This window comes from Eulemur rufifrons, chromosome 28 (genome assembly GCF_041146395.1).
Source record: "Eulemur rufifrons isolate Redbay chromosome 28, OSU_ERuf_1, whole genome shotgun sequence".
NCBI lineage: Eukaryota > Metazoa > Chordata > Mammalia > Primates > Lemuridae > Eulemur > Eulemur rufifrons.
Window position 1 is genome coordinate 70492552 of NC_091010.1, and position 272972 is coordinate 70765523.

Genomic DNA, 272972 nt, shown 5'->3' on the forward strand with positions numbered 1-272972 from the left:
CCGGGGCAGGGAAAGCTGCGGGGCCAGGGGGCAGCACAGCGGAAGTGGTCAGTTTCTCGCCGGTGGCCGCAGAGCTGTCAGTGTGACTTGGGGGGTTATTCAAATGAGCGTGATTCTCTGCCGTCTTCAGACACAGGCTGAAGCGTGACGGTGGCCTGTGCGGGCTGCAGAGGACACGCAGAGGCTTTTGAGAGGTTACCCTCCCCCTTTGCAGCAGACGAGCTGCACCCACGGAAACGCCGCCCGGGCAGCGGGAGGCTGTGCCGACCACGTGTCCTGTCCCCTCCTGCTCCGGGAAAACATCCACGTTTCTAGGAATTTACAGTGAGGTCTGTACGTGCTGGGGCTATTTTTAGGACTCGGTGTGACGAAACGTTCGGTGTTGTAAACAATGTGCACACACTTTACGTCCCACATTTGTACCCGTCCCGGGTTCCCAGCTGGGTAAAGGACAGGGTCTTGTGGGGGACAGCAGTGTCCTTTGATAAGAGCCTGGACTGTGCTCACCCAGAAATGTCCAAAACAGGAAGTGGCCACTAGACTCCAGTCACATTCCTGTCCAAGGCTGGACAGCGATCCCCGCGGGCTGGGATCCCGGGAGTGCCGTGCTGTTTGTTTGTCCTTGGACGCGTGAGGCAATCGCTCAGCTGCTCCTGTGCACAGAGAGCAGAATGCTCCGGGTAGAATGTCAGGGCGGTGTCAAAACACAAAATGACAACAGATTTAGTTTAGAGACTTTCACTGGCTTTTACCTCTAGTCCAGAATGGGGCAGCACCTCATTTTAAAGGTAGAATGGGTGGTCTCCCCATGGGCTGCGCAGAGCAGGTGGGTTTTTAGACAGAAAAGGCTGAGGGAAGCAGACACCAAGAACAGAAACCAGACTGGTCCTTTTGTAACAGGGACAATGGCCTGAAAAAGGGTAAAAAGGTTTCCTCTCTCTCTGAACCTCCCCAGTCTTTTTGGGAATTAACACCTGCATCCCTGCCCCGGGCGGGGGGCGGGGGGGGGGTCAGGGCAGTGTGCTTTGTCCCTTGTACCTCAAGATGGCTCCAGGGGATTGTCCGGGTCCAGGTCTCAAGACTGTCTTTGCTGGGACCGATCAGAACCACCCACGATGGGGGGACAGCAATCGCCGGAAGCTGGAAACCTCCCTGTAAAGGCTCCATCTTCCCCCCAGGCAGGACTTGGTGCTTCAGGAGGGCGTCTACCAACCTCCTCATTTGCAGGCAAATTAATAAACTTCTCTTTCCTTCTCCTCAAACCACTTGTCCTCATTCTTCTGATGCGGCCTCGGCCTCGGCCTCGGCCTCGGGGACAAGTGCCCAGCTTTCTGCAATACTGCCAAAGCTAAAGGTTTAAGCAGAGGGGACATCCTATCATGCCAGCTAGCACCGGCCTGCTTGGGGGTCTTGCTGTTACCTCTCTCCTGATTTCGGGGCAGGTTGCTAACTCCGTGCTGCTTGCAGTGAGGGCCTCAGCGTGAGGGGGTCGTTTCTGTCCATCCCAGCACAAGATCTCGTCCAAACTGGTCACCTCCTTCAAACTTGAACAGTGACGTGGGGTCAACACGCCAAGCACTAGCCCACCCTGCGGGCCTGTCCCTTTCAAAGCACAAATCCAGGCTTGTTACGCGTGCCAGCGCTGGCCAGCGGTCCCCACGCGCTGGGATCCCGGGAGTGCTGTGGGGGTGCGTGTTTGTCCTTGGGCACGGGAAGCAGTAGCCCAGGGGCTCCCTGTTACTCGAGCCGGCGTGGAGCGGAGAAGAGCGGCCGTGTGGAGGCCCCGGGAGTCTGCAGGAACAGGGCAGCCCGGGACTGCGGGGCTTGGCGCTTGGCTCTGGAACGAGCTGCGCGCCCAGGAAAGCTACTCACCTCTGTGTCACAGTCCCCATCTTTAAAATGAGCGTGACTGCAGAAGAATGAAACTAGACTCTTATCTCTCGCCCTAGACAAAAATCAAATCAAACGGGATTAAAGGCTTAGATCTAAGCTAATTTTTCTATTTTAGTAGAGACGGGGTCTCACTCTTGCCCAGACTGATCTCAAACTCCTGAGCTCAAGTGATCCTCCCGCCTCGGCCTCCCAGAGTGCTGGGATCACAGGCGTGAGCCACCGAGCCACCACGCTCGGCCTTGCTCAGTGGCTTTGCCCCTCACTGGAAGCCCCCAGGCCGCATGGGCTGGCCCGAGCTCTTACCCAGAGCGCTGAGACTGTCTGCGGGAGCCTGGCCCTTGCCCAGCCGTGCCTTTCCCGGGATGCAGGAGCGTGGGGGAGCCCTGTGGGCAGCCCTGGAGAGGCCCGGCCAGGCTTTGCAGGGAAGGCCACGACTTGCTGAAGGGCAGGGAACAGCCAGCGCTGCCGGGAAGGAGGCTCAGATGACTTGGAGAGGTGGCCATGCCACCTGCCAGGTTATCGAGTACAGGGAAAGGAGCCAACCGTCAATGGAAAAACCCCAGCTCTGTAAAATAAGTTAAAGAGGTTTATTCCAAGTCCACCGTGTGCGAAGAGTCCTGAGGAAACGTGCCGAGGTGGCCGGTCACAGTTTGTTCCAGACATCCGTGCAGACAGGAATTTCAGGGAAAGTCATAAACCAACACATGGAAGGGTACGCTGGTTTGGCATCTCAAAGTGGGGGCTTACAGATTACAGGTGGGTTAAAGATTCTTCCAGGGAGGCCGAGGGGGGAGGATCGCTTGAGCTCAAGAGTTTGAGACCAGCCTGAGCAAGAGCGAGACCCCTGCCTCTACTAAAATAGAAAAATTAGCAGGGCATGGTGGTGTGAGTCTGTAGTCCCAGCTACTTGGGAGGCTGAGGCAGGAGGATGCTTGAACCAGAAGTTTGAGGCTGCTGTGAACTACAATGACGCCACGGCACTCCAGCCTGGGCCACAGAACCAGACCCCATCTCAAAAAGAAAAAAAAGAAAAGAAAAAAGAAATGAAGCTTTGTCTAAAGGTTTGAAACGTTTTAAGTGAAGGAAGCCTGTTAATCAGAGGCAAGTCACCGGACACACACCAGACACACACCCAGACTCACGTGAGCTGTCGAGGGGGTGGATGGCCGGCAGGTGTGGGTCTGTCTTGCACGGCCTTAGCCTGTGAGCGAGTCACAAAGGACATCTCCGAGAAGGGAGGGGGCATGACGAGGCGTGTCTGACTTCTGCTCATGGCCAGAAACTCTGCACTGGGATTTTTTAGGGAGGTCCCCTTGGCCAAGAGGGGTCTATTCAGTTGGCTGGAGCTTAAGATTTCATTTCAGTTCACACAACTTACCAGAGGTGGGAGGGAGAGGGGGAGACTTTCCTTGGGGCTCACTGTGCTTGGAGTGGAACCAGCGGGTGCTGGCGGGTGCGGCGGGTGCTGGCGGGTGCGGTGGGTGCTGGCGGGCACAGACCTAGGGTCTGGGATAGAGCAGGGGCGTCTGGCGCAGCTGCTGGGAGACTCTGGGGCAAGTTTGCTCAGGGGTGTGATGTAAAAGTAAAACCCTAAGCTCCCCCCAATATAACAGAACACTCTCGGCCAAGGAACCCAGAGAAACCCTAAACTGAGTCCCCACCCGACAGGATGGCAGGTGTAAGGCACGGCCGCATGTGCGGGGTTTTCTCTGCATGAATATTCTCGACTCCTCCCACAGCTTGTTAAATACGTATATTCAATATGTATACTCAGCCACCCGCTTAAGATAAAGTCCTATTCCCTTTGTCCCTCCCCCGGAAGCCCGTGTTCTTGGCTTGGGGCCTGGAAGCCGGTTCCCGGCCAGCCACAATGGCCACTGCGGCTGCAAACCCTTTACAAGGCCGGGCGCGGTGGCTCATGCCTGTAATCCTAACACTCTGGGAGGCCGAGGCGGGAGGATCACTCGAGGTCAGGAGTTGGAGACCAGCCTGAGCAAGAGCGAGACCCCGTCTCTACTAAAAATAGAAAGAAATGATCTGGACAGTTAAAAATATATAGAAAAAATTAGCCGGGCATGGTGGCACATGCCTGTAGTCCCAGCTACTTGGGAAGCTGAGACAGGAGGATCGCTTGAGCCCAGGAGTTTGAGGTTGCTGTGAGCCAGGCTGATGCCACGGCACTCTAGCCCGGGCAACAGAGCGAGACTCTGTCTCAAAACATAAATAAACAAACAAACAAACAACAACAAAAAAAACCCTTTACGAGAAGTGCACTCTCCATTTTCCAGAGTAGAAACCTTACGTTCTGCAGTTAACAGAGGGCAGGCAGGGGACGGTGGCTCCCTGCACTCGTCCACAAGGCAGCCCCGCACAGCACCCAGGACTCAGCAGCAAGCACCTGCCCAGCGCTGAGGCTGGGGGGCAGCCCTGCCTGTCCTGGCAGTTCTGCCGACGCACCCCCTCCTCACCGCCATGCCTCCTCTCGGTCACCGTCACCATTTTGTTCATGGGAGGGGCCCTGTCTTGCTGGGGGTGGGGTGCGGGGGTGGGGAAGGCTCTCGCTGAGCTTCACCCCGTCTTCATCCTGCCCCCCCCCCCCCCGGCTGCCTCTCCGGCACCCCAGCCTTGCCACCTGCATCACCCTCTCCAGCCTGGTCTGTGACAACTCCATCTCGGTCTCTGAGCCACCTTTGCACCCAGCTGTGCTCTGTCCTGGGGAGGGAGCTGGCCTCAGACTGCAGAGCTGCTGGCCGAGCCCTTTGTCCCCTCTGGTGGCCCTCGGGGTCCCCTGGACTCTGCTGCTTGCAGCCTGGCAGGAAACGGGCCTCCTCTGCAGGCTGCCCAACCCCCACCCCGGGGGCTGCCCCAGGCACCCCGCTCTGAGCTCTCCTCGCCTTTGGGGCGAGAGGTGGGAATTGCAGGCTGAGGATCATCCCCTCCCTCCTGCTGCGTCCCTGGGTGGGGACAGGGGGCACAGACAGCGAAGTCCTCCTGAAAGGGACGAAGGAAGGAGGGACACAGGAGGCAGCATGGCCTGGGCCAGCCCACCGCCTCCGCCTGTGAAGTGGAGATGACGCCACCCTCCACACAGGGTCTGGAGAGTTAGAGAAGGTGGCGCAGGCGGCGCCAGGTGCACGGCCCTGGTTCTTGGGCCCAGGGGTCGGCCTGCAGGCAGCAGGCGCTCTGAGCCTGGGGCAGCGCCGCGGGCGAGAGGTCCAGTGCGGCCTCAGTAACCGTGCGCCCTGCCTCAGCCCTGCCCTCCAGGCTCTGGTTAAGACGCTTCCTCTGGCTGCAGCCCTGCGCCAGGGCCTGTCCAGTGAGGGCCCTGCTGCCAGATGACGGGGTGAGAGGGGCCACCGGCCGCCTGCTGGCGCGGTAACCGCGCCTTGGCCCCAGCAGCGCACAGGGAGCTGCAGGCCCCACCCGACGGCCCCCGGATGGGCCTCTGCACCCTGAGAGGGGCCACAGCCCTGCCAGGTTCCTGGGGGCTGCGCTGCCCCCTGCTTTTAGTTTAGCCCTCCCCTTCCCAGGCGCAGCAGCTACAAGAGGAAGGGGGACAGAAATGGGGCGGGGGCCAACGGTGCTCACTTCTGAGGCTTCTCGCCCGGGGAGGGGCTCCCTCAGCACAGCTCTGGCCTCGCTCCCTTTGTGGGGAGGGTAACGGAGGGACTCGTCTGGCTGGTGGCCTTGGGAAGAAGACACGTCCTGGGGGCCTCAGAGCGGCTCTGCGCCCCAGGCGGCCCGTGCGGGGCGTGGGGGCCAAGGGGACCTCAGTCCAGCCTGGCCAGCAGCCCCGGAAGGTGCCTCCTGCTGGGGTCTGCACGCCGGCCTGCTCAACGCTCGTATTCAAGCGCTCACCCGCTGCCAGTGACGAGGGTGATATTTTGGGCTCCATCTGCCTTGTTTATTCTCTGCTCAACACTCAGGTGGGAAACGGGAGCTGTTCGCTGAGGGACACTGGAGACCGCAGGCACTTGCCGTTGAGAGGAGCTCTGTGAAGAGACGCCAAAGGCAAACAGCGCCAGGTGTTCAGGATGAGACCTGGGCTCTGCTCTGTACCTGTGACTGGGCCCCACCTGCTTTTCCTAAAAATAAACTTTAATTTTTAGAGCGGTTTTAGGTTCACAGCAAAATTGAGCTCAAAGTGCAGAGATTTCCCGTATCCCCTGCCCCACTGTCACCCGCCCCCAGAGTGGGGCATTTGCTGAAATCAGTGAGCTAAACACGTCCATCCCCTGCAGCCTGTAGTCCCACCAGGGCTCACCTGGGTGACGCACGTCTCGTGGGGCTGGGCAGGTGTGGAATGCCGGTGTCCACGGCGACCAGCCTGGGTGGGTCTGGTTCCCAGCCACCTCTCTGCTCTCCCAGGTGAGGGCATCGCAGAGTGCTCCCTGCAGAGCACTCACCCCGGCACGGTGCCCCACGGAGGTCTGGCCTGAGAGGTGCAGAGGCCACAGAACGCTAAGGGGCAGGACTGGTGGCCCAAATCATGACTCCCTGAGGGCTCCAATTGCAGAGCATGCCAGGAGGAGCATGTCAGAGGGGCACGGCGTGATGGCACCGCCGGGCACCATCCGTGTAGTGCTGCACGAGAAAGACGCCGCTGGAGTCGGGCAGCACAGGTGAGGGCAGCGCAGGTAAGGGCAATGCAGGTGAGGGCAATACAGGTGAGGGCAGCGCAGGTGAGGGCAATGCAGGTGAGGGCAATACAGGTGAGGGCAATGCAGGTGAGAGCTGCACAAGTGAGGGCAATGCAGGTGAGGGCAATGCAGGTGAGGGCAATGCAGGTGAGAGCTGCACAGGTGAGGGCAGCGCAGGTGAGGGCAATGCAGGTGAGGGCAGTGCAGGTGAGGGCAATACAGGTGAGGGCAATGCAGGTGAGGGCAATGCAGGTGAGAGCTGCACAGGTGAGGGCAATACAGGTGAGGGCAATACAGGTGAGGGCAATGCAGGTGAGGGCAATGCAGGTGAGAGCTGCACAGGTGAGGGCAATGCAGGTGAGGGCAATGCAGGTGAGAGCTGCACAGGTGAGGGCAATGCAGGTGAGAGCTGCACAGGTGAGAGCTGCACAGGTGAGGGCAATGCAGGTGAGGGCAGTGCAGGTGAGGGCAGTGCAGGTGAGGGCAATACAGGTGAGGGCAATGCAGGTGAGGGCAATGCAGGTGAGAGCTGCACAGGTGAGGGCAATACAGGTGAGGGCAATACAGGTGAGGGCAATACAGGTGAGGGCAATGCAGGTGAGAGCTGCACAGGTGAGGGCAATGCAGGTGAGGGCAATGCAGGTGAGAGCTGCACAGGTGAGGGCAATGCAGGTGAGGGCAATGCAGGTGAGAGCTGCACAGGTGAGGGCAATGCAGGTAAGGGCAGTGCAGGTGAGGGCAATGCAGGTGAGGGCAATGCAGGTGAGGGCAGCGCAGGTGAGGGCAATGCAGGTGAGGGCAATGCAGGTGAGAGCTGCACAGGTGAGGGCAGCGCAGGTGAGGGCAGCGCAGGTGAGGGCAGCGCAGGTGAGGGCAGCGCAGGTAAGGGCAGCGCAGGTGAGGGCAATGCAGGTGAGAGCTGCACAGGTGAGGGCAATACAGGTAAGGGCAATGCAGGTAAGGGCAGCGCAGGTCAGGGCAATGCAGGTGAGGGCAATACAGGTGAGAGCTGCACAGGTGAGGGCAATGCAGGTGAGGGCAATGCAGGTAAGGGCAATGCAGGTAAGGGCAGCGCAGGTAAGGGCAATGCAGGTGAGAGCTGCACAGGTGAGGGCAATGCAGGTGAGGGCAATGCAGGTAAGGGCAATGCAGGTAAGGGCAGCGCAGGTAAGGGCAATGCAGGTGAGAGCTGCACAGGTGAGGGCAATGCAGGTGAGGGCAGCGCAGGTGAGGGCAATGCAGGTGAGAGCTGCACAGGTGAGGGCAGCGCAGGTAAGGGCAATGCAGGTGAGAGCTGCACAGGTGAGGGCAATGCAGGTGAGGGCAGCGCAGGTGAGGGCAGCGCAGGTGAGGGCAATACAGGTGAGAGCTGCACAGGTGAGGGCAATGCAGGTGAGGGCAATGCAGGTGAGAGCTGCACAGGTAAGGGCAGCGCAGGTGAGGGCAATGCAGGTGAGGGCAATGCAGGTGAGAGCTGCACAGGTGAGGGCAGCGCAGGTGAGGGCAGCGCAGGTGAGGGCAGCGCAGGTGAGGGCAGCGCAGGTAAGGGCAGCGCAGGTGAGGGCAATGCAGGTGAGAGCTGCACAGGTGAGGGCAATACAGGTAAGGGCAATGCAGGTAAGGGCAGCGCAGGTCAGGGCAATGCAGGTGAGGGCAATACAGGTGAGAGCTGCACAGGTGAGGGCAATGCAGGTGAGGGCAATGCAGGTAAGGGCAATGCAGGTAAGGGCAGCGCAGGTAAGGGCAATGCAGGTGAGAGCTGCACAGGTGAGGGCAATGCAGGTGAGGGCAATGCAGGTAAGGGCAATGCAGGTAAGGGCAGCGCAGGTAAGGGCAATGCAGGTGAGAGCTGCACAGGTGAGGGCAATGCAGGTGAGGGCAGCGCAGGTGAGGGCAATGCAGGTGAGAGCTGCACAGGTGAGGGCAGCGCAGGTAAGGGCAATGCAGGTGAGAGCTGCACAGGTGAGGGCAATGCAGGTGAGGGCAGCGCAGGTGAGGGCAGCGCAGGTGAGGGCAATACAGGTGAGAGCTGCACAGGTGAGGGCAATGCAGGTGAGGGCAATACAGGTGAGAGCTGCACAGGTAAGGGCAGCGCAGGTGAGGGCAATGCAGGTGAGGGCAATGCAGGTGAGAGCTGCACAGGTGAGGGCAGCGCAGATGAGGCCCGAGGGCGGGGGGCCTTCATTTCTCCTCCACCTCAGCAGGCCCCCCTGTGGCCTCCTGGCCAGAGATGAAACCCACCACGATCGGGCCATAGTGCTGACCCACTCAGTAACCAGCTGATCGATAATTAAGAGTTGTCATACCTGGTAAGACTCCTTAATATTTGGTATACCGTTGTCGACCCAGGTAAATGGGGCAAAAATCTCGACCAACGGAGGTTTCTTAAGCCAAGATTTTGAGGACGAGCCCGGGAAAAGCATGAACTGCAGACAAGCTGTGGCTGTTTTCCCAAAGGGGAGGCCGGAAACGTCAGCATTTTATAGGCGACAGAGCGAAGGAAACGGCGGGCAGAGAGGGGCTGATGAGGGGGTCACGTGCCTGCGCGGCCGAGAAACCGACATTCTGCGTGGAACAGGCAGCAAAGGGAGATCGTCACGCAGATGTCCTGGGCGGTGGCAGCACGTCTGATCCCGTCTCGTCTTCAGTCCTGTCACCTGGACGATGACCTGTAACTCATTATTAGTGTGGAATCGCACAGGCTTCAGTGTCAGGTGCTGGACACGGGGACAAGTCTCGTGTCCCTGCTTGCGGGAGGTCAGCCGGGACCTCCTCAAGGCATGACCTGTGGGGCCAGCTCTTCACAGGGGCCTGCGGCTGTGAACGTCTCTCACCCTGTAATGACTGTCCCCACGACCTAGTGACGAGGCGGCAATGGTGGGACGTGGGACACTGAGTTTTCCTGAGAAAATCGTCCTTCTGGGGACTCCGGGCTTCCGGGCACCGGCTCAGGGACGCCCTCTGCTGTCGGAGCTGCGGAAACCCGCCGGCCACAGATGAGAAAGTGCCGTCGGGAGCTGCGTGCAAGACGTTTAAGCCACTTTGCCCGTAATAGACCCGAGCTGGGGGTCTATGATTTCACAGAAACAGGAGCTGGAGTGAAAACATAACGCTTCAGGTGTCAATCTGCGCACTGGGCGGGTGAGTTGGGTAAGGAAGGACGCGGCCGGGCTTGCGGCTTCACCCGGCTGGTGGGAAGGCCTGGGAGGGGCCGTCTTGGCAGAGGCTTGAAGGGGCCAGGGAGGAATCCATGCAGCGACCGAGGGAAGTGGGAAGTGTCCTCCGAAAGGGGAATAGCCAACACGGGGCCGGGGGCCTTCGAGGCCTCAGCGTGGGCAGGACCCAGCAGGCCGGCGGGGAGGCAGCAGAGCAGCCCAGCGGGGCGGGAGGCCGTGGACGGGCTCATCTCGGGCATCTCTCCGGCCGCGGACTGTGGGCTGTCAGGCAGTGGCGGGGGTGCAGGTGCCACTTAGGGGGCTGCCAGAACCTGGGGGGTGGCCTCGTGCTGGGGCGTGGGAGGGCTGGAGCGGCCAGATCTGTGGTGCAGCCGTTTCAAGGCAGCCGAGGGACAAGCTGGTCAGCAGTCCGAGCAGCAGCGTGATTTTTAAAGATACTGGAAACACAGTCGAGGGGGATCCACCAAATCCGAGTGGCCCCACCCAGCCGCAGTGACGCCCCTGGGAAGGTGGGTGCTCATGACAGCGACCCGCTCACGAGCTTCCCTCTTGCACTCGACAGCTTTTGCCCCTGTCATGACTGACTAGGTAGCTGAGCCCTAAGCAACACATTGAACTAACAAACGAGGCTTTGGGCTTTCACCGTGCTGGCGAGAACATACGTCACGGGACATTCTGGAGACCAGACGTTGCAAACGACCATTAAACTTGGCTAACTCTGTGGTCTTTGCGTTCCTCTCCTGGGAACGGTCACCAGCTCTCAAGGGAACATCAAGGAGCTGCAACTTTGCAGACCTCCCATAGCATGACTGACATCCAAATCAGGCCACCTGCTGACCCCGTGACCACACCCCCCACGGCCTGTGCAAAGTCCCTGCCCTTCTATGACAACCTGCCCTCCCAGGGAGTCGGGGAGGCGGCTTTGAGACTCGCCTCCTGTCTCCTGGCTGACGTCACCGCGATAAAGCCGTCCTGCCCCGGCGGTACTCACCGTCTCAGTGACTGGGGACCAGACTCTGACTAACACCCCCCCCACCCCGGTTTGGCAACACTGACTTGATCAGAGGCGAGAAGGAAAAGAATCTCAAAGTGAAATACCATTTCGGGTGCCACCAAGACTTTGAGGGTCACCCACGAGAACAACTCCTGGTGGTGAAGGTTCTGAGACAGGGGACTGCTCCCAGATGAGCTTCTCGAGCGACAGCGGTCCGGCACGACCCCACTGTCCGGGATGACCCCACAGTCTGGCACGACCCTGCTGTCCGGGATGACCCCACGGTCCGGCATGACCCCCGCCCCTCCCCCGCTGATTCATTCTTCCCACGCACAGGTGCCAGCGTTGTGTGCAGTCCTTGACTTTTGTGGGCAAAGCTGATAGGAGCATTCTTTGGTATATTTATAAAAATGTATAAAGATATATTTTTATTTCTCTTGGGTAAATACCTAAAAATTGGAATTGCTAAGGCATAGAGTAGACATGCATGTAAGTTTTTAAGAAACTGCCAGTGTCCAAAGTGGTGGTGACATTTTACACTCCCAGCAGCAATTTTTTTTTTTTTTTTTTTTAGAGACGGGGCTCTCCAGGTTACCCAGGCTGGGGAGCAGTGGCTGCTGTCAAGTCCCGTCATAGCTCCCTGAGGCCTCAAACTCCTGGGCTCGAGCCGTCCTCCCGTCAGCCTCCCGAGTGGCCGGGACCCCAGGTGAGCAGCACCACGCCCGGCTTCGGCAGCGATTCTGGTGTCTCCGGGGTCACCAGGACGTGGTGGTGTTGATATCTCTCCTCTCAGTTGGTGAGTACGCAGTGTTACCTGGTGGTACTTTTAATTTGCACTTTTGTACGTTGAGCTCTTTTCCGTGTACTTATTGACTAATCATATCTCTTTTGGGGGAATATCTATTCAAATCTTTCGCTTATATTTTTATGTGTTGTTTGTCTTTTTGTTACTAAGTTGTAAAAACTGTCGAATCTGCACAGAAGCTCTTTGTTGGACGTAAATATTTTCCCCTAGTCTGTCTTGCTTCTTTGTTTTCTTAACAGTGTTTTTTCATGAGCAGAAGTTTTTATTTGATGATGTCTGCAAGGGTTTTTTCCGTGTTATTTTTTCAAAGAACCAACTTTTGGCTTCCTTGCTTTCTCTCCATTGTTTATTCTCTGTTCTGCTGGCTTCTGTTCCCATCTTGATTATTTTCTTCCTTGTACTTACTCTGGTCTAATTTGCTCCTCTTTTTCTAGTTTGTATGGCAAGTGCATAATTCATCCTCTTTTTCTAATATAAGCATTTCAAGCTACAACTTTTCCCCTAAGGAGTGCTTAAGTCATGGTCACAAATTTTGCTATGTACTGTTTTCACTATTATTCAGTTAAAAATATTCTCTAATGTCTCTTGAGATTTCTTTTTTGACATTGCATTATTTAGAAGTGTGTTGTTTAATTTCCAAATATTTGGGATTTTCTAGATATCTCACGATTATTGGTAGAAATCAGTGTGCTTATCAATCATACTATGCAGAGAACATACTGTGCGTGATTCCAGTTCTCTGAAATTTCTCGAGATTTGTTTCATGCCCAGCATGTGGGAAATCTTGGAGAATGTTCCCTGTGCTGGAGAAGAACGTATTCTGCTGCTCTTGGGTGCAGTGTCCTAAGACACATCAGATGAGTAAGTTGGTCGTCGGGTGGTTCAGTTCCTCTCTATCCTTACAGACTTTTCTGCTTACTTGTTCTGTAAATTACTAAGATGGGGCATTAAGGCCTTTGGCTATGACTATGGATTTTTCTATCTCTCCTTGGCTCTGACACTTTTTGCCTCATGTATTTGGGAGCTTTGCCATTAGGTGTATATATATTTAGTATTGTTATGTCTTCATGATTAATTGATGCTTTTTTCATTATAAAATGCCCCTCATCATCTATGCAATATTCTTTATTTGTGGTCTATGTTTTCTGAAATTAATACAGATACATCAGCTTAGAGATTATTTGCTTTTTCTTTTTTTTTTTTTCATCCTTTTACTCTCAAACCATTTGTATCTTTATGTTTAAAGTTTGTTTCTTGGAAATAAAATGTAGTTTGATCTTACTTTTTTTACCCAATCTAACAATCTCTGTTTTTTAGTTGGGTAATTTAGTGGATTTACATTTATTTCAATACTCTTATGTTTAGATTCAAGTCTACCATCTCTATATTTGGTTTTTGTCTCATTATATTTGTTTGATGGTATATAACTATACCATCTTCAAAAATATTTTTTTCTTTCCTTTTCAACTCTTATATATTATTATCATGGTTATTACTATTGTTTTTAGAGATGGGGTCTAGCTATATTGCCCAGGCTGGCCTTGAACTCCGGGGCTCAAGCAATCCTCCCACCCCAGCCTCCTGATAGCTGGGATTACAGGTGCGTGCTACCATACCTGGATCTATTATTGTTGCCTTGCTGTGATGTCTAGAACCACAGTACAATGTACAATCGAAATTATGATTGTAGGTTATGCTTGTCTGACTTCTGGTCTCACAGAAACTTCTATCACTTTCTAATGATGCTGATTTCACTGTGGTAATCTTTGAATATAGTCTCTTTCTTTCCTTTTGTAGACACCCTTCATTGGGTTCAAGAAGTTCCTTTCCATTTCAAGTTTGCTTAGATTTTTTTAATCAAGAATCGATGTTGAATTTTATCTAATTATTCTTTTCTGCACGTATTTCCCACTCACCTCCCCGATCTGAGGAAGGTGCACCCAGGACTCTTCCTTACCTCTCCTCTCTTCAGGCTTTGGCATCCGCGTTGCACTGTTCTCAAGAGAAGAGTCGGGTTGTTCCTCCGTTTCCCATTATCTGGAAGGGTCTGTACTCGGTTTCAATGTTCCGTTCCTCACATTTGCTAGAATCTGCCAGTGAAGCCATCTGTGCTCAGAGTTCCATTTGGAGGAAGATTTCTCACTACTGGTTCAATATCTTTAAAAATTCATTTTTTCCTGAGCTAATTTTGGGACATTACATTTCCAGGAATTTATCCGTTTCATTTCAAAATTTCAAATTTATTGGGACAAAATTTGCGTAGTCTTACTTTTTAAGATCCAAAAGCATTTTAATACATGTGTCAGAGGTATGTGAATTATATGGATATATCTTCAAAAAGCCATTTTCGGCTTAGTTTATATCTCTCCACGGTGTGTTTCCCCCATTTTGTCCATTTCTGCCTCGAATCTATTAGCTCCTCCTTTTCCCTCGTGAGGTTCATTTACCGTCTTTCCACGTTCCGGAGACGGGGATTCGCACCTACCCACGCAGCTCCTGACTCTTCTTCACCTGTCTCCCTGTTGTATACAGTGGTGCATAAAACACCGCGCAGAGCTTCAGCTGCATGCCACGAGGTTGGTATTCACTGTTTTCATCATGGTTTATTTAAAAGCACTTTCTTACCTTCGTCATGATTTATTCTTTGGCCAAAATTTGTTATTTAAGAATGTGTGTGTTAATTTTCACACATATGGCCAGTTTCTGGTTACCGTTTTGACATTGATTTCTGGCTAAATTGCATCATGGTCAAAGAATATGCTCTGTGTGATTTTAATTCTTTGAAATTTTTTGAGGCTCGCCTAGAATATGATTACTATTTATAAAAGTTCTGCTTGGGCTTGAAAAGATTGTGTGTCACTGAAGACAGCTGTCCAAGGATGTCTCTTAGGTCAGGTTTGTTCATGCAGAAGTTCAGAACTTATATATGCACGTGGTTTACATAAACGTATATTCTGACTATGAAGGTGGGGTGTTCATTTCTCCCATCATGATTATGGATTTTTATATTTTTCCTTATACGTATGTCAAATTTTGCTTTGTGTGTTTTTAGGCTGTGTTACTATGTACACACACATTTAAAATTCGTGTATCTTCCTGGTGCACTGAAATGTTTGTTACGCTACCGTCTCTGTTTCTGGAACGCATTTTGCCGTCAAGGGCAGCGCTTTGGGGAGCGGCTGCTGGTACGTCTTGTGTCTTTTTCCCCCAAACACATTTTCTATATTCTAGGTTCAGCTGACTGCTTCCTTGTGGTGTTTATCATCTATGGCAAGTCAGCTGTCAACAAATTTAGTTACTTTTTCTTCTGAGGATGTGTTATTCCACTTTCTTTTTTTTTTTTTTTTTTTTTGAGACAGTGTCAGCTGGAAGAGGATTGTCACTAACAGAACCACAGCCCTACTCAGCCTGGCCCTGGTGGGCAGTGGGGAGGAGGATCCACCCCGGGGGCAAACAGCAAGCAGTGCAGAGCTTACCCCCTCTGCTCCGAAGGAGAGTGGCCGAGACCTCGGTCTACTGCACGGGTGACCAGGGACTCAGAGGGGCAGTCTGGAGGACTGGCTTGGGAGGTCTGGGGAGCAAGTGTGTGGAGGAACAGACCTGGGCTGGCCCATGTGCCCCTCACCAAATGCTCCCCCTGCATAGACGGCACCCAGCAGGAGGGGCAAGATGCCCCTTAGAGATCGCAGTTCTTCTCCCATCAGCCCAGCCTTTCATAGGAGGCCGGGGCCTGGCTGGAGACTACACATGGGCTTAACGGCCCGGACCCCACCAAGGCTGGCCTGGCCACTGTCACTGCTGCTGTTGAGACTGACATGAAGCCCGAGATGTGGCACCGCACCCTGGGGACCAGCCAGTCATCCGTGGCAAAGTGGCTTTATCAGGGTCCTTCTGTCGACGTGGGTGGTGGGCTGTGCGCCCTGAACAGCTGCCTGCTCTGGGTCTGGTTTCCCCTTCCGCTGTCCGCCGGGTCCACCAGTGCCGCCGCCTGGACACTTACTGACCACGGAGCCACGGAAGTGAGGCAGGGACGTGTGGCCAGCGGGGAGGCTCTGGCAGGCCAGGATTTGCGCACTCGGGGCCGCTGAACACCCCTCACCCCGCAGGTGCAGCGGGGTCTGTCCGCGCCGCTTGGCAGGCAGGGTACAGGCTCCAGGCTCCAGCCCCGCCGTGGCGCGCGGGACCCACGCCCCGAGCCGGGCCTGACCCCGCGGCGACGTCACGTGCTCACTCTGCCCCGCCACGCACGCAGCTCGGAGATGGGGAGCGAAGAGTTAACGGTAAAAAGGCGCACGTGCGGCCGATCTGCGCTCTGCAGCGCGGAACCGAACCGCAGGTGAGAGATTCCTGCCATCAGCGAGGCCGGGCGACTCGTGCTGCGCGATCGTCACCCCGCCCGCTCCATCGCTCCCCTCCCGGCAGCGCCGGGTTATTCCCGGCAACACGGCTTTCGGGTTAACGACTGCGGAGCGGCGCCGGGAGCGCGAGCCCAGGGAAGGGGCGGTGTCGCCGAGGCCCGGGGTCCGCGGAGCGCAGCTGGCCCCGCCGCGGTGACGGTGACGGTGACGGTGACGCGCCCGCCGCGAAGGCCGGGCCGAGCTGGGTGAGCAGCGCCCCTGCGCGGGGCGGCGGGGCGGCCGGGCGGGCGGGGCCGGGGGTGGCGGGGCCTGGCCGGGCACCTGTCCCGGCACCTGTCTGGGGCCCGGCCGGGCACCTGGTCGGCCGAGCCCCGCCTGCCCGGCGACCTCTGGGCCGTCCTCTCCGCTGCGCGCAGGCCGCGGGGACCTGGGCGGGGCCGCGCAGGTGCTGGTCCCGGCGCCTCCGCACCTGAGCGGCCGCAGCTGTGCCTGTGCGGGAAGGTGCGGCCGCGTGATGTTTTTCTTAATTGCTGTCGAGTTTTTAAGCCTCACGAGCTCCGGTTTCCGGGTGGCCGGCGCCGTGGCGCAGGTTGGTAATGTCGGAAGCCACAGGACGAAGGGCTCGGTTGGTTTAGGGGTCCGAGGGGCTGCGCCGGCCTGGACAGTTTCCTGGGAAAACCGCTTGGGTGGCCCGGACCTTGCTTCTGTGACGCGCAGCCGGGATCTGTCGCAGGCTCCTGCTTGGCACTGGGTTTCCACCAGTGTCCCCGGTGCGTGGTGGGACGCCCGAGGCTCTCTCTGTTGCACGTCCAAAGACAGGGCCGTGGACCAGGGTGCTCTTGCAGGACAGGAGGGACCGGTTATGGGGGTGCTGGGGGAAGCTCCCCTGCACCTCAGGGAGGGTGGGCAGGAGGAGAAGGCCCCAGGCTGTGCCTGCCGGGGTTTAGGATTAGAAGCAGGGTCCCAAGACCTTCCCAGCCCCTCCTTGGCCTTCCCAAAGCTGATTTGTGGCATGAACTGACACTTGCTTTGGCAACTGGCTGCAGTGTTTGTCCCACATTAGGGCAGGTGGAGCTCTGTTTACCTCCTTGTAAACTCGAGGGTTGAGAAGGAATGTCTCCCCCTTAGGTCAGTCCAGGATAGTCAAGCCTCAGGCATGCTGGTGCTTTCTGGAGAGGACCCACCAGGCTGCAGTGCCTGGGGCCGGGGTGCACACTGCCCTGGCAGGGGCCGCTCTGGGGCTGCAGAGAGCAATAGGGCCAGCTGGCCCGGGCTGTGGGGCCTCACCACTGATTTGGAAGAATGTAAACAGCCAGCATCTACTCCTTACCTGGACTTGTCAACTTTCTACAAAAAAGACTGTAACTGGAAAGAAGGAACATTGATAATAACGAGTTTCAGTTGAGTTGACTGAAAATATAATTTCAGTTATGCTTTTTGTTTATTTAAAAGAATTGTTTATTTTTAATTATTATAGGTACATGATAGTTGCATATCTCTATGGGGTATATGTTATGTTTTGATACAGGCATGCAGCGTGAATTAATCAAATCAGGGTGACTGGGGTATCAGTCCCCCGAGGCATTTAGCATTTCTTTGTGTTAGGAACATTCCAACTCTACCCTCTTAGTTATTTTAAAGTTACCCTAACTCATTTGATTACAGTCGCTTTGCTGTGCTGTCAGGTATAGTTCGTTCTATCTGACTGTCTTACTGTGTTTTGCACCCATCAGTCAACTCCACTTCGTCCCCCTCCCCGCTACCCTTCCCGGCCTCTGCTGACCGTCATTCTGCTGTGTCTATGAGATCAATTGTTTTAGTATTTAGCTCCCACATGTGAGTGAGAACATGCGAGATGTATCTTTCTGTGCTTGGCTTATTTCACTTAACAGAATGTTCTCCAGTTCCATCCATGATGTGCAATTGACAAGATTTCATTCTTTTTGTGGCTACATAGTATTCCATTGTGTACATGTGCCCCCTTTCCTTGTGCATTCACCGCTGACGGACACTTGGGTTGCTTCCGGATCTCGGCTATTGTGAATAGAGCTGTGATAAACATAGGAGTGTGGATCTGAATTCCTCTCCTTTGGATACATACCCCGCAGTGGGATTGCGGGGCACATGGTAGTTCTATGTTTAGTTTTTCAGGAACCTCCATAGTGGTTGCACTAAATAATTTCAATTTTAAATAGAATTTTCAAGCACACCGATGCATCAGTGCACAAGCTGATTGTTTTAGGGCCTTATTTGTATTGAGTATATTTACGCAGACACGACTCTGATATTTGTTCTCAATACCAACCATGACAGCTGCTTAAATCCAGACTTACGGAGGCAAAGGGGAGAGACTGGTGCTGGGTTCAGTTCAGAGGGAAAACACGTGTCTGTCGCAGGCGTGTGCCTTGGCGGTCGTTTCTCACACTCTGACACGTGAGGGGCAGCATGCAGGGCCTGCCTGTCCCGTGGCAGCTGGTGGCCGTTCATAGTCAACCAGTTCCAGGTTCTGGGTTTTGGTGCCACAAGTTTGCATTCATGATACTTGCAAGATCTCAGAGACTGAAAAAGTGGCATAACAATGACAACCTGCTATTTATGTATCTATCTATCTATATATATCTATATCTGTATGTATATATAAAGAGGAAATAGTCTTGGTAACAATAGTCAACCATCACAGCACTTGCTGTGTGCCGGGCCCTGTTCTGATTTCCGTACCTGTGTTAAGGTACGTGGGGATGGGCGATGGGCTGCAGGAGGCTCAGGAGAGGCCTGAGGACGGGTGGGGAGGATGTGCAAAGGTGGAGGGGGTGCCCGTCACCCAGCGGAGCGCAGGTCGGGGCACCGGCCATATTCCTTGTGTGGCCACCGTGGGGAACCAGGCTCAGGCCACATCCTCCAAGAGCTTGCAGTTCAGTAAGGGAGGAAATGTAATTATATCACCTAGAATCATCTAGAAGGGAGGGGCTGGAGACCTGGAGAGGGGAGAAAGGTCTTGTCCTACATTGCAAAATCGGCATAGGACCTGTGTCTCTTAGTCGTGGTCCCAGGACATAAGAAAGGCACCACAGCTGGGACGCACAGCTCTGCTGGCCCCTCGGTCTGAACCCGCCCAGCAAAGCAGCCTCAGCCCCGGACCTTCCTGCCACGGCTCCTGGACAGCGCGTCACCAGCCACTGTGGGTGGTCCCTGCTCCGCCATGAGCTTGGTCGTCCTGGCCAGGACGCTACCTGGCCCTGACCTGCCCCTCGCAGAGGCCTCTTAGGACAGTCACACATCTGTGCGCCCCGGAGGGCTGACCCCTGGGCTCAGGCGGCTCCTCTCCCTCCCTGGTGCTGGGCTGTCAGACCGGCCAGGCCCCCCACCCTGGCCCCCGTGGTTCCTCCCTCAGCCGCTGCCACGGAGGCACGCCCAGCAACAGGGACAGTGCTGCCTGAAGGTGGCCCTCACAGCATCTCTGGGGAGTCCCCTCCCCACTGCCTACGTGCTGGGGTCTTGCTGTGTGTGAAGGTCTCACTGCCCCCCGAGTCTGCTGTGACACTAAGTGAGCACTTGGCCCCTTTACAAACTTGTGCTTTTTTTCCTGATTATAAAAGACGTTCTGAAATTTCAGAAAAGTGCAATCAGATAATCAACGCCCCATAGTGAGTACCTGCCTGGGGCGACTCCTGCCAGGTGCTGGGATTACTGTGGACTGAACTGTGTCTTCCTCTAGTTCACATGTTGATCCCTAAACCCTGAAGTCATGTTGTTTGGAGGGGGGCTCTATGGGAGGTCGTTGGGTTAGATGAGGTCATGAGGGTGGGGTCCCCGTGATGGGCCTGGTGCCTTTATGAGAAGGGACGCCAGAGCTGGCACTCTCTGCCCCGGGAGGTCGGAGCGCAAGGACGGCCGCCTGCTGGCCCCTGGTCTCGCTCTCCAGCCTGCAGAGCTGCGAGGAGGAAGCGCCTGCCGTTTAGCCCCGGCCTGGGGTATCTCCTGACGGCAGCGGAGCGCGGGGACGCGGGCACCTTCCTCCGTTCCACACCTGCGCCCGCCGCCGCCAGCTGCCTGACCCCCGCCGCGCACAGAAGTTGGACCACCCCATAATGACTTTATTTCCTTCTTGAAAATGTCATATCAATGAGATTTGAAAAATCATTGAAAAGAGGTTTTTACTGTTTCCTTAATCATTTCCTTATGAGATATTTGGGTGACTTTAATCCTTTACTGTTGTGACCTACCCTGATGAACTTGTTTTCCTTTTTTAAACAATTTTACTGTGATAAAAACACTTAACATGAGACCTACCCTATTCACAGGTTTTAAGTGTTTGGTGTCAGCAGTGTCAGTCGTCGACTGTTGTTTCGATGTCGTGCGGCAGATGTCTTCAGCTCGTCCATCTCACCTGGTCGAAACGTGACGTCCGCTGTTAGCACCCCCCCCCCCACTTCCCCTCCCCCGGCCCCGGGAGCCGCCACTCCAGTCTCTGTTCATGTTATGATTTGACTATTTTAGGGACCGCATGGAGGAAAATCAGGCTTGTCCTTCTGTGCCTGGGTTATCTGAGCGTAATGTCCTCACGGTTCACCCCTGAGAATGTCACATCGCTGTTGCAAATGTCAGAATTTCCTTCCTTTTCAAGGCTGAATAATATTCCATCCATGTATGCGCCACATTTTCCTCATCTATTTCCGATGAACTTTCTTCAACTTGCGTTTCCTGTGGATGAGACCAAAGGCTGTAGGTGTGGGGGGGAGAGTGGAGCTGGGGGTGGCGCTGGAGGTGGGCGCATGGGTGTCTGGGAAGGACGGGCAAGGGTGGCCGTGAGGAGGCAGGAGGGCCGAGGGCCCGACCCCTGTGAGCAGCTGCGGGTGGGATCCGTGCAGGGCTCTGGGGTCGCCGCAGAGGCTGCACTCTGGGAGCTGCTCTCCCAGCTCAGGCACAGGCGCCATAGCCTTGGACTGGGCGTGGCCTCTCTGCCAGCTGTGCCCGCGCCCCCAGGCGCCTCCTCTGGGTGTTAGCGATGTGGGGAGACTCGGTTGGGGTGAACCCTACGCCAGGCCAGCCCCCCTCCATCTCTGCACGCACCGTGCACAGTGTTTGGGGACGGATGGAAACTTAGCAGAAGCTGGGGTGCAGTCGGGCGGCGTGGCGGGTTGTCCGTGGCAGCAGGCAGGGCTCTTGGGCGCGGTGGCCGTGCCGCACAGGGGCCCGTCTCCTCTGGGCCTGTGGTGCTTCTCCATCTTTCTCGCTACCCCCTGGGGTGAGGCAGGCTGGGCCCCCGGCTGGCTGGGGCACGGAGCACAGGCCCTCGGGAGCCAGGAGCGCAGAAGGGCCAGCGCTGCGCCGCGTGGGGGCTGTGCTGACAGCCAGGCCCCTCCGTCCTGAGCTCCAGGTCTGTGTCCTGCCCTCCAGCTTCCTAGCTTCCCTACAGCCGTGATCCATACTGGATCATTACGGTATTAGAAATAATTAACGGAACTAGGTACTTGGAGAGCCACATGGCGCAGCCCGCCTGCTGGGGGAGCTTTGGTGGCTTATTTCTTAATGGGCTGCGTTTCCTTTCCCTGCTGCTCCGTGTCTTGGTTCCCCCTTCGTGTGTCCCATGGCGAGTACCTTTCCTTTCTTCTGAGCTGAGGTTGGGGACTCTGCCAGCTCAGCTCCTGCAGGCTGAGTCACCACAGCCTGCCAGGGCGTCCTATAATTTATTTCTCATTTCTGAGATAATGATGGTTTTTTTCTGTTTTTTCTGAGTTCAATACATTCCTTTTTTGTTTCTGCCATTTTTTGCCCTGTGATTTGGAATTTCTAGTTCAAGGTGGTTTTTCACACCCTCAAGTGCCTGTGGAATAACCTGGTTCTGTTTGCGCTTGTGGGTTTCATCTGCTTTGTGGTTGTTTTTAGAAAGCAGGGAATTCTCTCTCTCTCTCTCTTTTTTTTTTTTTTTGAGACAGAGTCTTGCTCTGTCGCCCCAGGTAGAGTGCCGTGGTGTCAGCCTGGCTCACAGCAACCTCAAACTCCTGGGCTCCAGTGACCCTCGTGCCTCAGCCTCCTGAGTAGCTGGGGCTACAGGTACCACCACGCTTGGCTAATTTTTCTGTGTTTTGCAGAGATGAGGTCTTGCTCTTGCTCAGGCTGGTCTCGAACTCCTGAGCTCAAGCTACCCTCCCGCCTCGGCCTCCCAGAGTGCTAGGATTACAGGTGTGAGCCACCGTGCCTGGCTCGGGGGGTGATTCTTATCAGTTCTTTTGTGTGAAATTTTGTTTCCTGATTTTCTCCGACAGTCTTCTATGGACTTTCCTTTTGCTCATATTTGCGATATTGGGGTACTTTATGAGATTCCCAGCTTCATGCATCCTTTTCCTGTGATCCTGGTGACGTCCAGACATCTTAGTGACTTCTTGGTGGTTTTGATGATGGGGCTCGTGCATGTTCCCAGCTTGTGTCGTCTGCGTGGGCTGCAGGACACTAATCTCTCCACCTTTCTTTTCTCTTCCTCCACCTGACTGCCGAAGGGAGCGTCTCTCTTCCTTTTTGCCTGTTTTTCTCCCCAGAAGCTCTGTGTTTTGAAGACTGGCCTTTTAAACCTTTGCCTGCCTCCAAATCACAGCAGTATTCTCCGTTGTCCACTTCCCAAGTCCCCGTGACGGCACCTGCCATCTTGGCAGCGCCCTGTTTTCTGGTCGACCAGACGTTCCGGGCCTGCCTGGGCATGTCCCGAGTGGGCCTGCAGTCCCGGCGTCCCTGTGGAGCTCCAGGTCCGCGGTGGGGATGTTACGTACGGCCCCACCAGGCCAAGTGCACAGGGTCGCTCATTGCTTTCTGGCTGGTCGTGACTTCCAAGATTTTCAGAGGACAAAGCTAGGAAAAATTTGAAGAGCAAAGATATAATTTTACACTGATATTTTCAATTCAAATTTAAGATTACAGGATAGTAATTTCTTTAATTTTATATTTCCATCTCTTTTCTCTTAGGCTGAACTTTTTGCCCTTAATGACTAATGCGAGTAATTCTCTGCTTTACACAGTACACGTTGGTGTCAACGTAGCAATGACGCGTTAGGACGATGTGGTCAGTGACAAACTGTCTGCATCTCTCTGTATCGTTAGCTGTGATTCACCCTGTTCCTCCGTCTCACTGCGCTTTCCCGCTTCAGGGACCAGGGACTTTCTTGGTCGTTGGTTTGAGTTAATTTTGTTTGGTTCTTTTTTTTTTTTTGAGACAGAGTCTCACTCTGTTGCCCAGGCTAGAGTGAGTGCCGTGGCGTCAGCCTAGCTCACAGCAACCTCAAACTCCTGGGCTAGTGTAGGCCGGGCGCGGTGGCTCATGCCTGTAATCCTAGCACTCTGGGAGGCCGAGGTGGGCGGATCGTTTGAGCTCAGGAGTTCGAGACCAGCCTGAGCAAGAGCGAGACCCCACTTCTACTAAAAAATAGAAAGAAATTATATGGACAGCTAAAAATATATATAGAAAAAATTAGCCGGGCATGGTGGCGCATGCCTGTAGTCCCAGCTACTCGGGAGGCTGAGACAGGAGGATCGCTTGAGCTCAGGAGTTTGAGGTTGCTGTGAGCTAGGCTGACGCCACGGCACTCACTCTAGCCTGGGCAACAGAGTGAGACTCTGTCTCAAAAAAAAAAATAAATAAATAAAAAAAATAAAATAAAATAAATAAAATAAAATAATAAATAAAATAAAAAAATAAAATAAATAAAATAAAATAAAATAAATAAAATAAAATAAATAAAATAAAATAAAATAAATAAAATAAAATAAATAATAAATAAAATAAAAAAATAAAATAAATAAAATAAAATAAAATAAATAAAATAAAATAAAAAATAAAATGAAATGTGTAAGCAAATGCCCACGGGGCTCCGTTTCCTCTCTGCTGTCCGGGTGAAGACGGCCCCTGCAGCCCTGCGCGACTGCTGCGCATGCGCTCGGATACGCCTTGGCGACTGCTCAGCTCTGCTTCCTCGCCCCCCCCACCCCGTCCCAGCCCCGCCCCGCCCCGCCCCACCCCCCCACCCCCCCCACCCCCCCACCCCCCCCCACCCCCCCCACCCCCCCCCACCCCCCCCACCCCCCCCCACCCCCCCCACCCCCGCAGACGACGCGGTGGGTGTCTTGCATGTTTGCCGGCGAGGGCGGAAATGGGGTCTCCGCGTGGCTTGATCTGCGTTTCTCTTAACGGGAGCAAAGCTGAGCATCTCTCCTGTGTTCAGAAGGCCGTTTGCGTTTCATTTTATGTGAACAGTTTATTCATCATTCTTGCCCATTTTTTTCCATTTTGCTTTGGAGTTGACTTTTTCTTCTCAACTTTTAGAAGTTCCTTATGCATTAAGAATATCAGCCCGGCCGGGCGCGGTGGCTCACTCCTGTCATCCTAGCACTGTGGGAGGCCGAGGTGGGAGGATTGCTCGAGGTCAGGAGTTCGAGACCAGCCTGAGCAAGAGCGAGACCCCGTCTCTACTAAAAATAGAAAGAAATTATCTAGCCAACTAAAAATAGATATAGAAAAAAATCAGCCGGGCATGGTGGCGCATGCCTGTTGTCCCAGCTACTCGGGAGGCTGAGGCAGGAGGATCGCTTGAGCCCAGGAGTTTGAGGTTGCCGTGAGCTAGGCTGATGCCACGGCACTCTAGCCCGGGCAACAGAGTGAGACTCCGTCTCAAAAAAAAAAAAAAGAACATCAGCCCTTTACTTATAAGTTGAATGTACTTTCCCCAGTTTGTCTCTCATCATTTAGCATCTTAACTGTTTCCATGCAAAATCACATGAGCACCGGTGCTTTGACCAAGACTGTCCCCTGGCTGGCGCTGCAGACAGAGAGGAAGGGACAGCGTCTTTTCTCGTGCCTTCTGCACGTGCTTGGGGAAGGTGCCCGCTGGCCTGGCTTGGGCACCGTGACCACAGCGTGTTTCTCACGCAGAGGCTCTGGGTGTGGGTGGTCACGGCACCACGATTGGTTTATCCTGTCCTGGGTCCCCCGTTATGGCCGAGGGGCCTGTCGCAGGAAAAGGGGCTTCCTGGGGTGCGGCCCCCGGGGAATCACTCTTCACCAGGCAGTTTCCCTAATCTGTGTTCATTATAAATAATTTTATATAAAAATAAGGATACTATACTTAAAAAAAAAAAAAAAGAAGACTGACTTTTCTTGCCAAGCGTCCACTTCAAGTGGGGACCACCTTTTACCTCATTTTGGGGGTAAACAATTAATAGTGATTTCTGAGTTCTTTAGTTCTCAGAATGATCCAGAGTCCCTTAACCATAAAGATATACAATTTTTGTCAATTTTAAAAAAGTCTCTCTGTGTCCCCCAGGGGCTCCTGCACAATATCTTGTGACACCAGGTGCTGGTGGTGATTTGGGATCGTGACTGTGTAGGTTCCAGGTGGCTGGAACCCCCCTGCTGCCCCCACCGAGAGGTGGGTCTGACCTCCCTGCTCCTGACCCGGGGCGTGTGCTGTGACAGCAGCTGTGATATGAGGCTCCCAAGGCTGGGTGCGCCCCTGCTGTGCGGATGTGCACTCCGGGGACACGTCACCATGTGGCCAGAGGCTCCCGAGACCACCTGTAGCGACTTCGGTGGGTGGTGCACCTGAGCCCCCGCCCGCGGGCAGCACCCACTGCTGGCCTCACTGTCCCACGTCCCCTCACCCTGCACTTGACCCCACAGGGGTTAGAAACGAACCTCCCAGTTAAGCTTTTCCCAAATTCCCGACACGCACAATCCGGAGCAAAATCAGTGGTGGTTTTAAGCCAATGAGTTTTGTTTGTGTTTAGCACAGGGGCAGGTAATCGGAGCCCTGGTCGTGCTCTGCTGTCTTGCTAGTTTGCTTTGTTCTGCCGCGCCGGGTGCTCTGTCTTGTGTCGAGAGGAAGTCCGGGGAGGCTCCCACGCTGTGACATCATCACGGCCTTTCTGCCTCCACCTCAAAGTATGTTTCTTAATTTCCATGTAATGGTTTCACTGATGTGTTTGGGTTTGAATGCGTTTTATTCTGTGCTTTCTGTTTGTTGAAGCTGCCTTCTTTTGTATCGACTGAGGCATTATGTATTCTTGTTTCTGTTATTTTCATGATTGCCACAAAAAACAGCAGGCACAGTTAACTTACCAAAGGCTGAAGTTAATAAAGATCCTCCTCCCAGGTAGTACGAGGAGCGTGGTACACTTCAACTCCATTCATTCCTCTCTGACCTCAATGTCGTTGTTTGGCATTTTATTTCTGTCTTGCTGATTGTATGACCCCATTAGAAACTCTTATCGCAGGCTTTTGCGGTCACCGTTTTCCAGCTATCTGTGCATATTTGGCACATTTGTTGTTTTCCGTTTCTGTGAGCCTCTCAGATCCGGTTTGGCGTCACTTCCCGCTGCCTCAGGTATTAACACGTCCTTTAGTGTCTCCTTTGAGTGCTGGCGTCATGCTCTTTCAACTTGCCTTGTTTTGGGGCTCATTCCTTCCAGAATGAGGGTGACATATATTTTTATTGGAGATAGAGTTCTTATTAGGCAGGATTGATTGATTGATTGAGACGGAGTCTAGCTCTGTTGCCCAGGCTGGAGTGCAGTGGCATCGTCACCGCTCACTGCAACCTCACACTCCTAGGCTCAAGTGATCCTCCTGCCTCAGCCTCCTGAGTAGCTGGGACTGCAGGTGCAGGCCACCATGACAAGCTAATTTTCAAAATTTTTTGTAGAGATGGGGTCTTGCTATGTTGGCCAGGCTGGCCTTGAAATCCTGGCCTCAAGGGATCCTCCCACCGTGGCCGCCCAAAGTGCTGGGATTACAGGCTTGAGCCACCATGGCCAGCCTGGCAGTCATTTCCTATATAAAGAATATATCTAAAACATCATTCCACTGTTTTGTGATTTCCATTGATCCTCCAAGCAGTCAGCTGTTAGTCTAACTGCCCTTCCTCTGAACATAAACTTTTTCCTCTGCCGTTAATAGATTTTGTCATTTTGTCTTTGTTGTTTCTCCCCCTTCCACCTCCTCCTCCAGTTTTATTCTGACATGTCTAGGTTTTGACTTAGTTTCCATCTTTGGATTGTTATCTTTCATCAATTCCAGAAATTGCTTAGTCATTATATCTTCAAATTTTGCTCCTGCCCAGTTTTTCCCTCATTTCTTCTTCTGGGAGAACCTGTCCTTCTGTCTTGCACTTTTCCTCCCTCTTTTCCTTGTGTTGTCCCTTTTTTCCTGCTCAGGGCTGGTGATTTCTTCTGAATTGTCTTCCAGTCCAATCTGCTACCTAAAGTGTCCATTGTAATTTGAATTTCAACTATTATATTTGTGATTTCTAAATTCAGATTTGGCGTATCATTGTTTATAGTTTTATACGCTGTGAAGTTATTTTCAAACTTATAATGTCTTAAAAAATTGAAAAAGTTTGTTTGAATTGAAAAAGTGTGAATCGAAACATCAAAAAAGTTTGTGGGGGGGGCAAGGGGTATATGAAAATTCTGTGTACTTTCAGTTAAATTTTTCTGTGACCCTAAAACAAATGCCTGCTTTTAAAAAGTAGACTGTTTTGTGAATTGAATTTGTTGGCTCTAGCGTTTGAGGTTTGTGTGGGTCTTTCAAAGTCATTCTTACCCTGGTTCCTCCTCACTGGCCTGTTTCCCGCTTGCTGGTTTTCACAAGCTGCGTGTGAGTCATGGTCCCTCTCTGGGACCGGGCAGCTGCACCCTTCACACTGGGGGTCACGGTTGCTCCTGCCAGGCAGCGGGAGGCACCGGGTTGGGGACCACTCCACGCCCAGCTCTGGTGCGGAGTCCTTGGTCCGCTGAGGTCATCTGCCGGCCCTCCTCGGGGCTGGGTTTCCATCCTTTTTCTTCTCCTGTTCTTCTGACGCCCACCGAGGCAGCCGTCTCCGCAGCCCTGTGGGATTGAGGTGGGGACACTGCGGTCCTGGCTCCTCTTGCCTGGGGGTTTAGTCCTGGGTCTGCCCCACAGGGCAAGCGTCCTGCAGAGCCCACATGAGCTTCGTCTCCCGGCCCTCGCTGGGGAGCTGTGGTGTGGGGTGCAGCGGGATGCAGGGGGTGCAGTGGGGTGTGGCAGAGTGCTGCAGGGTGCGGCGGGGTGCAGTGGGGTGCTGCAGGGTGCAGGGGGGTGCATCGGGGTGCTGGCTGCCCCTTAGGCAAAGCTGCTTTGAGTCTCCGCAGTTAGCGTGTCTCCCAGTCTGGGTGGTCTGCAGAGTCTGGCCTTTCTGTTGCCTCAGCTGAGGGGGTTAGTTCGGACCCACCGGCGCCGTCTCGGGGTTGGGGGGGAGCTCTCACGTCCGCCTGCATCCACGCAGCGCTGGAGAGGATTCGCGGTTGTTGGAGGACTGAGAACAGACCCGGCCATCAGGTGGGGTGTGAGCGTGAGGCCGCCGTGTTGCGGTTTTCAGTTCACTTGGGGGTGACAGGGGCAGGACCAGGAGACTTTACTCCGTGAACTTGGAGGAGGTGTGGAGTGAGGTCTCCACACAGAAAACAACTGCTCATCCCAGGGCCAGGGCAGACGGTGGCCCGGGGCAGGTTCTGTCAATGCAAGGGACATGCCTGGGAGAGTCTGGAGTCCCTTCTCTCTGTTCCCTGTGACTTTTATTTACCAGGAATTCTAGAAAAGAGTGTGTGTATGAAAACCAGCAAGTAGCCCTCTGTGCCCTGGCTCAGGCAGTAACTTCTGGGTCAGTGTTTCTGCCCCCGCACGGGGCCGCAGACCACAGGGGAGGCCACGCCAGGGGGTAGGGCGAGCTTGGCAGGATGGGGCAGGTGGGCGGCCTCAGGCGGGGCGTGTGTGGCCTCGACCAGCTGGACCGGTCTCTGCCAGGGCTGGCGCCCAAAGCGGGTCAGGACCAGACAGAGGCAGGGTTGGTGGGCAGCGTAGAGTAGGTGGGGTCACGACGAGGTTCCAGACCAGGTTAGTCGGTGAGACTAAGTTACGATCCGTGATCCTAAGTCAGGAACAGAACTGAGAGGGGCAGAACCATGGACAGCACCGGAAGGCGGTCCACGGGGAGGGGGCTGCGCCCACGCTCCTACGCCAGACCTGGCCCTGAGGCCCCCAGGGGTCTGGGGTGGGAGGTCGTGCACTCTGCCCTACACCTGAACATCCTGGTGCGTTTAGAGGGTGTTGGGTGCTTTTTGGGCTCAGTGGGGCTGGATTTCTAGGGCCGCTGGGGTTGGTTTTGTTCTTTTTATTTCTCCAGGGGCCGTAGCGGCGATTCTGGAAGTCGGACTCTTAGCCGGGAGGTTGGCAGCAAATTCTTTTTTCAATAGGAGGCGTCGCCTCCCTGGTGGGCGGAGGAAACCAATTGCTATCAAAAGACTGCTTTAGACTCCTCTCAGGATCCTCACAAACAAACCCCGGGAAGGTCGAAGCAGGTGTCCAGTGGATTGTCCAAATGTCGATGACAGACATTCCCCTGCAGGGACACGCAGAGCCCACACAGGACTTACGCTGCCGTCGCTGGCACTCTGTCTTAAGAACAAGGGCTGAGAGCAAGTGGTTTGAGAACCGCGTGGGAAAATTAAAATGCAACATCTTTTCTTCACTAGCATTTGGAAGAGATTACGGCAGACCAGGCTTGCCAAGCAGCCCGTAGGCCGTGGTGGAGTCAGCCTGGGGGAGAGTGAACCGAAGCCAAGGGCAGCTCGGCCCTGGCCAGCGCGCAGGCCAGCTGGCGCCCCGACCATGCAAACGCACGTGCCTGGGTTTTAATTAACGCTCCTACTTCACCGCCTGCCTTCCTTTTTTTTTGTTTTTACATCTTAAAATGCTTTCCGAGCTTGGGAACTTGGTCAGTGGGACACTAACAGCTGCCCTTCGGTGCCGGGTCCAGCCCCTCCCTCCTTCCTCTCTCCCCCAGGGTCCGTGTCCGCTGTGCCGCCAGCCGACCCGGCCCCGCGAGCCCACAGTCAGCCTTCTCCCCCGGGGGTCCTGGGCTTCTGACCCTGCTCCCCACAAGCCTCGTGCAAATGCCCCGAGGAGGGATCCCAAATGCCCCTCCCCTGGAACTCCCCACTGCACACACACGTGGTCCAAACGGGTTTTCTTCTCAGTGTGGGCGACTGTGGTCGGCCTGGGCACAGGCGCTGCCCTGGCCTGTCTGTCCTCAGCCTGCGTGGCCTGGTTGTCTGTGGCCAAGTCAGCGCTCGCCTTCGCAAAATATGGCCCTAGAGTCGGGAAGTCTGGCCTTGTCCGTGGTGACTGGGGGACCCTGGGCCCTTCTCTGTCCTCTGGGCCCAAGCTGCTGCTCTGACCACGAGGGCTGCACCCAGCAGTCTCATGGGCCCCAAGGCTTCGCTCAGAGGTGTCCAGGGCCTGGGGCCCGGCCTAGGGGGGAGGGTGGACTTCCCTCAGCGTCTCTGCTGCTCTCTCTGGCCACCACGTGGAATTTGTTTAATCACGAGCTGTGGGCATGTTCTCTGCCCCTATTTTGCATGCAGAGACACCCTCTGAAACTCAAATGCTCAGAAACTTGACCATTCTCAGGAACGTCCCCAAAGGGGAGACGTCACTATCTGAAAAGGGGACCTGTTCCTGGTGAGTGGGATGGTGGCTCTTCCTGCCCCAGGTGCCATCATGAGCATTTAGCTAGCTCTCAGGACGCCTCCCAGGCTCCCCGGCGGGGGCAGGTGCAGAGACTGGGAGGCCGAGAGTTGCTGGCTCCCTGTCACGGTGGAGAGACGGCCCTGTAAGGAGCCTCGGAACACCAAGGGACTCTTCTTTAAAAGGCACCACGTGAAGCAAAATGATCTTCAGCTGCTCTTCTTTGCCGTGAGCTTGTCTGGCCTCCTCTCTGCCGCCTCGTGGCTCGTGGAGGCCTGAACGTGTAGCCGGTGCCCGTCTGGGGCCAGAGCCCGTTCAGCTGCCCGGTGCTGCGGCAGGAGAGCTGGCGTTGCAGATGAATCTCCAGGGTTTCGCAGCAGCACCCGAGGGTGTCTGTGGCTGCAGCCTCGGACGTGGGGAAAGTCTCTTCGCGCCTGCACAGTGCAGCCCGTGTCTGGAGCTCAGCAGGGCCGTGGGGAGACCTGTCAGACCCGGCCTCGGCCTCAAAGAGCCCAGGGCCACGCTGGGCAGGGGCCGGGCTGGGTGGAGCAGCCCCGAGGGCAGACGTGAGCGCCACAGGGCAGGTGGACACAGGTGAGAGGCCTCCCGAAGGCTCATGGAGGAGGAGGGACAGGGTGAGCCTTGAAGGACGTGGAGGGTGGCTGGGCAGGGATCCAGATCCACCTTAGGGTCCAAGATCCCCCCTGGGATCCAGATCCACCCTGGGGTCCGGATCCCACCCTGGGGTCTGGATCCCACCCTGGGGCTGTTCTCTTAGCCTAGGCCCCATACAGCCCATCCCCCCAGCAGACTTAACGCAAGGCCGCGTGTGGAAGGGACCCTGGGGAAGAAGAATGGGGACTGGGAAAAATGACCAGGGAGTGACTGGGAGGCCACCCAGGGGGCTGTGCTGTCGCTGGCTGCTGCTGTGCCTGTGCGTCTGGGTGGGGCCCCTGCAGCCCCCGAAGCGAAGCGTGTGGAGAGGGAGCCTTCTGGTGGTCGCCGCTGGAGGGGCAGCACTGAACCCCCGGCCCTGACGTTGCTGGCCGCGCGCCCGCAGCGCCATCACCCGCCTCGCACGTCCAGCCTTGCACGAGGGCCGAGCGGGTCCTGCGCCCTCAGCCCACGGTAGCAGCGGAGCCCGGGGCGTGTCGCGGGCAGGAGCGTGCAGCTGACTGCTGACCGCCGGGTCCCCGCCGAGGCCGCGCGGCGGTGCTGCAGGGAGGTGCACAGAGGACGTGTGCGGGACGTGCACCGCCTCACCCACCGGGCCCGCCGTTGGGCCGCGCACGCGCAGCACAGCGCTTGCTCCGAACGCGCCGTGAGGCTGGCGGCTGTGATTGCTCAGCCCAGCAGGTTCTCAGCTCGGCCTTTCTGCTGCGTCACGTGCAGTCGCCGCGTCCCCTGGCGAGGGCCGCAGGAGTGAGCGCGTTGGCGCTGGGCGCCCGTGGGCCGCGGGGAGGGCAGCTGTGTTCTGGGTCAGCCCCGGAGAAGGGCCCTGGGACGGCGCCTCCCCGGCGGGCCCAGTGTGAGTGCGGCGCGTTCTCCGCTGCGGCTGGGCCGGAGCACGCCGACCAGCCGGGCATAATGGTGCTGTGTTCACAGCGCGCCCCGGCGCGTGCAAGGCAGGGAGAGGGCTCGGCGATCTCAAACAAGAGGACTTTACACGCGGGGCCACTTTCAGGGCGGGCGGGAGTTCTGCCAGATCCTCGGCTCCAGACACCGCACGCCTAAGCGGCCCCGAAGGCTGCTCCAGGCCAGTGACCGAGGGACTGACGGGGCGTTGTGGGGCTGCCTGGTGCGGGGGCGCGTCCGCTTCCTGCCCTGGCAAGGTGCTCCTCGGCCCTGCGCAAGCCGTGGGCTGATCCGGGGCCCTGCGCCTTAGTCCCATTGACTTTAGAACAAGGTTACTTTCATCTGCTGAAGTGCTTGTTTAGCATCCGTGGGTGGCCGGATGTCATGGTTCACAGCGCTCTAGAAGCCCTCCGTGCTGCTGCCCGTGTTTGCTTGTGGACCATGTGCAGGGTGGGTGCCACCAGGGGAAGGAGGTGGCACGGCTGGTGCCAGCAGGGAACCGGCCTCCCTGGAGGCAGCTGCCGGCGTCGGCGCAGGGGGTGAACTTCAGAGATGAGTCACTCACCGTGCGGAGCTGGCAGAGATGGTTCCTAACACTGCCCTGGTGGCTCATTCCTCATGTCGTCCTGGTTCTCATATGGGGGGTGCACACTAATGGGACAGTTACACAGAGCCGTGACGGCGATGCACGAGGTTGTGGGAGAATCACATTGTGTCTTGAGGGGTGGGTGGTATTATTAAAAATATATGCAGATGCCCCTTGACTTACGATGGGGCCACATCCCCGTGAACCCGCCATAGGTTGACAATATAAAAAAATGCAACAGATAGCCCAATGCACCCGTTGTGAAGTTGAGCCACCGTAAGCCGGGGCTGCCTGCGCCTTAGTGTCGGATCCCGAGCTGAGCTTCAGGGCTGCTCCTTTGGTGCTGTTGGCACCGCGCCTGGGAGCCCTGCTGTGCCGGTGCCAGAGGTGCAGCGCGTCCCGGGCCACGGTCTCTGTGCTCCACGGGCTTCCCGCACCCCGTGGGACGGAGCTGCCAGGTGCCGGCTCCCGCTCTGACTCTGAGCCACTGTCCACCCTGAAGACAAAAGGGACGTGGGATCCCGTCCCGTGCGCTTTCAGCCACTGTGTCCACAAAAGGACAATCTCTGGCTTTTGCTAAACTTCCCTGGGACGCAGTGACAGTGACGGGCACAGGAGCCAGGTCTCCTAAAGGGGCCGGTGAGACCAGGGCCTCGCGGTGGCGTGGGGAGAGGGGGAGACGCCCTGGAGGCCCGTGACACGTGTGAGCCCTGCTGTCTGAACCCCCTTCCCTCAGCGCATCCGCTCACCCGCCGTCCCGTGCCGTTGGTCACGCGGCTCAGCCTGGGTTTCTGGGATCTGGAGGATTTAGGGCTGAAGCCGCAGGGTGCCTGGGAGCCCTGCTCAAAGTTCAGCCTCCCAGGACTGTGGAGGACTGTGGTTCTCCTATGTATATATTCCTTTGTTCTCCAGATTCTTCACAATGAGCACATTTAACTGTAAGCTAGAAGAACAGATGCTATTTAAACAAGGAGTTTTACGTGGCGTGGCTGTCCTGCCACCCTCTCCCATCCTGGCTCAGCTCGGGGTCTTCAGAAGGGACTCCGTCTCCCGCTGAGTGAGGGCAGCTGCAAGGAACATACGTGTCACAGCAATGAAAAGCACGTATGTGCACGTGCAGATTTTCAAAGTGAAGATAGGCTTTTTTTCTGATTCTAAAAATAATGATATATTCGTTGTTTGTGACTGTTTTTTTGTTTTTGTTTTTCATTTAATTTTTTATAAAACTTTTTGATTTTTAGTAGAGACAGGGTCTCCCTCTTATTCAGGCTGGTCTCGAACTTCTGAGCTCAAGTGATCCTCCCACGTCGGCCTCCCAGAGTGCTGGGGTTACAAGCGTGAGCTACCACACCCGGCCTGTTGTTTGTGATTCTTTTTTTTTTTTTTTTTTTCTTTTTTTTTTTTTTGAGACAGAGTCTCACTCTGTTGCCCAGGCTAGAGTGAGTGCTGTGGCGTCAGCCTAGCTCACAGCAACCTCAAACTCCTGGGCTCAAGCGATCCTACTGCCTCAGCCTCCCGAGTAGCTGGGACTACAGGCATGCACCACCATACCTGGCTAATTTTTTCTATATATATTTTTAGCTGTCCATATAATTTCTTTCTATTTTTAGTAGAGATGGGGTCTCCCTCTTGCTCAGGCTGGTCTCAAACTCCTGAGCTCAAACAATCCGCCCACCTCGGCCTCCCAGAGTGCTAGGATTACAGGCGCGAGCCACCGCGCCCGGCCTGTTGTTTGTGATTCTTAAAAAAATACATATAATTCAGGAAGATTTAAAGCAAGAAGCCAAATCACCTGAGCTAGGTCACCTGGAGGTGTGACTATGTGATATATTGGTATGTGCACTTTCAGACTCTATTTTTCTGTGACTGCAACACACACACATATGCAAACGTGATTATTTTTAAAAACAGAAATGTGATCGTCCTGTACATACTTTTTAATAGCTGGCTTTTCAAATAAGTTGTCTACATCTTCCTGTGTAATTAAGTATAGACTTAGGACGTTTTAAAGTGGTGCCATTACATGCCGGTACACGTGCATGCCACGCTTTATGTGAATCATTTCTCTGCTGGAAATCTAGGATGCTCCCAGTTTTCACTGTTATATTGGGGACAGCATTGCCATCGTCCTCCCTGAGTCATATCTAAAGTGCTTAGAGCGGTGCCTGGCACAGGGGAGGAGCTGTGAAAGTGTTTGTCAGGCAAACCAGAATCTGTGCCCACACCACTGTCGTCTCGCTCCCTGCAGGTCCGTTCCCAGGTGGCATGGCTGGGCGGACAGTGTCCCGCACCTCCGGACGGCTGCGCCTGCTGCCTCCGTCTGACACGAAGGCTGGTGCCCTCGGAGATGGGCTGGGGCCTGGGCAGACCCCGCGTGTGCAGGGACAACGTCACACCACTCAGCACAGAGCCCGGGGTGTGACTCCGGCTCCCGCACCTGCGTGGGACTGGGGGCCAATTGCACGGCCTCCTGGCCTGGGGGTCTCTTCGCCTGTGAAACAGAGACTGGCAATTGCCAGCGTGGCTGTTGCAACTGTCACACGCGCCAGAGCGCTACGGCGTTGGCCGTTAGCGTCCTCAGGCTGCCGCGGACGTGGGGCCAGACGTGCAGCGCTGGTTTTATGGGAACAACTTGGTGGTTTGTTCTGACTCATGGGCGTTCCCAGGTCTAGACAAACCTCCAATGCGACCCGAGGTCACTATTTCCACGTGGTTGTTGTCGTCTCACATTCTGTTGTTATTTGTGTCTGGTCTGCGGGCTCCTATCAGGGTGACGCCTGCTGGGGCTCAGTTTTTGGGGTGAAATGACATTTGGGCCTGGCTGGAAGACATGGGTGGGAGGAGCCTGGGATGCCGGCGGGGGAACTGAGGCAGGCAGGCTGGGAGCACGGGCCGCGGGCTCCTCCTGGGCCCACTCTCCAGAGCTGGCGGTTGGGGGCGGGGGCGACCTGCCTGCCTCCTCGGTCGCATCAGACCAGACGATTCTGGGCGCCGCCCCGCTTGGAAGCCCTGTGAGACCCTGCCTGCTCCACAGAGCTGCCGAGGTAGCCTGCGTGTCCGGGGGTTTGCTCTGGAATTCGTCTGGAATTTACAGCAGGGCGAGCTCCAGTGTTTGCCAGTCACACGGAAGTGCTGCTGGGCTTGTCTGTCTGGTTCATGCCTACATTTTTTTTTGTTTTTGTTGTTTTGAGACAGGGTCTCACTGTGTCGCCCAGGCTGCAGTGGCATCAGCCTAGCTCACAGCAACCTCCAACTCCTGGGCTCCAGCGACCCTCCTGCCTCAGCCTCCTGAGTAGCTGGGACTGCAGGCCCCACCACGCCCAGCTAATTTTTCTATTTTTAGTAGAGACGGGGTCTCACGCTTGCTCAGGCTGGTCTCAAACTCCTGAGCTCAGGCAATCGACCTGCCTCGGCCTCCCAGAGTGCTGGGATGACAGTGCTGGGATGAGCCACCGCGCCCGGCCTCATTCCTACATTTTCTTTCTTCAGAGCTTAACGGATACTAATGCCTCTTATCATCTCACCATTTAAAATGAAAGATGCCCATCAGAGCGGACGTTTGTGCCCGTTATTGACCTTACGGCCACGCAGACTCCTGCGAGGATTCTCAGCAAGAGGAGAGCAGGCCGGCACATCTCCCGGAGCAGCCGGGAAGCCGAGGGAGCGCTGTGGCAGGGCAGTCCGCGATGCCTCCGTTCCTGACTCCCCTTCACGTGAGACCGTGGCGCCACCAAGCCCGAGCCCGGGATGCTCCTCCCTCCCCTGAGCACAGGGGGAAGCGCTGCCAGGATCCCGGCTGGAGACTGTGCCCCTGGCCGGCGTGCAGGGCGGCCGCCCCCAGGGTCATCTGCACCGGCTGAGCCGGGCGCAGCCCTGGCGCCGAGATGGCCTCTGTGTGTGGCGTCAGCCTGTGCGGGCAGAGCTTCCGCGATCCTGGCTCAAGGGCTCTGCTTAGAAACGGCTCGGGGAGATGGTCCCTCCCCCTGGATGCAGTCACAGCGTGGTAAATTCCATCTGAAAAATAAAAGCTGAGCTCTTTGCTGAGTCATAGAACCTTCGGAGCTGATTTGCCGACGCCGGACTGAGTCTCGGGCAAGCCGAGAGAGTCACACAGCCGGGATGAAAAAGGAGAGAGAGGAGCAGGAGCCGTGAGGGTTTGGGAACGCGAGTGTTTGTTTTCCGGATGCTGCAGAGGCTCTGCTGTCGTCAGTCTGGGCTGCCTTTCTGCACAGGTCTGTCCGACTTGCACTCTCTCCTATATTTAGCATGCATCTGTAGCTGGGAAGTTAGCAGTTTGGAGACTGTGGCATCTTCAGTGTGCAAAGAATGTCACAGAAGAAAATGCCTGATGTGGCCCTCTTTGTACTCGTGCACACTTTGGAGGAGGGCCGGGCCTGCCTCTCAGGGCAGCAGATTCTCCTTTAAAACAAGGGTGTTTATTTTATCGCAGATTTAAAGCCGGTGCTTGTTCACATGGCAGCCGTGGGGTGGGGTGGGGAGGACAGTTGTGACTCTGCTTGGCCCTGGTGGTGGTGCCAGTCTCGGGAACACAGCAGCCAGGGATCTGCTCTGCACAGCCTGGGCGGCCTCCGGGGCTGTCTCTCTCCTGGCTGAATGGGGGTAATCGATCGCATTTCTTTGGTTCTTGTTTTGTTTTTTAAGAATAGGTCAAGGCCAGGCGCAGTGACTCATGCCTATAATCCCAGCACTTTGGGAGGCTGAGGCAGGAGGATCACTTGAGGCCAGGAGTTTGAGACCAGCCTGGGCAACATAGTGAGACCTCTCTCTACAAAAAATAAGAGAAATTAGCTGGGTGTGGTGGCGTGTGCTGTAGTCCCAGCTACTCAGGAGGGTGAGGCAGGAGGATGGCTTGAGGCCAAGAGTTCAAGGCTGAAGTGAACTATGATCATGTCACTGCACTCCAGCCTGGGGGACAGAGTGAGACCCCATCTCACAAAACAAAAGGAAAGGTCAAACCAGGTGCAGTGGTTCATGCCTGTAGTCCCAGGAGACTGAGGTGGGAGGATTACCTGGGGCCAGGGGTTCAAGACCAGCCTGGGTGACGTAGTGAGACTCCGTCTCACAAAACCAAACAAAAGGATAGATCATGTTTATGTCCTGTCACCTGTCTGTCCCCATCACCTGTCTGCCCATCAGTTGGATGGTGTCGTCTCCTTAAAACTTAATCAAGAATCACAAATTGCCTATTAACACCACTTCTTATGCAAGGAACTCAAGTATTTTTGGGAAACAACAACTTGTTAACTAACTTGCATCACATTTCTTTGAAAGAAGCCGTTATCGTGACATTGTGCCTCAGTTTCTCTAGTTGTTCAAAGAAAATCGACTGCGGATTTGGGCTGGCAGGGCCGCGTACTTTGCCACGGTGGCTGGGGATAAACAGTCTTGCTGAGACTTGTTGAAAGCGTGCAGGCAGCTAAGGGCGTAGACACTTGCTGTTGCCTTTGATTCCGTTACTGGTTCATGGTGTGGGAGAACTAGTCACGGAGCAGGTATTTCTCATTCGAGATCGGAGTTGCAGGTTTGAGAATATTCTCAGCAGACCGAAGCTGTTGGGGAGACCGGGGGTGGGAAGCTGCCGCAGCTCCTGAGGGGACAGGGACCGGAGCCAGGCCGGGAGGACCCAAGCTCTGCCTCGGCGGCACTTCGGGGAAAGGTCGGCTTGTGGGTCGGACAGTTTGTGTCCCGTGTAAGACAGTGCACCGTGCTCTTCACTGTCGAGGCTGGGGGATGCGTGAGCACGCGTATTGCACCCAGATCTCCTTCTCCCTGGTTCCCTGACGACTGGCGAGCACGCCTGTCACACCCGAGGGACGCGCTACCACGGAGAACACGTTAGCTCCCGTTACCGCCACACGGCCCTCGGGAGCCCTCCACGTCCAGCCTCTCAACAGCCCGGTGGTCCCACACAAGGGGGATGTGGGGAAGTCGGAGCGACTCCTCAGCCCGCGTTGAGGAACCACCTCTCTGAGTGTGCATGTCCTGTAGACGTTCTTAGAAGGTTCTTCTTGACCGTGGGTTTCTGCGCACTGGGGATCCATTCGGGACAGACGCCACAACTTCGCTTTTCCAGCCTCCTCGGCTTCCAGACAGGTGAGCCAGGTGTGCTGTGGGCGCTGGTGAATTTTCCATTCGGATCCCGACACAGCCCTGTTTAGCGCAGGGACTGGAAGAGTCCGGGACGCCAGCCGCTGAGACCATGTGCCTTTCTGAAAAAGCCTGTGTCTGTCCCCCAGTCTCCTCTGTGAACCTTTTGGGCAGGTGTCTCCCCTAGAAACATGGCACCGTTGGCCCCGCACCCCAGCGGAGCTTTGAGCGGCAGGAGGTGTGCCTCGGGCGCCACAGAGATGGCTCCGCCCTGCGCCCGAGCCCAGAGTCCGAGCAGGAGTCCCGCCCAGCGGCGTCCTCTGCGGGCCGTGGGCCTGTCTGCCTTGCCTGCCGGTCGGCTACCCCGGCATCACTTTGACTTTGAAGAGTACCCGGGTCTTCCTGCCTGCGGAGCTCCGCCTGGGTGCCCAGAGGGGAGGGCTGGCTGCAGGGGGAGCCGCCTGGGAGGCAGGTGTGTGGCCCGGGGACCTCGCTGCGTCCCCTCTGCGGGAGCACCGTGTCTGTGTCACGCCCCAAGAATACTCTCCCCAGGTCCACACCATCCTGTCTCGTGTTGAGCTGAGACCCAGTGTCACTCTGACGATGACAGGTTCGTGGTCAGAACAGGGACTTGGAAGCCACCATCTCTGCCCAGGCCCCGCAGACGCCCTGCTTGGTGGGCTCACGCGTGCTTCACTGGTGGGCTCTAGTCAGGAGGCGGCGAGATTGGACTGTTCCTGAGGCTGAGGACGTTCGAGGTGGTCCCGCACATCTAGGTCTGGTGTCCACCTCTGAGTGCAGGCTGCGGGTTTCTGTGGTCAGCCCCTGTGGTGGCCAGCTGCCACGTCCCTTTCAGGGTCTTATTAAAAAGCAGAATTGGCAGGTGTGTAGCGCTCAGTAGCTGACACCACGGCTCTGGTCTCAGAGCGGAAGAGGAAACCCATGGCCAGAAGGGCTCTGGGCGGCGTGTGGCAGAAAGGAGTCGGGCGCGGTGGTGACTCTGGGCTGGGAAGGTCGGCAGCCCGGGGAGCTTTCCCGGCCCGTGGCTGTGCTGCGTCGTTCGGCAGCTGCTCTCCGGCACCCTGTGAGAGGGCACCCATGGCACTGGGCTTGACGGGTGCACACGGAGCCCCCGAGTGTGGGCGTCCGCTCCGCAGAATACAGACGGGCCTCAGTAGGGCCCGACCCGAGGGGAGAGTTCTGCAGTGTCCCCAGCGCCCCGGAAGGGACATGGGGCCGTGTGAACAGAAGTTCTCCGGGGAGGAATTTGGAGGAAACAGGCTTTATCCCAGTAAACAGAGGGAGGGCATTCCTGGCCGCGGTTCACCCTGGCGCTGACAACGGGGCGGGTCTGGCTTGATGGCAGGAAGGGAGGTCTGTGACACTCTTGCACTCAGACGCTGTCTGTCCGAGAACACGTGGCCGCTCCCTCCCCAGCCGTGGCCGCGGGTTCTGTCTTTACTTTGAGTGCTCGCTTAGCCACGGGGAGTGGTTTTATCTGTTGCCGGGGCACGTGGCCGATGGCGTCACAGGGCCCTGCTGGCGCTCATCCGTGCCGGGTTCAGGCAGCAACGCCCGGTGGTGTCTCCACCTGGACTCGCCTCTGCCTAAACGACGTTGTCGTCCCTTTGACAGCTCTCCTTACGCCCTGCCGCGTTTTAGTCCTCAAATCATGAATTCCTGTGTATAGTCTTGACTGCGCAGAGCAGACGGAGCCTGCTCCGGAAGGCCGCCCCTCCGTGTGTGTGTGTGTGTGTGTGTGTGTGTGCGTGTCCCTGTCCCTGTGAGCCCAGAGGAGAGGGAGCCCGGCTTCAGCGCCCACGTTGGCGTGTTGCAGGATGTTTGTGTGACGTCAGAAGAGCTCAGTGGTCGTGGTGAGCACCTGTCGTGATGTTAGGGCAGCCGTCGCGTTTGCTGGAGCGAACTTGGGGAAGAAGAGCTGGTTTCTTCTCCCAGTGCCGGGGACGGCTGCCCACTGCACCAGGACACCGCCGTTATTTCCATGTGGCTTACTTTGCATTTACTTTTCTTTCTTCTATATTCTTAAGATGGGAGCTTAGACTACTGCTGAATTATGATTGGAGACCTTTCTTATGTTCCAGTGTAAGCATTTGTGGCCATATTTTTTTCTCTTTAGACCACGTTAGCTGTGTCCCATAAATTCTGATATATGTGCTTGTGTTTTCATTCAGTTCTAAATATTTTTCTAACTTCCTTATGATTTCTTCTTTTACCTATGGGTTATTTAGAAGTATGTTCTTTTTTAAAAAATTCAGATATGTAAATTTTTTTGTGATATCTTTCTATTATATAGCTGTAGTTCAGTTTCTTGTTTGGCCAGAAAACATACGTGGATCATGTCAATTACTTTGTTTGTTGAGATTTGTTACCCAGCATATAGGCCCTCTTGCTGACTGTTTTATATGCCCTTGAAAATAGTGCACGTCCTGCTGTTGCTGGGTGGCCTATCCGACGAGTGTCAGTGAGCTCAAATGGGCTGACAGTGGTGTTGAAATCGTCTACGTCCTTCCTAGCTTGCTGTGGGCTCTGTCACCTCGTACCGAGAGACCAGTGCTGAAGTCCAGTTCCAGCTGTGAATGTCCCTATGTCTACTTCTGTTGCTGTCGGTTGTTGCTTTATGCATTTTGATGCTTACACATGTAAGATCGGCACTATCTTCTCCACGTGTGTGGCTCCTTGATCCTTGCAAGGTGCCTCTTTACCCCGGCAACGCTGCTTGCCCTGAAAGTCACATCGTCTAGTGTTAATACAGTCAAGCTAGAGACAGTTGGTACAGTTTCATCTTTCTTTTGATGAGAGTTTGCTTCCAATAACTTTTTGCATCCTTTTACTTTTAACCTACCTCTGCCTTTATATTTAAAGTAGTTTCTTATAGACAGCGTAGAGTCTTACCTTTTAAAAAAGTTGAATCTGAAAACCCCCCTTTCACCTGTGCTGTTTGGCCATTTACATCTGCGTTCAGTGTCCTGGCCGCGCTTGCATCCAGCTTTCTGCTGTTCGTTTGCCGTCGTGTGGTCTCTCCTTCGTCCTCTTTGTTGCCTTCCTTGGATTAAGCACTTTTCATGACCCTATTTTTCCTCCGCTATTGGCTTACTCATGCTTCTCTTTTTGTTTAATTTTCATTGCTTGCACTGGGGCTTTCAGTGTCATCCATAGCTGTTCACAATCCTTCCTGAAGAAATCGTGCTAAGTCACACGTCATTCGTTACTGCCATTTCCTTCCTCCCGTTGTTTTTGTAGCTGTTTTCAGATGTTTTGCTTCCACATCTGTTGTAGACCCTATTATACATTGTTATTAGTTTTGCTTTTTACATACTTCTCACATACTTAGCTTTTTTTTTTTTTTTTTTTTTGACAGGGTCTTGCTCTGTTGCCCAGGCTGGAGTGCAGGGGCCAGATCACAGCTCACTGCAGCGTTGAACTCCTGGGCTCAAGTGACCCTCCTGCCTCAGCCTCCCGAGTAGCTAGGACTACAGATGCGCACCACCATGCCTGGTTAATTTTTTAATTTTTTGTAGAGACTGTGGGTCTCACCATGTTGCCTAGGCTAGTCTCAAACTCCTGGGTTCAAGTAATCTTCATGCCTCAGCCTCTCAAAGTGCTGGGATTACAGGCGTGAGCCACTGCACCTGGCCTATAGTTCTTATATATAAACTTGCTATATAGTTTTGCTTATTTCTCTATATATTATAAGCCCTATGATGCCTTGCAACCAGTTTTGCTTTGAATAACATGCTATCTTTCAAAGGGATTGAAAATAAGAAAAAGTCTTTTATATACCCTTATTTTTACCATATTGAGCATTCTTCATTTCTTTGTGTAGATTCAATTTCCATTTGATAACATCTCCTCCACCTGAAGAGCTTCCTTTAATGATTTTTGTAATCCAGGTCTGCTGGCAATAAAGCCTTTCAACTTCTGTTTGTCTGGAAACGTCTTTATTTCTCCTTTTTTTTTTTTTTTTTTTTTACCTTTGGTAACAGCGTTAATAATGTATTATTCACACAGCTCACAATTCACTCATTTCAGTGGGAATTCACAGGATGTTTTAGTACATTGACAGAGTTGTGTAACCATCACCACAAATTTAGAACATTTCCATCACCCTCCAAAGCAACTCTGAAACTGTTAGCACACTTCCCGTTCCTCCCTGCCTCCAGTCCACCGCGGCAATAACCCACCTGCTTTCTCTGTAAATCTGCCTATTCTAGACATTTCCTGTAAATGGAATCATGCAACACGTGGTCTAATGTGGCTGACTTCTTTCACTTAGCACAGTGTTTTCAAGGTTCGTTGATGTTGTAGCAGGTGTCAGAACTTCATTCCTTTTCGTGGCTGAATAGTACTCCATTGTATGGATAGATACCACATCGTGTTTATCCATTTACGAGGGACGGACATCTGGGTTGTTTCTGCTTTTTGGCTGTTGTGAATAATGCTGCTGTGAACATTCACCTGCGAGTTTTGTGTGGACACAGGTTTTTCATTTCTCTTGGGCATGTACCTAGGAGTGGAATTGCTGGGTCATGTGGCCCCTCTGCATTCACCTGTGTGAGGGACTCTGTACCTGTGTGAGGGACGCTGGGTACCTGTGTGAGGGACGCTGGGTACCTGTGTGAGGGACGCTGTGTGTACCTGTGTGAGGGACTCCGTGTACCTGTGTGAGGGACTCTGTGTACCTGTGTGAGGGACGCTGTGTGTACCTGTGTGAGGGACGCTGTGTTTCCCTGTGTGAGGGACTCCGTGTGTACCTGTGTGAGGGACTCCGTGTGTACTTGTGTGAGGGACTCCGTGTACCTGTGTGAGGGACGCTGTGTACCTGTGTGAGGGACGCTGTGTGTACCTGTGTGAGGGACGCTGTGTGTACCTGTGTGAGGGACTCTGTGTGTACTTGTGTGAGGGACTCCGTGTGTACCTGTGTGAGGGACTCCGTGTACCTGTGTGAGGGACGCTGTGTACCTGTGTGAGGGACGCTGTGTGTACCTGTGTGAGGGACTCCGTGTACCTGTGTGAGGGACGCTGTGTGTACCTGTGTGAGGGACGCTGTGTGTACCTGTGTGAGGGACTCCGTGTGTACCTGTGTGAGGGACTCCGTGTGTACCTGTGTGAGGGACTCCGTGTTTCCCTGTGTGAGGGACTCTGTGTACCTGTGTGAGGGACTCTGTGTTTCCCTGTGTGAGGGACTCTGTATACCTGTGTGAGGGACTCCATGTACCTGTGTGAGGGACTCTCTGTACCTGTGTGAGGGACTCTGTGTACCTGTGTGAGGGACTGCCACACTGCTTCGAAGCACCTGCAACATTTCACATTGGTGTCCCCAGTGTGTGTGAGTTCTGTGTCCCCATCCCCCCCCCCATGTGGCTGCCGTCCTCTGCTGTATCTTGGTGCAGGACCCTGGGCCCAAGAGGTGTTCCTCCCCTTCCCCGCGGCAGATGGGTTTTGCTTCCACTCTTGGCCCAGAAGGAGTAGATGGAGGAAGGAAGGAGGCCTCTGCTGTCACCCCCTGGTGACCTGGGAGGCGAGGGCTGGCTGCCCTGCCCGGTGGCTCAAGCTTTTGTTTGTCTGAAAGAGGGTCTGGCAGGGGGTGTCCTGCACCCGCACCCAGGGGCCTGCACCGCAAGGCGCTGCCTTCTCTCTCAGTCTGTGCTGTGCGTGCCGGCGCAGGCCGGGAGCGCGATCCCCACACTCCACACACACACACACACACACACACACACACACACACGTCAGCCCACCTCTGGCCCGGAGGAATCTCCTGAAATTGCAGGTGATTCCTTCCTACCTGCGTCTGTCTCCTGTGCTCTGCCAAAGTGCAGTGCCTGTGGCTGCGCCCCAACACCGCTGTCACCATTGGAATTCAGCCCTCTTGGGTGCCCTGAGCTCATTAATGGAGAGACACGATTTTGTCCGTTACGTGACTTTTTTTTGTTTTCAGGAAACAAGTGATTTTTCTTGTGATTTTCTACATCTTAAGTAGAAGAGGTTTTCTTGTGTTTTTTAAATACGCTTTTGTTCCTTTTTTTTTGTAAATTATGTCTTTTGATGGTTACTAATTTATCTAATGAGAGCTTATAGTTTTCACTGTTAAATTTCACAATCTTCTAAGGTAGTAAAAATACTAACGTTTTGTTGTATTTAACGCAAATATTGTTTCAACTTGTTTCCGGCCTCCCAATTGCATCACACATTTAAACTAAAGATATGTAAAGTTTTAATGTGGTGGAATTTATTGATTTTTCCCTTTTGTGAATCCCTTTTATCTTCTTTCAGCCTGGAAAGGCCCTCTCCTCTCCAGAGATTTGATAAACGCTTATTTTTGCTTTTTGCCAGTAGTTTTAATGCTTTGCTTCTTTACCCTTAATTCTCTTTAATCCATTTAGAATTTCACTGTGGAGAGGCAGTAATCCATAGCGTTATTTTTCCTGCATACTTAGCCAACCGGCTATTCCAGTATTTATGGATAATGTCCTTCCGTCCAATTGATCGTGACATGTCACATTCTTGTGTATAACACAGGGCCTGTTTCTGGATCCTGTGATCTTTTTCAATCGTCTAGCCATTCATGAGGGTTTTCCCCCCCAATTTAGTAAAATTGCATTGCTTAGACTAGAGAAATTATTTTTCTGTTCAAAACCGAGTTGCTGTTTTCCCCCCAGGCCTGCTTCTAGCGGTTCTCTGGGTGTTTCCACCGGAATCCTCACGAGCGCTCACTGGGCATCGCTTTCTGTCCCTGCTGTGACAGTGTGACGTTGTGGCTGCTGCTGGGCCTCACGGAAGCCTGGATGAGTAACCATGGTAACCGCGGGTCACCGTGCGGCCTGAGCTGCCCACCGTGGGCTAGTGCTGTCTGGCTCTCGCGGAGCCGTCATGTGGGCCGCACGGCGCCGGGGCGGGCACGGAAGGCACAGCTGAGCTGCGTGAGGCCCCGGCCACCTCCTCACCCTTCCCGGCGGCACCTGTGGCCGTACACGAGTCCCTGTGAGCCGTGGCCTGAGGAAGAGGAGATGCGGGCCAGGCGCACTGGCGTCCTGCCCAGCACACAGACGCCGCCTGGCACCGGCCGGCGGCACTGCGGCCACCTCTGCCTCGGGGGTCTGCGCTTGTTTTCTGTTGCCGCCGCGACAAATCGGCACAAATTCACCAGCTTAAAACAAGTCGGTTTGTTGTCGTGTAGTCCTTCAGTCAGCAGTGGGGCCGGGCTGAAATCAGGGTGTCGGCCGCGCTGCCTGCGTCCGCGGAGGCTCCGGGTCCGTCTTCTCGCCCCTGGGGGCTGTCGCAGAATTCAGCTGCTTCTGGTCACGGGACCGAAGCCCATGTTTTCTTGTTTTTGTTTTTGTGTTTTTTAGGACTGGAAGGTGTTTGTTTGAACACGAGTGCCAACAGTTGGCTACACGGTTGCCGAGATGGAAACTGAGCCAGGAGGGTTGACCGTTATTTATGCACACAAAAGAATAGAGGTTGTGATATGTAAAAGGAAGATGCCACCACTTTTTACATTTTATCTTATTTGTTTATTTTTTCAGAGACAGGGTCTCACTCTGTCACCCAGGCTGGGGTGCAGGAGCACAATCATAGCTCAGTGCAACCTCCAACACCTGGGCCCAAGCGATCCTCCTGCCTCAGCCTCCCGAGTAGCTAGAACTATAGGTGGGTGCCACCAAGCCTGGCTAATTCTTAAAAATTTTTTGCGGAGATGGGGTCTTGCTATGTTGCCCAGGCTGGTCTTAAACTTCTATCTTCAAGTGGTCCTCCGTCCTTGGCCTCCCAAAGTGCTGGGGTTACAGGCATGAGCCACTTCGCCTGACCTAAATTTTATTTTTAACTGTGGTAAAATATGCATAACAAATTGTACCACCTTAACCATTTGTAAGTGCACAGTTCGGTGGTATTAAGTATATTCATATTATTGAGCAACGAACCTCCAGAACTTTTCATCTTGTAAAAGTGAAACTCTGTAGCCACAGACAACTCCCTGTTTCCTCCTTCCCTCCAGCCCCCGGCAACCACCCCTCTACTTTCTGTCTCTGTGAGTTTGACGACGCCAGACACCTCGCATAAGTGGAATTGTGCTGTATTTGTCTGTTTGCAACTGACTTATTTCCCTTTGCACAATGTCCGCAAGGTTCATGCATGTGTCAGAATTTTCTTCCTTTTTAAGATTGAATAATGTTCCATCTTACGTGTGCACCGCATTTTGTTTATCCATCCGTCTCTCGACGGACACTTGCGTTGCTTCCCCCAGGCCACCATGAGTGGTGCTGCTATGAAGACAGGTGTTCATATATCTCTTCGAGAGCCTGCTTTCAGTTCTTTCGGATGTATGGCCCAGAAGTGGAATTGCTGAATCACATGGTAGTTCTATGTTTAGTATTTTGAGGAGCTGTCACGCTGTTTTCCGTAGCGGCTACACTGTTTCACATTTCTACCAGCAGTGTACAAGGTTTCAATTTCTCATCCCTGACAACACCCGCTATTTCTCGTTCTTTGATAGTAGCCGTGGCAGTGGCTGTGAGGTGTGTCTCACATGGTTTGATTTGAATTTTCCTGATGGTTGGTGATGTTGAGCATCTTCTCATGTGCTTACTGGCCATTGGTATATCTTTGGAGAAATGTCTATTCAAATCCTTTGCCTGTTTTAAAATAAGGCTTTGTTTTTTTTTTTTGTTGTTGTTGTTGTTTTTACTGTTGAGTTGTAGGAATTCTTTATATATTCTGGATGTTAACCCCTTATTAGATACATGATTTGCAACTATTTTCTCCCGTTCCATAGGTTTCCTTTCACTCTATCGATTATGCCCTTTGATGCACAAAAGTTTTTAATTTTGTTGTAGTTCAATTTATTTATTTTCACTTTTATTCCTATGCTTTGGTGTCATGTTCAAGAAACCATCCCCACCTCTAAAACGTTGTGAAGCTTTTGCCCTATTTTCTTCTAAGAGCTTTATAGTTGTAGGTCTTATGTTTATGTGTTTGATCCATTTTAGTCTGATTTTTGTCTATGTCTGATCCATTTAGTCTGATTTTTGTAAGGTAAGGGTCCAGCTTCATTTTTGCATGTGGATATCCAGTTTTACTAACACCAATTATTGAAAATACTGTGCCTTCCCCATTGAGTGGTCTTGGCACCTTTGTCAAAAATTATTTTTAAGCATGGGTTGGGGTACAAAATGAGAGACTGGTAAAAACAAGACCTGTTTAGATAATAGGACTATTTATTTACATATGAGCCCGTATTTATTTATAAAGCCATACATTTGAGGGTTTGTTTCTTCTAAAAGGTTACTGTTTCACCTTCCACACTTTTGTCTGCAGTCCGTTGGAGAATTGCTTCTGTCTGTGGCAGGAAGCGAGATCTGTCCTCCCTGTGGATGTCCAGGTAACTCAGCAGCACTTGGTGAAAAGTCTGTCTCTGCCCTGTGCAGTGCGCTGCCTTGGCCACACACCAGTGCCGCTCCTGTGTCGGTCCGTTCCTGAGCTCTCTAGTCAATCTCTGACTCTGGTCCGTTATTTCTCTGCCCCCGTCTTTGTTAACACAACCTCACAAAGGTCTTGATGTGCACGGTGCAAGTCTCCAGGTCTGTCTGCGTCAGCAAGGTCGCCTGGGCTCTTCCTGGCCCTTGGTGCCCCCACATAGACCGCGGGGTGCACGGTGGAGAGCGGCAAGCCTCTGTCTGGGTCTGTGGTTCTGCCGAGCTGACTGTGACCTCTCTGAGGAGTCCCAGAGGGCGATGTGACCCCTGACTGAAGCACAGGGACCACGGTGCACAGAGAACTCAGCGTCGCTTAGACACAGAGCGGTCTTAGTCAAGGTCGTCGATTTGGGTCTTTTAAAACTTTTCCATGCCTCCTAACATGCTGCTGTTTTCCTCTACCTCCTCAGACACATGGATTTTATTTTTCCCTCCGATTTCGATGTCCTTGTCTACTGTCTCCATTGTCTGCATCACATCGGTGTCTGTTTCTGTTGACTGGTCTTATCTTTCTCACTATGAGTCCTGTTTCCCTGCCCCTTTGTACACCTGGTAATTGTTGACTGGATGCCAGACATTGTGAATTTTATATGTTGTTGGGGGCTGAACTTTTCTGCCTTTTTTTTTTTTTTTTTAAAGACACAGTCTCACTCTGTCACCTGGGCTAGAGTGCCGTGGCATCAGCCTAGCTCACAGCAACCCCAGACTCCTGGGCTCAAGCCATCCTCCTGCCTCAGCCTCCCGAGTAGCTGGGACTACAGACATACACCACCATGCCTGCCTAATTTTTCTGTTTTTAGTAGAGACAGGGTCTCAGTCTTGCTCAGGCTGGTCTCGAACTCCTGACCTCAAGCGCTCCTCTGGCCTCAGCCTCCCAGCATGCCAGGATTGTAGGTGTGAGCCACTGCACCTGTCCTGCATTTCTTTAAATACTTTTGAGTTTTGTTCTGGGACACATTTGAGTTGTTGGAAAAGAGTTTTATCCTTTGAGGCTTGCCTTTAAGATTTCTTAGATGGACCCCAAACGGCTTTTAGTCTGGGGCCGATCTGCCCACTACTGAGACAGTGCCGTTCTGCGCACCTACCCCAGGCCCCGAGTATTACAAGCTGGGACTTTCACCAGCAGGGAGGCCAGGAGCACGTCGCAGGAGGCAGCCCTGTGGCTTTGGGGTAGAGAATGCTTCCTCTGGATCCCGGTTTCCTCGTCTGAAAACCGGGGGATCTGGCCGGGTGACCCTTCCTCAGACCCTTCCATGCTGGAAACCTGGTCCTTACCCATCTCCAGATCAGGCAGGCGGATGGTTGGTCTGTGTAGAAGCTGAGCTGTGCGTAAACCATGCACAATTTGGATCTTTTAGTTCTGTTGTTTTCAGAACACTTGCACTACCACTTGGAAAGCATATAAAATGCTCAATGGTTCATTTTAGAAAGTTATAGTTGCTGCCAATTCTTGTATCTCCAGAGAGACTTCTAGTTACTCATGTGACCTCAGCCTTCCTCCCTGAACTAAACCAGGCAACCCTGAAACCACACAGAAAGTGGCTTCTGCAACATGTGTGCCCTCTGAAGAGAGCCGTTCACTCAGGCGCTGGAACGGTGGCTCTCTCCCCAGCACGGGGTGGCGGTGACCTAAAGCTGTCCGGCTACCTGACCTCCACCCGGGCAGCGCACCCGTGAGGCTTCACTCACACTTGTGACATGACAAAGGAACGGTAAATGCAGGTTCGAGGGGTTTTTCCTTCGATCAAAAAGTCGTGGCGGCCCTGTGCCTCTGGGAAGATGGAGTAGACGGGCTTTTCCCTGCTCCTCCCCTTAGGACAACGGAAACCGCAGGTTCTACCTGTGAACAAACATGGGAAGACGGGAGGGCGGGAAGAGAGCAGCCGGCGGGGACCTGGGAACCAGGGAAGGCGCAACAACGAGTCCCCTGGGTTTTCTCTCTGCCGCCCGCAAAGGAACTTCAAAATGGAATTAAAAGATAAAACTAAAAAACGTAAACTTTATTTCTCAACATAAGCCCCATCGAGCACGGGACTTTGCAGGTGACGACACGGACAGTTTGGCCGTCCTGGGAGCCGAGGGCCCTGGGCGGGTGGCCGGGTCCCTGCGGCACTTTCATCATCCACCGGAGAAAAGGGCGCCCTCAGAAGACTGTTGACGATCGGGAAACAAAAGGAGTCGGGAGGAGCCAGGTCAGGACGGAGGGTGGACGGCCGTGAGCCGAGAGGAGCGAGAGGAGGCGGCCGCGGTGGAGACGGCCCCTGCGGAAGCTTCCGGGTGTCCCCACTGCGGCCGTGGCCGACTCTCTCCACTCTCACGGCAGGTCTGTTGGCTCCAGCAAGTCAGCGAGCAGGTGCCCTGAGCGTCCCTGCCGCCGGGACCTCCGCTCTCCACAGGTGGCTTCTGCTCTGACGGGCACGTCCACCGCGCGGCGGCCACTGCTGTGACTGTGCTGTGTCCTCAGGGTCACTCTGGGGGCGCCGCGCTCCATCCCCTGTGACTGTTCTTTGGGAGACGCTTCGGGACCTTGCTCCCACGTGTTTAAAATCTCCACTGAACGCTCCGCGCCCGTCTGGGCTGCCCTGGGCACAGCGGCTCCGACGCCATCGGGGGAAAGTCTGCTCAGCTTTGGTTCTTCCGTCGGAACCGCGAAGGCTGAACCAGCCGAGATGCCGGGGCTTTGGATGTCGACGTCGGTACCCTTCACTTGGAAAAGAACAAGACGAGTTTATTTCCTTGCAGTGGATGTGGGTGGTCTGCGCTGTGGGCTTCGTCTCCAGCACCGTCTGGCCCCTTCTTACAACCAGTGACCCATTTGCAAACTGCTGACTCCTCCGGAGCACTGTCCCCGTGAACTTCCCGTGAAGCGTCGGTGACGTCCCCATTCTTCCACCCCAGCTTCTCTGTACTAACGCGACGCCCGTTCTTGCTTCTAGTTTAGCAGCACTCGTGTGGCTCTGATGGGGCCTGTTTCAAAGTGACGCCTCGTCCTTCCCAGCGCCTCACACCAGGTCCTGTTCACACATGCTATGTCCAGTTTATTTTGGTGCAAAAAAAATTGAAATCTATGCAGTTTTTTCATAATACACATTTTCCGTGAACTTTCTGAAGACCCCTCGTATATCCCAGATGTGGAGTTTCGGGAGTTGGCAACTCAGAAGTGCCAGTGGGCACAGACACATCCCCAGAAGGCGTCTCTCCAGCCAGGGGGCCCGAGGGCAGTGCCCCGGCCACAGACGCCTCCCCGGAGTGAGTGGGCGCGTGGCAAACAGCTCGTGCAAGGTGTCTTGTTAGTCACGAGGGAAATGCAAAGTGAAGCCACAACCAGTGGTCACCTGTCAGAATGGCTGAAGTGACAAGTAGCGACAGCTCCCCATGCTGGTGAGGAGGCAGAGCCGGGCCAGGGCTGGGACGGGCGCTGCAGGCGCCGGGTCTCCGGGATTCCGGAGCAGGACCGTGGGCTCCCTGCGCCCTTCAGGCACCCACATCCCTCACTGCTCCCACCTCCTGCTGTGCCGCTCAGGAAACTCCCGACTGCGCCAGGCGAGGTGCCGCTTTCTCGGGGGTTGCAGTGCAGACCCGACACTATGATCAAATACGTTCAAACCAGGCGTGACGGCCAGTTGGTTCCCCCCAAGCTATATTTCTGTTTTTTAAGAAGATAAGTGTTAAGGGATGAGGTACATCCCTTCGGGGTCACCTTGAGGCCTGAGCCTGGTCCGCCCCACAGAGAAGCAGCAGGAATGGACTGAGCCGCGGCCCCCCGGCCCCTCTGCTGGCAGCTCGGCCTGCGGGTGCCTGGGAGGCCCTGCCTGGTCTCAGTCTTCTCCTTGCCCCTCCCTGGAGTGCTCCGGGCAGAGCCGCACGTGGGCGTCTGCCAGACCGGAACCCAGAGGAGGCTGCAGCCCTGAACTTGGTGGCTCCGTGTCGTCCCCTCCCCAGGGGTGTCTCTGGCCCTCCTCGGGGCCCCTCCCCCTGCTGCCACAGCTTGGATTTCCATGGAAGAGGATCATGACATTCATCCTTCTGTGTAGACAAACTAGTTAACCCCGAAAGAACCCAGGTCGATGGTGTCAGCTTTGCAGGTCGCCAAAGCTGCAGGAGACCCTGCCCTTCGTGCCCCGGCGTGCATGGACACACAGGATTGCGCTGAAGGCTGCTCGGTGCTGGTGGCTCTTACCGGCCTCTTGGGTCCTCTGCGTCACGCAACGTTAAACTCGGCCCAGCAGGCGGGGTGCGGAGCGACGCCCCAGCCAGACCGGCCTCCTCTGCGTTGGGGTTAACCGCGGTGATTAGCCACGGTGGAAACACGTCCATCACCTGTAAGCTTTGTCCCGTTTGCAGAAACCTCCTAAAGTAAAACTGCTTGCACAGAGAACAACCCAGCCGCCTCTGCAGCCCTTGGAAGTTGATTCGGGTGTAAACCGCCCTCAGTGCCTCCTCGGAGACCCCGAAACAGAAGGTGGGCAGTGTGTGCTATTACTCTAATGACTTCCCCAGTGCAAGTGTGGAAAACACAGTTCCAGCCTCAAGTTGGCAGCGAAACCCACCGCACAAGCCCAGTCTGGGGAAGAGACACTCTGGTCCACGCAGGGGCTCCTCCAGGTGGGGGCCACACGCCTCGACAGCCGCCAGCAGGCTCCCCAGGGCGAGATGCGCTGGCACCACCTGCTCCCACCCAGTCTGCGTTTCAGCCCAGCCAGGCTCCTCTCAGCTCCGGGGGGTCCACGCCACCTCCCCGCCGGCCACGATGCTGTTCCCTTTGCTTCACTCCTCCCCCATCTCTCCGTGCGGCCACCTCCACTCACCCCAGGCCTCTGCCCAGAGGTCCCCCTGGAGAGCCTGCCTGGACCCCTCACATGCCCTGCCGGGCCGCGTGCCCTGCGGAGCCCCACTGCATGTGGCTCGGCTCTGTCAGGCTGCGGGTATTGACGTCTGCCTCCCCCAGCCCGCGGCAGACAGAAGGCCGGATACGAGGACAGCTTGTGTCCACCGGGAAAGCCAGTGGGCCTCTGGGAGGTGACCTTGAGTGCAGTTCCTGGGCTGTTTCTCCTGAGGTCACACGTGGGACAGACAGGTGCTGGGAGTTGGGGTCCCCGCTCTTGCTACCCTCACAATCCGGAAGCTTCCATGTGTGCCCTGCTGGCTTGTGTTTTCCTGTCCTGGTTGCTTCACGGCCTTGCAGCATGTGAGGAGAACAAAAAAGTGAACAAAGAGAGGCAGAGAAATGGGTGATTTCTGCCCCTACTTGGGAGAATTGGTCACCGTGGGGATGGGAGGAAGCCCCAGGACTGGGAGGGCCACAGATGGCCCCATGGACCTGTCAGGGGCATGGAGTCCCCTTGGTCATCTGACAGCCGAGGGGAGCAGCTGGGGGGAGAGCAGCTGGCGGGGAGCACCTGAAGGAGAGGAACACCTGGGAGAGGAGCAGTTGGGGGGAGTATCTGGGGGGAAGCACCTGGGGGGAGAGCAGCTGGCGGGGAGCACCTGAAGGAGAGGAACACCTGGGAGAGGAGCAGTTGGGGGGAGCATCTGGGGGGGAGCACCTGGGGGAGCAGCAGCTGGCGGGGAGCACCTGAAGGAGAGGAGCAGTTGGGGGGGAGCCTCTCGGGGGAGCACCTGGGAGAGGAGCAGTTGGGAGGGAGAAGCAGCTGGGGCAGGAGCACCTAGGGGAGGAGCAGCTGGGAGGGAGGAGCAGCTGGGGCAGGAGCACCTAGGGGAGGAGCAGCTGGGAGGGAGGAGCAGCTGGGGCAGGAGCACCTAGGGGAGGAGCAGCTGGGAGGGAGGAGCAGCTGGGGGAGGAGCAGCTTGGAGGGAGGAGCAGTTGGGAGGGAGGAGCAGCTGGGGGAGGAGCAGTTGGGAGGGAGGAGCAGCTGGGAGGGAAGAGCAGCTGGGGCAGGAGCAGCTGGGAGGGAGGAGCAGCTAGGGCAGGAGCAGCTGGGAGGGAGGAGCAGCTGGGGCAGGAGCACCTGGGAGGGAGGAGCATCTGGGGCAGGAGCAGCGGGGGGAGGCACCGCAGTGGAGGAGGAAGTGGGAGGCCTGGTGACAGGTCTCGCCCGCCAGCCGTCTTCTCTCCTCGCCAGTCTCCTCTTCCCAGGCAGCTTCCCTGTCACCGAGCCTGGAGCGACTTGCTGCAGTGGGCGGAGACTGTCGCTTCCTTACGCAGAGGCCTGGGCATGTGCCCACTTGGGGCACCGCCTGTGCCACGGCCAGCCCTACCCGCGTTGGTGGAGCGTCCGGGCTGCCAAGTGGTGCCTGCTCCCTGGGAGCAGGGCAAGCGCAGTCGGCTTTGGTGAAGGAGAGGTCGGCACGTGGGAACAGCCCTCCTGCGTGGGGCATGTGCCGTGGGAGGGCTTTGTCACACAGAGCTGTCCCTGGAAATGACCCTGCCTTGCCCACTGAAGTGTTTGCATCGAGTTGGCTGGAATAGAATGAACCGTATGGCTCCTCTCCACGAACAATGGGGAAAAACGTGCCTTTGGCCTACTGTTTGCTGGCCACCAGGGACAGCTCTGGGGCCAGCTTGGAGATGCTGAGATAGGCCCGGCACGGATGGTGGAGGCCCAGGCCCAGTGCGCCCTAGGGACAGGGCCTCGATGGCCCCAGCCCAGACATCCAGTACCTTGGGGGCCTGGCAGCTCGAAAAAGGTCCCAGGTTCAGGGTCGGGGAACAGGGCAGGGCCCCAGGGCAGCTGAGGACCTGCACTGGCTATGGAGCAGCCCGTGGGCCTGGGGTGCAGGAGGAGCCCGCGCTGGGCTGACTCCCGGTGGTGCCCAGGGGCGTGGCTGGCGTGTCCACACCTGTGTCCCCTTGTGGCTCTGGCAACCCATCACAGCTGCTGCCAAGTGAGACGCTGACGTGCCCGGGAGGGAAGGCTGGCCCTGCCGCGCACACATGCCCTGAGTCCCCAACCCGCACACCCAGCTCTGGCCTTGGTGGGGCTGGGGGGCCACACTCAGCCCTTCCACCTGCTGGGCTTGCGGACAGCTCTTGTCACGTTGAGCTGAGACCCGTCTCCACTGTCTTACACCCTGGCCTGAATTATGCCTTGGGGGCCGCTCAGTGGCAGTCTCTGCCCCCTGCTCGTGTCCTGCCCTCTGGGTGTCCGAGGGAGGCCAGTGGGTGGGACACACAAGACCTTCTCTCCAAGCGGCAGGACCTCAGTTCCTTGAATAACCCTGCGCTTGGCTCAGCCGGCCTCTCGCTGGGAAACGCGGTCCCAGAACTGCTTCTGCTGCCCCGGGGAGGGCGGGCAGCCCAGAGACCACCCACACTGGCTTGGGGTCTCCCAGTGCCTGACGTGTCTGGTGGGTCGTATCTTCCCAGAGAGGGGTCTGGGGGGACTTCGAGGGCTCCCGTGATGGTGCCTGTGGGCCCAGCTTCTGCCCCAGGCGGGGCCAGCACCACCAGCTGCCCAGCTGTTCTGGTCCTGCCCACAGTGGCCCGCAGGGCTGGGCAGGCCCACCCACTCCCTCCAACTCCAGGGCTTGGGGCTTCCGGGACTGCTCCTGTGCCACCCACCTTGCTGGGCACCTGTGCCAGCTGCTCCTGGTGCCCGAGTCCTGGGACACGTCTGCCCGATGGCGTGTTCCTTCCTCACCTGATGTCTAAGTGGAATCGTGTGGGATTTGCCCTTTTGTGACTGGTTCATTTCACAGGGCATTGTGTCCTCAAGATTCGTCCATGTTGTAGTGTGTGTTTGAATTTCGTTCCTTTTTAAGGCTAAGCGATATTCCGTTCTACGGATTCCCACACTTTGTTATCCATGTGTCGATGTGGGGACAGGTGGGTGCTTCCCCCTTTGGCTGTCGTGCATGACGCCGCTGCAGACACAAGCGTACAAACATCTGCCGAGGCCCAGCTCTCCGTGCTTCCGGGTATTTCCCGGATGCAGCTCGGGGTCCACCCACGGCTGCCATCCTGCTGCGTCACACGCAAGTGTGACATTCTGGATTTCAAGTTGGGTGTCCAATCTCTTACTCCTAGGATAAAGAATTGACATTTATCAAGTGCTCATTTTGTGCTCGGTGTGGAGATGAGGCGTTACACAGGGGGTCCCTGTGTGGGGACACTGCGCGGGGCTGATGCCTGTGGTCTGGGCTGGCTCCCTGCCCTGCAGAGTTGGAGCAGCGTCTCCAGTGCTGGGACGGGGCCAAGCAGGTGAGAGGCCGAGAGCCCCCGCGGCCGGCCAGGAGCAGCTGCTCACCTGTGATGTGCTTCCCCTGCAGGTGAGTGAGAAAATGTAGTGGAGCGACAGCCCCGGTGACGCCTGCTGGAGTTTGGCGTGGACGCCCCAGCCCAGACGGAGTACCCACCCCCGACACCCCGTCTGCCATCCGGCCTCACCATGTCCAAGAAGGGCGCCAGTGGCCGAGCCAAGGGGGACAGGGCGGAGGCTTTCGCGGCGCTCCAGGCGGCCAACGAGGAGCTGCGTGCCAAGCTCACGGACATCCAGATCGAGCTGCAGCAGGAGAAGAGCAAGGTGGGCCCCCCCCTCGCACGTGATGCCCTCCCAGGCCCCCACTGCCCGCCAGGCTCTGCCCAGAGGGGCGTCCTGCAGGCCCGGGAGTGTCCTCAAGGTGCTCAGGATGGACCACTGGGGGGCTGAGGCCGTGGGGACACCTGAGGGCCTGGTAAGCATGGTGGTGGCCCAAACCCAAGGTGACTCGGCACAGGCATGCGCCGCAGAACCCTGGGGGCTTTGCCCGACAGACCTCCCCAAGGTGACACTGAGCTTCCCGCTGGGCTGTCTCAGTGGCCTGAGTGAGACAGAGTGGGCAGGGGCAGCTCCTCAGTGTGACCAAGGCCAGAGCTGTGAGGCCGGGGGTGGGGCTGTGGGCACAGTGGGGGCTGCCCGGTGAGCAGGGAGCCTGAGAGCCTGGGGGGCAAAGGCTGTGAAACGGACGGGAGACCCCGTGGGCCTGATGCCAGGAGCCTCATGGCTTAGCTGCTCAGTGGGGCCGGGGGGAGCAGAGCCCCGAGACGGGGCGGGGGGGGGGCCAGGGCGCCGAGGCGTGAGCCCAGCGTGCTGCGGGCCCTGGTCGTCCAGCCGCAGGGCAGACCCAGGGCGGGACTGACGCCACCATCCCTTCTTTCCCTGAGCAGATTTTGAGCACCCACTGCATGGCAGAGTGTGGGTGACGGGGCAGGTTAGCCAAAGGTCTAAGCACCTAGATGGGAACAAAACATCCAGGCAGAAATCTCAGTGTTTCCGAAAGCCTGAGATGAGGCCACGTCAGACAGCTCAGCCGCTCAGGTTTGTTCCCGTTTGCTGAGTGCCGCGTGCCGGGCAGCACCCTCTGTTGGGGGCTGCGGGGAGCTGGGCAGAGGCTGCCGGAGGACACCTGGCCTGCGGTCGGCGCGCCCGCCTGCTCCTGTGGGGCTGTGTCCGCGGGGAAGCTTCCCGCTCCCCACCGGCGGGTTAGCGTGAGAGGTCTGGGCTCTGCCTCCCCGGCGTGGCCGGTTCCTGGAGGACGGGTCCACCTTCCAGGGACCGTGTGTCCACAGCCTCCCCTTCCAGGCTGCCGCCGCCCACGCCTGAGTCTGTGAGCACCACGGCTGCACATGCACGCGTGCACCGGCCAGGTCTGGGTTCCGTGGTGAATGTGCATTTGGAGGGGAGATTTCGGAATGGGAAGTAGCTCCTAAGTTTGCCAAAAAGCAAACCAAAACACAGCACCCCAGCGGCGGGCGCCCTGCTACCCCGGTGTCGCCGCTGTCTTTCAGGTGAGCCGAGTGGAGCGCGAGAAGAACCAGGAGCTGCGGCAGGTGCGCGAGCACGAGCAGCACAAGAGCGCCGTGCTGCTCACGGAGCTCAAGACCAAGCTGCACGAGGAGAAGATGAAGGAGCTGCAGGCCGTGCGCGAGGCGCTGCTGCGGCAGCACGAGGCGGAGCTGCTCAGGGTCATCAAGATCAAGGACAACGAGAACCAGCGGCTGCAGGCGCTGCTGCACGCCCTGCGCGACGGCGGCCCCGACAAGGTCAAGACCGTGCTCCTGTCCGAGGCCAAGGAGGAGGTCAAGAGGGGCTTCGAGGTGGAGAAGGTCAAGATGCAGCAGGAGATCTCGGAGCTCAAGGGCGCCAAGCGGCAGGTGGAGGAGGCGCTGACGCTGGTGATGCAGGCGGACAAGATCAAGGCCGCGGAGATCCGCAGCGTGTACCACCTGCACCAGGAGGAGATCAGCCGCATCAAGAAGGAGTGCGAGCGCGAGATCCGCAGGCTGGTACGTGGCGGGGCGGGCCGGCGGCGGGGCGGGCCGGCGGCTCTGGCTTCTCTCCTCGCTGCTCTCTGTCACATGGAGCTAGTGCTGCTGTCTGGGGACAGGGCTGAGCTGGGGCCCAGGGCGCAGCCGCGTGGCACTTTCATGTGGCGTTATTACGGCGTCTGGGAGAGATGTCAGCGTGCAGCTACTGCGCACTCAAGTGCGTTTGCTAAAACACAAGCTCAGACTGTCATTAAAGACTCTATAAATCCAAAGAATTACAGGCAGAAACCAATTTCTTCTTTCTCGTAAAAATCTACGATGCCCCAGTCGTCTAGACAGCTAGTTAATGTGAAATACTAATATACAGCAGTGATTAAAGCCCCGCAAAAAGATTGCTATAAAAATTAGGTCCGTTTCTCCCCAAGTGCTATTTTCGGAGTGTGGATGGGAGCAGCCGTCCTGTGTTTCCACAGCTTTTGCTTCAGGTAAGCGACCAGGAACCCTGCGAGGCCGCCATCTCTGACGGAGCCGTGCAGAGTCTGGGCCTGAGTTTGTTTTCCCGAATGGTGTGACCAGCTGCAGCCGCAGCCCTGTCGGCTCCCAGGGGGCCGGGTCCTGCCAGAGAACACTGCCCGCGGCTCCAGGCCACCCACAGCCAGACGCCCCAAGCCCCACCCAGCTCAGCCCGCTCCCCTGTTCCCCGGGAGCAGCCCTGGCCTCGTGCGTGTGCCTCGCGCTGCGCGGGTAAAGGGGGGTCTCAGGGGTAAGACCCCCGACCCCCAAGGAGTCGCTTGCCTCCTGGCTCCGGCTCTGATGTCCACCGAGACACCCGCTTAGGAAAAGCTCGGGAAAATGGAGAGTTTTTAAAAGGCTCAGGTACAGGCTTTACCCAGACTGACTAAACCAGAATTTCTGGAGGGTGAAGCCTGGGTGTCAGGGTTGTTTTTCTGTTCATTTTGGGAAAACTTCTATGGAGTAAACTCAAGTCTGATGGAAAAGCATGGTGCATTTTGGCATGTGCGTGTAACCGCCGCTTACGTCGAGGTGCGGAATACACGCTAGCCCCTTCCCAGCCTGGGCGCTGCTGCCGCCGGTCCCTGTGTTCACGGAAACCAGGGCTCACAGCGTGTTCCCGCGTGACTCTGTCGCGGCTGTGTCTCCATTCTTCTGTGAGGGACTTTCGTTCCAATCACGTCCCGTGGGGGCTGTTACGCATGTCACCGTCACGTCCCCGGGGCGCCGTGTGCGCTCACTTCTGGGCAGCGGCAGGACTTGCTGGGTCACGGAGGCAAGTGCTTCACGGCGGCGGATTCTGCCGGTTGTCTAATGTGGGCGAGTCACCCCGCACCTCCCGCCAGCCACGCGGTTCTGTTTAACTCCGTGTCCTGGCCGACAGCAGTGCCGTCACTTGTCTACAACAGCAACAAGTACAAAAGTCCCGCCGCTCCGGTGGCCTCTGCCACGTCCCCTTGGGTGAAACATCTGTTCACATATTTTCCCGTCTCTAAATGGACGTGTCCATCTCGCCCTCTGCTTTCTTCCCTCCGTCTGTGGCAGCCCCGTCATTTCCCCGTGACACCCAGTTTGTTGGTTTCTTGTACACGGTTTTTGTGTCCTGTCTGAACACCCTTTGCCTCCCCCCAGGCGGTGAAGACGCCCCTCTGTTCTGTCTCGGACACCTCGTAGCTTTCTCCTGGCGTGTGACTGCGATCCGGGCGTGTGGGGGTGAGGGTTCCCTGCTCACGTGTGGACACGCGCCTGTCACAGGACCATTCTCTGACAGCGCTGTCCTTCCCCGCCAGCCGCAGTAGCTCCTCAGCCACGTGGCGAGTGACCCGTGTTTGGGGGTCTGTTTCCTGACTCCGTCACATTGTCTGGGTCCGTTTTTCTTCCTCACATCATCCGCAGGGTCTGAATTCTGACACTGTCGAGTAAGTCTTGACAGCAGGGGTGTGAGTTCTCCGGCTTTGTTCTTTCTCTTCAAGACTGTTCTCACCGTTCCAGATAAAATTTCCACCAGCTTACCAGGTCCACAGAGAAACTGCTGTCTTGAACCCAAGCAAACGTGGCGGGCGTCACCGTTCATGTGGCTCTTCTCTTCTCTCGGCAACGCTGTGTGAGCTTCAGTGCAGAGGTCTTGAGTATCTTCCGTTCTGTTTATTCCTAAGTATTTAATATTTTATGCTACTGTAAATGGTGTTGCTTTTTTAAAGTTTTAAAATATTATTTTCCAATTGTTTTTTGCTGATATATAGAAATACAATTGATTTTTTATATTGGTCTTGTATCTTGCAGCCTTGCTGAATTCACTTATTAATTCTAACAGCATGTTTGTACATTTTTTAGGGTTTTCTACATATATAATCATGTCACCTGCAAACAAAGACGCTTTAATTCTTCCTTTTTTTTTTTTTTAGACAGAGTCTTGCTCTGTTGCCCAGGCTAGAGTGCCGTGGCGTCAGCCCAGCTCACAGCAACCTCAAACTCCTGGGCTCAAGCGATCCTCCTGCCTCAGCCTCCTGAGTAGCTGGGACTACAGGCATGTGCCACCATGCCCAGCTAGCTTTTTCTATATATATATGTATATATATATATTTTTTTTTTAGCTGTCCAAATCATTTCTTTCTATTCTTTAGTAGAGACGGAGGACTCGCTCTTGCTCAGGCTGGTCTTGAAATCCTGATCCTGAGCAATCCTCCCGCCTCGGCCTCCCAGAGTGCTAGGATTACAGGCGTCAGCCACCACGCCCAGCCAATTCTTCCTTTCTGATCGTACACATTTTATTTTTTTTCCTTGCCTTAACGCACTGGTGCAGACCTGGGTACAATTTGGGACAGAAGTGCTGACAGTGAAAACCCTGTCCCGTTCCAACCTCAGGGCGAGAGGATCACATTGAGTGCGATTCAGTTGCAGGTTTATTGTTGTTTTGTTTTTTTTGGTGTGTGGGGGGGTTGGCAATAGTGTTTATCAGATTAAGAAAATTTCCTTTTATTCCTGCTTTGCTAAGCATTTTTTCATGAGTGGCTATGGAATTTTATCAAATGGTTTTTCTGCTTAGAGATGATCAGTTTTTTATTGATGAGATTAATTATATATTTAGCTTTTAAGTGTAAAATTGACATTACATTTTTGGAATACATTTTACTTAACCATGATATATTGTCCTTTTACCGTATTTTATAATACAGTAAATATACACTGGCTTCAGGATTTTCCCCTTTTTTATAACGCCCTTGCCAAGGTTGGTTTCTGTTTGGCTGACCTCATTAAGCTATTTCAGAGGTATGTCCCTTTTTCTGTTCCCTCAAGGGATTTGTTCAATATTAGTATGTTTCCTCCTCAAATATTTGGAAAAATTCACCAGTGAAGCTATTGGGGTCTGGAGTTTTCTTTGTGAAATGCTTTTAAATTATGGATTAAATCGATTTAATAAACATGGACTATTCAGATTTTCTATTTCTTCTTATGTCAAGTTTGGCAAAATAGATTCTTCAAGGAATATGTCTAATTCGTATAAATCTTCACAGTTATCGACATTGAAGTTTTCCTAACATCTTGCTATCCTGTTAGTGTCTGTGGGTCTGTCACGGTGGCCCCTTGCGGTCCCGGTGCTGGTGACTCATGTTTTGGTCTCTTTTCTGAGCTTTCTTCATCCTTCCCTCCCTCTCTCTCTCTCCAGTCCTGAATGGGGTTATCTCCCCTTTTCTTTTAGCATTCAGTATTATTCCATTAGTAGTTAAATAGAACTGGTAAAATGTATCCTTAAATTACTACATTGTATCATAAATTAGTAATTTTGCTACATACCCAAAATACAAGAATCTTATAACAGCAGCATCACCCCCTTTCTTCTGTTACTGCCGTATATTTCACTTTTGCACATTATAAACCCCCAAAGAAATGGTTTTTAATGTTCCTTTGAGCAGTCATAGTCATTTAAATTTATTTATATCTTGCCCTTTCGTGCTCTCGTCTGGAATCTTTCCAGACGGAAACTCCTTTAGAAGTTTTTGCAGTGTGTGTCCACTGACAAAGGATTCTTTCAGCTTTCGCTTGTCTAAGAGTATCTTGCCTCGCCCTCACTTTTGAAGGATGTATTCCTGGAACCTGGAACTCCTGAGTTGTCAGTGTTTCCTTCCGGCACTTTGCGCAGTTCCCGAGTTGTTTCCCGCAGACGGGCGAGTCTGACGCCAACTTTCCCACCGCGGCCGGGGGCCTGAGCACTCGGCCCGTGGGGAAAACTCCCCGGAGTCAGTTCCCAAGCGTGCAACGAGTCCTGGTGTGTCTCTGGGACGCTGGCGGGGGGCTCGGGCTCACTGCTTGGCCTCAAATGCTATCTGTCCTCTTTACGCTCGCTCTCAGACCCCGCCCGAGGATGCGCCAGGCTGCCTGGCGCCGCGCAGCCCTGCTCTGGTCTCTGCTTCCCGGTGTGGTCTTTGAGCAGCCTGCGGTCTGCCCCCCTCGGTGCTCTTTCCCGCCTCCACCATGCTCCTCCCTGAGCGCTGGGCGCTGGGCGTCCTTCCTTCTCCCATCAGCTCGAGGCCGGATCCACGGCACCCAGACGTGGCCAGCCCAGGTGGGAGCAGCCGCAGCTGCAGTGACCACCCCGGGCTGGTGATGACCCCGTGTGAGGAAGGCACCTATGTGTGTGTTGCAGGGCATGTGTGCAGGGCGCCTCCGCCCGGGGGGACAGTGGCAGGACCACGTCAGTGTGCGGCACACCAGCCAGGTGCTCGTGAAGTGCAGGTCCCCGGGCTCCACCCTCGGGTTCTAGTTCTGTGCACCTGGGAGGCCGAGGGCTCCGCCTGTCAACAGGGGCCCCAGGGGGCTGTGACGCGGAGCCATCCGGGGTCACAAGCTATGAAGCCCTGTGCTTGGAGGGGAGGGCTGGTCACCGCTGTCAGTGAGGGCATGGATGGGGCATTGCCCCCATACCCCCAGCCCTGGGGGGCACTGGGGCCAGCGTTTCGGAGCCTTGAGGCTGCAGTGATGCCGCCAGACACGAGCTGGATCCGCCTTGCAGGAAGGGAGCCACGGGGGGCGCGGTGTCTGCGGGGTCGCAGGACCCCCCGCATCCTACACTGCCTGCCACGCTGTCCACGTGGCCTGCAGTCCATGATCTGGGCTGGTCAGACAGCTCCATCTTTGCTTCCAAGCTAACTTCGGTTTCTTAGCTCGTTTTATCTTCACACAGCACGTAAAGCGGAGATAGCCTATCTGCTCCGGTGCTGAAAAGCGTTTCGTGCCAAGTTGTTCACCCTGAATCCCTGATGACCTCGTCGTCTTGTAAATCCACGGCTGTCAGTGGCGACGCCCAAGCGCCCAAGTCTGACGTTTGGACTTTGGGCTGCCCCGTCGGGCCTGCTGGGCCTTCACCTCGGGGTGCAGCGCCCACCTCCTGGCCTCGCGTCCCTGTGGCAGCTGGGACAAGGGCCGGGTGCCCCGAGGCAGGCAGCAGCTGGGACCCGGAAGGGCTTCTTAAGCTGCTGTTAGTAGACTGAGCGCACAGAGCTGCGCTTGGGGAGGTGGGAAGGCCACCCTCCCTCACAGCCACCAGCCGGGCCGGGGAGCAGAGACCCTGGGTGGTCAGACCTAGGCACCCCAGCGCTGCCATCTGGTCTGCTTGTCCGGGTGCCCCCACCTCCCCCAAGGCCTCTGCTTGCCCGGAAACAGCCATGCAGTAGGCCAGCCCTGTGGCCATACCTGGATGACAGCGGTGGCCCCACCTGCCCGGCCCTCCCCGGTGAGCAGGCCCCGCTGGGGAAGGGGCTACTGGGCTTTGAGGCCAGGGGTCCTGTTCCATGGCCCCCTGCACCACCCCTCCTGCTGGTGGGGTGTGGGTGGCTCTGTGCAGCGGGAGGCAGGGGCTGCCGGCAGCTTCTCCGGCCTTGCGGGACACACAGCCCCTGCATGCTGGGAGCCCCAGCGGGATGGCGCGAGTTGGGGCACACGGGCCCGGGGGCCCCTCAGGAAGGTACCTCCTCAGCTGGAAGTGGGGCTCTCGGTGCGGGACCCTTTGCGTTTGCTTCTGGTCTCAGAGCCCGAGACACTGGTGGGCCGCCCCGTGGGGGCCCCCACCCCGCCTGTTTCCATGGTGACCGCCGCCCTTGCCCTGCCTGCCTGTGTGACTGTGTTCTGTTCTCCTTGTAGATGGAGGAGATAAAGTTTAAAGACAGAGCAGTCTTCGTGCTGGAGAGAGAGTTAGGGGTGCAAGCCGGGCACGCTCAGAGACTGCAGCTCCAAAAGGAGGCTCTAGATGAGCAGCTGTCCCAGGTCAGAGAGGCCGACCGGCACCCCGGCAGCCCCAGACGCGAACTTCCTCATGCAGGCGGTGCAGGAGACGCCTCAGACCACTCGGGAAGCCCTGTAAGCACCTCCCCAGGCCCCGCCGGCCCCCAGACTCACAGACAGACGGGGCCCTGTGGCTGCACGGCCCACACAGGCAGCACCCAGGGGGACCAGAGCCCAGGCGGAGCCAGCCCCGGCCCTGGGTGCCCTCCAGCCGGCCCCGACCCTCAGAGCGCTGGCAGAGACGTCCCCTTCCGTCCCGCCACACGGCACGAGCACCGGCCTCATCACCCTCCCGAGGGCCCCCAAGCTGCTGAGGGACCCACCGGGCCCCGGGTTGGCGGCAGAGGAGGCTGCCCTCAGCGCACGCTGCTTCCGTCCCGCACGCGGGCTTGGCCCTCTGCCCGGGGAGGCCCGTGCGCCGGCTCCCTGCCTGTCACATCTGTGGCTGGGGCCCCTGGTGTGGTGGCTCCTGGCACTCAAGTCACCAGTCACCCTCCCACCTGCTTTTGTGTGACTACACGGCTCCCTGTGCCTGCCAGGCTGTGCGTGGTGACGTGGGGTCTGCATGGCCGCGGCTTCCAGCCTCTCCTCATCCAGGTTCCTCCTCGGCGGCTCTGGCACATCCTGGGGACCTACCTGCCACGGACCCCCGTGGTCCTGCGGGGTCTCTGGGCCCCTGGCCTCTCCTGCACCTGTTGAATGAGGAACTCGAGTCTCGTCCAGCCCCTCCCTGGACACCTGTTTCTTTGCTTTGATGATAAAACTGTATTTGAGCTGAGCTAGGCCTAGGACAGTGACATTTCAAGAATAGAAAACAACATTTTATAATCTTATTATAAATGGCTTCACTGAATTAAAACCAGCCCCTCCTGCTCTGGTGCTTGGTCGACTATTGCATTAACTCCAGAGAAATTTGGAAACTAGACTAAATGTTTTCACTGGTTTGTGACCGTGGTCCCAGGGGTTCCAAACGTGACCGTAGGCAGCTCAGTCTGAGGAGCACCCTTCTTGGGGAACCAGCCTTTGACAGTGTCCAAGTATCTCCTGTGCTCACGTCACAGTGCCGGGAAATCGGCCCCCACCGGCCGGGCAGGGCAGGGCAGACCCTTCCTGCAGGTGCAGCTCAGAGCGGCCCCCGGAGAGCACAGGTGGCCGCGGCGTCTCCCCGGCGTGACCCACACGCGCGGTCCCCGCATTTGCACCCCTGGCCCTCCACATCTGCAAACTTCGACATTTCTGCTCCTTTTGCTCCATCCCCACCATGCAGTCTGCGGTGGCCGAGACCATGGGGCGGGGCTGCCTCCCCCCAGCAGGCGTAGGAAGCCTAGGCCATGACGATGCCGAGTGTTTGGTTTCCTTAGCCTGTTGGGATTTGCAAAGGTTCTCCACGCCTGTGTCTAGGATCGGTTATTTGCAGTTGATTTTTGTTTTAGGAACAGCAGTTGGATGAAAAGGACGCCCGGCGCTTCCAACTTAAAATCGCAGAGTTAAGTGCGATCATCCGAAAGCTGGAGGACCGCAACGCCCTGCTGTCGGAGGAGAGGAACGAGCTGGTGAGTCGGGGGGGCTTTTGGATCCTTCGCGTTTATGGCTGCGGGGTGGGGGTGGGGACTCCACTGCCCAAACTCTTTGTGGCACGGAGGAGGGATGGTGACAAGGGCCAGCCTGGCACCTGGGCCCCTTGGCTATGTGCCAATAAAACTTTATTGGCAAAACAGTTGGTGGGTGGCCAGTTGGCGGATCCCTGCTCTCTGTGGCTGGGGACAGTGTCCCCCATTCTGCACAGGAGCCGGGTTGCCTGAGGACACAGCCCTGGGGTGGGGCCAACACCGTCAGTCCTCACAACCGCTGGTTTTTTAAGCTCCTGGAGGGGATGTGAGCGGCTCAGAGTGTCGAGAAAGGCCGAGTGGGCGGCGAGTTGACCGCGGCTCTCTGGGGCGCGTGGCACGTTGGCCCCAGGCTGCTGGTGTTCGGCTTCCCCCTGTCTGCGGATGGGACCAGGCCTGGCCCCTGGCCCTGCCCAGCCCAGCCTGAGAGCAGGGTCACCTGGGCGCCAGGCAGGCGGACGCCACCTGGCAGCGAGGACGGAAGTTGCCTCTTTCCAAGCAGTGGGCCGGTAACCACGCTGCGGTGGCCGAGGCTCCGGGCAGGGCGCTGACTGCGTGGAGACCTGTCCTTCTCTGCCACTTAGAAACGTCAGGTCCTGGGACTGATTCTGTCTTTCAGTTAAAGCGTCTCAGAGAGGCTGAGAGTCAGTACAAGCCGTTGCTGGATAAGAACAAACGCCTCACTCGGAAAAATGAAGATTTGTCTCACACTCTGCGTCGAATAGAAAACAAGTTAAAGTTTGTCACCCAGGAGAACATAGAAATGGTGAGAGGCCGGGCTGGGGCCGCAGACCCCGCCTTGCGCGTGGGCATCTGGTCTCACCTGCTTTGTGGGGGAGGAGCCCGAAAGCCTTTAGGTCCCCCCGGGGCTCTGAGGCCGGGCAGGAGGCCCCGGCCCTGCAGCGGTGGGGGCAGCCACCTGTTTGGCTCCCGCAGGAGGAGGGGGAAGACCCCAGCTCCCTGAGTGCCGTCAGGCGTTGCCCTCCCCCACCTGTGACGTGGTCTGCTCCGTGTTGCAGAGACAGAGGGCCGGGATCATACGGAGACCCAGCTCCTTAAACGACCTCGATCAAAGTCAAGACGAAAGAGAAGTTGATTTCCTGAAACTTCAGATTGTCGAGCAGCAAAACCTCATAGATGAGCTTTCTAAGGTAACCGGTGGGCTGTGCGCCCGTCCGCCCCTGGCTCCCAGGGGCCTGGCATGAGATGGGGACGGCAGACAGGCGTTTGTGGGCCACTTGGGCTGGGTCCCCCGCACGGCTGCTGCTCAAGGCGGCCGTCCCTGCACCAACCTCTCCCTGGGTCTCCGAAATGCGTCTCTCCGGCTGCCCGGGCCCAAGCGGTGCTGCCCGTGCTCAGTCCTGGGGCTGCCGCAGCTAATTAGCGCTCGGGGACTCGCGACAATGGCGGTTTATCCTCCCATGGCTCTGGGGGCCACTGGTCCAAAACCGTGGTTGCGGCAGGGCCACGCTCTCCCAAGAGACTCCAGGGGAGGATCCTCTCTGTCACCTCGAAGACTCTGGGGCCGTTGGCCACATCTCGCCTGTCTCTGCCCCACCTTCCCCTGGCTTTGTCCTCTTCTGTCACTCTTAGGAGCCCTGCCCTGGGCCGGGGGCCCCAAACAGGGTGGGCTCCGGATCCTCGCTCAGCTGTGCCTGCAAAGACGCTGTTTCTCTCTCAGGTCACTTTCACGGGTCTGGGGGGCAGGCCGTGGGCACGTCTTTGGGGGCAGCCTCCAGCCCATCACAAGGCCCACCCCGTGGCCCCTGCACCCAGCACGGTTTTGCAAATAGCCCTTCCGGAAACTCTCTTCCCATTGTCCCGGGTTGGGGCACCTTCTGCATCTTGCTGGGATCGCGACTGACGAGGCAGTGAGGTCATCTCGGAGCGCGCCGCCCTCAGCCACTCTGCGTCCCCTGGAAGGGACAGCAGGGTCCCTCTGTGTCACCAGCACACACAACTGGAAGGCGCTGGCCTGTCCAGTGACTGAAGCCGCCTCCACAGAACCATGCGTTGGGACACAGAGGGACCCCCTGCCCGCCACGGGCTTTGGGGTGGGGCCTCCGCCGTCCGTGCTGAGATGTGCGCTTGTTTCTTGTTCAGTTACACAGTGAGTGCCTGTCTCGGCCACGTAAGGGTTCACGAGGGAAACGACAGGAACGGGCCACGGCTTCGGCCGGTCGCAAATGCACACGGCTTCTGCTTCCACAGGCCCCTTCCTCCTGCTGCCGCGCTCACCGGGCGTTGGGCAGCGGCTGAGGAGGGCGGAGGCCGCCAGGAGAGCGAAGCCTCCTCTGGCGCGGAGGGCGCGAGGTTCGGCGGTTAGGACGTGGCAGAGGTTCGGGGCTCTTAAGCCTGCGGCAGTGGTTCCGTGACGTCCTGTTTTCTTTTCCTAGACCCTTGAAACCGCCGGCTACGTCAAGAGCGTGTTAGTAAGTACCAGTCAATGTCCCTGCGTGCGCGATGCTCCCACGTCCCAGGGCAGTTGCCCGTGGGCCCCGTTCCGTGCTGACGGCGCCGTAGCGTAGACAGAGCAGCCTTTGGGTAGCTTTGCCGTCACCACAGCGCTGCCCGACCAAGGCCTTGCACTGGCCCCCAGAGTGCCCGCCCGCGAGGCCCCCGCTGAGGCAGGACCAGCTCAATGACGCCTCTGCGTCGTCGTGAAGCCGGGCCAGGCAGCTGCCCTCCCTGGGGACTCCCTCTGCCGCGGCTGCCCCCCGGGGCCGGCACGGACAGGCAGTCTCGGCCTGGCCGGTTCACTCTGGGGCAGCTTCCCTGGAGAGGAGCAGGTCTCTGGCCTCCGCGCACGGGTGGGCGCCGTCCCGCAGGGCGCGGAGGGGCCTGGGCCACTGGCCCCCGAACTGCCCGTTCCCGCGCGAGCCCCTCCAGTCACCTGCCTCCTAACGCAGCCAGAAGGGGAGCTGGGGACAGCCGAGGGCTCGGAGCCACGTCGGCCCTGGCAGGGAAGGTGGCTCCGCAGGCTTCCAGAGCAGGGCCCCAGGGGAGGCCTCTGCTTCATGTGGCCTGATTCCGTGTCCTGTGTCGGTCCACGTGACGACACGGAAATACTGAGCCGTGGCTTTGAAGCTGATGGAGCTGTTCAGCTGCTTTAAAAATCTCTTGCCCTGGTTTCTGCAGGAGCGGGACAAGCTGTTAAGATACCGGAAGCAAAGAAAGAAAATGGCGAAACTCCCCAAGGTAAAGAGCGGGTGTCAACGGGCGCCTCGAAAATTTACTTACTGGGAGCGAATCTCTTCCTTTGGAGATGAAAAGGAAATGATTTTTATTATTTCCAAAAACTGTTACTGTGAAATAACCAAAATAGGATCCAAAGTAAACATTCTGCCTATAATTTTAAATTTAAAAATCCAACCACGTTTATTTTACATTTCCGAGAGAAGCTAGGAATTCCTGATAACCACACCAACAGCAGCGCCGGCAGCGAGGAGGGCTGGTCTCCTACTGCTGTCCGCGGGTCTGAGCCCCAGGTCCGTGGACCTGCGCTGCGCTGGGCTCAGTCTGCCCCGCCATTCCCTGTCCCGGCCGCGGCGCCACGGTCCCCAGGGCCAGCCCACGCCCCCAGAAATCTGAAGACCTGGGGTAATTTCTGTGCAACGCTTTTTGACGAACTTGTGATTTTTATTAACGGAGCTTTTGGAGAAAGTCCCAAAGGAACGAACTTACCTCCTGCTTCCCTGTCGGGGCGCAATAATCGGAGACCGAGGGGCCGGCAGGGAACTGGGCGTCTGATAAAGAACCTCGAGTCTGTGCTCATGAGTTTGCCCGAGTTTGGAAGGTTCAGGGAGGAGTCCGGGAGGAGCCGGGGGACAGGGAAAGCCACCCCGGGCGCAGGCGTCTCTCACCCCGGAGCCCCTCATGGCCAGCGGCTGTGGGGTGCAGGTGTCTGGGGAGGCGCGCTCAGGAGATGGGCCAGAGGCTGGTTTGTGGGCCCCAGGGAGGAGTTTTGCTGGAAGGTTCTGGCAGAGGAACCAGCAGGGAGACCCGGAGGCTGAGAAAGGAAGGGGACCTTCAGTGTGATTGAGAGAAGGTGGTAGGATTTTGGATTTTGTGATATTTCTAAACCTAAGCGAGGAAACCTGAGGTTCGTGAAGGCGGGGGTGGAGGGCGAGGGGGCCGGGGGTCCCCAAAGGCAGGGACTCGAAGACCGGCGGTGGAGGACTCGTCTTTATTTTTGCTCTCATTCTGATCTGTCAAGACCGATACTTTTAAAATTACAACAGAAACGCTTTACTGGTGACGTGACCGAGCCTCAGGCCGGGCACTGTCCGCTCGTGCGTCCCGCTGGGCTCCAGGGGTGACAGCGGAGCGCTGCCGCCCTCGGGGAGCTGCAGGGCCCTCGTCCCTATGAAAGCATTCGTCCCCCACCATGAGGGTGGAGCCGCAGACCCGCCTGTCCCCAGGCCCTGGCCTGCTCCCGGCCACCCCCTTGGGACAGAGATGGGACTGGGGCAGGGGTGGGGCCGTGCGGTGGGCAGTCGGTTCGCTGCAGGCCCCCAGCCGGGCAACGGGAAGAGGAGGCAGGACAGGGCAGGGTGCCGCCTGGGCCTGGATTTGCACTAACGCTGCGTTTTGGCCACAAGCCGGTCATCGTGGAGACCTTTTTCGGTTACGACGAGGAAGCGTCCCTGGAATCCGATGGCTCTTCCGTCTCTTACCAAACGGACCGGACGGACCAGACCCCCTGCACCCCGGATGACGACTTGGAGGAGGTAACTTGGGTCTTCCCGAGGCAGGTCCCCCACTTGTGGCGAGCGGGCTCGTGGCAGGGCCAGCCCTCGGGGACACTGAGGCGGGCTGGGGTCCGGCCGTGTGCGTCCTGCTCCCGTGTCGCCAGGTACGCGGCTGCCCTGGCTCCCACCCACGGCCCCCCAGGCTCCCTCCCGCCAGCCGGCCACACCCTCTGCAGAGGGGTCCGGGCTCCCACAGGAGGTCAGTCCCAAGGCCCAGAGCAATCAGTGTGACAGAGACGTCAAGTGGGAGCTTCTTTCTGACAAAGACACAGCCCCTTCTTCCAGAACCAAGGCCACCCTCCTGTCCAGGCATCCGCCTCAGCCCCAGGGCCGGAAGCCATGGTGTGGCATCGTGGGCGGGTCTGACTGGCCCAGCCCCGTGGCTGTGGGACCAGGAGTGCAGGTCCCTGAGCAGGCCCAGAGCCGAGGCCAGGGACTGGGCCTCCCCCAGCTGATCCCCGAGGGCTACCCTACCTGGACATCCCAGACGAGCAGTGGCCTCGGGGCATAGGGCTGGGCAGGGAACGGGCTGGGTGGGATTTCCAGGCTTGGTCACGCCTGCGCACTGCCCGCCCTCCCCACCGCAGGGGGGCACTGGGGCCTGTGGAGGCAGCAGACCCCCCTCCCGCTGCCGTCTCCCTGGGTCCCCAGGTGTCGTCCCAGCCAGGGGCTGAGTCTGCAGGTGCCACCTGGGGAGGACAGGCCTGGGAGGAGCTGGGCCGCCTGGCACTCTACCCCCCACGCAGCCCAGCTCTCTCCCCAGACGCACTGCCGCAGGGCCGTGTGGCCTGGTGGTCAGTGCAGGGTGTGGCTGGGGCCGCCAGGCTGGCACGCAGGGTCCCCAGCCGAGCCCCCAGCCCGGCCCAGCCTACCCGGGGAAACCTTTCTCCAGACGGCGCTGGGTCCCCGGCGGTCACCCTCCCTGCGAGCCGGAGATGGCCTCCTCACGCTGGCAGGAAGACCCCACTGGGGAAAATGGGGAGCCCGGGTGCCCCCCTGTCCGGGGAGGTGTGTGGCACGTGGGCCGAGCTGACGCTGTCCCTGCCTGTGCTGTCCTGCGCCTCTCCAGGGCATGGCCAAGGAGGAGACGGAGCTGCGGTTCCGGCAGCTGACCATGGAGTACCAGGCGCTGCAGCGCGCCTACGCCTTGCTGCAGGAGCAGGTCGGAGGGACGCTGGACGCAGAGCGAGAAGTTAAGGTCTAACTGACTTCTACTCCACCACGTTCCGGCTGCGCCCGGCTCCTCCCCGCGTGCCCCGTGGCCCTGGCAGGGACACCTGCACCGTCACCCCTTGGGCCGGGCCCTTGTCTGCTGCCGTTACTTAGGACCTGTGATGCTCGCTGAGGACACAGACCCTTGTCTGGGGTCCCGCTGGGCTGGGGGAGGGCGAGCCGTGCCGGGCAGGTGAGCGTCGGGGGCTGGGAGAGCCCCAGGGCTGTGGCGGCGGCATGGGACCTGCGGCACCCAGGGAAGTCACCTTTCCCCACCTGCCGGCGGTGCTCCCAGGCAGCCGGGGACACGGAGGGCAGGGCGCCGGGGGGCCGGGCGTTTGAGCTGTTCTCAAGACTTGCTGAGATTCTTACTCACCCAGCAAATGCTGAGCTCAAACCCTGCACCTGCCTTTATCCTGAGCCAGAGCAGCGGTGTCCCCTCCTGTCCCTGCTTCCCTGGGCCCGCCTGGCGTTGGCGTCGGCGTCGGGGACGCCCACACGCGCGGCTGGCGTGGCTGGCTGGCGCCCCCTGCTGGCTGCTGGGGCAGTGCAGGAAAAGGGCGAGTGGGGAGCCCCCTGGGTGAGGGTCCCAGGCTGGCCCACCCTCCTGCCGCAGGAGCCGTGGCTGGCGCACCTCAGGGAGACGGGCGTGTCCCCTGGGTGAGGGTCTGCTGAGTGGGTGGCTGTGGGGCCTGGGGTTCTGGCCGGGCCTGTTCCCCACGTCCACCCGGCCGGGCCAGAGGCGCCGTCCTGTGCCGTTGACTGGGTGGAGGATGGGCCTCTTGGGGTGAGGGGACGGTGTCGGCAGACACCCCAGACATCCATCCTGGCTGCCCGGGGGGCCCCTGGGCCTCACGCTCTGTCCCCTTGGCCGCCCTGGGGACCTGGCCGGGTTTCCCCTCCTGCCTTCTGGGCACCTGTCGTGAGAGTCGGGAGAAAGGCGAACCTGGCTGTGCCCTCCAGCCCTCCAGCCCTCCCAGGGCTCCTGTCCACAGAGGGACTTCCCCGCCTCGGGCTTGGAAACGAGATTCATCTGCCCAACAGCGGACTTCAGACGTTCCCTGTTTGAATATTCCGACTTAATTTTTACACAACCCTTGGAGAAAGAAAAAGTCAAAGTCTCCGTTCAGGTCTGCATCAGACCCAGGGGCCCGGGCGAGACTGGCCAGAGCCAGCACAGGGCCTCGTCCTCCCCCCCGCCCGCCTCGTTTGGGAGCTGGAGGAAGCCTCGGTTTCCCTTTTCACCATTGGGTGACAAAGAAACTTCTGATCAAAGGCCGAATGGAAACAAAGAACTTCTAAGATTTTGCTTAGAGACTAAAAATGTCCAAGCTACATTTTAAAAATTTTTAATTGACCTTTAGAATTAGAGAAAAATTTGATGCAGAGAAGTACAATATGATTATTTTAAAAATTGCAAAACAAAAAAGACAAATGAGGACAGTAGAATACCAGGACCTGGCAGCCTGATGGTGTTGAGGTTGCTGCGCACGTCAGAGGCCCAGGAACAAGGAAAGGGCCGTGGGGGATCACGAGAGGCCACTGACGGCGTGAACGTGGCCCCTTGCGGGGTCAGGGCTGTGGCAGCCACAGCCTCCAGGGCCGTCTCCCCCCCTGGAAGTGCAGGGCTGGGACTGGCTTCAGCCCCCTCTGCTCAGCCTTCCCCGGCCCCTGAGGGGACGGCAGAGGTGAGGGGCAGGGGGCAGACGCAGTGTGGGGGTAGGGACCACGATCCGCAGACGGGGCCCAATAGGGACCCAGAGCTCGGTGGGCACCGCCAAAGGCCCCCAGACCCTCGAACCCTGTGCCCAGTGGCCCCTAAAGGCTCCCACCCCCACACTGCTCCCTCTCTGTCCCTGGAGAGAGCAGGGGCAGCCCCGCAGTTTGGACCCCACCAGAGCAAACTGAGTCGGGGAGAGCCGCTCAGACCCCACCAGGAGGGACTTCACAGACCCTGGGGCCGACTTGTGAGGTGGGGGCTTGTCCTCCACGCCAGGGGCAGGCTCTGGGCAGCAGGTGAAGGACCACGAGGTGTGGGGTGGGGGAGGGGGGCGAACCCAGGGCCAGTGGGGGCTCCCGTGCCGGCGGCAGCGCCTTTCCGAGATTATCCCCCCGCCCCTGTGTGCGCCGGTGTCACTCAAGGGGACAGTAGCCCAGCGCCCGCCAGGCCTCGGCCCTCACTTGCTGCTCCGTCCCGTGAGCCAGGATTGCACCCAGCGAGCTCTCTGCAGAGTTTCCCTTAGGGCTTAAGTGAGATCACTTGCTCCGAACGAGCCTTGAAGCTCCTCCTCCTCTTTCTCCGGAGGGAGTGAACGGTCACCCTCAGCCAGGCAGGCGGCGTCCCCCGCCGTCTGTGCGAGATGCGCCGTCACCCACACCTGGCTGTTAGGGAAAGTCTGACGTGTCCCTCCTCCCGTCCTACAGACGCGTGAGCAGCTCCACGCAGAAGTGCAGCGGGCGCAGGCGCGCATCGAGGACCTGGAGAAGGCGCTGGCGGAGCAGGGGCAGGTGAGCCTGGGCCTGCGGGGCGGCCTGAGCAGCCTCTCCCGACCTGCTGGGCTGGGGGTGTCCTCGGGCGGGGGGCGTCCTCGTGCCGGGGGGGGGGGCATCCTCGTGGTGGTGGTGGGGGGGCGTCCTTGGGGCAGGGGGGCGTCCTCGTGCCGGGAGGGCCTGCGGAGCCGGGCCCATGGCCGTCCTTGATGCCAGCCTCTGGGCGGACAGACAAGACGATGACATGAGCCACAGACACGCCACGTTGCCTCCGTCCCAGAATTCAGTGCCATGGCAACCGTAACCACCCCCGGGCCACTGCACGTACGGCCTGTAGGCATGGACCCACCCCGGCCGTGCGCAGCCCCCGAGGACCAGCAGGCCCTGTCCCCAGACGTCCAGGGTGAGGTCCCTGAGGTGCATCCGACACTCCAGTCGTCTCATGGATGCTGCTGGATAAGAGTGGCCGGTGGCTGGGACCCAGGAGGAGGAGGAGGAGGAGGAGGAGGAGGAGGAGGACACCGCCCTCTTCATTTGTGGAAGTGACGCCTGTAAACCTGCTCAGAATTCCGCAGATGACTTTGGGGAGAAGAAATGTATCGTGAAGTCCAGTTTCTGAAGAGGCCGACTTTCCTCCTGACACTTCATACTTAAAAATGCTGCCGGTGGGGGGCGGATGCGAGGCCTTTTGGTGCAAGACTGTGCCGAGGACACCGGACACCTCCGAGACAGAGCTCGGGCGCAGCCAGCGCGGCGGCCACACCGGCTGCGCAGTGGAGCGCAGAGCCCGACGCCCACCCATGGGACTGAGCGTGACGTGGACGGAAACCCGCCCTGCGAGAAGTGTCCCCCCCCACCTGTCCAGACCCTTGAGCCTGCGGTCTCAGTGGCTCTAGGTCAGGGTCCCCTGCACCGTGACGTCCACGCGTGCCTCTGGGCACCTGGCCGGGGGCTGCAGGCCTGGGTGCTGTCGTGCGGCGGCCTGTAGTGTCCTCCTGAGGCAGGTCGGCCCCCCAGGACCCTCGAGAAGACGGAGAAGTCATAGGTTTGCGTCCTCTGCGTGACGCGAACTGTCACCAGGCGGTTGCTCCAGAAGCTGGTGTGGACCCCTGTGTCCCACCGCGACACAGTTGAAGCGTTGGCGTCACGGTTTTCTGCTGCTTGTTTATCTCTGTTTCCACTCTGTTTTCAAGGATATGAAGTGGATTGAAGAGAAGCAAGCACTGTATCGGAGAAACCAGGAACTTGTGGAAAAGGTGGGCCGGCGCCCCGTCCAGGAGTCTGGCAAGGCCTGCTCCGCGCTCACGGGGTGTGGGGGTTTGGCGGTGCATGGGCACGGGGCCCCTTCTGCGCTGCCCACTCCCATGGGAGCCCCCCAGGAGCCTGGGCCACCTCATCCTTTGGAAGGGGTGGGACTCCTACGTCAGGTTCACTTGTTGGTTTAGTTTAACAGTCTCTTAACTAACCAGGTAAATTCTGGAAGGCAGCCAGGCAGCGAGGGCCCCGGCCCTTCCATGGGGCACAGCGTGGGCTCCAAGGGGCACCAGGGAGTGGCTCGGAGACCCTCATTCTTAACACCACCCCCCGCCGGGCCCTGCTCAGCCTGGCGGGCTCAGCGCCACCTCCCCAGGCTCCCTGCGCCCTGTGCCCAGCCCTCCCCATCCAGCCCCCACCCTGCTTAACCAAGGGGGTCACCCAGCCTCACCAGGGTGGACCCAAACGCACTCAGGCCACATGCGACGGGGCCAGCAGCCATCCACGTGGCCGGGGTCACCCTCCTGCGCCCTCTGGCGAGAGGGGCGGACTCCTCACCCCGACTAGACCAGCGTCTCTCCTGCAGATCAGACAGATGGAGGCAGAGGAGGCACGGCTGAGACACGAGGTGCAGGACGGAAGAGACCAGAACGAGCTGCTGGAGTTCAGGATCCTGGAGCTCGAGGTACCTGGGTGCCGGGAGTGGTGGCGGCCAGAGTGCTCCTGCTCAGGGCCAGTGTGGCCGTGGGCTGTGACAGGCGCTCCTGTCCTCGGGCCTCCCAGCCCGCACGAGTTTTGGGACATGGACGCACGAGGCCAGGTTGGACCCACACATCCCTCACATGAAGGACCGGGCTACCCGGGGGACGCAAGCCACGGAGCTCCATGCCACAGAGCAGGACAAATGACAACACTAGTGTCATGTCCAGAACTTTTTGTGCAAGACTGTGCCGAGGACATCGGACGCCTCGATGTCATGAGACAGACCTGTGGGACCCAAGACACCAGGGCAGTGTCCTCAGCGTGTCCCTGTGGCTGCAGCTGCATCTGGTGACAACGCGCAGCAGGGACAATGCCCAGACCTCGGCCGTCAGCCCGGCAGATACTTGTTTCTTGCTCACAGAAGCCCTGGAGTGGGAGGCAGCGGGCACCACGCAGTGACCAGGGACCCTCTGGCTGGGCCCTGCCGTCCCTGGCCTCACACCCTCTGCCATGACCTGCCAGGGGTGGGAGGGTGGCAAGGTTTCTGCGGGGGAGGTCGGGCCGGGTGTGGGTGGCCATGTCACTGCGCTCACCTCCCGCTGCCAGGCCAGGGGGAAGTGGCCCTGCAGGTGCCGCGCCCCTGGCCACCCCACACAGCGCTAGGGCCTCCATCTCGGTTCAATAGCTGGACCCGACTCAGAGTCCAGATGGATCTGCCCCGGAGTCCTCCTGGTCACCCATGTGGGTGACCGTCCCCTGGGCCTCCTGGGCTCCTGTACGTGGTCCTGCTGTGAGGATGGTGGCAGAACCACCAGCCCATGTCCCAGGGAGCTTGTCTGGCCAGGCCTGTGATTGACACTCAACCTGCAGTCTCCCCCCGAGCCTCCCAGCAGCCCCTGGGAGTCGCTGGTGGGTGAGCAAGTGGCCTTGGGATGGGTCCTGCCAGGGACACGCAGCCAGGTGGAATGGAGCCGAAACCCCACAGCCTGGCTGGGGCCAGCCAGGCCACTGGGCTCTCTCGGGGGCACATCTGGTGAGGGTTCTGCCCCTGCACGGCTGGCCCTGGGCTTTGCAGAAACTATTATGGCGACTCCTCGTTCAGTGGGCTTGGCCCATGTCCTCAGGCCCCAGCACAGCCCCCTCGGAGGGAGGAGACAGGAAGGGAACAGCCCACCAAGCCCAGCCCTCTGTTCTGTCCCAGGAGAGGGAGAGGAAGTCACCCGCCATCAACTTCCACCACACGCCGTTCGTGGACGGGAAGAGCCCCCTCCAGGTGTACTGTGAGGCCGAAGGCGTGACGGTGAGCCCTGCCCCGCCCGACCCCACAGCCCCACCCCCTCTGCCGCTCACCTCCCGCCTGTCCGTCTCCTTGCCCCTAGGACATCCTGGTCCCTGAGCTGATGAAGAAGCTGGACATCCTGGGGGATAACGCCGTAAGTGTATGTTGCTCTCCTGACTTGTGCATGCCTTCTCACACCCACGCCCACCACCCTGCCCACCCTCCGATCCCCAGCCCTGCAGGCCTCACCTGTCCTGCCCTGGGCCCTTGCCCAAGGCCCTCCCCAGGGCCCAGGCCTGCCTGTGGTGGAACCTCTGGGGCTTGGGAGATGCCCACTCCTTTCTCCTATCATTCCTGCACCCGTCGGGGCCTCTGCTATGTACACTCCAACTCCTCCAGCCAGTGACACCTCCAGTCACGTGGTCCTAGTCCCTGGAATTTCTGTCTTTCTACTCTTCTGTACCCTCAGTGGGGAGGGGGGATGTTGCTCTTAGACACACCAAGACGCTAGGGGTTCCCCCTTCCTTGGTTTTGGGGAAAAAACAGAGTCCATAGATAAATCCCAAATCTCATTTGGGGCAGAGTTCTAATTTGTGTGGCAAAGTCCTCAAAAGAATATTAATTGCTAAGTAGGCAAAGTAACTTCACCTCTTAATCCCACCCTCCATCCATCCTCCATCCATCCATCAGCCCTTCATCCTTCCTCCAGTCACCCATCCTCAATCCATCCTCCATCCATCCATCCTCCAGCCACTCATCCTCCATCCATCAGCCCTTCATCTTTCCTCCATCCGCCCATTCTCCATCCTCTATCCACCCATCCTCAATCCATCCTCCATCCTCCATCCATGCTCCATATATCCTCCATCCATCCTGCATATATCCTCCATCCATCCTCCATCTACCCATCTTCCATCCATCCATCCTCCATCCATCCTCTATCCTTCACCCATCCATCCTCCATCCATCAGCCCTTCATCCTTCCTCCATCCACCCACCCTCCATTCATCCTCCATCCATCTTCCATGCACCCATCCTCCATCCATCTATCCATCCATCCTCAATCATCCCTCCATCCCCCCTCCATCTTCCATCCACCTATCCTCCATCCTTCATCCATCCATCCTCCACTCATCCTCCATCCATCCATCCATCAGCCCTTCATCCTTCCTCCATCCACCCATTCTCCATCCATCCTCCATCCACTTATCCTCCATCCATCCTCCATCCACTTATCCTCCATCCATCCTCCATCCACTTATCCTCTAACCATCCTCCATCCATCCTCCATCCATTGATCCATCCATCCTCAATCATCCATCCATCTTCCATGCATCCACTCTCCATCCTTCATCCATTCATCCTCCATCCATCCTCTATCCTCCATAATCCATTCATCCTCCATCCATCCATCCATCCATCCTCCATAATCCCTTCATCCTCCATCCTCCATCCATCCATCCATCCTCCATCCTTTATCCTTCGTCTATCATTCATTCATTTTCTATCTAATCATCCATCTTCCATCCATCCATCCTCAATCCTCCATCCATCCATCATCCCACAGTCTTTGACCTCTTCTACCCTCTCTGTGCAGGGCCCTGTGTTGACAGGATCCCTCCCTTCCTTGCCTGCCCATCACCTAGAGCAGAGCAGGGAGATGCTTTCAGCAGGGAGGCTCTCCTGGCTGTGGAGAGACCTAGGAGTTCCATCAAAGCTGTAGGTGGCAGAAGCACTACCCCACAGCAAGGTTGTGGATTGGCATGACATGCACTGGAGTCCCGCCTGGGCATCAGCCCCATCATGGGTTCTAGGGAACCTTACTGGGCCACCCTTTGATTCACAGCTGGAGAAACTGAGGCCCCAGAGGCGCCTGCCCAGGGTCACAAAGCCAATGTAGTGTCAGAGTCAGGGGCACGCAGCTCTGCCAGTCCTGTTTCAGGGCTCCTCCCCAGCCCTATAGCTGTCCCCCTGAGGGCGCCACTGAGTGTGACTTCCCTGGAGCCATCATGCTGCCTCTGAGGTCTTTCTTCACTGAGGACAGGGACAGAGAAGGTTGGGGACTGGAGGTTTTACACTCAGGAGACCCTGTGGATACTCTTGGCAGCTCCTGCTCATGGGCCGAGGGGCGTCCCTTCGGGTCTGACTGTGCAGTTGTTAAGGAAAGATCACGTGCATGTCATGACCCAGCGCTGTGCTCCATGGAGCCTGAGCTCATGGGTCCCCTCCTGAAGCACAGAATGGCCCAGCTTGTGAGGAAGCAGATGACTGTCACCTTCACAGCCAGGGTGTGCTAGTGCTATGGCTGCTGTCCCCAGATCCTCCTCCAGTCTGGCCATGTGGACACCTAAGTCCCAGAGCTCTCCTACCTGCCTCAGTTTCCTCAGGAGCCAGGACCAGGAGAGGAGAGGAGAGAGGCTGGGGTGCAGAGCAGCTGCCCACCCTCCCTGGCAGGCGGCGGCACTCTCTGCCCCTGCCCCTGGGCTGCAGAGGGGCCGGGGCAGCTGGGGAAGGAAGAGCAGAGCTGCGAGGGCGGAGCAGACAGCCTTTGCCAAGGCGGGGGCACCGGGACAAGACCACCGCCCAGAGGGAGTCAGAGGGCCAGGCTGCCAGTGGGAGGGATGTCTGAGTGGGTCCCCCAGTCACCCTGGAGCCACCTCCTCCCCCTCCCTGACTCCGGCACCTGGGGGAAGGCTGTGGCCCTTCCAGCCGCCCTGGCAGCGGGAGGAGGCAGAGCTGCCTCTGCCTGCGGCAGCTGGTCAGCCCCTGCCCACGGGAGACCCTGGTGCTGACTCTGGTGAGGGCCTGCAAGAGATACCTGCCCTTAGGGACTCACTCTAGGCAGCGACCACAGGGCAGGGCTTTCTAAGCGACCTGGTCCTGAGTCAGGGGAGTTCTTAGGGTGGACTGTGGTGACCCTGCTCCTCACCCCCGCCCCTGCTGTCCCACAGGTTGGGGCCACACAGTCCTGGCCCTGAGGCAGGTGGAGTCAGGGCTGAGCATGGGGAGTGCCCACAGCCCGTGAGGGTTCTCCTGTGGCCCCAAAGCCAGGCTTGCCCTGCCCAGAAGGACCACCCAGTGGGCTTCTTGGGAGGAGGCATGAATAAAACATGCAGAGAAAAGGCAAAAACCATCAGGGATTAGACCCATTTCACAGCCACGTATACTTGATCTTCCCTCCACCATTCATAGTGGTGTTTTAATAATTCATGGCTGTGCATGCAGAGTGCTAGCTTCAGACAAAGCGGGGACAGAGGCAGAGAGTGGGGCAGCGTCTGTCGCTGGGACGCAGTTGCTGCGTGCCTGTGCCAAGCCGCCACTCTGCCTCAGCTGGTGCCAGACCCGAGAGAGGGGAAATGGACAGCGCCCAAGGGAACAAGGCCGAGAGTCAGGGGCGTCAGGGACCCGGGGTGCCTCTGTCACAGCCTCTGCTAGCTGAGGCCCCAGCCCCTCCCGTCAGCTTCACTGTGCATCCGTCATTCAGCCCCACCCCAGCCCAGGCACCGCCTCTGACTGTCCCCGTGTTCTGCTTCTGGGTGCAGAACCTGACCAATGAGGAGCAAGTGGTTGTCATACAAGCCAGGACAGTCCTGACCTTGGCGGAAAAGGTAACAGCAGCTGTGTGGATGCTTGGGAGAGGGCGGGGCTCCGGGGGTCTCCTGTCCTGCTCAGCTCAGAGGTGTTCCCCTGGGAGGGGCGTCTGCAGGTTTGGGTAGGGGGTCCACTAAGTCCTGTCTGCTTGGGGAGACCTGGCACACACAGGTCACACAGCACCCACTGCGCATGTTTGCAAAGGATAGATTCAGCTGGACTTTGCCCTGATGCCAGCTCTGCCTCGGTTTCCTCCCAAAGGCTGGAAGGTGTGGTGGGTCTGGGCATTCTCTGTTCCACCTGCCAGAGCCCTCTTCTGGGGCCTTCCCAGCCCCCAGGCCTGGTGGGCCAGGCCTCCCACAGCAAGAAGGGGTGCTCCTGGCACACAGGGGCTTGGGGAACCAGGCCCCACTCCCCGCCTGTCCCGGCAGCCCTCTGCCCATAGATCTGTTCCCGCTGCAGCCCGGGCCACATGCCTCCTCCCCCTGGGCATGCGTGGTGGGCAGGCTTCCTGGACACCAGGCAGTGGCTAGGGTGGGGCCCAGGCTGGCCAGCCCCTGGGTGCCCAGTGCTCAAGCTGCCAGCCCAGCCCGGTGCCCCGGCAAGGGCCGAGCTCTCCCTGCCCAAGGAAGGGAAGGAGGAAGACTCAGGCCTCTGTGGGTCCTCTCCAGCAGTCCCCACGGAGCGGGTGGCAGGGGATGGCGCTGGTGCCAGTGGGGTGACCCGAGGGGTCACTGTCCTGCTTGTTCTGCTCGTGCCCAGTGGCTGCAGCAGATCGAGGAGACAGAGTCGGCACTGCAGCGGAAGATGGTGGACCTGGAAAGCGAGAAGGTCGGTGGGCGACCCCTATGTGGCCTAGCAGCGTGGCGTGGCTGGGGGGCTGCCATGGCCGACACCATCCTCCTGTGTTTCAGGAGCTGTTCAGCAAGCAGAAGGGCTATCTGGACGAGGAGCTGGACTACAGGAAGCAGGCCCTGGACCAGGCCCATAAGGTGAGAGACACGAGGGCGCTGGCCCCAGGCTGGGGGTTTCCAGCAGAAATGTGCCAAGTCGTTCACACGCCCAGTGCCGGCTCAGTGAGGGTCACTCTCTGCCTTTCCCCCGAGACCCCCTGCTCAGGGAGTTCTGAGACATGTGAGCCAACCCACACGCATATTTGCAATGAGGTGATAGAATGGAATTCACTGAAAGTGCACTAATGAGTTGATTGAACATGTTGGTTGTTTGCAAGGAACACGCTCCTGCTGGGACTCCGGCCTCTGTTCACGCCCTCTGAGAAACGCAAGTCGTGCCTGTGCTGTGCACATGCGGCCACTCCTCCTGCTGATGACCCCCAGTGCCCCATTTGGGGTGAACACAGGGGTTCCAGAGAGGCCCATTAGATGCTTATTCCATCACCACGAATCAGTCATTACTGAAATCATTTTGAGGACGTGAAAAGAAATTTCTGTTTCAAGATGGTGCATGGAACCCAAACTGAGTCTTGCGTCACAGCTCAAGTTAGCACAATGCAGGCTCGGGCCCCGCAGCTGGGGGCTTCCTAGAGGCACCGAGGCCCGCACTTCCTCCCTGGCGGTTAGTGACGCCTGTCCATTGATGCCACCGTGCAGGCTGCGTGCCAGCCTCCCCTGACTGCTGAGTCCTCGCAGGCAGGAGCTCGCCGTGACGCTGGCTCGGTGAAGCCGGCCAGTGGCCCAGGGGTGGCCGCATGGTGGCTGAAGGCAGGTATGGGTTTGGAGCCTGATAGCTCTGAGCTTTGCCCGTGTGGCCACTCGCCAGCCAGGAGACCCAGGCCAGTGACTCAGCCCCTTGTGGTACAGAGATGTGTTAATTCCCGTCTCCTGGAGCTGTCGGGAGAGTAAAAGTGGAAAGTGGTCATGATGGCTTAGCCAACAGTAGCCGTTGCTGCCCACCGTGTTCCCACCATCCCCATCGGGTGGGGCCTCTGCCTGAGCTGAGGGTGGGTTTCCTGGGGGCTGGGGATGCTCCCTCCGCTGGCTGGGGTTTTCCAGTGGAGCTGGGACAGGAGCAGGGGGACAGGACAGGTAGTCTCCTGACCTTAGAGGGTGCTCAGGTCCCTCCACGCCTCCCTTGGCCACACTGCACAGGGCAGGACAGGGATGGGTGTGACCACCATCCGGGGCTCTGCTATCTTGATGGTGATAGTGGTGGTGATGATGGTGATGGTGATGATGATGATGATGGTGGTGATGCTGATGATGATGGTGATAGTGATAGTGGTGATGATGATGATGTGATGGTGGTCATGATGATGGTGGTGACAATGGTGACGATGGTGATGATGGTGATGGTAGTGATGGTGGTGGTGATGCTGATGCTGATGAATATAGTGGTGGTGATGATGATGGTGATGATAGTGATTGTTGATAGTGATGAGAGGGTGGTAATGGTGATGGTGGTGGTGGTGATGATGGTGGTGATGGTGGTGATGATGGTGGTGATGATGGTGATGATGATGGTGGTGATAGTGTTACAATGAGAGCCCACCCACGAGAGCCCTTCCTGCGTGGCAGGCACTGGTCTGGGAAGCCAGGCACAAAGAAGCTGGTGACCTGCCTGAGGCCACTCAGTCAGAGTAGGGGCAGGAGTCAGATCTTGGTGTTCCCCTCCAGTGCCCACAGCCATGACCGCCACACTAGGTGACTCTCCACCCTGCACTTGAGGGTGCCAGTTCCGCACGCAGAGGAGCCGGGGCTCACACACACAGCCCTGCAGAGCACAGAGCAGCCACACCTGGCACCTGGCACCTGGATAGGGGTGCGAGGCCCATCAGTGTTGCCATGGAAACCAGTGTGATCCATGGGAGGCTTTGGAGGTGAGTTACCTGGGTTTGAGACCAGCTCGGCCAGTAAACACTGTGAGGACTGGGGAGTCCTGTGAAACGTGTGGCACGGGGCCTGGCCCACGGCAAACCACGAATGACCCTCCTGTTGTTGTTGTTACTGCTGACACCGCGTGTGTGCGCGCTTGTGTGGGGCAGCTCGTACAGCCCCGGCCAGACTTCCTGGGCTATGGCCCGCACGAGCTCAGCCCCAGGAGAGTTGCCCCAGCGGTGGTGAGACTTGCGTCCCTCCAGGTGTCCCTGGACCCTGCGCAGTGCAGGCCACGTCCACACATCCTGCTCTGGGGGAGGAGGGGCAGCCCCCAGGCCCAGGTTGCTGTGGTCTTGACTTCTTAGCAGTCATCTTGGCCCTGCATGCTCTCGCCAGAAGGAAGCCGGTGCACGGAGGCCTGCGGGGGTTTGTTGTTGAACACAGGAGCTGAGGCCCTTGCCAGCCAGGCTGGTGACACTGCCATTGCCCCCAGGCCATTCTTCACACTGCACCCAGTCTGACCCTCCTCTGCCTACCCCCCTCTGGGGCTCCCAGACACCCTTGGGATGAAGAGAAAACTCCCTGCTGAAGCCCTGCAGGGTCCCAGCCCCTGCTTCCCTGCTCCAGCCCAGCCTCCAGCCCCCGTGGCCCCCTGGCCTCTACTCCCTGGCCTCGTCACACCCCATCATCTGTCCTTGCTGATCCCTGGCCCAGACAGGTTCCTCCCATGATGGCAGAAAACCCTCCAGAACAGGGACCTCCCGCCCACATTGCTGCATGAGTCAGGAGGACCGGGGTCCGGCTGCCAGCCTCCCTGGGGATCTGTCCAGTCAGAGGCCTGTCTGCTGACATGGAGCCACCCCTGCTCTGCTGTCCCCTCCTCCTGGAACACCCGCCTTACCTTCTGCTGCTTGTCCCTCACTGATGCTCCACATCTTGGCCTAGCACATCACGCCTGCTAGGGAACCGTCCCAGCCAGTGTGAGCCCTGACGTGCTCCAGTCCCCCTGGGCCCACCCCAACACAGAAGGGGCAGGCAGGGGCCACGTGCATCTGTCACCAGCTTGCCTTCCAGTGCAGCAGGAGGCCTGGCACAGCAGGTGCTGAGTTGGTGAAGAGGGACGTGAGTGGGCAGGGTAGAGAGGGGACTTTCAGATCCAGCCAAAATTGAGATAGGGAGAGGGAGGAAAGAAACATACTTCTTTTTTTATACAGCCTTTTTTCTGAATTAAAGAATAACAAATGTGCAATTCTGATTTACAACACAGAAAAATCCAAGAAAGAGAAAAATGCATCTAGGCCCAGCACACACACAGAGAATATGGACATTCTGATTTCTCTCCCTCTAGGGGGTTCTGTTTTTTGTTTTTTATTTTTATTTTTATTTTTTTTCTGAGACAGAGTCTCAGTCTGTCACCCTGGCTAGAGTGCCGTGGCATCAGCCTAGCTCACAGCAACCTCTTCGGGGAGTTAATTACGCTCCCCGCAAAGAGGTTTTTTTCTCTTTCTTTCGATCAGGTCTCTAAGTTGACTACGCCTGTTTGCAGGGAGTTAGCTACGTTCCCCGCAAAGAGGTTTTTTCTTTTGATCAGGTCTCTCAGGCAGGAGTCATCGCAAAGGATCAAAAATAGTAGGAAACAGAAATAAAAATAAAATAATGATAATAATACACAGAGCCAAAGATACAGTTTATAAAGTAAAGGTTTATGAAAATAGATAAAAGGAGGGTGCCCGGAGGAATATATTTCTCTCCCGCAAAGAAATATATCCAAGACTAAAACTCCACACAGGTATTTTATAGGGTAGATACAGGCTCCCGTTGCCAAGGGCAATGGGATTTACATACTAACAGGCAGTTTGCTTTAGGGTCAAAGTCTCCTAAAAGGCTACTACAGATCCTTTAACTTACTCTAGGGGAACAATGAGTTATAAACTCTTCTTGGGGCAAACTTCTAAGTTTTATGATAGGGCTATTACTTTAGCAAAAAACAGAGACATCTTGGCTCCGGTGATTGTGTTCTTGGAGACGGAGATGATCTCAGAAGTCAACATGAGCTGTGCTTTGTGTTAATTACTTTAACCGCATGGTTCTGGGCCCGGCTTGGGCATTAGCCTATCTATCTGATCAGCTCTCATCTCCGGGGGTCCACCTGTCAGCTCCGGCAACCTTCTGGTTCTAGGAGAGGCCTGCCTTGTCTTTCAAAACAGGTGAGAACCATAGGCTCAGTTTACAGCTGTCTCTTTGAAGTGCAGCTGTTACTGACCAATGAGACGCCCTCTTGAGATGAGGCAGCTTTTGAACTAACACATTTATTTTTTCTTTAAGGCAAAGCCTTATTTGACTTCTGAAATCAAATCCTGTCTCCAGAAATACAGGGGGCATTTCTATAACTCAGTATTCTTGGGCTCAACAAACCTCAAATTCCTCGGCTCAAGCAATCCTCCTGCCTCAGCCTCCCGAGTAGCTGGGACTACAGGCGTGCGCCACCATGCCCGGCTAATTTTTCTATATGTTGTTAGTTGTCCAGATAATTTCTTTGTATTTTTGGTAGAGGTGGGGTCTTGCTCTTGCTCAGGCTGGTCTCGGACTCCTGAGCTCAACCAGTCCACCTGCCTCGGCCTCCCAGAGTGCTAGGATTATAGGGGTGAGCCAATGCGCCTGGCAAGGGGGTTCTGTCTTAGGGTAGACAGACATGTACACATACGGTATTTCCCCACAACTGGGATCCCCTTACGCCTGTTTGTAGCTTGCTTTCTGAGGCTTCTCATTGGAAGTAGTGATCATGCAAATGGTATGAAATTTTAAAGGCACAAAAGGACATTTCCCTCCCATCCCTGCTCTGTGGACACCGGGCCCCGCACATACAGGACCTCTCCCTGGTTCTTGACACCTTCTGGGAGGTGCCAGCAGGACCACACACACACACACACACACACATGTGCTCTCCTGCCTTTGCATGGTTGGCCTTAAAGCCCGAACGGCAGTGTCTGTATGTGCTGCAACACGCCTGCCTTCACCCGACCGTACACAGTGGGGACATGTCCAGCAGAGGAGGGACTGGGTGTGAGCATACCCTGGTCTACAGTGCTTGATTGTGAACAGTGGGTTGTGCCCACACCTTTGTTGTCACCCGCAATTCGTACGCATTTCTGACATCTCAGCACACAAATATCAGTGTATCTGTTTGTAGGAAAAGTTCTTTTGCGTGGCCAAAGGGTGTGCACACTTAAGTTTTTGTTAGGAATTGCCAAATTTTTCTCCCCATAGTTTGTACAACTTACACCCCAAACCTCCACCACGGCAACCGTTTGGGTCCTTCCCAACCCGTTCAGGGAAAGACGGCTCCCAGCGCTCGGGGTGGCCGTGGCTGGTACGTCTCCCAGTAAGCTCAGAGCCTGGCACCTTTGCGTGTAACTCCAAGCCGTTTGTATTTCTTGTACCTGTTCATTTCCTGTCCCCACTTTTCCATTATGTTGTTGGCCTTTTCCTCCCAGACTGGCGAGAGCTCCTGGCAAATTTAGGCAGCCAGCCCTTAGCCGTCCTCTGCAAATATCTCCCTAGGTTGTCAGGTGGTCTTTGATTTCCACCGTTGTTTTGAGGGCCTGTAATGTTTACAGGGTCTAAGTTTTATGTCATAATTTCTTTTTTTTTTTTTTTTTTGAGACAGAGTCTCACTCTGTTGCCCAGGCTAGAGTGAGTGCCGTGGCGTCAGCCTAGCTCACAGCAACCTCAAACTCCTGGGCTCAAGCAATCCTCCTGCCTCAGCCTCCCGAGTAGCTGGGACTACAGGCATGTGCCACCATGCCCGGCTAATTTTTTCTATATATATTTTTAGTAGAGATGGGGGTCTCGCTCTTGCTCAGGCTGGTCTCGAACTCCTGAGCTCAAACGATCCGCCCACCTCGGCCTCCCAGAGTGCTAGGATTACAGGCCTGAGCCACCACGCCCGGCCTATGTCATAATTTCAAATTCCTCCTTCCCAAGATTGTGCCAAAGGTCCCGTGTGCTCTCCAGCATGACTGTGAGGTGTGGGGTGTGGGGTGCAAAGAAGAAACTGAGCTGTTGACCCCAGATGGTAGCCACGCTGCCCTCGTCTCCTCGGCCCCCAGCTTTTCTGTCCTGGCGACATGTCGTAATTCCCATTGTGAGACTGTGTTCGAGTATCACCCAGGGCCTGAATCCCTCCAGGAGGGTTGGGTGGCTTGTCCCCAGAGTGTCCTGGGGCCCCTCCCTGACCTGTCCAGAACGCAGGCCAGAGGCTCGGAGCGCTTGGCGTGTGAGGCCCCCCTCCCCTGCCGGGGCGAGCACACGCCCACTGGGCACCCGAGCGGACAGGAATCCTGGGTGTCAGCTAATGTTTCAGAAGGTCCCATCAGCGCAGTTCAGCTTTCCCTGAAGCGTCTCCTCTGCCACCTCCACCACGGCCATCCCTGGGCCTGGGCAGCAGCTGACCCGTCAGTGGATCAGCCACAGCCCACCAGGGAGCCGAGTGGCTGCTGTGGGACCCGGCCTTGATGTGCAATGACCAGAGGGGGTCATTTCCTGTGTGATGCTGGGGGGACTACTTCCTGTGTGACACTGGGGGGGGCGCTTCCTGTGTGACTCTGGGGGGGCCACTTTCTGTGGGATGCTGGGACCCTCTTCCTGTAGGGTGCTGGGGGGGCCACTTCCAGTGTGACACTGGGGGGACCACTTCTTGTGTGATGCCGGGGGGGCCACTTCCTGTGTGACGCTGCAGGGGCCTCCTCCTGTGTGGTGCTGGGGGGGGTCTCTCCCTGTGTGACACTGGGGGGGCCTCTTCCTGTGTGGTGCTGTTCCTGTGTGATGCTGGGGGGGGCCACTTCTCGTGGGGTGTTGGGGGGCCCACTTCCTGTGGGGTGCTGGGGGGACCACTTCTTGTGTGATGCTGGGGGGGGCCACTTCCTGTGGGGTGCTGGGGGGCACTTCCTGTGTGATGCTGGGGGGGGCTCTTCCTGTGTGACACTGGGGGGGCCTCTTCCTGTGTGGTGCTGTTCCTGTGTGATGCTGGGGGGGGCCACTTCTCGTGGGGTGTTGGGGGGGCCCACTTCCTGTGGGGTGCTGGGGGGACCACTTCTTGTGTGATGCTGGGGGGGGCCACTTCCTGTGGGGTGCTGGGGGGCACTTCCTGTGTGATGCTGGGGGGGGCTCTTCCTGTGTGACACTGGGGGGGCCTCTTCCTGTGTGGTGCTGTTCCTGTGTGATGCTGGGGGGGCCACTTCCTGTGTGGTGCTGGGGGGCCCACTTCCTGTGGGACAATGAGGGGCCACATCCTGTGGGACACTGGGGGGGGTCCACATCCTGTGTGGTGCTGGGGGGGCCTCTCCTTGTGTGGTAATGGGGGCCCACTTCCTGTGTGGTAATGGAGGTCTACTTCCTGTGTGGTGCTGGGGGGGCCTCTCCTTGTGTGGTAATGGGGGGCCACGTCCTGTGGGACACTGGGGAGCCACTTCCTGTGTGGTGCTGGGGGGCCACTTCCTGTGTGGTGCTGGGGGGCCACTTCCTGTGTGACGCTGGGGGGGCCACTTCCTGTGTGGTAATGGGGGGCTACTTCCTGTGTGGTGCTGGGGGTTCCCCCTGCAGTTCCAGCAGGAAGGCCCCTGGTTGGCTGTCCCGCCTGTGGCGCTTCCCTCTGGACGGTAGCCTGGCTCCTGTTTCTTCCGGAGCCCTGGGTGCCTCCGTGAGCCCTGGGTGCCTGGGGACGTCCTGCCGTGAGCAGGGACCCGCAGGGGCTGTGAAGGACACAGGCGCTGTCCAGAGAGTGGCCAGTGAGACCTCACATCTGGAGGACGAGGGGGGCCGCGTTCCTCGAGGCCTAGGGAAGGGCGTGGTGGCCGACACCTGAGCAGGCTGTCCCCATCAGGGCTCCGCCAGTCATTCCTAGAAGCTGGAGCTCGTCGTGAGGGCACTGAGCTCTTCTGCTCTGCGAAGTGGCAGTTGATGTGGGCGTGTGAGCCGGTTGTGACAGCTGGGGACAGTTTATTTTGTGGCTGTCAAGAACAATAAGTTGTAACTGAGGCTACAAAAGGTTTTTTTCCCATTTACTAAAATTTCTACTGAATCAAAAGGAATTTTCATAATTACTTTGCCTAAAGAAAAGGAAATACTCACTTTTGAAGGTGTTACATTTTTGAGGGTAAGAAAAGGCCACTGTGGTTTTCTCAAAGGTCGTATCAGTAACATTTTCTGGAGGAGAAAGTTTAACGGGACTCCAGGCCAAAGTGGTAAACCCTGGGGGTTTATAAAAAGATGTACTTTGGCCTGTGAGTTATGGCAAAGGGATCGTTTTACCTCAGTCCATGAATCGGACATTTGGGAAGCAGCGTGGGGGGACCCCTGCCTAGTTCCTTCTGGTCTTGCCGCGAGCGCCACGTGGCCAGGCTGGCTTGTGGCCTCCAGGTCCACGTCCCGCTCTTCATAGCTCAGTCCTCCCCTGACCCCCGCTGCGCGGCTTCAGCCCTGACCGGGGGCGTCTGCGTCCTGGCCCTCACTTGCCTGGGCAGCTCTCTGTTTTGTGGTCATGTCATGGATGCGGGTCCGTGGCCCTCCCCGGTGCACCCCCTGCCTGCCCCTCTCCCCAATGGTGGCCGCCTGCTGCCCTTCCTGCCAGGCCAGGGCTGCGCAGCCCCGGGGAGCTCGGCCCGTCCCGGCGGAGGGGAGGACTGAGCTGTCTCCCTCCCGCCCAGCACATCTTGGAGCTGGAAGCCATGCTGTACGACGCCCTACAGCAGGAGGCCGGGGCCAAAGTGGCCGAGCTGCTGTCAGAGGAGGAGCGCGAGAAGCTCAAGGTGGCTGTGGAGCAGTGGAAGCGCCAGGTCATGAGTGAGCTGCGGGAGCGCGACGCCCAGATCCTGCGGGAGCGTATGGAGCTGCTGCAGGTGGCACAGCAGGTGTGTGCCAGGCGGCTGCGGGGCAGCAGGGCGGGTGGGGCATGGGGAACCGGGCTGAGCCTCCCAGGGCAGAGCCTTCCCATGGCCACACCTCCAGTGGCCACACCTCCAATGACAGCGCCCTCCAGTGGCCACACCTCCAATGACAGTGCCCTTCAGTGGCCACACCTCCAATGACAGCGCCCTCCAGTGGCCACACCTCCCATGGTCATGTCTCTAATGACCACACTTTCAATGACCACACCTCCCATGGCCACACCTCCAATGACAGCGCCCTCCTGTGGCCACACCTCCAATGGTCACATCTCTAATGGCCACACCTCCCATGGTCACACCTCTAATGGCCATACCTCCCATGGTCACACCTCCCATGGTCACACCTCCCATGGTCACACCTCCCATGGTCACACCTCTAATGGCCACACCTCCAATGGTCACATCTCTAATGGCCACACTTCCAATGGCCACACCTCCCATGGTCACCTCTCTAATGGCCACACCTCCCATGGCCACACTGGCTGTGCCCTACAGGACCCCATCCCCCACAGCCACACCCTCCGGTGGCCTGTGCACAGCGGGGCTCTCAGGCCACATTGCCTGCCCTGCCAGGGTGGTCTCCTGGGGGGCCTCTAGGTGGCAGCTCCCCTCCTTTGGACCCTGGTGGCCACGTCTTTTCCAGGAGCTGTTTCCCGATGGTGAGGGGTTGCCTGGGAACGACGGCTGGTGGGCCGGGGGCAGCTTCTGGTCTTCTCTTGGCCTGGGCGCACTCTGGGGCCAGCTCAGTTCTGTGGGAGGGAGGGGCCCTGCAGACTGGACACGCTGGCTCCCCGTGAGCCGGGCTGGCCTGCACGTGGCATTCACGGATGTGTCCCTGTTGGCCACACCCCGGACCCAGAGGTCCGACCGCAGTTCAGAGGAATGACTGCACGGTGGACGGGGTTGCCGTGGCCCTTGGTGAGCTAGAGTCGGGCACACACTGCCAGCCTCGCTGCTCGGTGGCCTCTGGCCCCTCTCATCCTGGGCAGGCAGGGTGAGGAGGGTCACCTGCAGCCCCCTGGTCCCGTGGGCAGGCTGTGGTCGGAGCGCAGCTGTGTATGGGATCCCAGGCACAGGTGTCACCTCACAAGGGGGGTTTCCTCTGCGACTGGCTCTGTCTGTGGCCCTCTGGCCGCTTGTCCCTCCACTGTAGTGACGTTTGGGTGAATTAACTCCTTACCGTGTCTGTGGGTGTCTGGCGTTATGATTCCTGACGTGAAGTTGTGGAGACAGGATACGGCTCCCACACAGGACGCACAGCCTCGGGGAGGCCTCCCGCGCTCCTGTTGGCGTGAAGAGCAAACAGAGACGCCCGTGTGCCCGGCGTTGGCCACAGGCCAGGCGGGCCAGTGCCCAGCACGCCTGCGACTCTGTGCCTCTCTGTCCACCAAAAACACAAGAGCAAGTCTCGAAAGGATTTTTCCCACTTGGTTTCCCAAATACTCTGGCGATTGAGATGTTCTTGCTTTTGATATTGCAGAGAATCAAAGAGTTAGAAGAAAGAATAGAAGCTCAGAAGAGACAAATAAAGGAACTGGAGGAGAAGGTACTGCCACTCGGGGGCTGTCGTGTCGCTGGGGCTTGCCGGGCGGGAGGGGAGGACACAGATGGCTCACGGGACCTCGGGGGAGAGGCCAGCGGCAGGAGCAGACTTAGGCAGAGGGAATTTTCGCGCGGTGGCTGCGAGCTCGGGGCCAGGGACGGACCTGGGTCCAGGAGCCCCGAGCAACGGCCCGCTGTGCAGGCTCAGAGGAGCCCCTGCCCTCGCGCCCCAGTCCCCACCCCAGCCAGGCGCTGGACTGACGACCTCAGGTCCCGTCTCAAGGCTCCCGCCCTGGGCTGTGCAGAACCATCTGATGCCTCCAAGATCACCACGTGTGTTGGTCTAAAAATCAAATTCCTGAAAGCCGGACTGTGCCTTCCCCCTCCCCTCACCCTCCCACCCCCGCGAGATGCATCATCAGTGCAGGAGGAATCTCCTCTGTCCTGGTCCTCCGAGCGCTTCCTTCTGGGTCCAGAAACGCCTGCTGAGGAGCAGCTGGGCTGGGGCCCCACGCCAGGGCCGGGGCATCTTTGAGTCTCCCAGCTCTGTTCACGCAAGTCACGGGCTTGGCGCTCCCAGACCCAGGGGGAGGAGCGCGCCAGAGAGACCCTCGTCCCTGTGGGGCTTCCTGGCTTTTACAGCAGGTCTCTTTCTGCCACTTGGAGCCAGTTGGTGGTTTCTAGGGTCCGACTGCGGCCGCTCCCGCCTGCGGAGTGGATCTCACCAACCGACCGGCTCCCACCGAGCGCTGAGTGAAGTGGCCAGGGGGACACACCGTCTCGTCCCTTCTGGGGACAACAGGAGGCAGGTGCCAGGCAGGGCCCCCTGTGGGCAGCACCTGCTTGGTCCCGGCCTCAGAACGAGCCCACGGACGCCCTGTGCTTGCCGGGAGAGACGGGGCCTTTCAGACAGCTGTCCCCTGACAGCAGGCCTGTCCCCACCACCACCCGCCCCGCCCCCGCTCGGCAATGCCAGAACTGCTCCCTCCGCTGGGCCATTCACAGCGAGCAATCGTCCTGGCCGAGGCACAAATCCACGTGGGGAACGAGCCCCGAGGGGTGTGCAGGGCACGACCTTTCCCGCCCCAGAGGGGGCAGGCCACGTGGGGACACATCGCCAGGCACAGCCGGGCGCCTGGTGAGGCCGGGAGGGGACATGCAGCTCTTGGGGCTCGAGCCTCAAGGAGGGCAAGGTCTCTCCCCCAAATCAAACGTCTGTTTCATTTGGTATCTTAGCCTGAGGGTGTTTGTTTGGTTAAATACTAGAAAAGTTTTAAATTAGGTGTTTGCTTTTTTTCTTTTTCTTTTGAGACAGAGTCTCACTCTGTTGCCTGGGCTAGAGTGCCATGGCGTCAGTCTAGCTCACAACAATCTCAAACTTCTGGGCTCAAGCGATCCTCCTGCCTCAGCCTCCTGAGTAGCCGGGACTACAGGCACCACCACGCCTGGCTAATTTTTTTTTTTCTATATATATTTTTAGCTGTCCAAATAATTTCTTTCTATTTTTAGTAGAGACAGGGGGAGGGGGTCTCACTCTTGCTCAGGCTGGTCTCAAACTCCTGACCTCGAGCGATCCTCCTGCCTCGGCCTCCCACAGTGCTGGGATGACAGGTGTGAGCCACCGCGCCCGGCCAGGTGTTTGCTTTTTCAGCCTCAGCTGCAGGAGCTCTTCGTTTCCAGGCAATTGTACCGTTGCCACGTCTTGCCGTGTCTGAATTGGGCTGGTCCCAACCCCCAGCCCCAGATGAGGCTTCGGGTGTTAAATGGACTCAGGTGTTGGCTGTACTTTAGTCTCATGATGGGACTGAGACCAGGACGGTGTCATGGGGGTGCCCCTGTGTCCCAGGCACTTGGAATGTCCTTCAGCTAAACTCTTGTGGCCATTAGCAGCCGCGTGGTGCTCTCGCCATGCACTCCTGGGACAGGAAGAGGAAACTGAGTCCCCAAGAGGCTCCCTTTGCCGTGCTGGGGGCAGGCTGGTGTGTGGCCCCCCCACCGGCACCCGCGGCCAGGCTCCAGTGGTGCAGGGTCCCCCGAGTGCATCCCCCGGGCTGCCAGCAGCATCACCTCAGACCCAGGGAACTGTCACAGCGTCCCCGGCCCAGATTCTCGGGCCGTGTCCTCTCCCCCCCAGCCGCGGCCGTCTCGCTCTGTCTGTATCACACGTCTCTGGCGGAAGCACTACAAACTCTTCTTTCTCTTTCTTTTCTTCTGTTTCTCCATCCTCCCTTGTCCTTTTTAGTTTTTATTTTTGTTCTTATTTTTCTCCTTAGCTTTCATTCTCTGGTCGTAGCCCGTCCCGGCACCCTGACCCGGTGAGTATCGCTGCTGGGCCCGGCCAGGCTCCGCTGCCCGGACGCCGGGCCCTCGCGACCCACAGTTCCCGCAGGGCTCGCCCCGAAAACCAGACGTCCCTCCTGGGGCCCGGACTCAGAGCCTCCCGCTGCCGGAGGCTGCGAGGGGCATTTGCCTTTCTCGAGAGAAAGGGGGCAGGGCTGGCACCGCCCAGCGCAGGACGAGCCACGTGAAGGTCGCCCAGGGTGGTCTTTCTGCTTCCGCGGCATCCTGGCAGGAAGCGGTGCCGGCAGATCCGAGTTGATCCGTCGTTTTTCTTTGTCCTTCTCTGGGTGGTGCCAAGCACAAGCTGTGTCCGGAGTGCCCGGTCCCCGCCACGCCGGCTGGCTCGCAGGGCACAGGAGCAGCACCGGGCTGCGGGGGCAGGGCTGTCACCTGCAGCGGAGCCCACGTGCAGCATTTGATGGTTGCTTCCTTTCCAAGCGAGAGGAGAGGACGGGGAGAACAAGGCCACCATTCGTCACGGCCCTCGGGGTCCCCCCCCAGAGGGTCCTGGGAGGACTGACTCTGGGAGCAGGGGTCGCCCTTGCCGCGCGCCCCTCGCCCCGCCAGCCTCCTCCGCAGGCCCCCTGACGCCTGTGCCCTGCGTCTCTTCCCCCGCAGCCCCTCGAGGAGCCGGCGGCCCCCTTGCTCCGGCGGGACCAGAGAGCAGCAGGCGCTGGCAACAGATCGGAGCGTGGTGCCGCCGTGCTGAAGCCCCCGGCGGACCTGGTCTCCTCGCGCCCGTCCTGCGGAGGGAGAGGGAGATGGCTCTGGACGGGGGCGGGCTGTCTGAGCCCCGCCGGCCACTTGGGACGAGCCAGTTAGAACTAGTTTGCTGACTTCTTGGGGCTTCTCTGGGAGAGGCCTCCTCGGCTGCTGGACCCTGGGGTCCCCCGACAGCAGCTGCCGTCCCGCTGCAGGGATGTGCGGGTTCCCTGCCGCGCAGGGCAAGAACCGCTTCTGTGCAGGAGCACCCCTCCCGCTCGGTTTCCACGGCAACCACCACCGAGTCTGGAGGAAGATTTTCAGAAACGGCACAGCCTGGTCCCTGGTGACAAGGTGGAGGCTGTGACCTGGGGGCGACCTTCACTCTGGGGGGCCGGAGGGACCCCATGGCACCTCAGTGCACCACACGGTGCCTCGTCGCCGGGCTCCTGGGTGCCTGCTGAGGAACAGACCCTACACCCGCCCTGCTCTGTCCGCATCTCCCCGGGACAGAGCCGTGGCCACCGCTGGCCGCAGGGAGCCATCAACCCTCTGCGTCCTCAGCCTCCCCGACGCAGGAAGGCGGAAATCCCGGCCGGAGTGGCCAGCCAGGGGCACCGAGGGCTGAGCAGGGCAGGGTGGGGCGAGGGGGGCAGAGCCGAGGGAGAAGGACCTCAGAGAACAGGGACGCTGGAGGCAGCGCGGCCCAGACCACGGAGGCCCCGGGCGCCAGGTGCCACCGGCCTGGAAGGCCCTCGAGGACAGGCCCCAGCTACAGACCAACTGCGGGGCGGAAGCTGGCCTGGCCCAGAGCCCGGAGCCGTGCCCCGAGGCGGCGAGGACAGGTGTGCCTGCGGTGCCACCATGGAGGAAGGGAGCCGCAGCCCAGATGTCTCACAGGTAAGGTGACGTCACCCCTTGGAGACAGCCTTTTCCTTCTTGCCTGTGGGTGGCCCCGCGGGCGGAAGCACCTGCTCTCCAGCCGCTGTTTCTGCTTTGTCGAAAGTGGCCCCACTGGAGATGGAGTTAGGTTTGCTGGTGCCCCCCCTGCAAGGGGGCCCCGCGTCACTGTGTCCCCTACCTTGGCTCTGCACGACCCGGACACTCCTTGTCCCCGCCCGCAGCCACCCGAGGCACCTGCGAGTGCCCACGGAACATGCACCTGAGCTGCGAGGTGGTCTTGTCGCCCCTGTGGGCAGCAGGTGGGTCTCAAAGGCGCGTGGCCATTGCTGCCAACCCCCACGGCCTGCCCGGCCCACTCCCGCCACTCCCGGAGCCACCAAGGGGGAACGCGTCCTTTATCCCGCGGGGCATCTGGGCCCCAGCCCCACGCTCGGCAGGACTCCCTGCACCTCGCGGGGCAGCGGTGAGCTCAGCTGGACCCCGCGGCCCCTCCTGTCCCCCCAGAGCTAGGAAGCCTTTCCCTGGGCGGGGGATAATCACCCCGGCCCTCGACACAGGAGCAGCCTGCGCAGAAGCCAAGCGCTTCCCGTCCATGGCTTCCCGTCCACGGCACATGTCACTTCCACTGTAAACGCAGATGCTCGTCGTGGAGTGACTCCCCTGGTCAGGGCCCCCGTGGGGACGCGGTGGCTCAGAGCAGGTTTCAGCCTTGGGTGTGTCTGAAAGGCAGAGCCTCTGCTTGGGGCTGTGTGTGTCCCCGTCAGCGGAAGCTGCCGCGTCCGGCCCACGTATGGGAAGGGGCTCCCCACTCGGGGGGGAGGGTCTCAGGAGTGGGCCCCCAGGCATGGCAGGTCAGCTGACATGGGGACCCCACGTCCTCACTCGGTTGCTCTCAGGAGGGCACCTGGGCCCTGACACGCCCGCCCTGTGCCGAGGGCTCCCTCCCTTTCTGTCACCACGGACGCCCCAGGCCACCTCGCACCGGCCTGCGTCGGGCTTCTCCAAGGGGCTCTGCTTCCTTTCGCTGGACCATGGTGTTTAGAAACCAAGGCCTCTGGATCTGGACGTGCGCGTCGCTTCCGGGGTGACATTATTTTTGGGCCCTCTCACAGACGGAGCTTGGAAATGTGCGTGTGCACCGACCTGTGCACGTCCACACATCTGTGTCTGTCCATTTCTCGTCTGAATCTACTGCAAAACCACCAGTTCACACCGACACCTCACCCCCCCCCCACCAGCCCACAGCACCAGGCTCCTCCCTCCGTCATTCGCAGCTTCCTCCCTTGGCGGGGGACACTTGGCTCTCGTGCCCTCGGTGTATCCGCTTGTTTGCCCAGCCCTGGCGCACACTCAGTCGTTGCAGAGTTCCTAACCCACCCTCCGCGAAGCCAGCGCACGGCATTCGTGGACAGCTCCCCTTGCCTTGCAGGATCCGGGCGGTTTCCACAATGGGTTCGTTCTGTCTTCCCACCCTCTCCAGGGTGGTGATGTTACCATTTGTAACACAGTCAGCTTTTACAGCTGGCATTTCAATTTGGGTTCCCCCATGTATTGATTTAAAAGAAAAAAAACACAGTAAAATTTAGTTTGTGGTGCGACCATGGCGGTTCTCTGGGTCTCGACACATGGCACGGTGCGTGTGTCCACCAGGGTCACAGGACAAACAGTCCCACCCCCGGACTCCCCCCTGCTGACCTCAGCCGTGACCCCCCCAAACCCTGCCCTGACCACAAGCCTGGTCTGTTTTCTGTCACTGCAGTTTTGCCCTCTCCATGTCACGAAGGGGCCTTGCACAGCAGGCAGCCGTGGGACCTGTTCTATGGGGCGCGGGGAACGGGGGGTTCCCTCTTCGCTGCTGGGTAGTCTCCCGTGGCGGTAGTACCGCAGCGCACCCGTCTCCAGCTGAAGGAACCGCGCTGTTCCCGGGTTTTGTATGAGTGCGGGTTGTCGTTTGTCTCGGTAAATACTCAGGATCAGGACTGTTGGATCACGTGGTAAGTGCTTAACTTTATAAGGAATTACCGTCCAGAGTGGTCGGACTGTTCTGGGTTCCCATGGCAACGCCTGGCAGTTCCTGTGGCTCCACCCCCACCCGCCCCGATACCCAGCGTGGTCATTTTTATTTCTTTGGTCAGTTCCGGTGGGGTGTAGAGTGGTGTCTTATTTTGGTTTACAGCTGCGTTTCTCTGATGACTAATGATGCCGAACACCTTTCCACATATTGCCGTTCCATCCCTGCATCTTTGGTGAAACGTGTGTTCAAGTCTTTTGCCCAGTTTTGAACTGGGGTGTTTGCTTGCTGACTGTCGGGTTTTGAGAAGTCTTCACATCCCAATGCCTGCCCTTGCCAGACACACCGTTCGGTGCTGGTTGCCGCCTCTTTTGTCTTTTTGTTCTCTTAGGAGTGTCGTTTGAGAGCAGAAGATCTTAGTTCTGATGAAGTCCACTTTGTCAGCTTTTAGAGATGGGCTGGGCTGTTGGTGTTGGGACCGAGAACTCGTTGCCCGACTCAGAGTTCCAGCTACTTTCTCCCTGTTTCCGTTTAAATGTTGCAGTTTCATGTCTTACGTTAAACACCCACGACTGACTTTGAGTTAATGTTTCCCTGCGGGACGCAGAACGGATGGAAGCTCACCTTCTGCCGTGAATGCCCACCCCACGTGTCCTTGTCCCCTCCCAGCCCCCTGGTAAAGAACTCGTCCTCTTCTTAATTATAATCCCTTCTGCTTGGCCCTGTGGTCAGCGCTGTCCTGGCTGGAGTGCCCCCACCCCGTCACCGCGTGCTGGGAGGGGACACGGGGTGGGGTGGTGCCGGCGTCCCCGGAGCAGTGGAGCCGGCACGTCCACCGCCACGTGACCCTGGGCTGGAGCTGGGTCTCCAGGGACGCGGCCGTCCCAGCTGCGGGTCTGGAAGCTCGAGCTGTGTTAGATTAACTGTCAGCGGGTTCAGATTTACAGCCCGGCCGGAGCGGGCGCCTGAATGCCAATGAGCGGCTCCGTCTAAGCTCGGTCACACATGCTCCTCGTGCTGCCACCCAGGCAGGCCGGAGATGAGGCCATTTGTCATTTTTACGAGCCAGGAATAAGCTGCTCTTGTTCAGAATACAGCCACAGTTAATGAGCATTGTGCACACAAAGGAATAGGAATCTTCATTTTAAAAATATCTCTAATATTCTCCATCATAATCCAACGAAGTTTTCTTTTACTGAATTCGTATGTGTACTGTTAAAGAAAAAGAAAGAGGAACAGAAGGCGAGCTGTTTGTCAACAGTTCACCCAAGTGGGAACAATTAGTGCCCTCGGCTGCTCTGTTCCGGGTGGGGGAAGCTCGCTCGGAGCCCCCTGGTGCTGCAGGTGCTGCCTGGCTGTCCGGGGAGCAGAGACCGGCCCAGCCAGGCCCTGCCCAGGCCATGCTCAGGCCCCGCCCAGGCTCCCCGCAGGACCCCCCCACCCCGCCCTGGGGTAGGAGGGCCCAGGTCTGAGGTCAGCCGGGCCCTGGGCTGACGGCAGGTGCACGCCGCCTGGCTTGGTGTCTGCGTTTCAGAACCAGCAGCTGGAAGGGTCCCTGCTGACTTGGGGGAGACTCTGCCGGCTCCCCGACAGGAGTGTCTCCTGTCTACTTTCTGGGCGCACAGAATTGCGGTGGTCCCAGTGCTGGTGTGAGCCACGCTCTTGCCGGCAGTCTGTGGTAGCCATCGCGGCCACTTCGTTCTTCCATTTTGATGGCATCTGTGGCTCCACCTCCCACACTAGACACTGACCTGTGGCCCATCCCTCCCCTCCCCCATGAGGGCTCCACGCAGAGCTCTGCGGCAGACCCATGTGTTTCTAAAAGGTAGAATCTCTATTGTTCTTTGAATCTTTGTTACAAAGGTGTCTTTCGGATGACGCATTCTTTGCACTTGGTCTCGCTGTGCTGAGCTTCACCCACGTACCACCTGACATATGTGACCTCGCTGTGGGCTTTGCCACCCTCTGATGGCATTTGGGCTGTTGGCGCTTTCGGCGGTTGTGACGTCCCTGTGCCGTCTCCTGGGCTGTTGGTGCAGCCGTGTCTCCAGGGGCCTGCCCGGGACTCGCGGCGAGTTCAGCCTTAGGAGATACCGACACACTCTCCTCCAGTTCTCCGCGGCTTCGGAGCTCTTTCTTTTTCTCTTTGTTCAGAATCTTCCTGACTTACCTCGGCAGAGACGCTTCTCAAACGTGACTAGGTGATTTGCATAAAATCTCAGATAGAGACTGAACAACTGGCTTGAAGTTGAGGCCGCCCCTCCCCCTTTATTTCTCTATTGTCTGATTCACTCTTCTCACCAGCAGCCGAGCTGGGGGCCAGCTGCCTCCGGTCTGCACCGCGGCCGTCCTGGCTACAGCATTAATGGACCCTTTCACCAGCATGACCGCGGGGCCATTAATGCGAGACGCCAGTCTCATGGACGCGGATGTCAGGATGGCTGGGTGGCGTCCCCGTCGGGGCCTGTGACAGCAGCTGCTGTGCCCCAGATAGGACACGGAGCGCAGACAGACGGGGAGCGGCAGGAAGTGCGTGCACCGTGCGTGTGTGTGCACATCCCTGTGCATGTGGTTGTGTGAGTGCTCACACGCCTGTGCATGTGGTCGTATGTGCACATACCTGTGCATGTGGTCGTATGTGCACATACCTGTGCATGTGGTTGTATGTGCACATACCTGTGCATGTGGTTGTGTGAGTGCTCACACGCCTGTGCATGTGGTTGTATGTGCACATACCTGTGCATGTGGTTGTGTGCATGTGTGTGCACATCCCTGTGCATGTGGGTGCACGTGTGTGCTCAGGCAGAGGCCTGAGGCTGGGCAGTGGGTTCTGTCCCCACACAAGATTGCCTGACGGACAGTGGCCATTGTACCTGCATGGAGCTGGCCCTTCTCTCCAGGAGGGACAGGGCAGATCTGGCTTCTGAATACCCCTGGGCCATCACTGCCTGAAGTGCCCGGCCTGGCTCTGGTGGCTTTGGGCTGATGTGGACTAGGTGGGCTCCTGGGTGCTCAGATGGCTGCGAGGGGACCACAGTCAGAGCCAGCGAGTGGCACCAGCCCTGGCCTTCCCTGCACTGTGAACGAAGCCCCGGAAACTCCCAACCCGCCCCTGCCCCTCTGCCTCTCATGCTAATGTCCTCCCAGGAGCTGGGGCGGGGCTCTGGGTGGGGGCAGGAGAGATGCCCCAGCTCCAGAGCAGTGAGTAGGTGGCGCTGGGGGTGGCACGGGCTCTGCTACTCTGCGCTTGGGGCCTCACACTCTCTGGCGCTTGGGGCTGCGTCCCCAAGGGCTCAGAGCAAGGCTGTGGCTATCACCCGGTCAGTGTGGGCTGAGCCTGCTGCAGCCCCAGGCAGGCTGCACCTGTCGGGCCTGGAATGGCCAGATGCCACCGGCCTGTAGCAGGTCAGGGGTCATCCACACACGAAGAGGGCACTGTCTCTTCCAAGTGGGAAGACACAAGAGGCAGAGCCACCACGGCAGTGGGGACCCAGAGGCCCCCCGCCCCCTTGCCAGCCTGGCCCCTGCCTTTAAGCAAGACCATCGCAGACCACCTCGTACCTCCAACACACCCAGCACCGGGCAGGATGGAGCCCAGGGCGCTGTGCTGTTCCTGTCCCAGCAGACGGCCAGTGTCCTCCAGTGTCCTCCGTCCAGTCTGCCCAGAGCTTTCCCTGCGTGCCCCCCCCCCCCGCTATGCAGGGCAGAGCAAGTCGGACCCCACGGAGCGGAGAAGAGCCGTGGAAACCAGGCAGGCCTCCTGGGGGGGGCCTCTCAGCCTGCAGCCCCCACCTCAGCTCACACAGTTCTTACCCAGGGCGATGGGGGGGCCACCCCCACCCATGGCAGGGAGTGGCCAGTGGGGACTCAGGGACTGTCCTGTCTGCCAGGCCGGGTGGCAGCAAAAGGCAGCGGCACCACCAGCCAGGCAGGCCAGGGCCGGGCCGTGGGCGGGCGGGGGGCTTGGCGGGGGGGGGGGGTTGCAGCCCCCAGGGCGGCCCTGCAGGTGCAGGGGCCACAGCTACAGGGGTCCTGCTGGAGCGAGGGGGCACAGCCCTCCCACCTGCCGGGTGGCTCTTGCAGTGGGGGGGGGCCTCGGTAGCGGAGAGGCAGCTCCTGCCCTGCAGCCAGAGTTGAGGGGCCATGGTGGGCCGTGGTGGGCCGAGCCTCCAAGACTCCCACCGGGCGTCCTGTCCAGAGCAGGTGCCGGCACGTTGCCCAGGGCGGCGTGGTCGTCTGGAGGACTTCATTTTGCCGCAGGGCGTTTCCCTGGCCTGGTGCATCTTCAGAAGAGAGTCAGGTGGCCTCTTTGTCCTAATGGGCAGGACGCCCCCCCCCCAGGACCACTCTGATTTCACAGTCTGGCTCGGCTTCCCCCTTCCAGACAGCCGCGCACGTGGGCTTGGCCCTGCGCAGGGCACAGCAGGGCTGCCGAGAGGCTCTGCCCCTGCACCAGCGGCCTGCTGGCTCCTCCCTGTCTAATGGACAGGGCGGGGCGGGGGTGGGGAGGGGAATGAGGTGGGGCCTCCTGCCCAAGGGGTCTGGGCTGGGGGGGCACAAGGACCAAATCAAGGCCTGGGTGAGCTTCTCCTCCAGAGCTGCCCCCGGCCCCGCCCTTCAAGCCCGTGGCTGCGGGCTGAGGGGGGACAGTCCTGGAATCCAACAGGACCAGCTCCCCCCCAGGCGCTGCTCCCCCACCCTGCAGCTGGGGCCCAGGGAGCTGTGGGTTGGCCGCTCTGGAGGCCTGGCCCCCGCACCCCGCACCTAGGCAGGTAAACACAGCTGGATGTTTCACTAAAGCCTGAAAACACTCATATTCCATCCCTGCTGACAGTAAGACAAGCCTGAGCCCCATTCCGGTTTGTGCAGAGGCAATTTGGGCGTTTTAAAGGGAGAATGGGGGTTGGGGTCGGGCAGGGGCTCAGTGGAGTCAGGGGAGTGAAAAATCACACAAAGCGGGTCAGCAGGTTAGTCGGTGTGACTGTGACCAGAACTGAGGCTCCTGCCCTCCCACCAAGGCTGGGAGTCGGCGCCGTCCTTCCTGACGGTGACAGTTCAAAGGAAGGGCTCGCGGGTCCTTGCCGGAGACTCTTCTGAGCTGGGAGAAACACAGGTTCGCAGCTGTGAGCCCTTTTCAGCGAATTCGCCAAGAGAAAGGGAGGTCACGGCGTCGCTGGAACAAACGGGATGTCCTGGCAGCGCTGAGCTTCCTGGGGCCGGCGCTGGGCCGTGCCGGGGCTGGGTCAGGCCTCCTGGTGGAGGGGTTTGGACATAGCTGTAGCCCCCTGGGCCCCAGGTCCTGCCACGCCGGGTCCTGGTGAGACTGCACACCTGCGAGAGGTTCTGTGCCCCCAGGGTCTTCCCAATTCCCACAGCCCACGTGGGGGCCAGAGCACGGCAGACCCTTCCAGGGCTCCCGCCAGCTGGCCTGGCCTGCTGCCCCTCCCCCCCGCCCCACAGACCTGTGCCCAGGGACACAGGCTCTGCAGGTCCCAGCCTCACAGTGGGACTGGTGGCCTGAGCTGGGGTGACGGGCCCTCACCTGTCCCCTCAGACTCCCGGAGGCCATGCTCCCCTGGCGGCCAGCACAGGGTGTCTCCTTCCATGTCCCCCCCACCCGTTCCCCGGGACCCCCTGGGAGAACTGTGAACTCTCCAATGGGAGGAACCTCTCTCCCGGGTTTGGAGTTGGTGAAGAGACCGCTTTTTATCTTGGCTAAAATGTCCTGGCTTTCTCTCTGTTTAAATTTTCTTTAAGTTATACTCTGACACAGTCTGGGATTTTAATACCCTCAAAGCACTGCAGTTTGGATGTTTGTCCCTCCACGCCTGCGTTGAGACCTAATCCCAGTGTTGGAGCTGGGGCGGGGGAAGGTGTGTGGTCCAGGCAGGATGGCTCCTGCCCCTCCACGGTAACACGGTAACAAGCGGTTTGGTTCTCGGTTCTCCCTCTGGCAGTTCCCAGGAGGACTGGTTGTTAAAAAGAGCCTGGGCCCTCCCCCCATGAGACCTTCCCCTCCCCCTCCCCCTCCCCCTCCCCCTCCCCCTTCCCCCTCCCCCTCCCCTCCCCCTCCCCCTTCCCCCTCCCCCTCCCCCTCCCCTCCCCCTTCCGCCAGGAGTAGAAGCCCCCTGAGGCCCTGGCCAGATGCAGGTGCTGGTGCCAGGCTTGTAGTGCAGCCTGCAGAGCCGTGAGCCAAGTAAACCTCTTTTCTTCATATACCCAGCCTCAGGTGTCCCCCCCTTTTTTGGAATATTACAGGGGTACAAATGTTTATGTTACAAATATTGCCTTGGCACTGCCCAAGTCAAAGTTACAAGCGTGCCCATCCCCCAGACAGCGGGCACCGCACCCATCCCCTCCCCCCGCCCACCTGCCCAACACGTGATGAATGTTACCACCATAGTGCACTTAAGTGTTGATCCTTTAGTACCAATTTGGTGGTGAGTACTGTGGTGCTTGTTTTCCCATTCCTGTGATACTTAGTAGAATGGGCTCCAGCTCTATCCAGGGTAGTACAAGAGGTGCTAGTTCACCATTGTTCCTTATAGCTGAGTAGAACTCCATGGTGTACAGATACCACATTTTATTAATGCGCTCACGTATCGATGGCCACTTGGGTTGTGTCCACATCTTTGCAGTTGTGAATTGTGCTGCATAAACATTCTAGTGCAGATGTCTTTTTTATAGAATGTCTTTTGTTCTTTTGGGTAGATGCCCAGTAGTGGGATTGCTGGATCAAATGGTAGCTCTACTTGTGTCTCTTTGATACATACTACTGTCCACAGAGGTCGCACTAGTTTGCAGTCCCACCAGCAGTGTGTGAGTGTTTCTACCTCTCCACAGCCACACCAGCATTTGTTGTTTTTGGACTTTTTGATAAAAGCCATGCTCACTGGAGTTAAGTGATATCTTATTGTGGTTTTGATTTATACTTCCCTGATGATTGGAGATGTTGAGCATTTTTTCATATGTTTGCTGGCCATTAGTCTGTCTTCTTTTGAAAAGTTTCTGTTCATGTCCTTTCCCACTTTTTAATGGGGTTGTTTGACTTTTTCTTGCTGATTTGCCCGAGTTCTATCCAGATCCCAGTTATCAGCCCTTGGTCGGATTCCGGTGTTCCCTTGCGGCTACGCAGATGGACTGAGGCCCAGCCCTGTGCAGCAGTGCTGTGGTCTCCGCAGACTCATCAGTCTGTACCGGCCTGTACCGGCTCCTTGGAGAAGCCGCAGTTGCTACTCAGGAAACTTGGCACACGGTTGAAAGTAATTTTGGAGTCAGACAGGCCTGAGTTCAGGTCTTGCCTCTGCCCTCTTAGCCACTCTCATCCCAGACACCCTCCCGACACACCAGGAATAATGTTTGGCCAAATACCTGGGCACCCCGTGGCCCGGTCAGGTTGACACGTAGACTCCCCATCACGGCACCCAGGGCCTGGGGCCACCTCCTCGCCCAACACCTGCTCCGCAGAGCGGCCACGGCCTTTGCAACTCACCTCTCAGGCGGCTGCAGAGTCAAAACCAGGAGGGGACCCAGGGCAGAGTGCAGCGTGCCCAGGGGCCACCTGGGCCGGGAGGACATCCCAGCAGGTGTGAACCACTCAGGGGCTCTGCAGGGTGGGCTGGGCAGGCAGGGAGTTGAGAACTGCTCCGGTCCTGTCTGGGATTGACGGAGAGGCCCCAGGAGAGCTCTGAAGAGGAGGAGGAGGAGGAGGAAGCTAAGCCTGCGGCTGCCGAGGCTGTCTGCCTCTTGACGTGTCCCCCAGAATCAGAGCTTTGGGGGCAAGGCCTTGGCCCCAGGCAGGCTCTGTTGTTGCCGTTTGTTTCTGTTTGGTTTGAAATGTTTGGCTGATGTTTCCCAGACAAACGGAGCTTACAGGGAAAGGTCCTGTTTTTAGCCCACGCTCCACGGCCCTGCTAGCTTGTAACCCGTATGCTTGTTCGGGTTATTTGGGGTGCTGGGGCACAGGAAGTGGGGGCAGTGTTTGGGGCTGGCTGCAGGGTCTCCCCTCCAAGCAGTCCGCCCTCGTGGGGGCCCCGGTGCGGCTCATCCGGGCGCATCTCCAGAACTCGGAACACGGCTGTGGTTGGGGCCTCCCAGTGGCATTCGCCGTCTGCGGCTGCTTCCGATCCAAGCAGGGCTCTTCGGATCCGGGAGGGTCTTGTCTTCCTTGCCAACAGCTTGCCGTTTCCAAACATGAGGTCCCAGCGGAAATCCCAGCACAAGCACAGCCGCGGCGCCTGCTCCTCAGGCTGTTCTGACGTAAATCGGAGCACGGTGGCCCGGTCCATGCGCTCACCTCCGCGGGCACCTGCTTCCGCAGCTCTGAACGAGGCTCAGCGTCTTCATGCCTTTCGGGCTGGGCCCGATGTGCAGAATGTGCTGCAGCCAGCCCGCGGTCCTGGCGCCCAACACCCTGCCAGCCTCTCGTCCCTGCTCCTTAACTCTGGGACTGTCGGATGAACCAATCCATGGCTTTGGCTGTCAACTTGTTCCTGCACTTTGTCACCCTCCCCATCGCAGCCTGACATTAAATTTCATCAGACTCTCACCCTCCAGCATGAAGGGTGGCTGTGGCTTCTGGTGCCTGCCCCCACCAAGGCATACCACGGCATGCCACGCCGCACACAGCAGCTGTCTGCCCATCTCTGCTGCAGGAGGCTTTGAGCTCGGCAGGGCCCCACCAGCACCCCGTGTGCACGAGCTCCTCCCGCATCCCACATCCCCTGTCCTGTGACACGCGGCCACTTGGGAATCCGCTCACAGCCCCCCTTCCCTCCCGAACTGTGAGCTCCCCAAGGAGCGGCGCGTAGGCAGGGATGTGCCTGGGTTTCTCGCTGTGGGATCCTCGGTGTGGGCCTAACGCACTCGAACAAATATGTTGTTCGTGCCCCAGGCTGTTGATCGCGCAATTCAGAGAGGCGGTGGCGGGGGGTGGGAGGTTTGGAGGGTGGTCAGGACCCCTGGCCATGGGGTCCTGCAGGTGTCGCCTTGGGAAGTCACTTTTGTTCTTAGGGGTCCAGCTTTTGCATCTGTGAAAGGAGAGCGCTGGGCTGGTGAGCCCCTTCCTCTCCGACAGCCTAGAGACGGGTGAGCTGACAACAGCTTACCTCGAGGTGAATCCGATCAAAGGCACAGAGAACACTGTGCTGTTTAACTGCAGCAGAGGTTTCCACTGTGACGTGTAACGCGACGAACCAAGCGTGTGTCGTCGGACTACATTTAGTTTTCATTCTGTTTGAGGTAGGATCTTCTTAGAAGTTAGGTTAAAAAGCCAAAAACCAAAAGAAGCCCCTGCCCTCTCCTAGACTGGGGAACTGTGGCGTCCCCACTGCCCGTGGCCCTGGCGGTTCTGCTCAGCCACCGCCCGCTGCTGTGCCCAAGGTCCTGGGCTGATCCAGGACACACCTCCTGCGAAAGCAGCTCCTTTGTAACTCATTCAAAAACGTTAAAAAGTTAAAAGGAAGAAAAATCCTAGAGCCTGGCAGAGGCCCCCTTCCTAAGTACTGAGGAGAGAGGAAAAGTGGGTGGAAACGCGGGCAGCCGCCCTGGGCGTTGTGAGGAAGAGACGAGGCTTCTGCAGAAAGGTCGGCACAGACCAATCTCCGCGCGCCTGTGATCTCCCGGGAGGGCCACGTGCATCTCCCGGGCCGCAGGCTCAGGACGCGGCACCGTGGCTGGTGCTGAATCCACGGAGGACGGCAGGGCCACTGTGATCGGCACACTAACCGGTCACGGCCCGCCCCCCTTGAGTGTTGCCTCGTAGTGCGGGGTACGTGCAGCCCCCGCGAGGGCCTTGGATACGGCACAGGGAAAATGCTTTTGTCTCTGTTCCTTTTCAGGGAGAAAACAGCGCATTGCTGGAGGCAGTTTTAAGTGTGGTTTCCGTCCCTGCTGGGTGATCCAGGCCACGGCCGGGCAGGACGAAGCCCCGGTCACGGGTCGGAGATGGGTCGTCTGTGTCCTCACAGCCTTGGAGGTCTAAGGCCGCGACTCTCAATGCGGAGCGTGGAGGAGGGTGTGTGTGTTCACGCGTGCTCGCTCGCCCAGAGGACAAGGCGTGGGTCTGAGCTCCTGTGAGGCTCCCGGAAGCCGATGCTCTGGGCAGTGAGGTGTGCGGCCAGGTGTGAATGTAACAGGCAACGCTGCAGAAGAGAAAGAGGACTCTAGCCGGAGGGAGGGACGGCCACGCTGTCTGGAAGGATCACCTTCATTTTGCATTTGTGTCAGAAGAAATGTTTAGCTCTGGTGCCAGCGACAGAGTGGCAGCAGCCCGGGCAGGTCCCTGGGTCGGAATCGGGGAAGCTTATGGGATCAGACAGATACGCCTTTTCTTTGGTGGGGGCAGGAGGATTTCTGCTGGGAAGTGCACTACTAGCAGCACTTGTCCAAGAAGGACCCATCCCTTCCTGTTGTCATTTAAGCCACAATCACTGATTCACTTGGACAAGAGTCTGGGCCGGTTCAACGTCTCTGGCTGAGCCTGCCCTCGGGGTTTGCATCTCCAGTCTGAAATCTGGTTTAATCCTTCACGCATAGTTTTGTCTTATTTTAATGACATCCTCTTGGCATACTCATTGTACTCAGCCTGAATGGCAAACAATGGCTTTGTGTTAATGAAAGCTGCCACGGCGCTGTGGCTGAACCGCGGGCTGACATCTGATGGGCTCGGCGAGGCAGGCGTCCAGGAGCGTGCCGTTGCTCCACCTGGCTCCCGCCAGCCCAGCTCTGGGGGAGCTCCTGGCGCGGCCCCACCACGGACCTCCCGGGAACAGCAGCCGCATGGGTTGGCCACGTAGGATATAAAGATGTGCACCGAAACGCGCCTACCATGTCTGTTTGGATCATCGTGATTTTGCATGTTGTATGTATGTATGGAGACCTTCACATGCCCTCTCTGCCCACCACAGACACTCCTAATCATAGTTCCTTAACAATGAAAAAAAAGGCCAGCTATACAAGAAAGAAGCATGTAAATATGTATCAATGCTTACGAAGTTGTTACTGTTTATATGTAAAGAGTATGTACATAGGAAAGGGAAAATGGCTCAATGAATGTTTCAAATAATATCCCATCTACCAAATTGCATTTGCGTCCCAGCCGCATTCCTGAAAGCACACGTTCAGGTGAAATGTCAGTTCCTCTCTTTAAACATCATTGTCTTCATTCATCTGCTGTACCTACCTTGTATTCATCGGATTGCATGCATCGTTTCAGAGCTGGGCCAAAAAAAAAAAAGGCAAACATGAGCATTTATCACTGATTCTTCCTGATCCAGGGAGCATCTGAAGAATTCAAGTGTTTTAAAATGAGGTACATTTTCTAAATTTTAGGGTATACCTTTTATTCTACACCAGTGGGCTAGGCTGAATTTCTTCCAAGTATCTGGGTCCCTTACTGCTAGCCCTTTGCACAGGGGAGGCTGTGTGTACACGCATCACCCCCCGTGAAGCAAGAGGAGGGACCTGGAACATTGCCAGAAGCGTCTGCTGTGTATCCAAGACATGAACATTCATATTACATTAACAGTTACCAACATCATTACTGTGTCCACACGCAGAACAACACAAATGTTTCAGTTTGTCTAAACTAAAAATCCATGTGAATTGCAGATCCTTTGTTTACCTTTCTGCTGAAGGACTGTGGCTGTTCCCCGAAGTCTCTGCCCTGGCAGAATCTGGAGCCTTCAAGATACCCGAGTGCCTTACACGGCTGTGGACACAGCACGGGAAGGAGGGTGCGCCCGCGAGCGGGCTTGGAGGCATCGACCCCTCGATCAGCATTCCCATCACTCCATCGCTGGAACCTTAAAACGCATTGTGTGTTTTAACACAGTAATGGATTTAAGTTTAGGCTCAGGAAAATCGTATTGTGAATATATGTACCAAATCATAGATTTGTTTACTGTATATTTTTTAAAAAGCTTTACTGTAAATTTATGCAAAAACTAATAGGACCTGTTTTCTCATGGCAGAAGGCCAGGCAGTGTTTGTGTTCTCTGAAGCAATTCCTTAGTAACCACATTCTAAACATGCGACGCCCTGTTCAGTGCTAAACAGTACTCAAAGGCCTAAAATGGGTTTGTATGGTGTTCAACTACCAAATTTTGCAAGTATTTTTGTATTGTGATTCCTATGATATATACCAGAGAATTTTTACTCATTTGTAAATTATTGTACAGTTTTAATAAAAATTGTTTTAAATCTTAGAAGATCAAAGTCCCCTCGAAGGTATTAAAGTTTGAACTTAGGGCTGTATTAGCCACGGCCGTGTTTCTGTGTTCTTCCCAGTAGCTGCCTCTGCCCCCCAGCGAGGGGACCTGGGCCCTCTGCCCCTGCGGCGGGGGCGGGGGGAGCTACAGGCGTCACCCGCGTCTCCTCCAAATCACTGCGCTTGCCTGCGGGACGCGCCGGGATCAGGGGTACCTGCAGCACCCGGCTGAGGCCACCACCGGTGCTCACCGAATGTGACCCGAGGAAGAGGTCAAACAAGTTGGAAAGCGGAAAGGATTTCTGCACGTAAGCAAGAACAGCTGGTGATGTCTGCTGGGACGGTCCCCACAGGTGAGTGACGGACCTTTTATCATCAGTCTGGGGTGAGCGGAGACCGGAGCTGGGTGGGGCAGTTGCTTTTGCCGCGCCAGGACTCCAGGTCGCGGGGTCCCTCAGTGTCTCCATTTGCGCTTTGAAATGCGGCCGAGTTAACAGAGGCCCGATCCCTTCGTTCAAATTCAGTCCTGCAGGGCTCAACAGAGTGACAGCGTCACCCGTGACCCCCGGTCCAGTCGAGATTCCCTCCGCCCTGTCTCACCCCAAACCTGAACTCGGCTGGAAGGGAGGTCAGGAGCAGCTCCCGCGCGCGGGTACTTGCGGCTCTCCGCACTCGCCCGCCCGCGTTTCCTTTTCGGAGTCAGGGCCGCCTTGCCTGGTGTGGGGCCGCTCGGGGACCTGGAAGTGTGGCTGGAGTCTGACAGTGGTTTCTCCCGTGCGCTCCCCGCCCGCCCTTCCTGTGCGGAGAGCGCGAGGCCGGAGCCCGCGCGTGCCCCGAGGGCGCGCAGTCGCGCTTGGCTGGGACCCCCCCACCCCGTGCGCGGGACCGGGCCGGGTTCAGCACCGCCGCGTGGACAGCGGCAGCTGAGCGCCAGCCCGGCGGGGGGCGGGGATAGGACGAGGCTGCCAGGTCCGCGCAGTCCACCTGCAGGAGGCTAGGGACACCTGGCCGCCCGTCGCCCAGCCCGCCACGACCGCGCGGCGGCCGCAGGAGCCCGCGAGGCCTCCGGCCCGTCCCAAGCTGGGCTGCGTCTTCCGGCGCGTGGAGGACGCCTCAGAGAACAAGACGCTGCAGCTGGGCGCACTGGGCCGCCCGGGCGCTCGGGTTGGGGAGCCCCACCCCGGGGCGCGCGGCGGCCCCGCGGGACCCAGAGTCTGCCCGGCGGCCCCGCCAAGTCCTCGAGGGCAGACCAGCGAGGCCCAGACCTGCCGCCCGCAGCAGGTAGTGGCCACAGGACAGAGGCCCCGGCGGAGGCGTCGGTGCCAGAGAGCAGCGCACTCACGCGGGGAGGCCGCCGGGTCCTCCCCGCTGACGGGCCTGGGACTTCTGTAACCTGCGACCACCCCAGGACCCTGGGTCTCTAGTCCGTCTTGGTCTCTGGGTAGCCGTCTCTGTGTGTCTGTTTCGCTGTCTGTGTCTCTCCAACGTGTCCTCTCCCTCCTCCCCCGTTTCGCGCGGCGGCCGTGGGACAGCCTCGCAGGGAGGCGTCTCCACCGCTCAGGCCCGCGGGGCAGCTCACAGCCGGGCGTTCGGGCCCCAGCCCGGGCCTTCCGAGAGGGAGCCCGGCTTTGGCCAGACACTGTCCCGTATGGGGCCGCTCCCAGAGCACCGCGGTCCGGGTCTCAGATTGGTGCTGAGTCCCAGGGCCTCGGGGCCTCGGGTCGCCAGGGGCCTGGCGTTGCGCCCATGGCAGGGCAGAGGGGCGGGCGAGCCTTGGCAGGACGTTGCCCGACCTCTCGCCCTCGCCTTCTCTGGAGCAAACTCCGCACACGCACCGGCCGGGACGGTCGCGCCCCTCTCCGCCCCCGCCCAGCAGCGTCCGTGGTGCGCGCGGGTGCCGCGGGGCAGGGGTCAGGGCCCCAGGCCGCGCTGGCGCGCTGGGCGGTGGCGCCGCGGGGAGCGGGCGGCCCGGGGCGGGGCTGGAACGCAAAGGAGCCGCGCAGGGCCGGGGCGGGGCCTGGCCGGGCGGGGCCGGGGCCCGGGGGCGGGGCCGGAGCGGGGAGGGCCCGAGCGCAGCGGGGCGGCCCCGCGCGCTCGCACTCGGACGCCCGGCGCCCCACGCACGCAGCCGGCCCTGCGCGTCCCCCACACGCCCGCGCTCGTGTCGGCGCTGCCGGGACCCCAGGCCTCCCCGCCGGAGCCAGGCCGCGCGTGCAGACCCAGGCGGCGGCGCCGGCCCCAGGAGCAGGATGTCTTTCCAGGGCAAGAAGAGCATCCCTCGGATCACGGTGAGCCGGCTCCCCCCCGGCCCCGGGCCCCACTTCGTCCGGCACCCCTGTCCCCTCCGGAGTGGGGTCTGGACGCGGCGCGGAGCCTCCTGGCCCTGCGTGGGCCCCTTGCGCGAACCCCTCTCCGGGCGCGCGCCCTGCTCCCTCGCTGCTGCCGGAGGAAAGTGCCGCGAGTGCTGCGCAGGGCGCGCAGGCCCCGGGCCGCCGGCTTTCCGGGAGCCCCCTCTGCGCCCCGGGAGGGCTGGAGCCCCGCGAGCGGCCTGCTCCCCACAGAACGGATGTCCTTTCTCTCGTGGGGGCCGGCCGGCGAGGCGGGCGCGTCTGGCCTCGGAGCTCTGCGCTGGGCGGCGGGCGGAGGCGGCCCTTTGTTGGCCCGGCCTGGCCTGGAGGCGCGGTGCGGCCGGTGGGCCCCCTGCCCCTTGGACGTGCCGGCGCCGCGTCGGGAGCTCTTTGTCCGAGACAAAGCGATTCAGCCCCGGGCGCTCTGCCCCTCTGCTATGCCGGGTCCAGACTGGGGGAGGCGAGCACGGACTATCACTGGCTGGGCGCCCCGCAACCCCAGGCGTGGAGAGGAGAGACGCGAGTGCGGGACGTCAGGAGGGGCGGGAGGCCCCGCTCTGGCAGGAAACAAAGCCTCCCACGCAGGCGGCCGGGAGATGGGGAGGGGAGGGAGGCGCCTGGGGTCGTGGACCTCGGCGGGGGGCGTCCGTGGGGCCTCGGAACCCACTCGGACTTGGTCTGAGCGGGAGGGCCGCGGGGTCCGGTCGGGCACCTCAGCCCCAGCCCGGGCTGTTGCAGGTCACCCCTTCCGGAGGTTCCCCCGGAGCAAGGAGCCCCTTCCCTCTCCCTTCTGAACGGCTGTGGCTTCCAGCCTGGCCGCTGCCCACAGGGTGGGCGCTGATGCAGGAGGTACTGCCAGGCCGCTGGCACCTGGGGTGGGTTGAGGGTGCAAGGAGGACCCAGCCCGTGCGGGCCAGGTGACCCTGTCTGTGGTTTCCGGGACTTTTACCTTCATGCTGGTGAGATGAGTGAGAAGAGCATGGCACGACCTCCGGCTGCATTTGCCTCTCGCTCCAAACACAGGAGGTTCCCGGAGTCCAGGGCAGGTGCCTGGGGCTTGGGCTGGATGGCAGTGAGCCACCGCCGCCCGCCCCAGCCTTCCTGCTCCGGGCTGGGTTTTCCTTGCGCTTCCTTGGTCCAGTGGGGGGATTGGGGAGGTGAGGGGAGGCCCTGCCCAGGGAAGTGGGTGGTCATCAGGGGCCAGGGCCAGGGCCAGCGGGACTGGGCATAGCGTCTGCAGGACGCAGTGGGGAGGGCCACGGCCGGGAATGACCACGCTCACACCAGGGTCAGCCCACTTCCCGTGACAGGCCAGAAGGTAGATAGCTCAGCACTGAGGTCCCAGTGTCCCTGCTGCCACCAGCCAGCCCTGCCAGGAGGGCCGTCCTGGCAGAGCAAGTCGGTGGGCACGACTGTGTTTCGACCACACTTAGGATCCTGCATTGTGAATTTCATAGACTGTTTACCAGTCATGAGATACTCTACTTTTGATTTTTTTCAACCAATATAAACTTGAAAGACCATTTTTAGCTCCAGGCTGTGTGAAGACAGGTAGAGGGGCTGGCTGTGGCCGTGGGTTAGAGGCTCGCCCCAATCAGCGCGGCCCTGCGGCAGCCCAGACAGCAAGAGCGTGCTCAGGACAGCGCATAATGCAGTCAGGCCCCCAGATAAGGACCCTGCGTCATCCCTGCAACTTGTGAGCTCTGCGAGAGCGTCAGGCCAGCGTGGGAAGGGCCGGGGCCCAGGCTGCAGCCCTGGCCGCTCTGAGTGGTGCTGGGCCCTGGCAAGACTGTCCTTCCCGCCTGGTCGGTTTCTAGGGAGGGCTGAGCCCCAAGCAGACGGTGGGGGGTGGGGGGTGGGGGGCAGTCTCGTCGCCGGCACGCAGCCTTCGCCCCTCCTGTGCTGCTCTCCCTGTTGTCCACCGAGCTCAGATCACCCCCCGCGCCACGCGCAGTCCCACTCATGACGCCCCACTTTTCGCCAGCTCCTCTCCTTCCCGACCATCTGGTGGGATTCCTAGAGACGCTTTATGGCTGCGAGTGTCGGAATCAGTCCCTGTCTAAGGCCGCAGCTCAGTGCTGCTGGCGCCAAAGCTCGGCCGTGAACACTGCTCCCCCGTGGAGTGGCCCCTGCAGCTCTGGGACCTGCGGCCACTCTGACTTCTCCCCTACCCTTCACCCGTGGCCTCTCGTGGTAGCTCCCAGGCTCTCTGGAATCGCCTCTCCTCACCCCTCCCCTACCGTGGCCCGGCCGCATCTCACCCGACAGCCTCAGAAGCCACCCATACAATGGCCCGGTTTCCCGTGTTAAACACCACGCTCTGCTCTCCACACAGCAGCCAAGGTGATCTTAAAACATTGATCAGACCATGATTAGCACCTGCGTAAGGCCCCCCAGTGGCAGTGGGCCCCATAACTCCCCTGCCCAGCTCTGGGCCCTCCCCCCCCACCAAAGGATCCAGCCCTCGATCTCTTCTCAGGACTGATCAGAGCAACTCAAGCCCTTCCCTGCCGCAGGGCTTTTGCACAGGCCGCTCCCGGACCCCGGCCCTGCCCTGCCCTGACCCAGCCTCGCCCCATGCGCCTCCTGTGGTGGCATCCTCTGTGCTCTCTGCGTTTGTCTGTGATGATCTATGCACGTGTGTTCCTGCCGTCACCAGTCTCCCACGCTGGGATGCCACCTCCAGGGTGGGGGCCGTGCCTGTGCCCGGCTCCCGGCCCCATCACAGGCCCACGGTGTTCTGGGGAGCCTCGGTGTGGGCAGGGCCTCGGGGGCCAGCGTGGGAGGGTGTACGACTTTGGTCACCTCTTCCCTCAGGCTGGGGCTTTAATCCAATGGTAAATTTGAAGCTGTAAATACGACCCATTGCGTTGCTGCGCTGTCACCAACACTGGCTTGCCCCGGTGTCACCACTTCATCCCTGTGCCTTTGGCGAGGCCAGACTGCCTGGGCCACAGCTGCAGGGCTGTGCAGGGCCGTGCGGGGTGGCAGCTGCCATCAGGCGCCCTGTGTCCCGTTCTTGGGGTTGGTAAACGGTTACAGGCTGTTGTGATCCTTTCTGCGCCCAGACACGTGTCTGAATGTTTTGATGGTGATTCCGGAGGAAGAGGCTGCGCTAAGGGTGTTCTTGAATAACTGAGTTTGGACAGAAATTTTCCTATTTTTGTTCCCAATAGAGTGACCGCCTCCTGATCAAAGGTGGGAAGATCGTGAACGATGACCAGTCCTTCTACGCCGATCTGTACGTGGAGGATGGGTTGATAAAGTAAGTTCTGCACGAATCTGTTTGCAGGTCTAGTGTGCACGCTGGTTACCTGGCACCCAGGCAGTTCGCCGTGGGGTGAAATCCACGTAAACAGCCTGTTCTTTCCCAAACCCTGTCCTCCGGGAACAGGAGTGCGGGTGCCTTGCGGTGAGTCTAGCCAGCTGGTCGGAAGGTCGGGAGCAGGACGCGGGTGTCCGGGCTTCCTGGCTCGCAGTGGGCGTTGGGTAAATGCTGACTGACCACACCTGTCAGCATCTCCGTGTGTCCAGCTGCTCCAGTGCCAGTCAGCAAAGTGGCGAGGGGGACGTCCAGTGGGAAACCGGAAGGGGTGTGCGGTCTGCGCGGGGCTGGGTCTTCCGTGGTGGCTGTCTGAACCGCTAAGTGGGATGCCTTGCCCGGAGCAGGTCCCAGTACGTGGTCAGCCGTGCCGCCCTCTTCCTCCAGGACCAGAGCCCGACACACACTGCTCGGCTCCGGCGCACGGCCGGGCCCTTTCAGGAGCCGCTGTGGCCCCTCTGTACCTGGTGAAATCTCTCCCTGTCGCTTTCAGACAAATCGGGGAAAACCTCATCGTCCCTGGGGGCATCAAGACCATCGACGCCCATGGCCTGATGGTCCTTCCGGGCGGGGTGGACGTCCACACCCGGCTGCAGATGCCCGTCCTGGGCATGACCCCAGCCGACGACTTCTGCCAGGGCACTAAGGCCGCGCTCGCCGGCGGGACCACCATGATAAGTGAGTGTCTGGCCCCTCGGGAGGGCGGCGTCCAGCCCGTTCCTCGGTCCTCTGGCCGGGCTCGCGTGCTAAAGGACGCTTCCCGCAGTGGGGAAAGGGTTCCTTTGCTGCATCTCAGTCTGAGAAACCCTTGTGTCCCTTTGCTGTCCCTGTCTCTCGGGCTGGGTCATCTTCCCTCGGCCAGCTCTGGAGTGCTCCCGGGATTTCCAGGGTGCACACGGACATGTGTCTAGTTATTATTTCCTGGGGACCCGTAGCTGGCCAAGGACCGGGTCTGGAGACCCAGGTGCCCTGGACGGGGGAGGGGCAGTGCCGTCTGAAACACCAGACTCACATCCGGCCCCGAGCCTCGCGCCTCTGAGGCCTGATTCACAGAAGGTTCCTGCTCGTGGCCAAAACGTGAACGATGAGGCTGTGTTTTAGAAAAGGGGTAAAAGTAACGCTCACGGTTGTCCCATCACGATGACCAGTTAGCATTTCCGTCGTGCTGCTGTGTGGCCGCACGGGCTCCCCGACACCTGCCAGCGCGTGTGGTCCCCTAGACCCTCTGGGCTCAGCAGAGGCGGAGTGAACCCCCCTGCCCACCGTGGACTGGTGCGTGGGAGGCCCAGGCCAGGACGAGACCCCAGAGCCCGGCCCCCCCGCGCCGCATGGCCACGCCTGCGTCAGCGCTCAGTGCCAAGCCCAGGCCCCTTGGCCGGGCTCGGGAACTGGTCTCGAACCTGGCTGAACCTGGGTCCGCGGCTTTCTAGCTGTGACTTCAGGTGACTCAGCCTGTTCTACAGGCGGAACTTTGCTGATCTATGAAACGGTGGGCGAAGACTGTCCTTATGGGCGTGGGAGGACGGAGGGAGCCAGTGCACAGGGGTGGCTTGTGTGCCTGGCGCACGGTGAACACTGTGGCCACCGCCTCTGGTGCAGGGAGGACGCTGGCCACTTTGCCAGTGACATTTAGCCGTTGCCGAGATCACAGCTGACTTTGGGCTCACTCAGCACGAAGGGAGGAGACACCCTCAGTGGCCCAGCTTGTATCTGACTGCGGACACTGGCCACTGCTCGGGCCATCACGGCGGTGGCCGGGTTTGCCAGGACATCTGCACTGTCAGTATCACCTGCCTCGTGCCAGAGCCGAGGCAGCAGACAAGCCGTGAGGGTCCCTCGGGGATGGAGGCTGCCGCAGGTGGGACGCTGGCCGCCGTCTCACCTGTCTTTCTCCACCCGCCGGCCCAGGCTGCGCTGTGAGGGGCTGCAGGGAGGGCGGGCGCCGCTTCCTTGGGGCTGGCCCATGACCTCAGTGACGGGGCGCATGGCGGCCCCGTGTCCCCAGTGGGCACACCTTCCTGGAGGGCCGCCCTCCGAGCTCTCTCCCAGTGCACGCGGGCGCGGCTGCGAGCCGTGTTTGCACCGTGAGTGTGTATGGCGGGGGTGGGGGGGGAGGGAGGCACCACAGTGGCCGAGTGCGGGGGGCTCGCACTGCCCAGGCCTCATGGGGCCGGTGGGCACGCGGGAAGCAGCCCAGCACCTGCTGCTCGGGGCCGTGCCCGGCGGTGGGCTCAGCACCTCGGACAGCGCACTGCTGCCCACTCGCCCGTGGGCCCCCTAAGGCTGGGGATCGGGGAGGGGCTGGCAAAGCCCCCACTGCGTGTGCTCCAGGTGTGACATGTCCATCGAGGTGGGCGGCCGGAGCTCAGCTTTTCCTCTCTCCACCCCCCACCATCTCTGCTCGGGGGAGGCTGGGGCCGTGGGACGGAAGACCCCTCGAACACGGGAGGAGGGGGGGAATCCTGGCAGAGTCAGCCCCTCTCCTGGGCCCCCCTGTGTCTTCCTCACACGCACCCTCTGGGTTCCTGGGAACATGAGCCCAGATCTCGGGGGCAGCGGGGCCCTGTGGCCGGGCGGGGGAGCCCGCTAACCACGCTGCCCCCGCAGTGGACCACGTGTTCCCCGACGCGGGCGGGAGCCTGCTGGCGGCCTACGAGCAGTGGCGGGAGCGGGCGGACGGCGCGGCCTGCTGCGACTACTCCCTGCACGTGGACGTGCCCCGCTGGCACGAGAGCATCAAGGAGGAGCTGGAGGCCCTGGTCAGGGACAAGGGTGAGCGGTGGCTCCCGCGGCCCTGGGCTGGGGGTGGCTGGAGGGACCTGGGACCTGGGACCTGCCTCGGGCCCCGACCCCGGTGTCCTGCCGCACTCTGACCCCGACAGCAGGCGTGTGGGCACTGAGTAGAGGGTGGACGAGCGTCACTTAAGTGTCCTTCCGGGGTCAGCGGGTCCAGACGGAGAGGCCTCTCCTTCCTGTCCAAGGGACACGTCCGTAGTTGTCCCTCCCACAGAAGGATGAGGCAGGCAGGGGGGTCCCCACCTTCTCGGGGAAAGAGACCACCCAGGGGGGAGGAAAAGAGCTACCTGTCTTCCTAGTGTTTCAAGATTCTTTTAGAAGGAGAATGTTCTGGAACTCCTGTTTCTCTGTTGTTGCCTTTGCTGAAACAAACCAGCCTGTAAAGGCTTAACTGTTTTTCTCATAACAAGTCTGGAAGCTAAAGCCACGCCAGGTCCCCGCGTGGCCTGAGGGACGCTGTGCATGGCAGCACTGACCTCTGATCGAGTACGACCTGCCGCTCACAGCCGGGCGGGACGGGGCCACCACTGCTTTCCTAAAGGCCATGACTTTGGTCCCCTCCGGAGAGTGACAGTCCTCACACGGGTGCACACAGGTGCTCGGGACCCTCAACCCTGCCCTGGGGCTGGTGGAGCCATTGCCGGCCCGGCCCGCTGCGGGGGCAGCTCTGTGCCCGTGCGGTTCTGCAGCAGGACGCGGAGGCTCAGGGCCGCGGGTCCCCGGGCAGAGCCCAGGCCCGGCGCCGGCAGCCTCCCCTCGCCCACCAGGGCAGGGCTGGGCTCCTGCTCCCCGCGGGGCCAGGCGTGGGTCGTCGGTCCTGTACTGGCTGCGTGGGGTCACAGGGACAGGGCCACATCCCCGCCACCAGCCCCAGATGCACGGTCACAGGCAGGTTGTCACCTAGGGGATGGCCTGTGTGCCACAGGGTGACTCAGTTTCCCCACAGGTGCCTTAGTTTGTCACATTTGCATTTTCGACCCAGCAAGGAGAGTGGATGGGGGCTGGGTGGGCTTGAGGGGCGGCAAGGGAGGAGCTGCCCCCAGGCCCCGGCTGTCCCCCCTTGCAGGTCCCAGGGAGAGGGACAGCTTGGCCCTCCGGCTGCCTGCCCCTCTCAGCGTGCCGGGAGCCGGCAGGGCAGGCAGTGCCCGCGCAGGCCGGCGATGGTTGTGCTGGATGGGCACAGTGGGGTCGCCGGCACGGCCCGGCCCGGCCGGGCTTCCCGTAGAGAGCAGGTGTCCCTTCCCACGTGGGGTCTGTGAGGCAGCTGTGAGCGGCCCTCACCTGCACCTGCCCTGGGGGACAGTCGGTTCCTGCACCCAGAGGGCCAGGAGCGGCCGGGGGGCCGGGATGTGCCGACTGTCCCCGCCCCCGCCTGCCGGTGGGGCCGGGGGTGTCTCGCAGGGGAGGCTCCCTGGTTGTCCGCCTGAGCCCTCCTGCCTCCCCCCCAGGTGTGAACTCCTTCCTGGTCTTCATGGCTTACAAGGACCGGTGCCAGTGCACCGACGGCCAGGTAAGGGCAGGTGCGGGGCCAAGGGGCGGGTGAGTGTCAGGCCGGCGCCGGAGCAGCGCAGCCCACACGGCCCGTCCGCGCCTCTTCCCAGATGTACGAGATCTTCAGCATCATCCGGGACCTGGGGGCCGTGGCCCAGGTGCACGCAGAGAACGGGGACATCGTGGAGGAGGTGCTTTGGGGACAGGGCTGCCTGCAGGGCGGGGCCGGGCAGGGGGACATGGGGGTGACCTTGATGACATGCAGCGTGAGCACTTGATTCCACAAGACCTCGAGAGAGAGTATTAGGTGTGTTGCAGTAAATAGCTCACCCGGGGTCAGAGGTCAAACCACTGGTGAGTTAGAGGGAGGCTGGGGGGCTCCTGAAGCCGCCGTACGAGCTTTTCCTTGTCATCACACTTCTTATCCAAGATACCCCAAAACCAGCGTCTCTGGGGGCCGAGACTGGGGGCAGCACCCAGGGTGGGGTCGCACTGGGGGCCGGGCCGAGCGCCCTGTTCGTTGGTCTGTTCAGGAGCAGAAGCGGCTGCTGGAACTTGGCATCACCGGCCCCGAGGGCCACGTGCTCAGCCACCCCGAGGAGGTAAGCGTTGGCGCCTGCCGAGAGTGCCACGGCGCCTGGCACAGACACGGCCCACACTGCCGCTGCCCCGGGCTGGGTGGACATGGCCCTGACTTCGTGGCCCAGGCGGGGCCTGGTCCTCCCGGTCATCTGGGAGGCAGATCGGCAGCCCCTCCCCCGCCCCGTGGGCACTGGTCACCCATGGCCTTCACCTGAGGCCCAGAAGGCGGGAGCCAGGCCCTGGGACCGCACGGTCAGCCCGTCCCCGGCAGCAAGCCCCAGGCTGGGTGCTCCCCCCTGCCGTGGGGTCCCTGCAGTGACCCCGAGTGGTCTGAGGCCCCCACCCCCACCGTCCCCAGGTGGAGGCCGAGGCTGTGTTCCGAGCCATCACCATCGCGAAGCAGGCCAACTGCCCCCTGTACGTCACCAAGGTCATGGGCAGGGGCGCAGCCGACACGATCGCCCAGGCCAAGCGCAGAGGTGAGCGTCACCCCAGCTCAGGGGCTGGACCGGACCTCAGCGGGTCCTGGAGCACAACGTGGGCTGTGTGCGCTGAGCACAGGGAGGCACAGAATGACGGGCACGTGTGTGTCTGAGGGGGAACCTCAGTCCCACCCGGGCACCCCTGTGTCTGCCGTGTGTCAGGGACTGGGCACGCGTCCCGAGCGCTGGGTGCTCCTTGCCCACGGCCAGCCGGAGGCGGCATCTGCAGTTGGGAGCCTGGCAGGGTGGTGGGGGGCACACAGCCGTGACGGGCAGGGGCTGGGCTGTGGGGGCCTCCGGACAGGCTGCTGAGCTCAGAGGGTCTGGGGATCCCCTGGACAAGGCCAGGGGTGGGGTACCGGGCCCAGGGGGCGGGCAAATGAGGCGACGTCCCCAAGAAGCCCCGGGTCCAGGGTCCAGTCTAGTTCCCACCTCTGCTGTCCCCAGCAAGTCTCAGGAAGGGGACTTATTCTCTGGGCTGCCCGAGGCTGTGGGACCTGCGTGTGGTGGGTGCACTCAGGGTGGGACAGAAACCCACCTGGTTCCCTGGAAGAAGATGGGGAGGCCGTGCCAGGGGCGGGGGGAGTAGGGTCCACAGGAACGCAGCCAGGAGCCCCCTCCCACCACGGATGGCGGCTCTCCTGTGGGCCCCCCACCCTGAGCCAGCCTTCCCCTGCCCACTGGTGGGAGCAGCGCGAGCCCCAAGCCAGAAACCCACCGCGAGGCTGTGGCCTGGGGGCCCAGGACCGGCGAGCGGCCGTGCAGACAGGCCATGGCTGGAGTGCCGGCTGGCCTGACCCCCGGCTGCGGCTATGGGTACAGAGAGGACCTGTTGTCGGCTGCTCTGGACCCCCCACTGCGGGACCTCCCGGCCGACCGTGCCTGCCCAGGACTGAGGCCTCTGCTCGGCCTCCTGCAGTGTGGGGTCCCCAGACTGAGGACAAGCCGTCCCGGGCCAGGAAGGCCAGGGGCAGTCGGGGGTCGGCAGCAGCAGTGCCCAGGCCCGCCCTGTGCTCGGGCCCCTGTGCTCCCACCCCCCGTGCGGGCTGGGCTGGGTCGCCTCTCACGGGCTTTGCGCCACAGGGGTGGTCGTGTTCGGGGAGCCCATCACCGCCAGCCTGGGTGCCGACGGCTCCCACTACTGGAGCAAGAACTGGGCCAAGGCCGCCGCCTTCGTCACGTCACCCCCCATCAGCCCCGACCCCAGCACGGCAGACCACCTCACCTGCCTGCTGTCCAGGTATGCCGGCACTCCCCGTGCCACCAGGTCGGCCTCCGTGCCTCACGCTGCCGTGGCTGCGGCCTGCGGGTGGCCCGTGACTCCAGGCCTCTTCCACAGAAGCCCCAGGCCCCTGCAGAGCAGCCCAGGCCTGGGGGGTGCAGGGTCTGGGGCTTCCGTCCTGGGAACCCCTGCACCCCCTCCCCCACTCAGGGCCCCTCCCGGCTCTGTCCACGCCCACCCTGCCCCGGGGCCCCATCCCTGCCTGGTGTGGGTCTCAGACACCGCTAGTCCCCGGGGCTGTGCTGGCCAGGGTGGGGAGCAGCAGGCCAGGACCTCGGCTCCTCTGACCCTGGCTTCTCTCCAGTGGGGACCTCCAGGTGACAGGCAGTGCCCACTGCACTTTCACCACTGCCCAGAAGGCCGTTGGCAAAGACAACTTCACACTGATCCCCGAGGGCACCAACGGCGTGGAGGAGCGCATGTCCGTGGTCTGGGAGAAGTGCGTGGTGAGTGCAGGCCTGGCCGGGCACGCGGTCCACCGGGCAGGCCGTGGCAGAGCGCTGGCATTCGCCAGAAGGAGCCCCGCGACCAGCAGGTGCCCGTGAGACAGGCGGGAGCACGTGGCCCTCGGGGGTCACACCCCACCCCGCTGCAGCCCTGCAGCCAGAGCTCCCAGACACCAGGTCCCGGCCCCCAGGGGGGCTGTCACCGTCCCTGCGGATCCCAGCGTCGCACTGAGGTGCACTTGCACACGTGGGCTGGTGAGAGCGCGTCCCTGTCCCACCAGAACGACGCTCTGCGATGTCAGTGGTCTCCTGACAGCCCGAGAGTCCGCAGGCCCCATCCCTCACCGCCCGCACGCGGGCCCACCCGGCATCCCATGGCCGCCGCAGGCCTGAGCACTTCCCCAGGCTGCCCCTGCCTCCGCAGGGGGACTGTCACTGTCCCTCAAGGGACGCAGACATTGTTGTTGAGGCCTCAGCGTTTACCCACAAGTGAGCACAGAAACAAGCTTCATCCACAGGAAGGGTCCCCCGGGCAAGTGTGGCTGAGACGGACGCTGACTCCCATTGCAGTGGACCCTGCCCGGCCAGGCCTTTGTGCCCCGTGAGGCGATGACATGGCGAGGGCCGTGACTGTGGGCCTTCCATCCTCCTGTCTGGGTGGCACCCTAGTGACCATCCACAGGAAAGCCCTGTGGCCCGGCGACCGCCCACATGGAGGCCCCGTGGCCCGGCGACCGCCCACGTGGAGGCCCCGTGGCCCGGCGACCGCCCACATGGAAGCTCAGTGACCTGGGGCTGTCCCCGTGAAAGCTCAGTGACCTGGGACGGTCCACAGGGACGCCCCAGTCCAGCCCCCGCCCTCAGCTCTGCCTTCTCTCTCCTCAGGCCTCGGGGAAGATGGACGAGAATGAGTTCGTCGCAGTGACTAGTACAAATGCTGCCAAAATCTTCAATATTTACCCCAGGAAGGGGCGGGTGGCTGTGGGCTCCGACGCCGACCTGGTCATATGGAACCCCAGGGCCACGAAGATCATCTCCGCCAAGAGCCACAATCTGGTGAGAGAGGCGTGGCTGTCTGGGTCGGGGCCGGGTCCCAGGGGCTGGGGAGCCCCGAGGCAGCTTCCCAGAGAGTCCCCGGGAGGGAGCCCAGGGCCGGGAGGGAGCCCAGGGCTGGCTGCCCGGCCCCCCACGCGGCTCAGCCGGCCCGGCAGTCCCCGCCCGCCGGCACCACAGCGGGCTCCGTTCACGTCGCTGCGGCATCTAGTCCGGTTGTGCGGAGAGGAGACTGAGGCAGCGCAGTGCCGCGTGCCTGCCCAGCCAGGGGAGGAGCGGCCCCTCCTGTCGCTCACGCTTGTCCCCTGTGCCCTCCCGAATGTAGGGCTCGGGCGTGGGCTCGCAGGTCGAGGGGCCGCTTCCTCCTGAATTCAGCCCTGTGAGCCGACCGCGTCCCGGGGGTCTCGGCACAGGCACGCCAGGGCTCCCGGGCGCGGGGGGCGGCCACAGAGGGTGCGGGCGGCAGAAGGGGGTGGGGGCTGAAAGGCCACGTGCGTGGCGGCGCTGGACCCCGGCCTCTCTCTCCAGAACGTGGAGTACAACATCTTCGAAGGGGTCGAGTGCCGAGGGGCCCCCTCGGTGGTCGTGAGTCAGGGCAGGGTGGTGCTGGAGGACGGGACCCTGTTCGTCACCCCGGGCACCGGCCGCTTCGTTCCCCGGAAGACCTTCCCGGACTTCGTCTACAAGAGGATAAAGGCTCGCAACCGGGTAAGCGCGTCCTCGCCGGGCGGCGGGCGCTGTCGGACAGGGCGCAGGGGGCGCCCGTGTTCCTGCGGCTTCGCCTCCGGGCCCAGCCCCGGGCGGTCGGGAGGGCGGGTGGGGCCTGCCGGGGGCAGGTGGCGAGGAGAGAGGGCCCATCCCGGGCACCGGGCCAGGCACCTCGGCCAGCTCTGCAACTCGCTTTGGCTGCCTTGGGTTCCCAAGTGAGCCCCGGCTGACACAGCAAACATGCACGTGGAATAAATAAAAAGTCCCTTGTAACCTCCTGCCCATGTCAACTACCACTAGGACGTGGCGTGGACGCTGCCAGCATCTCCCCAGGACAGATGTGCACACGGACAAATGACCTGGGACCTGGGGTGGTTTTGCAACGGGCTTTTGTGACCTCAGCAGTTGTGGGCCCCTCCCGTGTCCTTCCCTGCTGTTCTGTGGTCACTGCCATGTTGGTCCGTGACCGTCCGTGTCTGACAAGGTGCCGGGTGTGTCTGCTGGGCCGCCGGGTGCTTCGCCCGTGCACAGGCCCACACTCGGCCCCCACGTCCCCACTGCGCACACGTGCAGACCCTTCGCTCGTCAGCGCTGCGCTTCCGGTTCCTCCCAGGATGTTGCCTGCCCTTGACTGAGGGGGCGGGGCCGGTCCCCTGGGTGGGGTCTGGGCGCCGGGCCCCTCACTCAGGAAGGGGAGTAGCATCGCGCCAACTTGTCCAGACGCCGCTGTCGCTGGCTGTCGGGGTCTGTCGGGGTCCCAGAGCTGGCGGAGGAACCCCCCTCCTCCCTCTGCATGTGGGTGGGGCTGACAGGTGGGGTCTAGGCCCAGAGCACCGGAGAGGCCAGGGGGCCCCCATGCGCCCTCCCTGAGTTCTGGGGGTGCAACGTGGCGACCCAGGGGAGCCTGCAGAAGGTGGGGAGGGGGATGGCTCCCAGCCACACACGGGGGCCAGGGGCCTTGCATTCAGACTCCCCGAGTCCTCGGGCTCAACGCCCCACGCTCGTGCTCACCCTCCTCCCCTGCCCGCTGCCACCCAATGGCAGGATCTGATCAGAGACCCAGAGTCAGACCTCACACCCCACAGTCTGACTCCAACCCTGAACCCTGAGCAAGATGCTACTGGAAACACAAGCGCATGTGAGGGGCTGGCAGTGCAGGGACCACCCATCCCGGCGGGGTCAGGGGGCTCCTGGGAAGTGCGTCTGGCCCTGGGGGCCATTTCAGGAAGGGTGGGACAGGGCCTGTATCTCGGGGATAGGAGGTGGCCACTCCGTCGGGGCCAGTTCCCTCTTCCAGAAAGGACCCTGTGCCGGGCCTCTCTGGGCGCTGTTCCTGCACTCAGGCACGCGTGGCGCATGCGTGTGCCCGCAGGTGTGTGGGGGGCGCAGGGAGCGAGATGTGCACATGTGGGGAGCCTGCAGGCAGGGGCGCACCTGTGTGGGGGGGGCCAGGAGGGGGCAGGCACGTGTGCACACAGGGTGGACGCCCCACCAGGGAACCCAAAGCCCTGAGCTGCCGGTGGCCCCGCCCCTCTCGCCCCGCCCTGGCCCGCAGCTGGCGGAGATCCACGGCGTGCCCCGCGGGCTCTACGACGGGCCCGTCCACGAGGTGATGGTGCCGGCCAAGCCGGGGAGCGGCACCCCAGCCAGAGCGTCCTGCCCGGGCAAGATCGCCATCCCAGCCGTGCGCAACCTGCACCAGTCGGGCTTCAGCCTGTCGGGTGAGTGGGGCCTGGGGCTGGGCCGCGGTGTGGGCATGGCGGGCCTGGGGAGCCCAGCCGGGAAGCCCTTCCTGCCCACACCAGCCCCAGGCGGCTGAGAGGAGCCCCCGTCTGGACTCGGGCACGGTGGGTGGGGGGTGGGGGCCGCCACGTTGAGCCCAGGGGAGGTGGGGGCTTCCGCAGGGGTCTGATGTCACGCGGAGGCAGCTCCCCAGCCCGGCCCGCCCAAGGTGGAGAGCGAGGGCGAGGAGAGTCACACTCACGGTGTAGGCGCAGGGCCCAGGGAGGTGACAGTGGCCCCACTCGCTTCCTGGGCACCTGGGTGGGCACTGCCTGGATGCCAGGGGTAGCCTTGGCCCCCACCTGGGCCCATGGGGGATGCAGCGGCCTGGCCTGGCTTCTCCTCTGGGGACAGGGCTGACGCTTGCAGGCTGAGCCTTGAGCTCTGGTCCCTGCAGGTCTTGGGGACCCCGCTGGCACTTCCCGTGCACCCAGCCTAGGGGTGGCAGCAGCCATGAGGGTGTGGGCAGGTGGAGGCTCCCCAGTCCAGCCTGCATCCCCTGCCCACCGCCCTCTCCGCAGGGTCCCAGGCGGACGACCACATCGCCAGGCGCACAGCCCAGAAGATCATGGCGCCCCCCGGGGGACACTCGAACATCACCTCCCTCTCCTAGACCTGGACCGCAGCAGGCGCCCGGCCGGCGTGGGCAGACCACAGGGCTGGCTGCTGCCCTCTGCTGGCGTTTCCTGTAGAAGTTGTTCTGGAAGGTGCTCGGCCTTGCCTTCCCCTCCCCCACACGCTCTCCTTTCGGGGTCCCAGGTCCCGCTGTGAGGAGCCCCCTTGAGGAGCGGGCTGAGTGGGGGGGGGTTTCACTGCCAGTGTGGGGGGTTTTCACTGCCAGGGCGAGGAGGCTGGACGCGGCAGGGGCTCCGGCGGCCGGGCTGGTGCTAGCGGAGGGTCCGCCGCCAGCAGGGAGGCGGCACCCGGGGTGCGTCACTGAGCGCAGGGGACAGCCGGGGCCGCCACCTCCTCCCCACTGCCAGGCCCTGTCTCGCGGAAGCCCCGCTCCTGCTAGCTCCAGGGGGCCTCGGGGTGCTGAGACGGCAGGGACCCTCGGGTGGGGCCTCCTCGTGCACATTCCCAGGGACCAAACCTGACCCCCGTAGCAGCCCCTCCCCAGGGAAGTGTCACGGTCCCTTAGCTGAGATGTCCTTTTATTACAGAACACGTATTTCATAGGTTTATAGAGTAGTTTTGTACAGCGCGGACGCCGCAGCCAGGACCTGTGCATGCCCCCCGCGGGCGGGCGTCCCCGCCGATGCCAGTCATGTCATTAAAGCCGTGGGGTTAGAAGCCGCCTGTGCGTGGAGACGTCTTGCGCATCAACCGCGAGGGGAAGCCCCTGTCCCCGTGCATCCCCTTGGGTGGGGGCAGGGCTGGGCTGGGGGGCTGGGGGGACAGGGAGGGGGTCCCTGAATTCTTTTTTTTTTTTTGAGACAGAGTCTCGCTCTGTTGCCTGGGCTAGAGTGAGTGCCGTGGCGTCAGCCTCGCTCACAGCAACCTCAAACTCCTGGGCTTAAGCGATCCTCCTGCCTCAGCCTCCCGAGTAGCTGGGACTACAGGCATGCGCCACCATGCCCGGCTAATTTTTTCTGTATATATTTTTAGCTGTCCATATAATTTCTTTCTATTTTTAGTAGAGACGGGGTCTCGCTCTTGCTCAGGCTGGTCTCGAACTCCTGAGCTCAAACGATCCGCCCACCTCGGCCTCCCAGAGTGCTAGGATTACAGGCGTGAGCCACCGCGCCCGGCCTAGGGGGTCCCCGAATTCTGTCTGGACGGCCAGCCCTCCAGCAGGTTAGGGGCAGTGTGGCGCCTAGTGAGGCAGAGCAGCCATAGGCCCAGGTGTAGAACCTTCTAGAAGTCAGAACTGCTGGGCTAGCTTCCTGGCCTCAGGCTTTTTCTCACAAAGGTGGTTCTGTGCCGCAGCAGCAAGATGTTCCCAGGTGTCGTCTCTCCAAGGGCAGGGCCTGGCCAGGCACCGGTTCTCAGTGGTGACCACCGCTGAGCCTTTCCCGCGCGGTGTCTGGGGACCAGGGACGGGCCGGCTTTCGGACACCGTCTTTCCCTGAGCTGTGCTGTCCGGGAAGCTGCCCTGCGAAGCCCCTCCCGGCGTCCCGCGCCTGCCTCCCGGGGCTCCTGCGAGGCCGACGCCCACTGCGCCAGCGTCCCCCAAGCCCTGCCAAGTGATCAAAGGGGTCAATGACACCCTTATCCTGCTGTCATCTTGGGGAAGGGGCTGGTGCACTGTCCCCGTGGTCCCAAGTCAGGCTTCGAGGTACACTTTTGTATGTACCCCCAAACCTCCGACACGACCAGGTTTCGGACAGGACCCCGGTCTCCCTGGGCCTCCTGGCAGTGACTGGGACACCACATGTGGACCCCCGCGCCGAGGCCTGACGGTCAGTCCCTGCCCTCGGACTGCTGACTACGCTCCTGGCACAGCCAGTTTCTTCCCAAACACTCCGTGGTCATTTGGGCCCCGCTCGCCTCACAGCCGGGCTGCGGCGGGGCCGCATTTGCCGGAAGTGCAGCCGGGCCCCCGGCACAGGCCCAGGCCCGCTTCCCCCATGGCCGGCTGTCCTGGGAGGGGGCACGGACATGGCCAGTCTGGAGCCCCGGGCTGGTGGGCTGAGCCGTCCCCCTGGGGACAGGAGAGGCACAGCAGTGGGAGGGGTCCCCCCGGAGGGCCCAGCACTGCCCTGCCCCGTGGCCCCTCCACACCCGCACCGTCTCCCCCCAGCAGAGCCTGGCAGCCATCCAAGGCCACAGCCCTGACGTTCTGTGGCTTCGCCCTGAGCAGCCACCACCACCCTGGCTGCCCAAGTCATGGCTAGACCCCGTGTCCCTTACCAGACGCAGAACACGCACAGAACACGGGACGCGGAGGAGCTCTTATTTTGAGGTTCAGAGGTGAAAACTATACAGAAACAGCAGAAATTGCCAGAACAGTTCGTATCTCTAGAAAACACTCTTCAGCTTCCCACCCACGACCCTCCCGCCAAGAACCGAGCAGAGTCTGGGTCCACCCATGGCTGGGACAGGAGGCTCAGGCTGGGCGGCCCAACGGCAGAGCCGTGGGGACCAGGGCTATGTACAGCCTCCAGGCTGCAAGAGACCAGAGGGCCCGGGGCTCCCACCCAGCTGCGGCCCTGTGACCTGTCAGCCGGCGGTGAGAGGGGCCCCCAGGAGAGGCCAGGGTGGGCAGCCGTGCCCCTCCTCCACCGTCGCAGGCCCCCCAGGGCCCAAGAGGTACCAGCCCTTTCTGCCCTCGACAGGCACCCATGGCTTCTTGTCGCCGGGCACCGCCAGGAGCCAAGGCATGAAAAGTGGCTGGGCACTGCCAGCCTGGGACCGCGGGGGGATGTGGACACCAGCCTCAGCCCGTTGCGCCTGCCCTGGCGGCCCCGGGCCTCCAAAGCCACCTGAGCAGTAACTGTCTGTGGGCACCAGCCCGGAGGCCTAGCTGCTGCCAGCCGAGGGGCAGATGGAGCCACACATGGGCAGGGCGGCGCGCTCCACCTCGCCGTCCTCCGCGGGCTCCGCGGCATCCCTGGTCTCGGGGCCGGGGAGAGGCTCGTTGGTGAGGTCCTGGCTCCTCTTCAGCCTGGGGGCAGAGACACGAGGGACCTTATGCACCCGCCCAGCCGCCCTGGGACACTTCTTGCTTCTGGTCCCACAACTCGCCCCAGGACTCTTGGAACGTGCCCGCAGTGACACGGCCCGGGCGGCACCTCAGGAAGCCCTGATCTGGGACCTCTGGGCACAGCAGGGAGCCTAGGAACCCCACAGCACCCCGCCTGACTCTGGTGGGCTGGGGCGGTGGCCGGGGGTCTCAGCTCACTTTCACCCAGAAGCCGCAGGGAGGCCGGACTCAGCGTGTGCCGCAGGGCAGCTTTGCAAAGAGCTGGGCTGAGTCCCGCTCCTCACCTGGCCCTCTGATCCCCAGGGAGGGGCAGTGTCCTCCCCAGCCCCCAAACACTGTTCTTCTGGCCAGACCACAGGGCCACCTCCTCCAGGAGGCCCTCCCTGCCTGCCCAGACAGTGGGAGCATGCACCCCTCCCCCAGCCATCTGTGCCCTTTCTGTCCCACAGTACCTGGCACTCAGAGAAGGTCTGTGTGAGTGACGGAGCGAGTGTGTGCCTGAGTGGTGGGAACTGTGGCTCTGACGGGGTCGCCCTGGAAGCCACCAGTCCTGCCCTGGGCCATGTGCCGCGTCTGTGCCCAGGAGGGTCTGGCCACCGGCCCCATTTGGAACTAAAACGTTCCAGGGAAGCCCCCGCCCCACGCAAGAGCCTGAACAGGGACCTCCCACGGCTCAAAGCCCCAGAGAGAGTGGGGTCAGCACCCCAGGCCCACGAGGCCATGCGTCTGCGGGGTCAGCCTTTGGGCGGCCAGTGTCCCTCCTGCCACCCCCAGCCCCGACGCACACACTCACTTTTCTCTGTTGAAAATGACGAAGTCCTGCTGGATGGCGTCCAGGCAGTCCTGAAGGTACTCGTTCTCCTGGGACAAGGACACACGAAGGGGTTTGTCAGGAACGCGTCCAGGTTTGCTTGGGGCCCTGGGGTCGAGGTCAGCTTCTCCCCCAGGGCCCGCACCTGCGGCTGGCCTCAGAGACCGCCAGAGTCTGTCTGGCAGCCGCGGCGCCTGGAGGGGTGCCCGGTGCCACCGCCCAGCTCCCGCCTCCAGTGGACACGTGTCCGTGACGTCAGTGGAACCGGCCAGAGCCACCCCTGCCCGGCTCCACAGCCCTCACCGTCCCGTCTCCCCACTCGCCCGCGGCTCCTCACGGTCCCTCCCTTGTCCCCTGGTACGCAAACCACCGAGCCAGGCCTGTTTCTGGGGAGCCTGCCCTGCGAAGGTGGTCCCGGGGGCTGGTCCCGGGGGCTGCCCTGGGAAGGTGGTCCCGGGGGCTGCCCTGGGAAGGTGGTCCCGGGGGCTGCCCTGGGAAGCTGGTCCCGGGGGCTGCCCTGGGAAGGTGGTCCCGGGGGCTGGTCCCGGGGGCTGCCCTGCGAAGGTGGTCTTGGGGGCTGCCCTGCGAAGCTGGTCCCGGGGGCTGCCCTGGGAAGCTGGTCCCGGGGGCTGCCCTGGGAAGCCCACCCTCAGGAAAGGGCTGTGGTCTCGGGCTGCTCTTGGCCAGATGCACAAGAACCCTTTAAGTGGTGGCACGAGGAGGTCCTGTCCCCTGGGGTGCGTCGTGGGTGCCCTGGTAGTCACAGCGGGCACGCAAAGGACCCGCGAGAACCCCCCACTGTCCCGGGACTCTGGGCAGCTCCTCGCCAGCCTGCCCCCTGCACTTCCCCCCGCGGACACCAGGGGTCGCACCAGCAGCCCTGGGGGGCACAGAGGATGGGAGCCCCACCCCCGCGCCTGTGTTCCCCGAAAGACCGAGGCCCCCAGCCCTGCACCCCACTTCCCCGTGAGGAGGGGACCGACACCCTCTGCCCAGGAGTCACACAGGGCCCCACAGGCCCGAGGGGCCACACAGGGGCTGGGGGCCGGCAATCGAGCCCGGCGTCACCACTGTCACCCCGACAGCAACACACAGGGCAGCTGCTCTTCCGTGGACACCAGCTGTGCCCCTGCTACGCGTGAGCTGCGCCCCCAGAGGCACGTGCACGCCCGCGGCCCTGGCACCGTGCGCGGGACCTTGTCTGGAGACGTCTTTGCAGACGCAGTCGCGGTGCGATGAGGCCACACCGGGGCAGGAGCCCTCGCACCCCGTGACTGGGGTCCTTATAAGGGGGGGCAGGCGCACACACGGGGAGACGCCACGTGCTGGCCCAATCGGGGATGGGAGTGACGTGTCTACAAGCCACGGAATGCCAGGACGTCAGCCACGGCCAGAAGCCAGAAGGGCCAGGAAGGAGCATCCTCGCCTAGAGGCTTCGGGGGGCCAGCTCTGCCCACACCCACGCGCTCGACTCGGGCCCCGGAGCCACGAGCCCACGTGTCTGTCGCTTCAGCCTCCTGCTGTGTGGTCACCTGCCCGGCAGCCTGGACACTAACGCACCTGGCCAGGGCGACACGGGCCTCGTGCAGGCGATCCCGGCGCTCACGGCCGAGCTCCCAGGGGCACCACCCTCCCGCGTCAGAAGGGGCGAGGTGGGCGGGAAAGGCAGCAGGAGGGTCCTGGGCCTTCCCAGGACTGTGGGCAGACCACCCGCCGGACTTCCAAGATGCGCGGCCCGCCAGGGGCCCTGCAGGACGCCGTGGGGCCTCGGCCCCCCACCCGGCACTCACGGACTGGGAGCTGTCCCGGCTGTTGTCCCGGGACTTGTTCTTGGCCAGCCGCTTCTTCTTCTTGTGCAGGGGCCGCGACTCCAGGATCATCTCCTCCAGCTCGAAGGTGGGGTCGCAGTGCAGGCGGCCTTTCTGCGGGGACAGGGTGCTGAGCCGAGGCCCGCGGTGTCGCCCATTGCCCAGCCCCAGAGCCGCGGCCCCCGCGGGCTTACGTTGGGCACAAAGCCTGGCTCCACCCTCTTCTCCATCAGGTCGTCCCACAGCACGGTGGCCAGCGACGGCACGGCCTGCATGTCCTGGAGGCAGGAGAGCCGGTGCTCGGGGTTCACGGTGAGGAGCTGCAACGAGGCCACGTCACACGGGCCACCAGGCAGCCCGCGGGGCCCAGCACTGGCCGGCACCCGCCCCGGCCGGGCGCCCTGTGGGGGTGGCCTCCAGGCCTGGGCTGCAGAAACCAGGACCTCAAGGGCCAAGGAAGTAAAGCTGGTGCCGATCCGGGCAGAACAATGTCCTCAGCTCGGCAGGTGACCCAAGGGACAATCTGACATGAGCGGTGCTGGCCAAACCCCTGGTGCCCGAGGACCACGGACGGCATCCGCGGGGACTATCCTGCCAGGACCCGCCAGGAGGGGGCAGCCGAGGCCCGGCTAATGCTCTGCCCGGACACTCGGCGTGGCTGGCCCGACAGGCACCACAGACCACTTGGTCTCAGCGTGGGACCTCCCGCCTGGCCCACCGCACACGCGCCACTGTCTGTACAAGGGATGCCACCAACCCCGTGCAAAGATTCCCAGGCTGGGCTGGGGTGGGTGGATCACCCCGTCCCCGCTTGGGCCCTCCCGAGCCAGGGGCCAGTGCTGAGCCACCTGGGCAGGTGTGGGTGGAGCTCCATGGAGCCGAGGCTGGGTGGAGACACTTGCCCAGGGCGGGGGAGAGGCCACCGGGCCGGGCCTCACTGGGCCTCACCTTGCGCAGCAGAGCCACCATCTCCTTGGACCAGGTGGGCACGTACTGGACGCTCACGGTGCTGAACAGCTGCACCAGGGACTCCACGGCGTTGCTCGAGTGGATGTCATAGGGCCGCTGGGGGCAGGGAGGCAGCGCTGGGCAGGCACCCCTTACCCCAACCCCCTGCACCCGATTAATGCCAGGCACAGATGCCGGCACCCTGAGAGCACCCCACGCCCTGACCCCAAGTGCAGGCACAGCTCTAAGCTTGGCCTCCACCCGGGCGGAGGAGCCCAGGGGCGAAGCCGGCTCTGGGCCACGCCCTGCAGGTGTATGGCGGGGGCCTTCCCTGGTGGGGCCCCACGGGCTGGCCGAGGGGTGCTGTGCCTCAGGAAGGGAGGGAGGGCAGTATGAGGCCTGGGGTGGCACCCAACCTCCTGGGCTTCCGCTGGCCTGGCCAGGGAAAGTTCTGAGGGGACACCCGCTAGGCAGCTCCTGGCCCTGTCCCCCTCCGCAGGGGCCAGCACGTGGGCCCCCCCCACCGCCCCGGGACCCCGCCGTGCGTTTGCGCTTCCTTCGCTCACCCAAGCATTTGATCAGCGACCCGGACGCTTTGCTGAAAGCGTGCGACCTCTCTGACGGAGATGACAACACCCCGAGGGCCACATGGCAGCCACGTCCCTCCCCAGCACCCAGGCCACCCCCGGGAGCAGCCGGCCCGCCGTCCGCAGGAGCTCATACCCATCCTCGAAGCAGCTCGTAGGCCATCACCCCCACCGACCACCAGTCCACCTCGAAGGAGTAGCCAGGCCCCCCGTTGACGAAGGAGTGGAAGATCTCGGGAGCTTCCGGACAGGAGGAGAGAGCAGCCGGGCTGTCACAGGGCCAGAGGCCCGACCCGCACCGAGGCCTCCCCACCAGAACCCCCCCCCGGGTCTACCCACCAGAACCCCCCCAGGCCTCCCCACCAGAACCCCCCCCGTCTACCCACCAGAACCCCCCCCAGGTCTCCCCACCAGAACTCCCCCCAGGCCTCCCCACCAGAACCCCCCCGTCTACCCACCAGAACCCCCCCCAGGTCTCCCCACCAGAACCCCCCCGTCTACCCACCAGAACCCCCCCAGGTCTCCCCACCAGAACCCCCCAGGCCTCCCCACCAGAACCCCCCCAGGCCTCCCCACCAGAACCCCCCCGTCTACCCACCAGAACCCCCCCAGGTCTCCCCACCAGAACCCCCCCAGGTCTACCCACCAGAACCCCCCCGGGTCTCCCCACCAGAACCCCCCCAGGTCTCCCCACCAGAACCCCCCCGTCTACCCACCAGAACCCCCCCAGGTCTCCCCACCAGAACCCCCCCGTCTACCCACCAGAACCCCCCCAGGTCTCCCCACCAGAACCCCCCCGTCTCCCCACCAGAACCCCCCCAGGTCTCCCCACCAGAACCCCCCCAGGTCTCCCCACCAGAACCCCCCCAGGTCTCCCCACCAGAACCCCCCCGTCTACCCACCAGAACCCCCCCAGGTCTACCCACCAGAACCCCCCCGGGTCTATCCACCAGAACCCCCCCGTCTACCCACCAGAACCCCCCCAGGTCTCCCCACCAGAACCCCCCCGGGTCTATCCACCAGAACCCCCCCGGGTCTCCCCACCAGAACCCCCCCGGGTCTCCCCACCAGAACCCCCCCGTCTACCCACCAGAACCCCCCCAGGTCTCCCCACCAGAACCCCCCCAGGTCTCCCCACCAGAACCCCCCCAGGTCTCCCCACCAGAACCCCCCCGTCTACCCACCAGAACCCCCCCGGGTCTACCCACCAGAACCCCCCCGGGTCTATCCACCAGAACCCCCCCGTCTACCCACCAGAACCCCCCCAGGTCTCCCCACCAGAACCCCCCCGGGTCTATCCACCAGAACCCCCCCGGGTCTCCCCACCAGAACCCCCCCAGGTCTCCCCACCAGAACCCCCCCGTCTACCCACCAGAACCCCCCCAGGTCTACCCACCAGAACCCCCCCGGGTCTCCCCACCAGAACTCCCCCCAGGCCTCCCCACCAGAACCCCCCCGTCTACCCACCAGAACCCCCCCAGGTCTCCCCACCAGAACCCCCCCAGGTCTCCCCACCAGAACCCCCCCGGGCCTCCCCACCAGAACCCCCCCGGGTCTCCCCACCAGACCCCCCCCGGGTCTCCCCACCAGAACCCCCCCGGGTCTCCCCACCAGAACCCCCCCGGGTCTCCCCACCAGAACCCCCCCCAGGTCTCCCCACCAGAACCCCCCCAGGCCTCCCCACCAGAACCCCCCCGGGTCTACCCACCAGAACCCTCCCCAGGCCTCCCCACCAGAACCCCCCCAGGCCTCCCCACCAGAACCCCCCCGGGTCTATCCACCAGAACCCCCTCGGGTCTCCCCACCAGACCCCCCCCGGGTCTCCCCACCAGAACCCCCCCCAGGTCTCCCCACCAGAACCCCCCCAGGCCTCCCCACCAGAACCCCCCCAGGTCTACCCACCAGAACCCCCCCAGGCCTCCCCACCAGAACCCGCCATGCGCCTACCCATGTATGGCTTGGTGCCCGCTAACGCCGTCGCCCGCTCCCCGTCTTTTATGATGGTGGCGATATTGAAGTCGGTCAGGTGCGCATGTCCTGCGGGGAGAGAGGGCAACGCACCTGTGCCAGGCCCAGAGCTGCGTCCTGGCGGCCGGGGCACCCCCGCCCCCACCCGCCTGCTGGCACCGTGGCCTTCACACGCCCGGCCGCTTACCTCGCTCGTCTAGGAGGATGTTGTCGGGCTTGACGTCTCTAGAGCGGGCAGAAGGCGGCAGATGCATCTGGAGCCCACCCTCTTCCTGCCCTGGAACCCCTGGCAGAGGGGGCTCCCAGGACGACCCCGCACCCACCGAGGCAGAGGCCGGGAGGCTTGGCGGGTCGCTGGGGGGCTGCCCCTGAGGGGGCAGAGTAGGAAAAAGCAGCCACTCCCTGCCCTGCGGAGGGGGCGGCCTGGGCCCAGACAGCAGGGGACCCCCGCACTGGACACAGAGGGGGCCAAGGACAAAAGCAACTGCTAGCACAGTCTGTCCTGCCACGTCCCCGGCCAACACGGCCTCTGTGCTCACTTTGCTCCAACTTCCAGACGCCCAGTCGGGGCTCAGTGACCGTCTGGTGCCTGAATCGCGACCAGATGACAGAAGCCCCGAGGGCAGAGGTGCAGAAACGAGGTCTCTGGGACTTTATTTATACCTCAGAGAGTTTTTCATTTTGTTCTGTGGCTGCAGTTTCAGCCCAATTTCTGCTTCCTAATTTTATCTGCTTCCTAATCCGCTTCCTCTCTGCTTCCCAACCTCATCGCTTTAAGCTGACGTTAAAGCGAGCCTGAACCCCCAGGGACATGGTGGACGGGCCAACAGAGGCCTGTAGTTAAACAGAAGTCCCCATGGTCCGTGCACAAGAGCCCCTGTGGGGCTGCTTGGACAGGACCCCCCCCCCCAGGTGACCCTGGGTGTGCCGCTGTGGGGCTGAGCCTGGGACCGGCACTGACCGGGCGGGCGCCACAGCCGGGCAGGGCTGCGGGCACAGGTGGAGCAGAGGAGCCAGACCAGCCTCTGCTGCGGAGGGGACGCCCCTCAGTGGCCCAGGCAGGCGCTTCCCCCGGCAGGTGTGCACACACCTGTGGATGATGTGCTGGCCGCGCAAGTAGTCCAGGGCCAGGGCCATCTCGCAGATGTACAGCCGCACCGTGTCCTCAGAGAACTGCACGTTCTGCTGCAGGTGGTAGCGCAGGTCCCCGCCCAGGAGCAGGTCCACCACCATGAACATGTCCTCCTCGTCCTGGAAGGAGTACCTGCGGGCACCCAGCGGGGCTCTGGCGCGCGCACGGCCGGGGAGCCACACACGCTCCTGCCACAGCCGACACACAGCTCGCCTACGCGGCGCCCCGCCCACGGCGCTGACTCCAGCCCTGCTCGGAGCTACTCTGAGCCCAGCCCCTTGGCCCAGCTGGGGCCAGAGACACCTGTGAGTGACAACTGGAGAGCAGAAATAGCTGTGCACGTCTCCGGGTTGTTTTGGGCTGCCCTGATTTCCTTTTCTGTAAAATGGGGATAAAAATATCTTCCTTGGAAGATTGTTAAAAAAAATGAGGCAGTGTGGGTGAAATCCTTGGCCCGGTGCTGGGCAAGCGGCTGGCACTTAATAACTGGCAGCCACAGGGGTAGTGAGGGTAGTAATGATGGTGACGGTGGTGATGGTGACGGTGGTGATGGTGACGATGATGGTGGTGATGGTGATGGTGATGGTGGTGATGGTGACGATGATGGTGGTGATGGTGATGTTGGTGATGGTGATGGTGATGGTGGTGATGGTGACGGTGGTGATGGTGACAGTGGTGATGGTGATAATGATGGTGGTGATGGTGATGTTGGTGATGGTGGTGATGGTGATAGTGATCATGATGGTGGTGATGATGGTGATGGTGACTATGATGATGGTGATGATGATGGTGGCGATGGTGGTGATGGTGATGGTGACGATGATGATGATGGTGATGGTGATGAAGATGATGGTGGTGATGGTGATGGGGGTGACGGTGGTGATGGTGATGGTGATGGTGACGATGATGATGGTGGTGGTGGTGATGGTGATGATGGTGATAGTGATCATGATGGTGGCGGTGATGGTGATGGTGGTGATGGTGACTATGATGATGGTGATGATGATGGTGGCGATGGTGGTGATGGTGATGGTGACGATGATGATGATGGTGATGGTGACGAAGATGATGGTGGTGATGGTGATGGGGGTGATGGTGGTGATGGTGATGGTGATGATGGTGGTGATGGTGATGATGAAGATGATGCCGGCTATAGCAAGACAATACTTTTAAGGACCTCCTTCCACTTTGCAATTTCTTTTGCGAGCTCGCAGAGATAACTGTAGTTGCTAAATGACTGGATCTTTCAAGAATAAAGTCACAAGAACTGTTTTTCATGGGATGTCCCTCTAGCTGCCCTCCACAAGCCTCCCACCTTCATCCGCAGTGAGGGGTGGCCTGGAAAGAGTGGTACAGGTGGGGCTTGGGGAAGAGGGCGTGGGGACAGAGCCACAGAGCAAAGGGACCTAGGATGCCAGGCTCCAGGATGATCCCGGGGCCCTGGAGAGCAGTGGACAAGGGCAGGTGACATCCCACACCTGGAGGCAAGGCTGTGATGGCCCTGCCCCTCATAGCCCCAGAAGGGCAGGAGACATCCCCTGACAGGCTGGCCTGTGGGGGTGGGGACAGGTGCTGCAGCAGAGGGGGAGGGAAAAGCTTCAGCCCAGGAGCCCATGCTCCTAACCATGGAGCCCCACGGCCTCCCGGGCAGCCCCAGGCCCCGGAAGAGGAAACCCTGGGTCTCCCTCTTTGTAAGAAGCGTCAGTGCCAACGTTGCTGCTGAGCATCAAGCCCGATGGCAGTCAGTCCTGGGAACTAGGGGACCAGCCCACAGTGAGCTCCTCTCCTCCCCACTGACCCGCAGGAGTAATCACCCCATCGAGGATGAGGTGTCTGACCCAGGCCTGACCCTCCCTGGCCGTCGGGTGTCAGGGCAGGTCCAAAGGGCGCTTGGTGCTTGGACGCCCCCTTTGCCCAGAATGCTGAAGACAAGACCACTTGCCATAAAGCCAGGGTCCGCCCTGCCAGCCCTCGGCCTGCCTGGAGACCAGATGGCTGTGAGTGCCTCGGGGGCCACAGTGGTGAGGACAGTGGCCAGGTGCCAAGGGGATGTGGGGAGGGGGCAGGACAGGCCACGGCCACTCCTTGCACTCCCCACGCTCGGGGCCGAGGCTCCATCGGCATCTGTGTCCAGAGCACGAAGGCCGGGCTCCCAGCACAGCACGGCCCAGCTCCTTCCTCCCCAGCAACTGTGGAGTGGAGCCACGTGACGCCGTTTCTGAGCCACACCGCACAGCCTCTGGGAAGTGGCCACATCCACTTTGGTGTTTTTCTTCCTACCGCAGTGACCCAGGTAAGCAGCCGGGCAGGTCTGGGCTCTGAGCGAGTCCCGGGGACAGCTGGCGCCAGACCCCCTGCCTACGAGGACGCCCGGCCCTGCTCTCTGCTATCCCTAAACACAGCCGGGCTGTCCCCCCGTTAAGTTTGGCTAATGGAGAACCAGGTGACACATTGGATGACATATTGGGGGGGGGGCGGGTATTTAAATCTTCCAGGGGCTGCTTGGCCAGGACCGGGACTAGGACCACGACAGTTTGTCACGTGACTCTCCAGCTGCCACGAACATCCTGTGCTGTGCGGGAGCTTCTGGGGAAAACACCCACCTGTGAGCACATCGCAGAGCACAGAGCCCACTGTGGAGGCAGTCAGGGAGGACCCTTGCATGAGGGAGGACTCCCAGGGAGGACAGGCACGAACCCCCCGCCCCCAAGCCTGCAGCTCCTGCACTCCCGGAGCGGGTCTCGGTGCTCATTTTCTGAGAAGAACCCGAAGTCAGGCCCCTCAACTCTCCCCGACTGACAGTGTCCCTCCCTTGTGGGGAGGCCCCGGGCTTCCAGCAGGCCCGGGGAGGACACTGCATTGACCCCAACATGCTGTGGACGCCTGAGCCCTGCTGGCTTGGGGCACGGGAAGGTGAGTGGACGGGGCGGGGCGGCAGGACCCGTGGGTGTCGGGGTGACCCCACGGCACGAGAGCCAGAAGAAATGGGAGGTGCAGCCCCTTCACCAGCCTGGGGGGCGGGAGGTCTCCCTGCAGCAGGGCTGTCCCCGCAGCTGAGCTCACCAGAGGTTCACCAGGAAGACGTGCTCGACCTCCTGCAGGATCTCCAGCTCCCGGAAGACGTTGCGGACCTCGTCGCGCTCGATGCACTGCTGCTTGTTCATGTACTTCATGGCGTACATCTTCTCCGTGTCCCGCTTCTGCACGATGCACACCTGGAGGGCAGAGGGCGGCTCAGCACAGACGCAGGGACGCGAGCTCTGCGGCCCCCTCTGCCGCCTGGACGCAGCAGAAGCACCTCTGAGACGCCTGGGACACACCTGGGACTCCAGACTGCAGCGGGACCGGCTGTGAACGGGCACCTCCCGTGAGAAGCCAGGACCCAGCCCAGGAGCCCCCAGGCGCGGGGGCTGCTGGCCCAGGGGCTGCCCCCACGAGCCATGACCGGGCAGGTGGCTTCACCTTCCCACATCCCAGTGCCGCCTTCCCGGGGCACAGAGGAGCAGCGTCTTGGGGGCTGCTGGGGAATGAACGGCCAGGAGGACGCGCCTGACAGGCCCTGCACCTGGGACCCGCACCAGCCACCCACCCCCCGCCCTGGACACGCATGGCCTCGTGCCTCAGAAGACCCCCGTCCAGTCCCAGCACGGCAAGAGGCAAGTCCCCTGCACATGGTCCTGCGAGGACGGAGGCTGGCGGGGCAGACCCACAGGCGCCCGGTTCCCATCACAGCAGAGCCCCCGGGGACGGCGGTCCCTGGTCCCTGCACACTCGAGGTGCAAAACCCTCCGAGCAGCGAGCTGTCAGTGTCGACCAGCAAGGCTGGCATCGCACAGGCACCGCTAAGATGGCGCTAATTGCTCGCAGAGAAGATCAATGTGACAGAACAGTGAGAAGCGTAAGACCAGCCGGGGGTCCCTTGTGGCCAAGCAACGTCAGCCAGAATCGAGGGCAAAGATCTCCAAGGCGGGCCGGGAGTTGCGGTGCAAAATGGCGGCTACAGAGCCAGCAACCCCCCTCCCGTGCCAGCGTGGAGACACCGCCCCGGGACAGGTGACCAGGGTCACTGCTGAGGCCTCCACACGCTCTGGTCTCGGTCGTGAAGGAGCAGGAGCCGGGGCTTGGAGCCTGGGGAGGCGGCGGTGCTGCCGCGGGACACGCCTTTCCTTCTGAGGGAAGCATTTGCCAAGAAGAGTTTATGAGAAATGCCTTCTGGTTTAAGATTTTTCTGCGAAGAAGACCATGACTGAGACTGGCACCCGGCAACCACCGAGTCCCAGGGACCTCCCTGCAGGTGCCCCTGCTCCAAATCCCGGAATCCCGGAATCTCCTTTCTACCACGTGTCGCCCGAGGTTCCTCGCGCCGTCCGGAAGGGACACTGCAGGGTTCTCTGGCCTTCTCGCCCCGCACCCCGCCGGTGGGGGATGCTGGCCGTGGACCCCGCCGCCTGGCTGCAGGGCTTCTGCCCCGGACCAGGGAGCCGGGGTGCGAGTGATCCTCGGCGAGCTTGGCTGTGTGCAGGAGGCTCAGGCTGGCCTCAGTTTCCCCTGCGGTTTAGCCCTCCTCCCCCGAGCCCTCGCCAGGCTGCAGAAGGGCCCCGATGGTGCCATCCCTGTGGGCTTCCAACCCTTACCCCTGACGCCCTTCTCTGCCTCAGAGACTCTGGCGACTGCCCCCAAAGCCCCACCGCAGGGACCCTTTGAAGGTGTCTGCACATGTTTTGCCGTCGTCTTTGGTAACCAGAACCCATTCGGGGGCCATCTGGAAAGGCACCCTGCTGGGACCGGCTGGTAATTATGGAACCTGCAGGTCCCGGGTCTCTCTGACGTCCGCACGACCGAAGTTGCCAGCAAATCTACCCTTAAGCCAAGCTGGCTTCACTCCAAGGCCCTCCCGCTGCCAAGGCACACCGCCCTCGGGGAGCCCACCGGGGCTGTAGGCGGCAGCCCACCCGTCTCCCGCAGAAAACCCAGAGGCGTCTTCCCCCCAAAGTGGGCTGTGGGGTTCTGCACACCAGGCGGCATCCTTCTCCTGCTCCACCGCAATTCAGGAGAAGCTGTGAGCCTGCGTGGCAGCCCTGCGCAAGGGGACCCGCCACGCTTCCTCCCCGGTCCCCTCGCGGTCACGCCTCCAGCTGCCCCACGGTGGGTCCACGTGTACCCCCAAAGACCCAAGGCGTGGCCTCGTCTGGGGTGAGGGTCGGGGAGATGTTGTTCAGCTGAAGATCCGGAGATCGGACCGTGGGTCCGGCTGGGCCCTAAAGCCGAGCATGGTGTCCTCGCGGAGAGACAATCAGAGACTCAGGGCGAGCGCAGAGACGTTGGAAATACTCTCTCCTCGGTGCAAGAAGCTTTTCCAACACATCTGTGCAAGGGCTGTCATGTCCCCAGGCCTCAGCCCAGCGCAGCCACCGTGTGTGACACGGCGGGAGGAGGGGACAGACCCACTCACGCGCTGCGTCTCTCGCCTGGGGGCAGAGCGAGCCCGCTAAAAAGGGATGCCATAAACAGACGCTGTGTGGCCAGGCCCCCCGGGACAGCTGAGGGGAAACTGTCCCCACAGGAGTGACTCATCCTCCAGACCCTTCTGAGGCTCGTTAGGCCTATGTGAGTGATAATTACGCGGCATCAGGAAGGGAGGCCAGCCCGGCGGGAGGTCTGGCGGACAGGAGGGACGGGGACCAGCTGAGGACCTGTCACCTGCACACCCAGGCCGGGTGCGGGCACGACCGGGCCTCTGGGCCAGCTGCTATTTTGGCCTCCAAGTGTCATAGCGGTTCCTGGCGCTGAGGTGTCGGCCGCATGGTGGCCCAGTGGGTGCCCAGCGCCCGGCCTGCCCTGCGGGAGGGGCGCCCACGGCCTCACTGGTGGACCCGGAGGACGGCGCCACGGCCCTGCCTCGAGCGTGCCGGGCCCGCCCTGCCCCCGGGCGCTGCCTTACCTTGCCGAAGCTGCCCTTGCCGATGGCACGCAGGATCTGGAAGTGGTCGAAGTTCACTGCGGAGTAAAACAGAGGACGGCAGGTAAGGTGGCAGAACCCGCCCGGGAGCCGCTCCCACCCGGCAGCCCTGCAGCCTCCTGGCTCAGGCAAGCCCTGTGCTCAGAGACTACGCCCTCGAGGTGGAGGCCGTCCAGGCAGGCGAGACGCACCCGCTGCTGTCGGGCATCGTCCCCTGACCCCGCCAGACATTAAAGGACAGCCCGGTGCTTGTAACGGGGCAAAACTGGGAGGAAGAGGAGGAAACCCAGAGAGAGGGCAGAACGTGGTGGGTGAGGTGGGCACGTGACGCTGTCCAGCAGCGAGACCCCACGCACGGCACCCTCCTCCCCCCAGCCCCCGCCCTCGCCTCCACAGGGGGCTGGAGGTGCAGGAGCAGCTGGCTCTTCCCTGGCCCCTAACTGGCACGGCCGCGTGGAGCCGCCTGCGTGGGCAGAGGCGAGGGGAGCAGGATGGGAGGCGCCGCGGGCGGGGCGGACACTGCCGGGGTCTCTCTGACCTGGCCTGGGGACTCACGCCCGTGCCGGTCTACGCACAAGGCTGGTTCAGAAACCTGCAGCCCCCGGCAGAGGCAGAGTCCAGGGAGTGTCCGGCTCAGCACGGACCGAGGGGGGTCAGGGGCCTGCACCGCGGAGGGAGAGGAAGGGGCTGGGCAGGCACAGGGCTGGGCCCGGCTGTGGGCCAGCTCGGGGACATGGGCTCTGCCGGGCAGCCCAGGCCCAGGGACCCTCTGCCCGCCCGGGCTCCACCCAGGCTGTGTTCCCCGGACCCCCTGTCCTCCTTCCTGGAGCGCCGGCCACAGGCAGAGGAGGCCCAGCGTGGACGTGAGCCCACGGTCACTGCAGCCTCTGCCACTCCCAGCACAGAGCCGAGGACCCAGGGCGGTGTCCCCTGCCCACCCCAAATCGGCCCCATCCAGTCTGCCGTACTGGCCCCTCCGCCATAACCCTCCCGTCCCCAGACGGCCCTGATAAGTTCAGAGTGTTTGGCCGTAGGGCCGACGCCGGTTCCCGCTGCGGCGCCGTCTCTCCGGAAACAAAATAGACCTGGTGCTTCTTTCCGTCCCAAACTCAGAATTCTCTCTCGCCTGTGTGTGGACTTCACACCCTAACGAGCATCGGGGAGTGGCTGAGCCCTTCTCCCCTGAGACTGAGACGAGGGCCTGCCCCGCGCGAGTGCCTGGCTGGGAACCGCCGTCCGCGCCGTGGCGTGGGAGGGACGCTGTCCAACCACCAGCCGTCCCCGGGGAGCTGAGTCCCAGCGAGATCCCAGGTTAAAACGCAGCCTTTTCATCAGCCAGGGCTCTTAGTAAAACTGACAGGAAAATGCCCCCAAGGAGGACGGCAGAGAGGGCTCAGGAGAGTAAAAATAGACCTGCCGCAGGGCGCCGTGAGTCACCGCCATTGTCACCAGCCCCACGGCACTGCACCCCGCAAAGGCGTCCCCTGCGGACCCAGAAGGACGGCTCTGCTCCTGACACCCGGCCCGCCTGACACCCTCGGAGGCCCAGGAGGCGGGTGCCAGGTGGTTCTGGAGAAGCTACCCACAGCAGCAGGTGAGGCCGCGCACGGGCGCCCAGGAGGCCCCGGGCCTCAGAGCCTGCTCCCCACATAGGGCGCCCTGCCAGGGAGGGGGTCACCTGCAAGCAGCAACAACAAATCCAACGTCACAAGTTGTTGAGACCCGTGCAGAGGCTGGTTAAGTTTTGTCCCATGTCCCATGAGCCAGAAAGCCCCCATGAGGAGGGAAACCGTCCCCTGGGGCTCAGACCCTACGCCCTGCGGAGCTGCGCAGCCCCCGGAGGTTCTGGCCACTCGCGGGGCCGAGGGGCTCATGCTCAGACCCCTGCCTCGGGGGACACCAGGCCAGGCAGAGGAGCCGGAACCGGCCCGACAGCTCCTTCCTGCAACGGGCACCTCCCCTGTCCCCTGGGCGCCGTGGCAGCCCCCCGTGTAGGCAGGAATCTGCACACAGAAGTCACCCCGTCACCAGGCCCTGTGCGCCGGGGTCTGCTGGGAGCAAAGACTCAACCGGCTGGGAGGGGCCGGGCCGCCCCGGACCGTGGACGAGCCAGAGCCAGGCACTGGGCGCAGCCGGGAGGGAGGAACACGGAGCTGGACCGTCCCGCCACACATGCTGGGGACGCAACACAGGGCCCCAGGGGCAGCCGATCACTGACCCTCTTGCCGGGGCTCGAGCCACTGTTTGCCTGGCTTCCGAGGACATCTCGGGACCTGGGGCAGGAAGGTCAAATGCCAAGTAGGGCAGCGGCTGCGGCCCCTGAGCCCAGACTCCTCAGTCCTACAGGGACCTGAAGCCTCAAGGTCGGGCCGGGTCCAGGCGTTACGGGTCTCGGAGGACCCAGCTGGCAGGTGGTGGACCGTGTGGCCAGGAACCCGCAGGGTCACCCTCCCCGGAGTCCTGGTTCTGACGCGGACTCATGAGGCCGCAGGGCAGCTCTCGGCACCCCTGGGACACACTGAACTTCCGGTGGGGCTCCGCTCGGCCAGTGCCGCGTCCGCCCAGGACAGGGAAGGGCAGATGGGGTCTCACCCTGGGGACACACCTGTGCCCCAGGCCTGGTCTCGGAGCAACGCCTCGCCTGGCCTTTTCTCCGGAACACAGTCGGGCCGCGGCACCAGCCGAGGCAGAGCTGAGGCCTCTGGGGCCCCCGGCTTCCAGAACAATCTTGGTTCTCCTGCCCAGGAACGGGCCCAGGGCCTGGAGTCCCGGCGCCTGCCTCCCACAAGCCGGACCCCCCTCTGCTTCCGGTAGAAGCTTCCGCCCATGAACCACGTCCAGCGGCAACTTCCCAGACTGCACTGCTCGGCCTGGGTCCCGTCCAGTCTAGGAGTCTGGACCGTGTCCCAGTGTTTGATATCTCCGTCCTCAGACAGCGCGGGGACTGTCATAAATCAGCGATCAGGGCGACCGCCAAGATCAATGGAGTCTCTGCGGGCTGCCCGGCCCCTGCCTGGCCGCGGGGAGGCCCCGGGGACCACAGGGATCACCCCACAGCTGCAGGACCTCAGCTGGGGGTTCTCCAGCCGCCCCCATCACTGTGGGCCATGACCCCTGCGCCCTGGCTCACGGAGGACAGGGGCCCGGCCGTGCACGGGAAGATGGGGCAGGAGGGAGAAGAGACTCAGGACTAGGAGGAGGTGTGGCCCGGAGGCTTCCTGAAAACAGAGGGGGTGTGGGGCTCACTGTGGGGCCCACGCGAAGGGTGGGGTGCTCCACCGCAGGGCCGTGGAGGGGAGTCGGGGGCCGTCTGTGAGGCAGCGACAGGGCGGTCGGGCCTGACATCCCCGTGACCCAGCCAGCCCACCGCCCTCCAGGCCCCCTGCAGATGCCAGCAGGGGCCCAGCACCGAGGCCGAGCCCAGGTGATCTGTCCGTGGCCCTGCAGACGCCCCCCAGACCTCACGGGACGGGCCCTGGGCCGGGTTGCAGGTGGGGCTGGGGGTCCCGTGCACCTGCACGTGGGCTCGGGCTCCCACCTGCCACTGCGAGTTCTGGGGAGCCCACAGGAAGGCCACGTCCGCCATGCAGACTGCCCGTGGCTCCAGGGAGGCCGAGGTCCAGCCGGCTCTGCACAAAACCGGGAGCAGCAAAGGGCGCCGACGCCAGCTGCCTTGGGAATGACTGCAGGAGGCACTGCCGTCCCCAGATGTCCCCTGGGGAAAAGACGCACCATCGTGGCCACTCTCCCTGCTCCTGCCAAGGCGCCATGGGAGGGGGCCTGCTGCACAGCCCCGGGGCTGCCGTGGGGAGCAGCGCCAAGCGCCGCCGCCCAGGACGGCCGTCCCACACTGACCCAGAGAAGGGGGCGGTCAGCGGCGGGCGGGGCCGGCTCCAAGGCTGCACCGTGTCTGCCCCGAGGGAGCTCAGGGCTCATTTTCACACACGTTAGCACCTGCACTAAGTCACAGACACCTTTCCCAGAACTGTCAAACGCACACAGAGGCTCCTCACGCCTCCCTGTTCCTAAAGTGACAGGCGCGGCTGTGGCCTCAGAGCCCCCTCCAGGGCTGTCTGCCAAGGACAGGAGCAGGGCGGTCCTCGTCTAGGGCCGGGCAGGGGACAGGGCCGGCCCTCCAGGGGACCTGGACATGGCCGCAGTCCACGCGGCCAACACTGGTGTCCAGGCAGTTCCTGGAAAGCAGCCGCCTCCTTCTGGACACGCATGTCTCCCTGCTGCCCGCCACCCCCCGAGTGGCCGCACATCGAGGGCCTGGCGGGGTGGCCTGTTCTGCAGCAGGAAACCGCACACGCAGACCACGCACACACCTGGGGCTGAGAAAGGCCATTTCGTCGTGACGGAATCTTATCCCCAAAATGCTGATGGCTGGAAAATATTCACTTCGATGACAAGCATTCAGCCCACAGCACGTGAGCAGGGTCACAGGTCGGGAGGCGCTTCCCGGGGTGCTGGGCAGAGCCGGGGCAGGGACGTGGGCGTAGCCGACTCCCCCAACGCCTACACGGGGGCCCCTGGCTGGGACGGGGAGACCCCAGGGTCGAGGTGCCCCATGACCTCCACCCAGTGGGGCCTGGGGAGCCTGGGGCAGGGCCTGGTCACAGCTGGAGCAAAGCCGCCCAGGTCCTACCTGCTCGGGAAGCCCCTCCCAGGAGCCCACCCTCCCGGCCCTGCGGGACGGTGCGCCCTGGTGACAGGACACACACTTGCTACTCGCAGCCCTCACGGAGCCACCGGTCACCATCCCGCACTGCCCCCTCCCCACAGAACCTCCTGCCCAGCAGAGCCCCCTGCTCCCCAGCCCTCTGGGGGAGGCTGCCGAGCTCCCTGCCCTCCCAGAGCCCCTGCCCAGGGCTGGCTCCTGGCTCAGGTGCCCAGCACTGGCTGGCAAGGCCGGCGGTCTGAGGGTCCTGCCAGACCCCCGAGGCTCTGCCTCGCTGACTTGGCGGCTGTGAGCAGCCAGCCGCACCACGGCCTCCCAACCCGTCCTTGCGGGTTTCAGCCCAGAAGAAAACTGCTGCTATTTGAAGACTAATTGCTCCAAGGGCCTCTTTTCAAAACGTAAATTTAGAGGCGCTGTCCCCTGTGTGACCAAGATGTCCTGGTAAACTAGGACAGCGCCCTCCCGGTCTAGCACACCCAAGCTGCTCTCCAAAGCACACGAGAGCTGCTGAGAACCTCCGCGGCAGGGCCACCGACACGTCTCTCCACACACGCTGGATTCCCCGTGAGTTCGCCAACCTCGGGTGGCAGGGCGCCCCGGGGGAAGCAGGGCTGGGTGCAGGGCACAGGCTGCAGGGTGCCAGGGACAGGCCAGACAGTCGAGGTTCCTGGAGGGGCAGCCCTGGGGGCAGGTCCCGAGGGAGCCGCCAGGAGGCAGCTGGAGCCGGGAGACGGGGGTCCGGGTCCGGAGAGCCTGTGGGGCACCGGAGGGCCGGGCGGGGGGCAGGGGGGCAGGCTGCAAGGGGGGTCTGGAACTCACTCTCAGCCCCGGGGACAGCGTGGGGCTGGCTGGGGTCTCAGGAGGTCTGTGAGCAGCCAGATGCCCCAGAGGCCAGGGTGGGGGTGTCACATGCCACCTGGCTGGGAATGACAGCGACTTCCAGGAAAGTGTGTGCACATACATGTGTGTACACAAGCATGTGTGCTCACTGGTTTGTGCATGTTGTGTGTACACAGGTATGCATTTGCATGTGTGTGAATATGTGCCCGTGCATCACACTTGTGTGTGCTCAGTGTGCACATACATGTGTACTCTGCTGTGTGTGCCTGTATGTGTGTGTGCCTGGGTGTGCATACGTACCTGTGTGCTTTGGCATGGGTATCCTGTGTGTACACACGTGTGTGTGTGTGTGTGCACTTGTATCACACACTTCCATGTGCTTGTGTGTGCATACACTTGTGTGCTTTGGGATGTGTTGTGTGTGCATACACGTGTGTGCTTTGGCGTGTGTTGTGTGTGCATACACGTGTGCTTGTGTGCCCAGGTGTGCACATACATGGGTGTGCTTTGGTATGGGTATGCCGTGTGCACATGCATGCGTGTGAGTACTGCACACTTCTCTGTGCAAATACGTGTTTGTGCACTGCATGTGTGCGCATTTGTGCCACGTGTGCACTTTTGCATATGCACATCTGTACATTTACATGTATTTCAAGTACACGTGTGCACTTTTTTTGTTTTGTTTTGTTTTTGTTTTTGAGACAGAGTCTCACTCTGTCACCCGGGCTAGAGTGCTGTGGCGTCATCACAGCTCACAGCAACCTCAAACTGGGCTCAAGTGATCCTCCTGCCTCAGCCTCCCCAGTAGCTGGGACTACAGGCATGTGCCACCACGCCAGGCCACGTATGCACCCTTGCGTGTGTGTAAACTGAACTGTGCCCAAGGCCTGAAGACAGCCTTGCTCACCTGATTCCAGGTTCACAGCGGGGCACAGGGAGACCCTCACCCCAAAGCCTCCCCCAGCCCAGAGGGCCTGGAAGAGCCCCGGCGGCCGCACTGCTGGGAGTAGCACGGCTGCTTCCCCCCCTTTTCCCAAGCGGACCCCACAGCCAGGACTGGGAGAGCGCTCCCACCCCACGTGGCTCCACCCCACGTGGCTCCACCCCGCGTGGCTCCCACCCCAAGTGGCTCCCACCCCGCGTGGCTCCACCCCACGTGGCTCCACCCCGAGTGGCTCCCACCCCCCACCAGGCCAGGACGGTCTCCCCTGGGAAGCCCTCACCACAAGCTTTCTGGGGCACAGGCCTGTGGGCGGCTCACTTCGACCAGCCCCAATCCACCCATTAGGCTTCTCCCGGCAGGGGGTTGCCATGGTTTCCTGTCACTGGCGCGGCTTCAGGCTTCAGCGTCGGCTCCAGACCGAGGGCAGAGCACACGTGTCACAGGGCGCCGTGCACGCCTGTCATGAACACAAACCGCACCAGGTTTGGTTCAGGCAAAAGCCTGGAGCCATGGAGAGGGAGTCACGCGTCTCCACAGCCTGCGTCAAAGCCGTCCCCAGAGAGGACGGCCCCAGCCCGCTCAGACGTCGCTGCTGCTCCCAGCAGCCTCAGCCCGGACCCCAAGCCGGGCAGGGACAACGGCACCTCTTCACTGGTGGCCAGCTGGAGGATGAAGACGTGGCATCGCTGAGTGGCCACGCGGGAGGGGCAGGCGGCTGCCCCTCAGCCTCCGCCAGCTCCCCTGTCCCCAGCATCCCCCACACTCTCCCAGGGGCACCCAGGCTTGCCTCTGACGACACGGCCCCAGCTGGCCAGGCCTGGAGCCCCTCACCTGGGGGTCGTGTCACCCCAAGGCCACCCCAACAGCTCCGCAGCCAGGCCCCAGGGCCTCGGTCCTGCCCTCGTGGGGCTCAGGGGACCTGCAGAGGCCGCCTGGGCCCCACTCACCAGGTGCACATCGCCTGGAGGGGGTGGTGTGGGGCACGTGGGGGAGACGGAAGGCCCAGCCGAGGTCGGCCTCCAAGACCACGGTGCTGCCTGTGCACTTGTCTCTGGGGTGGGGGGGGCTGCCTGGAACAGAGTGCCAGGGAACTTTCCAGAAGGCTGGCAACGTTCTGTGCCTCAGCTGGGCTCTCGGGGGCACGTACACAGCTGCGCACACCTGTCCAGCGCCCCAGTCTGCACACCTCAGGCCTGTGCCCTTGGCTGTGACTATACTTGAATAAGAACACGCGTTGCGGATGTCCTGTAGAGGGAGGGTGTCGGTATCCAACCTGCACGTCGGCAAACAGGTGTTTGCCCTGATAGCAGGAGACCGAGACTCACGCAGAACACGTGACCTGCCCACGTGACCTGCTCACGGCCACGGCCAGCAAACAGTGCCGCAAGATCTGAACCCGGTCTCCAGGACAAAAACCTGTGCCCAGGTAGGAGGTGGAACAAGCCGAATGCAAGGGGCTGAGCTGTGCCGGGGGAGGGGGAGGACCAGCTGGGGGGGGCACTGGTGCCGGGGAGGCCAGTTCGTGTGGGGGAGGGGAGCCAACCAGAGGTGCTTGTGGGAGGGCCCTGGACGAGGGTTCGGCCAGTAACCCAGAGGTCAGACCAGCGGGATTCCTGAGCCAGCCTTGGGGCCTGGGGTGGCAGTGGGCAGGGCGGGGGCAGTGGGGACAAGCCACAGAGGGGCCGCGGCCATCTCTGCTGTTCGTCCCTGAGTGAGGGTCCCTGCCCTGTCGCGGGGGGCTGCCCAGTGCTAGGCCAGCAGGCCGCACAGCAGCCTGGGCAACCCCTTCCAGGCCCCCAGGCTCCCCCGGCCACTGCTCCCCCGCTAGGCTGCTGGGGCTGTGACACAAGTGCCCTGGGCTCCCTGTGGCAGAATGAACCAGCCGCACCAGGGACCAGCCCCCATTAGGAGCAAGGTGCCCAGACCGGGGTGGTGGTCTCCTTCTGGGGTCCCTGGAAACCTGGCCAAAATGGGAGAAGTTTGTAGAGCACAGGATTCTCTTTCATTCTGGAGGCCTTTGGTACACCTCAGAAGAACCTGTGTGCATGTGCATGTATCTGTGTGTGCATGTGTGTGCTGCATGCATGTGTGTGTGTACATGCATGTGCCTGCAGGAGCAGCTCTGTGTGTGTGTACATGTGTCTGTGTGTGCATGTGTGTGCTGCATGCATGTGTGCGTGTGTACATGCATGTGCCTGCAGGTGCAGCTCTGTGTGTGCACGTGTGTCTGTGTGTGCTGCATGCATGTGTGCATGTGTACATGCATGTGCCTGCAGGTGCAGCTCTGTGTCTGTGTGCACATGTGTCTGTGTTTGTGTGCATGTGTGTGCTGCATGCATGTGTGCGTGTGTACATGCATGTGCCTGCAGGTGCAGCTCTGTGTCTGTGTGCACACACAATGGTGGGGCACAGAGGTCCTGCACGAGGGTCCCTTCAAGTGGGCTTACTATGCACCTGGCCTCGTCTGATGACACATCCTGACAAGGCCTGGGTACTGCACCAGGATCCAGCAATTTCTGAGCGAGAAGATTCTGCCGGCTGAGCTGGATCTTCCCCCAGAGAACTGCCACAGTGAGTCTGGACGAGAGGTTTTTGGCAACTGGGATCCTGGTCACCAATTTTCCAGCCCACAGGACATCAGAAGGCGGACACACAGCTGGAAAACAGCGTTTATAAAGGCAGAGAAAAAAATTTTCAAGGAAATATATAAAAATATGACATTTTTGTTTTGAGACAGAGTCTCTCTCTGTCACACCGGGTAGAGTACAGTGGTGTCAGCCTAGCTCACTGCGACCTCAAAGTCCTGGACTCAGGCGATCCTCCTGCCTCAGCCTCCCGAGAAGCTGGGACTACAGGCGCCACCATGCCCGGCTAATCCTTCTATTTTTAGTAGAGATGGGGTCTCGCTCTTGCTCAGGCTGGTCTCAGACTCCTGAGCTCAAGCAACCCTCCAGCCTCGGCCTCCCAGAGTGCTAGGATTACAGGTGTGAGCCACCGTGCCCGGCCCAAAAATGTGACTTTTAAGGAGAGTCATGAGATGCCACCAGGTGAGCAGTTGGGGACCGGCTGTGTTGGTGAGCACAAGCCTCCAGGCACCTGCAGACTTGGTGGCCCTGAGGCAAAGGAACCAACGGGTCACCCTGAGCCAGTGACAAGGTGTTTAAGTGGGGTCCTGTGCCTGTGGGTGCCAAGGGGACCCTCATCAAACACACGGAGTATCTGTACCTGCCGGACACACGCAGAGCACGGAACGCTTCTGCTCCAAGGCGGTTTCCGCACCATCCAGGTGAGGCCCACGTCCAGGGCACATGCGGCCCCAGCCCCCCAGACCCCCGGCCCAGGCCTCCCCCGTCACCCTCCTTCTAGCTCAAGAGGCTGGACTGCCACCCTGGGAAGGGTGGGCCTGCTTTTGACCAGCTGAAATGAATTAGGGAAAGGCGTTATTTCTAGGCAGAGCATAAGACTCTGTTCTCTTTTATGTTTCCAAAAATACACGTCAGCAGGGCTGAGCAGTGCGGGAGGAGCGTGCGTTCCTGCGGGTGCTCCGTCTGAGGTTTCCGGGACGCGAGTCTTGGCCGGGATATAGAAACCTCTCACGATGGGACGGCAGCCTGCAGGCTCTCCAGAAACCGCCGGAGAAGGAGCCAGGCTGGACGGCAGCGCCGGGGCCTCCCGAGGACACCGAGAGGGCCACAGGGCTGGCTCTAGCCCCGCCCACGGCTGGTGCCAGGAGGGGGCTGGGAGGGGGCGGGGACCCCACCCAGGGCTCTGGACCGTCAGGAGCACGGGTGTCCCCCTTTCCTGCCCACCTGAGCAGTTTCCTTCTTCTGAGGGGCCACTCAGGAGCTTGCAGAGCCGCCCTGGCTCCGGCCGCAGGTCTGTGCCCACAGCCTCCGCTTGCTGAGCACCAAGCGCCTGGTTCCCTGCCCGCTGGGACCCCTCGGGGCAGGCCTGAGGCAACGTCCCAGGCCTGGGGCCTGTATCTGGCCCAGACCGAAGCTGTCTCCTCCAGTGCCCAACACACAGGCACGGACACACGTGTGAAAGCACATGCCCACAGACACTCCTCCCCAAGCCTCTGCCTTCAGGCTGCGGGCAGCGGTCTCACCCGGGCCCACCACGCGCTACCCTGACCCTCGCCCGCGTCACAGCCCCGTTGGTCCAAGGCCAGCCTGTGCTCTGGCCGGCTCGGGACAAGGGTCTTTCTTCACCTCCTGAACCACAATAAAATCCACGCATTTGTGCCGCAGAAGGCAGAAGGCCCAGCTCCAGAGCAGAGCTTCCAAAATCCTCCTGGCTCCCCCCAGGGCAAGGCGGGAGGGGTCTTGGTGCGACAGTTTAGGGACAGGGCCCTCCACATCGAGACCCTCTGGGGCCATCTCCCAGCCGTCTCTGCAGACCCTGCCCCTGGCTTGGTTCTCAGCTGCCGTTTAAAGGAGCTGCTGCTACCGACGTCGCCAGAGAACACGCGGGGGCAGATCCCTCGGCGCCGCGTGGGTCCAGGAGGCCCCGAAACACGGGGATTTTGGCGTGTTGCAGAGCAGGCATTTCAAGCTGTGGTGTGACCAGGAAAAACAGAGCGGGACTCCTACCTGGCTCCTCGTGACAACATGAACCCCAGGCACAGCAAGGGTCACACACACAGTGAACCCGTCAGAGTTCTGGGGGGGGGGATTCAACTGTGGCTCTGCAGTGAGGGGCCTTTCCAAGGCGGAAACGAGCCCCGGAAGCCGCAAAGGAAGGGACTCTGGATCACATGGGGAATTTCGCCACACAAAAAATGCAAGGCTTCTGTGTAGAGACCAAGGCACACATTTTCATAAAAAATAAAAATGCTACAAACTGAGAAAAGGTGTTTGCAATAAACATGGCAAATCAGGGACTAATTTCCCTAAATTACAAGGAACCCGGACAGATGAGTGAGAAAACCAGCCCAGCAGGGAGGGGCGGAGGCCGCGGGGCGGTGCGGACTGTGCCCCCAGCCGCGAAAGGGGAACACGGAGGAGACGCCCGACTCGCCGCGTGGAAAGGTCTGGTCACGGCGGTGCTGGGCGCCCCGCACGTGCGGGGGGCGAGAGGGTGGCCCGGCCCTTCTAGAAGCCACAGCGGGGCCGTCACGGGGCCAGACGACAGCTGCAAACACAACAGCGTCAGGTCCCACGGGGACAAACGCAGAAAGTCACCGAGACCAGGGTGCAGTGACGTCCACAGCTCACACCTGAAAACCCGGCGTGTGTCGCGAGAGCCTGGCGTGGCTGGATGCCACAGGGCGGGACCTGTGTGGACACCAGAAACAAGGCGGAGCGACACGCTGACAAGAAAGTGTCCCCAAGAGGCAACGCCAGCAGATCCCAGACAGCCCCCTGTGTCCCTGATCCGCGTCCCCAGCCCCCGCCCGCTGGCCGAAGGAAATCCAGTTTCCCTGCGGACACCTTACCGGGCCCGGACCAGCGCTTTTCAAGCTCAATATGAACGTCTTTTTTTGTTTTTTAGAAAAAAAATACTCTCACATAGGCCGAGAATGTGTGTGTGGAACCCAGACTGGCGTAGACTGTCTTAAAAAATTAACATTTTACTCTCAAAAACTGGCTTCCAGCTGGAAATCACTGCAGCCCGCGGGAGCTCCCACGGGGTGGTCAGAGGGTTTTCCCGGTAGGCACCAAACGCAAAACAGCCCTTCGCTTGGGTTCTAGGACCCCCGGAAACAGACCCCCGCGGAGAGAGCCCGGCAGCGACTAGGACAGAGCAGAGCTGACCTCCCCCCACACACGTTTCAGCCCCACCGAGGACGGCGTCTGGGGCTGGGGGGTTTGCACACTCCCGGCCGCCTGTCCGAGGGGCCGAGTCCCCTGCACGGCCGTGACTGCCAGGAGCAGCTTCCGGGGCTGGCCGTGCGCACAGGAAGGGGGACAGGCCTCCTCTGGGCCCAGCCTGGAGCCGGAGCCACCAGCTGGGCAGACTCCGCGCCCTGCACTCCGGGGGTGGGTGCCACACGTGCAGGTGGGGGAGGCGCTGGATTACGTAACGCTCCAGCCTCGCACAGTGGGGCCGCGCCCGAAATACCCGGCCGAGCCGAGAGGCGCCGATGCTCCCAGCACCCGCTGGCGGCTTGGCGGAGCCGCCCACGCTGGCTCTCACGCCGCCCCTCACGCCGCCCCCTCCCGGGCCACCCGGCCAGCCCAGCACCTTCCCCAGGGCGCCGGGAGCAGCCACTCGAAACGGAGCCAAGTCCTCTTCCTCTCGGCTCCTGGTGGCTCCCGGTGGTTTCCCTCGTGCCGTTTTGTGGCAGCCAAAAGCGGGCGGCCCTGGGGCTCCCGCCCTGAGCCCAAGCCCGACCTTCTGCTGTCAGCTCACATCAGCGACGGTGCCATGGCTTCTCCCAGGGCACACTGGAGCCCCACTTGAGAAAAAAAATAACAAGGTCGATTTACTGCTGGGAGAGCTCCACAAAGGACACTCTGGTCACTTGGCTGCCCTGGTGAGGCCAGGGGCCATCGATTAAAGGTCTCAGCCACCCGCAGCCGCTCCTCCGTGGGGCTGGCCAGCTGCGTCCTGCTTCCCACGAGAGAAGGGGAGAAGCTACGCCCTCGGCGTTCCTCAGCTGGGCAGGGAAAGGCCGGCCCTGCGAGTCCTCCAGGACAAGGGCACAGTCCCACTCTCAGGGCCCTGCCACCAAGGGCCACCAGCGTGGACACCATCCCCTGCAGCAAGGCCCCGGCCGCAGGGAAGGCTCAGCCACCAGGGCAGGGACGGGAGCAGCGCGTGCAGCTCAGGGCCGGGGGGCACGGCCACCATGGGGGGCACCACCTGGTGCTCCCGCCAGACGCCCAGGCCCAGCGACCGCAGGCAGCCTCAGCAGCCCAGGGAGGCGCTCTCTCCCCCAGGGCTGAAGCCCTCGCTGGCGGCGGGGTCACGAGAAACTCAGAACCACAGGACCCGCCGTCCCGGGTTGGAGCAAATGGGCTGTGAAGGTGTCAGCAGAAGACAGCGTCACGGGGCTCTGAGGCCTGGCACACGCACAGCGGCCACAGCACCGGCGGCGCAGGCTGGGCCTTCCTCACCCTGCAGCCAGGGTGGGCGTCATGGACACTATCTCGGGGACGCAGGATGCTGCCGGGGCCTGACGTGGCCACACGCGCACAAAGAGGGCGCAGCAGGACGGGGCAGCGAGCTCCAGGCGGACGGGAGGAGGGGAAGGGCCCGGCCTCGAAGCCTGTCAGGGCGGTTTGCCACCTGCCACCCCGGGCGGTCTGGGGGGCTCGGGAAGGGACGCTCCCCCCACGCGCTGGAAAAGCCAGGGGGTCCGGTGCCTGCTGCGAGCGGGGGAGAGGAAGAGGAGGCGGCTGTCATGGAGATGACCCCAGCGCCAAGCCGAGGGCTGTGCTGAGCAGTGTGAGAAACACAGCTCCCGCCTCCCCCTCCGGCCACCCCCGCGCTGGCTGCGGCTCCACTTCCCACACCCAGGCTGCGCGGGAGCCTCTCAGCCCCGGCCCACCCCACCCAAAGCCCAGGGTCCCGACGGAGAAGAGGGGTGCAGCCCCCCCAGCTGTCGGAGGTAACGGGAGACCGAAGCCAGGCAATGCCCACGGAGCACAGAGCCTGCGTGTGCCCGCAGGGCTGGCCTTGCCCGGCCGCAGACGCTCCAATTTCCAGAACGTGCTGCCCAGGCCTCAGGATGTACCCGCGGCCTCCACGCCCCGCTGGCAGCGGAAAGGAGCACCCTGTGCCGCAGGACACAGGGTCAAAGGGCAGATGTCACCGAACACGAGCCCTGAAACCACCCGGGCAGCGCCGTGTCAGCAGGGTCTGCAGTGGGAGCCCCAGGACAGACTCGACTCGGGGTGCAGGTGGAGGACACAGGAAGGTGCAGGCCTGCTGGGCAGCACGGTCCCCACACACCCCCGGGGCTGAGGACCTGCCACAGCCCCAGGAGCCAACACAGCTGAGCAGAGCAGGTGGCTTTTCCTCCCCGGGACCCCGAGCTGCGGCCCTGGGAACCGCCAGGCCAGAGAGCAGGGAGGAGCCAGTCCGTGTTCCCACACCTGCGGAGAACTCCGTCTCCTGCCCTCGGGAGGTTTCTGTTCCAACACGGAGAGGCGGACGCTGAGCAACTGACCGATGGGAAAACAGACAAAACAGCAAGATTGTAGACTGACCCGTGTCAGTGATTCCACTAAAGTAAGTGGATTAACATTCCAATTACAAAGCAGACATTTCAGACTTGATTTTTTAACAGCAAGAGTCCACTACGCAATATTTATAAAAGATGCAGATCCTATTTAAAGACACAGGTTAAAAAGTAAAAAAGTAGAAAATGATAGAATAAAAATGATAGAATAATGAAAACACTGATCAAAAGAAATCTAACTGGTGTGGAGTACCACTGCCCTGAGGGTCCAGGGGTCTGCCACTGTCCACATGGCCACCCCCCAGGGCCACCCCACCCAGGGCCACTCTCCAGGGGCACCCCACCCAGGACCACCCCCCCAGGGCCACCCCACCCAAGGCCATCCCCCAGGGCCACCCCACCCAAGGCCACCCCACCCAGGACCACCCCCCAGGGCCACCCCACCCAGGGCCATCCCCCAGGGCCACCCCCCCAGGGCCACCCCCCAGGCCCACCCCACCCAGGACCACCCCCCAGGGCCACCCCACCCAGGGCCACCCTGCAGGGCCACCCCATCCATGGCCAGCCCCCCAGGACCACCCCCCAGGGCCACCCCACCCAGGGCCATCCCCCAGGGCCACCCCACCCAGGGCCACCCCACCCAGGGCCACCACACCGGGGGCCACCCCCCAGGGCCACCCCCCAGGGCCACCCCACCCAGGGCCACCCCCCAGGGCCACCCCCCAGGGCCACCCAATCCATGGCCACCCCCCAGGGCCACCCCACCCAGGGCCACCCCACCCAGGGCCACACTCCAGGGCCACCCCACCCAGGACCACCCCCTAGGACCACCCCCCAGGGCCACCCCACCCAGGGCCATCCCCCAGGGCCACCCCAGCCAGGACCACCCCCTAGGGCCACCACACCGGGGGCCACCCCCCAGGGCCACCCCAGCCAGGACCACCCCCCAGGGCCACCCCATCCATGGCCACCTCATCCATGGCCACCTCCCAGGGTCACCACACCCGGGGCCACCCCACCCAGGGCCACACTCCAGGGCCACCCCACCCAGGGCCACCCCACCCAGGACCACCCCCCAGAGCCACCCCACCCAGGGCCACCCCCCAGGGCCACCCCCCAGGACCATCCCCCAGGGCCACCCCATCCATGGCCACCCCATCCATGGCCACCCCACCCAGGGCCACGCCCCAGGGCCACCCCACCCAGGGCCACCCCCCAGGGCCACCCCACCCAGGGCCACCCCCCAGGACCATCCCCCAGGGCCACCCCATCCATGGCCACCCCATCCATGGCCACCCCACCCAGGGCCATGCCCCAGGGCCACCACACCCAGGGCCACCCCCCAGGGCCACCCCACCCAGGACCACCCCCCCCAGGGCCACCCCACCCAGGACCACCCCCCAGGGCCACCCCCCAGGACCACCCCCCAGGGCCACCCCCCCAGGACCACCCCACCCAGGACCACCCCCCAGGGCTCCCAAGGGAAGTTGGTGGCTGAGGCACCCCCAGTCTCAGAACTGGCTTCCATGCCGGGCGCTCACGTGACCCCTTCACCTCCATTCTGACAAGATTGGCAGCTGTGACAGCTCATCGCAGCTGAAAGTCAGCAGGGACTGCGCTTGTCAGAGGAGAAACCGCGAGAGGGCAAGTGTAATTAACGGAAACTTCTGAACCCTCCAATTAACGCAGCTGTGGTGAGCGGGCCGTGTTCTCTGGAGCACTGCGTCTTGTTTTAATTAAGCAGCGTGAGCTCACTGGGAAAGGTTTCCTGACACTCCGCGGCCCCGGGGCCCGCCGGACGCAGCCACATGGTCCAAACCCAGGACAGCTCCGTCCCCTCCACTCTCCCACGCACACTCGCACCTGGGGGGCTGGAGGACAGGTGTGCTCCCGTGAGGAGGGGGCTCCCGTGAGGAGGGGGCTCGGCTCTCCCAGGACCCCCGGCACATTCCGCGGCCACCCAGCCCTGGGCGCGAGGCCCGGCCTGGTCACCAAGCCAATCTCCAGCTCCGGGGGACAAGGGTCTCACCACCAGGCTGCACACAGGAGCTTCCGACCCCTCCAGGGAGGGACTCTGGTGACAGTTGTACCGCGGCTGCCGAGACCCCCGTCACGCTCGCCTGAGGAAGGTGCCGGCCAGCTCCGCGTGTCCCACCCCGGCAGCCGCCGGTCCGGCCCCAGCACACCCTCCCCACAGCTGCTCCGACCATCCTAAAGCTGAGATTTCTCCGGATTCCTCCGAGCAACGAAGCCGCGCTGCCTGCTCCGAACACACCCTTCAGACAAGGTGAGGCTGGGTCTGCTCTGTGCCTGGTCCCCGTGCTGGGACCCACCTGTCACAGAAAGCACTGCTGACAGCGCTGCTTTCTGGAAGCCCCTGGAACCGAGTGCCCTGCAGCCTTGATTCAGCCGCATGGCCGCACTGTCGGGGGTCTTAGTGCCGGGGTCGGTGCCCGTCTGAGGCCTGGTGCTGCTGTCCCGGGGCTCTGCTGGGGAGAGGTGCAAGGAGGACATCAGACCCACAACTTCCGCCACCTGGAAACAGCGCCAGGCCCCGCCGCCCGCTGCCCCTCGGTGCTCCACGTCCCCTCCTCTGCCCTGATCCACGCAGATAGCCCCCGCCCGGGCTTGCAGGCGCCCGGACACGAGCGTGAACCCAAGAGACGACGCCTGGCATCGTGCGACGTGCCTTTTTGGGGGAAGGGGGTGAGCAGTGGGCGGCAGCAAACGGCAACAGCAGAAAGCCAGAGGCGTAGCCTGGGCCACACCGTCCGCGCCGGCAGGCCGGGCCGGGTGCGGGCAGGGTGGAAGTGGGCCTGGCTGCCGAGGCCGGGTGGGGCCACACACAGCCCGGCACATGGGGAGCCCACACAGCTGGGGCCCGGGGTGCCATAGACAAGGCCACTGGCCACTGCATGGGGATGCACGGAGACCCCAGGAAGCCCCGCCGGAGCTGGGGCAGAGACAGTGCCCTGAGCACGGGGAGGAGGGGGCAGGGCAAGTGGGGGGCCGAGAGGAAAGGGGAGGCCCCGGCCAGGCCAAGGGGAGGCCGAGCGCCTGGAGGGGACAAGCAGGCTCTGTGGGGTTGGGGAGGGCTGAATTTGAGACACGTCAGTGGCGACGTTGTGGCAGAGGATGGACAGAAAAGCCTGGACCGTGGGAGCCAGGTCCCGGCTGGGGATACAAATCTGGGAGTCGCGTGGGTGATATTTGAGCTGCCAGATCACCAGAGCCCGGGCGCAGTGGGGAGGGGAGGTGCCCGGTGGGACGAGGAGGAGCCTGGGGGGGCGTCGAGAGAGTCGGATCCTGCCCCCCACCCTGTGGGACGCTCTGCCAGGCAGCTCTGAGCGGGGAGAACAAACCCCGACGCCCCGGGGGTTTGGGAGCATCGGAGGAGAGAGCTGCAGACAGGAGGGCAAGCGTGTTCGAGTTTTGCTGAAAACGGGAGAGAAGGAACAGGGACGCAGGATCGGGATGCTCGACGGGGGGAGCAGAGCCTGTCGCTCGTTCTCTCGGCAGCTGCACAGGGGACGCCACTGACGCGGCGCTGGCTGCACTCGTGCCCGCCCTCCGGAGCGTGTCGGACGCGGCAGCACGAGCCCTTGGCTTGGCACAGCTGCTGCTCTCGGCGCAGCCTGAGTCCGGGACGCGGCCTCCCTGGTGGCTCCTGGGACAGCCCCTCCCCAGCCGGCCTCCTGGGCACCTTCCCCGTCCCTGCGACCACGACTCGGCCCGCAGGCCCCTCCGCTGCCCCCTGGGAGGCAGGTGTCCGGGGCAGGGGCACGCATGCTGGGAGACGGGCACTACAGGCAGGCGTCACGCAAGCACAGGAACAATAGCACGCGTGTGAGTGGCCACTCGCCTGGACCTGGGTCTGCGTCACGCCCACCGCGGCCGCCGACCCCCGCCCCACGCCGACTGGAGCAGGATTTCCGGGCAGGGCTGGGCACGGGTGTTTCCAATGTCCTCAAAAACTTTTAATTAAACTATAAATATATGTTTAAAAAAGTGCATATGTCACAGTGATCAGCTCAAATGACGTTTGTGAAGGGAGCACACCTGGGCAGGAGCCACCAGACTGAGAAACAGGACATTCCCAGCACCCAGAAGGCCACTGCGCCCGCCCCACCCGGAGGTGACACAGCGGGACGGCAGACCCGCCCCCCGTGGATCCTGCACCTTGCACTCTTCACGCAAATGGAGACAGTGCAGACGCGGGAGTCTGGCTTCTTGCCCGCGGCCGCCCGTTCACGAGGTCCGACCACGCGTGCCAGTGTGTCGTCCCCCAGGGCTGCAGAGGACGCTGCCACGTGAGCAGACGGGACGTGCCGTGTGTGCGATGGCACCGTGCGCTGGGTTCGACCCGTCTCTGGCTGCTGCACGCGGCGCCGTGCGGACCTTCCCGCTCAGGCCTTCGGCGCAAAGATGTGCACACTTGGCCGGGTCCACACCCAGGGAGACAACTGCTGGGCCACCGGAGCCGAAGCCCCCAGCCAAAGACCACCAGGGACGGCTGTGGCTGAACAAGTTGGTTCGCTGCTCGGTGCAACGAGGCACAACACGGCACGGGACCCGGCGCCTTGAGGGGGGTCTGGAAGGTCAGATGAGGGGCTTGGGCTTCCGCCAGGTGACCTTCCTGAGCTTCCGGGGCTTGAGGTACGAGGGCCTCGCGGCTGGCAGGCGGTGGGGTGACCGCGTGACTGGGCGTCTCTGTGACTCTCGCGTAGAAGGTGGATGGGGTCAAGGGTCGCAGCTGCGGCTGGCAAAGTGGCAGCCGTCACCGGTGTCAGCCAGGACTGGGGCTGTCTGCTCACTTGGGTTTGGGTCCACACACACCAGTTTGTGTTTCCGTCAGTGTTCACATGGGATCATGGACGGTCCTGTTCTGTCTCCATCTGTCCCGGCCACAGTGACCGCGTCTGACGTGGGTGTTCCGTGAAATCATGTCCGGCCCACGGGAGAGCCCAGAGGGCCCGGATGTGGGCGTCTGCCGCCATGCTCCATGGGGTGTGTCCGTGCACAGCGGTGTAGACGGACGGTTCTCCAAGGGAGTCGTGTCAATTCACACCCCTCTTCGTGACCGGAGCAGGTGCTCACAAGACACGCTCCGCTGAGTGAACGCAGCGGCGGGAAACCGTGAGGGTCTCAGCCAGCGTGTGACGTGGTCGGCTTTGTGCTTGACAAGGACCTCTGTCCCCAGGAGCAAGGAGCACAGCCGGCACCCAGACCTCGGTTTCCAACGCCAGGGCTCCTCGCAGAAACAGCTGATGCTGGGGATGGTCAGGGAACATGCAGGGTAAGCTTGGAGCAGCTCGTCACGCCGGAAAGGACGTGATCAGAAACCAGTGGTGACAAAACACCAGAACGCGGACGGGCTGCCCAGGGACCTGCAGCCAGCTGAGGAGCTCCCAGGGCCACAGCTAAAGTTGGCCAAGGAACACGGTCGTATTGTCACAGCCCAAAGTACAACACAGACATCCACGAGTCCACGGTGACGTAAGTGATCGAGCGACAAATAAACAGGAGAAGAGACAAATCTCTGCAGCAGAATCCGAGCACTCGCACATGGACGCAGCCGCTCGGGCAGGGGGACCACGGCCCCGCCCCTAAGTGTGCGCTGCGCGTGTGACTCCTGCCACAGAGGACGGTGTGGAAGGGGGAGGGTCACTGACAGTCCCAGCTGGGGGACCACGGCCACCACCGTCAGGCAGGGCCGTGTTGACATGTGGACCCCAGACATGAAGGGACCAAAGGGCCTTTGCCCTGTGGTCTCCTCCAGAGCCGGTGACCCGGGCCCCACCCTGAGAAAAACACGGGACAGACCCCTGGGCGGGGGCGGGGGGGACCCTGCAAAACGCCCGGCCAGGGCCCTCAAGGTCATCGAAACAAGGAGCCTGAGAGACTGTCCCAGCCGGGAGGAGCCTGAGGCCACACGACACGCAACATCACGGGAGGCCCTGGACGCGGACCGGGGCAGAGGAAGGACACGCGGGCAGAGCTACGGAAATCTGGGTCGAGCGCGGCCGTCAGTCAGCAGCGTGGCGACATCGGGTCACTGGTTTCAGCCCCGGCCGCGCATTGACCGAGACGCCAGTGTGAGGGGAAGCCGGTCTGGGCCCCAGGAAGCTGTGTGCACCATCCGCCAGCCTTTCTGCGAGGCCAAAACACTCTAGAACGAGTGTATTAGAAAAAAGTTTTTAAAAAGTAATATACGTTTTGTGTGTATTCCAGTGTGGCTGAGAAGGTAACGTTAGAAACCACGAGCGGTGGTCGCGTTAGTGCCAAGATTACGTAAGATACCGTGATTCTTAATGCTCGGTCCTGTCACTGTCATTATGTAATAACAAGCTGTGAAGGAGGAAAAGAGATCGTTCTGGCAACGGTGCCTGGCGGTTAGATAGGGCGGCCGTATAATCTATCATCCAAACCAGGACACTTCTGGGAGTGAAAGGGGACACTATTAATATCGACGCCAGGTCAGCAGGCAGGACGCGATGTCCCGGGTGACCCTGGGTGCACGATGGCCACACAGAAGTGGGACGGCCGGGCTTGTGCCTCGGAGACTCCCAGGGCTTCAGTGGCCTGGACAGGAGTGTCGGGGGCAGCGCGGAGTTGGGGGCCGGGGGAGGAGGAAGGGGCAAAGGCCACGCACGGCTGCCACCACCGTCCCCCCCTGCTGCCACTTACCTCCCGTGCCACGTCCATCCCTCGTGGCGCCAGCGTCTGGGCGGCTGAGCTGCGTCTCTCAGCCCCCCTGCCTGCGCCTCTCCCTGCCGCGGGCTCTGGGGGAGGGTCCCACTCCTGACTCGGTTTCCACACTGCACCCTCTGCAGGGGCCTCCTCAAATCAGGGGGCTCGGGCCCCCCAGCCATCGTGCCCAGTGCCCAGGGCAGCCAGCGCCCAGCGCTGCCCACGCACTCCTGTGTCTGCACCCACTGCCGGGCAGACCTACCGAAGGGCCCGCCATGGCAGTGCCTGGTTAGACCACGCCTGGTGCTCCAACCTCTGGGCACAGACCCTCGGCCAGCAGGAGCCGAGAAGCGCTGGGGTGACATGGTGGGCAGTGTAAATGACCAGTGTGGTGCCAACAGCGGGGACTGACACTCCCAGACAGGACTCCTGGGAGGCTGTGGCAGCCTCTGGCCCTCCAAGCCGTCCTGGCAGATGAGGAAGCCACCTTGGGTGTCCTGGTCCCGCGGACGTCGCACAGAGCAGAGAACCTGTCCCCACGGCCTGCCCACGTCCCCAGCCCACAGAATCCCGAGGAAGAAAATGGTTGTTAAGTCACCAAGTTCTGGGGTGTCTGTGACCAGCAACAGACAGCTGGGACAGCGGATCCCGTGGTCACAAACCGTGCCTGGCGGGAGGAGTGCGGTGCCGGCCCTGGGCCCTGTTAGCACAAGAGCTGCCGAGACTGTCTCTCCTCGCGGTCGCGGACCTCAGGTCGGGTGTGACCAGGACGCAGAGCAAAGGGCTCAGGCACCGGGCACGGAGGCAGAGGCGCCGGGGAAGGCGGCTCCGTTCCTCACCCTCGCTGTGCGACGGGCAAGACAACCACGTCCTCCCGGCCAAGGCCCACGTGCACGCGACGCCCGTGACATGCTCACGAGGAAACCGCGAACACGTGGTTTCCTGCTCTCATCACACGCTGCTACGCCTTGTGCACCTGAAGCACGAGGAGTCGTGATGTGAATTCTGGAAGCAGAGGAACCTTTCCAAAGTCAACTTTTAAACCACCGTGAGGAATGGAATGTGCTCCGTTCCTATTTTTAATAAATTGGGGGCGACACTGACTCCCACCTACGCCATCTCAGCTCCAGCGCTCACAGAACACGGAGCTAAGTGTTCACGGGATCGACGGGCCGGAGCTGGGGAGGAGCCTGTCAGAGCCACCGTGGGCTCCGGGTGGCGTCTTGGGGACGGGTGGGGCGGGGGTGACCGTCCCACAGCAGACGCACCATGTCGGGCAAGGTCTGGACCTGCTCCCGCACCCGGCCACGCTCATCTCCTCGTCTGCCTTGGTTTTTAAAATGATAGGCTTCACACCGATGGGAACATTGCTTTCTGATGAAACAGGCATCTGGGTGCTTAATAATAATTTTATTACTTACAGTTTCTCCCGGATTGTCTCAGACTTTGGTCACTAGAATCCCCAACGTGCTGGGTCCTGCCTGTGTGGGGGGGGGTGGGGGTGGGGCAGCACCTGCCCACACCAGGCCAGGGGGAGACACCTAAGGAAGCGCTCGGGCACAGAGATGCCACCGCAGCGGTCACACTCCCACGCTGACGGCCAGAGCTGGAGCGAGGTGGCTGGGAAGACCAAGGTCTTGCATGAGCCAGACCCTTGGTCATCACTACAGGCAGAAAGATGAACAGTGCCGCCAGGGCTTTGTCTGTACCTACGGTCACATTCGGACAGAGGAGGGAAGAGGCACAGAGAAACAGTTCACACGTGCTAGGTGGGCAGGACACCTGCATGGGAAGGAAAACTGACACCAGGTAGGGCCTGGTCCTTCGCTGACGTGACCCCCACGTTCAGCTCTGAGCCTCCTAACGAGGACGCGGGACCAGGACCACAGGGACAGGCTCTCACCTAACACAAGGACAACGGCCCAAGAGAGACCCTCAGGGCCTGGCCCGGAATCTGGGGTCCTCGTAGCAGAGACCCCCCCCCATCAGCACTCACAGGTGTGGGGGCCAAAGGGAAAAGGAGCCGCTCCTGCAACCCTGGGACAGAAGGACACAGCGCCCAGAAGGGTGGGGACACACCCTCAACAACCTGCCGCTGGGCGCTTCATACGCGCCTCGGCTGGGTGGCAGGAGAAAGACGCCAGTCCCAGCTCATGGGACAGGGAAAGGCCGGGGTCCCCGCGTCAGGTGGGGACAGACACGCTGGAGGAAAAGACTGCGGGGAGGACACAGAAATGAAAGAAGACTGGAAGAGACACACCAAGCTGTCTACAATGTCGCGGCACCCCTGATAACCGGCAACTTTACCCAACAACTGGCCCTTTGTAAGACGTGTCAGCTTGTCCCCAAAGGAGCTCCTTTCATCCCTGTCACCGTCCCCCAGCAGAGCCCTGGAGCAGGAGCCCCGTCGCTGCTCCAGGCCCAGCAGGAGCCCGTGCCGGGGCGCCAGGGCCCGTGGGTTTCCAGCCTCGCTGGGCCCCGTGCGCCTGCCGTGTGTCTGCGGCGTCACCCGGGAGCTGGTTGGAGACGCAGACTCTCAGGCCCACCCAGACCCACTGGACTGGAGTCCGCATTTGCATGCGCTCCCAGTGGTCAGGGACCAGGAGAAGCGGCCAGGAGCTGTCCCCACTCTATGTGGAAGAAATGCTTGTCCGTGGCCTGGCCTCCCCCAGGCCATCTCGGCGTCTCCGTGGGCCCCATCCACACAGAGAAGCCCTGAACACAAATCACCTCCAGTGCATCCTTGCATTACTTCTCAACTGGAAAGCTGGGTGGTTAAATTTTTAAAAGAAAAGGCAGCTTATTTTTAGCCTGGTAAAATGCACAACCAGATGGATAGACACGCAGAGCTGACATTTGTTACATAAAAAGCACGACAGTGGTCCCAAGTCCATTCTGGACCCGCCTCGGCAGCTGGGAAAACGCATCGAGCTCCACGGCTGCCCAGAGGCCCCCCAGGACCGCCGGGGCGGGGCTTGGAGCCCGGGCACCCCGGACCAACATGCCAGGGGAAGCCGGGGCTGGGCCAGGACCGCGCACTTCCTGCCCACCCAAACCCACATGCCCACCCTCAACCCGGGGCTCTGCCGCCGGCTCCGCCAGCTGGTGAAGTACCCTGGGATCTGCTGCCCCCGCGGCCCCTGCACTGCGGGGGTGGGATCAGCATCAGCCGTGTCTGGATCACACGGACAGCCTCCCCTTCCTCCCAGGGTCAGGAGACACGGAACGAGGCACCCATCGAAACTGGAGTCCGCACCTGACTGGAAACAGACTTCGTAGACTCGGGCTAAACCAACACTTTGAAACGAGGCCATCAACCTCGATGGGACAGAGGAGCCGTCCCCAGCTGTCCACAGCCCGGGGCTCTGCAGCTTCTCACTCCTCCACTCGGTGAGCTTGGGTACCGCCACCGGGAAACAGAACCAATTCTTCTCTGCAGGTGACAATGCAGACCCCAGAGAGCCCAAGAAAGTGAACTTAAAAGCTGTGAGAGCCAAGAAGAACCTTGGCAAAGGGAAGCCATGCACAAGAGGAAGCAAAATCTTAACCACACACCAGATGAATGTTTTAAAAAGTAGAGTTTTCCTTCACATCAGCATTAACCAGAGTGACAGACGCTGAGTAAGACGGTCCCGCTCACAGCCTAGCAGCAACAAGCAGCCAGCACCCATCCCAGAGCCCAGCCCTGGGGGCTGTGAGCTGCCTGCCGGGACCCGGCTGGACGGGAGAGTTGAAACCTTTAATCTTGGAAACATCCTAAACGTGTGCAACCCAGGAGAGAGCAAGACCAACAGGAGGAAACCTTCCCAGCATGTGTCGAGTGTTATTTCTCATGGATTGAAACTTCCAGCACAGACAGCAAAACCACAGAAGTACTAGAAGAAAGTACAGGTGTGGGTTTATAAACTGAATTATTATTAACTGTGCCTGGGAAGGACTTTTGCGACACAACACCAAGACAGGAAGCTGCCACAAAGGCAGATGTTGATGAATCTGACCACGCAAAAATTAAACACATCCACACAGGAAAAAAACCCAGCAGCATTAAAAGATAAATGACAAACAGGAGTGGGAAGCGTTAAAGGCGAAGCCTTTACATCTGAGAAAGAGACAAAAGCAACGTGACAGCAACCGTCGCGGAGGAAACCGCAGGGAGCATGAGGTAGCAACTCGGGGAAAAGGAAAGAAAGAAATGTCGATGCCCCAAACATGAAAAGCAAAAAGATTATTAATCCCATTGGTAATTAAAGAAACTCAAAGCATTAATGATATCTTTTTATCTCTTAGATTGGCAAAAAAAAGAAAAGAAAGAAAGAGAGAAAAGGGAAAAAAAGAAACATTGCTAATACCCAAAACTGGCGTGGATTCAGGGGAGAAATACTTCCACGCACTCCCGGAACAGGCGCAGACTGGCCCGCTCCATGGAGGAGGGTCTCCCTGTCTCTCCCTCCTCACGCAGTTCCTTCACGTCTCCTGGTCCATTCTCAGTCTCCGCCTCCCTCCAGCCCGTTACCCCAGGACAGCAGAGGCCACAGCCACCTGGTCACCTCTGTGTGACCAGCACCAAGGCAGCGGCTGGCTCGTCCAGGGACTTCGTCTGAATCTAAGGGATCTGGCCACACACACCAAGGTATTTCACGTGGACACCCTCTGACACGGCAGTCATTCCCAAAAATGTGCCCTAAGGAAAGTGCCAAGTGCACAAAGACAAATGTGCAAAGGTGTTCATCGACAGATTGTTGAGCATGTTTACAATGAGAAGCACCTCCCGTCCTACGGGAGGAACTTAAGCAAATAGAGAACATTGTATCGACACAGAGGAGCACCGCAAAACCCGATTCCCGGCCCCGAGGATCATACACGTCACAGGGGCTTCCGGACGAACTGACGGGTGGGGCCCGGGCGCCCGTGTTTTCAGAGCGTCCACCGAATCCAGGGCACAAGCCAGCTTGAGAACGGCTGCTGTGAATTTAGCCAACAAACGGGGCTTCAGATGGACGAGACGTCGGTGACATTGCTAAATAACAGAGCAAGTTCCAACACAACAGTCTACAGAGCAGTCTGCGGACCCCACTTCTGTGTTTCTGCGTGGCTGTGTGTGACTACGGTCCCAGAAAGGCTGGGGGACGTGTGCTGGAACGCCCACCGCGCACGTCTCTCAGTCTGAAGCTGCAGCGACGGAGGCTTAAAGCACAAACGCTCACAAGCGCACGCGAGTCTGGAAGCCCAGGCAGCGCACTCAGGGCAGGCGCCCCACAGCCTGCCAGGCCTGCCTCCGCCCGGTCTTCTCTGGGCACGGCCGAACCTTCTCAGCGAGCGGTTACCCCCACGAGTAGGCCAGGGCCACAGCCGGCTGAGACGAGCCGCAACCCCGAGTTGCGCTGGTCACCACCAGGCTACAGAGCAGCTCGGCGGGAAGGTGCTGGAAACATCCCTCAGCCTCACTCGGCATCACGGGGACACGAAGACGGATACGAAGGGGCTGCCCAGCACCTCGCAGCTCCGGGGCGGAGCAGCAGAGGAAAGGCAGGTTCCCTGAGCAGGTTCCACCCCTAAAAGGAGCTTCTCGACAGTCAAAGAAGGACTGGAACGGACGGAAGGGTTGAGGGAAGAAGATGGGGACCCGCCCCTCTGTCCCGGGCGGAGGAGGAGGAGGAGGAGGAGGAGGAGGAGGCGGCGGCGGCGCAGAGGATGCTGAGCCCGAACCGGCACCTGCCGATGAGGAAACCGGCTCCGGATTCCACAGGGATTACAGGCAAGGAACGGGGACATTTAAGATCTTGTATGTCACAACTATGCTTTTTAGTTGAAATTTACCTGGCACTTTGTTAAATTGCCCTCTTATTTTCTTTCTTCTTTTCCTCTGCATACCAACTTTGATATATTAATTAGGTGTTTTAATCTAAAAAAATCATCAGAAGGTCTCCCATTGCCATAGCAACCGTGCAGTTCCAGTGGCTGCAAGTCCCCCAGCTCAACACCACCCTCTCCTAAGCCCGCCCTGCAGTGGGGCAACGACCTCACTACCCTGGAGAAGACGGGGGTGCCGGGGGCGCGGCCCTTCCTGAGAGAGTCTTTCCATGTGAACACATCCCCGGGACTTCCCGTTACCTGGTGCACAGCGCTCTTTCTGCAAACACTGTGCTGCGGCCTCCGGGCTGTTTGTGCCCCATCGATGACACGACAGAGTGGGATGAAGTGGTCACCTACGCAGAGAACATCCTCAGCTGTCAGACCCGGGGCCAGTCTTGGCCTCCCAATTTCACCAAGCAAAGCCCAGTTAAGTCCCAGCGTGTGCTCAGTGTGGGGACGTGGCTCCCGCACCCAGTCATGAGCAAGCGATGGTCCCGTGTCACAGAGAACAGGCACCTGTGCGCCCCGCCAACGGACCACCTCACTCGGAACAGCCGACCCCCTGCCACCCTGCCACGAGCTGATAAGGGGTGTTGGGATGCACAAAACAATTCTGGAATCAGATCGTGAGCACCACAGACCGCTTTTCTGCCTTTTTAATGACTCTGGAATTCTGAGACATAACACAAGGGAGCAAGTAGGAACAGTCTACCACAAAAAGCTGAAGGCAGCCCCTGCGCGACTTAGTGTCCCTGTTTCCACAGTGGCTGCCACCCCAGGGCGTGACGTTGGGACCCAGAGAGGGGCAGCCCTTGGCTGACACCAGAAGAGCTGCCACCAGATGTTTCTCAGAGTGCTCTCCCCCACCACCCACAGCCAGAAGCCAGACTCGAATCTGCTTCCTGCTGAGCCGTCACTCTCTCCGCTCTCTTCACTTTGAATGTTTATGTTAAAAACAAAAACATGTAACATGCGAAACCACAGCACAGTGAGCTCTGCTGTCCGGAGGTTCGGAATACAACGACAGGTCACCCCGGGGCAGACGGGGCCTGGTGGCTGGTCCTGAACGTCCTTTCCCTGCCGGCCGGGCCAGCAGCGCCCGCAGCCCCCGAGCCCAACACGAGGCTGCCGGGGCCGCCTGTGAGGAAGGCGGTGCCCAAACCACGTTCACCAACGCTGGCCCGAGGTCGTAGTATTGTAATTTCCTATAACGCTTACATTATTTATTAAAGTAAATAGCTTGGTCTCTAGAGCTGAGCTGTGCTCTAAAATTATAAAAGATCCATCATACCTCTGCAGGCTGCCTACAAATGAAAAATGCATATTTCAACTATTTTAAGAAAATGTCAAAAAAACATCAAATGTGTCATCATAGTACCATTTAGAATCATCTACGTGACATCTGTAGAAAAGAGCTGTGTGTTTACAAGTGAATTTTTCACAGTGCCCCAGAGGCAGACACCACTGGCCTCCTTCCCTGTAGGCGCCAGGTCAAAGGTCCCTGGTGCCCAATACCTGCACACGCGGTTCCTGTCACCTGTCCTTCCTTCCAGGCTTTCCCCTCCCCCAGCCCACCTCTTCGTGATCACTCAAGAGACCCCGTCCCCTGGGCGGGCAGCTTCACTTGCAGGACTTCACCGCGAACTAGTTCCCAAGAGCGCAGAGGCAGGGCCGGGTCTCCACCACACCTCGGAGTGCAAACACGGGCATGCCCATGGCGACTCGGCACGGCCACCCCACCGGGAGATCGAGCTCGGCGGGGCCAAGGTCCCCCCGCCACCTGTGGGGCAGGCACCTCGCTTCACAAACTCATCACAGGTGAGCGCCTCCTGGATTTGCAAAGTGACAGCCGAGCCCACACGTCGCCCCCAAACGGGTAAACGGAACACAAAGCCTCGGCTACAGTGGGCGGAGTCGCGCCTAAGCCCGGGGCTGCCACCAAGGACCCTCACCCCGCGGGACCAGGCTGAGCCTGCTGCGCCCGCGTCGCCGCCGCTGGAGACCAGGACGCGGCGCCCCGGACGCGCGTGGACCGCAGCCGCCCCCCGCGAGTTTCCCGACAAACCGGGGCGCCCCGGGAAGCGGTCCCACCCGCGTGGCCGCGGTGTCCGGACGCGAGAAAATTGCCACCGCCGCGTGCGCCCCTGCGAGAGCGCGCGGGTCCCCGCACTCACCGTCCTCCTTGTCGTCAAACACCGGCCTCCGCGCCGTGGCCGCCGACATGGACGAGCCCATCCTCTTCTTCCACTTGCTCCACTGGAACAGGGGGCGCGGCTGCGCGCGGGCATCGCCCGCGTCCCGAGCCCGGGGCTGGCCGGCAGCGGGCGGCGGCAGGGCCGGGGGCGCGTCAGGGCCGGCGGGGCGCGCGCGGCCGGGGGGCGGCGAGCCCGGGGGCGCCGCGGCGCTGCTGCCCCTGCGCTCGGCGCCGCTCCTCATCGCCGGGCCTGGGTGCACGCCGCGGCGGGAGCCGGGGGCATGGCCGGCCTGCAGGGCCGGGAGCGGGAGCGGTGGGGCTGGCAGCGCCCGCCGTGCGCCCCAGCTTCGGCTCCGGTTCTCCTGGGCGCCGAACCCTCCCAGCCGCCTGCGAGCGCGCGGGGGCCGGGCCGGGGCGGGGCCGGAGCCCGGGAGGAGCCCGCGGGGAAGGGGTCAGGGGTGGAGCCGAGGGCCGGGGGCGGAGCCGGGGTGGGGATGGGGCGGGCGCCGCGCGCGGTGCCGGTGCCCGCGCCGGGCTAGGGACGAGGGGGAGTCTGCGCCGCGTGGGCGCCGGGACAGCGGCACCGACTAGGCGGCGGGTACAGAGCGAGGGAAGACAGGCGAGGGTTCCCTGGGGTATTCTGGAGGCCACGAACGGCCGGGATCCCGGGGATCGGGCCGGCTCTGCCCCGCAGGGCAACAGAGACCTGCTGGCGGACCCGGCCGGAGTGTCATGGGCAACAGGGACTCGGGTCTCTTTGAGCCTCCCCACTCCTGCCTCCTTCGTGAAAAAAGCCGGCCAACGGACTTCCGCCGCCTGATCTGGAGGAGGCGTAGATTTCACCTGCGGCTTTGCGCTCCGTGCGGCGGGGCTGGAGGCCCAGGGCGCGGGCGGCGGGCGGCGGCTAGGCGGACCGGACCGGCGCGCGACCCCGCCCGGCGGCTGCAGGCTGAGCCGGAGCGCGGCGCCCCGGGAGGGTGGGGGCGGGGCGCACGGCCGGGACCCGGGCTGCGAGCGCGTGCGCGAATGTGTGCGCGCGCGGCCGGGCGGCTGCGGCGCGGAGCACGTGCGCTGCACTCTCCGGTTCCCCTCGGCGGGGTCCTCGGCACCCCAGAGCGTGGCCCTTTGGGCACCACCCGCAGCAGCACCTCCTGGCTCAGGTCAGCGCCCAGGCCCGGCCGGGGACTACGTGCCGAGTCGCGCTGGGTCCCCTTGCCGGGATGCGACAGAGGCCTTGGCACTGGCGGCTGGGCTCTGCTCGGCCTTCGCGATACGCCCGGAGCTTCCTGCTCCTCATGCTTTGTCACTGAAGGGTCGTTTCCGGACGCCTGGTTGTCTGACTTTGCAGCCTTTGCCTCCTTAGGCCGTGCCCGGAGCCGGGCCACAAAGCCTGCTGTCCCTTCCTGCCCACGGAGGTCCTGGAGGGGCCTTCTTGCTCTGCCCCTGAGGAAAGGTGGACCCCCACCTGGCTTGCATGCCCCTCCCTCCGCGCACAAGTTCAACACCACCCTGCAGCCGCTGGCTCTGCCCACCGCCTCTGACCTTCAGTGTGGTCGCCTAACCTGCCTGACCGTGAAAGGTGAACACAGGAGATCTGTGTCCTTTCTAGGGCCAGGGTCCAACTGGCCACACAGACCTGCTTGGCTAAGGGGGAGTCCCCATCCCTTCGGACCACAGGAGCCACCTGCTGACCGGCAGTGGACATGTAGAATAAGGAGAAATCAGCCCCTGTGTAAACTACTGAGATTTGGAAGGTAATTTTATCACAACATAACCTAGTTTAGCCCGACTGGCCATCTACTGCAGGCCTCCCTGCCTGGCCTCCCTGCCTGGCCTCCCTGCCTGGCCAGCACGTAGGCATCTGGCATGTAATTAAACCTCCAGTGCAGAGGTGAGTTCCAGGCCTCCCAGGTACTGCTTTCCCCTGCAACTCCACCGGGCACATGGAAGGTGCCAGTATATCGCCTACACCCCAGGAGGGGCTCAGTATTCACCTGGTGCAGGCACCAAAGGGGGAGTGTTTTTGCAGTCAGATGCCCCACCCCTGAGCTATACCCCCAGAATGTTTCTGAATCGGGAGCAGCAGCTGGGTAATGCCTGGAGCCCTGCACCGCACACTCCCAAAACACATGCAGCTTCTGACCACCCCTCTTCTCCCCGTCCCAGACTCCTGCAAGTGGCAGAAAAGGATTAAAATGTATCTATCACACATCCCCACCCTCTTGTCCAGGGAAAGTGGCAGGAAACGTCACTGTGAATGTTGGAGAGGCTGAGGACCTGCAGGTCAGGGTGGGGGGGTGGAAAGTGGACACAGGTCAGAGTCCAGGACACCTCCCCTCCCCTCCCCCCAGAGCTGGGTTGGCCGGTCCCCTGGGTACAGGTGCAGAGGGGCTCCTGACTCAGGGGCACCAAGGCCGACAGAGGACAGAGTGAAGGGGGCTGGAGGGATTCATGGGGGTGTCTGCATGCCAAACTGGGAGACCCTCCTTCCCCATCCCTGCCAAAAGCCCCACGCGCCAAGCCAGGTGCCTGTCCCCCGTCAGGAGACAGGAAGGCCCTCCTGTGGGCCGTCTGACACTGGACCCTAAGGTCTGGGGCTCCGCGTGGGCTCCACGGGACGGAGGGACCAGCGTAGCAGATGAGACCTGCAGCGGCCTGTGGGCTCGGGGTGCAGCTCTCTGTCCCAGCCCCAGCGCAGGGTCCCTGGATACACAGGGTCTGATGGTGCAAGCCAGGCTGAGAGTGGGGTGCGCAGTGCAGGCATGAGGCAGAGGAAGGGTTAGGAGCTGTGGCACCCCAGAGCACCCAAGCCCCAGCCCCCCACTTGAAGTGGCTTCTAAGTTCCAGGAAGGCTGTGGGGGCTCGGCTGGAATGGGGGCCAGCGTGAAGGGGAAGGGACAATAGAGAGTTCCTGAGCCCCGAGTGCCCACACTGGTCAGGAACATCAGCTCTGAGAGCGCAGGGGCCTCACCTGTCCTGTTCCGGTGGCAGGAGACGGGCAGTGACTTTGTGGACAGACGCATCCGCCACTCCGGCAGCCAGGAGCACACAAGCCAGGGGCCTGCGGGCAGTGGATCCCATGGCCACTGTAGCCTGGGGGGGTCCAGTGGGCTCTCTGAGCTGGTGTCCGAGTTGCTGGGCTGGTAGGACACCAACCCTAGGAAGAAGGCAGTGTGAGGGGACAGAAGGGGGCCGTGTTGCTGGAGGACAGCGAGTGTCCGGCTGGGGCGGTTTTGTACCCGGGGCTCAGGCCCCAACACCCAGACGCAGACGTGCATCTGTCTGTCATCAGCTGTAAAGCCACGGTTCTGAGGGACACGCCTCTGACGCCCGCAGACTGCCCCGCAGCTGGCACGCAGCAGCTCCGTGTGTCCTTTGTCTCCTGCCACCATTCTGAAATTAACACTGTGCTCGTCCCACGCTCCGCCCACGCTTTTGTAGAGTCCTTTTATTAAATCTCCTCAGCTCACCCGATGAGAGCGATGAGAGCGTGAGCTTCCTCTGGGAACCAGGACACGCCCACGTGGGGTCCTGACGGGGCGCTCACCGTGTGGGGGACACGCAGGTGCCCCCTTCCCCGTGGGAGCCGGGGAGCGACAGTCCCTGAATCACCCCTGGCGGACCGGGGACAGAGAGTACAGGAAGGCAAGGGCTTCAGAGACCAAGTGCCAGCCTGGTTGCTATGGTGACGTATTGATTCTAAAGGTCATGAGGCCACCAGGCTTCTGTTGCTGACTGAGCGCGGAGAAAGGACACAGGGCAGTGAGTGGAGAAGCCGCCGCGGCACCACACCCCCCGCAATGGCTGGGCTGAAGCTCACAGCCCACAGGACCCTGCAGGTCCCCTGCCGTGGCCGTCCTAGGCTGGCCATGACAAATGACCACACATGCGGTGGCTCAACACAACAGAAACTTACCCTCTCATGGTCCCGGAGGCTGGAAGTCTGAAATCAAGTGTTGGCAGGGCCGGTTCCCTCTGGAGGTGCTGAGAATCCGTTGTGTGCCCCCTCCAGCCTCCAGGGTCCAGCAGTCCTGGGTGTGCTCGGCTCTGGGACACGTCGCCCTGGTCCCTGCCTCCATCGCCCCACCACCCCGCCGGCTGTCGTTCTCCCCTTTCTTCCCTGGTGAGGGCCTTGTGGTTGGATTCAGGGCCAGTCTAATCCAGGCTGGTCTCATCTTGAGATCCTCAACTAAACTGCATCTGCACAGAGCCTCTTGCCATGTTAGGTCACTTGCACCGGGCTGACACGGACAGGTGTCTTGGCGGGGAGGGGCCGCCACATAACCCCTGTCGTCCACCCCCTGGGCCCCCAAAGTCCACATCCATCCCATAAACAACACATCCGCCACATGCCCACCTCCCCAGAGCACCAACATTACCGTGTAAACTCTAGGCCCCAAATCGCAGCTAAATGTTTTCAACTCAAGCCCCTAGTCCCCTCTAATGAGGCGCGGGGAGGCTCTGGGTGCAGTCGCTTCTCCTCCCTGCGCACCTGAGGAACTCGAAAACGAGTCACCTGCCTCCAGACCGCAGTGGCGACGGTGCAAGGTGCACACTCCCGTTCCTGAGAAGGAACAGAGGAGTCACGGGTCCCAGCTACGTTCAAATCCAGCTCGGCAAATTCCAGGAGGCTTCAAGGCCCGATGAGACTCCTCGGCCTCGGTGCTCCACCCCCTGGGCCCACGGAGGACCCACTGGCCTTGGGGCCACCCTCAGAGTTTTTGTCCTGAAGGGCAGCGCGTGAGTGACTGAGAGAGCCGCTTCCTGCTTACGGAATTTGGGGAATCTGACAGCCCCGTCCTTTCAGCGCAAGCCAGCAGCGTTTCTGCTGGCACAACACTCAAAAACCGCGTGAGTCTCCTGTACATACCAAAGGGATCTGAGACAAGAGGGTCCCTGCAGATCCCTCCTGGACACCCCTCCCTCCTCCTCGCTCCTGCTGAAGCCGCTGAGGAGACTCGTGAGCCACCGGCCCAACCTCTTCAGCAAAAGGTGGTCCGGCCACACCCGCAGGTCCCCGTTCAGAACACGCCTTTCCAACATTGACTTTCCTGTTTTCGCGCCCTTTGCAACCTGGGCAGGCCAAGAACCTCCCAAATAATTAAGTGCTGATCCATTTTTGGTAACAGATCCTGCCTTCATTTGTCCTTTCCTCTCACACTTGACCGTAAACAGCAGGAAGACGCCAGCCTGCAGCTCAACACTTTGCTCGGGAATCTCCTCAGCTGAAGGTCCAAGTTCATCACTCACAACTTCTGCTTCCGCCCAACGGCAGAGCCCGGTTCAGTCACTGATGGGATTCAGACCACTGGGACTCGGGGATGCTGTGTCTGAGGCCGTGGGAGGAGAGGCGGCGAGGGAATTGCCTGAGCAGAAGCCTGAAATAAGGGCAGATGTTGACTGCCTAGTTGGGGTACATGTATCAGTGATCTGGGAGTGCAGCAAAGCGTGCTCCCACCTCAGAGCCCGAGGGGTCCCATGCATGAAAAGCCGAGGAGCAGCCTGACATGAAAACCCCTCATGGCTGTAGAGGTAGATTGCAATATGTCAGCCCGGGAGAAGGGTCTTACGGCTTCCGTTGTTAGAACACTGGGCCCAGCTCCTTCTCTGCCTTTCTCTCCACAATGCCTCAGTTAATGCAAAACCAGTCTCCCAGTGGAAAGCCTGTAGTTTCTTTGTTCCTTGATCAAATGGGTCACAGCTACTGAAGTTAGGAGATTGGTATCTATGTACATAGCTTGAGCTTGGGATAAAGTTAGTTAGTTTACCTTGGGACAGGGTTGTACCTACTGAAGAATTATGTGTTTCCACTTCTAGAAAGGAGAAGGAAATTAGCTAGGACACCGTGTGATTTTGGGGAATCCCTGAGACCTTTGATCATTGTATCCCATGATTTTTTCACATGAGATCATTGTATTTTGCAACACGGCAAAGAGAATGAAAAGCAAGTGCTGAGTTTCAGTCACTGCCACCTGGCACCAGAGTGCTGGTGGTCCCCTGATTTCCCCAGTCTTTTAAATACCATTCGTGTGTCTGTGTTTCTTTCATCTCTTGCAGCACATTCTGCCAGGAGACCCTGTCTTTATCAGGGATATTGCAAACTCCCGATAAGTCGTGCCACTTGCAGCAGGGGTGACTTTCCCTCTGGTTTCCAGTGACACCTCCTTGTCTCCTCCAGCCCTCACCCAAAGCAACGGGCCGCGTTTCCGCTGACCGTCTCCTGCAGCCTCTCAGCCGATGGGTGACCAAGGGTTAGCCCTCCTCCTTAAAGCCAGCTGATTGCAGAAGGTAACCACGTCGGCAAGATACCTTCCCAGCAACACCTGGATTAGTGTTTGCTCAATAGCTCCAAGACGGGTTGACGTGTACAGCCAACCATTACGTCTTCGCTGAAGTGAGGACATGCAAGGGGAAGGGGGTCTTGCGGTTCTGCTGGGACACGTGGGCAACACACGTGAGGCTGAGCACTCCCAGCCCGCCAGCACCCGCCGCAGAGCAACCCTCGTCTCCCGAGGGCACCGGCCTGCCTTTTACAGTGGACTCAACGTCACTAGTGAGAACCGGGGAGGTAGCGGGGCAGCTCCCAGTGGACAATGACGAGGCCACCACCATAAGCCCAGGACAGAGATGGGATCAGATGTCTGACCACAGGGGGGCGTGGCAACACCTGACTGACCACAGGGTCCCTAGAAAAGGGCTTGACAATGGAGCCACCAATTCTCGTTTGCTGGAGGAAACCCACCCTGGCGCACTGTAGAAAGATCCACAGCCTCCTACCCTGTTCTCAACTCCAAGCCAGTTCGTGGATCGAAACCTCTGAAGGAAGAAAGGACAGGGTCCTTTTGAGGAAGGACCTGCCATGCAGCCACGGTGTGCACCCTGACCTTCCCAAACTCTCCCCACCCCCACAGGGACCTGCAGTGCAGCCAGTGTGCACCCTGACCTTCCCGGAATCCCCCCAGAGGGACCTGCAGTGCAGCCAGTATGCACCCGGACCTTCCCGAACTCCCCCCCAGAGGGACCTGCAGGGCAGCCAGTGTGCACCCTGACCTTCCCGGAACCCCCCCCCAGAGGGACCTGCAGTGCAGCCAGTGTGCACCCTGACCTTCCCGAACTCCCCCCCTAGAGGGACCTGCAGGGCAGCCAGTGTGCACCCTGACCTTCCCGAACTCCGCCTCCCAGAGGGACCTGCAGGGCAGCCAGTGTGCACCCTGACCTTCCCGAACTCCCCCCCCAGAGGGACCTGCAGTGCAGCCAGTGTGCACCCTGACCTTCCCAAACTCCCCCCCCAGAGGGACCTGCAGGGAAGCCAGTGTGCACCCTGACCTTCCCGAACTCCCCCCAGAGGGACCTGCAGGGCAGCCAGTGTGCACCCTGACCTTCCCGGAACCCCACTCCCCCCAGAGGGACCTGCAGGCCAGCCAGTGTGCATCCTGACCTTTCCTTTACAAAGGAAAGTTTATTTGGCTCATGGTGTTGAAGGCTGGGAAGTCCAGGCGCATGATGTACTGCGTCATACCACCGCAGGGAGGGCAAGTGGGCACACACAAAAGGGGCCCCATCTTAGGACAACCGGCTCTCGTGGCAGCTAATCCTGTCCCAAGACAGCAAGAACCCACTCACTCCCTTGAGAATTAACGCAGTCCCTAGAGAGCGGCATTTATCTCCCTTAACAACCTAACTGTGTCTTAAAGGCCCCACCTCCCAATGCTGCCACACCGGGAACCAGATTTCTACCACATGAATTTGGCGGGGCACACCCCAACCACAGCAGCCGGGAAGATGGAGGCCAACTGCTGGCTGAGCCTGAGTCTCCCTGGGTGCCTGAGACGAGTTCACCTCTGTGGCTCATCTGAAAGATTCATTAGGGACTTGTCACACTCCCTCTTGGAAGTGCTGAAGAACACACCCGCTTTCCCACAGCAGCCAGAAGGCCATGCCTGCTGCCTCTGTCCCTCCACCCGTCCCCACCTTCCTGACACAATCCCCGTCCTGCGCTGGGCTCTCAGAGGGAGCTATACGGAAACAGAGGTCATCTTTGCTTTGGGGACTTAGCTCTTTTCAAGGGAGAGTTTCGCATTTTCAGCTGTCACATTTTATGATGACAGGCACAGCCCAGCAGGAATGGCACAGGCTGCTCAGGGGCGTTTTGAACATCTTCCAGAAGGTAATTTCAGGCCATTTGGAAATCTGCGACATTTATCCAGAGGTGCTTATTGTCCTTATATCCAACTTTCTGTAAAGTTTTTTTTTTAATTCAGTTGCTTTTCTCTTGATGAACAAGAATACTATCGGGAAAATATCAAGCATGATTCATGGCACTTTCACAGTAAAGTATTACGTAGAAAAAACTGAAACAGTAAAGCTTTTATTTTCTTTTATTGACAATCATTACTTCTCCTCTGGGCCAGACGGTATTGTAAGTTCATGTTAGAGGCCCTCTCACGATTCTCTCCACCCACGGCTTATAACAGATAATTTTCAAAAGAAAAATTTAAAAATCCGTAACACTTCATAGGCAAGAAGTGAGCGAGAAACACAAAGCAGCGTGAGGTCTGGGACGTGGGTTTCTGGTCCGGAGGAGGCACGGGCGGCTGGCGGCGTCCCCCGAGGAACAGTGGGAATCAAGCGCCCAAGAGAAGCCGAGAGCAGCCCAGGGCATCCGCAGGCCTGCGCGCCCTTCGCGCCCAATGCCCTTTGCAGAGCCTCAGCCCCTGCAGCCCCGGACTCCGAGTGGCTTCTCGCAGGCAGAGCCTCGGCCACTCGCGCGGGGTAAAGCGGCGTCCCTGCCGTGCACCGCGCCCCGCTGCTGGCGTCTGCGGGCGGCCCGGCCATGCCGACGGGCGCCCCCCCGAAGACCGCCCCGCGCCGGCCTCGGTCACGCTGGCCGGGTCCTCCCCGAAGCCGCGCCCCGCGCACACGACGCTGCGGGCTCCACGGGTTGCGGCTCCCAGCGCTCCCTCCCCGCTCCCCTGCTTGAGGCCGCCGGACTCTCCCACTCTCGGTCCCGTGTTGTCCCTCCGTCAACAGCGCTCGGGAGCCAGCTGTGAGGGTCACGGGCCGCAGGCCACTTAGTGCGCAGGCGCACCACCACCGCGCGCGGGCGCAGGCGCGCCACAACCACCCCGCGCGCAGGCGCACCACCACCTCCTTCTGCCTGCGGCTTGGCGCCCGCGGGCTCCCGTACCGGCGTCTCCATGGCGACCGCGTGGGCCCCGCGTCCTCCATTGTCCCGCAGCTGCTCCCCGCCGCCCCTGCCGGCCGGCGTGCTCGTGGGGCGGAGCGGGGCGCGCCTCGCAGGCCGGGAGTGTGGGGCGCGCAGCGTCGGGTGCAGCTCGGCCTCGCCGAGTGGGGAAACCGAGGCAGGGCGGCGGCGAGGCGGGGGCCTGCAGCCAGCCCCTGCGATCCGCGGGCCCCGCGCTGCCCGGCTCTCGCTTCCGCCCGGGCTGCTGCTTTTCCGCTTCGGAGGTTTGTGGGAGGTGGCGGGCGGGACGGAGGGTGGGCCGCCCGTGGGGAGCGCCTCGCGGGCCGCGGTGCCCTCCCGGCCGGGGTGGGGGCGCCTCGCGGGCCGGTCGCGTGGTCCGTGGTAGGGACACGATGCGCTGGGAGCGGGGGCGCCCCAACGCTTTCGTGAACGCGCTGGAGGTTCCGTCCCAGCCGCGCCGAACCGGGCTTCGGCCAACGGCAGTTCTCAGGCAGCGTGGAGCAAAAGCACTTAACGGTTTCCTGTGCCTGAGCTGGTGCGAGCCGGCCTTGGTGCTGGTCCCTGGGCCAGATGGTAAACAGAGGGCGGCATTCCTCCCTCGGGGAGCTAAAAGCGGGGTTCCAGCGCAGGCCCCAGCAGAGATCAGCGGCTGTGCAAACTTACAAGCACCCCATCGTTTTGTGGAAGGGTTACAGAATTTTGGAAGGTTCTCATCTGCTTACATCCCTAAAACATTCCCATTTTGCATCTTTGCATTTTCTAGGAATTCAAAGTCAAATCTTGGAACTCTGTGGTACAAAGTAAGAGCAGAGAATGTGAATCTGAACCTTCCTCTATTCCAATTTTTTACAGATTTAAAATCAAATCTGTCACACTGCTTATTAAAAATGATGGCTCCTAGAGCAAGTTAAATCATCGCAGACCTGCCACATACTCCGCCTGTGTCAATGTGTCAGTATCATCGGTTGCTTCCATGTCTCCCTGTGCCTGCAGGTGACCCCAGACCAAGGAGGATGAGCTGTGGCTGTCGGGGGACAGTGGATGGAGGACAGCTGCTCCTACGAAGTCCCCTCTGGGGCTGCTGATGGCCTGCAAGAGGGCGCTGGTCAGGCTGGGCGCTTGCCTGCCTCCCCCTCCACAGATGCTCTCGAGGGTATTGGGGAGATGATCTTCCCTTCCCCGTCGATTTTAGACTTGAGTCAAAGTGGTCTGCACCATCTGGGAGAGGTCCTTAAAGTCCCCACCCTTCAGGTGAGTGCACCTGTTCCTCAGGATGTGTGGACACAGGTTCGTGCAGACAGAAATGGGAAATTTACTCCTGGGCTTTTATTTGTAGGCGTCTTTCTGTTTGGAAGCAATGAGTTCTAGAATGAGATAGAGGAAGGGTTAACTTGTGGTTTCATGGAAGCAGCCGTCTGCTTGGATGAGGCCCCTGGTCCCTTCCTGCCGGTCTCCTCTCCCTGGGAGGGTCTGAGGCACAGAAGACCCGAGGTGGAAATTACTGCTGAGACACCCTGGGTCTCCTGTTAAAAACACAAAACCCTTTTTAAAAAATCAGGCAGTACTAAAACAGTTAAAAACCTGTTTTTCTCACTTACGACTTTGCTCATGTCACACCTTGATTTCACTGTGCGCCGGGGACCTTCTCCAGGTCAGCCCCTAATGGGTGCGTCTCGTCCCTGTGCTTTTCGGGAGAAAGGTTCCGTTAGAGCACAGCTTTGCTGTCAGACAGATGAGTGCCCGTCACTGCCTGGAGTCTGAATTTCCTTAAACTTCCTTTGGTTTCATCTGGATTGTGGGAGTGATAATGTTATTATGGACATTGTAAGAATGAAGTGATAACATCTGTAATGCAGTGTCTGGAACACAGTTATGGTGCTGATGGACATTTTGGAGCTTTTAAAAACACTGCATGCTTGGATTTTAAGTGGCTGCTTATACTACTGAACCCCACTGTTCTATGTTTATGTTTGTGTTTGCCCCATTTCGCTGGCAGGACCCGCTCTGGTCTTACTGTCAGCACCGCGCTCTAGGACTGAATCTCTGGTCACAGGGACGCGCTTTATCAGGGCTCCTGTTATGCGTGTGTTACTTTTGATCAAGCAAGTGCCCTGAACTCTGAATAAGGAATTCAGATTGTGCGATGTATGTTCTTATACCTTGATGCATAAAGTCCTTCGGGCTTAATAAAGAAACTGATGCGTACCCGCCCTTCCTGTGTGCCGCACGCTGCGCTGTTGGCGCTGCCCTGTGAGGGAGGTCACGTGGCAGTCAGGGACTGGAGCCCAGACTGGTTCGGGAACTTGCTCAAGGTCTCACAGCTAGTGGGTTTGAACCCAGGCAGTGTGGCTCCAAGGTCAGTACTCTGAACATCTGTTTCTTTTTTTGAGGCAGAGTCTTGCTCTGTCACCCACGGTAGAGGGCAGTGGCATCATCATAGCTCACTGCAACCTCACACTCCTGGGCTCAAGCAGTCCTACCGCCTCAGCCTCTCGAGCAACCAGGACCGCAGGTGTACACCATGATGCCTGGCTACTTGTCTATTTTTAGTAGAGACAGGGTCTCCATCTTGCTCAGGCTGGTCTCGAACTCCTGAGCTCAAGCGATCCTCCCGCCTCAACCTCCCAGAGTGCTGGGATTACAGTGTGAGCCACCTTGTCTGGCCTGAACATCTGTTTCTACTACCTCAGTAAATATAAGTGTGTGTGTATACACACACACACACGTATGTAAGTATATGTCATAATGTAAACATATATAACATATAAAAACAACATTAGTGATGGTATTTTTAAAATGACCTGCAATCCTGCCACACCGTGCCTGTGGAGTTGTACATACACATGCACATTTTACATGGCTAAAGTCAGTGTGTACACATTTGGCTCTTCTGTCTTTGCTTATTTATGATGGTGACTTAGAAATAGCACTGAGTTGATGTATCAGACTGTTCCTCGAGTGATGGTCACCAAGACTTCGTATCTTTGTGTGGCTGTTGGCATAGATGACACCACAGCAGACGTCTTGGTGACTTAGGGTGAGCAGGACCAGAGGTGGCTCTGGCTGTTTGCTCTCTGAGCGGGCAGGGACCCGGCCTGCCACCGGCCAGCCTGCAGCGGGTGCTGGGGAAGGAGCCGGGACACTGGCTGTGGGGCTGGGGATCACGTGTGGTGTCAGGGGACATTTGATGGAAAAGTGCTGTGCCCGGGTCGAGGCTCGGGAACGGCACACTACGTCCCTCCAGCCCCGAGAACTGCCCCAAGGAATCCGGCTCTTTTCTTCTGATTCTTTCGGCTGCCATTTAAATTCTTTAAGGGTAAAATATTATCCTGGTAGATCTTTTAGAAATGACTTTGGATATGTCATGTTTTAAAATTTAGTTGTTGACAGAACATTCTCTGCTTCTCTCTTTTCTGTGGAAGCAATTGCACCTGCAGAGGAACGACCTCTGCCTGATTCCTCAAGATTTCTTTCAGTTGCTGCCAAACCTCACCTGGCTGGACCTCCGGTATAATAGAATTAAGGCACTTCCCTCCGGGATCGGATCTCACAAGTAAGTTATATGTTTATTTTTCCAGATTTAAAAAAACATTGTCTCTTTAAAGTGTCCGAGTGCCTGTTCTGCTGCTGCTCGGCTTCTGCTGTTCACTGCGTTTTTGCTGCAGGGTAGAAGCCCCCAGGAGGTGGCCGAATGTGCCGAGGCACGTGGCTGGGACTGTGGCTGGTGACCAGAGCCGACAAGAGTGCTGGCAGCCACCGTCTCTCTGCCGGGCGTCTGTGTAGTTTTGTACCAGCTGATTCCGTCTCTGACTCTCCGTGTATGTGGTTGCCTGACAGTCAGAAATGCCTCTGTTGGGTTAGGACCGGCCTCTTTGCTCCTGAGGACTCCTGTGTCATCCATGTTGGTTCTTTGTAAACAACGAGAAATTTTTCTCACTTTGGCAAACTGGAAACCCCCAGGCAAGCAACATGTGCCGTCCTGCCACGCGCCTGCCACTCTGATTCCAACGGTTTTCCCGCTCTCCCCCTCGGGGCCATGCGCCCTTCCTCCTCCGCACCTGGACCCCCCCCAGCCACCTTTCCTGAGCCCTTCCCTTCGGCGCCCACATCCTCTGTGCCCGTGTTTTAGCCTGAAGCCATTGTCCCTCTGACCTCTCCTCTAACATCATTGCGTCTGGGCAGCGGGAAAGGCCTGTGCAAAGGCCCCGGGGTGGGGGGTGGGGGGTGGGGGGGGGCGTGGTGGGTGCCAGGACGGCCGGGGGCTGCGGGAAGAGGCAGAGAGGGGCCTGGTGAGGGAGGGACTTCAACAGGCGTGGCCAGGGCTTGTAGGCCATGGTCTCAACTTTGGATTTTAAAAGAAATGGAAAGTCACAGGAGGGTTTCAGTGGAGGGGTGGCATTGAACTTGGCTTTGGAATCTCTCTGTAGGAGCGGGGTGGGAGCAGGGGAATCGGTTGGGGGCCACGGTGCCACCCTTGCAGGAGAGGCGGCCCCAGCGCGCAGGCCCTGGTGGGACTTGAGAGCCGGCAGGTCCGCCAGCCAGCGAGGGTGGGTGTGGGGCGCGGGCAGCGTCCAGGGCTCCCCAGTCCCCGCATGAGGAATCACGTCCCCAGAGAGACACAGTGACCACTGGGGAGCAGCACAGGAGAGGCTTGTAGAAGGCCCTTCCTTTGTCCCTGCACTCACTGGTTTAAAAAGTCGGCACGTTTTTCCACACGTAAGAGAACATGTCCACGCATCCTGTGCTCTGTGGTCAGGCTCTGCGAGGAAGCAGCTCCTGGTGATGGGCCGGAGTCTCGAGCAGGTGGAAACAGCCAGGACTGTCTTCCCGGAGCTCCTGGGACTTGGGGTCTGCAGGTGGTCACAGGCCCGACAAGGACGAAGAGCATGTTCTGCTGCCCCAGCCGGGCCCTGCCCACGGCTGGCTGTGCGGGGGGAGCTGCGCCACGCCGGGCCCCCTGCAGGGGAGCAGGCGCTGTCCTTGTTGGCTACTTTTGCTTAGTTAAAAGAGGACTAAACAAAAACAATGAGCATTGAAATAGTCCAGCTTTGTGCACATCAAAAAAAGTTTATTTTGTAAAGTTTATTCCTTAAAAACTCAAGTAACAAGGAAAATCCAAGAAACAAAGTGGATAGAAAATTGTCTAGCTCTTAAGTAATCTGATTTTCCTTTGGGGTTACCAATCAAAAAATTAAACTTAATTTAAATGAAATACTTACTAGAGTCTCAGTTTTATATCTTTGAAATTGTACATTTCTCCTTTCAAAGTTTTGAGACCCTGGGTCGCTATGCTGTTGAGTTTTAATTTTTCACCTTCCGAGGCAGAGTGAGACTTCAGCTAACTCCTCTTTTTAATGCGTTAATTTGCTTATGGAATTTGTGCGTGTGCAGCTGTCGGTCACGTGTGACTGCTCCTCTCTGAGAAGCGTGTTTGGGGGAGGAAAGCTGCAGATGTGGGACCCTGACGGGCTCGTGCCCCGGGCCGCGTTCCCACGCGGGTGCGAGGACTGCGGTGCTGTGCAGCCTTCCGTGAGCCCGGCCCGTGTGCGGTTCCGGTGACTCGGCAGGGAGTGGAAGGCAGGTGTGGGCTCTTCTCCAGGCGTGTGCTCCGCAGCAGTGGGGCCTTCTCTGCGGTGGCAGGCAGTCGTCCCTGGGCACAGAGCAACTGGCTCTGCCTGGCCCAGAGTCCCCGAGCCTTCCTGGACGCAGCACAGCCTGCCCTCTGCTGCGGTGTCACTGTCTCCGGGTGGCAGGGCAGCCAAGGTGATTAATGCTGTAGTGGTTTCAGCGCTGCTTCCTCAGGGGTCTCTTGGGGAAGCCCAGGTGTGTGGCAGGGGCAGGGTGGACAGGCATTAGGACCCCTGCCCTCTGCCCGGGGGTCCATGAGAAGGGCCCCTCAGAGCCCCAGGCCAAAAATGCACCCAAGGAGCCAGGGTGTTTGCATGCTGCTTTTTGAGACAGGGTCTCACTCTTTCGCCCGGGGTTGGAGTGCAGTGGTGTGATCATAGCTCACAGCAACCTCTAACTCTGGGCTCAAGTGATCATCCTGCCTCAGCCTCCCGAGTAGCTGGGACTACAGGCACCACCATGCCCAGCTAATTTTTTTTTTTTTTTTCATTTTTTGTAGAGATGGGATCTTGCTATGTTGCCCAGGCTGATCTCAAACTGCTGACCTCAAGTGATCCTCCCGCCTCGGCCTCCCAAAGTGCTGGGCTAACAGGCATGAGCCACCGCGCCCGGCCTTTGCAGGCTTGTTATGCTAGATTTTAGCTGGTGATGCCTGAAAAGTAGAGGAGAAAGAGAAAGTGATCATCAGTGTATGATACAGTCTTCAGGGTTAACCGTGAGAAACAAGAAGCGCAGTAGAATCAGTAGAATAAAAGATACAAGAAAGAGTTTAATATAAAATACTGATTTTTCCCATCATTCAATCAGTAAATTTCTGTTGGATACCTTTTATCTACACTTTCTGTCTCTGTATCTATACGTAGATGTGTAGATGTCTATGCTCATCTATAGATTCTGTGCTCAATTTTATAAGTGATGTCAAGTGAAAGAAGGGACCGATGGTCACACATCCCCAGAGATGTTTCCTGGCACTGAGTCCCCTGCGTCCCCGTGTGCGGACGGTTAGTCTCTGGGCAGGGTGGGTACACTGTGCAAAAACTGTCTCCCAAGCGTTCTGATCATAAAGAGCTTGTTTCACAGAGCGTTTTAAAACAGTTGGATTTCTCACAACTCTCAGGAAACATGGGCACACAGAAGGTGTCACTAGAAGATGTGACAGCCCAGAGCAGGGCTTCTCGGCAGGGGTAATTTTGCTCCTAGGAGACCATGGCCATGTCCGGAGACGTTTGCGGTGGATACAGCCGGGGGCGTAGCTGGTACCGCCGGCGTCTCGGGGGGAAAGGCCGGAGGTGCTGCCAGCTGCCCCGAGGTGCCCGGGAAGCCACGCCGAGGACTGCCTGGTCCCAGGTGTCAGGTCCTGAGGCTTAGAGCTGTATTTGCTAGTAGCAGTAGAATATCCACGCGTGCATGTCAGTTTATGTAAGTCTGCATTGAAGTTGGCCCCTGCAAGAGAAGAAAAATGAAGAAATCTGATGGCATATTTTGGGGGTGGTCATTTAATTTTCTGCTTTTTAAATTGTTTGTTTGTTTTTGTTTTAAAGGCATTTGAAAACTTTGCTTTTAGAAAGAAATCCTATCAGAATGTTACCTGTGGAGCTGGGTAAGTGTCGAAACCGTAAGCAAAGAGATGATGTTAAAGTGCTGTCGTTTGCTTGTCAGGCATGTGGCGGGGGCAGCAGGCGGGACCCAGCGTCAGCTGACCCGTGCAGGCGTCCGTCCTGCTCTGATCCCGGGGCTGGCAGGTGGCACAGCGCAAGAGCTGTCCGTGTGGTGACACGTGTCAAAGCATGACGCACGTCAGCCTTGCGAGGAGCAGCAGCAGCGGTGACGCGTGCGCCTGCGCAGGCCCCGCCTGGGCTTCCTGTGGCGTCCCTGGCGCCCTCCTGGCCAGTTCCGTGCGTTTCACCCCTCGCACGTGTTGTCTGAACTGCCCTCCTGTTGAGCTTTTAATACACTGAATCACAGCTTACGTGCTGTGGTGGTTTTCTTTGTTTGCTCAACTCTGTGATTTTGAGGTTTATCTGTGTAGACACGTATAACTGTAGCTCACTCTTTTTTGCTCATTTTCTCTGCTGTGGGTGAGGAGGAGGAGGAGGAGGAAGATGATTTTGCCTGTTGTGCATCTGCTTTGTCTCATAGGTTTCCGCTCTTTCATATTTTTGTCTGTTTTTATTAGGTTTGATTTGCTGTTTTTTCCTACCTTATTGAGTTGGAAGCTTAGATCGTTGATTTTAAATCTTTCTTTTCTAATAAATGTATTTACAACTGTGATTTCCCTTTAAACACTACCTTAGCTGCATCCCACATGTTTTATGTTTTTATCTTTCAGCTCAAAATATTTTCTAATATACATGGACCTGCAGGCTGTTTAGGAGTGTGTCACTAATTTACAAACGATTAGGGATTTTCTAGTTATCTTTCTGTTACTGAGTTCCAATTGGTACCGCAGTGGTCTGGTTTGATCCCACGGTGACACATGCTGTGTGATTTCAGTTATTCGAAACCCGTCAAGACTTGCTCTCCGGCCCAGGCTGTGTCCTGTGCTGGTGAACGTACCCCTGTGTGCCTGGGAAGGACGTGTTCTCACGTGGCTGTTGGATGAGATGTTCTGTGTGTTCAGTTGGGCCATGTTGGCTACTCACATTTGAATTATCTACGTCCTTGAGTTTTTTGTCATTTTGTACTGTCGGTAGCTGAAGAAGTGGGTAAAATCTTCCACCGTGATTGTGGATTATCTACCTTGCCTTTTAGATCTGCCAATATTTGCTTTATATATTTTGAGTCTATGTTATTGGTTGAATAAAAATTTAGGATTTTTGTATTTTCTGAGGTAATTACCCCTGCCATTGTGAAATGCTCTTTTTCACAACAGTAGCTCCTTTTGGGTAGTGTTTGCACAGCACACCTTCCCCATGTCTTTACTTGCAGACTCTGTGTCCTTGTGTTTAAGTCTGTCCCCTGTAGAGAAGACGCGGGGGAGCCTCGTGTGGTTCTGTTGCTGTTGGCTGTTATAAATGAGACCGCTGTGATCATTACTTACAAGTCTTTTTGTGGACATGTGTTCAGCTCTCTTGGATTAATTTCGAGGAGCAGAATTGCTACTTCGTAAGTAGACGTGGTTAGTTGGAAGTTGCTAGACTTTTCCAGAGTGGTCGTCACACGTCCCACCGACAGCGTGTGATGTTCCAGTTGCTCCACGTCCTCACCCACATTTGCTGCTGTCACTCCTTATTTTTTTGTTCTAGTGGGTGTGTGGTGGCACTTCCTTGTGGTTTTAGCACGTATTTCTCTGACGGCCGGTGCTGTTGAGCCCCTGTTCTCACGTGCTTATTGAACATGCCATAGCCTTGGTGTGGCCACTCCAGCCCTCTTGTGCTTTCTGTTTGCATATGGTGTATGTTTTTCCAGCTTTTTACTTTCAACCTGTCTGTATTCAGACTATGTGCATTTACAATACACTGCTCATAGGCAATGTGCAGTTGGGTTTTACTTTTTTTTTTTTTGAGACAGTCTCACTCTGTTTTCCAGGCTAGAGTGCCATGTCATCAGCCTAGCTCACAGCAACCTCAACCTGCTGGGCTCAAGCGATCTTCCTGCCTCAGCCTCCCGAGTAGCTGGGACTATAGGCATGTGCCACCATGCCCAGCTAATTTTTTCTGTATTTTTCTATATTTTTAGTTGTCAATGTAATTTCTTTCTATTTTTAGTAGAGACAGGCTCTCGCTCTTGCTCTGACTGGTCTTGAACTCCTGAGCTCAAATGATCCTCCCGCCTTGGCCTCCCAGAGTGCTAGGATCACAGGCGTGAGCCACCACGCCTGGCCAGGTTTTACTTTTTTATCCAGTCTGACAATCTGTCTTTTACATGATGCGTTTATTGAATTTAATGTAATTGCTGATATGAGTGGATTTAGATCTATCGTTTTACTTTTTGTTTTCTGTTTGTCCCATTTGGTGTTTTTATTTCTATGTAACTACTTTCCAGTTAACTTTGTGTTGATTGGGCGTTATTTAGCCTTCCGTTTTAATTTACTTGTTGACTTTTTAGCTATAACTCTTGCATTCCTTTAACAGTTTAATGGTTTTCTCTAGGGATTATAATGTATATCTTAAGTGTTAGCATTGTAACATGTCGCATAAAATGTAACCGTTTTGTAACCATACAGAACCACTTTCCACTCCTTTTGCAACAGCTGTCTATGTATCAGTTCCACAGGTCATAACCCATGATACAATGTTATACTTTTTGCTTTAAGCAGTCACATATATTTTTTAAAGAAATTAAGAGAAAAAACAATCTTTTATATTTATTCACTATTTAGCATTCCTGGCACCCTAATTCTTTCCTAAAGATGCAGATTTCCACTGGTATCATTAACTTCAGACTGAAGAATTTCCCTTAGGATTTCTGTGAGTGGAGAAACCAGAGCTGTTTCTCCTCTGCCCTCGCGCTGCGCAGCACTCAATGCGGAGCACTTCTGTGACCCGCGTGGGGGGTTTTCCCGCACGCACCGAGCGGGCAGTCGGTTCTGCAGCAGACGCCAGCCGGCGTCCTCCAAGTCAGTTCTGACACCGTCTGCCTGGAGACAGGGTCAGATCCCGCAGGTCGAGAGCTCAGTCCCATGAGTCCACCCCCCTTCCTGGCAGTCACAAGTCTGGGCCTCCGGAACTTCTGCCTGGCTTCAGGTTGGGGTTCCCACGGCCCCTCTTTGGGTTGGATTGATTTTCTAGAGCGACTCACAGAACTCAGGGAAACACGTTTACCGGCTTATGACAAAGATGAAGAGACACACAGGGCGAGGTCTGGAAGGGTCCCGAGCGCAGGAGCTTCTGTTTCTGTGCGGTGGGGCCGCGCCAGCCTCCCAGCACGTGCGTGAGTTCCTGCTCACCTGCCTGCAAGCCTGCAGCTCTCTGGACGCCTCAGAACCACGTCCTTTTGGACGTTTTATGGAGACGTCAGTGAATAGGCATGATCGAAGTGTGAACAGCCATGTAGAAATGTGATTGGACAAAAAGCACATGATCTAAGCCCAGCGAGGCCCGTCTGCTCAGGCTCTTCCCGGCCTCTGTGAGCAGCATCCTCCCTCCAGGGCACAGGGCCGGACCCCTCTGGAATCAGGGTCTTGTGACCCGAATCGGATTGGAGTCCTGCCTTGGCAGTTTGTTTAATCTGTTTTTCTTTCTGATCTTCAGATTGAATAATTTTAATTACTCCATCTTCAAGTTCATGAACTGGTTTTTCTCTCATCTCATATCTGCTGTTGAGTCTCTGAATTTTTCATTGCAGTTATTGTAATAATTTTCAACTCTAGAAGTGCTATTTGGTACTTCTATATAATTTCTGTTTTCATAGACCTTTCAAATCGGTTGAACCATTTTATCATATTTTCCTCTAATTATTTAAATATAATTTTTTTCATTTCTTTGAACTTATTTAAATGGCTGCTTTGAAGTCCTTACTGAACCTGACGTCTGAGCTGCTCAGTGACCGTTTCTAGTGACAGCTTATTTCCCGAGTACGGGTCACGTTTTCTAAGACATGTTTATGTCTTATAGTTTCTATGTTGAAAGTGGACATTTTTGATAATACAGCAACTTTATATTCCAAATTTTAAGTGAAGGTTTTTGTTGCTGTTTCTGTTTGTTTGTTTTAGTTACTTGTTAATATAAATTTGTTTGCAGAATGTCTCCCCTGCAGAGTTTTCTTAGAGCAAATCTCAGGCCTCCATCATGTCATTTTATCCAAGTACTGATTAGAATCACTTGCTTAAAACATGAAACGTTGTTATTATCTCTTCCTTGCTTTTATTCCGTAGAGCAGTACGTAAAATGCTGATGGTTTTTCTTCTCCGTTGCAGGGAATGTGACCACCCTAAAAGCTCTGAACTTGAGACACTGTCCTCTGGAATTCCCTCCTCTAGTGACAGTGCAGAAGGGCTTGGCCGCCATCCAGACCTTCCTGCGGATCTGCGCCATGGAACATTCCCTCCCCAGAGACTCGACTTCTCAAGGTTTGTCGCACAATCATTGACGACAGACTTCATTAAAACTGAAGTTAGAGCTTTTAAAAACCAGGGCAGCGCCTGCCTCCCCTTCAGTAATGTTTCGAGAAGTGCTGGGACCTCCGGTGTCCTTCGCCGAGTTTACGTGGCACACGCAAGTCTCCCCGCCGGCGAGTTGCTCCTGTGTCTCTCCCTTGGTTGTGTGTTCGCGGATGGGCACCTTGGTGCCCACTGGGCAGCCTTCCTGGTGTGGACCCTGATAGACGTTGATTGGGATAAGTCACCACCTCCGAGCCACCAACAGGCAGCTGCTTCAGGAATTTTTTGGTGTTCTGTTAGACAACGGTTTAAAGATAAATACAGTGAAATGTCTCTTATTCTTAGCTAAGTACAAGAAATTAGCATAAAAATTGCTTTATAAACATGTTTTGTCTAATCGCCTTTATGGTGGGTATGCACTAAATGATTCCATTTTCTCAGCATATTGACCGAGATATTTTCAGATGCTCACGTGTGTTCTGTCTTGAGGAGGCGTCGTAGCTACACTCAGGAAAAACAAAGTAAAATTGAGATAAAGGAAAATCATGATAAATGCTCACAAAAAAAGTAAATATTCTGAAATATTAACTTCAGAGTATCTAAAATTTTACCAATTAAGACATACTTTCTATTCTTAAAAAATATATATACATTTGGAGCTTTAGCCAAGATAGTTTTATATGTGATATAATTACAATATGTAAACCTTGAGGTCTTTGCCAGCAGTGCCTGACCTTGTACGTCAACCTGGAGGGGCCCGTATTTCGGAATAGTTTTCGGTGATCCAGGAGCAGTAGTTGACTGCTGTACTTTCTTAGTTTTTCTGTGGGAGCATTTTTAGCAGGTCCGTAACCGGCTTCCAGCTGTGTGTTGAAGCGCAGAGACTCGTTTGTGAAGGACGCGTCCCCAGACGGGAGCTCACATCCCGCAGTGAGGCCCGTTAGGAGCCAGCCCCAGACCATGGCTGCGGTGACGTCCCCTCAGCTTTAGTCAAGGGAAGCTGTCCAGGGAAAGAACGTTTATTATTTTTGGCCAAAGAGGAATAGAGGGAAGTATTCTTTTCTTCCTTTGCTGCTCACCTTTTGTAAATCGAAACTACTGCTTTAGTTTTCCTGCTTTTGTGTTTTGTGTTGTTTTGGTGTGGTTTGGTTTGTTAAATCACAGAGATAAGCTTTCCCTGAATGCCCTTAAGAAGATTCTCCAGTGACTGACCCTGGGCATCGGGCACCCTGCGGGAGGTGGTGTAGGCCCCAGGGAGACCAGAGCACTGAAGTGGCCGAGCAGGAGAGGGAATGGGGGCCGGGGACACAGGAGCATCCCCTTGAAAGTAGGTGACGTCCAAGTGAGCAGGCAGTGCGGTGCTCGGTCTGTGCCCTGACCCGTCGCCGTGGCTCCAGGATGCAGGTGCAGCGCTGGTCGTGCTCGTCGAGTGTCCTTGGATCCTCGGAAGCAGCTCCTGACACAGGGATCCAAGGGCCGGGGGCGCGTTTGGGCAGCGACCTAGGGGGCACCAGAGGAGGCCTTGGGGGGCGAGACGGAGGGGAACTGCCCAGGTGCCCCGGCAGGAGCCAGCACTTCACCCTGTCACATTCAGCCTTGAGGCCCTGCCCAATTCATCTGCAGTGTCACAAGGTCCCTGGGGACTCACTGCACACGCGGGTGCCTGTCTGTGAACGTGTGTGCAGTCTGTGTCTCCCTGACACTGAGTGTGGCGGGTGAATCTGCTCGGGCAGTGTCCTCTCCAATAGTTGACCTGGAGCTGGAGATGCGATGTTTACGAGTCAGCGAAAGCATCACCAGATAAGAAAAGCCGGCAGGATGGGCTGAAACTTCGTGGGCAATAAAGATTCTGAGAGATCTGGGGGGAAGCAGGCGTGCAGGTTAGATGCTGGACGACTGTCACGCGTACACGTGACTCCAGGTCCGTGGGACGGTGTGGAAAGGTCAGGTGCTCTTCAGGCAACGTGTTTTCGTCTGTTCCGCGTTCGAGTGTTGACGTAGCAGCTTGGAGGTGGGGGGCTGTTTCCTAGACAGGCTGTTTGTGTGCGGGCTGGCGTGGAGCAGGGAGCCCCTGGGCGGGGGCACGGGACACCTCCACCTCCCAGGCCTTCTCCACAAAGGGGCACCTGCACACGCGTGTTGAAGTTTGTCTCCCAGGGACCGTGTGACGTATAGGCTACTAAAATGGCATTTTATTCTACTAGAGATTTCACCAATTAAAAAGATGCACCTAAGCGGCCTTCCAAGTCCTGTGCTGGAATTACCCGGAGAATATGTGTCTAAGGAAGAAACCACCCACCCTCAGGATCCGAAGGGGGCTGTGTTAAAGGAAAAGGCAGACTTTTTCCCACCTGTTGAAAAGCTGGACCTGAGTGAGCTCAGAAAGTCCTCGGATTCTTCCGAGCACTGGCCCAGCGAGGAGGAGATCAGGCGCTTTTGGAAGCTGAGGCAGGAGATTGTTGAGAACGACAAAGCAGAAGTTCTTGAAAATCAGCTCCTACCGGTGGAATTACCTCCAAATCTCAAGGCAGCATTAAACAGCGAGAAAGGGCGTCCAAAGCCAACACACGTTTTCAGGTAAAACTTAGGGGTGTATTTTCTTGATCGTCTCGAATTCATGATATTTTGGTTACCTTTTAAAACATCAGGTCTACATTTTAAAATGTTCCTCCACATTGCCGTCACTTACGATGCAGTGAATGCTGGCCCTGGGTTTGGGATCAAAGTTCCCCAGCTCCCTGGGAAAACAGGCTCAGCAGAGGACGTTGTAAGAGAGAAAAACTGGAATCACAGGTGGTTGTGTGTGGAGTGTGTGGCACATATGTGTGTGTGGTGTGCGTGTGTGAGTGGGTGTGTGTATAAACATTAACATAGAGAGCGAGGGTGGCAAATAACAGTCGGGGCGTCTGTTACGGATCATGCGTTCTGTGGGGGATGGCGTCACACCCAAGGGGACAAAAACTGGCTCTTGGGGTGAGGACATCCTAGTGGCCACGGTGGTTTGAGGTCCTCAGAGCTCCACCCAGCGGACAGATGTGTTTCAAAATACATCTGAAAAAGCCGGCTGGGGGCGTGTCGAAGGGGGAGGCAAAGGTGGTCTGCAGGAGGGGTAGGCGTTCAGCATGCTGATCTCCAGCGCTTCTGTAGGGCTGCACGTTTTAAAAATAAAAAAACTTTCGAAGCGTGGCTGGCAGGTTGCACCCTGGCGGTGTGACACGGTGCAGGCGTCCAGCGGCGGCCTGTGCGGCGCTGTCGTGACTCTCGGGCACGCTGGAAGGGCGGGAATGCGCTGAGCCTGCTGTTCAGAAACCTCATCTTCCTTCACTCCCTCCGTTTATCGTTTATTATTATGAATAACAGTGATTAATAATTTATTCCAGCAAATCGTCGTAAGCCTGTTAGTAGAGTTTAGGATTTTATCAATATATCCGGTTTAGATACCAGCTCCCAGCCTTGGGAGATTTGTCCATGGGGCTTGGGGCGTCGTGGTGGAGAGCTGCACCCCCAGGCCCCGGCAGGAAGCTCAGACGGCAGCCCCGCCCCCACGGCCAGGTGGGCCTGGAAGTCGGCTTCTCCCCTTGCTGTGCCAGGCAAGCTTTGCGAAGCCACTTGGTGCCTTGGTTTCCCCATTTGGTGGTTGTGGGGTCACATGTATTATCCATGCCTCAGTTTCCCCACTTGGTTGGGTTGTTGTGGGGTCACATATATTACCTATGCCTCAGTTTCCCCACTTGGTTGGGTTATAGTGGGGTCACATTTATTATCTGTGCCTGAGTTTCCCTAGTTGGGTTGTAGTGGGGGCACATGTATTGTCTGTGCCTCAGTTTCCCCCTTGGTCAGGGTATTATCGGGTCCCAGGTATTAGGAGAAGCATGAGGTTGTGGCCCTGGTCTACACTCAGTGCGAGGGGCCCTTCCTGGCGGTCTGTGACTGGGGAGGTGGCCTTGCTCGCTGGCCTGGCAGAGGGGCAGTGCGTGTGGTGGGAGCAGCAGGTCTGAGCCCCACACGCGTGTTCGTGGTGGGACTCTGTCCCCTCAGGTGTTGCTTGGGCTCAGTGAGGACACAGGTGACCTCGGGAGGCTGGCACTGGCCCTGCTTGACCTGGGCCTGCAGAATGCCTGAGGGACGATGGCGAGGGGAGGCCCGAGGGGGGCTGGCTCGGCCAAGACTGAGCGGCTGGGGTTGAGCTCGGGGGGAGAGGGCTGTGGTCCCCAATTCCTCGCCCAGCCACGTTGGCGTGTGGGTGCGGAGACAGCAGAAACACGTCCTCGGGAGATGCAGTGGTCACACGGTTCAGGAGACTTTCCTTCAAGGCGCATTGCAGGGAGTTAGGAGCTAGACCGTGGTGGGGAGCAGCGCGAGGGGGTGCCCGGCCTGGACGTGCTTATGTTGAAATACTGCAGGAAGAGCAGGGTAGTATAGAGATCACGGTAATTGATAATAATGACCTGGGCCTGAATCCCAAGTTATGTTGGGGAGGAAATTAAAGCATCAGAACTCATCCACCATGGAGCTGCCCCGGCTGAGGCGCCGTCCAGCAGGCCCTCCACCGACGCACCCCCTCCGGCCTCCCCGGGACTCTGCCCCCAGGGTAAACTGCTGCTCCAGGCAGGTCTGAAGCTGCTGTTCTCCCAAACGTGGAGCGTTAAAGCCAACCGCCAGCACTGGCCCAGGTGACCCCCGCCCAGGATCCAGGCTGCGCTTGTCCTCCATGCCCAGCCAGGGTACGGGAGATGGTGGGCCGGCCGGCCCCCCAGGACGTGCCCACCTGGGTGTGAGCACCTGCACGTGGCCTCCTGGACATGCTGCTGGCGTGAGGCTCTGCGCCAGGGCAGGCGGAGGGATGGCCTGGGCCTCTCTGCCCTGGCAGGGACAGGGCTTTAGTTGTGCTTCTTAAGCCGAGGGGCGAAGGCCTGGTGTTCTAGAATGTGGCTGCTCTCCGCCCTGGGCTCAGAGCCGCCGTTTCCACCTCGGTGTTTTAACAGACAGGTGTTTCCGTTGAGAGGAAACGCCAGAGCATGCCTGTCAGTTCTCTTTGCATGGGTAAGGAGAGGGTGTCCCCATGTCACTGGCTGTCCCCCTCTGCTGTCCTAGCTTCCCTGAGGGAGATGTAGCAGCTGTCCCCACCTGAATGTGCTTAGAGCAGCCAGGCACGTCTCGGTGGTCCCTTCTGTGCCTTCCTCCTGACTCCCCTGTCCCCTGGGAGTGAGAATTCTGACCCAGCGTCCCTGAGCTCCAGCTGCTGGCCAGGCCCCGGGTGGCCCCTCTGGCGCCTCTGTCCAGGTCAGACAAGGGCACCGCGTCACACCGGCCACCCGAGGCTGCACGTCCCTCGGGTCCACTGACTGGCACTGACTGTATGAAGATTCTGGTTCTGATGTGCGGTTGATCCACAAGCCCAGCTTTTACATTTTAAGCCTGTTTGGTAACATTGTGTCTGATACAGAGCAGAGTTTCCGTCGTGGGGTTTTGTTCAACCTTCAGCTAAAAACGTGGTGTAATTCTAGAAGGAAGATGCCCTCCTTCAGGAACGTCTTGCCTGACCTGTCGTCATCGTACCAGACGGTGATTCGCGCAAAAGCCCTGGAAGAGAGTCGAGCGGCGGCCCTCAGGGAGCTCCAGGAGAAGCAGGCTCTGATGGAGCAGCGGAGGCGGTGAGTCCCTGCCGCGGGGCGGGGCCACAGCCGCACTTTGTCACCAGGCTTCCCTCTTGTGGTCCTGGTACGGGTTGGTGCCGCCTTGGTCTGGTCTGCAGCTCTCGGGCGAGGGGCTGCCTTGTCCTCGTTGGCAGCCGCTGAGGCCGCCTCGTGGGTGGGCGCGGGCGTGGGCGAAGCCACAGGCAGGTGTTCCTTCGTGCCAGTCCTGCCCTCGCCCCGTCTTCTTGAGCTTTTCTCTAATTGCTCATTCTTCCTCAATCCTTGCCTCCTTGCCTTTCCTCGCCTGGCCTGCAGGTCTTCCCTAAGGAATGGTATCTGGACGTAATATGGCCATGAGCGTCCTACCGCTAGCGTCCCCAGCTCCCGGGGGTGTGCTGGTTGGCTCTCGGGCTGGAGGGGTCTCCGGGTCTGTCCTTAGCATCTTCTCTGTCCTCCAGCTCCGCCGACCACCCGGCTCCAGCCTGCTCTGGGCCCCAGGAGGCTGGCCAGCGCGGACCACGTCCACAGCACCCCCGCACCCCGTGCCTCGCGGTCGGGTTTGGTCAGTGGGGGGCTCCCTCGGGAGGAGGGGGAGCGCGAGAGCAGAGTCTGTATTCCCCCGACCTCTCCGTGAGCTGCCTGGAGCTGGCCGCGTCCAGCCTCTCTCTCCTTCTGGGTTCTGCCAGTGTCTCCTTGCCTGGGCTGTCCCGAGGTCCTGGGCGCGGCCACAGCCCAGCCGAGACCAGCCCCGAGCTCCAGCGTTGTCCGTGTGCTGCCCCTCCGCCCTCCCCCTGTGAATAAACCTCCTGCAGCCTCCGTGTGCGCCTGCGTCTGTCTTCTCTCGGGACGCTGGTGGATGCACGCGGTTCCCCACGCAGGTTCCGTGGCGCACCCTGGCTGTCACCGACGTCCACCCTGACCGTGCAGCTGGCTGTCCGTCCCTTCAGTAAAGGGTGGGCGATGTTACGCCCTCAGAGCTGGTCCTGTGCTCCTGGGTGTCATCTGGGGCGGGGAGGGGGCCACTGACCGCTCGTGCGCTGCGCCAGGAGGGCAGCCCTTGGGACGGGTCACGCCAGTCACTGGCCGCAGCTGCCAGGCCCAGGGAGCCCCTGCGCGGCCCTCCTTGCTGCCCACAGTCTTCCCAGAGGTGTCCCTCAGGGTGGCTCTACCGTCCTGGGCCCCTAGACAGTGACCTGCCGCTCGCTGCACTGCCCCGGCCGGCACCGCCTCCGTCCGGCAGGCGGATCCACACCTGCCTCGCTCTGCCGGCTTCGACGTGCTGTTTCCCGAAACAGCCGACCAGGCTCCTGCCCCTCTGCACTGTCTAGCTGAGCACTTTGCCTCCGTCCCCCGCTCTGCCCTCGTCCCCAAGTGAGTCCCGTCCCCCCGTCCCACCGAGGCCCCCACCCCCTGGTGCTCCGGGCAGACGGTCCACTCTCACCTGAGCACATCAGACTCATCTTTGTGGAAAAGTCTTGAATACAAAGAGCGAGTAGAACCTCTTCTCTTTATTTTCCTGCCAGAGTCTTGAGATGTCTGGAGGCCTCGTCAGTCAGCAGCGTGGGCCTGTGGTGAAGGTCTAGACCCCGGCCCTTCACGTCCCCAGTTAGCAGTGTCACCCCTGTGCTTCCCGGGCCGTGCCCAGGAGGGGCAGACACTAAGTAGAGCCCGCGTCCAAGAGCGTGGCGGGGCTGACACACAGCCAGTGCCACGCGGGGCACACGGGTGCCGGCTCAGCTGGGGCTGGGGGTCCGAGACCCATCCAGGTGGAGACAGGGCACGGCCTCAAGGGAGGAGGCGGCCAAGACCACCTGTGTCTCGAGGGTGACGCCAAGGGAGGACGTAGGCGGGTTCTGACGGCATCCGATCCCGTGTAGCGCTGACTCGGGGTGGAAGCCCTCGGCCCGGAAACATCCGCAGGCGGGAGCAGCAGGGCGCAGCCAGGGAGGGCTGAGCCGCTGTGACCAGAGGAGCAGAGCTCAGGAGGACGGGGGCGGGGGGTGGGGAGGGTGGGGGTGGGGGGTTCCAGGGGTCCGGGATGCTGGGGGAGCCATCTGCTAGGAAGAAGGGACAAGAGGTTGGGGGTAGCGGAGGGGGCCGCATTGGTGGGTGGAGGGTCCCTGGGGCTGGGCTGGGCTTGGGGGGGAGCAGGGCGGGGGTCCTCATCCTGTCGTGGTGCCGCTGTAGGGTATTCTCACCGCTGGCCTGCAGGGAGGGCGCACGACTCTGCCCAGGGACAGGGGAGAGACCCAGGGTGCTTTCAGAGTGAAACCTAAGTGTCTGGAGAGAGGCCCCCGTTGGAGACAGTCTTCCCGACCCTTCCCCGGCCCCCCGGGGCACTTCCCTGGGAGCGTCCCGAGGCCTCCCCTCGGGCACCGTGGCGGGCAGCCACTGCACGGGGAGGCTCCACGGATGCCGACGCTCTCAGCTCTGCCCAAAATACGTGGGGAGGGAAGACGCCGCGTTTCGGATCCCACCGGGAGGCCGTGCCCTGCCGGCGTTTCCCCCGGGACACTGGGACGCGCGGAGGCCGCCTGCAGGCCGCTTTGGCGGTGACGGTGGAAACGCTGGTGCACCGCGCGGGGGCTGCGTGAGCGGCTGACGCTGCTGCTCTGGCTCTTCCCGCAGGGACGCGGGGGTGCTGCGGGAGTGGCGGCAGCAGGCCCAGGTGAAGAGGAAGCAGGCGGAAGAGCTCGGCAGACGCCTGTCTTGGCGCGAGAGTGTGGTAGGTGCCCGGCGGGCCGGGGCTGCAGGTGGGGACCTGGCGCTGGCCCTTCGCCTGCTGGCGTCTGCTCCGTCCCGAGACGGTGGGCGCCACTCGGCCCTGTCCACAGAGGGACAGCTGGGCCGGGGAGGGAGTCACCTGCTCCGGGGCCCCGGCTGGTGGGGGTGGCACCTTGGTCTGGCATTTGAGTGCTCACCTCTGGTCTCGCCGACTGGGTTTTCTGTCTGAGGAATTAGGTTCTCAAGGAGGGGAGGAGGCGGGGTAGAGGGGAAAAGATTGAAAAATGAGGACGGAAGCAGCCGAGGTTGCAATGGGAGGTCAGCCCCGGGGGTCCATGAGGGGTGGCCTCGGTGGCTTTATCCCTGACACCAGGCTGCCGGCTCTCAAGCGGGCACAGGGTGCCCTGGGTGCAGCACCCTCTTTCCATCCCCTCAAACCATCTGGGGGTCTTAGTCCAGCTGGGCACAGGGTGGGGGGCGCAGGTGGCCGCAGGCGCCTTGGCACCGGCTGCTCCTCCCTCCGACGTGCGCCAGGCTGGCCTCTCTGCACTGTGAGCAGCCCGGCCTGCAGGTGTGGGTCGCTGGCCTGGCCTGCACCTGCTCTCTGGGGGTGTGGCTCGAGGGTGGCCTGAGTCCCTCCCTCTCAGACGGGATCTGTCCGTCCACGTCGTGTGCACGTCTGACTTAAGGAACCTTCTCAGGAAACAGCAGCGTGTTCTCGCAAAGGCACCCTAGAGCCCGGAACACCGTGCCATCTCTGTGAGCCTTGTCGTTCCTGCGGGGTTCAAATGATACCAAACCACAGCAGCTTTCAAGAAAAACATGCTTAAAATCTGCCCTGTGGACTCCGCACGCCTGCAGGCTGCCGTCTGTCCCCGTCCAGTGTGCGGGGTGTTGGCCCTGGGTCACTTGCGCCATAGACTAAGTTTACTTTCTCTATTTACTTAACATTGTACGTCATACCAGGCTAAGCCTTCATTTTTGCTACCACTTTTTTTTCTAACTTTCTGTTGCCTTATACACAGAAAAATTAAAAATATATATTTTACCACTTCCAACAATAAAAATACTTGCACAATTAGACAACATTAAGAATGCTTTTCAAAGAATCCAGTAGGAAAAAATGGGCAAAAGGTATGGCAGGCAGTTCACAGAAGAGAAGGTTAGAGGAGATTCGAGCGGCCGTAGACACGTGGAAAGGTGCTCCGCGGCCCAGGCGTGTGGGGTGCGTCACGCACCAGTGCGGGGGCTGTGGGGGGCTGTGCCGGTGGCTGCCGTGGCTGCCGAGAGGGTTCTGTCCGTGCCGAGAACGTGCCCTTCTGGGAGCACCAGGGGGTCTGTCTCACATAAAAACGATCCGCCGGAGGCATCTCTGTGCAGAGCCGTGTGTGTCGGTGTGGGTGGTGGGGGTCGGCGTCGGCAAGTGAAGCTCAGAACTCGACGTCCGCGGCAGGGAAGTGGGAAGGCTGTGTCTGGCTGTGGGCCGAGGGGCGGCGGCTGGGAGGACACGGGAGGGCACACGGCCCGTGCGGGGCCCCGCGGCTGCTCAGGTGGGGCCCAGCGTGCAGCAGGCACCGTGGGCCTGGCGGCCTGGGCAGCTGCGGCTCTGCCGCCTGGCCCCGAGGTGCACCCGCCGGCCCGCCTGTGCCACGGCTGGTCCGCACCGCACGGTCGCACCCGAGCACGGTCATGGTGGGGCCAGCGAGGCTCTGGCTGCCGACACTGCTGCCCACAGACTCCCAGCCGGCCGAGCGGGGGCCTCTGGATTCATCACCTACTTTTTATAAAGCATCGCATTTTTGTTTTTCATGTTGCGATAAAACCAGCAGCTTTGTTGGTGACTTTTGAATCCATGTTCTGGGCCTTAAGATCAATTAATCACGTTTGACACTCAGCACGTAAGACCTGGCGCAGAGCCTGTTGGGAGCCACGCGCTGGCACCGGCCCCTTCTCTCCCGCGCGTCACGGCCGAGAGTTTGCCTGAGCCCTGTGTGTGGAGTAGTAGGAGAAGACGGCCAGGGGGCTTGTTTCCAAATATATGCTTTTAATATTTTTAAATATAAAATTAAATGCCTGACTATCAAAGAAAAAATACCTACTGGACTGAGCATTTGTTCTTTTCTGTCTGTTGGAATAATCTTTGGGAGAATCCTGGTTAACTAACAGCGTGCCGGCGTGCGGTCAGCAGAGCATGTTCGTTCTGCCGCGTCCGCAGCCTGGGCTGCACCTCCAGGTGGAGCTGAGGGGCGGTTCCTGCCCCCCTGCATCCTTCTCGGTGCCCGGCACGTCTGGGGTTAAGCCGGTGGTGCGGACAGAGAGGGTCCCAGCCCTGGAAATTCATTTAGAGGGGAAAGTGGCAGAGGAAACAGTTGCAGACAGCGTCTAGGTGAGAGCTGAATTGGTCCTGCCGGACCCCGAGCCGCAGCAACCCTGGTGAGAGGTCCGTCTCTCCCGCCTGCCCCCAGTCCTCACGCCTGTCACGTGCTGTTTCACCAGCCTTTGCTTTCTGACAGTCGCCGGAAACACACAGACGCACAGGCGTGTGCACACACACGTAGGCCAAACGCCCCTGAGGTCAGGGACGGCCCCATGGTCAGGTGGGGGCAGGAGCTGACCAAGGCCGTGGCTGGTGACCGCAGGTGCAAGGACGTCCGCCCCTGGATGGCGCTGATGGGTCGTCACGGGTGGAGAGCGAGTCTGCCGCACCTGGCGGTTTAGCTTTGTGTTAAAAGCGGTATTTTCTGGGATTCCTGAAAACGTCTTTTTTTTTTTTTTTTTTTTTTTTTTGAGACAGAGTCTCACTCTGTTGCCCAGGCTAGAGTGAGTGCCATGGCGTCAGCCTAGCTCACAGCAACCTCAAACTCCTGAGCTCAAAGGATCCTCCTGTCTCAGCCTCCCGAGTAGCTGGGACTACAGGCATGCACCACCATGCCCGGCTAATTTTTTTATATATATATTTTTAGCTGTCCATGTAATTTCTTTCTATTTTTAGTAGAGATGGGGTCTCGCTCTTGCTCAGGCTGGTCTCGAACTCCTGAGCTCAAAAAATCCGCCCACCTCGGCCTCCCAGAGTGCTAGGATTACAGGCGTGAGCCACCGGCCGGCCCTGAAAACGTCTTGTACCGTCTAGGTGGCGTCACAGACTCCCTTTGCCACCGATCTGACGGATGATGGGAGAACAGCAGTGACTCCACTTGGAAAGACGAAACAGAGCAAAGAGAAAGCGTCACAAGCAAGTAAGGAAACGAGGTTGGTAGCTGACGGTGGCTCCCTCCTCCCGGGCGCAGTCGCCCACCCGCGGCACGTGCTTGTCCCGGGAGCTGGCGCCGAGCACCCCTGCGACGTCCAGGCTTGTGGGCCGCAGGGTGGGTGGTCCCTGCCCTCGGGAACTCCTCAGCCGGCCATCGGTCCCGCAGGCACTGGACACAGCACCGGGGCCCTCTGCAGCCGGCACTGCTGCGACCCTGACGTCGGGACACTGAGACCCGCCCTGCCCTGCCCCCCCAGGCCCTCTCGTGCCCCGAGTTCTCACCTCACTCCTTCCAGCCCCGGCTGTCTTAGGGCTGCTCCTCAGGGCCGCGTGTGCAGGCCTTCCCCAGCCGGGGTGCTGCCGGGCGCGGGAGGCCCAGCCCGAGTGGCGGCCGTGGGTGCAGGGGCAGCATCGGGGAGCTGTGTGCTGTGAGTCTCTGGCCAGGTGGGGGCCAGGCTGCTGGGCGGGGGCAGGTGGCTGGCCCACCTGGAATCGTCCGGCCTGTGCGGGGGGGCTGGAGAATGGGAGCGCGGGGAGGGGTACTTGTGAGGCCTGGGGCCGACTTGGGACTGACAGGGATGGGGAGAGCAGGACCCAGAGCCGCGCCTTGGGGACAGGGGAGTGGGGACAGACGGCGCAAGCAGGCCGAGGAGGACCGCGGGCGCGGGCGTCTGCAGAGCAGGGCATGTCCCGTGGTGCCTGGCACAGAAAGCAGAGGTGGGGACACAAGGGCGAAAGCCAGGTCCCTGGAGGGTCTCGAGAGGAGGGGGTGTGGCTGTGAGGGGGACAGCAGCTGCTCTGGGGTCCTGGGCTGTGAGCCCTTTTCCCCTCATTGGCAAGCATTTCTCTGGCTTCCCGTGTTCACGACTTCCGTAGCTGATGCAGTGTCTGCTCCCTGGGTGTGAGCGCCAGCCTCCTGCGAGGCTTGTGTGCAGACCAGAAGGACCAGCCCCAGACTGAACCTTGGCGTGTGCATGCCTTCTTCCCCTGGGCACTTCCCGTGCCCCTCCCAGGTGTGCTGGAAAGCCGAGGGTGACCCAGGGACATGCGGGAAGGCCCCACGGCCCCAGCACCCCCTGCCAGGCCCTTCCTGCTTTCCCAGCCGCACCACGGCCTGCACCCAGGCCCGCTGTGGGCTGAGGCCAAGGCCCGCTGTGGAGGCCCCAGCCCTGTGTTCAGAATCCAGAGCGGAAGGGACCCTGGCTGCGCCCCACTGCTCAGCTAGACTAAAATTGGCGGCACTCGAATGTTCTCTTAGTCCTCCAGGGGGTCTGTGTCGCCTCATTGTCCTCTAAAAAGCCCACGGCAGCCCACGGTGGCACTAACCCCCCACCACCCCGGTGCAGTGAGAGCCCACCCTCTGTGCACGTGCTGACTGTGGCTGTGCTCTGCAGGACTAAAGAGGGTGTTATGCTGTCTTTCCACAACTATTCTGAAAGCAAGCGGAATTGGCACAAACCCTGCTGCTGGGGTGAGGGGTCTTCAGGGAGGCCAAGGGGAGCACATGCCATTTGGGCCCTCACCCCAAACTCTGTGCTCACACTCCACGGAAGTAAATGCCTCCTACGGCTCCGCTGCCACTTCCACATTCTACCACTTTGAGCACTGCATTTGAAATCAAAGAAAATCCAGGAGGATCATTTGGGGCCAGGATTTTGAGACCAGCCTGGGCAATACAGCAAGACCCCATCTCTGTAACAGTAGGAAAAACATTAGCTGGGCATGGTGGTGGAACCTGTAGTTCCAGCCATTCAGGAGGCTGAGGTGGGAGGATCACTTGAGCCCAGGAGTTTGAGGCATCACTGGTCTCTGATCGCACCACTGCACTCCAGCCTGGATGCCAGAGTGAGACCCTGTCTCTGAAAAATAAATTAACTAATAAATAAAGGAAAATCAACTCCAAAGCCCTGAGCCCCAATGCAGCACAGAAAATATGTTTAAAATCCTAATTTAGGCTGGGTTCAGTGGCTCACACCTGTAATCCTAGCACTCCGGGAGGCCGAGGCGGGAGGATCGTTTGAGCTCAGGAGTTCGAGACCAGCCTGAGCAAGAGCAAGACCCCGTCTCTACTAAAAATAGAAAAATTACCTGAGCTTCGTGGCGAGCTCCTGTGGTCCCGGCTACTTGGGAGGCTGAGGCAGGAGGATGGCATGAGCCCAGGAGTTGGAGGCTGCAGTGAGCTACGATGATGCCACGGCACTATAGCCCAGGCAACAGAGCAAGACTCTGTCCACCCCCCGCCCCCAAAAAATCCTAACTTAATATGATTTTCTTTTTCCTCTAAGGATTTAGTAAAACTGTGTATTTCATGTGAAAAAGACATGCTCTTCTCCTTTATGTGGTGAAATGTGCTGTGTCCTAAGTGGTCATATCTGAAATGAATTTGAAGGCTTTGAAGTATGGCGTGTGTTCTAGCAGGTTCTAAACTCCTGGAGAAGGGAGGGGAGAGGCAGCCCAGGCCCCGTGAGTTGGTGTCTGCGGAGGCCCTGGGTAACCGTGGCATAGCCACGTGGGCGCCTCAGGACGAGACTGGGTCTGGGGCGATAGGAGGATTCTCTCTTGGATGAAAGTAGGAAGTCCCAGGACCAGACCACGTGTGGAACGCGTCCCCGTGCCCTTTGTTTCCTCAGTGTCCTCAGGGCGGGGGACTTGGAAGAGAAGATCAAACAGCACATGCGCCAGGTGCAGGAGCGACGGGGCAGGTGCCCTGGGACGGCCCCGCTGCAGGAGATGAGAAAGGCCTACCACGATCTGGAGATTGTGAGTATGTTTAGAGCACGCCTTCTCTTAGGTTGTGGGCGTGCTCCGTGTGCGGGGTGGTCCCAGAACTACGGTTCGCCAGGTGACAGGAACACGTCTCAGCTGCCAGAGCGAGCCCTGCGACGTGCTGGGCCACCCAAGGGACCCCAGCCTCACCGCACACGGCCTCTGGTGGCAAGAGCCGTGGCCTGGGCCCCGTGCACTCCACGCACCTGTGGGTCCTTGCTTGAGCCTTGGCGTCCAGCGGGGCCAGGCCGCGAGGACGCTCTGGGGAGCGGGGCTTGGCTGCAGCTGCCTGGACCACGGCTGCTGTGCCCGGTGTCTGCCCCAGGGAGGCTGGCGTGTGCGGCGCCCAGATGCCCCAGCCCGGCAGCCTCCCAGCAGGACTGCGCATGACAGTCTCTCCTAGATGTCTTGAATTTTAACTGTCTCCTCACCCCGCTGCTGGTGGCGTTCATCCCCTCAGCGGCTACTGATGAGCACTTGCTGTGTGCCGGAATGTTCTGGCTTGTGAGAGCAGCGCAGTGGTGAAGGGAGACCCTTTCCTGCCCTACGTGATGTGTGGCCTGCTGGCCAGCTGGCGAGAGGACACAGTTGCCCTCCCGGGATGCCTGTGTCCCCTCCCTCCTCGCAGCCATGGGGACGTTGGGCTGCTCTCCCAGGCCACGCACGCCCCTGGCTTCAGGCTCCAGGTCACACGCCCTGCCCTGACGTGGCAGCTTCGGGCCCTGCCCCTGGGTTAGGCTGGCGCTGGGCTGTGCCCAGCCTGCCCCTGAGCAAGTAGCACCGTCACCGGGGTGGGGCAGTGCCTGCTTTCCTGTCCCCACCCCTCGTCTGCAGGCCCCGTCTCTGCCATCTGCCTCTCCCAGAGCCCGGGCAGAGATGGGGGTGCCCCACCTGGGGACCCCACCCAATCTGACTCTGACCCCTCTTCTCAGATGCTCTTTCTCCCTGGCCAAGGGAATTTTTATCTGCCTTTGGGTAAGCTGTTATTCTTCATGAGTCTGTTGTTTATGGGTCTAACCTTATCCTCGGACACCCAAAACCCTGCCTTTTAGGGCTTCAAGACGTCTGCGTCTCAGCCCATGGCTTCAAATCATGGATACGAAAGTCTGTTTGGTATTGAGCTCAACCTCTGGGCCCACAGACTGGATGACTTTGATGAAGCAGACAAATTCCTTGAAAGATGCCATCTGCTGGAACCTAGAGAAGAAATAGACAGTCTGAGTGTTTAACAGATACAGATCCGTTAAACTGCATCAATGATAACAACCTTCCCAGACAGGAAGCACCAGGCCTGGGTGGGTTAGCTGGTGAATTCCAGCAAACATTTCAGGAGGAAAGTGTGCGATTCTCTGCAGTCTCTTCCAGAAGACAAGCAGAGGGAGCACTTAACTCACTCCATGAGGCCAGCACTACTCTAGTCCCAAAGCCAGACGGAGACATCATGGGCAAGGAAAACCACAGACCCGTGTCTCTCATGAATGTGATGCAAAAATTCCCAGCATTTACGGATCAAATACAATGATGTGTAAAAGCAGTCACACACTGTGGCCAGATAGGGTTTATTCCAGGTGTGCGGGCTGGCTCAGCGTTCAAACATCAGTGACTGTGCTCCATCCCATCCACTAGCTAAAGACGAAAATCACTTACTGATGATACCAGTAGATGCAGAAAAAGCATCCCACAAAATCCAGCACCCATGATGATAAAACCTCTGCGCACCCTGGGACTGGAGGGGAACTCCCTAAACTTGTTATGGACATTACAGAAACCTGCAGCTGACAGCGTCTTGCCGGTGGGAAACTGGATGCCTCCCCTACGGTCAGGAGGAGGTGCGGGCGTCCCCGTCACTCCTGTCTGTTAGTAGCATCATGCTGCAAGTCCTGGCTAGTGCAACAAGGTAAGAAAAGGAAATAAAAGGTGTACAGGTTGAGAAGGAAGAAATAAAACTGTCTTCGTTCTCATATGACCTGATTGTGTAGAAAATTTCAAAGAATTTGCCAAAAAATTCCTGGAACTAATACATGGTTATATTGATAGAAAGGTTGTAGGATACAAAGTCAGTACACAAAAGTGAGTCATTTGCCTATATACCAGCAATCAACAAGTAGAATTTAAGATTAAGAACACAATACCACTTACGTTAACACCAAAAAACGGTGGCAAGTGTAAAGGTAGCACATGTGCAAAATCCATAGGAGGAAAACTACAGAACTCCAGGGAAAGAAACCAAAGGTCTAACTAGACGGGAGTTCCATGTTGGTGGGCAGGGACTCAGTGTTGTTGAGAGTTCTTCCCAACTCGGTCTTTGGATTTAACACAGTCTCAATCAAAACCCCAGCACATTATTTTGTGGATCTTGACAAACTGTTTTTAAAGTTTATATGGAGAGGAAAAGACCCGGAATACCCAACACAACACTGACGGAGAAAAACGAAGTTGGAGGACCGACCGGCAGTGCCCGGCTCCAAGACCGGGTGTAAAGCTGCGGTGAGGCAGCGTCGTGTTGCCAGAACAGACAGAGCAGGGGGCCCAGAGGACTCGACCCGCAGACGGCCGGTGTGACGCAGGAGTGAAGCAACTCGGTGGGGAGAGGAGAGTCTTTCCACAGGTAGTGCTGGGACGGCTGCAGAAACAGAGCCTGGGCCGGGTTCAGTGGCCCACGCCTGTGATCCCAGCACTCTGGGAGGCCGAGGCGGGAGGATGGCTTGAGCCCAGGAGTTTGAGACCAGCCTGAGCAAGAGCGAGACCCCATTGCTACTAAAAATAGAAAAATTAGCTGGGCATGGTGGCTCCTGGAGTCCCAGCTACTCAGAAGGCTGAGGCGGGAGGATCGCGTGAGCTCAGGAGTTGGAGGCTGCTGTGAGCTGTGAGGACACCACTGTAGTCCAGCTTGGGTGACAGAGCAAGACCCTGTCTCACAAAAACAAAACAAAAAAACCAGAGTCTAGACACAGACCTTATACCCTTCACAGAAATTAAAATGGATCGTAGGCCTAAATGCAGAGTGGAGAACTGTAAAACTCCTGCAAGATCGCGCAGGAGGAGGCCTGGTGGCCTTGGGCGCAGTGATGACTTTTTGGCCAACACTAAAAGCAAAATCCATGAGAGAAGTAATTGATGAGTCGGGCTTCATTAAAATAAAGACTTCTGTGAAAGACACTGTCAAGAGAAGGAGAAGACAAGCCACAGACTGAGAAAATATTTGCAAAAGACACATCTGACAAAGGACCGTTACTAGAATACGCAAAGAACTCTCAACTCAAAAGCGAACAACGCAGTTAAAAATGGGCCAAAGATCTGAGCAGACGCTTCACCAGAGGACACATGGCTGGCAGATCAGCGTGTGGACAGGCGCTCCGCACCGGGTGTCACTGGGGAGGTGCAGTTCAAGCGAGTCTCGGCCACCGGAAGTGCAGGGCGCTGCCAGCCCTGGGGAGGCCGTGGCGGGACAGGCTCTCGCTCAGCGCTGGGACGGGAGACGGGGCGGCCCTGGGGGGCAGGGGCCCTTGTAGGGAGCCAGGTCCTGAGGCTGGAGGTGGGCTGCGCTCCAAGGGAGAGAGCGGGCTTGGGTGTGGGGACGCTTCCCCTGTGCCCCCTCGGGGCACCTGCACGGAGCCCCCCACACAGAGCTGTCTCAAAAAAAAAAAAAAAAAAAAGAATCAATAGACAATAGATGAATAAATCCCCCCAGGAAGTAAAACAAAAAGAAAAGCAGGAACAGGAAAAGAGAGGAGGCGACACAAAGAGGAGTTTAGAGGACTGATCCTCGTGGTGTGACATCTAACAGGGCAGAAATCCATAAAGAACCGCAGTTCTCCACAAACGGCCGCATCCGGGTGGAAAGCGTGCCCGGCTCGGCACCGAGCAGGGGCTCCCGGGCGGGCGGGAAGGAGCCCCCACGGGCTGGGAGCCAGCACGGGCCTGGCGGGTCCTGGTGGCAACTGCCTCCTGCTGCGAGCTGGCTTCTGCGCCCAGATCCCCAGGCAGGGCCAGTAAAGCCACTTCAGACTGGAAAGGACTCAGAACTGTGACTTCCACGTGGCCCTTCTCTGGAAGCCGCTGCAGAACAGGGCGCAGGCCGGAGGGCGAGTAACCAGAAAGGAAGGGAGCGAACCCCGAAGCGCTGGGGCCCTGGGCTGTTGCCGCGACAAGCGCCTGCAGGGTCTTCCGGGAGGCGGGACCAAGAGGGGAGGAACGTCCAGGGGTTTCACCGCCTGAGAGGACTCGATGACAGGCACGGAGAAAACAGAGCACAATTTTAAAGGAAGGCAGTCATTCATCCCACAGAGCACACGGATCTCCATGGGAAGCAAAGCGTGATCAGTGAACACTGGCTCAGCAGGGCCATGTCTCCCTCCCACGGCGACGCCAGCCCTGAGCGCTGCCTTGGCCCAGGCTGTGCCCGGGCGGAGGAGGGGAGCAGAGCAGGAGGAGGGGAGCAGAGCAGGAGGAGGGGAGCAGAGCGGGCTGGACTCAGCCCTCCCTGGGGCGGGCGGAGGTTGGGCTCCACGGGCAGCTGCCCACTGGGGGCGGCAGCAGCGCCTGCCCCTTGGTGGCTGGGGTCTTGGCCCTGAGGGCCGCGGTGCCTCCCCTCGGCTTCTCCGCCTTCCGGCCAGCAGCCTGGCTGGGGACGTGGGATGGGAACAGAAGGTGTGCGCCCGGCACCAGGCTCGGCACTTCCGTGTCCTGGGAGCGAGGGTGGCAGTCGGGGCTCTGTGCGTCTCAGGTGGGTTGCGGTTGCGGTGGCGTTTCCCAGCAAGCACTTTGTCAGCAGGACAATCCCGAGTGGTCTGCACAGGACGTGTGGTGGGGCCTGTTGGGGACGCCAGGGAGGGGCTGGTGTCCTCGCGAGCAGGGGGGGCCTTGGGGACAGGGAACTGGCTCTGCCCTCTGTGTGGACCAGAAAGACGGTGACATCCGAAGTCCCACCAGCCTTCTAACCTTTAACCTCTCTTTTCCCAAAAGGCCAGAAAGCTACAGGATGAGGTCACGAAACTGAAGCCGAGATGGACCCTGAACAAGGAGCCGCAGCTGGCCGCTCTCGCTGGAAACCTGTCTGCTCGCCCACCGGCGTCACAGCCTCGGAATATATTTTTTAACACGAAATATTAAGACTCGGAAGACATTTGTCCATACCAGTGACAGACAGTGACCGCACTGATGGAGTCGTCTTCAGACGGGACAAACCGGTTGCCGTGGTTCCTTCCTAGCGTCATCCCAGGGCGGCGGGGGCGTGCTAGGGCCAGTGCTGTTCTTACAGTTTACTTCACAGCCTGTTTGGTTTTTGTTTTTTAAACAAATCTGTGTTCCTTTTCTGAGGCCGTAGAAGGTTTTAAACTGCATTAAACGAGAATACTGTAAACAAGCCACCTCGCGTTGGTTCCTGGCAGGGCACAGATCTGGGGACTGATGTCTGGACGCCAGCGCCCGCCCTCCTCACCCCGCCCTGCCCGGAGCGCGGCTGCACGTGTTGTGGCAGCTTCACCCCCGCGTCGGTTTCAGCGCAGCTCACCTGCTGCCCCGAGCCGCAAGGCCCAGCAAGGCTGCCCTTGGCCGGCGGGCGTGGGGAGCGAGGCCTGGGCTCTGTGTGCGGCCAGCCTGTCCCTGCCCGGCACCGTGCCGTCCCGTGGCCTCGACCCCGCCTGGCTGCCGACCACACAGCCTGCTCTCGGCCTGCCCGGCGTAGGAAAGCCCGTCTCTTAACGTTCCCTCTGCCAGGCTGTTCGGGTTCTGCGGGATTCTTGCGCTCAACAGTCTTGAAAACATGTTTGATTTTATTTCTTTAACTGATGTAAGACTGTTCAGACTTTCTTTTTATGTCAATTTGGTAAATATGTTTTTCAGTGAATGACTTTTTCCATTTCATCCAGGTTGTCAAACGTATTAGCATTAAGTTGTTCATAACAACCTCTTATTTTCTCATTGTCTTTAAGATTACAATAACGTGTCCTTTTTTATTCTTGATATATGTGCTTTGTGTGCTTTATCGGTCTTGCTAGAGATTTTTCAGTTTTATTCATCTTTCCAAAAAAACCAATTTTGGCTTTTCTGGGGTCTGATGAGGCAGGAGTCAAGCTGTTGGCCGGAGCTGCACCCACGGCCAGGGCCAGCTGGGGCTGGGACTTCCACGCTGCTGTCCGCCTGCTGATCCAGGGACATCTCTGATCCCAGTGCTTGGACGTTTGTGAAGTTTTGCTCTATGGCTGCCATGCAATATGTTTTGGTAAAAATTCGATGTGCACTTAAGAAGAACGTATTTTGTAATTGTTGGGTATAGCATTTTATGTATGGAGGTCAAGTTGATTAATCACATGGCTGGGATCTCCTGTATCCTGACTGACTTGTTTAAGCTCAGTCTGTCAGTTACTGAGAAAGGTATGTTAACATTCCCAGCTGTGACTGTGAACTTGTATATTTTTCCTTCTAGTCATGTCAGTTTTTGCTGTATGTACTTTGGAGCTATTTTATTAGATGCCTACAAATTTGCTTTTTTTGTTTTAGTTTCTTTTTTTTTTTTTTTTTTGAGACAGAGTCTCACTCTGTTGCCCGGGCTAGAGTGAGTGCCGTGGCGTCAGTCTAGCTCACAGCAACCTCAAACTCCTGGGCTTAAGCGATCCTACTGCCTCAGCCTCCCGAGTAGCTGGGACTACAGGCATGCACCACCATGCCCGGCTAATTTTTTGTATATATATATTTTAGTTGTCCATATAATTTCTTTCTATTTTTAGTAGAGACGGGGTCTCACTCTTGCTCAGGCTGGTCTCGAACTCCTGACCTCGAGCGATCCACCCGCCTCGGCCTCCCAGAGTGCTAGGATTACAGGCGTGAGCCACCGCGCCCGGCCTGTTTTAGTTTCTTTTTTTAATTTTAATAGATTTAGGGAGAACCAATCGAATTCCATTACATAGATATATCGTATAGGGGCAGAGTCTGGGCTTTTAATGTGCCCGTTACCCGAGCAGTGTGCCTTGTACCCCACAGGGAACTCTCCATCCCTCACAGATGCCCACAAATTCAGGATTGTTTTATCTTCCTGTTGAACTGACCCTTCGTCATTATGAAATGTTTTTCTTTACCTCTTATTTTTACTTCTGAAACTCTATTCTGTCTGGTGTTAATGTAGGCATACCACTGCTAACTGGGTTAGTGTTTATGTGATATGAATATACTTCCATCCTCTTTCAGCCTTTCTGTGTCATTGTACCGCATTTAAAGTGCATCTCATGTAAACATCGTACAGTTGGGCCTTTTCTTTATCCAGCCTGTCGATCTTTGTCTTTTAATTAGAATGTTTAGTCCACGTACATTTAACGTAATTGTGCACGTGGTTGATATTCTAAGTCTACCGTCTTGCCATTTGTTTTGTGTATCTCATTTTTATTCCTTTATTCTTCTTTCCCTGCTTCTGGATAATCGAACATTTTTCTCTCTCCTATTGGAGTTTCAGGAATGTCTTTTTGTATCGTTCTTTTGGGTGTTGCCTGAGAGATTACGGTGTGCACCCTGGATTATTGAAGACGGTGCGTCGTTCTCCACCACGCGATGCAGGAACCCCGCAAACGCGAACCGGTCCGCGCCCCGTTCGGCCGCTGCTGCGCATTTACTCCACCTGCGCATGCGTGCGAGCTGCGGGCGCCGGCTGTGCCGCGGTGCGTGACGGGGGACGGGCGTGCGTCAGCGTCGCGCCCACGTCCGCCGCGCTGGCGTCTCCGTCCCACACGAGTCCCTGCTCCCGCCGGAGTGACGCCCTTTACCCGGCGACCCCGTCCTGCCACGTCCCTGCCCCGTGCTCGGCAGGCGGCGAGCTCACCTGGGCTCGTCGTCCGGAGGCGACCCCGGTTCTCGGAAGCGACCCCGGTCCTCGGCGGCGGCCCCGGTTCTCGGAGGCGACCCTGGTTCTCGGCGGTTCTGCCGCGGCCTTCCGGCTCCGGGAGCTTTGTTAAAAATCCAACTTTCGTCATCATTGTTACTTCTTGGAAGGTAACATGTCTTTTTCCCTCTGGTTTTCTTAAATATTTTTTATTTATTTTTGGTTTTCGTCAGTCTGTGCTGGACCTAGATGTGATTTTGTTTTCATTTGTTAGAATATACAAAACTTGTCAAGTCTGGGAGTGAATGTCTTTCGTCAGTTTTGGGAAATTCTTATCCGTCATGTTGTGAATATCATTTTCCCCTGTTCTCTCTCTCCTCCCTCTCGGGACCCCAGTTACACGCACACGCACACGCCTGGCTGTGCCCTCCGTGTCCCTTACCCGTGTCCTGTCCTTTCTCTGTGATTCGGGTCCGACGTTTCCTGTGCACGTGGCTTTGGACTTGCTAGTCTTGTCTTCTGCTTGTCCCACAAAAACCCACGAGGCCTTTAGCATGCGCAGTACCAGGGTTTGCGGTAGGGAGAGCCAGGACGCAGACGGGGGACTTAGCGGGCGGGAAGCAGCTGCCCGGCGCCGCCACGCGCCCCGGCCTGCGGGTTCTCCGCCCGACACCACGAGCTTCCTTGCTGGCGTTTCCCTCTGACCCTCTGACCCTCCCGTCTCTGCCGAAAGCCACGTCCGCCCACGTGCGCCGTCCGCCATCTCCACGAGATTCTTTAGCGTATTAATCATAATGATTTTTTTAAAATAAACATTTTCAATGAAGTTTTAATTTCAGATATTTTTCAGTTCTAGCATTCTATTTGGTAATTTTCTATGGATGCCAGTTCTCTGTTGAAATTCTCCATGTCCTCGTGCGTGGGCTGAAGAGGCAGGTAGACTCATCTTTAACCTCTGCTTTCAGGGGTCTTGGGGGTGAGGCGTGTCGCGGGTTTGCTGTGAGCCCCTCGCTCTAGTGGACGCTGTCTCCTCCGGGTCGCAGGACGGACAGAGAGCTCCCCCTCTCCAGGACAGCCCCGCAGCTTCCTGAGCCGGCACCGGACCCAGCAAGTGGCCCGGGGGGACCGACTTTCAGGAGGCTTGGGCCACGCGCTGGCACAGCCCAGTTCCTCCATGGTCCACAGAAGCTGGGTCACTGCGGGGTGGGGGCCGCGACCACGGCCCACAGTGGCCTGTGCCCCGCTGTGCAGAGACTCTGAGACCCTCACTTCCGTTCCGCCCTCTCATTTGAATTTCCCTCCAGATGACCCGTCCGAGAGTCTCATCGTGGCGTCTGCCGCCCTGCCCTCCATGGCGGCCCCACCACTCAGACCCCACTGCCCAGGACTCCTTCCAGCGCCTTGAGGTTCCTGTTCCCTGGAGTTTCCGCAGCTCACAGGGGCGGCATCCGCAGGGGGGACCTAGGGGGCGCCCTCTCCTGACCCTTCTCTGCACAGCCCTCCCCCACCTGGGTGGCCCGAGCCATCACGGCAGGACCCACGCCCGCCGAGGTGCTGTCCTTGCCTGTCTGGAGTAGGGAGCTGTGGTGCCGACTCCAGCCCCGACCCATGGAGGCCACACCCGGGGCCGCGGTTCCACCCTGTGCCTGGGAGCAGCGGGGTCTTCCCCCCCTGACCGCCGCCCTGAGGTGTGGATCTTCCTCCAGGTGGGGGTGCTGTTGGCTTTGCTCCCCCTCCTGCCGCTCCGTTTTGTCCCACAGGCCTGACGATGTCAGTTCTGGCTCTGCCCTGGCCCCTGAGCCATCATCTTTTCTTTTTTTTGCTCCGTATTTTAGGATTTTTTTCCCCCACTTCATATTCCACCCATCTACTTGGGATCTCAACATCACTCTCCCCTGTCGGTGCATTTGCTAAAGTCGGGGTGCAAACCCTTTAGTTCTTGGTTCTGGAAGTCTCACGTGAGTGCCAGCCCTTGCCGAGCTCTGTGGGCACCGTCTCGGCACCGGCTGCAGAGGTTTCCCAGGAATCGGCCCCTTCAGGTGGGAGGTGACTCGGGGGGCTCACTGGGTCCAGGGCCAGCGTGGGTGGCATGTCGACGTCCCCTTTGGGCCAGTGCTGTGGACATGGGCTCCTCAAGGTGCCTGCTCCGGTCCTTTCTGCTCCTCTGGGAGGGAGGACGAGGGACGCACCTGCCACATGGGGCCCTTGGAGAAGCAACCGCCCTCCAATTTCCCTCCGGGGGGCCCCTGTCTCCCTGGTGGATTGGGGTGTCTGGGCGGGGCCCTCTCTCCCTGGTGGATTGGGGTGTCTGGGCGGGGCCCTCTCTCCCTGGTGGATTGGGGTGTCTGGGGGACCCTCTCTCCCTGGTACCCGACTGCCCCCCCACCTGGCTCTCCCTGGCTCCCTCCCCACTGCTGCTGCTGAGCAAGCACCATCTACCCCTGACTGCAGGATCGGTGCTTCCGGATGCTTTACAACCTCTCTTTTATGCTGAGCTGCCTTGGGAAGGGGGAGGGAGGCAAAGCCAGGGCACCCCCAGAGGCACTGACTTGCTACGGAAGGGCGGGTGGCCTGGGGGAGCCCTTGGAAGGTGTGGGACGTGGGGGTGGACTCAGCCGGGGGCGCCGCTGCCGTCTGCAGAGGGGACCTGCTGGTGCTCCGTGGCCGGCTGTGGGGCCCCAGGACCGTGCAGGCCTCCTATGACCCGTGTCCCCCTGCAGGTGGCGCCTCGAGGCAGGGCATCGTAAGGGCACAGGGACTGCCATGGCAACGGAGAGGGTACCCAGGTGACGTCTCAGGCTGCAGAAATAGCAGAAAGTCAACCATCTCGACGGGAGTGTGGCTCACACTTCCTGTCCTCGGAGTCCTCAGAGCCCTGCACCTGGCGTGGCGTCAGGGTGGGAGGGCTGAGCCCACCTTATCAGTGAGAAGCCGACCCCAGGGCTGGGGCCATTTGGACCCCCCTGAACCCCGGAGTCTCAAAATGACACACAGTGCGGAGCCTGGGCATGGCCCTGGGACGTGTGGGTGGAGGTGGGGTCCAGGTTGCCCTGAGCTGGCCCTAGGTGGGCCCATGACCAGGTGGGGGCTCTCTGAGGTGTGGGCGGGGCTGAGGACGGAGTCCTCGTGCTGGGTGTCAGCAGGTGCAGGCAGAGGACAGCTGGGCTGGGTCTGTTCTGCGGGGCTCCTTGCCCTCCTCCGGTGGCCAGCAGAGGCTCGGCTTTGCGCCGTCCCCAGGCTGGGCTGGGCGAGACGTTGCTGGCGTTGTGAGCATGCGTTTTCGCAGGTGCACGGAAAAGCACGTTTTCTGGCTGAGAAGAGCTGCTGCTGAGCCTGCGTAGAGCTCGTTGGGAAAGCTGCTCCCCAGCCGGAAAACATCAGCCTCTCTTCCTTCCAGGCTGGGAGAGAGCAGGGCGGAAGCGCCGGCAGCCCTGAGATCCCGCCCCAGCCCACCTGACCCTGAGCTCTGAGCAGGTGAGAACTTAGGTCCCAGAGGAGGAGATGGGTGGACGTGCACCGATCTCCCTGTCGTGCCCAAGGACCAGAGCACACCACTCCCACGGCCAGCCAGCACGGTGGAAAGCCCAGCCAGGCCTCCCTGTGGCCCTGGGTTTTGTAGGTGGGGCAGGTGCATAGCCACACCCACCAGTAAGAGGGTTTAGGGCATCTGCCCTGGGTTGTGGGGGAGCTGAGTGTAGACCACAAACAGGGTCCGCAGGAGAGCCCCCAGGCCACCACACTGTCCCTGGAGGGCGCTACCTGAAGGGAAGAGCACAGGACCTTTCCTACCTGCTGCTGCCACCATGCCTGCCACTGACGCTCTAGACACCGCCGTGTGCCTGCCCTCAAGGGGAGGGGGGGCATGACCACGGCCTTGCAGGCTGAGGGCGGGAAGACATTCCGATACTCTGACAGGCTCCCTCCGTCCCCAGATGTGGATAACAAAACTGGAAACATCATGATGTTTTGAGCAAATAGAAGCCCCACCTTCTAGTGTAAGGTTTGACAGGACTGTCAGGTTTTAAAAAGCCCACAGCACAGACTTCTCGGGAGCTTAGGGAGGTACCGTGGAGACTGACACCCGGCCATGGTTAGCTGCGGGTGTTTCTCATCGTGTCCGCGTCTGTGCTGATGAGAAGAAGCTCGTCTGGCCGCAGGACCTGCAGGGGTGGGCTCTGGAAAAGGAGACCCCAGCCTGGCAATGTTGGGGGGTCCATCTCCCTCCCAGAATGCCCCTGGGAGACACATCAGGAAACCCAGTTCAGTCACCTCCTTCACCTCGGGTCTCGTTCTGTGCTCAGCTCCTCAAAGCAGAGACCTGTGTCCAGACGTCCCTCTCGTGCACTGCAAACGTCTGCGCCGGCTGCGTTCCCGCACCTAGCCAGGTGTCAGCCCCGAGTGGTGGGCTCCTCCCCACAGTGACCTCCACGACAGGGTCCCACCTGGAGGACCCCAGGGCGTGGACCCAGCACTGCACCTTCTGGGGACCAGCGGCTCGCTGGGGTCTCTTGCTCGCATGTGCTTCCGGCCTGTCAGCTGCTCAGGCCAGGGTTTTATGGGGACACTGGTTTCAGGCGTCTTGTTCTACCCAGGCCACTTCACAGTCCTCCTCTCCACGGAGAGCCTCGCTGGGAACACCACCGGCTTCCTCAGTCGTGGCTGCTTCCAAGAGAGATCAGTTTGGGGCCAGTCTGGATCAACACAGGAGATTCTTCCTCTGGCCAACACTAGGACGTCAGGGGTTAACTTCACGCCAGGAAACAAGCATTGGGCGGTGCTGCAGATCCAGGGAATGGCCTTTGGAGGGGAGAGCTCAAAGCACCACAGAGGCAGGCTGGCTGTGCTACCCGGTAGTCCTCAGTGGCCCAGGCCGCGTTAGGATGCTCTGGATTGGCTTCCCTTGTCATGGAGGAAAGATTTATCTTCAGGGAGGAACAGCAGCTCGCTCAGAGATAGAAGTGCCACAGATCGGCCGTCTTCAGACTAGAGCAGTTGCTGGGGGAAGAGATTTCCCACCCTAGAACTGTCCTTGTTCAGACGCCTGCAACCTCAGGGCCTCCTGGATCTGAGTCTGGGGGATTCAGGGCAACTGCTGAGAGCCACCTCACCATGGGGGCTGCCTCGGCTCCCCTGCCAAGGGCACAGCACAGCAAAGGTTATGGGGCAGGGCGGGTTGTAGGGCCACTCTCTGGGAGGCGCTCACCTGCCTGGGCTGGTCAGCAGCTCCACCGGTCTCGGCTAAATACAAGGGGGGCAGATCCTGTGTAGAACATGTGGTCACGGGGCCTGCTTCTCCAGCCCAGCCCTGACTGAGACTCCCACTCCAGGCCCAGCTATACAGGTCTCCTGCTGATGGTGATGGTGATAGCAGTGATGGTGACGATGGTGATAGTGGTGGATGATAGTGATGGTGATGGCGATGAAGGTGGTGGTGATGATGGTTGTGGTGATGATACTGATGGTGATGATGGTGATCACGGTGATGGTGATAGTGATCGCGGTGGTGATGGTGATGAAGATGGTGATAGTGATGGTGATGATGATGGTGGTGGTGATGATGGTGATGGTGATGAAGATGGTGGTGATGATGGTTATGGTGATAGTGATGAAGGTGGTGGTGATGGTGGTTATGGTGATAGTGATGGTGACAATGATGGTGGTAGTGGTGGATGATAGTGATGGTGATGAAGGTGGTGGTGATGATGGTTATGGTGATGGTGATGGTGACAATGATGGTGGTAGTGGTGGATTATAGTGATGGTGATGATGGTGGTGGTGATGATGGTTATGGTGATAGTGATGAAGGTGGTGGTGATGATGGTTATGGTGATAGTGATGGTGACAATGATGGTGGTAGTGGTGGATGATAGTGATGGTGATGAAGGTGGTGGTGATGATGGTTATGGTGATGGTGATGGTGACAATGATGGTGGTAGTGGTGGATTATAGTGATGGTGATGATGGTGATGAAGATGGCGGTGATGATGGTTATGGTGATAGTGATGATGGTGGTGGTGATGGTGGTTATGGTGATAGTGATGATGGTGGTGGTGATGGTGGTTATGACGGTGATGGCAGCTGACTCTTACAGATGCCTCACGGGGGGTGCTATGCTAAGTGTCTCACATTAACTCATTTAATCCGCACTACGAGCCTAGGTGGTAGGCACTGTCATTTCCACTGTACAGATGAGAACACCGAGGCACAGGGGGGCTAGGCATTCCCTCACAAGGTCACACAGCAGGACTCCAGCAGTCTGGCCCCAGAGTCCATGCTCCTAACCAGCTCTCTACACCTCCAGTGGGGTTCTGGCAGGTTCTATTCCTAGCCAGTCCTTTGCGATATCCCTCATGGGATACGACCCTGTGGTCATCTTGATAACCCACAGGGCAGGGAAGAAGCTCCAGGCCTGCCCCTGCAGGATGCTCAGCCAGCACGAAAGCAGTCTTGCACACCCAAGCTTCCCTCCAAGGGCTTCCGGATCGGAACAGAACAAAACAAGTGCTACCCAAGGGTCTGTGATCTGCTGGGAGGTCCAGGCTCCCCAGGCTCCGTGTCTGCAATGCAGAGATGCCCATGAGCCCCTGCCTCAGGGGACATGAGGGGGCCAAGGACTGTGTGCCCAGGCCAGCCTCTCTGCCAGACACCCTGGAAAGAGGCCATGCTCATGTACCCACTCTGTCCCCAAGCATCAGGGCCCATCCCCACTTTGGCCTCTGGGCAGTGGCTCTGGAGAAATCTGTGGTCTCTGACCCATGGCTGTGGCCTTCAAGGCCCCCACCTTGACCAGACACCTCTGATGCATCTGAGGAGTGCCTCGCTGTGGCAGAGCCAGGCTGTGTTGCAGGAGACCACCCAGCAGGCCAGGCGGGGCGGGCTCTAGGAGAGGACAGAGGCATAGGTGTGTGTCGAGGGGCGGGGTGCCAGCTGCCTGGTCAGCCAGCCTGGAACAGGCCGGGTGCCTGTGGCAGCGTCTCACAGTCATGGGGGGCCCTGTGAGCCTCCATTTCCTGGGAGAGACAACAGTGTACGTATGTAATATGGTCAGGGAGATATGGGAAGGACAGTGGTGGGGGAGTTTGCTGGGTCCAGGGGTCAGAAGGGCCATTTGAGCTGGTCCCTAGAGGATTACCCTGAAAGACTGCAGGGGCAGGCATGGGGCTGGTGGTGAGACTGGGGGCCAGGCTGCTGCGGAGGGTGAATCCTGGAGCACTCCACGGACCAGCACAGACACCAGGACCCCAGGAGGTGGACCCAGAGGGGAGGCAGCCTGCAGGGCCCCAGTCCTTCCTGCTGAAGCCAGCCCCTGCCCCTCTACAGCCCCCCCTCCTCCAACTGCGCCCTTCAGGCCACCATCTGCTAACTCCTGGTCACCCAAACTCAGCTCCAGTGGGAGCTCTGGACAGTCTCCTGTCCCCTCTGTGCCCCTACCTTCTCACCATTCGTCAGCCAGGGGCTGGTGCTTCCTGGGCCTTGCAGGGACTGACGGCTTTCAGGCCTTTGTTTGGAACGAATATCTTGAAAACAAAGTCTGGAGACCTAGGAAGGTGTCTCTGTTCCCACTCTTGGCCTCTTCCTCAGCCAGAAGGGCACTCCTGCAGCTCCTCTCCAGACCAGACAGCCCAAGGCCCGCTCACAGCAGGCAGTGCCGGCCGCGGGTGTCCAGGCGGGTCTCCCCGGGACCAGCTGCACCTCACTGACTGGCATGAGCAGGGCGGCCCCTGGAGATATCTCAGAGCAGCTGGCACCGCACGGGCCCAGCCCACCCAGCACCGTGTCGGGAAGGAGGGGATGCCTGGGCTGGTGAGGCCCCAAGGACATCTGCACTGCCATCGGGGACTCTGGAGACTTCCACGGCCTCTAAAACAAGAAGGCCGTGGTGGGGAGAGGTGGTGGGGCTTGTGGGGTGGACCATGAACAGCCACCATTTAAGGTGCAAAGCACTCTGTCTGCTGTCTTTTTAGAATGCTACCTAGTGGAAAACGGGTTTTAAAAAGCCTGTAGGCCAGGCACAGCATGCCTGTAATCCTAGCACTGTGGGAGGCTGAGGCAGGAGGATTGCTTGAGCTCAGGAGTTCAAGACCAGCCTGAGCAAAAGTGAGGCCCTCCTACCCCGTCTCCACTAAAAAATAGAAAAAATTAGCCAGGCGTCTTGGCACACACCTGCAGTCCCAGCTACTCGGGAGGCTGAGGCAGGAGAGTGGCCTGAGCCCAGGAGTGTGAGGTTGCAGAGAGCTGTGATGGTGCCACTGCACTCTGGCCTGGGCAACAGAGCTCAAAAAAAAAAAAAAAAAAAACCTGTTAGTTTACTTAAAAATACACAACACATAAGACAGACCAGGGAGTTGGGCACAGGGAAAGCCGCAGGCATTCTCCCCACTCTTGCCCACCTGCTGGGCGTGGGCCAGCTGCTGGGCGGGCCCACTGGGCCCCCTGTGCCCTAGAACCCTCGCCCACCGTCCTGTCAGACTCCGGCCTGCCTCCACCCAACCTCAGCCCGCAGGTCCTCGGGTGTGCCCTCATCCCACCCCAAACTGCTCCTGCTCACACCTGGGGGTGTCACCACAGCTGGTACCCTCCAGAGGCCTCTCCTGTCTGCCCCCCAGCGCCCACCCGTGGGCCCTTGACCACTCGCAGACCTACGCGGCCCGCCTGCCCGAGGCGCACTCCACGCGGGGCCTCTCTGCGGATGGATACCTGCTGCTCAAGCGGCAGGTCCCCATGGCACTCCTGGGCCACCCCACCCACACCCACTACCCTGGTAGCGGATGCAGACCCGGGCCCTGTGGTCCCTGGTGCTGTGCCCATGCCCAGGGGGGCGGAGCCCGGCAGGCATCTCCAGCATGCACGAAGGGATACTCTGCTGGCTGGCGCCTGTGCAAAGCAGGTGGGTGGCCTCCGGCCAGGCCTCTCCCCGCAACTTCAGACAGCGCTGGGGGACCCCTGCTGCCAGGCATTTCTCCTCCAAAGTCAGCCCCACCCAGCTCTGGAGCGGGCAGGCTGCGATCAGGCTCCTCCGGGGGCCTGGCGGCCCGTGGGGAGGGGCTGGCTGACCCTGGAGCGGTGCCATGTGGAGGTGCCTTCTCAGCCAGGGCGAGGGCGAAGCCCAGCGGCGCCAGGGCCCTGACTGTCCCCGGCAGCGCCAGGGGTGGCGGCCCCGGCGCAGGTCTGAGCCGGGGAGGGGTGGGGGCAGTCGTGGCCTCGGAGGGGCAGGAGCCGGCGGGCGGGCAGCGTCGGGTCGTCAGGCCAACTGCCCTGGCCCCAGCCCCGCCCAGCACTGCCAGGCTTAAGGGCTTGGCCTGGGGCCAAGGTCGCTGCTAGAGGTCCGGCCCCGGGGGCGGCGATTATGGGCCCGCCCCAGAGTCTGTTGTGGACACGCTCGTCGTTGGGGAAGTCTGGGGAGCAGGGCGCCTGCGGGGGTCCGGGCTGGGGGTCCGGCGTCCACCTTCCACTCACCTGCAGTCCCCGCGGGCCGGGCTGCGCCCTGGGGCGCCCCTCTGGCTGGGGGAAGGCGGCTCTTTCCTTTGTAAACTGGCCCGAAGCCACCGAGGGGACGCGCGCGAGACCTCCAGACGTAGTTACCCTCCCCGACCCTGGTGCCGGCCACCCCGGGGTAGCCTTGAGCTGGGCCACCCTCTTGTAGCCCGAGGAGGCGCCGAGCACACGGGGGTGGCCCTGTGTCCCGCCCCACGCGGCGAGGGCGAGACTAGGCCGCGGCGGGGCGCCGGCCAGGCCCCCTCGGCGCCGCATCTCCTCCGCCCGGCCCGACCGGCTTCCTACGCGCGCCGCCGGGGACCTCCTCCCCGCAGTGCCCGGCAGCCACCAGAGCCCTGCGCGGGGGCGCTGCCGGGACACCGGGGCGCTGGACCCGGAGGCGGGGGACGCGGGACGGGGTGGGGGGCAGGGAGGGCGGGGCCCCAGGGCAGGGCCGAGGCTGGGAAGGGGGAGGGGCCCCGGGGTAGGCCCCCGGGCAGGGGAATGGGGGATGGGCCCCGGGCAAGGGCCAGGGCAGTGTCCCCTGCGGCTCCCGGTGCCCCTGAGCCCGGGCACGCTCCTGGGCGGCGCGGTCGGGAGGCTGCACGCACGCCCCTGCCCACGCCGCGGGCTCCGCAGTGCGCTTCCCGGCCGGAGCCGCAGGCAGGCGCGGGCTCGCCGGGGACACGGCCGCGCGCCCTCCCGGCGTCCGGAGCGCAGCCCCCGGCCCGGCCCGCCCGGCCGGAGCGGAGCTTTGTGACGTCAGGCGGCCGCCGGGCGGCGTCACGCGCGGGGCTGACCCGGCGGGGGCGGGGCGGGGGCCGCCGGCCTGGGGACGCGGCGCGGAGCATGGAGCCGCGGGCCGGCTGCCGGCTGCCCGTGCGGGTGGAGCAGGTCGTCAACGGCGCGCTGGTGGTCACCGTGAGCTGCGGCGAGCGCAGCTTCGCCGGGATCCTGCTGGACTGCACGAAAAAGTGAGCGGGGGCGCAGGCCGGGACAGCCCCCCCGGGAACCCCCGGGGCACCCCCCGCCGGCCCGGCACCTGGGACCGGCCCAGGGCGGGGCGGCGCGGCCCCGGCGCCCGCTTTCGGTTTCCCGGAGCCCGGTTTTGGGGCACGCGAGCGCGGCCGCCACTCGGGGGGGCAAAAGTGGCTAAAAGTCGCCGCGACTTCTCGGGGCGGGGGAGCGGGCGGCCGTGCGGGGCTGAGTGCGGGCAGCCGGAGTCCCGCGCGCGGCGTGTCCCCGCATGTCGCCGGGCTCCCTGAACTCCGCGTATCTGCCATAATTAACGCACTTTTCTTTGTTCAGACGCACTGTTGAATTCGGCTGTTTGCAAAATTGTCGTCGGTTAAAGGGGGTCGGATGCGCGATGGCCTGGCCCTGTCAGTCAGGAACAAGCGGGGGTCCCCCCGCCTCCCGGGAGGGACTCGGGCTCGAGGTTCGGATTGGCCGGAGCAGTTATGTCCAGCGGTGGGTTTTAAAACACTGTTCAAGGCCGAAGAGCCTGAGTCACGGAGCAGGGAGAGGACACAAGTTGTAGGAGCGGCGGTGCGTCCCGCCGAGCCCTGGGGTCCTTGGTGGAGGGCGGCTGGGCCAGCCTTCCTGGGAGCACCTGTGCTCCCTGCAGGGACTCACGCAGCAGGGACGAGAGCCTCCTGGATGCCGTGTCACATGGCGCTGAGCTGTCGCTGCCAGATAAATGATTAGGCATTAATCAGGCTGCGAAGTCTCTGCGCTCCTGCCGGCTTTATTTTGAAGCTGGGAGCAGTAAACGGCTCCCCTTTCAAAGGCCCAACTTTCCCCATCAGTGAAGCCCAGATTTCTGCCCGGGTGGCATGGATGTAGCCGGGAGGACCGTCCTGCTTTGACAATTATCTTGCTGACATTATCTCTTCATTAGATGTGCCAGAAGCCATTTATGCACAAGTCATGTGATTTAACATATGGCCTCCCGTGTGACTGTTGCTCGCTCTGTGTTGGTTACCACCGGAGTGCGTGGTGGGACACCCGGGCTGCAGAGCAGTCACCTGGGAGCTGCAACACCCCGCCACCCCCCAGGATGGCTGCAGCTTCCTCCCTCAGGCAGGGCTGGGCTGGGTCCCCAGCGCACCTTGTCTGCTCACACAGCTCTGTCTGGTCTCTGCTCCTGGAGGGGGCACTTATAGCAGAGGTTTCCCATTTCTTGGGCTCCCTGACTCAGGACGAGGGTGGCCCAGCAGCCCCCGACCTGTGACTGGGCTGTCTGCAGAGGCTGTGGGGGGCTCCCCGTGAGTCCAGAGGCCCGGACACTCCCGCCTCCCCTCAGCTCTGCGGAAAGAAGCCAGCCTGCTGGGACCCCCTCGTGGGAACTGGCAGCTGTAGGTGCGTGGGTGTCAACCCTGCGGCAGCCACCTTTGCCTGTCACCAGAGCCACCCACAGAGCCGGGGGCCGGGCCTCGGTGGGCCCCGCTCTGCCTGGCTTTGGTTGGCCCTGTCCTCCGGAGAGTGTGGGGATGAGCCTGGCCCCAGCCCTGGCCCTCCCAGGCTTGGTCCTGAAACTGCCCCTGCCCAGCTGCCGCCCACTCAGTTCTCTGAGTCTCGGTGCTGATGTTGACAGCCCTGCTCGGGCCACAGGGCCCGGGGCCAGGTGCAGACCTGCCTTCTGGGTGCCAGCTTCTCAGTGCCCAGTGCCTGCCCTTGTCCCTGTATGTGACAGTGGAGGCCCCGTCCCTGGGTGTGGGCGCTGACGGGCAGGGAGGAGCTGCAGAGCTTCCGCCCACCTCAGAGGAACCTGCGGGTCCCAAAGTCAAGGGCATCTTGCCGCGTCTGTTCAGGGCTGGAGGGCGCCGTTGCTGGGGCGTCACAGGTGGGCGGGCGTGTGTGGGGGACAGTAGGAGCAGCTCCCCACGTTGAGATGCGGGCCTGGTGGCTTGGGTTCCCCAGGCCGTAACTGGTCACTGTGGGTGTTGCCCTGGCTGGATCGGGGTGTCACCAGGGCCCTATGCACACAGGCTCCTGGGTGGGAGGGCTGCCAGGGGCGCCCAGCACTGGTGGTGACGGGTTGGGAGACGGTGTCCTCTCCTTGTTTGCAGAGGGCCCGGGCCCACGTCTCGGGTGAGTGGAGTTGCCTGGCCTGGCGCCGAGTGCCTCCGCCCTCCTGAGTCTCGGGCCTGCTGAGGGTGCCGTCCCCTGCGACCCACATCCCAGCCCGCCAAGATCCTGGCCAGCCACTGCCTGTGCCCCGGCAGAAGCCACCCTGACCTCTGTGCAGGGTGGAGGCTCAGCTGCGCTGCCGGCGGCTGCTGCTGGGAGGGTGTGCATGGCCACCAAGGCGAGCGCCTGGTCCAGGCCCTTCTGGGCAGGGGCTGCGGTGGTAAGATGTGCTCCCGGCCCTCAGGGAGCTAGGGGGACCAAGGCACCCATGTGTCACAGACGGGCACACCAGGAGCCCTGGCCCATGTGGCAGGTCTTGGGAGCTTCTCCAAGGATGTGGCATCTGAGTGGGTCGAGGGTGTGGGGCGGGGGCGCCCCAGAGAGCTTAGAGAAGGGTGACACTGACGGCTCATAAACCTCGGAGTCCAGGCCGGTGATGCGGCTGGCGCAGCTGCCCTGCCGGGAGCTCCAGGGGTCAGTGCCCGCAGTGGGGGGTCCAGGCTCGACTCTGGCCCTGGGGAGGGGCCGCCCCCATGGCTTCTGCCAACCTGCTGTCCTGACTCCCGGAGCAGAGGTGGCCCCCGGAGGCCCCTGTGCCCCAGCAGGCCTGGCCAGCGCCCTGCCCCTGCCCCCCGGGGTTCCAGCCCTGCGGCCGGCTGTCTGCAGGGCTGTGGGGAGGCTGCAGGTGGACAGCCGAGGTGGGGCCCTGGGCGTGTGCGCTCAGGCTGTCCTGGGGCTGCGTGGGGAGGTTTCCACAAGCTCCCCGACACCCCGCCCCGGCTCTGGGTGGCCGCACGGTTGTTCCAGGAGCCATGCTTTCCCCACCTCTTCAGGCAACAGCAGGGCAATGGACTGAAGCGTAGGCAGCTGCCCTTTGGGTGCCAGCAGCCCAGGGATCTCCAGGGTGGCCGGGGCTGCGCCCCTCCTGGCCGGGGCTGGCCTCAGGCCTGGGCTGCTCTGGGGGGCTGGGCCAGACAGCTAGGCGAGGCCGGGGGCCGTGGCGAGCTGAGGACTTGGTGGTCCAGGGCTGCGTGTCCTTGCTGGGACGCCATGGCGTCGTCCAGAGGGGTCTCCTGGGGGGCTCTGACCCCCAGCTCATTAGGGGTGGTGCTGCTGTCCTTGTTGTTTTGCAGTCTGGCCCCCATTAGAGCCTCCTGGCTGCTCCTCCTTGCCTCAGTTTCCCCAGCCTTTCCTCAGAGCAGAGGTCATTTGCCCTGCCCCCACCGAGCTCCCGAAATACTGTATGAGGTTATTTCTGGGTCCTTTCAGTTTTGTGTATGGAGATGTTGGCCAGCCTGGAGCTTGAGGTGCTCCCACGGTGAGTCACCCCCCCCCCCCCGGTCCCCAGGGCCCCTCCCCGTGAGCCTTCCCTCCACCCACGGGTAGGGCACGCCACCCCCAGGGCTGCGCCCACCTGAGGGCCTTGGGAGCCCAGCGGGGACCCTGGCTGGCTCCAGGGCCACCAGCCCTCTCACCTGCTGAGCCCCGTGGCGTGCCCTGTAGGGCACTGCCAGGCCAGCGGGGCCTCTGTCCCTGGGGGGCCTTGCCGAGGAGCCAGCGCTGTGGGAGCCACGGCGGCCGGGCTGTGCCCAGGCCCAGGCAAGTTGCGGAGGCTCTTCCTGTGCCGGCAGCCCTGTGCCTGGGGCAGAGACCCGCCCAGCTGGGGGCGCGTTCCTGGTCCCTCAGCCTCGCTGGCATGTCTGCAAGACAGGAGTGGTGGTGACCTGTGCCTGGCGGGGCTGATTTAGGGCTGCAGGGAGCCATGTCCCAGCTGTCCGGGGCACCTGCTGTTGGCTTTGCCTGGGGACTGAGCTGTTCCCACCCTGTTTACCCACCGGGCGAGGCGGGGTGTGGCCTGGGCCGGGCGGCAGCTCCAGGAAGGAAGTGCGGCCGCCTGCCCTGCCAGGGTCACAGGCCACGTCTGCAGGGCCGGCCTCCCTGGTCCCTGGGCACGGGTGCTGGGGACAGTGGTGCCACTTGGGCCACAGAGGGGAAAGCGGGAGGCCCAGGCCGCTTCCAGGTTGATCCGCCTGGGACGGGGCCAGACCCGCGTGTGCGGGGGCTCCCGGGGTCAGGGGCCCACGGAGGGGCAGGCTCCCGTCGTGTGGCCCTGGCGGAGGAGCCGCCCTGGTGTCCAGGCTGCGGCTTCTGCGGCTTCTGCCAACCTGCTCTCCTGGGCCCCAGCAGGCCTGGCCAGCTGCCCTGTCCCTGTCCCTGCTGGAGGCTCCTGTGCCTTCGCCCCAGCCCCCAGCCCCGTGCAGCCAGGGTGCCGCGTTGCCCACCCTGGCGGGGGCAGGGGTCTACCCAGTGGCACCCTGAGAGCCTGGCCAGTCTGCCGGGTGACTTTCTGGCGTCCAGATGCTCCTGCTGTGGGGGAAGGGAGCTGAGTTTGCCTTGGGCACCCTGGGGCTTTCTGCAGGCCTGGCCGGCACCCCCAGGCAAGGGCCCTGCTGCTCCCTGGGGCTGGGCCTCCCTCGTCTCCCAGCCGCATCCCTCGTGGGGGCTCCTTTGCGGGCGCAGGGGTTGTGTGGAGGGCAGTGGCCTGCGCCCGGGAGCTCAGGGTGCGTGTGTGCCTTCGTGCGTGTGCCTGTGTGCGCACACAAATTGAGTCCTGAGTTCTCGGCCTGCTGTAAGTGCCCATGTGGGGCCCATGGAGGAGAATGAGCCGGTCGTGGGGCCACTCCCAGCCCGGGGGCCAGGGGCCTTGGGACACCAGCCTGGAAGCCGGGCGGGGGCGGTGCCAGCTCTGGGCAGGGGCTTGTCTCCACATCTGGACCCGGCAAGGTTCTCCTGTGGGGGCGCGATGGTGAATGTCACTGGCTGGCTGGTCACACCGTGCCTGTCTTGCGAGCTCCGCCGCCACTGTGGCGCCAAGACTGTGTACCAATAAAACTTTATTCACACACGCTGGGGTGGCTACCGTCATCTCTGTTCGCTGTCCCTGTCTCTTTCTCTGTGTTTTAGCCAAAGCAGTCTTAAAAATTAACACATCTGTTGAAAGCTGTACGTGCTCCCTTTTGAAGACACACGTAGAGTCTAGACCAGGCAGCGCCTGTGTTTCGCTGGTGCACTGAGCGGCTCGTCAGGCCAGATGTGACTCGGTGGCTTTCGCGGCACTGGGGCCTCAGGAGTGAGCATGTGCGGGAAGGTGCCCCCCACCCCCGCAGGCGACTGCAGAACCCCGAAGCCACCGCCTCTCACGTGGCTGCTGGCCCAGCGCGTCCCGGGAGAGAGACAGGCTCTAGTCGGGCAGGTGTCTCTGCCGGGCAGCCTGGGGGCCGCTGCTCTGCTCCGCCTTAGCTGTGGGTCCCCGGGAGGTGGGGGCTCCTGTCTTGTGCCCTTTCACCCTGGGTCATGTGGCCTTGTGGGTGCCACCCCAGCCAGAGGGGCCTGCTCCGCGGCCTGTTCCTGGAGCTGCAGGAGTGGAGGGGCCGGGGGTGCCAGGCAGGCGGCAGGGCCTTGGGGGTGGTCAGGGCCCGGGGACGAGGCGCACCTGAGGGCGAGACAGCTGGGCCGACTGCAGGAGCCTGGGCCTTCGGGAGGCAGCGGCGCCCAGGAGGGCTCTGGCTTGGTGGCCAGTCCCCGTGCTCTCTGTGCCGCAGACCCTGTGGCCCTGGCTCTGGGCCACGCCAGGTCCCTACCCCAGACACGCATCAGCACCTGGGACCCTGGTCCTGCAGCGCAGGGGTCCCCCCGCCAGGGGCAAGCTTGGGGGGTCGGAAGTCTTCCCTGAGGCCCCAGCCCCAAGGAGCGGAGGGGAGGGAAAGGCTGAGCCCTAGGAGGGAGCCAGGGCTGGTTTGGGGGCCCCAGGGCCACTGGCCACAGGGTGGCTGGACCCCCGCCAAGGACAGGCCAGCCGCATCTCCGAGCCACAGCGCCTGCTCTCAGGCTTCTGGAGCATTCCAGCTTCGAGCCCACCTCCCCCATGGTCACGACTGAGGTCTGGATGCTCCGTGTCTCTGTGAGAGCAGAGAAGTGGCCTCCTCAGGGCTGCTGCCACGGGACCTTGTAACACGCATGATCTCCCTGGGGTGCCCAAGGCGGGTCGCACACGGGGCTCACGACTGCTCTGGGCGGGAACAGGGCCCGGGCCCCCTGCAGTGAGGACGGGCAGGGGGCGGCCGTGGGGCCTCACCTGTCTGCTCTCTGTCTCCCTGCAGGTCCGGCCTCTTTGCCCTGCCCCCGTCCGCTCCGCTGCCCCAGGGTGACGACCCCGCGGCCAGGAGCTGCCATGGCCGGGCCCCCGAGGACCGGGACGGAGAGGTGATGCAGCTGGGGCCCGGCTCCCCGCCTCCCCCCCGCCCGGACCAGCACCAGGACACCGCCGGCCCCGAGCTGCCCCCGCCCCTCGTGCCGCCGCTGCCCGCCGGCAGCCTGGGCCCGATCCCGCCGTACTTTGAAGGCGCCCCCTTCCCTCACCCGCTCTGGCTGCGGAACACGTACAAGCAGTGGGTGCCCCAGCCGCCCCCCAGGACCATCAAGAGGACCCGGCGGCGTCTGTCCCGCAACCGCGACCCCGGGCGGCTCATCCTGAGCACCATCCGCCTGCGGCCGCGCCGGGTGCTCTGCGAGAAGTGCAAGCGCACCCTGAGCCCCCCGGAGGCCACGGCGGCCAGCCCCGGCCCCCCGGCCGCCCCCAGGGCCCGCAGGCGGCTGGGCAGCGGCCCGGACAGGGAGCCCCGTGAGCCCCAGGAGCCGGAGGAGGAAGGTGACCCCGTGGCCGCTGTCGCCGCGAGGAGGAGCAAGCGGGAGCGGCGGGAGGAGGACAGGGCGCCGGCGGAGCAGGTGCAGCGCAGCCCGGTCATCAGGATCTCCTACAGCACGCCGCAGGGCAAGGGCGAGGTGGTCCAGATCCCCTCCCGCGTGCACGGCTCCCTGGAGCCCTTCCGCCCCCCGCAGGCCCCACAGGACGGCGGCCCAGAGCCCGAGGCGCTGAGGGACCCCGAGCCCAGGGACAGGCCACCTGGCGGGCCCTCGGCCTCCGTGCCCAAGCTGAAGCTGACGCGTCCCGTGCCTCCCAGCTCAGACCTGCCACCTCCCAAGATCCGCCTGAAGCCCCGCCGCCCGGGGGACGGGGAGCGCCAGCCCCTGTACCGAGCCGAGCTGGTGGAGGACCTGAACGGCTGCCGGCCCGGCCCTGCCCGCGGGCTGGCGGACTCGTCCTCCGGGAGTTCCGGGGAGGATGAGGACTTCGAGAGGTGTCCCCAAGGCCAGCAGGGCCGGGGCGGCCTGGCTTTCCTCGTCGGCTGCCCCGAGGGGCGCACGGGCTGCGCCAGCGAGTCGGGGTGCAGCAGCGACAGCCTGGACGAGGCCAAGTCGTCCAGCTCGGAAGTGACGTCGCCAGACACGGGTGACCTCTCGCCCGGCAGCGGGGCGTCCGTGCCGTCCTCGTCCAGAGAGGCTTCCCAGACGGTGCCGCCCCTCACGGTGCGGCTGCACACGCAGAGTGTCTCCCAGTGCATCACGGAGGACGGGAGGACCTTGGCCGTGGGGGACATCGTGTGGGGTAAGATCCGTGGTTTCCCTTGGTGGCCAGCACGTGTCCTTGACATCAGCCTCGGCCAGAAGGAGGACGGAGAGCCCTCTTGGCAGGAAGCGCAAGTCTCGTGGTTTGGTTCTCCAACTACGTCGTTCTTGTCCATCTCGAAACTCTCCCCTTTCTCTGAATTTTTCAAACTGCGGTTTAACCGTAAGAAGAAAGGGATGTATCGGAAAGCCATAACCGAGGCCGCAAACGCCGCGCGACACGTGGCCCCAGAGATCAGGGAGCTCTTAACCCAGTTTGAGACGTAACCTTGGTTCCCCGAGCAGGTGAGTGAGCTAGCAGGTGACCTCCGCCCCTGGCTGTCCCTCTGCTCTGCCCTGAGACCCGGGGCCCGCGGCAGCCCGTGAAGCCTGGTGCCCCCAGCTCCAGCCCCCTGCTGGCTGCGCCGAAGGGCACCGTGCACAGCGTGGTTGTCCTCACTGGGAACGTCACCTGGGCTCCGCGGTTTATGGAAGAAGTGCGTTAAAAGCAGGCCAGTTGTCCCCCGCCACTTGCTCCTTCCAAGCCTGAAGCCAGTTTGTGTTTTGCAGATGCTTTCCAAGGAAAGCGGTAAAAGGTTCCTCACTCTTCCATTAGCTTTTTGGAGACAGGGACTTGATTGATCTGGGGGGAGCCGGGTGGGGCGGTGTCAGCTGTCACCCTCGTTGAAGGAGAGACCTTCACCTCCTCCCAGAGGGGCCGGGGTCTCCTCCTGCTGCCCGTGGGCACCGTCCACGTCTGGAGAGGGGGAGGGGGAGGGGAGCCTCTGCCCTACCCGAAGGCCCTGCGCTTCCTCCTGGTGCCGGATGGGCTCCCCGCGTCTGCAGGCTCTGCGGTGGCCAGGCCCTCGGGTCCCCTCTCCCCAGGGGGACTTTGTTTTTGTTTGTTTGTTTGTTTTGTTTTTTTGTTTTTTTGTTTTTTTGAGACAGAGTCTCACTCTGTTGCCCAGGCTAGAGTGAGTGCCGTGGCGTCAGCCTAGCTCACAGCAACCTCAAACTCCTGAGCTCAAGGGATCCTCCTGTCTCAGCCTCCCGAGTAGCTGGGACTACAGGCATGCGCCACCATGCCCGGCTAATTTTTTCTATATTTTTTTAGCTGTCTATATAATTTCTTTCTATTTTTAGTAGAGATGGGGTCTCGCTCTTGCTCAGGCTGGTCTCGAACTCCTGAGCTCAAACGATCCGCCCACCTCGGCCTCCCAGAGTGCTAGGATTACAGGCGTGAGCCACCACGCCCAGCCCCCAGGGGGACTTTGTAGACTCTCCAGCCAGGCCCCACACCGAGGCCCTGTGGCCAGGGCATCACCCCTTGCAGAGGTGAGGGGGTGCCCCCAGCCAGGGGGATGTCACCTTGTGGCATGTCTGTGGTCACCAGATGGGCAGGGCTATCACCCCATGGTGCTGGGGGCGTCATCTTGTGGCATTGGGGATGTCACCCGGTGGTGTTGGGGGCGTCACCTTGTGGCATTGGGGATGTCACCCGGTGGTGTTGGGGGCGTCACCTTGTGGCATTGGGGATGTCACCCCGTGGTGTTGGGGGCGTCACCTTGTGGCATTGGGGATGTCACCCCGTGGTGTTGGGGGCGTCACCTTGTGGCATTGGGGATGTCACCCGGTGGTGGTGGAGCGTCACCTTGTGGCATTGGGGATGTCACCCTGTGGTGTTGGGGGCGTCACCCTGTGGCACAGGGACTGGGGACTGAGAGCCGCTGTCCATCTGGCTTGGCGACCTTCAGGGCCTTTGCGCCGCCTGCCCACCCACCTGCCTGGCCTTCGTTTCCCAGGTGGCTGTGCTCAGGCCTGAGCCTCTGGCTGGGGAGGGGTCTGGGGTGGCCCGTGCGCCCTCGCTGCTGTGCCACGTGCGCCAGGGGCCCCAGGAGAAAGGAGGCAGTGGGGAGAAGGTCCCCAGGGTCCCCAGGCTGCCCGGCTCTGACCTGGCCTCGTCCCCTCCCCCAGACACAGGTGCGTCACTTTGTGCCCAGGAGTCTGGGCACAAACCCTGTTTCCCCTGAACCAGGCCCGTTTCTGGTTAGTTCCGAGGCCCTCGTGTGGGGGCGGGGCAGGTGCCAAACAGGCGTGTTGAGGAGTGTGTCACGCCAGGGAACCTCGGTGGGTAGACAGTGAGCTCTGAGGGGTTGGGAGAAAGGTCAAGTGACTGGCGTCCCACTGGCCTGGCAGAGCCCTCCTGGGTCCTGCCTCGCTGCCCGCCGGCTGCCGGCTGGCCTGGACGCCCTTGCGTGGGAGCCCAGAGCCCACGAGGGCGCGGAGAGCAGTCAGCCATCACACCGTGACCGGGCTCGGTGGCTCCAGGGGCTCAGACAGCGACAGGCAGTGAGTCGGCAACATCTGCCCAGGCGAGTGGCCCCGGGAGGCCCAGGCCTCGGCTGGCAGGGAGCCCCTGGCCGGAGAATGTGGCCTTGTAGGTTCAGGGCTGGCTTTGTTTATCCGGAAGCAGAGGAAAAATCTAGCCAGACGGGTTTGCCTGCCTGCGCAGGGGGCCTGTGCCCACAACGGGGCGGCTTCTCCCTCTGGGCTGGGCCAGGACCGGCCCTGCCCCCCACAGCCGCAGCCCTGGAGAGTGGGGTGCTGGGGCCTTTCGGCGCCGAAGCGCCAAGTGGTGTTTTCCTGGTTGGGTTTTTGGTCCTATTGTTAAGGGTCAAAGGTAGCTGAGGTCGTGCTGGGGCTCAGCTGGCTGCGGCTGTGGGGTTGCAGGTCCCCTGGGGGCAGCTGTGTGCTGAGGTGTCAGCGGAGCCCCTGGGCCTGCTGTCTGGGGGGAGGGGGGCTGCGCTTCCCGAGCAGAGGCTGCGTGAGATGTGGGGCCCAGTGGCTGTGCCCAGCTGAGGGCGCGCCGGCACCTGGCGCCTCCCAGGAGGAGGAGGCCGCGTGGGGTCCTACAGCTCAGGCCGGGGGGGGGGGGGGGGGTGGCCCTCAGGGGAAGGTCGTCCTCCGGGTCTCTGCTGCCCGGCCTGGCCCAGCGCCAGCAGCTCCTCGAGGTTTGGGGTGTCTGTGCCGCCCACAGCGCACGCCAGGGAGCAGTGACAGCCAGCACAGGGGGCTGCAGGCTCAGCCGAGGAGTGGGCTCGGCGCGGACGCCCTGCGGCCCGTGAGCCCCTGAGCGGGGCTGGGGCCTGGTGGCGCCCGGGGTACGTGTCGTCCTGTGTGGCGGGTGCAGGCGCCCTCCCGGCGGGGCCTCGCCCCGTGCACTGGGGCCGGCCGGCCTCCCGCTGCAGGAACGGAGGCCTCAGCCCCGCTGGTCACAGCTGCTGTGCTCGGTCTCCTCGTCGGCCCCCCGGCTCAAGTGCGGCTGCACCGTGGGTCGTCAGGGACCCGTCTACGGCCGCCTTCCGAGTGACACTGCGCCCCTCTGGCCCAGCAGGACCCCTGGGGCTGGGACAGAGCGAGGGTCAGGCTGTGCTCGGGGTGGGCACGGTGTCTGGAGCAGGGCTCACTGGTGGGGCTGCCGGCCCGGGCTTTGTCCTGCAGACAGAGCAGGCGTGGGGGCCCCGGGACTTCCCACCCTGGCCTCCGGGCCCTCGGCCCCTGGCCCTGTTTTCTGGGCTCCCAGCCTTTCCCTTTGCCACCCCACCCCCGTGCCGAGGGCCACTCAGCTGGTTGTGGGCTGGGGGGCAGAGTCACTGTAGTCCTTGCCCTGCTGGCTGGGGTGGGCTGTGACTCACAGTCCCTACATCAGTGCGTCGTCACACACAGGAGTGCAGAGAAGGGAGGAGAGAGGACCTTGAAGCTGAGCATCCGGGAAGGCTTCCTGGAGGAGGTGACGGAGCCCGGTTCTGAATGGTGAGCTGACAGGAGCTCCTGGGTGCAGGGGTGGGTGCTCTAGACAGGAGGATGGCAGGCACCTGCCGTGGCCGAGGGAGGTGGATGCCACCAGGGGAGGCAGGAGCTGAAGGCCTGGTGGGCTGCGGTGCAGACCCTGGCCTTGTCCTGACCACAGGGCTGCTGTTAAGCAGAGGAGTGCGGTGGTCTTATTGTTGCTTGTCAATTAAAAATAAAATAAAGCTTTAAACAAAGCTGATAGCTTAATAACAAGCAACTCCCAGCTGTAGGCACGGGCGCGTGACGGGCGCTGGGGGAAGCCGGGTTCGTGCGTGGGTGGGTGGGGGCTCCTGGAACCAGGACCACCCTCTGGGCCCGGACTCTAGTCAGCTGTGTCGGAGGCATCTTGGGTCGGAGCTCAGAGGCAGGTCAGGGTGGGGACTCGTGGCCTGGCCTGGGCCAGGACGAAGCCCCAGACAGAGTGCGGGAAGGGGACCCACGGAGCGGCTTCCCGAGACTGGGGCTTTGGAGCATGACTGATGCGGGAAGGTGCGGCGCGGGGGGCAGGAGGGAGGCCCGGGGCTGACACTGGTGGGTTGGGGCCCAGCCCACCCTGCACCATGGCGAGGGCCAAACCCAGAGGGGCCGCGACTGCCCGGGGAGGGGCCATAGCCGCAGGGCACACCCAGCCGGGTGTCTGGGAGCTGCGAGGGCCCACGGGACACCTGGTCCCTCAGCCACCTTCTGGGCTGCCCGGGGGCCCGGGCAGGGAGGATGGATGTCATCCCGGGGCCCCAGCCTCTGCGGCTGGGGGACGTGGCAGGCTCCCAGACGCTTGAGCTGGGTGGCCCCGGCCCTTCCCCGCCTGCCCGGTGGGGGCGTCCCGGGGCTCGCACGGCACAGGCCCCGCACCGTAGCCCGGAGCACGGGTCTCTGCCCACTGAGCTGCCAGCGTCCTGCCCGTTCCCTGTGGCCGCTGTGACAAGCCACCGCAGCCTCAGGGGTACAACAGATGTTGAGGACCCCAGGCTGTCCTCGGCCCTGTCACTCCCGTCTCGGCCTCACTTCCTCAGTGCCGTGGTGGCATCTGGGGATGACGCGGGAGAAGCTGCTCATCTCAAGGCCTTACTTTAATCGCTCCTGCAGACACGTGGCGTGGGGGTGGGGACGTGGCGTGGGGGTGGGGACGTGGCGTGGGGGTGGGGACGTGCCCAGGTTCCAGGGTCAGGCACCTCCACACTGTCGGTGCCTCATCCCCCGAGGCTGTTTTAGCACCTTGGACGCAGCTCCTGGTCTCCTCCCAGCCTCCCGCTGGGCGGAGGGAAGGCCTGGTCTCCTCCCAGCCTCCCGCTGGGCGGAGGGAAGGCCTGGGCTGGCGGGGGACGGGGGACTGGCCGAGGACCCACGGGGCAGCTGGTGGTGGAGGGACCCATTGTTCCAGAAGGATCCGCTGCCGTGCGGGGGAGGCTGTGCACAGGCAGGCCATGCTGGGAGCACCACGGGCCACTGTGATTTCAGCTTCACGATGTTATTTCTCCCGGGAAGTGAAGATACTGGTCAGGAGACTCCACGGTGCCGGGGAAGGCGCCTGTCACCCGACGGTGTCGGCCAGCGCGTGAGCAGTGTGGCGCGTACAGGTCGCCCTGGGAGACGAGCGTCTGGGTCCTGTCCCCAGGGACCCATGGTCCCTGCTGGAACAGCACCCCTGGGCCGCCTGCCTCGAACCCGCCGCCTCCGGCTCTGACTAAAAATGGACTCCGGCTCCTGAGGACGGGTTGCAGCCAACGTCCCGCGTCGCTGCCTCGTGAAGGCTGTAATTATTTTGTTCCAGAAGGAAGCTAAGGCCTGTAATTCCAAGGCTGCTGCTGGGGCTCGGCCCAGCCCCCTCCTGGCTCCTGCAGCCGTCCCCGCGCCTCCCCGGCAGCGAGGTGGGTGGGCGGGGCTGTGCACGGGAGGCGCCAGGGTGGCTCTTCCAGGGGCCCAGGGGCCCGGGGAGGTGGGGCGGCCTCTGCACACGCCACCCACCGGTGCCTGCCTAGCCCGGCGCCCCCCCCGCCACCCCCCTGCCGAAATGCCAGCGCTTCTCTGCCAGCGCTTCTCTGGGCGCCTGCACCGCCCCCACCCCCGCCAGCACCAAATACACGACCCTGAGCCCACGGGCTTTGGGGCCCCGGATGGGGACCTGCCCCAGGGTCAGAGGGTCCGAGCGTGGGCTGGGCGGGTCCTGCGCACCGGGCCACCCTCTCCTGGTGCCCAGGGCCGGTGGCGGGTCTGGGGCCGCGGGCCAATCCGTGCTCATGAGGTCCACCCGTGTCCACCCGGCTTTGCCCACCGTCGGCGCCCGTTTCACTGGGTCTCTTCCTCGCGGGGGTTCCAAGTGCCGCCCGTCGGCTGCGTTCACCGGCTGGAACTGTCCCCCGGAGGAACTGGCTCTGCGCCCTCACGGCCTGGCCTCGGAGCCCACAGGAGCCGGCAGGCACCGCGGGCCAGCCCTGCAGAGGCCGGTGGATTCCCAGCCCAGCACGCGTGTGTCACCTCGGCTGGCGGTTTGAACCCAACCCGTGTTCTCTGATGCTCGGGCCACCCCTTCCCGTGTCAGCCGGCTCTGGCTGGCTCCCGAGTCCCGCGGCCGCCTCACCTCCCGCCACATCCTCCCGGCCACGCCGTGCGTCTGCCGTCGGATCTGGGAGCAGCCGCCTCCCGTGGAGGCTCCGCCGGAGGGACCGGCCTGGGCGCTCGCATCGCTCCTGGGCTCCCGGGCGTTTCTAAGCCTCCCGGTCACAGAGCTGGGAATTACTCTTTTCTTTCCTTATGCCAAGAATCTTGGCTTTTAATGATATTAGCGTAATTATGGGTGTTTATATGTAAAAGTTAATATGTGTGACATCATATATCATTCTAAATAATATTTATTCTGTATACCACTTTATAATACAGTGTAATGGGTGTAGGATGACAGCCCTACCGCTGGCTCCCGCTCAGGAGTGGTGGCCGCCAGCGTCACCCGCGGGGGATCGGGGGGAAGAGTCTGGGACGTCCTTGGAGATGGTTTTGTCCTGGGACCGGGCCCTCTGGGGTCGTGTCTGGTGCCTGTGTTTCGTCACTGAGACAGTTCCTCTCTCTGCGGCTGTCATGACCTGGAAACACAGTCAGGCTCCTCTGTCTCCAGGGCTTTCCAGTTCTAGAGATTCCTGAGTTTTTTTAAACCTCATTGCGTTTTGTGATTCCGGGGACATTTCCAGGCTCCACCGCGGCCTTGGGTCTGCGTTCTGGTCCTGTGATTCCGACAGAAGCAGAGACCTGCCCCCCCCCCACGCCGGGCACACACACACGCACCTGCCGTCCCCCACCCCGTGGGACGGCTCTTCCTCCCGCCCCCAGTGCTCGGGGCCGTCCACGGTCTCTGGTGGCCGGGTTTTCCGGGCGTCCTGGGCGGGCGTGAGCTGCCGGCTGTCTGGGCCATGGAGAAGGCATGGCTGGGCAGGGAGGTGCCGGCATCCCGCGGGCCCCAGGGACACGGAGACAGAAGTGGGTGAGTCTGAGACTCCCACCCGTGCCCAGGTTGGGGGTCCGAGGGCTCCCGGGCAGGTAGGGCCCCAAGGCCTCCGGGTTCCGGAGACGCCTGTGTCCTGGAGTTCCCGGTGGCCGGGAGCAAACCCGGGGACAAGGGCTGTCCCGGGAGGTAGGACAGACATTGAGTGGCGGCCAGCCCTGCTCAGCCTTTGCATCAGCGATTCTTCTGCAGGGACAGGGAAGCCGTCTTCGCGGCCGCCCAGACGGGGGCTGCCCCTCTCTGGGCTGTGGGGTGCGGTTCTCACGAGGTGGCGGCCGATGGATGTTTAACGACGCTCCCAAAGGCCGCGCCGCTGTTGGTGGGGAGGAACTCGGGCAGTTGTGATCCTCTCCCGGCCGGTTCCTTGGCGTAGAGCGCGGGCGCCTTTGAGCCCTTTCACACCCTCACGTTCTCTGTCGGAAAGCGGAGGAACGAGCTGTTCCAGGGCTGGCTGTGACCCCACCGTGCCAGCGGCACCTGTCATCTCTGTGACCCTCCCAGACGGCCAGTCCCCGGTGCCTGGCACGCAGCCCTGGCAGCTCCCCGGGGTTTGGAGGGGACCCCAGGGCACAGGGACACAGGTGTCTGTCCAGCCCGGACCTGTGTCGGCTCGCGGACTGGGGTGGGCCCACAGGCTGTCACAACGGTGACACTTGTGTGACCGGATCCAGTCCTGGTCAACTCTCCTCACAGCGGGCTTGTTCCTCTCGCCACGTGGGATCTGCAGGCGGGAGGGAGTTTCTTCCAGGCCTGAGAGAGCGAAGCCCTGCGGTTCTGAAGCGTTGCCACCGTTGCCACGTGGCTTCGGGCAGGAGTCGCTGCCACGCCCGGCAGGGCTGAGGGAGCCGCTGGGCGGGGACGGCGTCGGGGCCTCAGGGAGCCACCCCGGCTGCGCTGGGCTGTGGGGTGGTGAGGTGGGTTCACATTTACGCACCGTGTGGACCCCAGAGGCAGAGGGACTCGGACTTTCTGTCGTTGCTCCGTGTGCACATGCAAACACGCAGGCACACACGCGCGAACACACATGCGCCTACACTCCCTCACTCAGACACACACGCTCCTACACACGCACACAGGAACACGTGCACTCCTGTCCCCACACGTGTGCGCACATGCGCTCGCGTGCACGGGGTTTAAACAGAGGTCCTTGCTGTGGGTGCGGGGTGCCCCGGGTGGGCCTGCCTGCCAGGTGGGGCCGACGGGTCTCCTTGGCGGGGTCCTTCAAGAGGTCTTTGCGGTGGTGTTTGGCAAGGACCAGTCCCCACGGCACACCACGTCACAGCGTGGCCCTTCTGGAGACGCTGGGAACGTGTGACATCTGTCATCTGCGGTTCCTCAGCTCTTGGCCGCGGTACGGAAGCCGGGGGTGCGTCCCGGGCTCAGGGGGCTGCGCCGGGCACGGGTGCTTGTGACTGAGCTGCTGGGCCAGGGAATGGGGACCACCCTGGCGCCCAGAGCCAGCCTCCTGTTTGTGTCGGGGACGTTTTCCATCCCCGTGAGCCTTGACTCTCTGCAAGCTGGGACACGTGAGGTGACTGTCACCATGCCAGGTCTAGCCCTGAGTTTTCCATCCGTCCTGCTGCCGTCACGGCTGCTGGGCCTTTTCTGACCTTTGGGGTCTGACCCATTTAGGCAGGGGAGGGCACAGTCGCCTCTTCCTCCCCTCCTGGCGCGGCTGCCCGCCTGGCGGCATCGTGGCTCTGCAGCTGGAGTGCCGTGTGCCGAGCTCAGCTGCGGGCCGCCCGCGGCGGGAGGACATGTCCCTGGGCCTCCTCAGCCCCACAGTCTTCTCCGCGCCGCCCCGATGTCCACCTGCCCTGCTGCCCGCTGGCCAGGGCGGCCTCTTGCCGGAAGGTCTGGGGAGGCTGGTCTCCCACAGAGGATTCCTTGGGGTTTAGCCGCCACCGCCAGGCCTGTGTGTGCGGAGGGGCCCCTGGGTGGGTTGCAAGCACCCCCCAGCTGTGTGGGGGGCCTGGCCTGGGGGTCTGACCCCCCACATCGGGGGAGCCCGGGGCAGCAGCTGCTCGGGGGTCAGTGCCGGTTCCTCCGCGAGGACCACCCGCCTCCTGTGCCCGGTCAGACGGGTCCGGGAAGGGCCATGGTTCCAGTCTCACGTGGTAGTTAGATGTTCCTGAGCACAGTTTCTTTCCATTTCACTTTTATTTTTATCAATGTTATGTATGTTCAAATTTTAAACAGTCCTCAAGTAATGTAGCGTATGTGATGCAAAATGTATCTTCATGTTGCTGAATGATGTGCTTACCCTGCTGTTTCTTGATTCCAGAGTTTGCAATTCAGACATTATTGATGGGACTTTTCCTGTGGGAGATGAAGCTTTTGCAAGCGTTCAATCCCCTGTCCTCAGCACTCGGACACATGGGCATATTTTTTGGCTAAATCAAGATGGGTGTTTATAGTAACAGGTGCAGCCTGTCCATGTAGGTAATTGTGAAGGTGTAGACTTGTCAGCTCTGCTCTCTGCAGAGCCGTTTTTTGTCTGCTTGGCTTCCTAGTCTTGTCGCTGACCTACCCAGCTCGCAGAGGGAGGAAGCGCTCAGTGCCTGCGGGCGCCTTGGGGATTTGCCGCAGTTGCTGCCGCTGCAAAGTTCTCCCAGACACACGGCGTCGTTTCCCATGACTCCATGTGTGCGCGGAGCAGGGGCACTGGCTGGGCCGGAGTGTCCAGGTGGGTCCCCTCACCTGCCGCATGCCTTGGCTGGGGCAGCTGGGGCTGACCAGGGCCACACACACACACGCATGCATGTGTGTGCTCTTTCACACACATGCAAACACACATACACATACACATGCAAACACACACACAAACACATGTACACATACACATGCAAACACATACTCACATACACATGCAAACACACATGCAAACACACATGCAAACACACACCTACACATAACACTCACACACATGCTCATGTACTCACACATATGCCTACACACATACACATGCAAACACTCTCACACACGCAAACATACACCTCCACATACACACATGCTAACACACTAACACATTTACACACGCACATATACGCACACATGCACACATGTACACGTACACATGCAAACACATATTCACATGCACATATATGCTCATGTACTCTCACACATACACACATACACATGCAAACACACACCTACACATAACACATACATACACACACAGGTACATATGCACACACCTACACATACATGCACACATACACACTGTAACACATTTACACATATGCGCACACACACTTTCACACACATGCACATGTAAACTCACACACTCACATTGTCTCACAAACATACATACTCTGACATATTTACACACACATGCACACTATGTAAACACACACACTCACAAACATACCACTCTAACATTCACACACATGTACACAAACACATACACATGCACACTCTCATACACACATGCACACTCGCACATGCAAACACATTTTCATACACATTCACAGACACAGACGCAAACACGCACACACACATACATGCACATGTTAACACATACACACACAGTCTCTCACATTCTCTCACACACATACACATACACCCCCTGCAGGGCCTCGCCTCGCGCCAGCTGGGCTCCCTCCCGGCATGGCGGTCTCAGGCAGCAGGAATTCCTCACGTGACAGCTCACGGCAAAGCCGGAGCCGCAGCTGCCTTCCCGGCTGGGCCTGGAACCGAAGACCTCACTTGTCCCGCTCTGGTGGTCGGAGCGAGTCCCAGGGGGACACCGCCCCTGCTGGTGGGAGGGGCAGCCGGGGTTTGGGGGTCTTGGGTCTGTGCCCTGTGCTCTCCGGGCCCTCCCTGCCCCGCCCACCACACACTCAGCAGGTGGAGAATTCGCTCTGGTGGATTCTGGGCTCCTTTCCCCAAAAGCTCTGCCGCCTTCTCCAGGGCACAGGGTCGGCCCAGAGTCATGGGCTGTCACGGGCTGCGGTGACTGTGCCCCCGGCCGGGTCTTCCTGCCTGGGGGTGACCAGACAGGCCTGTGTGGGGTCGGGATGTGTCGGAAGCAGGGCTGGCACCCGGGGCTCCCCTGCAGCCTGGGTAGGAAATCTGTCCTCCCCCAGCCAGGGACCCCCTCCCAGGCACCTGCCTGGCCAGTGGAGGCTGGGGCCCCTCCCCGGGCCCAGGTGCAGGGCAGCGTCTCTGCAGGAGGGTGTCTGCACCGCGAGGTTCCCCACCTTGAGTGCCGGGGAGCCCAGGCCAGCAGCTCCTCCCAGCACTGTCGGGCGGGTGGGCTGCTTTGGTCCTGTGGTCCTGGCCCTGAACTACTCTAGAGCCGCCACTTCCGCGGCACGGCCGGCCACGGCACCAGAGGCCTTGGGGTCCCCGGCGAGCCGCAGAGCCTGAGGGAGACGGCTCAGGAGACCCGAAGGGGGCGCCCTGGCCCAGTGCTCTGAGTCCCAGGAGCTGTCCCCTAGCACTTGACCCCGAGGTAACCTCTGCACCTTTCTGTTTCCCCCAAGGTCGCCGACGATGAGGGCATGGCTGTTGTCCTGGAGCCTCTGACCTCCGTCCGAGGGACCCCCGTGGCCTGTGGCCGGCTGTGTGCAGAACACGCCGGACATGGCGGTCAGCTGGCGCGAGGCCACCAGAGGAGCAGGTGTCCAGGGAGGGCCCGAGCACGGCCACTCCTCTCCCAGAATGTGTTTATCCCCGTGACTCGGTCCTCAGCTTTCCTGGTTTGGGAAGTGGCCGGAACTCAGTGCCGAGCTTGCTGCTGCTGCTCCAGGCTGGGTGGCCCTGGGGAGGGACAGGGCCACCACCCAGCCTCGGCGGGCTGCTGGCGACGGCTGTGCCCAGGCTGGAGCCACCTGCAGGCTTCAGGAAAACCAGATTGCACGTGTGGGGTGGTCCTCCCAGGCCCCGGCGCAAGGGGTCTCTGTACACTTGAGCGTGGGGCAGCCCACCCACATCTCCCCCCGGGCTCCCAGTGCGGCCCGCAGGGCCACCTCGTCCCCGAGATGCTGCTACAAGTGACCGGTTGTGTGTGGAGTATGAGGGGCTTGTCACTCTGAAATCAGGCTTGAACATTAAAAGGAAAACAAACTTGCTCTACTGTAAGTGAGTTCCTTTTGCCCCTTTTTGTCACGTTAATGACCAAAAAGAAAAAAGAAAGAAAAGAACAAAAAGCAAATTAATCTTCCCTTTCTCAGTTTACATGTCAAGACTAGAAAGCTGAGGGTGCTCCGTGCTCTGCAGCTGGTTCACACGGCCGTGGAGCTGGAGGCCCCTTGGCGAGGGGGGAGGGCCCCGGTGCACACATTAGGGCCCCGCCCCTGCCGCTGTCACCGTGAGACACGCTGGCCAGCTGCCCCGGTGCTGCTGCTGCGCCCGGAGGGCAGTGGGTCTGGGTCGCCCTGTCCCTCGTTCCCACCGTGGCTTCCTGGCTGACCCCTGCGCTTCCCGGGGAGGGACAGCCCTCGGCCGCGCACACGGGGTCTTCGCGCTTTGTTCCCTCTGCGGGAGCCTCTCACCCCCTGGTTTCTTGGTCTGCCCCCTCAGAGCCACGGGCCATCCCAGACGTGACGGCTTTGCTAGAACATACTGTGTTCTAACGACACCACTGTCCTCAGCGTGTGGGGACGACGGCTGTCTTAAGGCCCTCCCCAGGGACAGGTTCCCTGTGGTCTGGCTGACGGGGTCGGGGTGGGGGGGGCGGGCATTGGGTCTCAAGCTTGCTCGTGGCAGCAGAGACTCCTCAAACCGGTCAGCCCGATTTCACCCTGGTCCAGCCGCTGGGCCCTGACACCTTCCAGGGCCCAGGAGTCCTGGGAACAGTGGGACGACCCTTGGGGAGGGGCCTTGCGTGCGCTGGGAGAGCCCAACCCTGGGGCTCCCTCCCAGGCTCACGGCAGCCCCCACCATCCCACCCACGTGGATGCAGCGGCGGGTCTGAGCGCTGAGCTCCCGCTGCCCAGGCCTTGCCTGCTGGGCGCCCCCCGCCCACTGCTGGGCGCTGCCTGGATCTGGGAGGGCGCTGAGGCAGAGACGGCAGGGCGTCCTTTGCAAAGCATGGCAAAGCCCCTTCAGGAAACTGGGGTCTCACCAGGCCGGGCTCACCCTCACTGGGCTCGGGCCTGGCTGCCACAGGCCTCTCCCCAAGACGAAAGGCCATGGGTGGCCTGGCCTGGGCACAGCGGCTCCCGGCCACCGGGCCTGTGGCAGCCAGGCCCGAGCCCAGTCCCTGCGGGGACCCGCACCCCAGCCTTGGTCTTCAGCCCTGAGGGCCTGCGAGGCGGGTGGGGTCGGCTGCCACAGCCACGCTGGGGTCAGGCAGGAGCCGGACCTGGTCCTCAACCTCTGCACCTCCACCCAGGGGCTCCCCAGGGAAGGACGCCGGCTCCCAGGTTTGCCTGGGCCAAAGGGACTGGGCCCTCAGGCCTGGGGGACACAGCCCAGGACAGACGTCGGCTATGCTGGGGGCTGAGGTGGGGGACGCTCGTGTCCTCGGAAGCAGACGTGTACCCTGAGCAGACCGTGGCATCCACGCGTGCTGTCTGCGGGAGAAGTCTGCATCTTCAGGAACTGCCGGGCGGCACCTGCCTGGGCCCTGCGTGGGGAGGGGTGACGTTCCTCTGCTGGGAATGAACGGAGTGGGCGTGGCCTGCACGTGAGCACCCACAGCCCCATCTCCAGCAGGCAGGCGGGGGAGGGCCGGCCCTGTGCCAGCTGAGGGTGTCTGCGGCACCCACCTCCAGCCCCGGCCCTCTGACCTGCAGGGACTGAGGGGTGGGCCCAGCCGCCACCCAGGGGAGGGTGGACCCTTCCAGCCTGAGGACACCCAAAAGCATGGGAGGGGCTTCCTTTAAGCTCCTGGCTCCAGGCAGCTCCCTTCAGCCCACCCTGCTGGGGGCCCAGGGCTGGGGGGAGGGGAGGGGGCCTGCAGTGGGTCTGCCCCGGCACACGGCCTTCACCAGGACGGCAGTTCTGAGCGGGGTGCCTGGGCCTTACCTGCTGACCCCTGGCCCCAGGACCTCGTCTGGGCCCAAGATGGCTGTGCGTGGGCACCGTCCGTCCAGACCGAGCTGTGCAGGACGCCGTGAGACCCCAGCAGCTGCCCTGAGAAGCTCTGGGGGGATCCCGGGAGCTCTAGTCCTGTGAGATGATCCAGGGAAAAGTCTGGACACGGCACAGCCGCTCTCGGAGATTCACACCCCCCGCAGGCCCACGGCTCCGAGGGGTCCTGGAATTAAAGACAAAACAACCAGGGCCCCTTACGTGGACGCCTCAGGGCTGGGCCTGTCCCTCCCTTGGCAGGGTCCCTCGTGACCACTCCCATTCCTGATGTCACCTGTTCCTGCTCAGAAGCAGGCTCTGGCCACGCCCACACCGACAGGGCCCCTTGGCTGCCCACTGGCCCAGAGGTGGGGTGGGCTGGCCTCGGCTGGGGCGGAGCAGGGGGCGCCAGGCTGGGGAGGTCTGAGTCGGAGTCCGAGCTGGGCCCTGTCCCCCACCTGCCCACCCCGGGGAGGCAGCTGGAGTGCACACGGCCCCAGGCATGGCGGAGGGACGGTAATACTTCCTCAATTCTAATTAAAAGTGAAGGCAGTTTTTAAATGTTTTTACGTCTTTGGCTGTTTCTTTAAGCAGCAAACTGAGCGTGTGTTCTTGTCAGTTCAGCTTCGTGGCAGCTCGTGCTCAGCCGCGGGGCAGGATCCGAGCAGGAGCGCACACCGTGGCCCTGGTCCCAGGCCTGGTGACGTCCAGGTGGGACACCTGGGTGCCCTGGTGCCATCAGCCCTGGGCTCAGCCCTCTCTGGGGGGTGCGCAGCCCCCGCCGCGCAGCGCTGGGGACGGCCCTGGCACAGCGGCTGTAGAAGTGGGTGGACGCTGCCCCCGCTGTGGGCCTGGGGCGTCCGAGCTCAGCAGGCCTCATCCGGGCGGAGGAGGCCAGACGGCCATCCGGGGTCCCCACCCAGCCCCCCTGCGCCCTGCCCTGCTCGGGGCTTCACATGGGCGGACCCACTGCGGCCTCCCAGCCCCCTCCCCGAGGCCCCATCTGCAGGGAAGCTGGGGTGGCCGAGGCCTGTGGGGGCTCCTGGGCCCAGAGCCATCACCTGCCCTCTGGGGACTGTGCCCGGCCTGAGTGCTGGGCCTGTGGTGTCTGGGGCAGTGTGAGACTGGGGGGCCCCCAGCCCCCATCTCTGCCTCCCCTCTTCGCCCGGCCCAGGGCCCCCCAACACATTGGGCCCCCAGCTGGGGCTCCTGCACACCCCAAGGGGGCCCCCGAAGCCCTGGCCCTCCCAGGGGGACAGGAGGGCTGTCGGGGAAGAGCAGATGTGTACGGGGTCCTCGCTGTGGGCCGGGGACATCTCACAGCTGGGGAGCCCGAGGCTGGCGGGCCGTGGCTGGCTCCCGGTCCCCCGTCCACCAGGTTTAAGGACCCCCCAAAGCCCTGGACATGCCGAGATCCTGCCGGGAGCCCCCTGCCATGGCCAGGTACGTGCTGCTCTGCAAGGTTTCTTTTGCTCTGTTTATAAAATAACGCCTGTTGGTAGAAAATTAATAGAATGAAGAAAAGCAAAAAAGAAAATAAAAATGTCCAGCAGTCTCCCACCTGCTGTGGGCCTTCGCACGATTCTTCCTGGTGCGTGTCTGGGCTCGCACACGTGTGTCCGCAGGCCGGGCTCGTGCCCCCCGGACAGCTCCGTGCCCCCCGCCCCCCACGTCCTGGGGCGCTGCTCCCCCCGTGCCCCAGGTGTGGGTGCTGGCGGCTGCCTGGCGTCAGGGACACCTCAGCCCTCCTGGACACACTGGGGCAGCCCCTGCCGGCCTCTGTCCACCGGCAGCCCCGGCCTCAGCTCCCCCAGCCGGGCAGGAACAGACAGGCCCTGGCGGAAGGGGCTGTCCCCTCCTGCCCCAGAGGGTTTAGGTCCTTTGTGTCCAAGGAAGCTTCGGAGCGTCAGTCCCCAGCCGGAAGTGAGGGGCCACAGCGGGGGCCGCCCCCACCCAGGGCCGACTTTCTCCCCTGGCCCAGCTCCTCTGCCGCTGGCGCCCCTCTCTGGGCTGGGGGCCAGGTTGGCTGCCCCCTGTCTGGCCTGCAGGGCCCTGGGTCCAGGCTCTGCTCCTGTGCTGTGGCTGACAGCTGTCACCAGGCCTGTCCCCTCCTGCCCCACCCTGCGAAGAGCACCCTGGCCACCCAGCATTGGCTCTGGCTGGTTTATATTTAGCCCCAGCCACACCTGGTGCCACCATAAACCTTTCCCTCTGAGGATCGAGCATCCACAGGGGGACGGTGAGACCCCCAGGCCTCTCCCAGGGCAGCCAGCGCCCCGAACACCAGCGGAGGCAGGGGCTCCCCACGATTCCACGGCTGGTCAGGCACCGCTGACCACTCAAGGGGGGCAGGGCAAGGGGGCTTCCCTCCTTCCTGCGTGTGGCTGAGGGTGGGGCCCAGGGGCCTAGAGCCTGGGGATGGGGCCCAAGGAGCCCCACGGGGGAGCTGGGGGCTGAGGGGGCTGGAGGGGCTGGGGGGACCGGGGGGGTGCCCCAAGGGAGCTGAGAGGACCAGGATCAGGCGGGCCTGGAGGGGTAGGCCAGCATCGGGGTACAGAACCCGCCTGCCTGAGGCCTGGGCAGGTGGGACTCCCCAGGCAGCCTGGCAGGAGGGGACCATCCCCCGCACGGAGGGGACAGCTTTGGGACCTGAGGCCTGCTTTGGGGAAGACCCGTGCAAGTCCCCCAGGCTCTACCCAGACCAAGGGCCCTGTCCCCTGGGAAATGTGTCCCTGTCCTGCCGGCCCGGCCCGGTGGAGGCTGTGGTGGGGCAGGAGAGGACGGCGCCCGTGGGACGGTCGCTACCCAGTGCTGCCCACGTGGGAGCCCTATTGGCTCGTCAGGTCGCGGCTGGGGGGAGTCCCCGTCCCACAGCCTGTCTCCAGCCGGGGTGGGCTGGCATTAGGGGGGCAGCCCTGGAAGCCCCAGGCCTGGCGGGGTGCTCCCCCCAGGCCGGAGCCTGGTTCCCCGAGCCCTGTGCATTTGAAGGCCTGTTCCTGTCCCCACAGCAGCTTGGGGAGCCGCAGTCACCTCGCCCGTGTGTCTTCCCCGGCCGCAGGGTTTCGTGCGCCCGGCGTGGTCTCGGTGCAGCGGGCTGCGCAGCGCGACGGCTCGTCTCGACGGGCGCGAACGTCTGTCCCGCAACAGCCGGCAGCGAAGCGCCTGTGATTGGCAACGTCCCCCGCAGAGAACACGGCGCTTCCCATCCTCTCTCTGGCTCCCGTGTTGTGCGTTTCTTCCCGGAAATATTTAATGTGCTAAATTCAAACTCCAAACATATTAGCTGTGAGCAGACTGATCATTTAGCACGACTGTTGAATCTGGCTCTGAGATCTCAAAACGGGGAGAATCCTGTCAACGTCCCTCTCTCAGGCCGACAACAGGGTGGATCTTTCACAAGAAAACGCAGCTCCTCCCCTGGGGACCCCGGGCTGAGTTAGCGCTGACCGGAAGTGGAAATGGTTTTGCCCACCACGGCGCCCTAGAATGTTGGGCAGGCGGTGAACATTGGCGGAGATGGTGTGTCTGTTTCCGGAAACGAGCCGTTACGGTTAGTTACTCGGAATGTGGTGGCCGGCGTGAAACCGCCTGTGCGTTCAGAATGGAAAACCTTCAGGTTAAGGAAGAATTTCAGATCCTCACAGCTGGCAACAGACCACACCGAGCATGCCATGGAGTGGAGCCCCGCGCCAGCGCCCGGCATGCGTGTGTGTGCGTGTGCGTGCGTGTGTGGGGGTTGTATCGATGCTGAACTGCACTTTCAGTGAGATTGTCCTTCCTTGCAGGCCACCAGAGGGGTCACTGCCCTGTGGCTATAGCTGACCTGGGTCTGCGGCCGAACGTCCCGCCCTGTCCCCAGGCAGAGGTGAACACGCTCCCCCGTCCCGGCCGCACGGCTGCCGCCCGCTGGTGAGAGGCCCGACCGGCTGAGCCTGGGCCGGCTGTCCCCTTTGACAGCCTGGGGACACTTGTCATAACTAATAGACTTGGGGGCTTAATAGAGTTTATTTCCTGGAGCAGCGTTTGGTTTTCAGAAAACCCTGGCCCAGCCTCCCGTGCGTGTGTCGCCAGGGCGGCGCGGGGGTCTGCTCGATGTGCGGTGTTGCCGCCGGGCTCCTCACGGCCGCGTTCACACCGGGGCTCCCTCCCAGTGTCCTGCAGACGAGCACTTTTGACAAATGCACAGTGACGTGTCCACAGTCACAGTGTCATGTGGAACCCTCTGTGATCCACCATTTGTTACAGTTTTCAATGAGTAAAAACACACAGGACTACACAGGAAACCAGTTACAGGGACGCAGTTGCCAAAATACCAACCACGCAGGTGGGTGAAGCGTCACAGTCGCTCCACGTTGACTGGCCAAGAAGACCCAGTGTCCGGCGGCCCGGTGGTGTCACGGTTGTGTGGACAAGTTTGAAATGTCTGCAGAGCCACAAAGTGACACAAACACATCTATGTTTTCCCTGAGACCAGCTCTGCTGATGCTGAATGTCAGTTAGAGCTGAGTGAAAATAGAGATGTCATTTTTTCTTGTCCAAGTTCACAGACCCCCGAGCTAAGGATCTCTGCTCTAGAAAAGCACTGAAAACTGAAAGAGAAGAACCTGCACCAACAGGGACGGGAAACACGTCTTCAAAACCAGGCGTGTTGTTTGCAGAGTCTCCGCCGTCGCAGCAGCCGCGCGGTTTCCCACAGGTCTGTGCGCACCGCGGTTCGGAGTCCAACGATCTCACGTTGACAGAAAGCGGGCTAATTAGGAGAAGGCGATTAGGCTTCGCATAGGGCGATGCAGTTAACGCCCGTCCACACAGCAGCACAACGGGTGCCTGCCAGTGTCCCTGAGACGGGGACCCACTGCTGGGAGCCGGGAGAGGCCAGGGGAGCAGCAGCCTGCAGCGCCCGGTGTCCCGCGAGGGGCGGGGGCAGTGCTGGATGTAGGCTGCAGGCCTGAACAGTGAGGTGCAGGTGAGCACCACCACCATCATCATCGTCACACCATCGTCACCGCCACCATCACCGTCAAAGTCACCACCATTACCACCATCATCTTCATCATCACCATCATCTTCATCATCAGTACCATCATCACCACCATCATCATCATCACCATAAGCTTTATCACCATCATGTTCATCATCACTATCATCACCACCATCGCCACCATCACCATCACCATCGCCATCACCATAACCATCATCACCACCATCATCATCACCATCACCATCACCATCATAGTCACCATCACTATCATCACCACCATCACCACCATCACCATCACCATCATCACCACCATCGTCACCATCGCCATCACCGCCACCATCGCCACCATCATCATCACCACCATCATAGTCACCATCACCACCATCACCATCACCATCATCACCACCATCGTCACCATCGCCATCACCGCCACCATCACCACCATCACCATCACCACCATCACCACCATCACCATCACCATCACCACCACCATCGTCACCAGCGTTGTCATAACCATTGTCCTTAACGCTGTCACCATGACACTTGTCACAGCTTCCTTGCATGCCCCTGTGTGCAAGGCTCCCTGGAAGGGGCTGGGCTGGTGAGGCGTGTTCCTGGGGAGCAGCTGCTAGCGCCACGCCAGACAAGCCCTGCAGAGCAGGTGTGGCCTGGGCCTTGGGAAACGTGTGCAGTGTGGACGGACACGGTTCAGAGGAGGGAGAATGCCGCTGTGGAGAGGGTGGAGGCTCCCCGTGGGTCAGGAGGGAAGGGAGCCTCGGAGCGTGGCCCTGAGAGCTCCGCACCCTCGGGGCCACGCCCCAGTTGGCTTCGGGCCTGGCCGCGCAGCTGCCCTGGGTCTCTGCTCTCTCCTCCTGGCCCTCTCTGCTCTCGCTCTCCCACCCCTGCCCACTCATCCCATTTTCTGCCCCAGTTGTTTTGACCTCCTTCCTCCAAGTGCCACACATATCCCCCTCCCTCCCCAGGGATCCCGGAACTCGAGGCAAGCCTGGGTGGCCAGGCCTGAGCTCAGAGCGGGCGCCCTGACCACCCATCAATCCTGGCCCTGGGTGCAGGGGGGAAGCAGAGCTGGGGGCCTGGGTGGCCTGCCCTGGTCCCAAGGCAGGGCCAGGCTTGGTCAGGCTGGGACTTGAATGTTAACCTGCGCCCCAAGGAGCTCAGCTAGCTGTCCTTGTCCCTTCTGTGGTGGCCGCCACACACCACAATGGGACCTGGCTCTGGGCTGAGGGGCCACTGGGAGAGGGCCTGGTGCAGGCCCTGCTGTGGGCGAGAGAGATCAGGTGTGGTGCAGGCCCTACGTGGGCGGGGTCGGGCATGGTGCAGGCCCTGCCGTGGGCGGGATCAGGCGTGGTGCAGGCCCTGTGTGGGCGGGATCAGGTGTGGTGAAGGCCCTGCGTGGGCGGGATCAGGTGTGGTGAAGGCCCTGCCGTGGGCGGGATCAGGCGTGGTGCAGGCCCTGTGTGGGCGGGATCAGGTGTGGTGAAGGCCCTGCCGTAGGCCGGATCAGGTGTGGTGCAGGCCCTGCGTGGGCGGGATCAGGTGTGGTGCAGGCCCTGCGTGGGCGGGATCGGCTGTGCAGGAGGTCCTGCTACACGAAGGACGGGCCTGCTGCCCGCCTTGCAACCCTGCACATCCAGGGCTTACTCGGGCCTCTCTGTCCCTCCTGGCCCTGCCTGGCCTCTGTGAGCACCTGGACAGCCTGGAGCCACCCACGCTGGGTGTGGGAACGGCAAGGTCGCTGGCTGCCAGCACAGGCCCCTGGGGGCTGTCCCTCATCCGGCCCCAGCGGAGGCCCAGGACAACGCTCGGCCTGGAAACCAGGCTCCAGTCTGGACCATCGCAGAGAATGCCGGCCCCTCCCTGGATGTGCTGGGACGTCCCCCTCCTCTTCTCCTGCTCAGCCGGCTCCAGGCCCCAAGTCTGCCAGCTCCTCCTTCTCTCCAGGAAAGCAGGTGTGTCGGGAAGGGGCTCTGCCCTGTGGGCACTTCTGACCTGCCCCGACCTGGCCGGTGACAAAAGGCAGGGCAGGGTGGGGCAAGCGCACTTCCCCCAGCCTGTTCCGGGGCCTGGCTCAGGGGACAAGCAGGCAGGGCCTGGAGCTCACAGGGCCTCTGGTGGGAGTGGGCTGCACCCGCCCTGCCCACCTGGGCCCCGCCACGGGGCATCTCTCCTGCATCCGGCCCTGCCCACCTGCCCACCTGCTGCCTGAGCCTCCGGGTGGGCTCGAGGGGGCTGGTCCGACCCATGCCGGAGGCCCCTGAGGCTCTGCGATGACACTATAGTGACAGTGTTTCTAAGGAAACCGCAGCCAGTTGCCAGGCCTGTTCCAGGCGGGCTGCAGCGTAGGCTGGGACACCAGGGGGGAAGGGGTGTGTGGGGGGTTTGTATGTGGGGGTGTCCCTGTGAGCCTGCGTATCTGTGCGTCTTTGTGGAGCCGTGTCTGTGTGTCCTGGGCTTGTGCATCTCGGGCGTCTGTCTGGGTGCATCTGTGCATATCGGTGCCTGTGTGAGTGTCGGGGTGGCTTTGTGACGTGTGTCGTGACTGTTTCCACAGGCAGCCCCTCCTCCCCAGCACCAGCTCGCTGTGTCTGGGCAACACCATGCTCCCCCCGTACCCCGACACCTGGGCCGGTGGGCAGATGCCCCCTAGCAAACCTCAGCAGGGCAGCCTGCAGGGACCCCTGTCCTGGCCCAGAGCCCGGAGGGCGGCGTGAGCCTCCGGGGTCAGCAGGCCTGGGGGTGGGTGAGGGTTCCCAGTGCGGGGAGCCTCCAGCTCTCGGCAGGTCATGGAGGCTCCCTGCCCACCCAGCGCTGGCGTGGCCTCCCCCATCCATGGCCCTGGAGCCCCACGAGCTCTGAGGAGGAGCTTTCTCCGCGGGAGGTTCTCCCGAGCCCTCGGCTCCTGCTGCCCTGAGGACCAGGGTGGCTCGGGTCACGGTGGGCACTTTGGGCAGGCCGTGGGGGCTGGGGGTGCTGGCGCGGGGGGCCCTTCAGAGCTCGCTGAGCACCTGGCCCTGAGGCCACAGCAGCCTCCCAGCTCCAGGGAGGTGGCCCACGTCCCTCCGGCTGCAGGTGCCACTGCAGGGCAGCACGAAGGGCCCCTTGGCCTCCTCCTCAATCCACTTGTAAATTACACGGAGGCGCAGGGGGGCCTCACCCTGCCAGGGAGCCGGGGGCCTGCTCAGACTATGGGGCCCCACTGCGGGCTGTGGGTGTGGGGGGCTCCACCGGGGGACCCCTCTGGTGGCCTTTGGTGGTCTCTCACGTGGCCCTGTTTCTGGTGAGGCCACAGGCTCCAGCCAGCCACCTGAGGGGGGCAGGCCCCAGGTGTGGACCCCGCTGGGCCAGGGCCTGGAGGTGGCTCTGAGCTGGGGGGCAGAGCCCTGGCCAGCACCAGGGACAGTGTCCTGAGGGCACAGCAGGCAGCCCTTTCCAGCGTCCTTGGAGGGCTGGGACGCGTCCCCCCCCCCACCTCCAGCCTCATCCATTTGTTCTTTCTTGTGTTCCGCCAGCCCCCGTGGAGCTCCTGGCCGTGTGCCGGGCGCCGGGGAACCAAGGCAGTCCAGGGCGGTCACTGTGTCCCTGGCCCTCGGCCTCGTGGTCATCAGGAAGCTGTTACTCTGCCGGGCGGGGGCTGTGAGGGCAGAGCTGGCACGAAGCGGGGAACCAGCCCACTCTGGCCGCATCGGGGAGGACTCCCCGGAAGAGGCCGTCTCCAAGATGCTGCCTGAAGCCAGAGTGGGAGTTAGCTGGGCACGGCTGGTGCTAGGAGGGAAGAACTTTCTAGAAGGGGGGAGCAGAGTTGACATGTCCTTCCGGGAGCTCCTGCTCCAGACACGGGTCCTGCGTGGGGACGTGTGAGGAGCTAGGGCGGGTCTGCGGGGTCCTGGGGTGAGCCCAGCATGAGTGCCCAGCAGGGTGGGCCCCGGGGGGCCTGGGGACGGGGCTGTCCCAGCCAGGTCTGCAGTGTGGGGCACGGCAGAGCCCAGCAGGTGCCTCGGTGACGCAGGGAGGGGACATGCGTGAAGCCGTGGTGAGGAGGGGCCAAACCGACCCTCAGGTGGTCACGGGCACACTGAGTGCACAGGAGCTCTGAGGCCACTCTGACCGCAGCCCAGGGAGGCAGCCGGGGCACCGCGTCCTCCAGGCTCGGGGGGAGGTGGTGCAGGGCCGGGAGGGGGGATCTGGGGCTCCCACATGGCCAGCAGCAGCCCCGCAGGACCTGGACACCCCCACTGGGGCCGGGGAGCAGCCGCCCAGCGCCAGGGCTGGGTGCTCTGAGGGCTCACGTGCAGCCTTTGTGCGCAGCGGACTCTGCACCACCCGGCAGGACGGTGCGGGGACCTGGCCGGGTGGGCGGGGGCAGGGGCCCGGGCCGTGACTGCACGACCCTGAGACAGGCACATTTGCAAGTTTGATTGAATATATGGATTTTCCTTGGTGCCAATCGGAGTATGTCTGACTTAATAGGCAAATGAAAGAAAAATTAAAATGTTCCCAGGGCGCCCACCTAAACCCCCGATGCCGTTGCCGCTGTCTGCCCGGAGCGGGTCTCCGACTCGGGCTGGGTCTCCGCCCACAGGAGCGTCAGGCACGTCCGGGGAAGGACGGGGCACTTTGTTACGCAGCTGTGGGGTCGGCGCTGACTCTGCCAGCTTGGTTCTGGAGGTCTCAGCAGGAAGATGGCTTTGATGGCGGGGAGGGGTCTTAGTTCACATTAATGTCCCCATCTTGGACACCAGGTCGAGCATAACAAACTGCAAAGCCCAGTGGTGGCCGGACTGTAGGACTCGGCCCCAGAGAGGCAGGAGGGGCGGGAGGGGCAAACTCCCCAGGATGGGCGCCTGGCGGGACCCTGCCTGGGCCTGGGTCATCTGTGGGCCGTAAAATTCATTGTCCGCAGCTTTGGAGCAGCAAAGACCCCGATCAAGGCACCAGCAGATTCGCTGTCATCACATGGCGCCTCCTTGTGTCCTCACGCGGCAGAGGGGACGCAAGGGTGACCAGGGTCCCTCCAGACCTTCTGTGTCCTGCTTGAGGGCAGGGCGCTCCCGGCCTCCTCCTCTCCCAAAGGCCCTGCCCCTTGGCACCCTCACCTTGGGGGTCACGTCCTGACGTGGGACTTATGGGGGACCAGCGTCCAGGCCACGGCCACATCTGTGATGGTTGATATCCTGTGTCATCTCGACCAGGCCCCAGCCGTTCGGTCCGACACGTCTAGATGTCACTGAGAGGTATTTTTGGAGGGATTAACATTTACATTGTGGCTGTGAGCAAAGCAGATTAGCCCGCGGTGGCCTCCCCAGTCGGCTGAAGGTCCTGGGAGCAGCGGACCGAGTCCCGGGAAGGGGGGCCTGGGCTGCGGCGTCCGGTCTTGCCTGGTCTCCAGCCCCAGCCCCGTGGCACCGGGCAGCCCCTGGGTGCCCTACAGGGTCCAACCTGGCCTCGTCTACACCCTGCTCTTCCCAGCCCCCTCCCTGGTGTCCCCTCGCTGTGAGGGGCCCCAGCACTGAGGGCCCCCGTAGGCGGCTGGACCGGGCTCCCCACCCAGGGTACTGGCGGGTGTGGCTGGACCTGCCACACAGACCCCCCTGCTGCTGTCCTGTCCTCCCCCATCTCCTGAGCACTGCCCAGCTCTGGGTCCCCAGGTGTCACCACAGTTCTCCATTGCCCTGGCCGTGGCGGGCCCAGGCTGCAGCAGCCTGGCGGAGGGGGCCTGAGGAGCTCGGGGCCTGTGGCTGTGCAGCCACCCAGCCGTGTCCTCTGCAGGCAGGTCCAGCCCCGGGCAGTGCCACCACCAGGCTTGCCGGAGCTTCCTCCCTGTCTGGACGGGGACCTGTCACTGTGCGCCGGGCCCTACCCGAGCCCTGTCCCCCAAGCTCCCCGCAGGCCCCCAGACCTCTCCTGCGCTTCCCTGAGGGACCAGCCTCCCCCGCTGTGGGCTCCCTGGACCAGGGCTGCCGGGGGTGGGGGGGACTCTCAGGCGCGGGACGCACTTCCCATCCCTTGTCTGTCCCAGACGCCTCGCGGCGCGGCCTCTGGGCGCTGGTGGTGGCTCCCTCGGTTCTTTCTGGGGAGGCGTGGTGGGGGGGGGGCCTCCCGCTCAGGAGGGGGGATGAGGAGACTTTGGGTCATGAAAGGGAAGGCCCCGGACCCCCAGGAATGGGGAGGTCTGGGTGACGGCTTCTCTGGGTGCCAAGCAGCTGAGAGTTCGAGTGTCTTCCCAGGAGTGCGCGGGCAGCAGGCGGCCGAGCTCCAGGGCCTGCCAGGAACGGCCCTGGCTGGGGGCGGTGAGGCCGGTGCCCGGTGTGGCTTTAAAACAGTTGCTATTTGCTGTAATTTCTCCGTCGTCTCCAAACTGTCAGGAAGCACCTGGTGGCCTCCACTCGTTCATGTGCCTGGGAGGAGGAAGGGCGAGGAAGGGTGTGCGGAGGGACGTCCCGCTCGGGGGCTGGGGGTGCTCGCAGACAGAGGCTGAGGGGCGGGAGGGACAAGTCCTCTCGCAGTTGGTCCAACGCAGGCTACAGGGGACGGGCACAGCTCCAGGGCACCCGGGTGAGGGAGGCGCCTGGTCACCTGCCCCGAAGGCCCCTCCCAGGCTCTGCCGGGTTCTCTGTTGTGTCCATCCCGCCAAGACGCTGGCTGTACACCGGGTGCGGTGGCTCACGCCTGTCATCCCAGCACTCTGGGCGGCCGGGACGGGAGCATGGCTTGAGCTCAGGAGTTCGAGAGCAGCCCGAGCAAGAACCAGACCCCGTCTCTACTAAAAATAGAAAAATTAGCCAGGGGTGGTGGTGCATGCCTGTAGTCCCAGCTACTCGGGAGGCTGAGGCAGGAGGATCGCTTGAGCCCGGGAGTTTGAGGTTGCTGTGAGCTGGGCTGACCCCACGGCACTCTAGCCCAGGTGACAGAGCGAGAGTCGAGACTCCATCTTAAAAAAAAAAAAGATGCTGGTGGTGTTGGGGCCTGGTGGGCGGTGCCTCCCTGGGCTGTGGCAGGTGGGCAGCGGGCAGGGGAGCTGCCTCCAGGTGACGTCTGCCCAACTGTCGCCGGGGAGAAGTGAAGCCACAACCTGCTTCCAATCCTGGGGTTCCATCAAGGGGCCTCGGGTGGCCCTGGGCCCGGGCTGCAGGTGGAGCCAGTCCCCTGGGGCGGGGACACCCCGCCTGGGCTCCCAGTGCGCGAGCTTTCCCTGCCTGCCTGCTGGCGGGAGGTTGGAGACCCTCGTCCCCTGTCACACACTGACGCGGGTGCAGGGCACATTTCTTCCTGAGCCTACAGTGGTGCCGGCCACGACCGTGGGGACTGCCCTGGGGACAGGTCACCCTACAGGTGGGTCCAGCCTGGCCCTGGCTTGGCCAGGACGTGGTGCTCAGCTCCTCTTTCCCTCACCTGGGGGGCTGCGGTGGGGGGCGGGGATGCTGGGGGTCTGTGGGAGGGGCTGGAGTGTCCTCCCTTCTGCAGGTGGGGGGGCAGCCACCCCCGGGGCCTCCACCCTGGACCTGGAGCCTCTGGGTACAGGAGCCCCCATGGTGGGGCCCAGAGAGGGGCATGGGGGCCTCACGGGTGGGCCCTGGGCACCCTTGACAAGCAGAAGGTGGGAGGTGGAGGGAAGGTTCCAGCAGCTTCTCTGGAGAGGCCCAGGGGGAGGCCACTAGTGGGTGAGCTGCTGTGGTCTGTGGCAAGGCTGTGCCTTGGGCAGGGGGACGCGGGCCCAGGCCAGCGCTGCCTTCCGGGGGGCTGGGAGGTGCTCTGCTCTGGGGGAGCCAGGGCTAAGGCCAGGTGGGGGGCACAGGAGGGCGGGGCGGGCAGAGGGAGGGGGTGAGAGTTCTGAGGGTCAGTTCCTATTTCTCTGTCCTGCCAGATGCCCACCTGGCCAGGAAGGAGCCAGGCCTTTCTCCAGCGGCACAGCAGGGTGGGGTGGGATGGGCAAGACCCTAACGCTTGCCCAGGTGCTGAGGAAGTCTCAGGTGCAGAGTATTCTGGAAGCCAGGAGGCCTGGGGAGATGCCTCTCAGCTCCGTGCTGACTCACTCCGGGGAGGTGGAAGGAGGAGGAGGAGGAGGAGGTGGAGGAAGAGGAGGAGGAGGAGGAGGGAGAGAGAGGAGGGTGCAGAGGGAACTCCCTGTCCTCCCTGGGGTCGGCAGGAGGAGGTCAGGGCAGCTGGGAGGGGCTGCTGGGGTGGCCAGTGGATCAGTGGGGGGGGGTGGGGCCCTGGGGGTCCCACGGGGGCCCCTCTGACCAGCTGCTGACGCTGACGCAGGAGCGCCAAGGCCGGGCTGCTGGGATTCCTGTGGCCGTGACTTCCTGGAAGGGCTTCCGGCCTTGGGTCTGAATCAGGGGGTCACGCCTGTCCCTCCGGCACGTGAGTCGCTGCAGGCCCAGAACTGGCCCCAGCAGGGCTGCCCCGAGGGTGGTGGCCAGTGCAGGCCCTCAGAGAGTCTCAGTGGCCTGGTCCCCCGGGGACAGCAGGTGGGGCGGCCCCAGCCCAGGTAGCAGTGAGCAGCCTGGCACCTTCCTGGCGTGGTGGGGTGAGTGTGAGCGCAGGGGTGAGGCCCCTCCTCGCTCCCCTCCTTTCTTCTCTGGGTGGTCCATGCCCCCCACTCCCCCAGGATAGCTCAGCCGCACCGGGCCAGAAGCTCATTTCCTCTTTCCCTGCAAGGCCAGCCCAGCGCAGGAGACCCGCCTTCCCCTGGCAGCCCCCACCCTGCCCCGGCCCAGCCTGTGCACCCTGCGGCCTGTGCACCCCCAGCCTGTGCACCCCGTGGCCTGTGCACCCCCAGCCTGTCCACCCTGCGGCCTATGCACCCCACGGCCTGTGCACCCCACGGCCTGTGCACCCCGTGGCCTGTGCACCCCGAGACCTGTGCACCCCGTGGCCCGGTGGGGTGGCTGGCAGAGCCGGTTCTGGGGCCACCCCCAGGGCCACCTGCAGAGCCCCAGAGGCTGGAGGGGGCAGGGGAGGGCAGTGTCCTGCTTTCTGGGAGAAGGGAAGGCAGGGGACAAATCTCCTGTCAAAGTTCCTGATTCCTGTGGGACTCGGTGGTGGCCCTGCTCGAGCAGGGAGAACAGCTGCCCGGGGCGCGGCCCCAGGACTGTCACAGCAGGGGAACCTCGGCAGAGTGGGGTTAGACGTTGCGCTGGGAAATGGAGCTCCCAGACCTGCCCTGCTGGGCGCTGAGGGCTCGGGCTTGGGCTTTTTGGTTTTTAAATAAATTATAAAATGCAATCAAACGAAACATTAGAAAACTGGTCATTATAGGAAATGTGAAAATACAAAAAGAGATTTCCACGGGCCGGGAATGGAGACGAGAGCCCAGGAGGTGAAGGAGGGAGGCGGAAGCCCGTGGAATGTTCTCCGTCCTCCGGAACCCAGCCCCCTTTGCTCCGAGAAGGCAGGTGCAGGGCCTGGTGTGGGCAGCTGGAGCCAGTGGGGTGGGGCCCGTGCAGCCGACGCCCCCCATGCCCGGCCTCCGTGTGACACGTGGGCCAGGCCCGGCCCCTCCACGTGGACCCCTCCTTAAATTTGGGGACCTGCCCTTCCGTCTGTAAGCTATTCACGCCGTCTCTCACTGTGCCGCTCACTGAGCCAGCCCAGGTCCCCTGCGACAGGCGGGGCCGACCCCCGGTGGTAAGACCCGGCCGGGACCCTTGGGGGCTGCCCCCTCCCTGGGGCTCCTCAGTGGGGGGGCCTATCCTGACCAACAGTGGGCAGGCGGGCGATGCCCAGCCCCCAAGACCTGGCTGGGGGGGGATGGGGGCCCTCGCCAGCCAGGGCCCTGCCAGCCCACCCCACCGTGGCCCTGGGAAAGGGGACGGAGGGACAGAGACAGGGAGGCTCCGCAAGCCTGGGGGCCGTGCGAGCGCAGGGCATGTCCCCTGGGTCCCAGGCCTGGCCTCCCACAAAGGGAGGTGGGGGCCGGGCTGGTCACCCTGGGGTGCACTGAGGGCTCCCTGTCCCATGTCACCCTGGCCTGGAGCTTAGGCCCCCCCCCCACCTCCGGCCTTCCCTTCGGTGCCTCCACTTCCCCAAACGCCAGGCCGCGAGGCAGTGGGGGACTTTGCTCCTCGGTGAGCTGGGGTCGCAGGAGCCAGGGCCCTGGTGGCAGGTGTGTGTCCCGCTGAGCGCTGACCTTAGTGCCCAGGGGTCACTGTGCCTGGCCCTGAGCCAGCGGGGCTGGGCTGACCTTTGGAGGCTCTGCCCCTGCCTGTGCCCACAGTCTGCGTCCCACGCCCGGCTCCGCCCCACAGCCCGGGCTCAGGGTCACCAGGCCGGTCCCGGGAGGCGAGGGAGTGGAGTCAGAGGACCCCAGAATGCCTGAGGGGGGGATACCTGGCTCAGGCCTGCTGTTTGCAGATCGGTAAACCGAGTCCTGGACAGAGAAGGCAAGGGGAGGCTCCGCCATTCACTGCGTACCTACTCTGTGCCGGCCGCGGGGGCTACGCTTGCTCTGTGAAGCCCCTCACGCCCCCTCAGTGCTCCAGGGGCCTGGGGTTGGCTGAGACCCGGAGGGAGCTCCTGCGTCCCCCAGCCTCTGGGTGGGGCCAGCAGGGCGGATGACATCACAGCCATGCGGCCAAGGCGTGCGGTCCTGCCTGTCCCCGGGCCCAGACCCTCAGGACAGACCAGGCTCTCGTCCTGGGGTCCCCTCGGCGTGTCGAGGGCCAGACTCATCCAGAAGAGGCCTGGGGGGCTGGGAGGCGCCGGGTGTGCGGGTTGTGTCTGCTCAAGATGGGCGTGACCAGGCCCAGGATCTGGGGGCCCCGCTGGCCAGGACAGTCAGTGCCACCACTGCCACCCGAGGCCTCGGGGGCCTTGGCGGGCGATGGAGTCCTCCGTAGGAGAGAGCGTCTGCTGTGCCTTGGGGACACCCCAGGCAGGAGCTGGCCCTGCACACAGTGGTGGTGCCGCTGAGGCTGGGGGCACAGGCGGGCTTTGGAACCAGCCAGCCGCACGCTGGGCAGGGGCGGCCCACGAGCCTTCAGCAGGGACCCTCTCCCGGGAGACTGCCCAGCAGAGGGTGGGCACAGTCCTGCCAGGCCACAGTCGCGGGATGAGTGAGTGGACGGGGCAGGCGTGGGCCTGGCTGGTGCCTGTGCAGGACGGGGTCAGGGGCTCAGCTGGCCGCGGTGGGGGGTTGGGGTGGGGAGGGGAGGGTGTCTGCTGTGGAGGGACGGGGTGCCAGGCTGGCCGCTGTCGCGCAGCATGGGGGGAGCGGTGGGCTGCAGCCACTGCAGGAAACTAGGAGGGCAGCGGGGGGTGGGGGGCCCTGCAGACCCCCCTGGTGAAGCCACGCCCTGTGCCTGGGGAGTGGCCACGTGAGCCACCTGCACCAGGAAGCGGGGTGGGAGCCGAAAGTGCCCACAGGGCTTCAGCTCAGAGGACACAGACAGGCCCAGCCCTGGGGCCCTGCAGCGCCTGGGCCGTCCGCCCCACCCTGGAGGGGCACCAGGCACCACCGCGGCCCACGCACGCAGCCCTCGGCACTGGGCACCCACGCTGGCCTGGGAACCCACCCTGAGCCGGGTGCCCACGCTCTTGTGCCTCGACTTCCCCTTCTGTAGCCCAGGATCATATCACCACCTCCCCCCCCCCCCCCCGTCGCCGCCCCCGGTGTGCAGAACATTCCAGGTGTGCAGCTTCTGTACGTAGCAGAGCCTGAACACCTCCCAAAGGCCACGTGCTCTCTGCCTTCGCTGGTCCCTCTGGGGACAGCTCGGTACACGAGGAGGAGACATCCCGAGGCCGGGGGCCCCAGGGCCGGGCAGGCGGTGGCCGGCGCCCCCTGGCGGTCCTGCCCTGGAATCCGACGGGTGGAGGCCGAGGGGCGATGCCACCTGCCCCTCCGGCTTCCCAGCGCCGTCCGGCGGGAACCGGAACTAGGCCAGGCAGGGCTGTGAGAGGACAGAGTGGCTGCTGGACAGGGACACGTCACTTCTTCCTAAAGTGCGGACTTGAGGAACGAACACTGATTTGCTCGCATGCCCGAGCTCACGGGAAGGCGTCCTGGGCCGTCCAGGCAGCGGCCTTTTCCGGGGTGGGAGCGGCCGGTGGGAGTCGCAGGCGCCCTGGGAAGACCAGGGCGGGGCAGCAGGGGACAGTGCTGGACACGCGCTGGGGCCAGTCGGGCTGGGGACGGGTCTCGAGGGGGCCGCCCTCGGGTGGAGGCAGGTGTCCGGGGCTGGGCTCCTCTGAGGCTGCTCAGAGGTGGCTTTGTGTTTGTGTCACTGTCCCCCCGCCGAGCCCGGCTCCTCCCAGCAGTTTGATCTCTATTTATCAGTTTAGTGTGTGTGGTTTCCTTCTGAAGTAGCTTCACGGTGAGGATTAACAGGCACCGCTTGGGTAAGTAGTAAGTAATTCCTGCACACCTAATAAATCTGTTAAAAGATAATTTTCAGGAAAGGTAAGATCGTGGCTCACACAGACACAAAAACGAATGTGCTAAAGGTTTCATTTACTGTGGCTTTTGAGCCCCAAATTATCTTTTAAAACCACTTTATTCACTCATTATCAAAGGGGGAACCAGGCAGATGTTCCAAGTTCAAGGAGACCCTACAGGACAGACGGTCCATAGGTCAACACGGGAAAAAGTGGTTCTTCCGCAGGTGGGGTGGGGAGCACGTGACCCAAGAGGGACAGGGGAGCCTGAGACCAGGACAGACGGAGGCTCCCCTGGGTGACCCGCACTTTCCCACCAAACACAAGCTGCTTTCTCCAAATCACAACACAGAACTGTCCCGTGCCGGATGCCTGGAGCCCTGTGGCAGAGCACGGCGTCTGGGGCGGGGACTCCCCGCTGCGCAGACGTGGCCAAGCTGTGGCTGCGGCTGACGTCCCACGTGCGCTGCAGAAGGGACCAGATGTGCGACATAGGTACACCCTCCACGGCAACCCGGAGATGGCGCGCAGCCGTCCGCACTAAACTCCAATCCATGCCCTGGCGGTGGGCACCAGCCTGCAGCCCCTCCCGGGTGCTGAGGGGAGGCTGCGGCACCAGCGGTGAGCGCCGGGGTTCCGCGGCTCCGGGGCAGGGGGCACAGTCCCTGAGGGGGTCACAGTTCCTGGGGGGGTCACAGTCCATGGTGGGGTCACAGTCCATAGTGGGGTCACAGTCCCTGGGGGGTCACAGTCCATGGTGGGGTCACAGTCCGGGGGGGTCACAGTCCATGGTGGGGTCACAGTCCATGGTGGGGTCACAGTCCATGGTGGGGTCACAGTCCGGGGGGGCACAGTCCATGGGGGACACAACTCAAGGGGGAGGCAAGGTCCATTGGGGGTGCAGTCCAGGGGCCTGCTCTGACCCACCCTGCAGGACCCACTGAGGCAGGCACAGCCTCGCTGAGGCCAGGCCCCAAGGGGGCGTGTCATCGCCTTTCAGACCTTGGCTTAGCCCCGGTGACTGTGCCGGCCAAGGCCGCCCAAGGCAGGACATGGTTGGAGGGATGAGCCAGTGCTGGACCTGCAGGGTGCTTGGCCTCAGGACAGGAGCCAGGCTCAGGCTGTGCTGTCTCTGGGAGGTGACAGCCTTGTTTCCATAGCAACCACAGTGCCTGGCAGGGTGACAACCATGCTGAGAGCCAGTGGAGGTGCCTGGACAGACCACGCCAAGAGCCGGCTGTTTCCGGGGCCGTGACCCCACGTTAGGGAAGCTGCCTGGGAATCCGGAACCTTCTAGCCCACTTCCACATTGGCTCCTCTGGGCTGCCAGACCTCTGCGCCTGGGACGTGGTCCACAGAGCCCTTGCAGGAGCCCAGAGCCCTCTGTGCTGCGCCCCCCCGGGCCACGCCCTCCTCCTCTGCCCCTGCGGGCAGCCAGTCCCACTCAGACCCTCCATCCACAGCCCGGCTGGGCCTCTCAGCCTCCCCAGCTCCCCTGGAGGGGCCTGTACAGTCTGGGAAACGGTGCCGGAGGGCCTGGCTGTCCCTCCCCCCAGGGTTCTCAGGGCGGGAAGGTGGACCAAGCCATCTGCCCACACGGGCTGGGAGAGGCCTACAGTAAAAGGCAGAGTGATTAGGGAAACTGAGGTGGGACAGCTGGTGACACCTGAATTCTACAGCCAGTGTCCCTTTTGGGACTTACATCCCTGCTGCAGCCTGAGCCGGCGCCTGTGACAAGCCCCACTCCCCCCTGGTGCCCGGCCCACCCCAACTGCAGGGACACAATGGTCTCAGAGCCCGATGCGGGGTGGGCTGGTGCCCGACACCTGTCCCTTGCCGGCTGGAGCCCCCTCAGGCTTCTTTCCACGCTCACACCAGGCACAGCGGTGCGGTGCCGGGGAGGAGGGGGTGAGGGCCAGCCCCACGGTGCACCCCCCAGACGCAGGAGGAGGCTTCGTGTTTACAATAAACCCGCTGCACGTGGTGTGTGGCGGCAGCCGGAGAAGCCGCTGCCTGGCACTGAAGGACTCACCTGCACGGTGTCCCAGGAAGCCCCACCTGGAGCAGCCGCTGACCCCGAGACTCCGACCTCCGACCTCACCTCTGCCTCCCGCCGGCGAGGGCCAGGGCCGTGCGTGGAGGTGGACGGCGGCTGGGCAGGGAGTTGGGTGGGCACCTGGTGGTTCCTGAGCACCTGCCCCTCGTCCTGTGAGGACGTCCCCAGCAGAAGTCACTCCTGGGGCCTTGAGCCACCCACGACATCAAGCGTGGACTAGAAATGCAACGTCTGCAACTCGGGGCTGAGGGAAGGGAGGACAGGCCTCTTCGCGCCTGGGTTGGGAGCCAGAGCCCGAGGCGGGTGCTTGGTGGGCCCACCTGTTACCAGATGGGTTAGCGCCTCCCGGGCTGCGCACAGCGCCCGGCCATCGGCGCCCACCCGCCGTGCGATGGCCCTTAACCTCCCGCAGCTCAGTCAGCCCCAGGCCTGTGGATTGTCACGTCAGCTGCCTGGGAAGGGCCATCCCTGGTGGGTGAGGGACGTACCTGTGGTCTGGCCTGTTTCCATAGCTATGGGGCGGTGGAGGGGCGCAGGCTGGGGGCGGGGGCAGGACAAACACTTCCCGGAGAGCAGCTGACCGGGGTCATCCGGACCATCCCTCAGGGACAAGGCCACTGTGGCCAGGGCAGGGGGCTACTCTTCCGCCCGGACGGCGAGTCCCCAGCAGCCGGCAGGTGGGGGTGGCCCCCGGAGCAGCTGGAGAGGGCAGGCCAGAGTGGCGTGGCCAGGCCACCGGCCCAGGCTGCTCCCGTGGGTCCCAGAGCGAGGCCCACGCCCAGACGCCCCCCCACCGCTGACCCCCCGCAGGGAGGAGGGAGCCCGACCCCCGCCCGCGGCCGTGCCCAGCTCCGCCAGCAGAGGGCGCCCCCGACCCATGCGCAGGAGCCCGGATGTCCCGCGCGCCCCGCGCCCGCCGGGAGCCCCGCGGCCCCGAGCCGCCTGCACGGAGGCCCGCCACGCGCCCCGGGCGCTGCCTGCGGAACACCCGGAAGCTCAAGGGCGAAACGTGAGTCCCTGCCCAGGGCAGCCTGGCGGGCGCTGCCTCCCGGCGACTCGCACCCAGGGCAGGTGCGGTGGGGTCTGGTTTCCTCCGGCGGCGCCGCGGGGGTCGCGTGCCTCGCGGCGCCGAGTTGCTCCGCACAAACGTGCCCTGCGGGCCCCGGGCTGCTGCGTCCCCCAAGCCTGGTCCCTCGGGGGAGTCTGGCGCGGAGCCGGCGGCTTCAGAGGGGCTCGTCCTCCGGCTGTGAGCTCCGCCCAGGGGGGCTTGACCCGGCCGCGGCCATGGGGGAGGGAGACCCGTCCGTCTCGGCCCCAGCCCGGCTCCCCCGGTGACCGCAGCCAGGCCCGCGCTCCCGCCTGGGGCCCTGGCTCCCCTCCCGGGCGGTGACAGCCCGCGGGTCTGGTCTGACAGCCGGAGGCCGGTGGGGGCGCGAGCTCCCGGTGCGGCGGCACCTGCGGACTGGGCCCTGGGCAGGCGGCTCCCGCACACGCGGGGCGGGACCCACACACACCTGCTGGCTGCGGGACAGCCTCAGGCCGGGGGACAGGCCACGTGCACGGTGGGGGCTGGACCCCAGGCCCCCGGAGGGGGGGGTGCGTCTCCCGCAGCCGCTGTAAACAACCACCGGAGACTTAGCAGCTTAAACAGTTCAAATTGACTCCAGCAGCCGGGAAGGTGAGAGGTTGGACCCGGGTCTCCCTGCTGGGCTGGTGCTGGTAGAGCTGTGTCCTCCCTCCCCCGTCCCGTGTCCCCAGGCTGCGCTCCCTGGCTCCGGCCCTCGTCCTCGGTCCAGGCCAGCGGGCGGCACCACACTGACCTTCTGTCCTCGAGTCCCCGACTCTGGCCTCCGCCTACCTTTTCTACTTCTCAGGGCCCCACGATGCCACTGGGCCCAGCTGGATGACCCAGGGCAACCCTAACACCCTTTTCCACGTGAGGTGACATGTCACAGGTCCCAGGGACATGAACGTCCAGGGGAATCTCGGGGCGGACCCACCCCATGAGGTCTCTCCCCAAGAGTGTGCTGCTGTCTGCACGTCTTGCCCTGGCCCTGGAGTTGGGGTTCGTGGGGCCTTGTCCATCCAGCTCAGGGTGACCAGTGGGGTGACCATTACCGGGGGACAGGTCGCTGGGAGCACAGGCAGGGGAGGGCTCTCTCAGCGCAGCCCCCTCCGCCTTCCAAATGTGTCCCGGCCAGGCCTTCCTGGAGGACTGAGGCCGCGGAGTGGGTGGCGTCCCGATGGCCCCGGCCCGTGGCTCTGCCTCGCCAGGCCTGGACCGGGTTCCGACTTCTCCAACAGATGCTTCTTGAGGGACAGTGAAGGATGACTTCCGTGTGCTTTGTGGTTCAGGAAAACCATTATGTTCAGGATTGTGCTGTGGGCGGGCCCAGGACAGCCCTGGTGGGGGAGCAGGGAGAGGGCGCGTCCTGAGCCTGTCCTGGCGCCGCCCGGCCAGCAGAGGTGGACAGAGCCCCTCGGTTCTCACTGCCCACTTCTTCCCCCAGCACCCTGTCCCCTCCTGGCCTGGGTGGCCTGGGACCCTCCAGGCTGCCCCTGACCCAGGCGGCAGCACCAGGGTGGAGGAACGATGGCTGCCAGCGCCCTCCCCAAACTGGCCGGCCCTGCTGCCCCAGAGTGCTTGGAGCCTCCACCCGACTCCCCGTGACCTCTAGACAGGAGGACAGGAGGGTGCTCCCCTCAGAAGTTTGTCCCTGGCCCCGCAGCCCTCAGGCCCTCCCCCAGCTAAGGGTGCCCCTGGCTCTGGCTGCGTCTCCTCCCGGGAGCCCCCCGGAGCCTGTGGCAGTTCCCCTGTGTCACCAGCACTGGTCCTGGGTGCTTGCGTGGCGAGTGCTCCAGACCAGGGGAGTCAGCGAATGGATGGATGGAAAATGTAGCCACCCACACCTGGGGAAGGCCTGACTGGCACTGCAGTCGGGCACTCGGCCCAGAGGGGACGTCCCTGCAGGGACCACAGGGAGGAGGACCCGGCTGCGCCCTGCCGGGCAGGGGTAGCCTCTTGGCTTGACCCCTCCCTGCACGGCCTTCCTGTGCCCCTTCCAGTGGTTCCCGCACGCTGCCCAGGAGAGGGTTCCCCCGACACCCCACTGGGGACAGCCTGGCCTTCGTCACCAGCCCTGGCAGGGTCACAGCCTGCTGCCCTGTGCTCGCCGCCCTGTCGGACTCTCCGAGCTGTCCTGGCACATGTGGGGATCCCTCCCAGCAGTGCGTAAAATCAGGGCCTCAGCAACTCCTGAGACTGGGCAGGCGCCAGCGCTGCTCCGGGGAGAGTCGGGGGTCAGACCTTTAGCCCCGTTAGGTCGTTTCTTAGTTAGACAGAGGGATGCTCACTCTCTTCAGGGCCCTTGGAACCATGTAAGTCGTGTGGCCCCCAAATGCGGGAGACAACAGTGGGGGTGGAGGTGGGCTTCAGCTAAGGGAGGGGCCGCAGTCGGCGTGGCTCTGTCTCCTTACCCGGCATGGAGGTTGTTTCTGAGACTTTTGTCAGCTGAGCCGTCCTCCAGGCCCCTGGACGTGGCCGTCACTTCTGCAAGCAGGCACGTTCCGCAGGGTCATGACCCCAGCAGTGGGCTCCGGGAGGCCTCTGCAGCCCCACGGGTGCACCTAAGGGGGCTTTCATGGGCCGGAGCATGGCCGCCTTGCAGGGACGTGGCCCCGCCGTGGAGAGAGGTGCCCACACTTGGGAGAGCTGGGGTGGGAGAACCCCTCTGCTCCCAGCGGGGGTCAGAGGACAGACCCTGAATGAGGCGGCAGCGCCCCTGACAGGACAGTGACTGGGTCCTGAGGGCCCCCAGCCCTCCAGGTCCCCAGTGGGGGAGGCAGAGCTGCGGCTCCAGCCAGGCAAGGCCCCGGCAGGCTCCCTGGGGCTGCACCGCCGGGTCCTTGCTGGTGCCGCACTGCAGATGGGGAGAGTGCGGCTGCGTCTCTCGCTGAGGACCCCGGCTGTAAATGGTGGCACTGTGTTCAAACGTGGGCAGTCTAGGACCTTGACACCCACACCCCCAGCAGCTCCAGGGCCTAACAGCCTGGTGCTCCCCCAACACAGGTGCTCCCCCAATCCAGAAGATTCCCCAGCCGGAGTGCTCCCCTGACCCAGGTGCTTCCCGGAGCACAGATGCTCCCCCAGCTAGGGTCCTCCCCCAACTCAGGTGCTCCCCCAGTCAGGGTGCTCCCCCAGCCAGGGTGCTCCCCCAGCCCGGGTGCTCCCCCAGCCAGGGTGCTCCCCCAGCCCGGGTACTCCGTCAGCCCGGGTGCTCCCCCAGCCCGAGTGCTCCCCCAGCCTGGGTGCTCCCCCAGCCTGAGTGCTCCCCCAGCCTGAGTGCTTCCATCCAGGTCCCAGCACTGGGGTCCAAGCTGGGCCAGTGCCCCCGTGGGCAGGCCTCCAACATGCTCCCCAAACATGTCCCCAAGGACAGCCACTGACACGCCTCTCGCCTCTTGGCAGGTGGACGGGGAGCCTGTGGTCGAGGCTGCCCGGCC

General features: G+C 60.8%; 5 protein-coding genes across 25 annotated transcripts; 4 read left to right on the top strand and 1 right to left on the bottom strand.

Annotated features, from left to right (window-relative positions):
* The first annotated feature begins 56382 nt into the window (after positions 1–56382).
* JAKMIP3 (Janus kinase and microtubule interacting protein 3) lies at positions 56383–95169 on the top strand. Of its 18 annotated transcripts, none has more exons than XM_069460865.1 (22): positions 56383–56636; positions 57881–58378; positions 64511–64726; positions 66085–66204; positions 66878–67024; positions 67278–67409; positions 68655–68690; positions 69397–69456; positions 70860–70988; positions 72079–72207; positions 74646–74729; positions 75905–75967; positions 76552–76650; positions 77869–77967; positions 78047–78106; positions 81489–81554; positions 81747–81806; positions 82300–82368; positions 82452–82529; positions 91121–91279; positions 92796–92861; positions 95100–95169. In XM_069460865.1, the coding sequence occupies exons 1-22, from the start codon at positions 56502–56504 to the stop codon at positions 95148–95150; spliced, it is 2556 nt and encodes an 851-aa protein (XP_069316966.1). In that variant the 5' UTR covers positions 56383–56501; the 3' UTR covers positions 95151–95169. The 18 variants fall into 18 exon arrangements, with proteins under 18 accessions (XP_069316966.1, XP_069316967.1, XP_069316968.1 ...); XM_069460864.1 differs by having other exon boundaries at positions 56502–56636; positions 66091–66204; positions 78047–78100; positions 91076–91279; positions 95100–95150; XM_069460866.1 differs by lacking the exon at positions 81747–81806 and having other exon boundaries at positions 91076–91279.
* An 18101-nt stretch (positions 95170–113270) lies between these two features.
* Positions 113271–127926, top strand: DPYSL4 (dihydropyrimidinase like 4). The gene is made up of 14 exons (XM_069460304.1): positions 113271–113309; positions 116546–116634; positions 117185–117369; positions 119299–119463; positions 120936–120997; positions 121089–121169; positions 121512–121580; positions 121919–122039; positions 123126–123282; positions 123629–123770; positions 124656–124826; positions 125352–125531; positions 127087–127252; positions 127835–127926. The coding sequence occupies exons 1-14, from the start codon at positions 113271–113273 to the stop codon at positions 127924–127926; spliced, it is 1719 nt and encodes a 572-aa protein (XP_069316405.1).
* A 1987-nt stretch (positions 127927–129913) lies between these two features.
* STK32C (serine/threonine kinase 32C) lies at positions 129914–176750 on the bottom strand. 4 transcript variants are annotated; one of them, XM_069460812.1, is made up of 13 exons: positions 173482–173664; positions 144155–144210; positions 141277–141428; positions 138172–138345; positions 137269–137306; positions 137061–137150; positions 135250–135353; positions 134527–134643; positions 133773–133898; positions 133561–133692; positions 131753–131820; positions 130167–130920; positions 129914–129957 (listed from the first exon to the last, which is right to left on the bottom strand). In XM_069460812.1, the coding sequence occupies exons 1-12, from the start codon at positions 173540–173542 to the stop codon at positions 130776–130778; spliced, it is 1263 nt and encodes a 420-aa protein (XP_069316913.1). In that variant the 5' UTR covers positions 173543–173664; the 3' UTR covers positions 129914–129957; positions 130167–130775. The 4 variants fall into 4 exon arrangements, with proteins under 4 accessions (XP_069316913.1, XP_069316910.1, XP_069316911.1 ...); XM_069460809.1 differs by lacking the exon at positions 173482–173664 and adding an exon at positions 176473–176750 and having other exon boundaries at positions 129915–129957; positions 137269–137304; positions 138170–138345; XM_069460810.1 differs by lacking the exon at positions 173482–173664 and adding an exon at positions 150917–151025 and having other exon boundaries at positions 129915–129957; positions 137269–137304; positions 138170–138345.
* A 6095-nt stretch (positions 176751–182845) lies between these two features.
* On the top strand, positions 182846–214091 carry LRRC27 (leucine rich repeat containing 27). Its single transcript, XM_069460419.1, has 11 exons — positions 182846–182969; positions 183700–183957; positions 186129–186259; positions 189876–189934; positions 194192–194344; positions 196579–196951; positions 199882–200028; positions 202639–202735; positions 205865–205983; positions 208615–208744; positions 213716–214091. The coding sequence occupies exons 2-11, from the start codon at positions 183748–183750 to the stop codon at positions 213860–213862; spliced, it is 1566 nt and encodes a 521-aa protein (XP_069316520.1). The 5' UTR covers positions 182846–182969; positions 183700–183747; the 3' UTR covers positions 213863–214091.
* A 12792-nt stretch (positions 214092–226883) lies between these two features.
* On the top strand, positions 226884–247055 carry PWWP2B (PWWP domain containing 2B). The gene is made up of 3 exons (XM_069460559.1): positions 226884–227008; positions 233327–234977; positions 246504–247055. The coding sequence occupies exons 1-2, from the start codon at positions 226884–226886 to the stop codon at positions 234957–234959; spliced, it is 1758 nt and encodes a 585-aa protein (XP_069316660.1). The 3' UTR covers positions 234960–234977; positions 246504–247055.
* The last annotated feature ends 25917 nt before the right edge of the window (positions 247056–272972 follow it).

Bases quoted from the DNA above. Each gene is read 5' to 3' on its own strand.
- LRRC27 (XM_069460419.1), top strand. From the start codon at position 183,748: ATGGAGGACAGCTGCTCCTACGAAGTCCCCTCTGGGGCTGCTGATGGC. The intron at 186,260-189,875 runs GTAAGTTATATG...TTTGTTTTAAAG, and splicing joins TCCGGGATCGGATCTCACAA to GCATTTGAAAACTTTGCTTT. The intron at 205,984-208,614 runs GTTGGTAGCTGA...TTGTTTCCTCAG, and splicing joins CAAGCAAGTAAGGAAACGAG to TGTCCTCAGGGCGGGGGACT.
- JAKMIP3 (XM_069460864.1), top strand. From the start codon at position 56,502: ATGTCCAAGAAGGGCGCCAGTGGCCGAGCCAAGGGGGACAGGGCGGAG. The intron at 75,968-76,551 runs GTGGGCCGGCGC...TCTCTCCTGCAG, and splicing joins ACCAGGAACTTGTGGAAAAG to ATCAGACAGATGGAGGCAGA. The intron at 92,862-95,099 runs GTACTGCCACTC...TGTCCTTTTTAG, and splicing joins TAAAGGAACTGGAGGAGAAG to TTTTTATTTTTGTTCTTATT.
- PWWP2B (XM_069460559.1), top strand. From the start codon at position 226,884: ATGGAGCCGCGGGCCGGCTGCCGGCTGCCCGTGCGGGTGGAGCAGGTC. The intron at 227,009-233,326 runs GTGAGCGGGGGC...GTCTCCCTGCAG, and splicing joins CTGCTGGACTGCACGAAAAA to GTCCGGCCTCTTTGCCCTGC.
- DPYSL4 (XM_069460304.1), top strand. From the start codon at position 113,271: ATGTCTTTCCAGGGCAAGAAGAGCATCCCTCGGATCACG. The intron at 116,635-117,184 runs GTAAGTTCTGCA...TGTCGCTTTCAG, and splicing joins GTGGAGGATGGGTTGATAAA to ACAAATCGGGGAAAACCTCA. The intron at 123,283-123,628 runs GTATGCCGGCAC...GCTTCTCTCCAG, and splicing joins CTCACCTGCCTGCTGTCCAG to TGGGGACCTCCAGGTGACAG.
- STK32C (XM_069460812.1), bottom strand. From the start codon at position 173,542: ATGGGCTCGTCCATGTCGGCGGCCACGGCGCGGAGGCCGGTGTTTGAC. The intron at 135,354-137,060 runs GTAGGCGCATGG...CCTGTCCGGAAG, and splicing joins GGGCACCAAGCCATACATGG to CTCCCGAGATCTTCCACTCC. The intron at 133,693-133,772 runs GTAAGCCCGCGG...CTGTCCCCGCAG, and splicing joins AGCCAGGCTTTGTGCCCAAC to AAAGGCCGCCTGCACTGCGA.